This window comes from Acomys minous (assembly GCF_964271855.1).
Source record: "Acomys minous genome assembly, chromosome: 15".
Classification (NCBI taxonomy): domain Eukaryota; kingdom Metazoa; phylum Chordata; class Mammalia; order Rodentia; family Muridae; genus Acomys; species Acomys minous.
Window position 1 is genome coordinate 98551357 of NC_140497.1, and position 264238 is coordinate 98815594.

General features: G+C 50.1%; 11 protein-coding genes and 1 pseudogene across 38 annotated transcripts; 3 read left to right on the forward strand and 9 right to left on the reverse strand.

Moving 5' to 3' along the window:
- The first annotated feature begins 2025 nt into the window (after positions 1-2025).
- On the forward strand, positions 2026-5121 carry IL23A (interleukin 23 subunit alpha). Its single transcript, XM_084758608.1, has 5 exons — positions 2026-2830; positions 3008-3498; positions 3722-3820; positions 4076-4222; positions 4326-5121. Exons 2-5 carry the CDS (start codon positions 3337-3339, stop codon positions 4503-4505), a joined length of 588 nt encoding a protein of 195 aa, XP_084614734.1. The 5' UTR covers positions 2026-2830; positions 3008-3336; the 3' UTR covers positions 4506-5121.
- Positions 5122-8159: 3038 nt separating this feature from the next.
- On the reverse strand, positions 8160-27177 carry STAT2 (signal transducer and activator of transcription 2). Its single transcript, XM_084758492.1, has 24 exons — positions 27006-27177; positions 23402-23537; positions 23117-23267; positions 22603-22698; positions 22225-22314; positions 22061-22136; positions 21435-21520; positions 21104-21255; positions 18782-18940; positions 18594-18686; positions 17847-17906; positions 17495-17512; positions 16812-16905; positions 16677-16724; positions 16509-16592; positions 16303-16401; positions 16073-16208; positions 15891-15940; positions 15670-15764; positions 14289-14425; positions 13916-14098; positions 13678-13735; positions 8725-9215; positions 8160-8306 (listed from the first exon to the last, which is right to left on the reverse strand). Exons 2-24 carry the CDS (start codon positions 23530-23532, stop codon positions 8161-8163), a joined length of 2733 nt encoding a protein of 910 aa, XP_084614618.1. The 5' UTR covers positions 23533-23537; positions 27006-27177; the 3' UTR covers position 8160.
- Positions 27178-27559: 382 nt separating this feature from the next.
- APOF (apolipoprotein F) lies at positions 27560-29202 on the reverse strand. Its single transcript, XM_084758579.1, has 2 exons — positions 29094-29202; positions 27560-28846 (listed from the first exon to the last, which is right to left on the reverse strand). The coding sequence occupies exons 1-2, from the start codon at positions 29107-29109 to the stop codon at positions 27906-27908; spliced, it is 957 nt and encodes a 318-aa protein (XP_084614705.1). The 5' UTR covers positions 29110-29202; the 3' UTR covers positions 27560-27905.
- A 6501-nt stretch (positions 29203-35703) lies between these two features.
- Positions 35704-38392, reverse strand: LOC311584239 (annotated as a pseudogene). Its single transcript has 3 exons — positions 38388-38392; positions 37659-38255; positions 35704-35808 (listed from the first exon to the last, which is right to left on the reverse strand). The product of its transcript is annotated as an uncharacterized misc_RNA (transcript).
- A 970-nt stretch (positions 38393-39362) lies between these two features.
- On the reverse strand, positions 39363-59850 carry TIMELESS (timeless circadian regulator). Of its 3 annotated transcripts, none has more exons than XM_084758471.1 (29): positions 59758-59850; positions 54081-54222; positions 53771-53924; positions 53323-53437; positions 53176-53238; positions 51616-51717; positions 51278-51433; positions 50906-51039; positions 50497-50584; positions 50042-50218; positions 49557-49774; positions 49249-49352; positions 48955-49124; positions 47458-47592; positions 47204-47355; positions 46103-46200; positions 45891-46014; positions 45601-45802; positions 44000-44145; positions 43462-43547; positions 43240-43357; positions 43074-43156; positions 42735-42877; positions 42381-42558; positions 42228-42296; positions 42012-42130; positions 40521-40740; positions 40297-40404; positions 39363-40174 (listed from the first exon to the last, which is right to left on the reverse strand). In XM_084758471.1, the coding sequence occupies exons 2-29, from the start codon at positions 54163-54165 to the stop codon at positions 40101-40103; spliced, it is 3621 nt and encodes a 1206-aa protein (XP_084614597.1). In that variant the 5' UTR covers positions 54166-54222; positions 59758-59850; the 3' UTR covers positions 39363-40100. The 3 variants fall into 3 exon arrangements, with proteins under 3 accessions (XP_084614597.1, XP_084614599.1, XP_084614598.1); XM_084758473.1 differs by having other exon boundaries at positions 54081-54177; positions 59758-59849; XM_084758472.1 differs by lacking the exon at positions 59758-59850 and adding an exon at positions 59168-59473.
- Positions 59851-60091: 241 nt separating this feature from the next.
- Positions 60092-67084, reverse strand: MIP (major intrinsic protein of lens fiber; the record flags this gene model as incomplete). The annotated part of the gene is made up of 4 exons (XM_084758597.1): positions 60092-61504; positions 65149-65229; positions 65578-65742; positions 66725-67084. 4 exons carry the CDS (start codon positions 67082-67084, stop codon positions 61319-61321), a joined length of 792 nt encoding a protein of 263 aa, XP_084614723.1. The 3' UTR covers positions 60092-61318.
- A 14487-nt stretch (positions 67085-81571) lies between these two features.
- SPRYD4 (SPRY domain containing 4) lies at positions 81572-83485 on the forward strand. Its single transcript, XM_084758607.1, has 2 exons — positions 81572-81688; positions 81939-83485. The coding sequence occupies exons 1-2, from the start codon at positions 81604-81606 to the stop codon at positions 82475-82477; spliced, it is 624 nt and encodes a 207-aa protein (XP_084614733.1). The 5' UTR covers positions 81572-81603; the 3' UTR covers positions 82478-83485.
- On the reverse strand, positions 83460-101062 carry GLS2 (glutaminase 2). Of its 3 annotated transcripts, XM_084758508.1 has the most exons (19): positions 100617-100650; positions 100376-100472; positions 95801-95900; positions 95301-95422; positions 94629-94758; positions 93806-93885; positions 93392-93555; positions 93132-93190; positions 91083-91115; positions 90862-90920; positions 89816-89882; positions 89632-89682; positions 89285-89461; positions 86780-86911; positions 86187-86279; positions 85886-85947; positions 84817-84893; positions 84286-84349; positions 83460-84129 (listed from the first exon to the last, which is right to left on the reverse strand). In XM_084758508.1, the coding sequence occupies exons 3-19, from the start codon at positions 95879-95881 to the stop codon at positions 83973-83975; spliced, it is 1608 nt and encodes a 535-aa protein (XP_084614634.1). In that variant the 5' UTR covers positions 95882-95900; positions 100376-100472; positions 100617-100650; the 3' UTR covers positions 83460-83972. The 3 variants fall into 3 exon arrangements, with proteins under 3 accessions (XP_084614634.1, XP_084614632.1, XP_084614633.1); XM_084758506.1 differs by lacking the exon at positions 100376-100472 and having other exon boundaries at positions 100617-101062; XM_084758507.1 differs by having other exon boundaries at positions 100376-100749.
- A 205-nt stretch (positions 101063-101267) lies between these two features.
- Positions 101268-190436, forward strand: RBMS2 (RNA binding motif single stranded interacting protein 2). Of its 13 annotated transcripts, none has more exons than XM_084758547.1 (15): positions 101268-101392; positions 151996-152056; positions 169823-169956; positions 174936-174994; positions 175461-175552; positions 178296-178453; positions 182647-182726; positions 182813-182922; positions 183108-183154; positions 183288-183381; positions 185096-185173; positions 185656-185766; positions 186208-186288; positions 186661-186745; positions 187037-190436. In XM_084758547.1, exons 3-14 carry the CDS (start codon positions 169823-169825, stop codon positions 186739-186741), a joined length of 1125 nt encoding a protein of 374 aa, XP_084614673.1. In that variant the 5' UTR covers positions 101268-101392; positions 151996-152056; the 3' UTR covers positions 186742-186745; positions 187037-190436. The 13 variants fall into 13 exon arrangements, with proteins under 13 accessions (XP_084614673.1, XP_084614671.1, XP_084614682.1 ...); XM_084758545.1 differs by having other exon boundaries at positions 101378-101392; positions 169799-169956; XM_084758556.1 differs by lacking the exon at positions 101268-101392 and adding an exon at positions 151806-151863 and having other exon boundaries at positions 169799-169956.
- A 139-nt stretch (positions 190437-190575) lies between these two features.
- On the reverse strand, positions 190576-229787 carry BAZ2A (bromodomain adjacent to zinc finger domain 2A). Of its 11 annotated transcripts, XM_084758466.1 has the most exons (30): positions 227812-229787; positions 227214-227381; positions 222974-223054; positions 212259-212396; positions 209899-210492; positions 209000-209188; positions 208133-208351; positions 207083-207439; positions 206421-206481; positions 205364-205472; positions 205020-205121; positions 204663-204873; positions 203039-203139; positions 202715-202780; positions 201676-201906; positions 201334-201588; positions 199779-199993; positions 199386-199460; positions 199029-199209; positions 198721-198780; positions 198418-198562; positions 196205-196836; positions 195871-196093; positions 195616-195771; positions 195387-195538; positions 194611-195033; positions 194363-194509; positions 193549-193757; positions 193322-193465; positions 190576-193230 (listed from the first exon to the last, which is right to left on the reverse strand). In XM_084758466.1, exons 4-30 carry the CDS (start codon positions 212392-212394, stop codon positions 193065-193067), a joined length of 5559 nt encoding a protein of 1852 aa, XP_084614592.1. In that variant the 5' UTR covers positions 212395-212396; positions 222974-223054; positions 227214-227381; positions 227812-229787; the 3' UTR covers positions 190576-193064. The 11 variants fall into 11 exon arrangements, with proteins under 11 accessions (XP_084614592.1, XP_084614588.1, XP_084614591.1 ...); XM_084758462.1 differs by lacking the exon at positions 227214-227381; XM_084758465.1 differs by lacking the exons at positions 227214-227381; positions 227812-229787 and adding an exon at positions 226659-226838.
- A 141-nt stretch (positions 229788-229928) lies between these two features.
- On the reverse strand, positions 229929-236267 carry ATP5F1B (ATP synthase F1 subunit beta). Its single transcript, XM_084758522.1, has 9 exons — positions 236101-236267; positions 235554-235736; positions 235161-235335; positions 234424-234545; positions 234054-234238; positions 233392-233673; positions 231813-232025; positions 231058-231259; positions 229929-230184 (listed from the first exon to the last, which is right to left on the reverse strand). Exons 1-9 carry the CDS (start codon positions 236228-236230, stop codon positions 230084-230086), a joined length of 1593 nt encoding a protein of 530 aa, XP_084614648.1. The 5' UTR covers positions 236231-236267; the 3' UTR covers positions 229929-230083.
- A 5838-nt stretch (positions 236268-242105) lies between these two features.
- PTGES3 (prostaglandin E synthase 3) lies at positions 242106-257812 on the reverse strand. Its single transcript, XM_084758611.1, has 8 exons — positions 257455-257812; positions 249416-249529; positions 248991-249060; positions 247374-247472; positions 246754-246843; positions 244776-244838; positions 243986-244010; positions 242106-243015 (listed from the first exon to the last, which is right to left on the reverse strand). Coding segments are annotated over exons 1-8 (483 nt in total). The 5' UTR covers positions 257457-257812; the 3' UTR covers positions 242106-242995.
- Between the last annotated feature and the right edge of the window lie 6426 nt (positions 257813-264238).

Consider the following 264238-nt stretch of genomic DNA (forward strand, 5'->3'; position numbering starts at 1 on the left):
CACTTGGGAAGCAGAGGCAGGCGGATCTCTGTGAGTTCAAGGCCAGCCTGGTCTACAAAGTAAGTCCAGGACAACCAGGCCTACACAGAGAAACCTTGTCTCGAAAAACAAACAAACAAAAACACACACACACACAACACTAAAAAAAAAATCCACACTGCTGAATGAGGTGGGACTACTGCAAGTCTACAACCCTTGCTACTAAGGCTCAATTAGGAGAAGCAAAATGTGAAGATCTATGGGGGCTGGAGGATGGCTCAGAGGTTAAGAGCACTGGCTACTCTTCCAAAGGTCCTGAGTTCGATTCCCAGCAACCATATGGTGGCTCACAACCATTTATTGTGAGATCTGGTGCCCTCTTCTGGCCTGCAGGTGTATATGCAGGCAGAATACTGTATACATAATAAATAAATAAATCTAATCCCAGCACTTGAGAGGCAGAGGGCAGGTGGATCTCTGGGAGTTCGAGGCCAGCCTGGTCTACAAAGTGATTCCAGGACAGCCAAGGCTACACAGAGAAACCCTGTCTCAATAAACAAGTCCTAGGGATATGATGAGAGGCAGGGCACTTGACTAGCAGGTGTGCGAGCTTAGGAAGCTCCTGTAACCTACACAAAGGAGGAAGGAAAGGACTAACTTGTCTTCTTTTTGTTTTGTTTTATTTTTCAAGGCAGGGTTTCTCTGTGTAGCCCTGGCTGTCCTAGACTCACTTTGTAGACCAGGCTGGCCTCGAACTCACAGCGATCCGCCTGCCTCTGCCTCCCGAGTGCTGGGATTAAAGGTGTGCGGCACCACGCCCCGCCTGGCTTGCCTTCTGATGTCCCCAGGCACACTGAGGCACACATGCACCTTACACACACATAATAATTTTAAACAATTTTTAAAAATCTTTTTAATTTTAAACAATTTTTAAAAAGCAGAATTTTATTGCTAGCAAATTGTTGGCACCACAGTGCTAGCCACCTGCTAGCTGGGTGATCTTGGTTAAATGACGCATCTCCGCACCTCAGCGTCCCCAGCCATCATATGTAATATAATAATACATATTACGTAGAATTTACTGTGAGACTTAGGTTAATGTACATAAAGGCCTTAGACCAGGCACACATCATAAAGTGAGAGCCGGATGCCCATTAGCCGTCATTATTAGGCGTCGGTATGAACCACCTGGGGGAACTTGGGCTGTGTTCGGAGCCTGAGCATCTGGCTGGAAAGGCCTGTCTAGGAGTGCCTTCTGGTGTGATTTGCATAACGGTTGAGGTCCAGCTGACGTCAAGGGCTTCTTAAAGTTCTAGGTCAGCAGTAGCCTTGGAAGTGGTTCCAGCTGCAAGACAGCCCACAGCCGTCCCTCCAACCCTGCTTCCTACTTAGCTGCTAAAGCACCAGGAAGTGAAACAGCAGAGTCACCCCACCTTCCTCACCCCACCTCCGACTCCTTTCCTTTCTCTTCACCTTTCATCTATCTTTGAGGGCTCTCAGGACTGCGACTGGAGGTAGCGAAAGCACACGAGACACCACAGAAATAAGGTGTACACCCTTTGTACATCCACCTCCCAACCCCCTTATCCCGTTTATATCCATCCTGTGTAGACAAATCATTTCTCCCCCAAACTGAGCTAATTCTCAGATGCTGAAAATGTTTCACCAGGAGGTAGGTAGACTTGTCATGGAATCCTAATAATAATATTTGGACCAGAAGTTTCATTTGGGCAGTTTAAAATATTATGTATTTTAATCCATAAAGCATGTTATATTTTATATTTAAAAAATAGTCTTTGGGTGGAGGCAGCTCCCACCTTTTTTGGGGGAGGTTGAGACAGGGTTTCTCTGTCGCCTTAGCTGTCCTGTATGTACTCACTTTGTAGACCAGGCTGGCCTCGAACTCACAGACATCCCTGCCTCTGCCTCCCGAGTGCTGGGATTAAAGGCATCCACCTGACTCCCACCTTTAATTTCAGCCTTTGGGAGGCAGAGGCAGGGGGATCTGAGTTTAAGGCCAGCCTGGTCTACAGAGTGAGTGCCAGGACAGCCAGGATTATACACAGGAAACCGTGTCTCAAAAAACAAACAAAATAGTCCTGAGGGAAGGAAGACAGCTCCCACCCCCAATGAGAATTTGTCTCTCAGGAAAAGTTAACTTGGGAAGGCTTTGAGAGACCATTGTGTGGTCATCTATGGCCTCATTCTGACGTCCAAGTTGCTCTGGGACCCTCCACAGGGGTCGGGACAATCCCCGCCTCAGACCACCCTCTCCTCCCACATCCAGCCTCACTGTCAGCTGCTTCCCAGGGTGTTGCATTATGGAGGATGATGAAATCAGCCATCATTGGATTTTACCCGTGGACGCAACAGGCTGAAAGACCAGCAAGGGTCATTGCCGCTGGACTTTCAGCTACCCAGAACAGCAGCTGTACTAGCTATGGGGCAGGGAGATGGGGCAGGAATGTTCAAGTCAGACCGCCAGTCCTTGGTTGTACTGGTTACTGGTTCCCTAAAAAAATCATTACCTAAGTCCCACAGAACCGATGACAACGTTAGGCTAAGTGGCCTGAGAAATTCGGAGATTTAGTCAGCATTCTCACCGCCCCCCACACCCCGCCAAGTGCCCTTTCCACAGGGAGGCCAGACAGGGACACTAATCTCTAACCCTGCCCTTATAGGGCTTCTCAGGTCACAAAATATTTTCACGACTCTTGTCGCCTTCAAAACCAGGACCACCCAGTGAAAGGAACACAATTTCCCACGGAGGGAAAGAAATGCCTGTACTTGCATAGAAGGCTCCGCACGGGAGCCAGACTGAATCCGAGCTCACCGTAGGACTTGGAGACCAGTGAGTGCTGTTTTGGTTTTTCCTTAGGCAAAAGGAAATGAGGAAATCAGAGTGGGGTGGAGTAAGAATAAAGCCTCGAGAGGCGAAAATATTAGATTATACAGGAAGGAACTGGGGAGATTAATTTAAATGCCCATTACTTCCCTGCGCCTTCTGCGGCCATCTCTGTTCCTGGAGAGCATGACATACGTGGCCTGTAGCCACAGCAACCTCACCACTCACTTCCCCTGGAACCGAGGCGGCATACCTGGGCTCTCCGCAGAGGGGGGATGATGCAGGCAGGGGAATCCCACCTGCTCTGAGTCACCTGCTAGTGTAAAGGGCGGGCCTTACAATGCAGGGACCTTAAAAAGAGACTGTGAGACAAAGGGAAGAAAGCAGGAAGCGGCTTAGAAATCACACTACAGAGCCAGACACCGAACAAAAGGAGCCGTGGAGAGAGAGTCGGTCCACGAGGCCTGGTGCAGATCACAGAGCTGGCCAGATTGGAGAAGCAGGGCGCCAAGATGCTGGATTGCAGAGCTGTGATACTACTTTGGCTGCTGCCTTGGACCGCTCAGGGCCTGGCCATACCTAGGAGTAGCAGTCCTGACTGGGCTCAGTGCCAACAGCTGTCTCAGAACCTCTGCACGCTCGCCTGGACTGCACACCCATCCTCGGGACACATGGTAAGTGTCAGCCCCTGGGTCCGTGCACAAACCTTCCCGAGCCCTGCAAGTGTGTGGTAGGTTTAGTGTAAGCTGCGGCCCTGGGTAGGAGCCGGAGGGTTAAAGGACCTCGTGGAGTGAGAGAAGACAGAAGACTGGGGCTTTTGAGAGAGTCTTGGGCCAAGGATCCAGCGGAATGCAGAGTATTTACCCTGTCTCTCCCTTCCCACTTCCCCCATTCCAGGATCCAAGAGAAGAAGGGGATGAAGAGACTAACGGTGACGTCCCTCACATCCAATGTGGAGATGGTTGTGATCCCCAAGGACTCAAGGACAACAGCCAGGTACCACCAAGAAGATGTCAGGGAGAGGGAGGGGAAAGGATGCTGGGCATCTTCATGATAAAGGACTGCCGGGGGCTTGAAGCTGTGTGCAGTAAGTTTAAGGCTACAGCCTGAGCCTGTGAGACCTGTCTAAAGAAAGAAAAAAAGAAAAAAAGAAGAAGAAAGGAAGGCAGGGCACCAGAGAGAGCATCCGTCTGTCTGTCCATCCATCTGTCCGTCCGTCCGTGTGCCTTCATTGTTCTCTTCCTTCCCCAGCTGTGCTTGCAAAGGATCCACCAAGGTCTGGTTTTCTATAAGCACCTGCTGGACTCGGACATCTTCACAGGGGAGCCCTTTCTACTCCCTGATGGCCCCGTGGGCCAGCTTCATACCTCCCTGCTGGGCCTCAGCCAGCTCCTCCAGGTATGAACCAGGGATCTGGAGGACGGGGCTAGGCAGTGCTGGAGCCGGGAGCGAGGAGCTTAGTGTCTGCAGTTCTTTTTGATAATGTCTTCTGTCCTTTCAGCCAGAGGGTCACCAGGGGGAGACTCCACAGGCGCCCCGCCTGGGTCCCAGCCAGCAGTGGCAGCGGCCCCTTCTCCGGTCCAAGATCCTTCGAAGCCTCCAGGCCTTTGTGGCTATAGCTGCTCGGGTCTTTGCCCATGGAGCAGCAACTCTGACTGAGCCCTTAGTGCCAACAGCTTAAGGATGGCATCCAGGTTCCCACAGCGACAATGATGCAGGCATCTATAAGCTAATTAGCCCATTGGGACCTTTTGTTGTTGTTTTCTTTGTTTCCTGCGGAAGGGCAAGGACAGATTTATTAAAGAGAAAAACAAAAAGAACGAGACCCAGAGCAGGCAGCTCCCTAGAGGAAGGAGAGAAATAAAGCCAGGCTTTTTGCCAGGGAAGCTGGCAAGCATCTGCATGGCAGGAGGGGGTGGGGGATGGGTAGCGTCAGAGAAACAGCGAGAAAGCCTGGAGCATCAGAACAAGTGAGCCCAGAATCTGTAAGAAAAACAAGAAAAGGCAGGAGGCACGCTTTTCTGCGTGGTTCAGGGAAACGCAGGCACACAGTGCTTCAGACAGAAGGCCTGGGACTACCTGTTAGGCCACGGCTCTAGTGGGACTTAGTCCCTAAGAAGGAACCGAGCAACAGCATGGAGTGACTCAAGATGCTAACCTAGGACAAAGCTGCATATTTATTAAGTGGGAAGGGAAATTTTTGATATTATTTATCCTCGTAAACGTTTAGATGGTTGTTATTTATTATATTTATAAGAAATTATGTATTTTTTTCAATAAAGATTTATTTATGTGGCTCTCTGACTCTAATGTCTAAGCATAGTTGGGGAAGAAAACAGATAAGAAATAAAACAGATGGCCAAGTAGGGCCAGGGAATAACACCATGGACCTGACATCTCAGATAGAGACCAATCAAAGGTCTCAGAGGGTCCTGTGCTCTGAGCCGACACATTTGTGTTGAGTAAATTGAGTAATGCTGTAGTGGGTAACCCCACAGCCTGAACACGCTTGCTCTTCTCTGATGTACATGTATGTGTGATAGCCATGTATATATATAGGTTCACTTTTGTGTGCACATGCATCACGGAGGCCAGAGGTTGATGCTGAATATTTTCCTACACACGCACATGTGCGCCCTCTCTTACTTTGTAGTCTTGGCTGCAAGCCGGGTATGGTGGCGCATGTCTTTAATCCCAGCACTTGGGAGGCAGAGGCAGAGGGATCTCTGAGTTCGAGGTCAGCCTGGTCTACAGAGCAAGTCCAGGACAGCCAAGGCCACACAGAGAAACCCTGTCTCGAAAGACAACAAAAAACAAAACAAACAAACAAACAAAAAACAGGACCTCACTATGTAGCCCTGGAACTTAATATGTAGACCAGGCTGACCTCAAACTATGGGGCTCTTCCTGCCTCATTCTCCCAGCACTGGGGTTGCAGGTGTTTGCCGCCACACCCCGCTCATTTCCTTTATTTTCATGGCCTGAACGTCAAAGGATATACACTTTTCCAGTGAGATACACCGGATCCCAGGGCTTGGGTGACTGAGGCAGGTATAGGTCATGAGTTTATTTTCAGCCTGTCAAAATCCCACCCACCTACCCACCAGGCAGAGCGTCTGACGTGCTGCCACGCACCTGTAATCCCAGTTCTGGAGTTGAAGGCTAGCCTACTCCATGTAAGTTCCAGGCCACCAAGGGCTCCATAGAGAAGACAAAATATCTAAAGGTGCACTTGGGCCATAAAGTCAGATTTAGGCTTACTTCTCCACCCCTCCCCCCCCCAGACAGGGTTTCTCAGTGTAATCGTGGCTGTCCTGGACTCATCTGTAGACCAGGCTGGCCTCGAACTCACAGCGATCCGCCAGCCTCTGCCTCCCGAGTGCTGGGATTAAAGGCGTGCGCCACCACGCCCAGCTGAGGCTTACTTCTTATTTTGGTGACATGGACTCATGTTGCGACTGTCCTGGAACTCAACACGTACCTTACCTGCTGATCCTGCCTCTACCTCTGGAGCAGTGCTGGGGTTCCAGGTGCTGGCCTGTAGATCCAGGTTTACGCCCTGACTTTGCCACCAGCCAGCTGAGTAATAATGGACCATAGATGCCGACCCTCTCTCTGCCCCAACAGTCTGAGGGACACAAATGGCTGCAGCCACCAGAGGAAAGAAGGAAGGTGACGAGAGAAATGTGCGGCAGAGGGTACGAGAGGAGCTGCTGGCCCTGCTGTTCCTGAGGAATCAGCTTCCAGGGACAGAGAAGCACAAGAGTTCGGAGAACAGACGGCTCCACACTTGTGGTGTTAAGAGAAGTTTATTATGACATACAAACGACCCCAGACAACAGTTTGCTCTAGCTACTCACAAAAGAATGGACCGACGCGCTGCCGTCACCAGGGTCAAGGAGAGTTCCCCCCTCTCCCTCCCTCCCTCCCTCCCTCCCTCCCTCCCCACTTCTTCCCTCCCCCTCCCTCTCCCTCCTCCCCCTCTCCACCTGCCCTGAGTGACCCCTGCCTGGTTTCGCTGGGTTTCTTTTTCAGCTGCTGGCTGGGGCCTTTCCCTTATGGCTTTTACCTTCAGCTCCCTGAGTTTCCTCTGCTTCTTGTGTAGCTTCCTCACCCACCTTCTGGGTTCTTGGTTTGCTCGTGCCACCTTCATGGCTGGGCACCCGCTGCAGCGCCCCCCCCCCCCAATTATTATTAACCCCTTCCTGAACAAGACTGTTCTGACATGCCAGGTAGACTATGGTCACAGTATGGGTCCTCACGTCCATACTCAAGCTGTACCACAAGCACACCTTACAGCAGTGGCAGTTGCTCCCGGGTTTCCTGGCAACAGCTAAGGCATAAGGATGGCCAGGGGCATCTGACAAACCTTCAAGGCTCTGAGGCCCAGGTCATTCAGAAGGAATAGAAGCTTTTCTGTCCTGTTAACAATGTACCATACAGCAGAAGCAATGCCATCTTGCTAGTAAGTAGCTAAGACGCAGCACTTCTCTTCAAACTCTGAACACTATACAGAGCGAGCTCTGAGGCATCCAAAGCACTGGGGCGGGGCGCTCTCAGGTGCTGGGGGGTGGGGGGTGGCGGTGAGGCGGCCTAAGGGGGCCAAGCTTCACATCTTCCTTAGAGCATCAGGATGACTTTGCAGGGAAGGGACTGAGCAAGACAGGGGACTGCTAGAGTAATCCTGTTTGCCAGGCCTTTGCTCAGGTTTCACATGGTAGGCTGAAGCACGCAGCTCTCAGCCTCTACGGGAAGAGACGGAAGCTTACAACTGCAGTCAGGAGTGAAGAGAGGAGGAAAGGACTTGACGTAACCAGAAGAGAGACCCGAAGGACTCCGATACGGCTCACGGCCACTGCGGTTGCACACCACGGTAAGGCTGTGGGTTTGACAAGACCCAGGATAACAATGGGGGAGGCAGACAAATTTCCATCCATCTCTGGACTCCCACCAAAGGCCGGATGTTGGTCCCCACCAAAGGCCGGATGTTGGTCCCCACCAAAGGCCGGATGCTGGTCCCCACCAACTTAACCAATTCTCAAAACGTTAAAACCCTTCCATATTGGAAAGAAACCAGTGCCTTGGGCTCTCTAAGAACCTCCCAAGCGTCCTGGCCCACACTCAGGACCCCCGTGTCCCCTACCATGGCAGACAGCCGCAGGATCCTAGGTAGACCATGGCCAGCGTCTGTTCTGACTCTTTGCCAGAACATGTTGTGCTTTTACCTCTTACTGCAAAGTTCATGGCTAATGCAGCTTAGAAGGCCTCATGTCCGACCATTGGGAGCAACGTCCTGACGTGCGGGGTAGGAGGGAAAAAAAATGGGAATGTAGCTCCTACTCATCAGAAGGAATCAAGGGTCCATCCACATCAAAATGGCTATGACAGGACATGTAAGCGTCATCCATGATGTTCTGGCCAGCCAACAGCGGGTCACCATTGGGCATGATGTCATCAATGCTTATGTTGTTGTTTCTGAAGACTAAACGATACAGAGAGAGACATCAGGGCCTGATCCAAGTTAGGAGCTGCCAACTCTACCAGGAAAGGCACAATCCGGGGCTGAAGGGGGCTCCTGGGAAACAGAGGAACAGCGTGGGACAGGGAAGGAGGCACTTACTTCTCCTAAGAAAAGGAATCAATGAGGAACTTGGTTGGGGGGTTGGGGGGGATGGGCTGGAGAGATGCTCAGCAGTTAAGAGCACTGTCTGCTCTTCCAAAGGACCTGGGTTCAACCCCCAGAACCCACATGGCAGCTCACAGCTGTCTGTAACTCCAGTTCCAAGGCACCTGACACCTACATACCAATGCACATAAAATAAAACTAAATAAAGCTTATTTAAAAAAATGGGGGGGACTTGGAACCTTGCTTCCAGTCATGGGTGGGAGAGGTCACTTACTTTCCATGTCCATGGTGTTAACCTGCTGCAGATCAAGTGGCAAATCTGGCTCTGGCCCTGGCAACAGCTGCACTGCAGGCCTTGGGTCCAGCTCCAGGTCTGTGTGCGGGGCCGAGCACAGCTCTGTGCCCAGATCCAGCGTGGCCGTCCTCAGTGTCTGCAGCTCCAGGTCTGTGTGCGGGGCCGAGCACAGCTCTGTGCCCAGATCCAGCGTGGCCGTCCTCAGTGTCTGCAGCTCCAGGTCTGTGTGCGGGGCCGAGCACAGCTCTGTGCCCAGATCCAGCGTGGCCGTCCTCAGTGTCTGCAGCTCCAGGTCTGTGTGTGGGGCCGAGCACAGCTCTGTGCCAAGATCCAGCGTGGCCGTCATCAGTGTCTGCAGCTCCAGATCTTGTTCTAATCCCATTGCTGACATGAGCCCTGTGTCCAGCTCTAGTGACTCCAGATCTGCGTCCTGTTTAAGCTCCAGGGGCTGCTGCAGCTCGTCCCCCTGCCTAGGTAGACCAGGATAGACAGACAAGGAGCTGAAATAAAGTGAGGATCGCAGAGCAAGCGAGGGCTGCGTGTCTAGTCTAAGAAGGTGGCAGGGAGCTGGGTGTTCTTGTGCACACCTTTAATCCCAGAGCTCAGGAGGTAGAGGCAGGCAGGCCTATGTCTTTGAGTTTGGGACTAGTCTGGTCTACACAGTGAAACTCGCCTCCCTGGGGATGGGGGCGGGTGAGGCAGAGGGCTAAAGATTTTATAATTGAGATTTTAGGAGGCAAGGCCTCATGTAGTCTGGGCTGGCCACAGCCGGGCATGGTGGTGCACGCCTTTAATCCCAGCACTCGGGAGGCAGAGGCAGGTGGATTGCTGTGAGTTCGAGGCCAGCCTGGTCTACAAAGTGAGTCCAGGACTGCCAGGGCTATACAGAGAAACCCTGTCTCAAAAAACCAAAAAATAAATAAAAATAAATAAATAAATAAATAAATCTCTACATAACTAAGACTAGACTGGATATTCTGTTCCTTCTGTTTTCCACTCCCCACTCGAGGCACACGCCACCACACCTGGCCTTGAAATCGGGCCTGTTAAAACTTCGAATCCAGTCAGGCGGTGGTGGTGCACTCGTCTTTAGTCCCAGCACTTGGGAGGCAGAGGCAGGTGGATCGGTGTGAGTTTGAAGCTAGCCTGGTCTACAAAGCGAGTCCAGGACAGCCAGGGCTACACAGAGAGATCCTGTCTCAAAAAAAAACCAACCAAACAAAAATAGTTTGAATCCTCTCATTTACTCACTAGGTAGATCTCAGATTACCATTTACAGGGTTTTTTTGTTTTTGTTTTTGTTTTTTTTTTTCAAGACAGAGTCTCTCTGTGTATCCTTGGCTGTCCTGGACTCACTTTGTAGACCAGGCTGGCCTCGAACTCACAGAGATCCACCTGCCTCTGCCTCCCGAGTGCTGGGATTAAAGGCGTGCGACACCACGCCTGGCTACCATTTACAGTTTTTAAGCTTATTTTTTATTTTCTGTGTACAAGTATTTGTGTGCGTGTGTGTGTATGTGTGTGTGTGTGTGTGTGTATGTGTGTGTACCTGCACCACATGCATACCTGCTGTGTGGAGGTCAGAAGAGAGCGTCAGGCCACCTGGGCCTGGAGCTATGAAAGACTGAGAACCACTTCATGGGCACCAAGCACTGAACCCAGGAGCTGTACAAGAGCAGCACCTGCTCTTAACTGCTGAGCCATCTCTCTGGTCCCCATTCCATCATCTCTCTGGTCCCCCAGACCATCACTTAAATGGGAAAGATGATATGAACGTGAGAGACAACAGGATGGTTAGAAGCGGGATTCTAGACATCACCCAAAACGATGTATAGATTTAATGCAATTTTAACCAAAGAAGAAACAAACTTTATCCCGAAAGACCCCGAGTACAACCATAGCCCTATAGTGCGTGAGGTACATGAGGCCCTGTTTCAAAAAACAGTTAGCATAATAAAATAATACTAAGATACAGCAATCAAAATAGCATGGTACTGAGATAAAATCAGACATGTGGGGCAATGAAACAGAATATAGACCCAGAAATAAATCCATGAATCTAGAGCCAATTAACTTTTCTTTCCTTTTTTTGGTTTTTCAAGACAGAGTTTCTCTGTGTATCCTTGGCTGTCCTGGACTCACTTTGTAAAAACAGGCTAGATCTGCCTGGCTCTAAGTGCTGGGATTAAAGGTGTATACCCAGCTTGAGCCAACTAACTTTTTCTTTTTAAGATTTATTTATTTATTAGTGTGCATACAGTGCTCTGCCTGCACGTACACCTGCAGGCCAGAAGAAGGTATCAGATCACGTTATAGATGGCTATGAGCCACCATGTGGTTGCTGGGAATTGAACTCAGGACCTCTGGAAAAGCAGTCAGTGCCCTTAACCTCTGAGCCCACTTTAAAAAAAAAATTTATTTATTAATTATGTATACACTGCTCTGTCTGCATGTACACTTGCACTCCAGAAGAGGGCATCAGATCGCATTACAGCTGGTTGTGAGGGAATTGAACTCAGGACCTCTGGAAGAGGTGCTCTTTTCTTTTTTTTCTTTTCTTTTCTTTTTTTTTTCCGAGGCAGGGTTTCTCTGTGTAGCCTTGTCTGTCCTGGACTCGCTTTGTAGACCAGGCTGGCCTTGAACTCATAGCGATCCACCTGCCTCTGCCTCCCGAGTGCTGGGATTAAAGGCATGCGCCACCATGCCCGGCTTGGAAGAGGTGCTCTTAACTGCTGAGCCATCTCTCCAGTCCTGTCTATGTCTTTTTTTATTACGATAGCGGGTTAGATATTACTGCTTATAGGCTAATTTTATAATAAACCGTATTAGATATGTATATATTTACTACAAAAACAGCCTCTTCAATAAACGACATCCACTTGCAGAAAAATAAAACTAGATTTGTAACTTTCACCACATACAAAAATCATGGAGCCAGAAAAATGACTCAGCAGGTAAAGGCACCTGCTACCAAACTTAACACTTGTGTCCAATCCCATGACCCCATAGGGGAGAGAGAAGGAACCAACTCTTGAAAAGTGTCCACTGACCTCCACACAGGTGCTGAGGGATGCGTATACACGTGTACACATATATACACACAAACAAAAATAAATACAATGTAAAAATCAACACAGGGGGCTTGAGAGAAGGCTCAGCAGTTAAGAGTGCATACTGGCTGGGTGCGTGGTGGCCCACAACTGTAATCCCAGTACTCAGAGAGGGGAGGCAGAGGCAGGTGGATTTCTGTGAGTTTGAGGCCAGCCTGGTCTACAAAGCAGGTCCAAGACAGCCAGGGCTGTTACACAGAAACACACACACACACACACACACACACACACACACACACACAGAGAGAGAGAGAGAGAGAGAGAGAGAGAGAGAGAGAGAGAGAGAGAGAGCACACACTGCTGAGTGACAGCAAGAATACAAAGTGACAAAAAGAATGCCTAGCCGGGCGTGGTTGCGCACGCCTTTAATCCCAGCACTCAGGAGGCAGAGGCAGGTAGATCGCTGTGAGTTTGAGGCCAGCCTGGTCTACAAAGTGAGTCCAGGACAGTCAAGGCTAACACAGAGAGATCCTGTCTCAAACCCCCCTCCCCCAAAAATAAAAAGAATTCCTAGAACCCAAGTTCAGTTCCCAGCACCCACCTAAGATGGCCCACAGCATCTGTGACTCCAGCTCCAGGACTCCAGTCCTCAGAGCGCAGAACTCTGGTTCCATAGGCACCTACACTCATGTGTACACACCCCCAAACACACATGTACATAATTAAAAATAATACAAATAAATCCCTCTGTTGTTGTTTTGTTTTTTGAGAGAAGGTTTCTTCATGTAGCCCTGGCTGTCCTGGAATTCTCTTTGTAGACCACCATGGCCCGTCTATAAAAATAAATCTTGAGCTGGATGTGATGGCGCACGCCTTTAATCCCAGCACTCAGGAGGCAGAGGCAGGCGGATCGCTGTGAGTTCGAGGCCAGCCTGGTCTACAGCCAAGGCTACACAGAGAAACCCTGTCTCAAAAAAAAAAAAAATTAAAAAAATTAAAAAATAAGGAAAGAAAACAAACAAAAGAAACAGGATGTAATCCCAGCACTTGGGAGGAAGGAAGACCAGCCTTGTGTATATGAGACATCGCCTCAAACAAAGGCGCCAGCCTGGTCTACAAAGCAAGCACAGGACAGCCAGGACTACACAGAGAGACCCCTGTCTCGGGGAAAAAAAAGACAAAAACAACAAACTAAATGCTAATTATTCTGAATTGGTTAATATAATGTAGGCATATAGTAAATTGCCACACTGTATCCCATAAATATTTACAAATATATGTCAGCTAAAAATTGAAGAAGAAGAAAAAAAGCCATACTGGGCAGTATTGGGACACACATTTAATTCCAGCACTCAGGAGGCAAAGGCAGGAGGATCTCTGTGAGTTCGAGGCCAGCCTGGTCTACATATCCTGTTCCAGGCCAGCAGGAACTCTGTCTCAAACAGAACAACAATAACAAAACAAGCCAATCGACTAACTGACCCATCGCTAAATGAGCAACTGATCTGACAGTCCTAGGTCATCCCTGGCCATGTGCATCCTGTGTTGTCTTATCATACAAAGCAAATCTCCCAGGCCAACTGTGAAGAGCCAACAAAATAGGACAACATGCAGGACAGCTAGCCCAGCACCAGCGGCAACACACTTTTTATTTTTATTTTTTTTGAGACAGGGTCTCTCTGTGTAGCCTTGGCTGTCCTGGACTCACTTTGTAGACCAGGCTGGCCTCGAACTCACAGAGATCCATCAACCTCTGCCTGCTAAGTGCTGGGATTAAAGGCGTGCTACACACACACACACACACACACACACACACACCACTAGAAGTTGGTGAGTCAGGGAGAGGCGAGGGGAGGCTGGGGACTGACCGTCTGTGTCTCACCTGTTAGAGATCACAATGAGCCTGTGCTTCAGGTATTTCCTCCGCTCTTCAAAGTTCACTGTGGGAGAGAGCGACTGTGTTGGGCACAGAGGTCAAAGTTCCCGACAAATGTTCCTCCCTGTTAAGGAGGAGCACGCACCGTGGACGAACGTGCTCTGTGTGTGAAAGGAGGGGACTGGGTTCTCGGGTGTCTGAGAATCCTCCCCTTCTAGGACGGAGGTTTGGCAATGATCCCCACCTTTTTCCTGGTAGTAGCTCCCAAAAGCTTCATCTCGAGGGATTCTGGGATAGAGGAAGCGCAGCGGGTTCTCGGGGACGTTTTCCTCTGCGAGGACCTGGTAGTGCCGGATGATTTCTGTCAGTGGCAGTGACTGCAGCACTTCCTTGGTGTAGGGCTGCACGGAGTAGATGAACACTTTATCTGAAGGACAGATGCACAACAGGTGGGCTGAGAGGTTCGAGCCCGGAGGGTTCCCAAACAGAGCCCCAGAAGCCAAGGGCAGGCAAAGGGGAAGACGTAGGAGGGGGTGTGGGCGGTGCCTGACAGAAAGCAGAGACTGTAGGGATGGCGTGGGGGGTCGGGGGTGGGGTGGGGGTGCGGGGGTGCTGACCATCATCCTGGTGCTCTACCCAAGAGCAAGTGATGCCCCCTTCAGAGGTTTCACTGAAGCGCAGCAGAAAGGTCCCGGACACCGTCTTCTTCAGTAGTCGGCGCTCCTGGCTGCGGCTCACGAAGCCCATGATATGTCTGGAGCAGACAAAGCCACGGTAAGATCCCAAGGTCCTGGTCTGGCTTGCGTGGAAACGGAAGCTGTTTTGGCTCCGTTTCCATCACTTACAAACCTTTCCATATTAGTCAAATCACGTGACTTTAGTGGCAGTACTCCTCCCGCCAACGTTTGAGAAAGCGTGAGGATAAAAAGCACACGGTGAGGGGTCATGAGATGGCCCAGCAGCTACAGGTCCCTGCCACCCAGCCTGCCACCTCAGCTCAGTCTCTAGGACCTACATGGTAAGAACACAGGAGAAGCTACTCCTGTGCGCTACTCTGACCTCCACATGCACACACAAGTACACAAAATAGTACATAAAAATATAATAGAAGCCGGGCGTGGTGGTGCACGCCTTTAATCCCAGCACTCGGGAGGCAGGGGCAGTCAGATCGCTGTGAGTTCAAGGCCAGCCTGGTCTACAAAGTGAGTCCAGGGGGCTGGAGAGGTGGCACAGAGGTTAAGAACACTGCCTGTTCTTCCAGAGGTCCTGAGTTCAATTCCCAGCAACCACATGGTGGCTCATAACCATCTATAATAAAATCTGGTGCTCTCTTCTGGCTTGCAGGTGTACATTCAGGCAAAACATTGTATACATAATAAATAAATAAATCTTTAAAAAAACAAAACAAACAAACAAACAAACAAAGTGAGTCCAGGACAGCTAAGGCTACACAGAGAAACTCTGTCTCGAAACCCCCCCTGACCCACCCCTCCAATATATATATATATAAAACTGAACTGAGCATCATGGCACATGCCTTTAGTCCCAGCACTTGGGAGGCAGAGGCAGGTGGATCTATGAGTTTGAGGCCAGCCTGGTCTATAAAGTGAGTTCCAGACAGACAGCCCGAGCTGCATTATAGATAAAGAGACTCTCTCTGTCTCTCTTTCTCTTGGTCTTTGTCTCTGTCTCTCTCTGTGTGTTGGCAGGTTGCACAGGCCTGGGTCTGTTCTCACCTCTGTCCTAATTTACCTGAGAGTGGGTTGCCTCACGGACTGCAGGGGGGCTACGCATGCACACTCAGTGTGGGTGTAAGGACACGAGCAGACCCAGGAGTGCATCCAGCAGGCTCTGCTGCAAGGGAAGGCTTGACAAACACAGGACGCAGCTAATGGGAACTTGCACCGGTTTCTGATGTCTTCCCTGTGCCACAAGGGGGTGCAAGAGTCCAGTCCTGAGCCCAGCCAGGGAAAGCGGGAAGGCTGAGTTAGGGCTTACCCAGCAACCCAGAGATCTTTCAGGTGGTCATGCACCAACTCCAGAATTTTGTCCAGCCACGTCCAGAAAGGGATCTTGCCAGGGGGGCTCTCTCGCTGAAGGAGGAATGGAAAGGCAGGAAGGGTTGCGGGGCTGCTCTTGGTGTGGGGAAGGCTGAGGCAGGGGTGGCATTTTGGACCAGGGACTAGAGAGACACAGGCTGCGTGCGTGCATGGAGTTACCTTACTAAAGTCCACCCAGGACAACGCGTCCTCAGTCTTGCAGTTCTTTCCTGAGGGCCAGAGTCACAGACGGGTTTCGGGTGACTGAAGGAGGCCAAGGCCGGGGCGGAGGGCCTGGGGTAAGGACCCAGGGTAGGGGCAGGCTGAGGCTAGGGAAAGGCTGAGAGAAAAGAGAACCGTACCAAATAGCTTGTTCCTTAGCATGGCCAGCTGCTCGGAATTGAGGCCTCGGCCAACATAGGACGAGAACTGCCAGCTGAGCACAGGCCCCAGCAGGCTCCAAGGGGCTTTCGGGGGTTGGCAGAAGAACTGTTGATTCTGTGGGGGGGGGAGGACAGCTCAGAAGTAGCCCTTGCCCACAAAACTCCACTCCTCTCTACCCCTCACCCGCTGGCCTCATCCGTCCTCCTACCTGGGGAGTTGAGCTGAGCATGTTGAACCAGAGTACGGAGGCCCAGGCGATGGAGAGCTGGTTCATGTTAGAAATAATCACCACGGGCAGAGTCTCCGTCTGCAGAGGAGGCAGGAGTCATGGCGGTGACTTCCCACCCGGGGACAAGCCAGTTCGCCCGCCGCCCGCCTTCTCAATCTGCTGCCTCCTCCCCGGCTTCCGCTCACCTTCAGCTCCATCTTCAGCCCTTGGTACACGTATTTCACCACGAAGCTGATGATGTGCAGCTCCTCGGTCACAGCCAGGGGCCCCTGGAGAGCCAACAGTGATCAGAGCTGCCCTTGGAGGAGCTGCTGGCCTCAGCTCTGCTCGGGTGAGTCGCCAGCCTCGCTTACCTTACTGTTGCCCTTCCCTGACCCCGCGGACCGTTGCTCCACCAGCGTCTGTGAGTACAGGAGAAACATCATGCCAGGGAGAGGACCCGGAAGTACTCCCTCGGACTAGATACCAATTCTGTGAGCTACTCTTACCAAGAAGCCAAAGTCCCAAACTAAGCCTTGTCGCTGGCCCTCGTCAGGGGTCAAGGTTTTTTGGTTTGAGGTCAGAATGTTGAACTTCCGGAAGCTGCTCCAGGAAGGAGATGATATGTGGAGACACAGAGCAGGGTTAGTGTCTGTCTTTGCTTCTTTCTTTGAGATAAGGTTTCGCTATGTAGCCCAGGCTGCCCTTGTGCATTTCCAGTGACCCTCTTGCCTCAGGCTCCCCAAGTAATGAAATTTCAGGTGTGTTCCACTATGACATGGTTGGAGTTAGTTTTTGGCTGTCCTGGACTCACTTTGTAGACCAGGCTGGCCTTGAACTCACAGAGATCCGCCTGCCTCTGTCTCCCAAGTGCTGGGATTAAAGGCGTACACCACAACTCAAGGCACTTTTCATATTTTTCTCTCTTCATTGTGCATGTGTATACACACGTGCCCCCCCATGTAAGTAAAATGTAAAAATGTAAAAAAAAAATAAATAGATAAATAAATAAAATACAACTTAAGCAGGAGAACGAAAATTCCACCTCATTTCAGACTTCCCCTCTCCCTTTGTCCACATCCCCTCAGCTCCACCCCTCACAACCCCCTTCCTCCCTTGAGCTCCCACAGGGCTGCCCCATGTGGCTGTGCAGGTCATACATGCAGCAAACGTGTCCTTAGCAGGCACATACCCTGGTAACTCTGAATTCCTGAAAAGAAAGAGAGAGAGGAAAAAAAAATCATGGAAAGTAAAAGTAGGTGGGGATTTGGTCGTGGCGGTCAGACAGAGCTAGGCTCAAGCCTCCCTCTAGGCTCGCATGGCCTGGCTGGCCTGGCAGGAGAAACACGGCATCTCTGAGTCCCTGCCGTACTTGTATGATGCTCTGGCAGGACCTCCCTGATGGAGTCCTGCTTGGCACCTAGCGGGTGCTCAGTGAGAGGGGGCGTCTTTTCACTTCTGTGAGGTGAGAGCGATGGACAGAAGGTGGCCTGGCCTACAGGACTGGCTACTTTAGTCACAATCCCTCAGCTGCCTCAGCTTACCTGTCAATGAAGACCTCGGCTCTGAGCGACTCGTTGCCCTCCTGGAGTCTGACCAGCAGTCTGGGGAACAGATGGTAGGACATGGCGGTCAGTCTCAAAGTCTCGATAAGGCCAGTTGTATAGAAAAAAAGAAGTATTAGAATCAGGCGTGGTGGTGCATGCCTTTAATCCCAGCACTTGGGAGGCAGGCGGATTGCTGTGAGTTCAAAGCCAGCCTGTTCTACAGAGACCAGGACAGCCAAGGCTACACAGAGAGACCCTGTGCTGAAGCAACAACGGAAAGGTGAGGGGGCCAGGCGTTGTGGCGCACGCCTTTTTTTTTTTTTTTTTAGATTTATTTATTTATGTATACAGTGCTCTGCCTGCATGTCCACCTGCCCACCAGAAGAGAGCACGGATGCTTGAGAGCCACCATGTAGTTGCTGGGAATTGAACTCAGGACCTCTGGAAGAGCAGACAGTGCTCTTAACCTCCAGGCCCAGTAGCCTTTAATCCCAGCACTCCAGAGGCAGAGGCAGGGAGACCTCTGTGAGTTCGAGGCCAGCCTGTCCTACAAAGCCTGGCTACAAAGTGTAGCCAGGGCTACACAGAGAGACCCCGTCCTGAAATGACAACAAAAAGGTGAGGGAAGGGTAGGAGAAGTGAACTGAGTGGCAAGAAGAGCTCTTCATGAGGGAAGGAGCTGCAAAGTCAGAAAGGCAGGACGGCAGAGCAGGGAAACTGAGGCAGGAGATTCCCTAATGCAACCTTGTTCGGACGGTGAACTTGCTCCCAGTCTTCAGGATGAGGGGTCGGTGGAGAGTTTGGGGCATGCAGGGCTGGGTTTCCACCACAAAGGACCTAAGGGGAGAGAAAACAGCTCCGTGTCTGTAAAACACTCTCCGCATGTTTCCTCCTTGTCTCTCCCGCCACGGACCCTTCCCAGGCCACCAGACCTTTGGAGCAGGCGCTGCAGTAACTCTGTGACTTGGGCATTCTGTAGGTCCACCCCTTTGCTAAACATGTCACCACGGTACTTCAGCGTGTTACTCATTTCCTTTAGCTGTTTCAGCAGCTGCCGAAGGTGGAACAAGAGTTTTGCTCCAGCCGTCAACCTGCGAGGCAGAGTCAGGGAGACAGAACATGCAGGTTTTCTGGGGCCCCCGCTGAGGCTCCGGGTGTCTTTAATGGTGTGGAAAGCTGGAAACTGACTTGAGTTTAAAAAGAACCCGGAGGGCCGGGCATGGTGGTGCACACCTTTAATCCCAGCACTCGGGAGGCAGAGGCAGGTGGATCGCTGTGAGTTCGAGGCCAGCCTGGTCTACAAAGCGAGTCTAGGACAGCCAAGGCTACACAGAGAGCCCCTGTCTTGAAGAAATAATAAAAAATAAAGAACCCCGAGCCAGATGTGCGGCTGCACCCTTGTGATCCCCTTACAGGTTGAAGTAGGAAGGTTGAGAGTTCAAGGCCAGCCTGGGTTATATAATGTGATCCAGTCTCAAAAATAAACTGAGCACAGGACCGCACACCAGAAATTCGTACACTGAGGATGAGGCAAGAAGAGCAGAAGTTCATCTTCAGCTATATAGTGAGTTCAAGGCCACCCTGGGACACATGAGACCCCGTCACAAACAGGACCCAGGAAGCGTATGGCAGAGTATTCAAAGCAATTTTTACCCCAAAAGATTCAACTCAAAACCACTTTGATACATAAAACCAATCAAAGCTTTGTAATGTAATGACATTTAACTTTATTTTGTAAAGCATGTGTGTGCAGATGCGTGCAGGTCACACGCCTACACATGTGCACACAGAGGCCAGAATTGAGCACTGGCATTTACTTCTCTTCACCTCTTTCTGAGACGCTCTCTCAGACCAAGTGGCTGGTCAGCAGACCCTGGGCATCTGCCTGTTTCTGCCCACCTGGTCCAGGGGTACTGGTATGTGGTATGGTACCCAGCTCTTTTTTTTTTTTTTAATAAAGACTTATTTATTTATTATATATACAGTGCTCTGCTCACATATACACCTGCAGGCCAGAAAAGGGCACCAGATCTCATTACAGATGGTCATGAGCCACCATGGGGTTGCTGGGAATTGAACTCAGGACCTCTAGAAGAACAGTCAGTGCTTTTTAACCTCTGAGCCATCTCTCCAGCCCCTGGTGCCCAGTTCTCATGTGGGTGCTGGGGATCTGAACTCAGGCCCTGTGCTTGAATAGCAAGCATATTCCTGATGGAGCCCTCTCCCCAGACCCTGTTTTTGTGTGTCTTTAAGACAGAGACTATCTGTATATTGCAGGGAAGCCTGAACTTTCAGTTCTCATGGGTTTGCCTAGTTAGTACTTGAATTACTGCACTCCAACACCACATTCATCTCAGAACCAACTTTTCTAAAGCAAAAAAAAAAGTGCTAACAGCCCAAGAGATGGCACAGTAGGCTAAGGTACAGCGCTCACCAGGTGAGCTTGGACACCTGAGCTGTGTCTCTTGAACCCATATAAAGGTGGCAGTAGAGGACTGACGCCATGAAGTTGTTCTCCGATCTCCATCCACACACCACAGCACGTGCGTGTGTGTGCCCTCCCGATCAGACAGACACACACAGTAATAGAAAATGTTAAAAGTTTAAGAAATGGGGTCTGGGGGCTGGAGAGATGACTCAGCGGTTAGGAGCACTGGCTGTTCTTCAAAAGGAACTGGGTTCAATTCCCAGCACCCATAATGACAGGCAGCTCACAACTGTCTGTGACTCCAGTCCCAGGGGACCCAACACCCTCACACAGACACACACACAGGGAAGACAACAGTGCACATAAAAGAAAGCAGATCATTAAAATGTTTTAATGTATATTTTATAATATTCCATTTCTTTTCCTCTTTCTTTCTTTTTGGTTTTTCAACACAGGGTTTTTCTGTGTAACTCTGGCTGTCCTAGACTCACTTTGTAGATCAAGCTGGACTTGAACTCACAGAGATTTGCCTACCTCTGCCTCCCCTCCATTACTTCTTTACCAAAGAAAAGACTGGACTCTGGTCTCCCTGAGTTGTGAGGACAAAGTATAGCAGAGTACAGCCACAGTCAACCGAGACCCGGCAGAGGAGACAGCGCATCACTCGCTGCAGCCTTCCCTCCCTACCCTTCTGTTGTCCTTCTGCGCTGAGAGTCAAATCCAGGACCTTGTGTGCACAGGAGAAGGACTCCGCCCCGGCCCTTCACTGGCACAGGCCCGGTGGGTGTGTGCATGAGGGTGGGAAGGAAACTGCTTTTGCTCTTACCACTGTTCCAGCTGTTCCAGATGCAGCTCCGGTGCTGGGGCGCCAATGCAGGATCTCTGCTGCTGAACCTTCCACTCATCCAGTTTTGGCAGCAGCAGGTCCACCAGGGTGGTTAATCGGCCTACTAGCGCTTTGGAGGTGTCCAGCACCTCCTAGGGAAGAGAAAGCCAGAGTTAAGTACCACTGCTCATGATCCAGCAGACTAAGAAAAGGAGCCCCCTAGGCGGAGCCCCGACCCCACAGGCCCCTCCCCTCCCCCAGGCCCCGCCCCAGCCCCCAGGCCCCACCCCCGCCTTGGGCCCCTCCTGCCCACTCTGGTTCTCTGTTTCACCTTTCTCATTCTGTCCACTTCATTGGCAGTTGCCTGGACGAGCTGTGCCTGTTGGCTCTGATAGGGGTCCGAAGATGCTGTCTTCTCTGAAAGGCAAAACCAAGAGTCAGGTATCATGGCTTCCTTCTGCTCTTTCCCAGTCACGGATGGGGAGGGAGAACCAGGTCAAGCCCAGGCACATGGGGTCCCACAGGCAGGAGCCCACTCGCCCTCAAGGCAGTTTCTGTATCATTTGCTGGTTCCTCAATTGCATGTCTACTCCCCCGTCTAAGACACGTCCTGGCACTTCTATTTTGCGTATCCACAGGACTACTGACACTGACGTATTCCGCCACCGCTGCTAGCTGGAGCATTCAACTTTGGTCATCCTCCACACTAGGTCCCTAAGATGGCTCCTGCCTTTCTTCCACTTTGGTTTTTTGTTTGTTTGTTTGTTTTAGTTTTGCTTGTTTGTTTGTTTTTTGAGACAGGGTCTTTCTGTGTAGCCTTGGTTGTCCTGGACTCACTTTGTAGACCAGGCCGGCCTCGAACTCACAGCGATCCACCTGCCTCTGCCTCCCAAGTGCTGGGATTAAAGGCGTGCGCCACCATGCCCGGCCTCTTTCTCCCACTCTGAGTAGACCTACTTTGACTGAAAATTGTGTATCTGAAGCTGAAGACGTCGTGCAGGTCTTTCAGTTGCCTGATGGATCTCACCAGCACCTGAGGAGATGAGACCCCCCCAGTGAGGCTGCTTGTGAGGGGAGAAAAGCTGAGTCCTCTCCACCTGATGCTTGCCACATCAACCGACCTCAACCACAGCCTGTAAATCCAGGATTCGGGATTCAATCTCAGGCTGCTGCCGCTCCACAGCTGCTTCAGGAGCTGGTCTGGCTTGAACCTGAAGAAGAGGTTTTGAACGTGTTTGAACTCTCGCTTTTGTAGCCCTGGCTGTCTTGAAACTGGCTCTGTAGACCAGGCTGGCCTGGAACTCAAAGATCTGCCTGCCTCTGCCTCCCTAGGGCATAGGATTATGCCACCACCGCCCCACAGCTGAACTCTTGAGTTCTCAACCTTAAAGTCGAGAACTGAAATTATACTACAGGACGTGGGGAGAGAAGTTTCCAGAGTTTTCCACAGCGCCTTTCCATTCCAGGAGCTTTCAGCATCGCCACCTTGTCGTCCTTACCTCTTGAGCCCTTTGAGCCTGATTCAGAATTCTTTTCTCCTCCAGAAGAAGATTAAAGATCATCTCAGCCAACTGGGTAGGGCCGTTGGGAAAGTTCTAAGCAGAAAAAGCAAAGAATTAATCCCTTTTAACTACCTCAGTGACCTGCCTATCCAGACTCTGCCCTCAGTGTCCCCAGTGTTTTTTCTCTTCAAGGTCCCTGGCTGCCTCCTACCTGTATCTTTTTTGTTTGTTTGTTTGTTTGTTTTTTGAGACAGGGTTTCTCTGTGTAGCCTTGGCTGTCCTGGACTCACTTTGTAGACCAGGCTGGCCTCGAACTCACAGAGATCACCTGCCTCTGCCTCCCGAGTGCTGGGATTAAAGGCGTGCGCCACCACGCCTGGCTCCTACCTATATGTAAACTCAGCCCTTCACCCTGCCAGCGATGCACCAAGCCCGGACTGTGGCCCCCTTTCCCCAGGTCCCCTCCCCTCCCTCTGCATCGTTAGGACTGACTCCGTACCCCAGCCGTTACCTGAATGTCCCGGCTGAACTTTCGCAAGTTGTGCTGCAGCAGAAAGCAATCGGGGTCTGAGCTGTAGTGGTCCCACTGGTTCAGCTGGTCCACGATGTTGAAGTACAGCATGTTGGCCTTGGCGTGATCATTTCGTAGTACAGCTTCACTCCTGAACACGCGTGACCAGGCATGACAAGGACCATAAAGTGCCTGCGGCTCTGGGACCTCCCACCCCTCCCAGGGCGTCTCTGGGACCCTGTAGGCTCGGAAGAAAGAAGGCGCCTGAGCTCCCGAAGCCCTCACCAGTTCTGGTCTTCGATCCAGGCAGCCAAGTGCTGCCGGACGTCCATTGGCAGGATGCTTTGTGAGTACAGCTGGTGCAGCTGGTCCAGAAATGGGCCGTCGAGGTTCTGCAGCATCTCCCACTGCGCCATTGGGACTGAACAGGAAGACACCAGCTCTCAACTGGACATTTCATTGAACCAAACTGTCCATAGACAAATCCATGGCCTCACTCTGTAATCCAGCTGGCCTGGAAATTGCAACAATCCTGCCTCTGCCTCCTAAGTGCTAGATTTACATGTGAGGCACCAAGTCTTGCTGTGTGGTTTCTGTTCTTTTTTGTTTGTTTGTATGTTTGTTTAGTTGGTTTCGGTTTTTGAAGACAGGGTCTCTCTGCGTGGCCTTGGCTGTCCTGGACTTGCTTTGTAGACCAGGCTGTCCTGGAACTCACAGAGACCCACCTGCCTCTGCCTCCCTAGGTGCTGGGATTAACAGGCATGTGCCACCAAGCCTGTGTGGATTCTATTCTAATTCAAAATGTTTCAATTGGGCTGGAAGGATGGCTCAGAGGTTAAGAGCGCTGGCTGCTCTTCCAGAGGTCCTGAGTTCAATTCCCAGCAACCACATGGTGGCTCACAGCCATCTATAATGAGATCTGGTGTCCTCTTCTGGCGTGCAGGTGTACATGCCAGCAGAGCACTATATACATGATAAATAAATAAATCTTTTAAAAAATGTTTCAATTATACAGTTAAATAACAGATACAATAGGGCTGGAGAGATAGCTCAGAGGTTAAGAGCACTGACATGTTCTTCCTGAGGTCCTGAGTTCAATTCCCAGCAACCACATGGTGGCCTACAATTTATAATAATGTGATCTGATGCCCTCTTCTGGCCTGCAGGTGTACATGCAGACAGAGCACTCACACATCATAAATACATAAATCTTAAAATAAAATATACATAAAATGGTCTGGAGAGTGGGCTCAGTGTTTAAGATCACTTGCTATTCTTCTAGAGGACCAGAGTTTGATTCCCAGGCCCACACGGTGACTCACAACCATTTAAACTCTAGGTCCAAGGGATCTGGTCCCTCTTCTGATCTCTGAGGTCATCGGGCACTTAAGCAGTATGCCTGTAAAATTCATACACATAATTTTTTGTTTTGTTTTTTGAGACAGAGTCTCTCTGTGTAACCTTGGCTGTCCCGGACTCGCTTTGTAGACCAGGCTGGCCTCGAACTCATAGTGACCGGCCTGCCTCTGTCTCCCGAGTGCTGGGATTAAAGGCCATGTGGGGGGCTCTGTGCCTCTGATTCTTTTGCCTGATCTTGGGACTCTTTTCCTCCTGCTGGGTTGCTCCGCCCACATTTGATATGAAGGTTTGGGCCTAGTCTTATTGCATCTTGTTGTGAGTGTTCTGGTGATGTCACTGGGATTCTGACAGGAAACACTGGAGGGGTCCATCTGGGGGAGACAGGAGGTGCACGTGAGGGACTGGGAAAGGTGGACGGAGGAGAGGGTGTGGTCAGGATGTTATTGTATGAGAGAAGCATAAATAAAAAGAAAAAAGAATAAAAACCTTATTTTTATTGCATCTCAAGCCTAAAAGATCAGGAGAAACAGGACTGGAGAGATGGCACAGCAGTTAAGAGCACCGGCTGCTCTTCTAGAGGACCCAGGTCCAATTCCCAGCAGCCACGTGGTGACTCATAACCACCTATAGTGTGATCTGGTGCCCTCTTCTGGCAGGCAGCTGTACATGGCCTGGTCTACAAAGTGAGTCCAGAACAGCCAAGGCTACACAGAGAAACCCTGTCTCGAAAAACCAAAAAACCAAAAAGAAAACCAAACAACAACAACAACAAAAAAAGTGGGGGAAAAAAACCATCAGGGGAAACAAGCGCACATGTGTCCTTCGAAGGTTGTGTGGCTCTACTGTAGAGTGATCAAAACACCTAGGGTCCAGGAGCTGACCCCCTCCCCTCTAAAAGTAGGAATGTGGAAGGGAAGAGATTGGGCAGGAGATCCAATTGTTCCTTTTCTTTTTTTCTGATTTTTCTAGACAGGGTTTCTCTGTGTAGCCTTGGCTATCCTGGACTCACTTTGTAGAGCAGGGTGCCTGCCTCTGCCTCCCTAGTGCTGGGATTACAGGTGTGCACCACCACACCCAGCTTTCTTCCTTTTTAAAAAAATTTTAATTAATTAATTATTTATTTATTATGTATATGGTGTTATGACTGCATATACACCTGCAGGCCAGAAGAGGGCATCATATCACATTATAGATGGTTGTGAGCCACCATGTGGTTGCTGAGAATTGGACAGTGGTTTTTTGTTTGTTTGTTTGTTTGTTTGTTTTGTTTTTTTCCCCAGGCATGATTTCTCCATGTTAGCCTTGGCTGTCCTGTACTTGCTTTGTAGACCAAGCTAGCCTCAAACTCACAGAGATCCACCTGCCTCTGCCTTCCAGAGTGCTGGGATTACAGGCGTGCGCCACCACGCCCGGCCTCAGCCAGTGCTCTTAACCTCTGAGCCATCTCTCCAGCTCCCCCACCCCCACCTTACTTTCTTCTTAATTTTGTTTTATGTATACGGATGTTTTGCCTGCATGTACACCTACACACAAGACCGGATAATATAAGTCTACAGTTATAGATGGCTGCGAATAGCCATTGCTGGGAATTGAACTCAGGACCTCTGGAAGAGCAGCCAGTGCTCTTAACTGATGAGCCATCTCTCCAGCCCCCGATCTAATTTTTCTTAAAAGATAAATATTTATTTGTGTGTGGGGTGTGTGTGTGCAGAGCTGGGGCAGGGCGGTGGGACAGAACATGGCTTCAGGTTCCTAGAACTTGAGCTTCAGGATGTTTTAAGTCTCCCAGGGTGGGTGCTGGGAACTAAATGCAGGTCCTTTGCAAGAGCAGTAAACTCTCCTAACCATTGAGTCGTCTCTCCAGCCCCAATTTTAGCCGTCTAGTAACCCTTCATCCCCACACATTGCTGGAGATAAAACACGAGACCTCACTTACGCTCCAGGACAGCTTGCCTTTAATCCCAGCACTTGGGAGGCAGTGGGTAGGTGCATCTTTGTGAGTTTGAGGCCAGCCTGGAACAGCCAGGGATCTATTACACAGAGAAACCCTCTCTTAAAATCAAAACATAGGTAAAGGGGCTGGAGAGATGGCTCAGCAGTTAAGAGCACTTGGCTGCTCTTTCACAGGACCTGGGTTCGATTCCCAGCACCCACAGGGCTCACCACCTAGATGGCGGTGAATTAGATATTCAGGAGATCTGACGCCCTCTTCTGGCCAACTCATGCATCGCAGGCATGTAGTACTCAGGAAACACATGTATATAAATTAAATAAATAATAAGCAAGCAAACAAGTCAATAGATGCGCGGAGCAGAGGTTATGACAAGATGCCAGGCTCCAGGGGGTTGCGGAGGAGTTTGGAAGGAAGTCGATGCGGAGGAGAGGTAGAGCCCCATGGGGTGTGACATCCTGGAGGGTGTTTTCCTCAGCCAGAGAGCAGAAGCCTTGCTACGGGGCAGCTCCGGGGCAGCCACCCTTCCCGGGAGCTAGCACCTCTGCCCGGCTCCGCACACCCTCTCGGGGCCTGTACCTTCTGAGGGTCCCACGCCGCTCCTTCTGGTGGCTCTCGTCGCAAGTTCCTCCCAGAGGCTGGAGAACACGTCCCCACCCCGCCCCAGCTTCGGCGGACCCCGACCGCGAGCGGTGGACCGGGTCAGCTGGCTGCAGACGCCCGCTCTAGCTGTTCCGGGCTCTCCAGGCGGGCGGGAGGCTCGGCCACGCCCTCCCCTACGCGGCACTCCCATTGGCCTACACGTAGCCCCTCCCACCTCTGGGCGGAACATGCTGCTCGAAACCACACCCCCGACTTCAGTGATTGGCGGAGAGGCTCACGCTAGCGCCCGCCCCGGTCCCCGACAAGGGCTCGGCCCAGTTAAAGTCATAACCAAGAACTCAAACAGCTGACTTTCCCGAACCTGCCTTCCTGGAGAAAGGAAACGAAACCAGAGTGTGCAGAGGCACCAAGGACTCCATAGACGGGGTGGGACCTACATTTCGATCGTTTAGGATAGGGAGGGAAGAGCTGAGGTGATGAAGTACTTTTGAGGGTATTAAGATAAATACTATGGGTCCATAGTATCACTTTTTAATTTTTATTTATTTTCTGAGACACGGTTTCTCTGTGTCCTGGAACTCACTCTATAGATCAGGCTGGCCTCGAACTCACAGTGATCTGCCTGCCTCTGCCTCCTAAATGCTGGGATTAAAGGCGTGCGCCACCACGCCAAGCCACTTTTTAATTTCTACAACCACTTGTTCAGGTGAAAATTCACCATTCCCACAATATAAGTGTAAAAAAGCTGAGTTTCAAGCAAGAAAGTACTGGCATGTGATAACAATACCCTAAACCCATCCACCCACCCCACCCCACCCCACCCCACCTCACCCGCCTTCTCTTCCCAGAATTTTCCATTTATTTCTTGTGCTGTTACTATCTCTTGTATGCCAAGACACCGTAGTTCTTGAGTAAGGGCCGCCCCCAGTAGGAATCTGTACTTTCAACTTCTGATAGCACCGTGGCCATGGTTGGCTCTTCCACGTCCCTCCCATGTGAGGTGGGTTCCTTAGTGATCTCCGGCTGAGGGGTGTTCGCCTCTCTCTCATCATAATAGTAGTGGATGAGGCGCTGAACCCCAGCCTTCATTGCTGGTTTAAGAGCAGCAGTGATCGCTACACCAGCTGGCCCCCCTGACATCCCCACCATGGCCATAAGAAGGTCATAACCCAGATCTATAGCCCCATCTTGGCCTCGCTCCTTGGCCTTGTCAGAGCAATTGTGCATGGCATAATACAAAGCGGTGCCTAGGTTGTAGTAGGTCCCCACTGCGGGCAACAGCCCAATCACGTTGTGAATGCTCTGTTCCTTCGGGTTTTCACAGTCCGGCTTAGGAAGCGAGCGCCTCAGCCTCTTTGGATCCGTCTGCTCTCGGGCTAAGAGGTGTAGAGCCGAGGACAGGGCTTTCACGGACACGTCCCAGTCCACCCGTCCGCCTCTCTGGAGCTCTTGAAGATGGTGGACCAGTGCTTGTGTAGCCTCCACACCCCCCAGCCGGTAAAGCTGAAGCTGCAGAGCCCGGACCTCAGCCTGGCACCCAGCTTCCTCCAGAGCGTTCCTCAGAGCCAGGCTTACCAGGAACTTGGGGAGAGGGGGCATGTGAGTGAAGCCGGGCAGGGACTTTGGGAGCAGGGCCTGGCAGGACAAGGGTTCTGAGGAGGGCAACTCGTATCCCAGCTCCGGGGGAGGGAGCATCATAGAGACACTCGTGGGCTCTCTATGTGAAGTGCCACCCACAGGACACAGCAGCAGACAGCAAAGTAGCTGAACTGATGTCGCAATGAGTCGGAGATGATGCATGTCGGGAGCAGGGTGCCCTAGAAGAACAGAGAACCCCAAAACATGTAAACCACTTCCCCGAAGGTTTATAGTCTGAAAGGAGCTCAAGATTCAGGGAACCCCACCCCCACCCCCGCACCTATCACCTGCCTCGAAGCTTTTGTTCTTTTTAGTAAAGGGATGGGATACGGGAGATGAAATGCAATTTCTCCTGGGTCTCTGCCATGTCTAGGTCACAGGAAGCTCCCTGTTTTATGCCCACCCACTTAGGGGGACCCAGATTACCATAAAGTCCAGCCATGGAGAGGTAAGAGCACTTGGGCAGGCTTGGTAGTTCCTCAATTCTCCTCTCTGCTCCGTTCTCTGTCCCATGAACAGAGGAGATATGGGGGCCGCTGAGGTGGAAGGGGCAGGACTGACCAATAGAGCAAACCCATCGGCCCCCGCGGTGCAGATGAGGCTCCAAATGTTGACATTGGCCAGAGCCTTTGCAAATAACCAGGGCAGTAAGGCCCAACAGTGAAACCAGCTTCGGGCATCAATCCTATCCTCCGTGGCCTTATGCAAGTGAGCTTGGAGAGCCAGGCGGAGGTGAGGACTGCCTGGGCCGCATTGATACTCACCGGATGGTCTTTGGAGACTTCAGTTCTGCAGGCACTTGTTCGCCTATATTCTTTTTATTTTTATTTTTTGTAAAGATTTGCTTGTTTTTATTGTATGTATGTTTTGTTTTGTTTTATGTTATCCAGTATATAAGTAAATGCACTGCATGTGTTCAGTGCCCAAGAAGCCTGGAAGAGGGAATTAGTTTCCCTGGAACTGGAATTACAGCCAGTTATAAACTGCTGTGCGGGTTTTGGGAACTGAACCTGTGTCCTCTGCAAGAGCAGTAAATGCTCTTAACCAATGACCCATCTCTCCACCCTCTTCACTCAAATTTTATTTTATTTTGGTTTTTCTAGACAAGGTTTCTCTGTGTAGCCTTGATTGTCTTGGACTCACTTTGTAGACCAGGCTGGCCTCGAACTCACAGAGATTCACCTGCCTCTGCCTCCCGAGAGCTGAGATTATAGGCATGCATTAACAACAATTAATGTTTTTGAAAAAGAGGCCAAGAGTTTGAAAGAGAGCAAGGAGGGTTATGTGAGAAGTTTTGGCAGGAAGAAAGGGAAAGAAGAAATGATGTAATTATAGGATACTCTCAAAAGAATTTAAAAAATACATATAAAGAAGAAGGTTATGGGAGATCTCACTAGTTTTAGGAAGGGAAGCTAGAAGCAGGCGGCAGTGTAACCATCCCATTTGCTTTGCTGTCTTCATGATCTGAGCAACTGTTTTAATCCCACCTTCTCCCTTCTCCCTACCAAATCACAGGAAGCCACAAAGCTATGGTTCGCAAAATTAAGGCACCTGGTATTCACAAATATTTACCAATTCTTCCAGGCCAGGCTCTGTCCTCCTCACCTTTGACCAACACTGACAAGCTGATTTTTCCTCCTCCTCCTCCTCCTCCTCTTCCTCTTCCTCCTCCTCTTCCTCCTCCTCCTCCTCCTCCTCCTCCTCCTCTTCTTCTTCTTCTTCTTCTTCAGGTTTTTGAGACAAGGCTTCTCTGTGTATAACAGTTCTGGCTGTCCTGGACTCACTTTCATAGACCAGGCTGGCCTTGAACTCACAGCGATCCTCCCGCCTCTGCCTCCCGAATGCTCATTTTTCTGCTTCTGATATCTTTTCATTTTGCCATCTCTCCTTGTCCTAAGGTTTGGCCCTAGACCTTGTCCTGAGCATAACCAAAATGGAGGACTGGTATTTAGGTGTAACTTTAATTCCCACATTAGAGGAAGGACACACCACCACTTCCTAAATCTTGTGTAACCGTGTGTGGGAATGCAGGCCTTCACTTTACCACTGGAGATGGAGGCAGGAAGGTTATGAGTTCAAAGCTAACCTATGCTACACAACAAGACTCAGACTTAAAATAAAAACAAAATAAAAGCATCACAAGTTTGAGGCAGGCATGGTGGCGCACGCCTTTAATCCCAGCACTCGGGAGGCAGAGGGAGGTGAATCACTGTGAGTTCGAGGCCAGCCTGGTCTATAAAGCAAGTCCAAGACAGCCAAGGCTACACAGAGAAACCCTATCTTGAAAAAAAAAAAGTATCACAAGTTTGAAATTATCATTATGGCATAAAGTTTTCTCTGATATGTCCCTCAGCTCTGGCAGACCAGAGCACAGCACCCAGGGTCCTACTTTCTATTAATTTTCACTGCTCTCTGTTGCCAGGAAGTGGCTCTTAACAACTGAAAGCAACTGCAGAATAAAAAGGAGGAGTAAAATTTCCATGGCTGCACAGTCAAAATCGAAAGAAGCAAGAGCTGTGTGCAAAAGAGCCCATGCTACCTCAAATCAAGAGATTCGAAACCCCTGGGGCCCCATTACGTATATAAGAAAGTATACTGTGGGGCTGGAGAGATGGCTCAGTGGTTAAGAGCGCCACCTGCCCTTCCAGAGGTCCTGAGTTCAATTCCCAGCAACCACATGGTGGCTCACAACCATCTATAGTGTAATCTGATGCCCTCTTCTGCAGATAAAGCACTCATATGCAATAAACAAAATAAATAAATAAATCTTTTAAAAAATTAAATAAAAGAAAGTATACTATTTAAATGGCTTCTCTTTAAAGCAAGAGTGTCTGGTCCAATGAGATGACTTAGGAGGTAAAGGACACTTCCTGCCAAACCGGACAACCTGAGTTTGATCCCTGAAGCTGATGAAAGACAAGATCACATTCCTTCCTACACATTGTGTTCTGACTTCCACACCTGTGTCCTGACGTGGGGCATGCACACGCACAATCAATGTCAAAGAGAGAAGGGGCAGGGGGAGGGGACGGTGCAGGCCAGGAACTGGTGCCTTTAATTCCAGCCATTTGGGAGGCAGAGACAGACAAATCTCTGAGCTTGAGGCCAGCCTGGCCTACAGAGTAAGTTCTAGGACACCCAGGGCTGCACAGAGAAACCCTGTCTTGAAGAGAGAGAGAGAGAGAGAGAGAGAGAGAGAGAGAGAGAGAGAGAGAGAGGGAGGGAGGGAGGGAGGGAGGGAGGGAGGGAGGGAGGGAGGGAGGGGAGAGAGAGAGAGAGAGAGCCAAAGCTAGTGAGGTCTGCACAGTGAGTTCCAGGCCCGCCAGAGCTTCCTAGTGAGATCCTGTCTCTCTCTCTGTGGACTCAGCTTGGACTCTGAACTGTGTAGCAGGAACTTGTGACACTGGGGGAACCTGGAGGCCAGCATGTGTTGTGGTATGCTGATAGGCAGCACAGGTAGCCATCTGTCCCTTTTGCCCGAGATGAGGAAAATTACTCTTTCTAGTCAGGAGAACTGGCTTCACAAGTCCCTGAGCATGCAGGTTTTTATCTAACTGCCAGAAGTCCCCCTATAGCCAGTTTGTTTCTGATTTTTTATTTTATTTGTTGTTGTTGTTGCTGTTGTTTGGTTTTTCGAGACAAGGTTTTTCCTCTGTGCAGCTGTGGCTGTCCTGGACTCACTCTGTAGACCAGGCTGGCCTCGAACTCACAGAGATTCACCTGCGTCTGCCTCCCGAGTGCTGGGACTAAAGGTGTACACCACCACGCCCAGCTCAGCCAGTCTGTTTCTGGACCACCCTGCGGAGTTTGGGGAACTGGAATTTCCTTTGGACCTGACAGTAACAATAAACAAACAAGTAATAAAAAATAAATATAAATAAATGAACTTAAAAGATGGCAAGTTTTGTGTATTTTTATTGTCTATGTCTGCATAGTCTTGGAGACAGGCAAGGTCTTGCCACATCGCCCAGAAGCCCAGGCAGGCCTCAGTGGCGGTGGTGCTGGGACTACAGGTGTGCCCATTGACACTGAGTAAATGCTCCAATGATGTTTTGAAAATTAAAAAAAAAAAAGGAAGTGAGAAAATAAGAGTTTTTCTTAAAATGAAGAAGTAGAAGCCCACAAAGTGGGTGCTTTATTTTGGTTTTTTTGTTTTGCTTCTTTTCTAGACAGGGTCTCTCTGTGTAGCTTTGGCTGCCCTTAGACTTCGCTTTGTAGACCAGGCTGGCCTTGAACTCACAGATATCCACCTGCCTCTGCCTCCCGAGTGCTGGGATAAAAGGTGTGCACCACCATGCCCGGCAAAGTGGGTGCTTTAAACGCGTAGATTTATTTCTCACACGTTTTCGAGGTTAATAGAAAATCAAACGGTTAGCACGTATGGTTTCTACCCTTGCCTACGACGTTGTGGAACCACAAGGGGTCGCCCCGGCCTCTTGGCATAGTCTCCGAGGAAGCCTTAATGCTTCTTCGTTGTCTCCACCCTAAGGTCTACAAAGGGCAGGCTGCCTGTGCAGCCCAGGGCTCAGTGCTGGGATCACAAGTGTGGCCTTGCACACCTAGCTCCTTCTCGTGTACAGTGCTCAAGCCACACCACCTACAGCGGCCCCCCCTGCCCCCCCCCCCCCCGTGAGGGAATGAGAAGTCCCACCCCGGCCCCAACAGTCTCCCCAGATGCCCTGATTTCTCACTTCCCCAAGTAAGCCTTTTCTGTTTTGGTTTGGTTTGGTTTGGTTTTTTTTTTTTTAATTTTTATTTTATTTATTATTATTATTTTGTTGTTGGTTTGGTTTTTCTTTCTTTTTTTTTTCTTTTTTGGTTTTTCAAGACAGGGTTTCTCTGTGTAGCCTTGGGTGTCCTAGACTCACTTTGTAGACCAGGCTAGCCTCGAACTCACAGCTACCCGCCTGCCTCGGCCTCCTGAGTGCTGGGATTAAAGGCGTGCGCCACCACGCCCGGCTTGGTTTGGTTTTTCAAGACAGGGTTTCTCTGTATAACAGCTCTGGTTGTCCTGGAACTCCCTCTGTAGTCCAGGCTGGCCTCAAACTCACGGAGATCCACCTGCCTCTGCCTCCCAAGTGCTGAGATTAAAGGATAGAAGGCGTGCGCCACAACCGCCCAGCCCCCAAATAAATTTATAGACCTCACATCACCTGACTGGGTGTCCCTCATCGCCTGTGTATTCAGAGCACTGTGCTGCACCTGAGGAATTCCTTACTCTCCTGGACCACCAATTACCTGAAATAGCCCCGATTTCTCTGAGACTGTCTTGGTTATGGTTATTTTTGCTGTGATGAAACACCATGACCAAAAGCAATTTGGGAAGGAAAGGGTTTATTTCGCTCAGGGCAGGGACCTGGAAGCAGGAGCTTGCTCCCCACCATGGCTTGCTCAGCCTGCTTTCTTACAGGCTGAGATCTCCCATCAGTCACTAATTAAGAAAATGTCCTACAGCTGAAATGTGGTGGCACACGCCTTTAATCCCAGCACTCAGGAAGCCCGAAGCAGGCAGATGCTGTGAGTTCGAGGCCAGCCTGGTCTACAAAGTGAGTGCAGGACAGCCAAAGCTACACAGAGAAACCCTGTCTCAAAAAACAAATAAAAACAAAAGAAAGAGATGTTAGTGTCATAGACAGACAGACAAAGGCATAATGGGGGCTCTGAGTAGAGTTTGGGCCCTAGTACCAGCAGCTGATAGCATGCTGGGACTCTTTTGAGATCCAAACTCAGATTTTCACACTTGCACAGTGGGCAATTTACCAACTAGACCGACTCCCCAGAATCCCCATAGTGTGGCACTATGCCCCAGGGGATCTGAACAAACATCTACTCAGCCGCTAGAGAACTGACGATGGACCAATGCACTGATAACACCAGGCCCAACCTAGCAAAACAATGATTTTTGAGGGGGTTGCAGGAGTACGGGGGGGGGGGGGGGTGCGGGGGGGCTACTAGGAGTAGAAGAAATGATTTAAAGACAGTGGCATCACCAAAGCCCACCCAGCATGGGTGACAGCTCAGCAAAGCTGGGAGCCTGGAGCACACTGCACAGCCTGCAGGCAGCACAGCAGGTGGGAGGGTGGCCTTTCCCTGTCACTCCATTGATCTATGACACTGCTAGACCGCTTGGTCAGAGTCTCTTCCAAACAGCTCAGCTTTCCTGAGAGTCTTCTAGGCAGCTCAGCTGGTCTCTGCTTCTTCCACTTAGCCAGGCTTCTCTGAGTCTTTAGGAAGCCTCAGGTTGTGTGAGAGTGACTCTTAGCAGTCTTTACCACTTAGATATTGTTGGAGTGGGAGGGACCTAGTGAATTTGCTCAGTTTCAGGGATTTCCTTAAGCTATTTTTGCTTGTTTACTTCCTGTCTTTTTTTCTGTTTTTGGTTTTCAGAGACAGGGTCTCTCTGTGTAGCCTTGTGTGTCCTGGACTCACTTTGTAGACCAGGCTGGCCTTGAACTCACAGCCATCTGCCTGCTTTTGCTTCCCGACTGCTAGGATTAAAGGGCCACACCAGCACTACCCAACATTTAATTAATTAATTTTTTTTTTTACTTTATGTGCATTGACATTTTGCCTGCATGTGTGTCTGTGTGAGGGGGTCGGAGCCCCTGTACAGACAGCTGTGAGCTGCAAGGCACGCTGACAGCTGAACTAGAGTCCCGTTAGAGAGCAGCCAGTGCTCATGACCCCTGAGCCACCTCTTAGCCTAACAGGCCATGATGTTTGCTCTTCCTATTTGGTGACCCCCACAAACCTTCCTCCCTGATCCCTAGTAGAGAGAGGGGTGTTTGCCTTGATTAGCTGTTGAACCCTCAGGTTTAGTTCCTCTTAGGTTGGGCCCAAGAAATGAGAATGTGGGGTTGGGGTGGTGGCAAAATAACTCAACAGGTAAAAATGCCCGCCATCAATCAAGCCTGGAGACCCAAATTTAATCACTGGAACCCACAGGGGAATGAGCATGGTGACTCACAAATGTCCTCTGGCCTGCACACGCATGCCCTCTATGTGTGCTCATACACATTGTAACACACGAATACTATTAATAAGGAACTGAGAATGGCATTAATAGTTCACCTTGGTGTCGCCATTCCATGCCACTAGACTCCTGCTCCACTTCCATATCGTCACGGGAACCCCCAAATTCCTGTGCAGTCCAGCCAGTGAGAACCGAGACAGCTCCGAGAGGTGACCCTACCCAGTTCCCTGTCCCATGAGCAGGGGGAGATGGCTATTTTTCTACAAATATCTGCCCATTCGCACTGTTTGCACAAACCTTCGGCCTCAAGAGACGGTGGCATGTTCTCCACGTCCCCGCGCACCCCATCTCCAGGTCACAAGAGGAGACACCAAAATCCCATATTCAGAAAGCCTGGAAGCCAGGCGAGAACTTCGCGGCTGAGGCAAGAGGACCAGTGCAAACTCAAGGACAGCATCAACTAGGGAGTGAATTCTGGGCCAACCAGAGCTGTGAATTCTTATTAAACCCCCTGGAAAGTCCCTCAAACAGTGATTCCAATATGGAAGCCACTTTTTATCTCTCTTATCAGTTTAAGACTTAACATATGGTGGGCTGGAGAGATGGCTCAGAAGTTAAGAGCACTGGTTGCTCTTCTAAAGGTCCTGAGTTCAATTCCCAGCAACCACATGTTGGCTCACAACCATCTACAATGAGATCTGATGCCCTCTTCTGACATGCAGGCGAAACACTGTATACATAATAAATAAATGAATCTTAAAAAAAAAAAAAAGAATTAACATATGTCGGCTGAGATGGTGGCCCCGTGGTCAATTGCTTGTCGAGTATTCCTCAGGCCCTAGATTCAACCCAACCCTACCAAAACAAATATGGTGGCACTTGGAATGTGGCTAGCGTTACCGTCTCACCAGCAAGAACGACGCTGCACACACAAACAGGATCCTTCTGCAGTAAAGCTTTAATGCATCTTGAGAGGGAGAGCATAAGCTTACAGCAAGTAAAATGGAGACAGAGAGACCAAACAGCAGAAACCCATCCCTTATATAGGAAACTATCCTCCGCTTAGGATGTGTCAGTCCCTGATTGGCTGTTGCTCATCGGGCGAGATGACGCCACGGCAGAGGCAGAGCACAACGAGTGGAAAATCCCTTCGCACATGCGCAGATTAGTTGTTTGTCAGCATGGGACACAGGATGTCAGCGCCATCTTGTAATGGCGAATGTGAGCGCGGCTTCCCACATTGGAAGACTTAAGTAGGAGTCCCAAACACTTGAGGCCAGCCAGGCCTACATGGCAAGGGCAGTGGCTACATAGCAAGACTATCTCAAAATACCAGGGGCCGGGGCAGGGGTGGCCCACACCTTCAATCCCAACACTCGGGAGGCAGAGGCAGGTGGATCGCTGTGAGTTTGAGGCCAGCCTGGTCTACAAAGCCGGTCCAGAACAGCCAAGGCTACACAGAGAGACCCTGTCTTGAAAACAAAACAAAGCAAACAAATAAAAATACCAGAACAGCTCAGGAGATGGTGGTGCATGCCTTTAATCCCAGCACTTGGAGGCAAAGCAGGTGGGTCTCTTAGTTCCAGGCCAGCCAGGGTTACACAGTGAGAACCTGCCTTAGGACAAAACAAAGCAAACACCCTCTCCCCTTGATATTGCAAAACCAATGGAAATGAACACAACATTCAGTCAGGGGACTGGAAAATATTAAGTAGGTGAAGAGGGAAATTGCAGAACCCATAGCACTTAAAAACTGAAAGACTGCAGTCCTGTGTCTTTGCACACTAGGATCAAAGGAAGAAAAATGAATCAGTCATAAAATACTGCCAGCAACCGAGCTACATGCGGTGCACAGTCTGCGTGCGCAGACCCACTAAAGGGCTGTGAGAAAGTTCGGGAGATGCCTGTGAGGCCTTGTCTATCCAAAATAAGACTGAAAATAGTTCAGTTAAGAGACCCGCAAAAATACGTTTTATAAGGACTGCAAGCCGAGCAGCAAAATACTCTTGGTCTGTTACGGGGATTGTGGCATTTTCAAATTCTGGGCTTTCCATCAGCCTGTTGCCTATTTCATATAAAAGTTCCCAAGACTCAACGGTGCACTCTTGGGTGACATTGACTGTGGAAGCCTTGAACTCTTGTACCAGGTCAGTGGCTGGGAGCTTCTCAGCATACTTATCGAGCAGCTCTGCAGTCTCGTTCATAGGTACACGCCTCAGGCCGTGAGGCTGAGTGCTGGACTCTCTTCCAATCCCCAGGGGAAGGCCCTAGACACCTCAGAATGGCTTTGTTATTGTCAGTCCCTTCTTCCCTGCTGTGCTTTAGCCTCTCAAGGAGGGTTTTGGTCCTGTCTTTTCCTCCCTCTTTACTGAGCTGAAGCTGCAGATAGCGCGCCTCCCTGGGGCAGCCAAAGTCCTCCAGGAGGCACTGTCAGTGCTAGGAGGGACAGGTACTCAGACAGGGGAGCTAAGGAGGGCACCGTGTACAGGAGGTCCCGGCAGGTGCCAGGGGCTGGACGGGGGATCTGGCCGGCGGACACATTTGATGTAGGCTCTGCTTTTGCAACAGCTGATGGTTGCGGAGGACAGTAAGACACAGCCCAGGAACAAAGGGGCCTGGATCATGGTGAGTCAGTCCTGTTGGTGAGGAGGTGGGAAAACGTTCAACAAGGACAGGTGCCAAGGACAGTCAGAGCCTGAAGGAGTCCTAGCCTTTGGAGACTTCAACTTCCCTGGACATGTTTTCACCCCATCTTAGAGGCTGTTTGTTTCACCTGTCTGAAAAACAGCAGGCAGAGGAACCAGGTGGCTGTGTCGTGTCTGTCTCAGCACGTTCATAGGTGGAGTTTCTGCCTTCCAGATCTTAGGTGCCCGTAGCTGATGACTCTAAAAACAAACATTCTCAAATATTTACCAACTTTTTCTGGGCTAGACTTTGTCCGGCCAGCTATTACCCCATCCAGACACACAGGGCTTCCTCCTTTGTGGCTCTGCTGTCCCTAGACCATAGTCCAGTTATCCTAAATAGTTATTTAGACCTAACCCAGACCAGACAAAGCACCTCTGTATCTCCTAAGCTATGGAACATTTTTGTCTCTTTTGCGACAGGGTCTTCTGTAGTCCTGGCTGGCATGGAACTCAATTAAGTTGCCAAGGTTGACCCTGAACTCCTGATCCTTTGCCATCACCTTCCTAGTATGGGGATTTATGGGTATCTGCCACCTTGAAGGTCCTCCCTAGGACACACACCCCCACCCCAGACAGGGTCTCTCTGTGTAGCCTTGGCTGTCCTGGACTCCCTTTGTAGACCAGGCTGGCTTCGAACTCACGCCTGGCACCTTGAAGTTTATATGGAACTGGAAATCAAATCCAAGGATTCATGCAAGCAAAGCAAGCACATTACCAACTGTCCATATATATTCCCCACTTTAAAGAATTACCAATCAAAAGTTTTGAAAAGCCGGGCGTGGTGGCGCACGCCTTTAATCCCAGCACTCGGGAGGCAGAGGCAGGTGGATTGCTGTGAGTTCGAAGCCAGCCTGGTCTTTCCAGCCCCTTTTTTTCCTTCTTAAAGTAGTTTCCACTAGCTTATCCGGGATGGCCTCAAATTCCAGATCTTCTCGAAGCCTCATGAGGACTCAAACAGCAAGCACCAGGATGAAGTGTCCTGAGGTGACCCTGCTTTTGCCTACTGGAGAAGAACAACAAAAGAAAAGAGAAGTCTGTCTTTCCAAAATTACATTTATTGACAGGCTGGTTTTTGAAACTACTACATTTCCTGGTCCAGGTGTGGTGGTATGCCCACGCTTTCCACTCCCCCTTGTGGTAATCCTCTTGTGTCTGCCTCAGCTCAGGAAATGGCTTTTAACTCCAAGTCTTGACGTTCTTCCAAAAACACAACAAACAGATGGCTCCCTGGTGAGCTCCGAGGCACGAGTTACACTGAGATCAGCAACTTTCAATTTTACATGTTTAATGAGGAGCACAAGCCAAGGATGTTTGTCCCCGTGAGAGTAGAGCATCCCGACCCTGCCTCAGCTGCAGGCAGGGCATGATCTTGTGTCATGGGACCAAGCACTTGAAGAAAATGAGGGTAATCCAGTGCCCTCTGGAGATGGTGTGAACGCCCCATGTACTACAATATAAGGCTCCCTGTCTGATGTTGGGACACACCTCTTGCAGCGAGCCAAAGAAATTGTCCAAACAGAGAAGGCCAGGCTGCCTTGGATATTTCATTTACTCTTCTCCTTTGCTGAGAGACAGTTCCTGGGAGAGGAGATCAGCTGCCACACTGATGAGGTGAGGGTTGGGGGTCGGGGTGGGAAGGACAACTGCAAAGCATCCATCCAACAATGTCGCCTAAGATTCCTGGGTCTTCAGTGTGGGGACGATGGCCTTCAGTGCCGGCAGGGTAGCTTCTGTGCCTCCCAATTCCCACCGCCTCTGGCATGAGGCATCTTTTCAGTCATCCTCATCGTCATCCTCGATTTGAAACCGTTTCTTCTTGTGGGTTACTGGAGTTCCCAGTGCTGGTGCTATGAGAGTGACAGGCGACACAGGAACAGGAAACATCTCAGTGTGGATAAGGGTTAGAGCAAATGGCAGGGTCCAGACTGAAGAAGCAGAAGAAAACGCAGGCTCCAGTCAGAGCCCCTACCTTGCCTCCTCCCCTCCTCGTCTTCCTCTTCATCACTGTCCAGCAACTGTCGTTTCTTGGGCTCTGGTTTCCACTCTTCCTCCCCAGTGGTCTCCTCCTCTGAGGTAACTATAGGACACAAAATTAGGGAACTGGGTCTGTGTCACCTCAAAGGCCTCGCCAGCCCTCACGCCCACACGAGCGGCACAAAGTAAGTCACCGAGGGGTGAGCGGTGGCATTTTACCTTCCGGCGATGTCAGGCCCGCTTTCTTCTTACGGGCTGAGGAGAAGGCTCTCGGGGCTTCGGCCTGGGGCTCCTCATCGGGACTCTGCTCTCCAGGGACCCCTGGATGTGCCTCTGGCTCTTGTTCCCTTCCCTCCTCTTTTTCTCGTTGGTTCAAAGAAGCTGCCAGTCTCCGGAGCTGGGTGGAGGTCAGCTTGGCTGGAATTCGCCAGAAGGTTTCCTACAGGGCCATAGCAGGTGAAACAAGTGCAAGGGCAGGACCAGCTTCTCTGGTCACTAGGTTTTATTCTATTATTCATTGAATAAACATGGCCCTTTATTGGGAATGATCCATAGGAGCTGTGAACTTGTTATTATTCATAATATATGCCCAACGTTAGCACTCATATAATAAACACAGGTTTTTTGTATGTTTTCTTTTTTTTTCCCTTTTTCGAGACACGGTTTCTCTGTGTAGCCATGGTTGGTCTGGACTCTCTTTGTAGACTAGGCTGGCCCCAAACTCACAGAGATCTGCCTACTCTGCCTCCCAAGTGCTGGGATTAAAGGTATGTGTCACCTTGCCTATTTTGTTTTTTCTTTTCTCTTTTCTCTCTCTCTCTCTCTCTCTTTTTTTTTTGGAGACAGGGTTTCTCTGTGTATCCTTGGCTATCCTAGACTCCTAGACTTGCTTTGTAGACCAGGCTGGCCTTGGTCACAGCGATCCTCCTGTCTCCGCCTCCTGAGTGCTGGGATTAAATGGGTAAGCCACCACGCCTGGCTGTTTTGTTTTTTCAAGACAGGGTTTCTCTGTGTAGCCTTGGCTGTCCTGGGCTCTCTTTGTAGTCCAGGCTAGCCTTGAACTCACAGCGATCTGCCTGCCTCTGCCTCTGCCTCCCAAGTGCGCCACCGCTGCCCAGCATAAACACAGTTGTTAACAAGAAATACAGCAAAGGTCATAGAAAGGTGAGACGGGAGAAAAAGCATCATGCCACAGCGCCACTGGGCCGAGCACCAAAGAGATCCTTTCACTTGGTGATTTAGACAGGCAATAAGACTACCTCTGAGGAAGTGAAGCTGAGCTGACCTGACCTTTTTAGACTGGTTGGTGTTGAACAGGAGGAAGGCGTGTGTGGGCGCGCACATGTCTGCGTGTTTGTACCTCCTTGTATGTGTGGCTGGAGCCTTCCAATAGGGCTAGGAAGACCAACTGGTTATGCATGGGCAGGCCCGCCATTCGCAGGGTGGGAGGTAGTCCAGGATGACTGTGGTGTGAAACAGGTGTGGGCGGAATGGCCATGCAAAGACAGGCACGCCACCTGGAGGCTGTGAACACACAGAACCACCAGGTGCTCCAGACAGATGAGGGGCAGATGGGAATGAGGGCAGCGTGGAGCCGAGACTTAGGGAAGGGAGGCCTGAGAAGCCAGAGAGATGAGGAAGAGACCTGGGGAGCAAAGACAAGGCAGAGGCCAGAGCCAGGGCAACAGCACGGTGCATTCTGACACTTGCCTGCCCTAAGGTCGGGGACCGCATCCCTAGCTTGCGTAGCAGGCGCTGAAACTGTCCGTTCTCCATTGCTTCCTCGTTTTCTTCTGTCAGAGGCACCAGAGGGATTGCCTGGGAGCAGCCTGGAACAGAGCCAGCGGCACATGGCGACTCTGTGAAGGAAGGGCTGGTCCTGGGTCACACCAGGCCCAAGCAGTCCCAGTGTCCCTATGAGCTTACCATCCTCTTCCCGGTCATCTGCTGCGCGAACCAGGCAGTTCTGGAGCCACAGGAGGGGAGCAGAGAGGCCTGAGCAAAGAGGGGAGGCTTGTGCGTGGTCCCCATGCCTTCCGCACCCCCACCTCTGACATGCCTCCCAAGCCAAGTCCTCACCCTCCTGACGCAGGCTTTGACCAAGGTTTTCAGCAGAGGGAAACGAGCTGCCCTGAACTGCCTCTGCTTGTAAGCCTTCCTCCTGGTCCCCGTCTTCTTCACTCTCTTCCTCTGGCAAGTCTTCCTCCTCTTCCGGATCATCACGCCGAAAATCCTTCAAGGTCTCTTCTCCACTTGGCTGGAATTCATCGGAGACAGAGGAATGAAAAACAGGCCTCAGGGGGCCTCAGGGGGGGTTCTGGCTCCTCTGTGCCCACGGAAGAGGCTGCTCTGAAAGCCTGCGGCAGGAGAAGTCCCATAAGTGGACACAGAGGGGCCAGGCCCGGGCTGCAAGAGCCAGGATAAGAAGGTTACCACGCAAGAGGGCGCCAACTTCTTTCTCCGTTTCTTGTATAGCTGCTGCCGTTCAGACACCAAGCCCAGGGCCAGCAGTTTATCCACTATGCGAGCCCGAGAACGTTTGGCTGTGACATTCTTCATGATATGACCAAGGACATCTGCAGGGACAGAGGAGAGAGACACGGGGGGGGGGGGGGGGGGGGGGGGAGGAAAGGAGGGGGGGGAAGGGGGGGATATACTCTAGAGCAACTGTCCGCCCCAGGTGACACAACGTAGCAAGTGAACAGAAGTGGTGGGAGAGCTTCCTTGGGTATGAGGGGCAGGGGAGGGGTTGGTTACTCAGACCTCACTCACCATCCGAGTCCTGAAACTCCTCAAAGAGGCGCTGCAGCTCCAGCTCCTGATCCTCCGTCCACAAGACGATCTGGGTCCCTTTCCTATTCAGGCAGGGGTCAGTCCAGGGAGGCCTGAGGCAAACACGGCTCCTTATCCCAGTTCCCTCCAGAGCAAGGGCCTTTACCTCTGGAAGTCCTTGACGCTGTTGGCCAGGCCCATCCGTACCAGATGGTTGATGATCTGCTTGCGTGTCCGAGGAGCAGTCTTCAGGTGTGCCAAGATGGTGTCCACCACGTCCTGACCTGTGGAGGAGGGGAAGTGGGGCAGTAAGGAGATGTCGGGGGGGGGGGGGGGAGGCCCAAGCTGCCCCCCCTTCACTGTCTCTGGAGACCGCAGAGCCTCACACCTTCCACATCCTTATGGGCGAGGTATAGTTCCTGCAGCTGGGCCTCTTCCTCAGGGCTCCACACAGGCGCTCTGTGGCTGGAAGACCTGAATGGTGAGAGCGGAACAGGTGGAGGGAGGCCACTGGGGTAAAGACAGGCCCAAAGCGCTTCAGAACAAAGGGTGAAGCAGATAACTCAAAACAGGCAAGACGCGGAGGCCTAAAGTAAGCTTTCTTCCTTTGCTCTCCGACCTAAGAACTCAGGAGCCCAAATCAGATTTTTGATCCGCCTGCCTCTGCCTTCCTAGTGCCGGGATTAGAGGCCTGCGCCACCACGCCCAGCCTCAAGCCTGTATTTTTTAGACAAGGCCTCGTATGACTCCTGTCCTCAGGGCCGCCCCCCCCCCCCCCCGACCGTGAAGGCTGGTGACACAGAAGAAAACTGACTGAGGCCCAGTCTTGCTCCTGTCTTGGGTAACCTCAGGAAAAGCACCATTAGATGAGGTGAGCTGCTGATGATCCTCCGCTGGCCTCCCATCTTTCCCAGCCCTGCGCTTACCCACTGTCGACAGAGCCGTATCCTTGAGTCATCTCTCGAACCACTGCCGTGTTCTTCCAGAACAACAGCTCCACAAACGCTTTTTGGTTGACTGCAGCCAAGGCGAAGAACTTGCCAAGGATGTATTTGGCAAAAGTCACTAGCTCCTGCAGGAAAGAAAAGCTACCGTGGCACCACAGCCCGAATGCATTCACAGAACTGGCATCCATGTTTCTCTGCCCATTTCCAGCTTTGCCTCTGCCTCACTCCCTGCCTCTCTCACTCTCCATGCAGTCCCCTCAACCCACCTGCTGGTTTCTTCACTGTGCCCTCATCTCTCTGCCTGTAACACCCTGGCCTTCTTCTCTCTCTCCCCCTTTGATTTTTTCAAGACAGGGTCTCTCTGTGTAGCCTTGACAGTCCTGGACTTGCTTTGTAGACCAGGCTGGCCTCGAACTCACAGAGATTCACCTGCCTCTGCCTCCGGAGTGCTGGGATTAAAGGCGTGCGCCACCCACCCAGCACCTCTGTTTCTCTTGAAACTCACCCACAACCCATTCTGTATCACTCTTGGTAGCCCCCCACTGTGCACTAGTCTTTGGTAGCCCCCCCACTGTGCACTAGTCTTTGGTGGCCCCCCACTGTGCACTAGTCTTTGGTAGCCCCCCATACACTAGTCTTTGGTAGCCCCCCCACTGTGCACTAGTCTTTGGTAGCCCCCACTGTGCACTAGTCTTTGGTAGCCCCCCCACTGTGCACTAGTCTTTGGTAGCCCCCCCACTGTGCACTAGTCTTTGGTAGCCCCCCCACTGTGCACTAGTCTTTGGTAGCCCCCCACTGTGTACTAGTCTTTGGTGGCCCCCACTGTGCACTAGTCTTTGGTAGCCCCCCCACTGTGCACTAGTCTTTGGTGGCCCCCCACTGTGCACTAGTCTTTGGTAGCCCCCCATACACTAGTCTTTGGTAGCCCCCCCACTGTGCACTAGTCTTTGGTAGCCCCCACTGTGCACTAGTCTTTGGTAGCCCCCCCACTGTGCACTAGTCTTTGGTAGCCCCCACTGTGCACTAGTCTTTGGTAGCCCCCCCACTGTGCACTAGTCTTTGGTAGCCCCCCCACTGTGCACTAGTCTTTGGTAGCCCCCCCACTGTGCACTAGTCTTTGGTAGCCCCCCACTGTGTACTAGTCTTTGGTGGCCCCCACTGTGCACTAGTCTTTGGTGGCCCCCCACTGTGTACTAGTCTTTGGTAGCCCCCCACTGTGCACTAGTCTTTGGTAGCCCCCCACTGTGTACTAGTCTTTGGTGGCCCCCACTGTGCACTAGTCTTTGGTAGCCCCCCACTGTGCACTAGTCTTTGGTAGCCCCCCACTGTGCACTAGTCTTTGGTAGCCCCCCCACTGTGTACTAGTCTTTGGTAGCCCCCCCACTGTGCACTAGTCTTTGGTAGCCCCCCACTGTGTACTAGTCTTTGGTAGCCCCCCACTGTGCAGTAGTCTTTGGTAGCCCCCACTGTGTACTAGTCTTTGGTAGCCCCCCCACTGTGCACTAGTCTTTGGTAGCCCCCCACTGTGCACTAGTCTTTGGTGGCCCCCCACTGTGTACTAATCTTTGGTAGCCCCTCACTTTGTAGGCTCCAGCAGCTGGGTCACTAAGCAGCCGATGGAAGAGGTGGAAGAGGGAGAGCTGGAACAGCAGGGCCTCCATCCCCAGGTCATGGGCCAGACGGTGCAGCATCTTGGCGATGCAGTGATTGGTGTGGGCGCTGTTCCGCTGGTAGCTCCGCAGGAGCAGTGCATAGGCTCGTACGATGGTTGAGCACGCGAAGCTGCAGGGAACACGGAGGGGAGTTACTTAGCAAGGGACAGACACTGCTCACCCTCACAGTGCCACAGTCCATCCTCTCAGCCCCTCACCGTTTCAAGTAGTCCAAAAAGTTGAACTCCTTCTCTGACACCTGGACCGCTTGTAACTCCTCTTCCTCCTCCTGGTCCTCCTCCTCCTCCTCCTCGTCATCTCCTTCTACCGGCTCCTGCTGCCCTGTACAGAGAAGGGGGCTTACTGAGCTTCCGCTATGCTGGCGTAGGGCACAACTGGGAAGACAGAGATGGGGAAAATGGATGCTCACGGGGGAGGGGTGCGGAGAGGATTTGTTTCAGCAACTGCATTTCTTCCCCTGGGGAAATGTCAGGAGAGCCAAACACGTTTCCTTCGGGCCACACTTCCCTGGAGACAGACAGAAAAGGTTTTTTGTTGTTGTTGTTTTTGTTTTTTGAAACAGGGTTTCTCTGTGTACCCCTGGCTGTCCTGGACTCGCTTTGTAGACCAGGCTGGCCTGGAACTCAGTGATCCGCCTGCCTCTGCCTCCCAAGTGCTGGGATTAAAGGCATGCGCCACCACGCCCGGACTGACAGAAAAGGTTTTAAACACAGGAAAATCAAACTGCAAATAGAACTGGGAGGAAAAACTACTTCCTTTGTCAACTGAAGAGAGAAGGTAAATCTCTACCTCAGAGACGGAGCGGCTAGGGAGTTTATTTTTCCTCACAAGGCACCTCGCTCTTGCAGAAGACCTGGGTTCAATGCCCAGTGCCCACATGGCAGCTCACAAATGTCTGGAAACCTAGCTCCAGAGATTCTGAAATCCTCTTCTTGCCTCCACGGGCAAACAGTAACGCACGTGGCACATGTACATATATTCAGGCAAAATGCTATTACACATAAAATAAGTCTAATGCACACATACAGAGAACTGAAAATAGCACTCAGATGAGAAGTGCAGAGGTTCACGCCTGGAGGTGTGCACATGGGGTCTGTACACAGAAAAGAGACACTAAAGTACAACTGTCTGTCTTTCTTTCTTTCTTTCTTTGTTAACTGTGTTTTCAGACCATTCTCAAAACCAAAATACTCCAATCAAAGCTTACAAAGAGTTAGTGTCGAGTACAGAGATCCACAGAGATCCTCTGCTGAGATGCCTCTGGACAGAGAACTCGGACCTGGGTGAAGGCCTCCCATTCCCTAGGGGCCCAGGAGGCTGGGCATGCAGGATTAATTTAATTTAATTTAATTTTTTGAGACAGGGTTTCTCTGTGTTACCCTGGCTGTCCTGGACTCGCTTGTAGACCAGGCTGGCCTTAAATTCACAGTGATCCGCCTGCCTCTGCCTTCTGAGTGCTGGGATTAAAGGCGTGCGCCAGCACCGCCCAGCCGGTTTGCAGGACTCTTACCGGGCAGATCGCAGGAGGGCCAGGGCTTGCGGGGCCTGGCCAGCCAGAAGGCATTCTTGGATCCTCACCATGGCTTCTACCCGCTGCTCTTCCACTGGCACCTCTGAGGCCGCATCAAAGGGAATGATGTCCTCCACACCAAGCTCAGGATCCTTCCGACAACGGCAGCCATGGGAACAGAGGCGGGAGAATCTCAGACTATGCTCTATGCGAGCACTGTCCTCAGAACTGGCAGGCGCTCTCCAGCCACCTACCTGGGCACACCGCAGCAGCTTCTCTGCCAGGGCTGGCCACGCGGCCTCCAGCTCCCCAGGGCTGTGGGAGACGTCCCCACATGCAACGCCTTGGTTTTGAACTTTCTTTTTCTTTTTTCTCTTTTTTCTTTTGTTCTAAGAGGAAAGCAATGTATGGTAAAGGCAGCAGAGCCACAGTCTTTGTCCAGCAGTGGCCTGGGGAGCAGCAGTGGAGTGCAGTGTAGACAGAGGAGGACTGGGGAGCAGCAGTGGGGTGCAGTGTAGACAGAGGAGGACTGGGGAGCAGCAGTGGGGTGCGGTGTAGACAGAGGAGGACTGGGGAGCAGCAGTGGGATGCAGTGTAGACAGAGGAAGACTGGGGAGCAGCAGTGGGGTGCAGTGTAGACAGAGGAGGACTGGGGAGCAGCAGTGGGGTACGGTGTAGGCAGAGGAGGACTGGGGAGCAGCAGTGGGGTGCGGTGTAGGCAGAGGAGGACTGGGGAGCAGCAGTGGGGTGCGGTGTAGGCAGAGGCCTGGGGAGCAGCAGTAGGGTGCGGTGTAGGCAGAGGAGGCCTGGGGAGCAGCAGTGGGGTGCAGTGTTGGGAGAGGACTGGGGAGCAGCAGTGGGGTGCGGTGTAGGCAGAGGACTGGGGAGCAGCAGTGGGTGCTGGATTTCCTTGCCCTCCAGGAGGGCAAGTCAAGAGAAAATGCCATTACAGTGGGTAAAGAGCTATGACGAGGATAAACATATAGTGACTACTTTTGCCTTTGATGTGTTTGATTATAAATCTTTGCGTAGAGCATAACCCTCAGGGATTCCCCATCTGTATATGGGGTGCTGGGGGGGTTGAATCAGAGATTCACCATGTAGCCTTGTCTATTCTGGAACTCACTCTGTAGACCAGGTTGGCCTGCCTCTGTCTCCCGAGGGCTGGCACTAAGGAACCGGCCTCTGTCTGACTTTCCTGTTACCCATGCAGTGGACTGGTTCACAGCTATGGCTTTCAGTAGCAAAATGCAAAATTCAGGTGTTATCTTACACCCCTAGGTCTCTCTGTGTAGCCCTTGGCTGTCCTGGAACTCGGCTCTGTAGACCAGGCTGGCCTCGAACTCAGAGATCTGCCTTCCTCTGCCTCCCGAGTGCTGGAATTAAAGGTGAGCGCCACCACACCCGGCAAACAGCAAGTGCTCTTAACCACTGAGCCACATCTCCAGCTCAGTTCTGACATAATTTTAAGCTATAGCAACTTTAATTATAGGAAGGTCCCAGTATAAGAAAAAAACTTTTATCTTATTTTGTGTGTGTCCATGGTGCATGTGAGCCTGTACGTTGTGAATGCTTGGCAGAGGTTGGCGAGTTTTCCATAGTGGTTGGCGTGTTCTCCACGGTACTTTCAACCTTCCCATTTGAGACAGAGTCAAGGTGACCCTAATGGGCAGCTACACACTGGCAATGCCACAAGCCTCTGTCCTTCACCCTCCCCACAGCCCTCCTCACACCCTGGGGCCGCCCTGTACCTGCACCATCAGGTTCCCGCGGCTCCGACAAAACCGCTCCAACATTTTGAGGAAGAGGTGGGTGGTTTCCACCAGGTCACAAAGGAACGAACGTGGATGGTATCTCTCATCAAACTTTCGGAAGAGTGCCAGAAACAGCTCTCGGTACTCCATCATATAGAAAATGTTGTCTAGGGGTGGGGATGAGGAACGAGAGGGCTTGGAGACGGAGGGAAGAGGTTGGGACTTGGAGAAATGAAATTCTGATCAGGAAGTGTGGGAAGGCCAGGATGGGAGTCCAGGCCCGGTCCTCACTTTTGATGATGCGGCTGCTTTCCCGCACGGCCTCGTCTGGGCTCACGTCCATCTCATTGACGGTGGCCAGCAGCTCCTGGTAGGCCTTCAGGGCCAGGTGCATCCTGCCAAGGTAGCATAAGGCTCTGTCAAATGTAAGTGCCAACACTCCCCCAATGGGCCGTCCAAATTGACAAGAATCCCACCAGTCCCTGCACCCTGACCTGACCACCTCAACCTTAAACAAGGAAAAAAAGCATTATCCAAGATCTTGCTGTTCGGGCTCAGCTAAGGCACCTGCCGCGCTCCCCGGCGGCCTGGCCGCTCACCGGCGTGCCCAGGAGGCGGCCTCCTTGCGATCCGTCAGCATCATCTCATAGTAGTTGGTGAGGTTCTGCTCCACGAAGTGGAAGGTGCGGACACTGAGGGTCTCGGAAACGAAGCCGGGGCGGAAGGAGGCAGCTCGGTTGAAGGCCATGAAGAACGCCATAGCCCACATGTAGTAGGTCTCATCGTGCTGCTGGGCTCTCTCCCGAAGCAGGTGATCCTAAGAGAAAAGACGCCGTGACTCAGGCCTTCCAACTCCCTTCCAGCCGTCCCGCCTGAGGTGAGGGGTTGGGCCCTGGACACTAATATAACATCTCCAGTCTCCTCCAATTCTCCTCAGTCTGTTCATATTCGCCTCTACTTTCTCTGAGGAAATTGCTGCCCGTCTTGCCAACCACTGGCCATGCCACCGCTCTGGCTAGTATCTCTCTACTGTCCCCTCCCTGTCACCTACATGTACATCCTCACGGCCTTCCGGGGTTCTCACCTTGACCGCGCCCATGAGCGCATTGTAACAGTTCTCCAGGAACTCTGAGCAGAAGTCTCTGAGGAAAAGCCTCACGTTGAGGGCGGAGCGGCGATGACTGGACAGGTCCTGGGCAGCCTGGCGACGCTTAGGCACCCTCCTCGGCTGCTTTCCCAGATCTGAACTGTAGTTTCGGAGCTGAGGGTATGGCTGAGGCATTAGAGTAAGTCCTAACTAACCCCGCCCCTTGCAGGCCTTTCTACAGACAGACACTGCCCTGAAATTGTCTTAGGGGAAAAAAAAAATGTCTAGACCTCTGCCTCAGGTAGCGGCGAGGACATCAGTGGACACAACACAAGCAACACTTATGTTGTCATCAACTTTCTAAGCCTAAAAACAGTTTTCATCCCCGAGTTGGTCACTCTTCTCAGGTCCCGAGAGTCCATAGCCTCCACATCATATGTGCACATACTCACGTTGTGAAGGCCTTTGTGAAAGACAACGTCTCTCTCCCCAATCGACTTCAAGCCCTGGACGACGTAGGAACCCCCAAATTGAGAGTGCCTTCAAGGGAGAAACAAAAAAACAAACAAACAAAACAAAGGTTCCAAAACGACTCCTCGATTCTAAATATCAGTAATTCTCTTCATCAACAGCTCTGGGGACAGTTGTTTGTTTTTGTTTTGTTTTGAGACAGGGTCTCTCTGTGTAGCTTTTGCTTTGTAGACCAGGCTGGCCTCGAACTCACAGCGATCGCCTGCCTCTGCTTCCCGAGTGCTGGGATGAAAGGCGTGCGCTACCACACCCGGCGTGAGACGGTTTTAAAATGTTACCCATCCTCGAATTGGTCTGAGTCAGCGCACAGCAAGGCAGCCCGGCACCCACCTGTTGCCTCGCTGGAAGACTCGTGTTCTTTTCTCTGCCATCTCCCGTTGGCGCAGCACCTCCAATTCGGCCACATCCGTGTTCCGCTCCTGAGCCGAGCGCCCCTGCCCTACTCCTGCTAGCTGCTCAGGGTTCTGGATTTGCAACGACGAGGGAAGAACCAGAGAGAGAAGAGGCATTTGTGAGCCTTAGTGCACTCCTACTAGAAACACAAACACTCGGAACTGTTGCTAGGCCTTTGACGGAGGACACAGCCACTGTCACCCATCACCCGCCCTCCTCAGGTCATCCCCATTGCTACCAGAGCCACTCTGGCCACATGACAGAAGCCCACGCATGGACGGGGACTGGGAGAGTAGTGCAGGGTCTCACCTGGTCTCGGAACATGAGAGAAACAATCTCCAGGACGTGGAGGCTCCACTGCTGCTCAGCGGATGAGCTGGACAAGAAGAGAAGCAAGTCGTCCATGCCGCTGAGATGCATCGCCCAAAGAAGCCGGTCATGGATGCTGGCATCGTCATCGATCCGCTGAGCAGCCGGTGGGGAGGGGAGGAGAGAGAGGGACACATTCAGCTCCTCGGGTTCCAAGGTCCCCTATAAGCTCCTTGACTGAGGCTACCACTGCCCAACTTGTCAGAGGAGACGGGAAAGCCTTGAAGAGGGGGTTCCCCCTAACCAGCACAGCGCAGATGCCCCAGGACCCACTTCACCTTCTCCTGCTCAGGGTCAGCTGGGACATGGAGAATATTCCTGACCAGCAGCAGGACCCGCTCAATCAGCAAGTTGTCTTCTTCCTGCCGATCCTCCCAACCCTGGGTAAGAGGAGAGAGAAACTGGCTGCAGGACTGAGCCCTGAGCACCAGGACCAAAGAGAAAGAAAAGGCAGCTGGAGGGCGAGATGGCTCATGGCGAACTGAGTTCAGATCCCAGTGCATACTCAACAAATCAGGTGTCTAGAAAAACACCTGTAATTTGTTATGGCTTCTATGTGTATGTATGTACACACACACACACACACACACACACACACACACACACACACACTTCCTTTCTTTATTTTATTTTTTATTTTTTACAAATTTCTAAAAATAAAAAATAGAAAGAAAAGCCAGACCAAGAAGAGACTTGATACCCTATGAGCATATACAGGGGGAGGAAATCCGCCTCAGTCACAGCCATAGGGGAGGGGAGTAAGGGGAAAATGGGAGGGAAGGAAGAATGGGAGGATACAAGGGATGGGATAACCATTGAGATGTAACAAGAATAAATTAATAAAAAATTTTAAAAAAAGAAAAAGAAAAAGAAAAGCCAGGAATGGTAGCACAGGTTGTTAACCCCTGCACTCAGAAGGCAGGGGGACTGCAAGTTCCAAGCCTGCCTACATCTATTCAAGGTCTTTCTGGCGATGCAGTGAGACCTTGCCTCAGAAACAAAACAAACAAACAAACAAACAAACAAAAGAGCGTTAGGGGTACTTCAGTGGCCCAGTGCTTGTTTAGCATCCATCGGAGCCTGGATTCGATCCCAGTACTATAGGGCAGGGACATGGAAAGGGACACAACACGACCCAGAGTATGGCAGTGCATGGCTCTAATCCCAGCACCCAGGAGGGCAAGGCAGAAGGATCATGAGTTCAAAACCATCTTCAGGTACATAGTGAACTTAAGTGTGAAGCTAGCTTGGGCTATCTCAAAAAAAAAAAAAGGGCGGGGGAGAAGCACACACACAAAAAGCTGGGTGGTGGTCACGGCACACATCTTTAATCCCAGCACTCAGGAGGCAGAGGCAGGCAGATCGCTGTGAGTTCGAGGCCAGCCTGGTCTACAAAGTGAGTCCAGGATAGCCAGGACTACACAGAGAAAGCATGTCTTGAAAAAAAAAAGGGGGGGGGGCGGGGTGTGCCCTGAAGAAATAGCTCAGCAGTTAACAGCACTAATTGCTCTTCCTGAGGACCGGTGTTCAGTTCCCAGTACCCACACGGCAGCTCACATCCATCCATAACTGGAGCTCCGGGGGCTCCAACACTCTCTTCTGACCTCTGGGGGCACCTGACACATACAGTGCACATACATACATGTGAGCAAAACACTTGCACATATAAAATAAGGTAATTTTGAAAAAGAAAAAGAAAGAAATTAAGGAAGCAAAGAAAGGAAGTGGGGAGGGAGGGGGCCGTCCTGAGCAGTCCCCGAGGGCTGAGGACCTTCCTCTGCCCAGGGGAGGTGAGGTACTGAGTGGCCGTGGGCTGTGTGGGAAGGGGATGCACTTACCAGCTGCAGCAGCTCATACAGAGTTTCACTCAGGACTCCAAATGCCTTCTCATTGGCAAAGGCCTGTGGAACAGGGCACAGCTCGTAGGTACCGCCTCCCTCTCTAGACGCTGACGACCCAGCCCCCATGGAGAAAAGGCTTCTCACCTCTTTATAGGCCTGAAGGTAAGTCAGAACCTGCAGGAAATGGTGCCGTACACTGGGGTCCTTGGGCACGCTGCCAAAGCAGAGCAAGGCTGGCTGGGTCAAATTTACCATCAGCCTGGGGAGACAGTGCAGGAAGGCGTGGTTGGTTAGGTCTCCTTGCCAGCACAGACCTGATCTCTCTGTCTCTCTCTCTCTCTGTGTCTCTCTCTCACACAGACACACACACACACACACACAGACACACACACACACACACACACACACACACACACACACACGGCTGCCCACGGCACAAGTCAAGAGGCTGAGGACCTGATATCTCTCTCTCTCTCTCTCTCTCTCTCTCTCTCTCTCTCTCTCTCTCTCACACACACACACACACACACACACACACACACACACACAAACACACACGGCTGCCCACGGCACAAGCCAAGAGGCTGAGGACCTGATGACAGCATCGAACAGAGCCTTGTCCTGGCGGTGCTGCGTGAGGATGGGCAGAAGGTCACTCTGCAGGATCTGCGCAGCTCCCAGCTGCTGCCGCACATCTCTCGTCTCGTCCTCATGCCTCAGGTAGCGGATCAAATCCTTCACGCTCTCTTTAGACACAGAATAAAAAAAAAAATTTAAAAAAGAACAAAACATCACTTGCAACCCAACAAGAGGCTGCCCAGGTGCATGTGCTCCTCCTACCCATGGCAGAAGAAATCCATCAGACCTCCTGGTTTTCCTCCTGGTTCCGCAGGAGCACTCACCTAGGCAATCTGGCTCCTTGTGGTAAGTGCCTCCTTCCAAGTACCCAAGGGCGCTACATGTGGCTAGGAGTTCACAGTTCATCATGCGGAGGCCCAGCTGGCAGGGGGATGAGGGTGGAGACAGGAGATGGAACCCTGAGGCCTGTGTGACATGGAAGAGGGATGCAGGGCCTCTGTGGTAAGGAACAAGCTGGGGAGCGACACCCAGGGATATTCCGGGCAACACCCTTAATTGCTTCACTTTTTTCGTTTTTGTTTTGTTTTGTTTTGGAGACAGGGTTTCTCTGTGTAACAACCTGGGGTGTCCTGGAACTCACAGAGACCCGCCTGCCTCTGCCTCTCGGAGTACTGGGATTACAGGTGTGCGCCATCACACTTGGCTGGGAAAATAGCCTTTTTTTTTTTTTTTTTTTTTTTAATTTTTCAAGACAGGGTTTCTCTGTGCAGCCTTGACTGTCCTGGACTCGCTTTGTAGACCAGGCTGGCCTCAAACTCACAGTGACTCACCTGCCTCTGCCTCCCAAGTGCTGGGATTAAAGGCATGTGCCACCACACCCAGCTGGAAAGCAGCTTTTTAAGTAATCAATTGTGGTGCACAGGACTCAAACCCAGGGAGGCCCCTGTGCTTGGTGGGTAAGTGACGTACCACTGAGCTGTATCTGCCACTCTCCCGGCCGCAGCCCCCCCCCCCCACAAAGTTTTTTTTGTTAAGGCTTCTTTCGAGCTGATTAGGGACAAAAGAAAGTCCAGTTTATGATTTACGATCTGGCCCACACCACAGCCAGGTCCTGAAACCAGAGAAACATGGCTCAGAGTTAAGACAACCCAGTAGGAAAAAAGGGGATCAACTCTGAGATGTTCACCTCAGAGAGCTCTGCAGCCTCAGGAGGGGTCAGATGGAATCTTCCGTCTTCTACAGCTCTCCCTAGGACAGACCTCGCCTGGATATACCACAGGAGTTGAACGTGTGCTAGCTCTGGGCTAGTGCAGCGGTGAGAAGAGCCCCTGCCACCAAGGCTGAGAACCTGAGTGCTATCCACAGGCCACGTGTCCCCCCCTCCCTCCAAGTGAAAGGAACTGACCCCAGTCCTGAGCGCATAGTGATTGTATGTGAGACTTGTGTATGTAGGGGGCGGGCCCACAAGTATGCATGTGTGCTTGTCTGTGCGCATGTGTGTGGAGGCCAGAGGTCAGCTCAGGTATCACTCCTTCAAGGCGTGTTCACCTCATCGGTTTGAGACAACGTCGCTCACTGGGGTTGGGGTGGCTTGCCACAGACCCTCCTGTCTGCCTCCTCAGCGATGGAATTACAACCACAGGCCATTACGCTTGTACAACACTTCCATCGACGGAGCTACCCCCCCCCCGCCCCGCCCCCAGGATCCCCTCGGCTTCTGAGGCACCGATATTTGTACAGAAAGTCCCTTCCTTGCCCTCCAATGTTACTCATAAAACCCAGTGACTTCAGCGGAAGTCAGCTCCAACAGAAAGGGAGGTAAAGGCAGCAGTGAGAAGAGAGTAAGCCTCCCCTGCCTGCTTCTGCACTTTCCTCTTCTGCAGCATGTCCCCATTCATCTGGATCCCTGTACCCTCACCAGATGGCACAAACCCAGAATCTCGAGCCACTGGGACCAGCATTAATACCACAGACTCGCACACATGCGTGCACGTGCACACACACACACACACCGTATGTTCTTTACCCACTCCTGTGGAAGATCAGGAATACTCATCAATCCCGTCCCCAAGACATCCTCAGCTGTACCTTGTCCTGCAGGTGGAAGCATCCTCTAAATAGACCATTGCTGGCTCTGGTCCCTAGCTCTAAGGGCCTGACTCCACCCCTACGGGAGAGGTGATGGGTAACACTGCCTGCCTGCACTCGGGTTGTATTTATTTATGTAACTGGTCTGCTTCTTCACTCGCATGCTGTCCTAGTACCCCCAACCACAGTGCTAAACCTACTTCTGAGCTGCAACACCCGGTGAGACAAGGAGCCAGTAAAACACTAAATGACAGGGAGACCTGAGAGGAGCCTTTTCTTTCCTGCCCATTCTCAGGGACCAGGTCTCTGATGAGGTAGCTTCTCAACATGCAACCCTTGAGTGTCCTCAAAGACACTCAGCTTTTCCAGGGAGACCACTGGTGTACATATGTCTGTGTGAATGTGTGTGTGTGTGTTTCTGTGTGTTATGTGCATGCACACAGACATGCACAACAGACCAAAGGCCTTTCCTTTCTGTCCTTCCCGAGTGTGGATCTAAGAAGCTGGCCAGAAAAAGATAAAAGAGCTTTCTCGATTGAAGAGTACTTTCTTGGTGTGTTCAACACCCGAGTGTGGCACCATCATAAAAAAACAGAAACCTTTTTTTTATTTATGGTTTTTGTTCCCTTTGGGGCAGAGTCACTCTATGTATTCCTAGCTGTCCTGGAACTCACAATGTAAGTAGGTGTTCCTCAAACTCACAAAGATCTTCCTGCCTGGATTAAAGGTGTGTTCCACCACACCTGTTCTGGGACTGTTTATTTTATTTTTTGGCTTTTTTTCCCCCCGAGACAGGGTTTCTGTGTGTATTTTTAGATATCCTGGACTCGCTTTGTAGACCAGGCTGGCCTCAAACTCACAATGATCCGCCTGCCTCTGGCTCCCGAGTGCTGGGATTAAAGGTGTGTGCCCCCAGCCCCTGGGACTGTTTATAATGTATGTTAGCATTAAAGGCTGACATTCCTAGTGAGAGCTCCTTTCCCCCAGCCCCAGAGAGGGCCGTCAGGCCGTGGGACTCCTCACCCGTAGCTTCTGACCCACTTTTTCCTTTATACTGCCTCTCATTCAAAACAGCTGTGAGGGATGCGGAGTGAAAGGCCTGGCTGTGTTATATAACCTGCTGAAATCGTTTCTTCTCTCTCTCCTCTACTAAATGTTCTGACGGCCAACAAAGAGGAGGCTAGCTAGATGCCTCAGCGGGTAAAAACACTTTCCACCTGAGCTGAAAGACCTGAGATCAGATGCCCAGGCCACACACACAGATGGCTCGGCTCGAGCAGCAGTGGCCATCGTGAGGGCTAGCCATGCCTGGAATAAACAGTGTGGCCCTGAGCCGGGCGTGGTGGCGCACGCCTTTAATCCCAGCACTCGGGAGGCAGAGGCAGGCGGATCGCTGTGAGTTCGAGGCCAGCCTGGTCTACAAAGTGAGTCCAGGATGGCCAAGGCTACACAGAGAAACCCTGTCTCAAAAAACAAAAAAAAAAATAAAAATAAACAGTGTGGCCCTGTAGACAAAAGACCCTGCCCCAAACTGGAAGGTGAAAACTGACTCCTCAGAGCTGCCATAAATTTAAGATAAAAGGGTGGGTGGGGTGGGTGGCAGGGACATAAAAATGAAGAGTTTCCCCTTTTTTTCTTCTTCTTTGCTTTAGAGTTTGGAAGCAAGAACATCTTGTTTATCTTTTCACTCAGTTAACGGAAAGCTGCATACTGCCTGCTTGTCTGGCCTCTCCCCTACATGGATAGATAACTACAGCCTCCAACCCGCATGGCTCAGGTCCATGGCTCGATCGCTCTCTCTGGCTGTTTTAGGACCTCACCTAGGAACACAAACATACACATCCCAACGCACAAAACTCCTCTCACAGCATATTCTCTCCATCTTGGAGGCCTCTTCTTCTCCCAATGTGACCTTTGAGCTGCAGGCCACACACACTTCCCTACGAGGCTCTCTCTGACCACCTGCAGGACAGGAGTGGAAAACCTGAGATGTGTACACCAAATTCTTACTTCAACCCTTGTGCGCTCTCTTCTCTCTTCCTCTACCTAATTGTTGTCTTATGGATTTTTTTAAAAATTTATTTATTATGTATACAGTGCTCTGCCTGCATGTGTGCCTACAGACCAGAAGAGGGCACCAGATCTCATTACAGACGGTTGTGAGCCACCATGTGGTTGCTGGGAATTGAACTTAGGACCTTTGGAAGAGCAGGCAGTGCTCTTAACGTCTGAGCTATCTCTCCAGCCCTATCTTATGGATTTTTGAATGTACTAAACCCAGTACTTTCACACAGGAACTTCAAACTTCACATAGTTGAAGACGGCAGAATGCACCCGTGTGTGAGGTCGGAGTCCTGCCTTCACCAAAGGCCGCAGACCAGCCCATCCTTTACCAAATCTGTATCAGATTAAGCCTCGGAAAAGAAAGGGTGCAGTCGCAGCCATGGAGAGGTCTGCTCAGATTCCTCTTCAAGAACTTTGTGCTGGGGCTAGAGAGGTTAAGAGCACAGGCTGCTCTTCCAGAGGACCTGGGTTCAATTCCCAGCAACCACACGGCGGTTCACAGGAAATCAAGCAACTCCACAGGGAACTGCACAAATATAGGCATGGCACGCCTGCAATCCCAGAGCTTGGGGGGTGGCCGCCAGCCAGGGCTAAAGAAGATCCTGGTCAGTTAAAAGTGGATCGGTCTGGGACACTCAGGGAGCCTCTACCTCTTAATGAGACAGGAAAGTAGAATTGGAATGTAGTGTTTGGGGCTTGGTGTTCTAGGGCCTTTGGTTCAATTCTAACTCTGGGGAGGTGGCGCTCAATAAACAGGTACAGTACCTCAGGGACACAAGGAGGGAAGTGACCAGTGCTAGGGAGGCAGAGGCTGATGGATCTCTGTGAGTCAGAGGGTAGCCTGGTCTACATAGAGTATTCTCGGTCAGCCAGGGCTAATACTGAGACCCTTTTATTTATGTCTCGTGTGTGTGTGTGTGTGTGTGTGTGTGTGTGTGTGTCTGCGAGCGTTCCTGTTCAAATGTCATTTTGCAGGAGTCAGTGCTCTCTGGGCCTCTAGGATAGCACTCAAATCCTCAGGCAGCCCGACCCGCTGAGCCATCTGGGAGGTGACCAGCTTGGAAGGATGAATAAACTAAATTACTGGATTTCATGGCAATTGCACTTAAGTGACAAGAACTCCCCAGCAGAGGGAGTTCATCTGCCTTGGGGTATGAAAGAACGCGAAGCAAACACGTCCTTTCCGCCCCCCCTCCTCCTCCCCCGAGGCTGGGAGTCAAACTGGATCAGAAAAATGTCAGAGGTGCATGTCACCCACCTAATGACCAAAACGAGGCTTCAAAGTAAATGTAAAACGACGGGCTTCATTTTTCTCCCCAAAAGAAGGCCGTCAGCATCAAAGACAAAGAAATGACACTCCTGCAAAGAACCTCAACTAAATGATCTCCATCTGCCTGGCATCCCCAACAGAGGCATCCTCCTTAGGTTTTACCAAATCTGGGGGCAAAAGGATGAAACACAGTCTGTGAAAACCCGACGAGCACCAGGCCGACATGTCCTCGGGTCTGGACTGGTTGGCAATGGGAAGCCTTCTGCTCTGCTTTCCGAACTGGAAGACCCTGGCCAGACAGTCCGTTCCCTACCCGGGGCTCAGGGGCGCACGGGGATGCGCGGGGGACGGGGAGCGCGGCTTATCTACCGCGCGCCCGCCAGGGGCAGGTCAGAATGCGCGTGCGCGCCCGAAAGGGGCAGGGTCAGAACGTGCGTGCGCGCCGGGGCCCCGCCCCCACCGCCCGGAGCCGCACGCCGCCCCCGTTTGCACCCCTGCACGCTGTCCCCGCTGGGCCCCGGTTGCACCGCCGCCTCCGAGCTTTCCCGTATCGGCCTCCGTCCTGTCCACACACTCACCCGCTCCCCGCGGGTCCTCCGGAGCCTAACAGAGCCGGCAGCCCTGATGAGCAGGAGCTCGCCGACTTTCCCGCCACTGGGCTCGAAGCGACCAGTCTGCGCCTGCGCGGGGCGGGGCAGGGCGGGGCCGAGCGGGCTGAGCCACTTGACTGGGGAGGAGGGGAGAGGGATACGGAAGGATGCCGAGAAGGGTTGTTTAGGCATCTACCCTAAAGTAAGAACCAGAACGCTCCGTGTCTTCTACTGAGTTATAATGGGTCGAGGTCGAATTAAGGTAGCATTTACAGACATTCTTCCCCTTCCAGTCAGGTGGACTATTCCGAAGTCTCCAATGGCGAGTTAGAAAAGTTGTGTTTTATTTGGGAGGAAGTGGAGGGTTTGGTGTGTGGGATGGAGTTAGGATTGTCTGTCTTACTATAGGCATAGGTTTTGAACCTTGAGAAGTATATACAGGAGGCTCAGAATGGATAGATCTGCAATAAATATTCATTGTTCGTTCGTGGTCACCTGCGCCCCTGGCGAGACGATGCTATTTTACCAACAGTACAAGATAAGGCTAAAAAAAAAAAATCATCCCCAGAATTAAGCATTTGGATAGAGGAGATCGATATGGTTGTGGGAGCAGGAATTTGTTGTGAGACAAAAGGAGAGAAGTGAAAAGACGTACAAAAAGAAAACACTATGGAGCTAGAGATAGAAGTACAAAGAGGCCATTTGCAAAGTTCAGTATGCTCTAAATAAATCCCCTCAACTCCTGTAAATTTACCTCAGACACCAGATTATCCGTTTTAGCCTCAGAGAGCAATTTTGAGTCTCCAGTACCACTAGGCAGGCTGTGTAAGGCGGTCCATTTTCTAGACCGCCTTCTATTTCGGTTGGAAGGTCCCTGGTTGGCTGCTTCTAAGTGAACAGGCAGCCCAGCCAGTGGATGCAGGCAGGCTTAACAGAACTCAAACCCAGTGTTTCCTTTTCTCGGAGCTCCTTCTACCCCTGTCTTTGGGGTAGGCTATGGTCTCCCCGTTAACTCTCCCTCAAAGCTTTTAGGTCCGCTTGCCCAGTGTTCTGGATTGCTCACTCACCCCCAGAATTCCTTGTCTGTTGCCTGAGAGGGGTGAGTCATCTCTCCCTTGACCCCCTCCAGAGCCACATACTTGACTAGAAGCAGGGTAAAATGTCAGAAACTCCAAGATTTGGGGGGGGGGGTTCCCTGTATTCACCAGACTGGGCTGGGGACAGACATACATGTTGACACCTCTTTTCCCTTCCCTAGCTTTTGTGTCCTCAAAACTCAAGACACCACCACACGCACCCACATTCATATGAACAGTCTGTGCACACACACGGCGAAGGAGGCTGGGGTAGGGAGGAAGGGAAGTTTGCACCAGCCAGTCGTGAATGCAACTTGAAAGATTTCACACAGCAAAAGGAAAAAATGGAAAACATAAGTTAAAAAATAAAGAGGTTCATCCCCTCCCCCACGGTCTCTTTCTTCATCCGGGGGCCTGGCTAGGCCCCTCCATGAAACCCAGAAGCTGTCGACTGCTCTCTCCAGCTGGAGCTCTCACAGGGCCTGAGTCTTCAGTTCCACGGGTTCCCCTGTTCCCTCCGGCTGTCCATTGGAGTCACTGGGTCTGGCTCCCTTAAGGATAGACAGCCTCTCAGACACGCTCTTGAGGCGGGGGAAGAGGAGAAAGTCGTAGAGGAGGCTGCCCAGGCCCCCTCCGATGATCGGGCCCACCCAGTACACCTGTGGGAAGAGAGAAGGCAAGCTCAGGCTGCGGGACTCGACTCTTCGGGGAAAACAAGCCATCCTGCTCTTATCCTGCATGGCTGGCTGGGCACTGTCTTAGTAGACATCCATGTAGGCTTCTGCTGTTGCTGGATTCAGGGCTCTGCATGTTAAGCATGTGCAAAGCCAAACAGAGCACCAGCCCACATGGTGTGACATTCTAGACTTAATGGGGCTGGAGACGTGGCTCAGTGGTTGGCTGAGAGCTCTGCCTGGTTTTATAGAGGACCCAGGATCAATTCTTAGCATCCTCATGGCAGCTCACAGCCATCTGTAACTCCAGTTCCCAGGGATCTCAATGCTCCTCTGGCCTCCAAGGGCACCAGGCAGGCACGTAGCGTGTAGACATACATGCAAAACACCTACATACATTAAAGAATAAAATATAGGCAGGCGGTGATGGCGCATGCCTTTAATGCCAGCACTCGGGAGGCAGAGGCAGGTGGATCTTCATGAGTTCGAGGCCAGCCTGGTCTACAAACTGAGTCCAGGACAGCCAAGGCTACAAAGAGAAACCTTGTTTCAAAATAAATAAATAAAATTTAAAAATAAAATGTATATAATACGTAGCTTGGCTTAGTAGCACCCATCTTTAATGCCAGCACTAGGGAGGCAGAGGAAGTGGGTCTCTGAGAGTTCAAAGCCAGCCTAGGCTACATAGCAAGTTCCAGGCATTCAAGGTTACATAGTAAGAAACTGTCTCAAAACAACAAAACCCCCAAAATAAAACAAAACAAAAATGAAGTTAAATTGTTCTTTAGAAATATCTAAACTCGAGGCTAGAGAGATGGCTGAGCAGTTAAGAGCACTGGCTGCTCTTCCAAAGGCCCCATGTTCACCTACTAGCACCCACATAGCAGTTCACATTTGTCTCTAATTCCAGGCCCAGGGAATCTGACACCCTCACGCAGACATACATGGAGACAGAATACCAGTGTACCTAAAAGCAAAACAATGAAGTTTTTTTTTTTTTTAAAGATAAGGAGGGCCAGGTATGGTAGCTCACACCTTTAATCCAGCACTTGGGAGGCAGAGGCAGGCGGTCACTGTGAGTTCGAGGCCAGCCCGGTCTACAATGTGAGTCCAGGACAGCCAGGGCTACTATCTGTACATCAAAAGCTATCATTTTCTTCTGGCTTACTAACCATTTTTTTTGTTCTTCTATCCTGCCTCTACCTCCTTAGCATACATATATTATATTTGCTGTTATTTTGAACTAGTCTACGTATTGTTTTAGAGAAAAAAAAACCCAAATTGTGGCAAAATACCCTTTATAACATAAAGTTTACTTTATTAAACATCGTTTATCGTTATTTGCTTAATACAGGCTCTCATCAGCTCAATATGACCTTAAACTCCAGACCCTCTGGTCCTCCCAAGTGCTGTGCTCAAGTTCATGCAGAGAAAGGCAGTAAGCTCTGCTTTGTGCCTGCACAGCATTGCTTAGCAGCATCCTGGGACTGTTGGGTTTGATTTTGTTTTGTTTTGTGAGACAGGGTTTCTCTGTGTAGCCCTGACTGTCCTGGAACTCACTCTGAAGATCCACCTGCCTCTGGAGTACCAGAATAAAAGGTGCCACCACGCCTGGGCTCTGAAGAACTGTTTGTTTTTGAGACACTGTATGTGACTCACCATAGCCTCAAACTCAAGGCAGTCCTCCTAAGCTGCCCTACTGAGTGCTGTGACTAGCACAAGCCGATACGCCTGCTCACTAACATTTTAAAGTGTATGTGAGGCTCAGGAGTGGTAAATACATGCACTCTGTCATGTAACTCGTGCCCAGGATTTTGTGTTTGCAAAACGAAGGCCATTCGGCTGCCCGTCTGACCTCCACTCCAGCCCCTGACACCACCCTTCCACCTTCTGTTTCTAGCAATTTGTATTTCTTTTTTCTTCCTTTCTTTCCTCTTTCTCCCCTTCCTCCCTTCCTTCTCCCCCTTCTCTTCCTCTCTTTGGTGTCATGTAGCACAGGCTGGCCCAGAACTGCTGTGTAGCCTAGGATGGCCTTGGCCTCCCGATGGCCCTGCTTCTACCTCCTGAGCGCTGGAAATGTCCGTGTGCACCATTTTGGCTGGTCTAAATGAACTTAATATTCTACCTCGTGTATGTAGAACTATATAAAAATTATCTTTTGGTGACAGGTAATTTTACTCAGCATAATGTCCATGTGGTATGTGTCATTACCTTATCAGAACATCTTTTCTTCTTATAGTGGAATAATATTCCGTGTATATATGGGCCACGTTTGATTTTTACATTCATCTAGCAAGGGGAATTAGTGTTGCTTTTACTGGCGGCTATTATAACTAATGCTGTTGTGGAAATGGCTGTACATCTTGACTTTTTTTTTTTTTTAAGGTTTTTCAAAACAGGGTCTCTCTGTGTTAGCCTTGGCTGTCCTGGACTCTCTTTGTAGCCCAGGCTGGCCTCGAACTCACAGAGATCCACCTGCCTCTACCCCTCTCCACCCACCCCCAGTGCTGGGATTAAAGACATTCGCCACTGTACCCAGATTGGTAGATTCTTTTAAATTATTTTCATGTTTATCTTGCACATGCCCAAAGCAGTGTAAGCATTACCGTTATTTATTGATGAGTACTCCAAGCCAGAGTCTGTGTTAGGTGCGCTACACAGATAGCTTTCACATTTGCTTTCTTTTTCTAACGCCCTGTCTTATATATTATAATTGATGGACAGAGGCAAAGAGTGGGTTTCTAGTCAGAGTTACACACAATGCTGAGAATTATTACAATAAGGTGGACATACTCTGACTTCTGTCTTAAGTGTCCTTGACTGTTTAGCAACCTCTGGTTCTCGAATCAGTGGATACTCAGTACAAAGCCCCAGCTAGGGGCTGGAAAGATGGCTCAGAGGTTAAAAGCACTGGCTGCTCTTCCAGAGGACGGTAGTTCACTTCCCAACAACAGCATGGTGGCTCTCAACCATCTATAATGTGATCTGGTGCCCTCTTCTGGCCTGCAGGTGTGCATGCAGGCAAAACACTATACATAAATAAATCTTTTTGTTGGTTTTTTTGTTTTGTTTTGTTTTGTATTTTGGGTTTCTGAGACAGGATTTCTTTACATCACCCTGGCTGTCCTGGACTCACTTTGTAGACCAGGCTGGCCTTGAGCTCACAGCGATCTGCCTGTCCCCTCCCAAGTGCTGGGATTAAAGGCATACGCCACTACGCCCGGCTTTATTGTTTTTTTGTTTTTGTTTTTTGATAAATAAATCTTTTTTTTTTGATAAATAAATCTTAAAAAAAAAAAAAAGCCCCAGCTAACAAGAGAAGACCATTGTCAGCAAGAGCCCTCTGTCCGTTTGTTTCAGAAATGAGAAGTCTCGCTTTGCCGCCATGCCGGCCCCAACTTTTGGGGTTCAAATACTCCTCCTGCATCAGCCTCCCCAATGCTGGCACTACAGGCTTGCGTCACCACACCCAGCCAAGAGCTTCTTTTTTGGCACAATAGTGCAATGTTTACATGCAACCTCTCCGAGGCCTCTGGCAGCCTTCTTAGCTGCACGCTGTCAGATGCATCCAGACAGAACCCAGCCCCACCCACGCGTGCTCTGTGATCTTACCCTGTACTCTAACTTACCCAGTGGTTGCTGAAGTTCCGGGTGAGGATGGCAGGGGCGAAGGAGCGGGCGGGATTCATGCCTGCACCCGTGTAATACATCTGCAAAGACAGGGCTGTTAACTGAGACGCCCCACCCACCCTTCCGGCTTCCCTCCTAACGCCCACATCCCAGCCCAAATGGGGTAGTCCCAACTTCATGATTCTCCAGGGTAGCTAGTGGCACTGATAATCCATCTGGGGACAGACTTAGAGACCCAGAAGAACAGTTCTACTCAAGAGGTGTGGCTTTCCACCCTGAGCCCAAGAAGGATTGGATGGAGTAGCTATACAGAGTTTAACCCTTTGTGCTAATCAGCGTTGAAAGGGATGGGTGGTCCTCAGGATGGGCGTGGCAAAGACAGAACCCTTACAAGTCAGGAACACCTCGGGGCCGCCTTTCTTGCTTACCCCAAAGAGGTGCCCCAGGGTGAGGGAGAAGCCAACAGCCAAGGCCACGGAGCCCATGCGCCCATTACGCCTCTCGTCATACGTAGCAAAGATGCAGAGCACGAACTGCAGCGTCAGGAAGATCTCCACGGTGGTGGCCTGGCCCACGCTTACCCCTGCATGGAGCTGGCCAACCAGGGGGCGGAGGGGGAAGGAGGAGGGAGGGGGAGGGAAGAGGAAGCACCTGTTAGCACTGCCACCGATCACCACCTCACACGGGCATCCCCCTACGGTTCAGTTCCCAGGAGAGGAAGGACACATAGCCTCTCCCAGCAGATGTACCTCTACCTCAGTTTCTCCTACCAGCACTTCTTTGTTGTAAAAAATGATTGCACCTGAGCCTGGCGTGGTGGTGCACGCCTGTAATCCCAGCACTCAGGAAACAGAGGCAGGTGGAGCTCTGTGAGTTCGAGGCCAGCCTGGTTGACAAAGTGAGTTCCAGGACAGCCAAGGCTACACAGAGAAACCCTGTCTCAACAAAACAAAACAACAACAACAACAACAACAACAAAAAGATTGCACTTATGAGCGCGGGAACTGAGGCTTTATAAAGTAAAGTTATCTAAGAACCTGCCCTGGCTGTGGTGGCGCACACCTTTAGTCTTAGCTCTCTGGCGGCTCTCTGTGAGTTCAAGGGCCTGGTCTACAGAACAAGTTCCATGACAACCCCTGAAACTCTGTCTCAAAGGAAAGAAAGAAAAAGAAAGGGAAGAAAGGGAAGAAAGAAGAGACCCGAAAGGAGAGCTAGAATTGCAGCTCATTTGGGCTAGCATGCACACCTCCCTGGGCTCTGTTCCCAGCAGCACAGAGGCTGGGTGCCTTTGGGCACGTCTGTGTGTGACCTTAGCACTCGGGGGGCTAAGGCCAAGGCTGGAGTCCCCACCTCACGATTCTCCATGGAGGGCTCTATGCTCTCTTTTCCCCTCCAAAGCACTTATTGCTTCCCCCTCCCCCACCTTGCCGCCCTGCCGGTCACGCGCGTGTGCACACACACACATACACACACACACACACACACACACACACACACACACACACACGTGCATGCACATACATGAGCAAGCATGTTAGAGCAACGCTCATGATGCCGTGCTCCGCAGCCCCTTACCGTGTTGAGCGCTAGGTTTCCTCGCACAGCTGGAGGGGTGACACTGTACAGCACAGCTGCTCCAGCCACAGCCCCCAGAAGCTGGGCTGCCATGTAGCAGAAGGCACGGAGCAAGGACATCTGGGAGCCCACGAGGAAGGCAAAAGTGACTGCGGGATTGACATGGGCTCCACTGATGTGACCCACAGTCTGCACCAGTGTAGCCAGGGCCAGGCCGAAGGCCAAAGCCACTTGCAGGACATGTAAGGGCCCCGGGGCCCAACGCAGTGAGGCCCCCAGCCCAAAGAAGACATAGAAGAGAGTGGCGAAGAACTCGGCGAATATGGCCCTCCAGAAGGAGGCAGAGCGAAGTTCCCACATGGCAGTGGGGGGTGGGCACAGTGCCTGGGTCCCTAATAACCCCCTGGACTTGCCTGGGTGGACAGTCCCCTTTATAGAGGACTCTTAATCCCTGGGAGGGGCAGGTTGGGGTAACTGGCTCAGCCTCTTAACCCCTTCATGCCCATAGAGGTCTGAATCCATAACAGAACATCTGACAGAGAGGATGGATTCTCTTTCTCTCCTCAGTCAGAGCCAGGAGGATGGGGCTCATGGATGGAGAACTGGAACACTCTATCTGTGTCAAAGTTGGGGTTCAAAGTCCTGATTGACATCTGGCCTAGAACATTCCTCAGATTTCTTGGAAGGTGTTCAGGTGAGTTCATTCCCTTAGATATAGGTCGGGCTGGGTGGGTGGGGGTCTCCTGCCCCTCTGAGTCTACCAGGGTTAAGGGTGGGGGAGGGGATAAGGAAGTGGGGTGCAGCAGGGAAATTGAATAACTGAAGAGAATTCTTTATTCCCTGGGATTACGGGGCCTTCTCCCATTGGCTGGTCTGGACTGGAATCTGTGGACCCTGCAGAATAGTTCTGCTGTGTCTGGCTTTCCCAGAGCCTCGGGTTCCCGACCCCCAGCTCGTGCCAGCAGCTCCCCTTCCAAACCCACAGCCTGCCCTTTTAAATCAGAGACAGAGTGGGGGGGGGGAGAGGGGGGAGGTAGGGGGCATAAGCTGAAAGTGGGGTTGGGGTGGGGGTTCTAGAAGGAGAAAAGAGGTCAGTTGTTACACTCACCAGCACATGAGGGGTAACAGGAAGTGACAAATGAAAGGAAGCATCTGGTGAAGTGACTCAAAGTCTGTTCTCCAGGACCCCTGTGACTTAGGTGCTGGAGTGCCCAGCCTCGCTCCCCGTGCTAAGGTCTGGGAGCCGGATCTGGGGAAGCAGGTCTGGACAAGGAGAAACAGGTCCAGCTGTGTTCAGCCTTAGAGAGGGACATGGGACCTAGGAGAGGGGGGCTGTGTGAGTAGAGAAGACCAAATGGGGGGCAGGGGCAGGTTCTTCCACCTGGACAGTCTGGCAAGTCGGAGCTGTCCATGTGAAGCCCTGGACGGGAACAGGCCCTGTGAGGATGGCTTAGACAAAGGCTGTCCAGGGGGGAAGGAGTCTGTGTTTCTGTCTTCCTGCAAGATGCACTTTGGAGTTGGATGGGGAAAACAGAACCTTAATGGAAGAAGCCCCCCTCCCCCATTCTAACCTACAGAGCAGGAGTAAGTGTTGCTGAGATCAGGGGTACTCAAAGGATGGAGGACTCTTTCACACATTGGGTGCATCTCAAGTCTCCTGACTTCAGGTCCTGTAACTGTGTTGCATCTCACCTAGTGGTGCTCCCAGATTCCAGGTACCTCTGTCAACCCTGGAAGACACAGGATTCGTGCTGCCTCCAGAGAACACCCTCAGACAGTAGCAAGGGAAACGCCATGGTTAAGAGTAAAGACCTTGCCGGGCATGGTGGCACAGGCCTGTAATCCCAGCACTTGGGAGGCAGAGGCAGATGGACTTCTGTGAGTTCAAAGCCAGCCTGATCTACAAAGTGAGCCTAGGACAGCCAAGGAAGGCTACACAGAGAAACTTTGTGAGTAGAGACCTTAGTAATGTCGGGGCAGGTGTAAGTGAGGATACAAAGTGACAGAAAGTTTCAAGTACCGGCTAGAGTGTAAGTTAAGGTATATAGTACTGCACTACCTGAAAAAATAAGCAAATACATATTTCCTGACCCAAAAACGCACTCATATATCCAAGAGAAACTCTTCTATGGACATACTAACAGACAGCTGTTCACAGTGGGAAAACTGACAGTGACCTAGACTTTAGTCAACAGGAGAGTGAAGTGACAAACAGTGCAGTCAATAGGAATATTACTCAATAGTCAACACTTGTTAATAGTCAGTGTCACTCAATAATAAGGATGATTCTTAGCAATAAAGCAGTTTTAGAAGTTCCAAGGACTTGTCCACCTGCAGATATGATTGACAGACTGTTGAGGTTAAGGCCGGAGGAAGTCACCCCAAACCTCTCTGCCAGGCTCATCCCCACAAATGCTCGCTCAAAGCCAGTGTCAGTCACATGAGATGAAAGATTTGTGCCTGGCATGGAGCGCCCACTGGGGTATGGGGCTTCAAGGACTGCCTCCACCAAGGTTAAAGCGACAGTGCCCAAGCCTTAAGCAGCAAGCTCAAAGCCAGCCCAGGCTACATAACAAGTAGCAGGCTGACCAGGGTTGTATAGGAAGACTGTCTCAGGTAAAAAAATATGAGGGCTGGAGAGATAGTTCAGCGGTTAAGAACATTATTGTCTTGTAGAACATCGGGGTTCAGCCCTAACACCCAGCATTAGTGGCTCACAACCATACATAACTCTACTTCCAGGGCATTGGATGCCTGGTACACACACACACACACACACACACACACACACACACACACACACACATGCACACACACACACACACATGCACACACACACACACACATACGCACACACATAAATAAACCTAAAAGAAAAAATATTTATGCTGTGCTAGTCTTTTTTTTTAAAGATGTATTTATTTATCATATATACACAGTGTTTTGCCTGCATGCACACCAGAAGAGGGCACCAGATCTCATTATAGATGGTTGTGAGCCACCATGTGGTTGCTGGGAATTGAACTCAGGACCTTTGGAAGAGCAGCCAGTGCTCTTAAGGTCTGAGCCATCTCTCCCGCCTCTGTGAACATAAAAACAAAAATAAGCTGGGCAGTGGTGGCTCACAACTTTAATCCCAGCACTTGGGAGGCAGAGGCAGGAGGATTGCTGTGAGTTCGAGGCCAGCCTGGTCTACAAAGCGAGTCTAGGACAGCCAAGGCTACACAGAGAAACCCTGTCTCGAAAAACAAAAAGAAAAAAGAAAAGAAAGAAAGAAAGAAAAACAAACCCAAAAACTCTATTCAGATCTAGCCAATGGACAGTGCATTCTCCACAGTTGTGTGGAGAGCAGGGACTGATTCTGACATGAACTCTGGTGCCCCCTATTTGACCACTTCCCTTTGGTGGGTGGGGAGGAGGCCCGGTGGCACTCAGTGGAAGGCTACAGGGTTGAGACCTGATAGGCTGTGATCATCTGGTGGGGGAGGAGGTCCCCTTCTGCCCTGGGCCTAGGGGAGGGGAATAGAGTGAAAGAGGGAGGGAGTGGGGAACTGGAAGATACAAGTGAATAAATAAGTAATTTAAATAAAAACAACAATAAGCTGGGTGTGGTGGCACACACACACACACACACACACACACACAAATAAAAAATAAAAAATAAAAACTGGTCAAAGCCAGTCTAGACTACAGGATAGCCAGGGCTACACAGCGAAACCCTATGTTGGACCAAAAAGAAAAGAAAAAAAAAAAGACTGAGTGGATAAGGATGTTGTCTGGTTGGTAGAGTACTTACCTACCCTGTAGGAAACCTAGGTTCAACTGAAGCAAAAATACATTTTTCAGAATACCTACAGATGAACTGAAACCACACTAGGAGAAGAACAGGATGCTGGTAGGTCTGTAGTTCCAGTACATGCGAGCAGAGGCCGCAGGATTCCGAATTCAGAGAGAGCCCCGAAGATACATAGTGAGACCTTGTTTCAAATAAGTAAGTAGGCTGAAGAGCTGTCTAAGCAATGAAAGTGAGCACCTGCTGCTCAGAGTTCTGGGAAATCCAACACCTTCTGCTGACCTCTGTGGGCACCGAGCACCCATGTGATGTACACACACACACACACAGCCAAAAATTCATATGTGTAAGTTAAAAATAAATCTTTTTGAAAAGTTTTAAAAATAAGCAAGTAGAGCTGTAAGCAGGCAGACTGGCAAGGGCATGAACAGAGGGTATTCTGGGTCACAAGGTGGAAGAAGAGCAGCAGTGACAACAGTAACCTCAGTAGCAACAGTAATCCTTGCATTGTGACTTTGTAGGTGGTGAATTCCCTGAGCAGGTTAAGCCCAGGGGAATGGGAAATGTATCTGATTGCTCACCACCACAAACCTGGTGCCTGACTTTCAGCAAAAGAAGCTACATTTCTTGTTTTTGTTTTTTGAGACAGGGTTTCTCTGTGTTAGCCTAGGCTGTCTGGGACTTGCTTTGTAGACCAGGCTGGCCTTGAACTCACAGAGATCCACCTGCCTCTGTCTCCCTAGTGCTGGGATTAATGGTGAGAGCCATCACACCTGACCTAAATTTCTTTTGAATTGATTTAATATAAACTCCTTGGGGGCTCAGTATCTTCTGCACCAAAATTTTATTTTTATTTTTTATTATTTTTTATTTTTAAAGATTTATCTATTTTATTTATTGCATATGAGTGCTTATCTGCAGAAGAGGGTACCAGATTACATTATAGGTGGTTGTGAGCCACCATGTGGTTGCTGGGAATTGAACTCAGGACCTCTGGAAGAGTAGGTGGTGCTCTTAACCACTCAACCATCTCTCCAGCCCCAAAAAATTATTTTTAAAAATAACAAATCTTGTAGATTAAAAGGCAGTTAAAGTGTCTCACGCAGAGCATAACACTTAACACACAGAAGCCAGTCAGGAGTCCTATTATCACCAAAATTATTTTCTCACAACCTAGAGCCCCCTTTATAAGAGGAACAGAAAGGGAGCTTAGTCATCACCAAGGGGTCAGATTTCCTTATCTTCAGCCAAGAACCTCCCTCTTTAATCCTTGTCATGTGCCAACAATTACCCAGCTGTCATGTATCACACCTGCAATCCTGGCACTCTGGCTGAGACAGGAGGCTAGCCTGGGCTACATACGAGTTTGAAGACTTGTCTCAAAAAAGAAACAGACAAATAAAAATTATTAAGAACTCAGTGGATAGCTGGACCCCAGGCCCTTTCCTTTCACATCAGGCTCCTCATTTATTTTAATGCCAGCATCTTTCAAATATAACTAGAGAAGCCAGTGAGTTGGCTCAGTGAGTTAAGGTGCTTGCCACCAAGGCTGAAGACCTGAGTTTGATTCTTCAGACCCACACAGTACATGGAGAGAATTGATTCTCTCAAGTTGTTCACTGACACATGCCCTTTCATATACACCATAAGTAATAAATAAATAAATAAATAAATAAATGTAACTAAACAAAACCGTAACTGGAGATAAGCTCATAAAAGTAACCTAAATCTTGCATATAGTAACACCGTTAGCATATTACTTGGTTTCTATTAGTTTATTTATTTTTGAGATGGGGCCCCCACTGTATAGTCTGGGCTGGCCTTGAACTCAGAATCCGCCTACCACAGGCTCTGAGTAGCTAGGATTTAAGTGCATACCACTACACCCAGCCTTATCAGTGATGCATGCCTCTAATCACAGCACACTGAGAGGCAGAGGGCAGGGGAACTCTTTGAGTTCGAGGCCAACCTGGTCTACAAAGCGAGCCCAGGACAGCCAGGGCTACACAGAGAAACCTGTTTCAAAAATCCAAAACAAAACAAAACCTGAATCTATTGAGTGGGGTCTGGAGAGGGAGAGAGAGGGTTGTATTCTCCAGTGATCAGCGAGTTAAAGGACTTGGTTTCCAGGATACTGCTTGGTGGGTGGGGCTTAGAGGGAACTGCCCTCAAAGGGGCTTTCCCAGTAGTTGCTTCTTTCTCTTTTTCTCTTGCTGTGCCTCCCCGCTCAGCTCCTGAGGAAAGCCGCCTGCTCAGCGTTGCCTGCTTCTCACCTGTAGATGTGCTGCACTTGCTGGCCGCCCAAAGCCGTGGAGTCACTCAGGTTTGGACTGAAAACTTTAGAAACATGAGCTAAAGTAAAACCTTTTCTCTTCGTCAGTTAACCTTGAGGTTTTTCTTCATAATGACGGGCAGTTGACTAATACAACCCACCTAGGGGGGTGTCAGAGATAGAGCTAAAGCCAGTCAACCCCAATCCTGACCAGCTGCGGCTATTTAGAGTGCACTTAACCTGCCTCACAGCGAATGTGGCTTCCAGAGAGGTTGCTAAGCAGTGTTTCTCTCTGTCTTGCTGATTCCTTAACGCTCTGTCAGCTATCTTACCTCGGTACCTGCTCAAAGTCATTGTCCTAGTCAGAGCAGGGATAGCTGCCTCCCTGGGTGAGCAGCCGGCTGCAGCCGCCCAGGGCATTGCCAAGTCTAAAGGCAGTAGGCCCTGGATAGCTTCTGGCTCAGAACGTAGGGCCTCAAGGCCTGACTCTCCCAAGATCCTCTGGGCCTTCAGGATGGCTCAGTGTGGGGAGGCATTTGTTTCCAAGCTGATGACCTAGGTTTGATCGCTGCAGCCCATCTGGTGGAGGAAGAGAACTGACTCCAGCAAATGATCTTCTGGTCTCCGTACTAGTTTAATTTTTTTTTTTTTTTGGTGGGTTTGGGTTTTGGGTTTTTTTTTTTTTTGGAGGGGGTTGTTTTTCTTTTTAAGATTTATTTATTTATTACATATATATGTATGCCTGAACACCAGAAGAGGGCCCCAGACCTCATTATAGATGCTATGAGTCACCATGTGGATGCTAGGAATTGAACTCAGGGCCACTGGAAGAGCAGATAGTGCTCTTAGCCACTGAGGCATCTCTCCAGCCTCCTTTTGAGTTTTGGGGGGTTTTTTGTAGGTTTTTTTTTCCTTTTGTTTTGTTTTGTTTTTCGAGACAGGGTTTCTCTGTGTAGCCTTGACTGTCCTGGACTCGCTTTGTAGACCAGGCTGGCCTCATCGAACTCACAGTGATCTGCCTGCCTCTGCCTCCCAAGTGCTGGGATTAAAGGTGTGCGCCACTACCGCCTGGCTTTTGGGGTTTTTTTTGAGACAGGGTTTCTCTGTGTACCCTTGACTATCCTGGAACTCCCTCTGTAGACCAGGCTAGTCTTGAAATCAAAGAGATTTGCCTGCCTCTGCCTCCTGAGTGCTGAGATTAAAGGTATGCATCAAGGCCGGGCGTGGTGGCTCACGCCTTTAATCCCAGCACTCGGGAGGCAGAGGCAGGCGGATCGCTGTGAGTTCGAGGCCAGCCTGGTCTACAAAGCGAGTCTAGGACAGCCAAGGCTACACAGAGAAACCTTGTCTCAAAAAAAACCAAAAAAAAAATAAATAAAAAAATAAAGGTATGCATCATCACTGCCCGGTGTGTCATGGTTTTTTTACCTTTCCTATTGCTTAAGTAATATAGTAAATAAATAAATAAATGGTCGGGTGCGATGCCTCCCTAGCACTAGGATTAAGAGCCTGTGCCATGCTGCCACCACAGCCTGGACCACCACCCAGTCTAGTGGTTCTTGCCCCTCATATCTCACACTGTTTGAGGCAAACTCTCCATTGTTCAGCACCCGGACTTCCTGGCTCACAAGTTTCTGGGGATTTGCCTGTTTCTCCCTCTCGTCTCCTCACAGGAGCACTGGGATTGCAGAGCCACTGGGTTCGGGCCTTCAGACTCAGGCTCTCTTTGTAGACCAGGCTGGCCTCGAACTCACAGCGATCCGCCTGTCTCTGCCTCCTGAGTGCTGGGATTAAAGGCGTGCGCCACCACTGCCTGGCTAAGTTTTCTCTTTCAATAGAACAAGAGAAAGTATTTGTGATGTAATAAAATTGGATGATTTCCAAAATTGTCGTCCTTTTATATAAATGTTATTTATTATTATGATTAGTGGGGTGTTTGTGTGTACATACCGTGTTTGTCTGTGTGTATGTGGGTCAGAGGGACAACTCTGTGGGGTTGTTTGTCTTCTTCCGTCTTCATACGGATTCCATGGATTAGCGTCAGTTGTCAGGCTTGCACGGCCAGGTGGCAAACGTGCTTTTGCTCGCTGAGCCATGTCTTCAGCTGTTTCTTATTTATTTACTTATTTACGTATCTGTTTGTTTTTGAGACAGGTTGTCAACGTAGCCAAAACTAGCCTTGACTTCTTAGGCCTCGTCCCTCTATCTCCTATATATATAACTTCATTTAGTCTTACATGTTTTCTTTTTGTTTTAAGGGTTTGTTTTTATTATTTTTCATTGTGGAGTGGAGGTGTGTGTGTCTTCATGTGCACATGAGTGTGGTTGTTCCGGGAAGCCAAAGCCCTCATACCTCCTGGGGCTGGGGTCCCAGGCAGCTGTGAGCTATTGACATGGGTGCTGGGGACCAAACGCAGGTCCTCTGGAAGAGCAGCAAATGCTCCTAAGCACTGAGTCATATCTCCGGTCACTGTTTGTTTGAAACTGTTTTTTTTTTTTTCACCTGGGCATGGTGGCACAGGCCTGTAATCCCATCACTCCAGGAGGCTGAGGCAGACAGATCTTTGTGAGTTTGAGGCCAGCCTGGTCTACAGACTGAATCTAGTAACAGCCAGGGCTACACGGGGAAACCCTGTCTTCATAACACACGCACACAAGGTCTTTTTTTTTTTTTTAAGACTTATTTATTATGTATACAATGTTCTGCCTGCATGTGTGCCTGCACAGCAGAAGAAGGCAACAGATCTCATTATAGATGGTTGGGAGCCACCATGTGGTTGCTGGGAATTGAACTCAGGACCTCTGGAAGAGCAGCCAGTGCTCTTAACCTCTGAGCCATCTCCCCAGCCCCACACAAGGTCTTTTATGTGGCTTATACTGATTCTAAACTTGCTATGTAGCTGAAACTGACCTCAGGCTCATGATCCTCCTGCCTCAGCCTCCCAAGTGTGTGCAGTAGTATGCCTGACCTTCATCGTGACTTTTTTTTTTTTTAAAGGCAGGTTCTATGTAGCTCTCCTGAAACTCTCTCTATACACCAGGCTGTTCTTGAACTCACTGAGACCCCAGCTTCTGTCCCCAGAGGCAGGCTTAGGTGTATGCACCACTGTGACCGGCTTTTTATCAGAAGTATTAATGCCTTGTGATGCTAAACCTTTTTGTAGTATCATCTGTCTCTTCACATGCAGGAGTTATCCCCTGGGAACTAATGACCAACCTTTCAAAAGCTCGCTGTACCTGGGCTGGCTGGTGAGCCCATGTTTACTCCTCTGTTTAAGAATGAAAGCCCATTTCTTAGTGCCCCTGAGCACTACATAAGGAATCTCTACAGTGATAGGGAAAGGGTAGCTCTCTACAGCTCAAGGACTCTTCAGGCAGAGCTAATTGTCTTTATTCCTCCATAGTGGAGTCTGTGTAGTTGCCATGGCTACCCCAAGGTGGCCCGCGGTCTTTGGTACCTAAAATGGAACCAGGTTTGCGTTCCATAAAATATTGACCTTGCTGATCTTGTGACAGTTGAGGAGGAGTATGGAAATCAAGTGAGATATGCCTAAATAAACGAATTGATTCTTGGATTAGCTATAGATTAACATAATTAGTATTTACCGTGTGCTAACCATCCTCCCTAGTGATTTCAATATTCATGAGTGGAGATGTAGTCCATAGGGACCGGATACCATTCATCCCTCCATCGTGTACTCTCTCTACCCTAGCCCCACGTTCAGAACGCCATGTCAGCATGCAACGCAGCCCCATTGTGTGCAGTTTCAGCAGGACAAAGGCCCCAACAGAACACTGAGCCAGCCCAGCAGCCCTTTGGCTAGCTCCTGAGGCCGGCCACCCCCCCTTCTCTTGCTTTCTCTGGTTACGCTTTGCTGACTGCTGACTCCTGGAATAGTCTAGAACAATCAGGAAGCTCTCAGTTCATCCCTCTCCCGCCGACTGTAAAGGGATCCAGTCAGCAGGTGGATCAGACCAGGACCCCGTGTACCCTGAAATCCAGCATGCGATTTAAGACACAGAGTAATCAGGAGAGCAGGCCGGCTTGGTTCTGCTCCTTTTGTCTCCTTTCTAGTGAGTCAGATACAACCCCTGACCAGGTCTACGTGTGCTCGCTGGAGGTCAGGTTCTGCTCCGAGTGCTTCATGTGTCAATGTCACATATTGTTGCATTCTTGTTTATTTTTCTACTTACTCTCCTTGGATGCTCTCATCCATAAACATCTCTGTATTTGAAATGTGTGTGTGTGTGTTAGTGACAATTTTGTGATTTTGTAAAAAAGATTTATTTATTTATTTATTCTGTATATAGTGTTCTGTCTGCATGTACAACTGCAGGCTAGAAGAGGGCACCAGATCTTGTTATAGATGGTTGTGAGCCACCATGCGGTTTCTGGGAATTGAACTCAGGACCTCTGGAAGAGCAGCCCGAATTTTGGTTTCTTTAGAAAACACAGAAGCTAGGCTGAATATGGTGGCGCACGCCTTTACTCCCTGCACTCGGGAGGCAGAGGCAGGCGGATCACTGTGAGTTCGAGGCCAGCCTGGTCTACAAAATGAGTCCAGGACAGCCAAGGCTACACAGAGAAACCCTATCTCGAAAAAACAAAACAAAAATAGTTAAGATACATTATCTGCATCATGAAGTTATCAAAGACCATAATTGTATCCGCACAGCTATAGAACATTTTCACACGGTTGTCCCATAGACGTCGCAAATCCAGCCTCTCCAAACTTAGCGGATTCCTTTCCTTCAATCCCAACAGGCTTCTCCTTCTGCGTCCCCTACAGATCGCTGTCATCCCCTCCCCACCTCATAAGTCATCCGCCTCTTACACAGCCAGGTCACACGACGTTGTCTCTAAAACTCTGGTGACCCAAGACCCTGCTTCCCTGTTTCTCATCTTGTCCCTTCCAGTTCGAGCTGGACGGTGCTTCCGGCTTTACCTCTGCACAGGATCTAACGTGTCACTCCCGTGCTGCCTTAGGCAGCTCCTGAAGGCCTGAAGACCACCCTAGATCCCCTCAGCGCATGCATGCTTCTGTGGACCCAGGCTCGGCTCTTCAGCCATGCTCCATCCTCTCGGCATGGTCCTCCGCGTTCCTCCTCGTCCCTGAAACACTCCTGCTCTGTTTATAGCCCAGGGCGTTAGCCCAAGCTCCTACACCACCTCAAACGTCTTTCTCTCTTTCGTTTGCCAAGCAAGAGTCTATCATTTGCCCATCAGGATGCATGGAAACATTAAGAATGAATTGCTTGGGCTGGAGAGATGGCTCACTGGTTAAGAGCACTGTCTGCCCTTCCAGAGGTTCTGAGTTCAATTCCCAGCAACCACATGGTGGCTCACAACCATCTATAATGAAATCTGATGTCTTCTTCTGGCCTGTGGACATACACACAGGCAAACACTGTATATGTAATAAATAAATAAATCTTTAAAAAAAAAGAATTAATTGCTTGTTCACAACAATGCAGAGGGGATGGAGAGATGGCTCAGTGGTTAAGAGAGGCTGTTACTGAATGGAAGAATCAGTTCCAGGATTCAAAACCACCTGTAAGTCTACCTCAGGGTACCTGGGCTCTCCTCAGCTCCCAAGGACACCTGCACTTGTGTACGTGTTGCCTCCTACACACATACACACAACTAAAGATAAAATACATGTTAAAAAATAAGCAGATAAAAAATAAGCAGATAAATCATCTAAATTATGAAGGTAAGTTAATTTGATTGTGGAAAACGGAATAATATAAGAAGTGCCAGGTGTCTGGCATGGTGGTGCATGCCTTTAATCCCAGCACTAGGGAGGCACAGAGAAACCCTGTCTCGAAGAAGAAGAAGAAGAAGAAGAAGAAGAAGAAGAAGAAGAAGAAGAAGAAGAAGAGGAGGAGGAGGAGGAGGAGGAGGAGGAGGAGGAGGAGGAGGAGAAGGAGGAGGAGGAGGAAGAGGAGGAGGAGGAGGAGGAGGAGGAGGAAGAGGAGGAGGAGGCAGGTAAAGCTGTTTCTTGATTCAGCATAAAATAGCGAGGAGATAGGCGGACAGTACAGACTTGACAGAACAGACCTGTAATCACAGCTACTGAGGATGCTGCTTCTGGAGGATCCACAGTTCAAATGCTGCCTGGGTTACAGCCTAAGCTCCAAGGCCAACTTGAGGCAACTTGGTGAGACCTTGTCTACAAATTAAAACAAACAAGCAAACAAGAATTATGTAAAAATAGCCCGGAATACAGCTCAGTGGTCATGACAGAAAAAAAGAAGAAAGGAATGGGGGGGAGCATGTCTTTTTTTTTTTTCCTTCTCAAGACAGGGTTTCTCTGTGTAGCCTTGGCTGTCCTGGGCTGCCTCTGTAGACCAGGCTGGCCTTGAACTCACAGAGATACACTTGCCTCAGCCTCCCAAGTGAGTGCTGGGATTAAAGGCGTGGGCCACCAGGCCAGGCGGGAGGCACATCTTTTTTTTTTTTTTATTGTATATGAGTGCTTTATCTGCAGAAGAGGGCATCAGATCACATTATATCTATAATTTTTTTTGAGCCACCATGTGGTTGCTGGGAATTGAACTCAGGACCTCTGGAAGAGCAGTCACTGCTCTTAACTACTGAGCCATCTCTCCAGCCCCTGGGAGGCACATCTTACATGACTGTGTGAAGTTTGTGGGTACCTCAGGCCTCTCGTCATGGTGGGGCAGAAGGCCTACAGAAACCCAGTTCTCTCCTCTTTACCTAATCCCAAAGCATTAGCACAGCAGGTAGGATGTCTCCAGAGGAAATTCCCTCAACACTTTTGCTCCTAGGCTAGTGGGAGCCGCTGCTATCTTGGGGACAGAGGTAACCAAGCTGAGCTGGCAGCAGAGCGCAGAGCCCGTGGCCTTCCCTCTGCCGCCCCTCAGAAAAAGGAAAACGAGAAGGAACCCAAGTAGCGAGTGGCCAACGCTCTTGCCTTTTGCCCATGTGCCCAGAGCCAGTGCTCACAGGCCCCAGCCCCGAGAGACAGCACTGCCTCTGCAGCAGGTCCCTCTCGGCTTCATCCCCTCAGGTAGCCCTTCTCACCCTGGGCCACTTCTGGTCTACAAAGAGAGGCCAGGACAGAAACCCTGTCTCAAAAATAAAATAAAATAATAAAGTAGCTTTGTAATTAGGAAAAAAATTGAACAAACTGCATCTCTTCTATTAAAATGGCTGAAAAGGGTAGGCTTCACTGAACCCTGGTGGAAAGAATGAGTCACTGCACGTCAAAAAAACAAACAAACAAACTTTCCTTTCAAGCTCATTTATACTTTTTTTTTTTGTTGTTGTTTCTCTGTGTAGCCTTGATTGTCCTGGACTCACTTACTCTCTAAGCCAGGCTGGCCTCGAACTCACAGGGATCTGCCTTTCTCTGCCTCCCCAGTGCTGGGATTAAAGGCATGCGCCACCATGCCCGGGTATACATTTTTTATATGAAAATGATGAACACAAGCCATGTTGTTAATCCCAGCACTAGGGCTGCAGAGGCAAGCCGATCCCTATCAATAGTGAAACCCTGTATCAAAGAATAATAAAAAATAATTTTAGGGCAGTGGTGGCACACGCCTTTAATCCCAGCACTTGGGAGGCAGAGGCAGCCGGATCTCTGTGAGTTCGAGGCCAGCCTAGTCTATGAAATGAGTCCAGGAGAAACCCTGTCTCAAAAACAACGATAACAAATACTTTTTAAAAATTAAAAGAAAGCAAACAAGTAAAACCTGGCATTTGGGAAATTGAGGCAGGACAATCTAGACTTTGAGGCTTGCAAAGGTTACAAGAAAGAAAAGTCTCAAGAAAGACAAAAGACACAGAAATGGAAAGTGTTACATAGACACAACCTGTCCAAAGAGAATGCAGGGCTCCGGGAAACGCAGATTTATGCAATTTTTTTAAGGGTGGGGAGAGCGGTGTTTTCGAGACAAGGTTTCTCTGTGTAGCCCTGGTTGCCCTGGAACTCACATATAGACCAGGCTGGCCTCAAAACTCACCTGCCTCTGCTCCTGAGTGCTGCGATTCAGGGGGTGTGCCACCACCCCTGCGTAAAGTACTTTAAAAAATATTTCTTTTAAACTGGGCGCAGAGCAGGGCGCGGTGGCACTCGCCTTTAATCTCAGCACTCAGGAGGCAGAAGCAGGCTGATTGCTGTGAGTTCAAGGCCAGCCTGGTCTACAAAGCAACTCCAGGACACCCAAGGCTAACACAGAGAGACCCTGTCTCGAAAAACAAACAAAACAAAACAAAAAAAAGAATAAACCGGACGCGGTGGTGCACACCTGAGGGAGGCAGAGACAGGCTCCTCTTCGTGAGTTCGAGGCCAGACTGGTCTACATTAGTGTGTTCCAGGACAACTTGGGGTTTTGGAGACCCTGTTTCAAAAATAATTCTACCAAGGCCGGGTGTGGTGGCGCACGCCTTTAATCCCAGCACTCGGGAGGCAGAGGCAAGCAGATCGATATGAGTTCGAGGCCAGCCTGGTCTACAAAGCGACTCCAGGGCAGCCAAGGATAACACAGAGAGACCTTGTCTCAAAAAACCAAAACCAAAACCAAACCAAACAAAAAAACCTAACCAAACAAACAAAAAGCCTCTGGTTACATAGTCCCTCTGGAGGTCCCGCTTAGTTGTGATGGCCAGTACATCTGTCTGCAAAATCAAAAGAGTGCAGACCACCCAGACTAAGAGTCAATGGGATAGCGTTTTCTCCCAGTATCTCCAGGCAGAGCCGCGTCTCTCACCACGTGCTCCTGCGCAGGGCAGTCATTGGCCGGTCCCCTTCCAGAGGGGCGTGCCCTGTGCGTCCGTGGCACAAGATGGCGCTGCGCTTGGCACGCGGGTGGAACTTGTGCCTCTGGGGAGCCAAGCGCTGGGGGGACCCTGCCGGGGAGGCCCGGAGAGGTAGGCTTCTCTGCTCCCACGCTATCCCTTCCAGAGCGCGCTCAGAGAGCCCTACCCCTCCTCCCTTCTCTCCCTCATGTGCCTTGGTCTCCAACATTCCAAGCCCGGGGCGCCAGACTCCGGCTCCCCCGCGCCCCTGTGCTGCGGCTGCACTCTCTCCATAATGACGCTGAGTTTTCCCGGCTCCCCCAAAGCGCACTTCAGATCAAACCCAGCCCTCAGGATGCCCTTCTTTCTGTTCTGCCCACAGGCATCTCTTTCAAACTGGAGGAGAAAACTGCGCACAGCAGCCTGGCCCTCTTCAGAGGTGACACGGCTGTCAAGTACGGCTTGGTGGGACTGGAGCCCAGCAGGGTGGCCCTGAACGTGGAGCGCTTCCGCGAGTGGGCTGTGGTGCTCGCGGACACCGCGGTCACCAGTGGCAGGCACTATTGGGAGGTGACAGTGAAGCGTTCCCAGCAGTTCCGGATAGGAGTGGCAGACGTGGACATGGCCCGGGACAGCTGCGTCGGTGTGGATGACCGGTCTTGGGTTTTCTCCTACGCCCAGCGCAAGTGGCACAGCATGTTGGCCAACGAAAAAGCCCCAATTGAGGGTGTTGGGCAGCCAGAGAAGGTGGGGTTGCTGCTGGACTACGAGGCGAAGAAGCTGAGCCTGGTGGACGTGAGGCAGGTCTCTGTGGTGCACACGATACAGACAGATTTCCGCGGCCCAGTGGCGCCTGCTTTTGCTCTTTGGGATGGAGAACTGGTCACCCACTCAGGACTTGACGTGCCCAAGGGGCTCTGACGTGGCCGTTATCCGGGTCCCTTAGTCATGCTCGCTATCAGTTTTGTTGAGTGTTTTGCTCTTTGTCTCAAGCAAGTGGTGGCTCTCACACTTCTGTTGGGATCCTTTGTGCAATATTTTAGCCAGCTGCCTCTGGTCCCTACTCTGTGAAAGCTAGATTTACAGCCAAACTTTGCCCTCGTTAACTGCCAGTTTCCCAGATCGTCCGGTGAATGAGGACCAGCTTCCTTGGGTCCTTCGACTTGTTTGTGTTCAGGTGTCTTAGACTATTCATTGGGGGGGGGGAGTGGATGGGGGGGCTATCTTTCAGCCACTACCTCATCTTCCCTTACCCACGCGTTATTTGTTTTGGGGGTTCACCATGCTTCCTACCTCTGACTGGAGGAGTGGTAGTCACAGATGTGGCCTTTTCTCTGATTACCTCAGAGTCTTAGGTTCTGGCTCCCTCAGAGCTTTATTGACTCTGTGGGTCAGGGAATCCCCAGTACCTCAGCACCACAGACGTCAGTCCTACCCAGATGCAGCTATCCACATGTCCGTCTGTCTTCTGCATACCTCGGGTACATCCCCGGCCAGTTTTCATTCAGTAACCATTGTGCCAGTTAGGTGACAAAGGGGAAGAGGCACCAGTGAGCTAGGTAGGGCTGTAGTGCCAGAGTCTCTACCCTTGGGAAGCTCCTTCTGCGCGTATCTGCCACGATTGAAAGCTCCGGAGAAAAGAAGGCAGCTTGACATAATCCATTTTGGGGCTTGTTCGGACCCACAGCGCCCATCGCCCTGGGCCACAGAATATACTCAATCTAAAGAGTATTCTGGGCTGAGGAACTTGGTAGAATCCTGTATGGGAACTATATGTTGTTTGCACCTTGACCCCAAGTTCTGTCTTATGCTACTTCCTGTGACGGTGTTATAAAGCTGGGTCCCCATCCTTAGCGGAGGGATGTAGAGAGTGACTAGACTGAGCAAAGAGCGAGGATTCGTGTAATTAAAGTTTATTTGAACACAAAATACTTTGTCTATAAAATTGCTGTTAGCGGTAGCAGCCTGTCCTGGCTAAGAGGGACAGATCTCTGCAGACTTCTAAAGCCAGGCGCAGTGGGTCCCGCCCGGTTCTCTTACTCTGCGGCAGATGCCTATGCACGGCAGCTAGAGTCTCTCCCAAGGATGCCCTTGTCGTCATGGCAATTTCTTCAGAGAGGAAAATGGGGACCTGGGAAAAGACCGGCGGGCTACTTTTGAGCGCATGAAGCCATAAACCCCTTCCTGGAGGTCTCTGGCCAGCTAGTGGGCTGCAGGTGTCCACGGAGGCTTTCTCTGTGTCCTTTGCTGAGGGACTAGGGCGTTTTTGATTCTCACAGAAAGCCCTGGCCTGTGTCACCAGACGGCCATGCTGCCGCTCCTGGAGCAGCCGCTCATATTGTTTCTGGTGGCTGTGTGTTAAATGTGCGGCCAGCTCTCGCTTTTCCTCGAGCCGGGGCCTGGCCCTGGCCTGAGCTCACACCATGCTCTCTAAGTTCTCTTTGGACAGGGTCTCTGCTGCTGCCTCCGCCTGAGTCTCTGAGAGCAGGTAGGAGTCGTGGTAGTCCTGGAGCAGCTTGACCACCTCCAGGTGGTTGAACTGCACTGCGTCATCCAGGGGGATGTTGCCCCACCTGTGAGGAACAGGGACGGTTCAGGCAAAGTCGACATGGAGAGCGCCAGCGCGGCATGCGTAGGCGCATGCGCACAGTGGCTTGGGGGGGGGAGAAGGGGGCGGAGGGGAGTGGGCAGGTGGGTCACCCTCCTCCCCTTTAGGACTGACTACTCACCTATCCTTGACAAAAGGATTCACTTTGCAAGCCTCGATCAGGAATTTGACAACTTCAATGTGACCTAAGAATAAGGGTGGGGGAAAATGAGATGGTATAGGTAGGGCCTGAAGTATTTGGTGTGCAGACCTTGGTAGCTGGAGGCTATAGTCCTTGACGTTTGCCCCTTGCCAGCACCTAGTTACAATCCATCCGCCAGCTGAAGGGCCCGGAGACAAAACTGCCTGTTGTTCTATATGAACACAGCGATAGGGGTAACAGGGCAGGGGTAACAGACCTGGTGCAAAAGGGCAGGTCTTACACGCTGCTTTTCCTCTTTAGCCCTTTGAATACCTTCACCTGAGCTGGGTGGCGGCGGCGGCACACGCCTTTAATCCCAGCACTCTGGAGGCAGAGACTGGTAGATCTCTTGAGTTGGAGGCCAGCCTGGTCTACAGAGTGAGTCCAGGGGTGCCAGGGTTACACAGAGAAACCCTGTCTCAGGAAAAAAAAACCACCAACAAAACAAACAAAAAAACACCAAAGAACTACCTTCAGCTGCAGCGACATGCAGGGCTGTGCGGGAATCGTAGTCTTTCTGCTCCATGTCCATGGCTGACAGAGCAAACCTGAGGGTAGCAGAGAGCAGCCTGGGTTACCCACGACAGTCCAGTCAGTAGACAGCGCTCTGAAGTGGGGCCCAGCTGCGTGGACTCACAAGTCAGTCACAGTGACTGCCATTTGCCATTAGCTCTTAGCTTATGGCAGGCACTATGCTTTTAAAACAAACAAACAGGTCCTCAGGCTGGAGAGGTGGCTCGCTGGGCAGGCATGAGGGTCTGAGACCTGAGTTTGATCCACACAACCTACATTAAAACAGGCTTGTAATCCCAGACTGGCGGCGGGGAACAGAGACAGGTGAATCCCCCTCCCCTGTGCGGGGGTGGGAACGGGTGGGTGTTGGCTGGTGATAAGTTGATGAGCTAGCTCCAGGTCAGCGACAGACTGTCTCAAAAAGACTCTGTCCCTGAGGAGTCACACCTGAAGTCATCCTCTGGCCACCACATGCATGGCTACAAACATGCAACTGCGCAAACTGGGACATGTGCACGCACGCACTTATTTAAATGCCATGTGTCAATCCTAACCGTGAAATGCAGTATTTAGCAGTTTGCTATACTGCATCCTAATATGATGTCTGAAGGTCGGGCAGTGGTGGCGCATGCCTTTAATCCCAGCACTCGGGAGGCAAAGGCAGGTAGATCACTGTGAGTTCAAAGCCAGCCTGGTCTACAAAGCGAGTTCAGGACAGCCAAGGCTACACAGAGAAACCCTGTCTCGGAAAAAAAGGGGGGGGGGTGGTGGCTGGAGAGAGGAGAGATGGCTCAGAGGTTAAGGACACCGATTGCTCCTCCAGAGGTCCTGAGTTCAATTCCCAACAACCACATGGTGGCTCACAACCATCTATATAATGTGATATGATGCCCTCTTCTGGCCTGCAGGTGTACATACAGGCAGAGCACTGTATACATGATAATAAATAAATAATAAATCTTTTTTTTTAAAAAAGATGTCTGATGGCAAGTGTTTTATTACATTCACTTAGTCGCGATGGAATTACCTCCTAAGAGCTGAAACATCTCCACTGTATGCGGCAAAGAGCAGGTTCACCACCGTCTTGTTCTGGAACACACATCGCAGCCACCTCAGACCAGTCGTGGCTTTGAATGTCCCCACGCCCACTCTACCCGGTGACCACCTTCCATGGATCACCAGAGCCACCGCTGCAGCATTATGGAATGTTTCCTTTTGAAATTCCTTAGGCTACAGGGGTGGGGGGTGGGGGGTGCGGTTGGGAGGGGGTGGGGGGAGGGGCAGAGGGTGGGGGGGGGGAAGTCGGGGGAGGGGGGTGTCTCGCTTACCCGCACTTCTCCTCCTTCTCGCCGTGGGTCTAACTTCCGAGCACAGTGCCGCAGGTTGTCATAGTTGTGGAAGTTAAACAGAGACACCAACTTCTAGAATTAGAAGCCAAAGGCATTGTTTACATATCTCTTCCCTTTCTGGGAGCACAAAATTGCTCTGATTATAGTGGCTACCATTAATCTACTCTTTTTTGGTGGGGGTTGGGTGGGGTGTTTGAGGCAGGGTTTCTCTGTGTAGCCTTGGCTGTCCTGGACTTGCTTTGTAGACCAGGCTGGCCTTGAACTCACAGCGATCCGCTTGCCTCTGCCCCCCAAGTGCTGGATTTAATGTGGTGTGCCACCACGCCTGGCTCATTAATTAATTAATTTTTATTTATTTATTTATTTATTTATTGGTTTTTTCTAGACAAGGTTTCTCTGTGTAGCCTTGGCTGGGCTGGACTCACTTTGTAGACCAGGCTGGCCTCGGACTCACAGAGATCCTCCTGCCTCTGCCTTCCAAGTGCTGGGATTAAAGGCCTGAGCCACTGTGCCTGGCTCATTAATTTATTCTTAATTAGACAGGATTAAGTACTCCATGCAGACCAGCTTACCTGGCAGAAGCTGATGCCCCTTTGGCTGTTCCCCAGCTTGTCTAAGGGGGGTGACAGACACATCATCCCCATGACGTTGGGGACAACCAGGAGGATGGCTCCTGACACAGCAGACTTGGCTGGTAGGCCCACCTGAGGAGCAAGGTAGACTAAGTCTAAGCGATGCCATGGGCGAAGCCACAACCCACCTCAAGTTCTTAGACTTTTTTTCTTTTGTTTTCCGAGACAGGGTTTCTGTCTATAGCCCTGGCTGTCCTGGACTCGCTTTGTAGACCAGGCTGGCCTCGAACTCAGAGAGATTTGCCTACCTCTGCCTCCCAGAGTGCTGGGATTAGAGGTGTGCACCAACTGTGCCTGGCTTAACTTCTTAGAGTTTTAATTTGCCTCACCTACTGTCTTGTCCTACTAGAGTTGGGGGGATGTTTGCTTTGTCTCTGACTACTGTCTCTACTGGGTGTTGTGCTCAAACTGGGGAATGCTCTCCAGCCCTCCCTTTAAAAAAAGAAATTGTTTTTAAATATTATGTACATGAGCTTATATATGTGCACCACATATGTGCCTAGTGCCCTAGGAGGCCAGAAAAGGGCAACAGACCCCCTGGAACAGAAGTTACAGATGCTTGTGAGCCACCATGTGGGTGAACTGCACCCAGGTCTTTTTCAAAAGGAGCCAGTGCTCTAAGACATGGGACAGGGAACAGTCCCTCAGTCAACTCTTTTTTTGTTTTGTTTTGTTTTGTTTTGTTTGTTTTTTGAGACAGGGTTTCTCTGTGTAGCCTTGACTGTCCTGGACTCACTTTGTAGACGAGGCTGGCCTTGAACTCACAGCTGTCCACTTGCCTCTGCTTCCCGAGTGCTGGGATTAAAGGCGTGCGCCACCACGCCCAGCCCCCTCAGTCAACTCTTATTCTGGTGGTAGGAGCTAGACAAAAGGGCTGGAGAGACGGCTCAGGGGTTAAGAGCGCTGCCTACTCTTCCAAAGGTCATGAGTTCAATTCCCAGCAACCACATGGTGGCTCACAACCATCTATACTGGGATCTAGTGCCCTCTTCCGACGTGAAGGAGTACATGCAGACAGAACACTGTACATAATAAATATTAAAAAAAAAAAAGGAGATAGACAAAAAACCAAAGTTGTGCTCTGACTTCCAGATGCACCATCATGCGTATACATACACTCATGATAAATAGAATTTCAAGATTTAAAAATGGGACTTGAGGGCTAGAGAGAAGGCTCAGGGGTTGAGAGCACTCGCTGCCCTCTCAGAAGTCTGTGGCTTGGTTCCTAATACCTGCTCCGTAGTTCACAGCTATCTTTAACACCAGTTCAAAAGGTCTGACACTGTCCTCTTCTGGCCTGTCTGAGCACTGCATGCACGTGGTGCACAGACACACATGCAGCCAAAACACCCACACATAAAGCTTAAATTTAAAAAAAAAATTTTTTTTTGAGGCAAGGTTTCTCTGTATAACCCTGGCTGTTCTTAACCTCACAGAGATTGTCTTGCCTCTGCCTCTCAAGTGCTGATAATCTTTTTAAAAGTGTGTGTGTGTGTGTGTGTGTGTGTGTGTGTGTGTGTGTGTGTATTTTTAAGTCAGAGAGACCTGGAGAAGTGCCTCAATAATTAAGAGCCTGCATTTCTCTTGCTTTGTTTTGTTTTGGTTTGGTTTTTGGTTTTTTGAGACAGGGTTTCTCTGTGTAGCCTTGGCTGTCCTAGACTCGCTTTGTAGACCAGGCTGGCCTCGAACTCACAGCGATCCACCTGCCTCTGCCTCCCGAGTGCTGGGATTAAAGGCGTGCGCCACCACCTCCCGACTTGCACTTCTCTTGCAAAGGACCCCAGTTCAGTTCCAAGCACCCAAACCGGCAGGCTCACAGTCACCTGTAACTCCAGCTCCCCAACGATCCAATACCTCCAGCCTCAGTGGGCACCTGCACTCACCTATACATGACCCCCTCCCAATAAACAAATAAATCTTTAGGAATAGATATGCAAAAATGAAAAGGACTGGGGTGCTGTGAGTAGAGGTGGAGGCAGTTCTGTTTGAGATAGATCAACCAGAAATTCTCCAGGGCCTGGGGATGGAGCCAGTGTGCAGAACTCGCCTAGCATGGTAAGGCCTGTGTTCGATCCCCAATGCCAACCCAAACAAGGAAAAAGGCCAGGTGTAAGGGCATGACTGTAGTTCTGGTACATTAAAGGATGAGGCAGGAAGATCACTGTGAACCTGAGGCTACCCTCAGCGGCACTGGGAGAGCCTGTCCTGGGGGGTGGGGGTCGGGGACACAAATGACAACAAATCAACTGTGCCTCTCCCTGAAGTGACAGCTGAGACAGGAGTCAGCTATGTGTGAGGGATGTAATGCCTTTGACACATTCCCCTAAGGATTCTTAGCCTACCTGCCTGGCTAGGTGTTTGTGAAGGCGAGAACAATCTTCACCTCACTCTCTCTTCTTGGCCCTGCAGTCCTGGCAGATGGACATCAGGGCCGGGAACACTCACGTGGAAAGCAAACTGGCCAGAGAAGTCGTACATGCCACAGGAATGCATGAGGCTGAGCGTGTTGCGCACCGCTTCGGCACTGAGCACGCTCTCGCCCGTGATGGGGCAGATCCCGCCGTTGGCAAGAGTGGCTGCCATGACGCTGCCTGATTCGCAGGTGACCTCCACAGAGCACAGCTACGGAGACAAGAGAGGTCAAAGGGCAGTGTGGACACAGTAACAAAGAATGTTCTTGAGATCCAGATCTTTCCGTACGTTCTGACAGAACCATCAGAGAGCAGCGGTAACTGCCGCATAACGAGAGGGTGGTGTGTCCCGTTCCCTGGGCTCCGGGAGTGTTTGCTCACCTGGAAATAGAGATCAAGGGCAGCCATCATGTCCACGCCCTTAGGAAAGCACTGAGAGAAGAGCAAATCGGTGTCTCAGGACAAACCTCACCTGGCCAGGGCCTCTCTCACACAATCAGATCCCTCTGCCCTTGAGGTGGCAGCAGAACCCTCTGAGCCTTCCCCTCCTGCCTCTCCCAGTTACCTTCTTTTCCTTGAGGTAATAGCCAATGGCATAATTCCGGTCCCCAGTTTCCTTCTCTGACTGGAATCTGAAGCAAATACCAATAATTCAGTGTTTTTTTTGGTTTAAGAGGTAGGTAAGGGAAGAGAGGGAACTTATCGTTCCTGGGGTACAGAATTGCATTGCCTGGGTCAGAGTAAAAGCAGCCCCTTTTATAGTCTAATATGCACTATTATATAGACTAATATGAACTAATATACAATGTTGGTGGGAACTTCTGAACATGAGCAAGTTCTTTTTTTTTTTTCTAAAGATTTATTTATTATATATACAGTGTTCTGTCTGCATGTATGCCTATAGGACAGAAGAAGGTGCCAGATCTCATTACAGACGGCCAGAAGCCATGCGTTTGCTGGGAATTGAACTCAGGACCTCTGGAAGAGCAGCCAGTGCTCTTAACCTCTGAGCCGTCTCTCCAGGCCCTTGAGCAAATTCTTGCTGTAGCATTGTGGTAAAATGTAAACAGGCCGAAACAAAAAACCCACCCCAAGCTGTCTAGTCCTTGTGTCTAGGAAACCTGGCAAGGTTTTTTTGTCTTTGAGAGTCTTGACTAGGCCAAGTGTGGTGGTGGCACACACCTGTAATCGCAGCACTTGGGAGGCAGAGGCAGGGGGATCACTGTGAGTTCAAGGCCAGCCTGGTCTACAGAGCGAGTCCAGGACAGCTAAGGCTACACAGAGAAACCCTGTCTTAAAAGAGAGAGAGAGAGAGAGAGAGAGACAGACAGACAGACAGACAGACAGACAGACAGAGAACGTCTTGGCTAGGGCCTAGGAACAAGCTACCATACCTTTCTCATTACAGCTAAGCAGAAATGGGACACTATTTCTCCAAGTAAACAAACGTCAGTGAAGGGACTCAGAGGATGCTGAGAAGCCAAAATTCCCCTTCAGTTTCCTCCTAAGATGATATATGTTCTCTTTCCCCCTCCCCCTTCACCTTTCCCACCAAGCGCACACATAACAACAGTACAACATCCTCGGGCAGTCCTCTAAACAGAGCCTCACGTGGCGTTGCTGAATCCCATGAATTCGTTCCCAGCCATCTTGTTCAGATACTGCAGCACCTGGAGGAGGAGGGGGCGGGAATGTCACCTTTGACTAAGGAGCCCTAGCGGACCCTCCCACCCTGAGAGGCCTCAGCCAGAGGTTCCCGCCGCTGCTCTGGGGACAGCTGCAGACTACAGCTTGCTGGGGCAAAGTTAAGAGTTGAGTGCAAAAAAACTTACAAAGTCAAACTTCTCGGCTTTGTTACAGTCCATCTGCAGAGAGAGAGGGGGGGGGGGGGAACAGTCAGTGGCACAGGCCTAGGAGAATCCCAGGGCTGGAGGGAGGGAGCTGACAGGTGAGACTGGCCCTTGCTACTGAAAATGTTACAGTTTACAATGCCTTTGGTTTGTTCTGAGACAGGTCTGTGTAGACCTCGGGGGAACTGAGGATGAGCGCTCCTCTGGCCTCCAAGTAGCTGATCCTTCTTGTTTAAACATCTGAGACCTGGGCTGGAGAGATGACTCAGAGGTTAAGAGCACCACCTGCTCTTCCAGAGGACCTGAGTTCAATTCCCAGCAACCATGTGGTGGCTCACAACCATCAATAATGAGATTTGGTGCCCTCTTCTGGCCTCCAGGTATAAAGCAGTTATATACATTAAATAAATAAATAAATAAATATTTAAAAAAAAACCATCTGAGACCTTTCTGTATGCAGGTTTATGTCTCGTGATAGAGAAAACCAAACCATTAGCCTGTGTGGTGTTGCAGACCCATGAGGCAGGAGGATTGCTTAAAGAGTTCAAGGGCAGCTTGGGCTTCACAGAGACATCTTTCCGCAAATGACAGGCAGCATTTAAAGATCAAGGAACGAAGGTTCAGAAAACCTAACTCCTCCCTGCTCTCCCTCATCCCTATCTCCAGTTTTTACCTAAGTTCCACATTTCCTCCATTTTATTTACTTTTTAGTAATGGTCTCTTGGATCCCAGACTAGCCTTGAACTCCTGATCTTTTCACCTCTACCTCCTGAGCTCTGGCATTATAAGCATGAGCTACCATGGTCCAACTCGCATTTTTTTTTTCTAGGCAGGGTTTCTCTGTGTATCCTTGGCTGTCCTGGACTCTTTTGTAGACCAGGCTGGCCTCGAACTCACAGCGATCCTCCTGCCTCTGCCTCCTGAGTGCTGGGATTAAAGGCGAGCGCCACCACGCCCGGCCCCAACTCACATTCTTTATATCTGCTTCTATAGCCTCACTCCAGCCTAACCCTGGTTCCCATACCTTCCCAGACAGAAATGAAATTTGTCTGTTGGATACTCAATTATATTGATAAATGATTCTTTTTCTACTACCAGGATTAAAACTAGGACCTCAGGTATGCTTGTTAAATGCTCTGCCACTGGCTTATTATATTATATTTATATATATATTATATATATAATATATTATATATAGTAATATAATTATTATTTTATATTATATTGATAAATGAAACAAAAACAATTTCTTTTTAGTGGTGCCAGAGACTGAAGTGCCTAGGGTGTCCAAAGACGGTGGGGAACGGGGTGAGGTGGATCTCAAAGGTAGGGCTGTAGACAGACTGTCACAGAATACAGAGACATTTGCCTCGGTCTCCGCCCCCAGGCACTGCTATCCTGCATGTCAGCTATAGAGTCAACATTCCGGGATGCTGACACCTCAGTTCCTAGGGGGAAGAGTTCCTAACACCACCTTCCTCAGGAGGCGCTGTGATTGGCCCCAGAGTGTCACTGCCCACACTGCTGCTGTCCTGAGAGACCTGCAGCTGATGGCCTGCACAACACCTCTTGCTCAAGGCCAACTCACAGTTCCAGGTGACGTGAATAACTGCCCCGGGCTGGCCATTCACCCTTCTCTGAGTGGGCCTCGCACCCAGGAGTGGCCAATCAATGGCTGATGATGCAGTCCTCCCCCTGCCTTTGGCATTTGCCTCTTGGTCCTCGGCAGGGGTCATGACCTGCTCACTTCACTCTGGTGAGGGTCAGGAACCCTGGGGGGTTGGGGGCAGGGAGCACTGTGTGTGTGAGGGAGAGGGGAGCGATGTGGTTGCTCTCACAACTTAGCTTAGAATGCAGGGCTTCCTGATGCATTTTTCCATGCCTCATATTAACCCTCAAATAACTCGGGACACCCCCTCACCCCTCCCCGCCCCACCCCTAATCTCCCTGGAGAGCTGAACACATAAGTGGATGTAGGGATGAGGGGAGTTGAGAGAATATTATCTTTCGGGAGATTAGGGTGGCACCTACCTTGATCAGGGAGCTGACGACAATGGCGCCGGCGTTGACCATGGGGTTATGGGGGATTCCTGGGGAAAAACCAAACACTCAAGAGTCTTGTCAGCCACTAACAAGAGCCTGCTCTACATTTTTCCCACTCTGCAACTAACCAGGGGTTGGGTCTGGTTCCTACCTGGACTAGAAACAAAGAAACAAAGACAACAAAGGAAGAGGCGAGCTTCAGGGCTCAGGAGAAGGCAGCTGGGAGCTCGTGCCTGGTAGATGCTCACCTTCCTCGTTGAGGGAGAGTTTGTTATAGCGCAGACCACTGGGTTCCTTGCCCACGAACTTGTGTACGTATTCGGTGCCTAAGGTGCTCACGGAGATGGCGTAAGTGAGGGGCTTGACACAGGACTGCAGGCAGAAGGGGATCTTCGTGTGGCCCACAGAGTGCCTGGAGGCAGACAGGTGCCATGAGTCGGGTTGGACTTCGCTCTGCACCTGCACCCTGCAGTTCCTTCCTCTCACCCGGCAGCATCTCTGCTTGCTGTTGAGGCAGGGTCTCTTTACAGAGCCCTAGCTGTCCTGGAACTCACTATGATACCAGCCTGGCCTCAAACTCACAGAGATCCTCCTGCCTCTGCCTCTTGAGTTCTGAGATTAAAGGTGTGCACTAGAAAACCCAGCACCACCCAGCATCTTACCGCTGCCCATCCACAGTGCACAGGGAGACGCCCCAAAGGTCTGGGTTTGACTTGGCCAGGTGAGGGATGTAGGCTGCTACCTGGGCGTAAATGGTTAGAGGAAAAGGAGACACCATAGCTGTAATCAGGGTCAGACATTTCAGGTAAAAGCTAAAATCTGTCTCCTACATGGCAAACAAGTTCCCTTTTACGTACTGGGTCCAGAAACACGGAGTCCCTGGCAACCTCACCTCTCTGTAGTCGGAACCCTGGAGGCATAGACGTGAAGTCCATGGGGTTTGGGGAAAAAAAAAAAAGCAATTCCAGGAGTGGGTTCTCAGCTTCTGTGCCCTGTAAGGCTCCTTGAAGGCTAGATTGAATCCCTTTACTTTGAGACAGGGTCTCTCTATGTAACGCACGTTGACAACAAACTGCCTCAGCCTCAAAAAAAAATTTTTTTTGAGACAGGGTTTCTCTGTGTAGCCTTGACTATCCTGGACTCGCTTGTAGACCAGGCTAGCCTTGAACTCACAGAGATCCGCCTGCCTCTGCCTCCCGCGTGCTGGGATTAAAGGTGTGTGCCACCACGCCTGGCTCCTCAGCCTCTTGAGAGCTGGGACTACAGGCCTGTGCCACCAAGCCTCGCTTCGGCCTCGAGTCCATAAAAACCCAGGTAGCATGCTATTAGAACCACAGGAGACCGACCGCACCCTCAGTTTTAGAGGTTCTTATCCTGTGTCACTGAGTCCCCAGCCCCAAGAAGTCGTCTCTGAGAAGCAACGCGTATCTGGCCCAGAGCCCCCCATCCCTCCCTCCCTCCCTCCCTCCCTCCCCTGGCCCTCACTTTGCCTCCAGTCAGCTCTTTGGCATCCTCAAATATGCGATCCACATGGCCCGTGAACTCCTCAAAATCAGGAATGACAAACTTCTTTCGGAAAGCCTGAGTCAGGAGCACAATGTTGCTGCTTACACACCTGGATCCCAGACACGAGTGTGTTAGGGGCTGGAGAGACACAGCTGGGCCTCGCCGGGGGTCCATAGAAGGTGGGGGTAAAGAGGGGCCTGGGTGTTCAGCTGGCTTTGGGCTAAGAGCCATGTGACTTTCAGCATGTTGTTTTTTTTTTATCTCCCTGGGGTTTAAATTTCCTAACCTCCAAAGTGAGATGTCCTCAGGATATGGCAAGGGGTCCTCACATTATGAGAAAAATGTTAATATCACATTAATATCACGTGGGCTTCAGCGTTGAGAAGCCCTAATATACACAGCTGTACATGTATGTGAACACACAGGACATCTTGTAGCGTGTACTTACTAGTCTGTTAGCGGTGTTTACATCTGGGAAAGGGGCTAGGACCAGGTAGAGAAGGAAATAGTCTCCTGTATTATTGTTCATAACGAGTATGTACTGCTTATGTGATAAATAAAACAAAATGAAAGGGTTGAGCTGTTTAATTCCCAACCCCCTTCATCCTACAGAATTGTGTTGGAGGCAACGGTCATGTCTGGGGCTCTCACTTTTGGAAGAGCTCCCGGTCCAGGAGGCCGCCACTGCTGGACTCTTGGACCATGCGGTGCATCTTGCTCATGCAATCCTGGAGGCGCGGGTCTGACGTCTGCAGTCCAGTGGCCTTCAGGGCCTTTTTTTGGGGGGAAGCAGAGATCTGGTTAGGTCAGCCAAGGACAGCAACCTATTCCTCAATTTTTTCCTGCTGGACACTCAAGTCACTTGACTGCGGTTACTACAACAGGTAAAAGGAACGGGTTTGGTAACTAAGCAGAAAGGGCTTGGAGCGGCTTTGGAACCCAAGTCTCTTGCCACTGCTCACGGAAGATGTTATCTTCTGGGTTTGCGGGAATTGGCACTGGTCCTTTAGCCCAGGAAGCCGTTATCCCTCTGTATTTTCCATCCTCACATAGCAGCCCATTCGCTCAGCACCCTGCACTTGTCAACCATCCTTTTCTCATGTCCCAGAGACTCTAAGGACCCAGGGTTCTCTGCTCAGGCAGACACTCACGGTAGTGAACTTGTGGATGGGGATGCGTTCCTGCCCCTCAGCGATGGTGTAGAAGAGCAGGTCACCAAGCCGAGGCAGCATGCCGCTGTTTGACGCATCACTGTTTGGGGGAAGAGATGGGGAAGGCAGGAGCCTGAGGATGCTCCTTCCCCACTTCCTGGAACATGGACCTGTTTCAGCAGCTAAGAGCACATGATAGCCCCACAGAAGCGCTGAGTTCACTTCCCAGGGCTCAGGTGGCCAGGCGGCTCACAACTGCCTGTACCTCCAGAGGATGGATGCCTTCCTCTGGCCTCTGCGGGCAGCACCCCCACTGCACACACAATAAGCACAAATAGAAATAAACAGTAAAGCAAAAAAAAAAAAAAAAAACCTCAGTTCTAGCTGGGCCTGAGAGCACATGCCCTTAAGCCCAGCACTCAGGAGGCAGAAGTAGGTAGATCTCTGTGAGTTCAAGACCAGCCTTGACTACACAGGAAGTTTTAGGACAGCCAGGGCTACATGGGGAGAACCCATTAAAAAACAAACAAGAGCCAGGCATGGTGGTGCACGCCTTTAATCCCAGCACTCGGGAGGCAGAGGCAGGTGGATCGCTGTGAGTTCGAGGCCAGCCTGGTCTACAAAGCGAGTCCAGGACAGCCAAGGCTACACAGAGAGACCCTGTCTTGAAAAACCAAAAATAAAATAAAATAAAATAAAATAAAAATAAAAAACAAACAAACAAACAAAATGAAAATCCAGTGCCTAGAGATTAGGTTCCATTTTTTCCTTTCTCTTCTGTCTTTTTCATCCTTCTTCTCCTTTACAGTACAAATGCTTCATTTAAGGGTCCTAAGTTCTCAGAGCCTCTCCTTCTGACTCCAACAGAATGAGCCTCATGCTTGTGCCCGACGCCTTTCAGACAGCGGATGCTGGAATGCCTGGTGTCACCCATGAATCCTGCATGCGCCTGCCCGCACGGTCCTGTAAGCCAGTCCGCTCAGGACTTTGATGACCCTGGCCAGATGAATGGGTTGCACTTAACTGTGTGCGTGACGGTGGCAATGTGACAGAGAAAGTTTTTGGTTTTGTTTTCTCTGTTGGGGTAGGATTTTGAGACAGGGTCTTGCTGTGTAGCCTGGCTGGCCTTAAACACACGACCACCTTGTCCCAGCCTCCCAAGTGCTGGAGTTACAGGCAAGGTAACAGATAACCATGGCTAGCTCTTTCATCATATCCTTCCATAATTTCATAACGATATAACGTGCTTTTATCATACCTACCCCACCCCCACCCCCGTTTCCTCTAATCCCCTCTCTATGTTTATGCCTGGCTCGTTCTCAGTTCTCCGTATGGAATCCACCAATCTTTAAAACTCCCTGTTTTCCAATTTTTTTAATCATCCTTGTATGTCAGTTATGGTAAAGTAACATCATACCTCAATTATGACTTCCTAAGTGGGACAGACACTATGAGGCTGCGGTGGCCTTTGTTTACACTATAAGCCCTTTGTGCCTGTCATCTTCCACTGGCTTTCAAGGTGCAGGCCAAATGCACCCAGCACCGTGGTAGCTGTCCTAAATCTCCAGGTATTGTTTTTGCTCCTAATATGCCTCATGCACATCCTAATGAAAGACACGGGTGCTCCACTGCTGGGCCCCTGTGCTTTATACATCTTCTCTCCCTATCTCATACATGGATCTTCAATAATAATTTAGCCGGGCGCCATGGTGCACACCTGTAATCCCAGCACTGGGGAGGCAGAGGCAGGCAACTCTCTGTGAGTTCAAGGCCAGCCTGGTCTACAAAATGAGTCTAGGACAGTCAAGGCGACATAGAGAAGCCCTGTCTGGAAAAACCAAAATCTAAAACAAAAAACCCAACTTATACTACGAGGCAGGCCCTTAGACGCTGCAAAGGTCTCTTGAACTGGTATAAAACTCCTAAAGCAGCTAAATTAGAGGTTCTCAGCCTGTGGGTTTCGACCCTTTGGGGGTCAAATGACCCTTTCACAGGACCATAGGAAAACACAGACATTTGCATTGCAATTCATTTTTGTTTTGTTTTTTTGAGACAGGGTTTCTCTGTGTAGCCTTGGCTGTCCTGGACTCACTTTGTAGACCAGGCTGGCCTCGAACTCACAGCAATCCGCCTGCCTCTGCCTCCCAAGTGCTGAGATTAAAGGCGTGCGCCACCACCACCAGGCTTGCACTACAATTCATAAAAGTAGCAAAACTACAGTTATGAAGTAGCAACAAAGATAATTTTATGGTTGGGGGGTCACTACAACCTGAGGAGCTGAGGGTTAAAGGGTTGTGTTGTGCATAAGGAAGGTTGAGAACCACTGATCTAAAGACTTCTATTAATATTACTATACTTGGGTTTTGTTGTTGTTGTTTTTGAAACAGAGTTTTGAGACAGCCTCCTTATAGACCATGCTGGGCTCAAACTCAGGGATCTACCTGCTTCTGCCTCCTGAGTGCTCAGGCTAAAGGCAAGCACCACCACTGCTTAGCTTAGACAAACTATTTATAAGGTGGTTCCATTTAGCCCAGGCTGGATTTGAACTTGATATGCATTTGAGTATTTTCTTTCTTTCTTTCCTTCTTTCTTTCTTTTCTACCAGGCTGGCCTTGAACTCACAGCAATCTGCCTGCTTCTGCCTCCTGAGTGCTAGGACTACAGGTGGATCCAACACCCTGCTCTGACATCAGCAGGTGCCAGGTATGCATGTGGTACACAGATTATGTACAAAGCAAAACACTCATACACATAAGATAAAAATGAAAAAACAGAGCTGGGCGGTGGTGGTGCACGCCTTTAATCCCAGCATTCAAGAGGCAGAGGCAGGCAGATTGCTGTGAGTTCTAGGCCAGCCTGGTCTACAAAGTGAGTCTACAGCCAAGACTACACAGAGAAACCCTGTCTCGAAAAACAAAACAAAAAACAAAACCAACCAACCAAGCAAACAAACTAAAAACTAAAAACAGCTTCATTTACAGAGTGAGTTCCAGGACAGCGAGGGCTACACAGAGAAACCCTATCTCAAAAAATCAAGTGTTCTTAACTTCTGATCCATCTTTCCAGCCCCTATCATGGTATTCTTTTTCAAGACAGGAGAAAATGAAGCTAAGTGTTTTTTTTTTTTAAAGATTTATTTTTTCGAGGCCAGCCTGGTCTACAAAGCGAGTCCAGGATAGCCAAGGTGACACAGAGAAACCCTGTCTCAAAACAAACAAAACCAAAAAAATAAAAAAAGATTTATTTTATGTGTATAAATGCACATGTGAGTACCTGGGAGCTGCAGACGGCGGTGAGTCACCACACAGGTGCTGGACGTCAAACCCAGGTCCGCTGCCAGAATAACAAGTAGTCTAAAGGACCGGGTCACCTCTTAAGCCCTAAACTATATATTTTTAAAGAATCAGGATTACAAGGTAACCTCCTTTGCCCTCCAAACACAGAAATCCTTCTTCCTCACAGTGTCACAGGCCCAGAGCCCATGACTCTCCAACCCTGCTAACCCTCCACTCAGGGAGCCAAGGTTCAAGGCCTTTACCAACAAGTTCCCTGGAGTTCACGCAGCCACAGGAAACCAGGTCTCCTGAAAACCATTCTGTCACCTACTGCACTGAATTATAACACATCTGGGGGCTCCCCACCCCAGAGGCGTTCGAGGGGTTAAAGGTCTTTACTTATCCCCCAGTATTGGTGGTGAGGTTTGCTATGCCAATGTGTCTCATTTTATCATGTTTCTAAATATTACTAAGTAGGTGCCAGTGACAGGGAAAGATGGCCCGTTTCCTGTTCTGCTATAATGACCAGGCCAATGTCCAGCTGGATGTCTGCGGATAACAAGGTTTCCTGCTCAGAAACACTTGGGTTGGGGAGAGGGCACAGCCGCCAAGTATTCCTGGGCACTGTGTGTGTGCGTGTGTGTGTGTGTGTGTGTGTGTGTGTGTGTGTGTGTGTGTGTGTGGTGGGGTGGGAGAGGGTCCCCTTCCTGGGTTAAAGATGAGCCTAAAGGAAAAACTCTTCAATCCAGAGAGATTGAGCAACATAGTAGCTCTGACTGCTTTAGAAAATCTGTCTCCAGCCGGGCTTGATAGTGCATGCCTTTAATCCCAGCACTGGGAGCACTGGGGAGGCAGAGGTAGGTGGGTCTACAAAGCAAGTCCAGGACAGCCAGGGCTACACGGAGAAGCTCTCTCTCTCTCTCTCTCGAAAAACCAAAAGAAAAAAAAAAAGAAAATCTGTCTCACGGTTTTCCCATTCAACGACCAAGTTGGTGTTTTTGCCTGCGTGTAAGATACTCTACAGTTAAGCTCTGCTACAAAAAACACGCCGGACACATACGCAACATACGCGCGCATCAGCGATGACGCGCACCACACATTACCCACTGACGACACGCATAAACAAGAAACCACACAGAAAGACCCAAGTGCACTTGGACCTGGAGCGGGAAGCCGGTACACAGCATTCCCTAAAATACCGGGACAAGGGAAGAAAGAGATGATGGGGTGCAGGTGTGCACTCAGACATGTACACCAAGCAAAACTCCGCGCCCATCGGCGTTCCCAATTAAGTACGCACCTTGGACAGGCTTCATCTCGAAGACCGACCTGCCCAAACGCCCTCCCGGGCGGACGGCACCTGACCGCCCGAGCGCGGCGGACCCAAAGCCCCACATCTAAAGGAAAAGGCATCGCAGGCTAGTGAGCGCGGAGAGGAGAGAAGATGCGCTCTCTGGGGAAGGGGACTCCCAGGGAGCTAGCGAGAACGACAGTGGGAGTAGGAGCCAGCCTGTCCCCTGCCCCTGTCCCGCGAGCCTTACTGATCCGTGTGCTGCGGCTGGTGGCTGTGCTGCGTCCCCCTGCCCTGCGCCGCTGCGGCCTCACTGAGGTGGTACCGGACACCCCCGCCCAGGAGCGGGCTCCGGCTCGGATGACCCCAGCCTCCCCTCCGGCGGTGGCTGCCCGCGCGGCTCAGCGCGTTCTGCAGAACCCTCATGGAGCGCATGCCCCCGGCGCGCCGCCCGCTCTGCCCGGGAGCTCCAGACGTGCCAGCCGCGGCGAGGAGGGAGGGGCGGGCGAGTAGCGGGCGAGACTAGGAGCCTAGGAACAGTCCTTGGGCAAGCCAAGCCGGGGAGGTGGAGGACCAGCCGGGTGGGTGGGGTCGGGGGAGGGGCCGGTCCCCGGCGACTCCGACTTTACAGGTGCACCCATAGCCCCTCCACCGCCTCCACCCCGGAGAGCCCGGGGTTCGCCTAAGGCGAGGCTGGTAGCGGGGCTGGGTGGGGAGGGGACGGGACCTGGAGTCCGGACGGACAGGGCCCGCGTCCAATCATTGAGAAAGAAGGTCACCGGAGGCGGGGAGAGGCGCGGGAAGCTGCGGGAGTCAGGTCCCCGCGTCCACCCATCCTCTGCGCAGTCGGAGTTGGAGGAGACGCGACAAGGCTGGGAACGATGGAGTTCTCTGGTGCAGATGAAAATGCTACTCGGGAGAGAGAGATAAGAGTGAGCGGGGTGCGGGAGCCAGGCCAGAAGTGGCCCGTGCGCAGCTACACGCTTTGCGGGCTGCAAACACCCGGGTCCCGGACGCGCGCTGGCGGTGAGTGGAGAGGGTCGCGGCTGTCACGGAGCCTAGGTTCTGGCTTTATCTCCCACTGGTGGCCGCGGAGGACTTAACATTCTTTCTCTAAAGTTCAGGCGTAAAAATAAGCCAGTGAGCACGAAAACTCTTTTTTTTTTTTTTTTAAATTGTTGTTTTAGAGCCAAGGCCTTGGGATATAGCTCTTTTGCCGAGGCGCTGAATTTGTAACCCGTGTTGGCATCGAACACCTGGCCAACCTGCCTCAGTTTCTCAAAATACCAGGATTACAAGTGCGTGCAACACACACACACAGAAAGAAAGAAACACATTATATAAGTGCTCCCCCAGGTTTACTTTTTATATAATCTCTTTATTGTTTTTTCCAGAGCCTCTTTATGTAGCTCTGGAACAAACTCACAGATCCACCTGCCTAGGCTTCCACAGTGCTGGGAATAAGGTGTGTGCCACCATTCCTGATTTGTTTTGTTTTTTAATCTGTTTTGTCTGTTTTAATCACTTACCCCTCTCGTTCTCTTTGGTGCGGAAAATGCACAAAAACCTTTGAGAGTGGTCAGCACTGCTGTAGTCCAGTAGGAGGGAGGTGGAGGCGGGCGGAGCAGTAGTTCAAGGTCGTCTTCCTCTAGGGCCGGTATGGGTTCCCAGAGTTTTCACTCCCGTGGCCACGGCACCTCGCAGCAGTACAGTTTGCTACGAATTATATTACCTATCATTGAGTGTGTATGGTGTGCCTCCCTAGAAGTGACCTATAAAGCAGTTATTAGGTTTGTTTTGAAGAGAGGAGAAGAAGCTAGCACTGAGAAGCCTCTGTGGGTAAAGGCTTGCCTGACAACGACCTTCATTCAACCCCCTGACTTAGGCACTCAGGTCCCCGCCCCCACCCCCGCAAGCACTTGTGTTAAGAGTGCTTGCACAAGATAACCCAGGCCAGAAATTAGACTGAACTCTCTGATGACAGGCTTTCTCCTCCCTGCAACCTTCTCCAAAATTGACAACTGAATTAGACAAGAAGAAAGCTCCCTCACTTGCTGGTTCTTGGTTTTGTTTTTTCTTTTCTTTCTTTCTTTTCTTCCTTTTTTTGACACAGGGTTTCTCTGTGTAGCCTTGGCTGTCCTGGACTCACTTTGTAGACCAGGCTGGCCTCTAACTCACAGCGATCTGCCTGCCTCTGCCTCCCGAGTGCTGGGATCACGGGCATGCACCACACCTCCCTTGTAAAAGGCGTTCTATGCCATGAGATAGTACTGGAAGTTGTCTGTTGAGCTGCCCAGGCTAATTACAAAGCTTTTAATTTTCAGCCTGGTCTACAAAGCGAGTCCAGGACAGCCAAGGCTGTACAGAGAAACCTTGTCTCAAAAACCAAACAGACTAAACGTTTAATCTTCACTTCTGAATTTAAGCGACCAAGATGCCGACCAGGAGTGATGCACTCCTTGTAGATCCCAACACTTGCAAAGCTCAGACAGGAGGCTCAGGAGTGCAAGCTCAGTCAGGCTATGTGAGGAGACCTTGCCACAAACACAAATGTGCCCATGGGAAAATAAATATCAAGACCATGCTTGTGTGTTTATTAGGAGGGCTGCTCTTTGCCTTACTGTTCAGAGGGGGTGTTTAGTTTGAAATGAGGCGGACCTTCTGTTTGTTTTTTCCTTCTGTTAGCCATTCCCTTTATGGCTTATCTGCTTTCCTAGCCAATCACTTCCGCTAGTTCGTGAATGGACTACCGCTTGCTGCCCTACACCTGACCTTGCTTTTCAGATAGGGTGTCTCTTAGAGTGCCTTTGAACTTACTATCCAAGGATGGCCTTGAACCTCGGGTCCCTCTGCTTCTACCTCTGAAGTGCAGACCTGTGTCACCTTGCCCAGTTTTGTTCCAGGCTAGGGACTGAACCAAAGGGCTCTTGGATGCTGGGTATATGCAAGCCCAGGGTCCCCATCCTTGCTTTGGGTTTATGAGACAGGAACTAGTTAGTTAAATTGCTAGGCTCAAATTTGCTGCCTCCTGCCTCAGTCTCCTGAGTAGCTGAAGTTTCATGCATCTGTGACACCACGCCTGGATTCAATTAAGATTCTTAATACTCAGTATAAACGTAATTCAACGTTAATTTGTGTGTGTGTGGGGATTTTCATATGTGTTTCTGTGTGCACATGTGGAGAACAGAGAGTGAACTCAGCTCTCTCTCTCTCTTCTCTCTCTCTCTCTCTCTCTCTGTGTATGTGTGCATGTGCGTGTGTCTCTCGGTTTTTTTGTTTTGTTTTTTGTTTTTTGACTGTCCTGGACTCGCTTTGTAGACCAGGCTGGCCTTGAACTCACAGCGATCTGCCTGCCTCTGCCTCCTAAGTGCTGGGTTTAAAGGCATGCTCCACCATGCCAGGCTTGGGGTTTTCTTAACTATGCGGCAGGCTAGTCTTATCCTTATTTCATGGGGAAATTATTAGTTCTCTGAAGCTTTTAGATCTGTTCAAGAGAAAAGTGCCATGGGTCAGGGGGTTTCTAATTAATATCCAGAAGTATGTGCTTCCTTCATATCCCTGGTTCTCTGAAGTAGCTTTTTATATAACCAGTAATGAGCTTCAAGTTTGTTGCATTTTCCTTTAAATGGGAGCTGATTGGGCAAAAACTAGCCCCAGGCGCACTTTGACCTTTTGTGGAAGAGATTGAAGGATGAACAGCTCAAGGCAGCTTCTACTACACAGCGAGGCCTGCTTCAAACAGATACTGTGTGTGTGTGTGTGTGTGTGTGTGTGTGTGTGTGTGTGTGTAAAAATACTTGCTGTTCAAATCTGAATCCAGCAGTCTGAGTTTGATCCCTGGAACCAGTGTAAAACCAAAGGGGAGCTGGGTGTAGTGGTGCACACCTTTAATCCCAGCACTCGGGAGGCAGAGGCAGGTGGATTGCTGTCAGTTCAAGGCCGGCCTGGTCTACAAAGCAAGTCCAGGACACCAAGGCTACACAGGAAAACCCTGTCTCGAAAAGCCAAACAAACAAAGAAAAAAGCAAAAGCAAAAAGGAGAAACCACTCCACAGTGTTGTCCTCTGGCTTATACCTATAGGTGCATCCCCCACAATAAACAAAAGCAAATCACCATGCCCCCAGCTTTTCTCATCTACCTTTGACCTGCTCTGCCCAGCAGATGGCAGTGTTCCTCCTAGCATCCATTGCTGCTCACTTTCCCATGGAGACTGTCTAAAAAGGATGAAAATTATATTCTGTCAACAGGCATTTTTGAGTCTAAATTATATTTGGATAGTGTCCTGGTTGGGGTTTTTTTTTTGTCAGTTTGACATAAGCTGAAGTTATTTGAGGAAAGGGAATCTCACAATCAGAATGGCCTGCAGGCAAGTCTGTAGGGCACCTTCCCTTTTTCTCTTTCTTTTTCTTTTTCCCTTTCTTTCCTTCTTTCCTTCTTTCTTTCTTTCTTTCTTTCTTTCTTTCAGACAGGTTTCTCTGTGTAGCCTTCACTGTCCTGGACCCGCTTTGTAGACCACGCTGGCCTCAAACTGACAAGATCCTCCTGCCTCTGCCTCCTAAATGCAGGGATGAAAGTGTAAGCCACTGTGCTTGGTTTGTAGGGCATTTTCTTTTCTTTTCTTTTTAATATTTATTTATTTATTAAACATTAAACATATAAACAGTGCTGAAGAGGGCATCAGATCACATTATAGATGGTTGTGAGCTACCATGTGGTTGCTGGGAATTGAACTCATGACCTCTGGAAGAGCAATCAGTGCTCTTAAACACTGAGCCATCTCTTCAGCCCCAGCAGGGCATTTTCTTAATTAATGATTGCTGTGGGAGGGGAGGGCCCAGCCCACTGCAGGTAGTGCTGCCCCAGGGCAGGTGATCCTGGCTTGTTTAAGAGAGATGGCCGAGCAAACAGTATGCATTTCTCCATGGCCTCCGCTTCCCTACACTGGAGAAGCTGGCTTCCCGTCATGGTGGACTGAGATACGGGCCATGTAATTTGAAATAACCCCTTACCCATTCCTGTTGCATTTAGTAATGGTGTTTTTATCACTGCAATAGAAAACCAAGATAGCAAAGGTGAAAAGATCGGACTCCAGACGACGGCCAGTGTGTTTAGTCCCAGCACCCAGGAAGCAAAGGCAGAGGACTCTCTGCATTCCAGGCCAGCCTGGTCTCCAGAGTGAGTTCCAAGGAAGCCAAAGCTACAAGGAAAAATCATGTCACAGAAAAAAGAAAAGGAAAAAAGGATTAACAAAAAGAGTCTCTACTTCATAGGTGTCCCCAATCGGGGTGCAAGAGGTGGAAGTGGGGGATGGGGTGTACCTCAGTGTTAGAGTCCTTGTCCCTCATGTGGGGCTGGGGTGTACCTCAGTGTTAGAGTCCTTGTCCCTCATGTGGGGCTGGGGTGTACCTCAGTGTCAGAGTCCTTGTCCCTCATGTGAGGCTGGGGTGTACCTCAGTGTTCTAGTCCTTGTCCCTCATGTGGGGCTGGGGTGTACCTCAGTGTTCTAGTCCTTGTCCCTCATGTGAGGCTGGGGTGTACCTCAGTGTCAGAGTCCTTGTCCCTCATGTGGGCTGGGGTGTACCTCAGTGTTAGAGTCCTTGTCCCTCATGTGAGGCTGGGGTGAACCTCAGTGTTAGAGTCCTTGTCCCTCATGTGAGGCTGGGGTGTACCTCAGTGTTCTAGTCCTTGTCCCTCATGTGGGGCTGGGGTGTACCTCAGTGTTAGAGTCCTTGTCCCTCATGTGAGGCTGGGGTGTACCTCAGTGTCAGAGTCCTTGTCCCTCATGTGGGCTGGGGTGTACCTCAGTGTTAGAGTCCTTGTCCCTCATGTGAGGCTGGGGTGAACCTCAGTGTTAGAGTCCTTGTCCCTCATGTGAGGCTGGGGTGTACCTCAGTGTTAGAGTCCTTGTCCCTCATGTGGGCTGGGGTGTACCTCAGTGTTCTAGTCCTTGTCCCTCATGTGGGGCTGGGGTGTACCTCAGTGTTAGAGTCCTTGTCCCTCATGTGGGCTGGGGTGTACCTCAGTGTTAGAGTCCTTGTCCCTCATGTGGGCTGGGGTGTACCTCAGTGTTAGAGTCCTTGTCCCTCATGTGGGGCTGGGGTGTACCTCAGTGTTAGAGTCCTTGTCCCTCATGTGAGGCTGGGGTGTACCTCAGTGTCAGAGTCCTTGTCCCTCATGTGGGCTGGGGTGTACCTCAGTGTCAGAGTCCTTGTCCCTCATGTGAGGCTGGGGTGTACCTCAGTGTTAGAGTCCTTGTCCCTCATGTGAGGCTGGGGTGTACCTCAGTGTTCTAGTCCTTGTCCCTCATGTGGGGCTGGGGTGTACCTCAGTGTCAGAGTCCTTGTCCCTCATGTGAGGCTGGGGTGTACCTCAGTGTTAGAGTCCTTGTCCCTCATGTGAGGCTGGGGTGTACCTCAGTGTTCTAGTCCTTGTCCCTCATGTGAGGCTGGGGTGTACCTCAGTGTTAGAGTCCTTGTCCCTCATGTGGGCTGGGGTGTACCTCAGTGTTCTAGTCCTTGTCCCTCATGTGGGCTGGGGTGTACCTCAGTGTTAGAGTCCTTGTCCCTCATGTGAGGCTGGGGTGTACCTCAGTGTTCTAGTCCTTGTCCCTCATGTGAGGCTGGGGTGTACCTCAGTGTTCTAGTCCTTGTCCCTCATGTGAGGCTGGGGTGAACCTCAGTGTCAGAGTCCTTGTCCCTCATGTGGGCTGGGGTGTACCTCAGTGTTAGAGTCCTTGTCCCTCATGTGGGGCTGGGGTGTACCTCAGTGTTCTAGTCCTTGTCCCTCATGTGGGCTGGGGTGTACCTCAGTGTTAGAGTCCTTGTCCCTCATGTGAGGCTGGGGTGTACCTCAGTGTTCTAGTCCTTGTCCCTCATGTGAGGCTGGGGTGTACCTCAGTGTTCTAGTCCTTGTCCCTCATGTGAGGCTGGGGTGAACCTCAGTGTCAGAGTCCTTGTCCCTCATGTGGGCTGGGGTGTACCTCAGTGTTAGAGTCCTTGTCCCTCATGTGGGGCTGGGGTGTACCTCAGTGTTCTAGTCCTTGTCCCTCATGTGGGCTGGGGTGTACCTCAGTGTTCTAGTCCTTGTCCCTCATGTGGGGCTGGGGTGTACCTCAGTGTTCTAGTCCTTGTCCCTCATGTGAGGCTGGGATGTACCTCAGTGTTCTAGTCCTTGTCCCTCATGTGGGCTGGGGTGTACCTCAGTGTTCTAGTCCTTGTCCCTCATGTGGGGCTGGGGTGTACCTCAGTGTTAGAGTCCTTGTCCCTCATGTGAGGCTGGGGTGTACCTCAGTGTTCTAGTCCTTGTCCCTCATGTGAGGCTGGGGTGTACCTCAGTGTTAGAGTCCTTGTCCCTCATGTGAGGCTGGGGTGTACCTCAGTGTTCTAGTCCTTGTCCCTCATGTGGGCTGGGGTGTACCTCAGTGTTAGAGTCCTTGTCCCTCATGTGAGGCTGGGGTGTACCTCAGTGTTCTAGTCCTTGTCCCTCATGTGAGGCTGGGGTGAACCTCAGTGTCAGAGTCCTTGTCCCTCATGTGGGCTGGGGTGTACCTCAGTGTTAGAGTCCTTGTCCCTCATGTGGGCTGGGGTGAACCTCAGTGTTCTAGTCCTTGTCCCTCATGTGGGCTGGGGTGAACCTCAGTGTTAGAGTCCTTGTCCCTCATGTGGGCTGGGGTGTACCTCAGTGTTCTAGTCCTTGTCCCTCATGTGAGGCTGGGGTGTACCTCAGTGTTAGAGTCCTTGTCCCTCATGTGGGCTGGGGTGAACCTCAGTGTTAGAGTCCTTGTCCCTCATGTGAGGCTGGGGTGTACCTCAGTGTTCTAGTCCTTGTCCCTCATGTGGGCTGGGGTGTACCTCAGTGTTCTAGTCCTTGTCCCTCATGTGAGGCTGGGGTGTACCTCAGTGTTCTAGTCCTTGTCCCTCATGTGGGGCTGGGGTGTACCTCAGTGTTAGAGTCCTTGTCCCTCATGTGGGCTGGGGTGTACCTCAGTGTTAGAGTCCTTGTCCCTCATGTGAGGCTGGGGTGTACCTCAGTGTCAGAGTCCTTGTCCCTCATGTGGGCTGGGGTGTACCTCAGTGTTAGAGTCCTTGTCCCTCATGTGGGGCTGGGGTGTACCTCAGTGTTAGAGTCCTTGTCCCTCATGTGGGCTGGGGTGTACCTCAGTGTTAGAGTCCTTGTCCCTCATGTGGGCTGGGGTGTACCTCAGTGTCAGAGTCCTTGTCCCTCATGTGGGGCTGGGGTGTACCTCAGTGTTAGAGTCCTTGTCCCTCATGTGGGGCTGGGGTGAACCTCAGTGTTAGAGTCCTTGTCCCTCATGTGGGCTGGGGTGTACCTCAGTGTTAGAGTCCTTGTCCCTCATGTGGGCTGGGGTGAACCTCAGTGTTCTAGTCCTTGTCCCTCATGTGGGCTGGGGTGTACCTCAGTGTCAGAGTCCTTGTCCCTCATGTGGGGCTGGGGTGTACCTCAGTGTTCTAGTCCTTGTCCCTCATGTGGGCTGGGGTGTACCTCAGTGTTCTAGTCCTTGTCCCTCATGTGGGCTGGGGTGTACCTCAGTGTTCTAGTCCTTGTCCCTCATGTGGGCTGGGGTGTACCTCAGTGTTCTAGTCCTTGTCCCTCATGTGGGCTGGGGTGTACCTCAGTGTTCTAGTCCTTGTCCCTCATGTGAGGCTGGGGTGTACCTCAGTGTCAGAGTCCTTGTCCCTCATGTGAGGCTGGGGTGTACCTCAGTGTCAGAGTCCTTGTCCCTCATGTGGGCTGGGGTGTACCTCAGTGTTAGAGTCCTTGTCCCTCATGTGAGGCTGGGGTGTACCTCAGTGTTCTAGTCCTTGTCCCTCATGTGGGCTGGGGTGTACCTCAGTGTTCTAGTCCTTGTCCCTCATGTGGGCTGGGGTGTACCTCAGTGTTCTAATCCTTGTCCCTCATGTGGGGCTGGGGTGTACCTCAGTGTTCTAGTCCTTGTCCCTCATGTGAGGCTGGGGTGTACCTCAGTGTCAGAGTCCTTGTCCCTCATGTGAGGCTGGGGTGTACCTCAGTGTCAGAGTCCTTGTCCCTCATGTGGGCTGGGGTGTACCTCAGTGTTCTAGTCCTTGTCCCTCATGTGGGGCTGGGGTGTACCTCAGTGTTCTAATCCTTGTCCCTCATGTGGGCTGGGGTGTACCTCAGTGTCAGAGTCCTTGTCCCTCATGTGGGGCTGGGGTGTACCTCAGTGTCAGAGTCCTTGTCCCTCATGTGGGCTGGGGTGTACCTCAGTGTTAGAGTCCTTGTCCCTCATGTGGGGCTGGGGTGAACCTCAGTGTTAGAGTCCTTGTCCCTCATGTGAGGCTGGGGTGTACCTCAGTGTTCTAGTCCTTGTCCCTCATGTGAGGCTGGGGTGTACCTCAGTGTCAGAGTCCTTGTCCCTCATGTGGGGCTGGGGTGTACCTCAGTGTTCTAGTCCTTGTCCCTCATGTGGGCTGGGGTGTACCTCAGTGTCAGAGTCCTTGTCCCTCATGTGGGGCTGGGGTGTACCTCAGTGTCAGAGTCCTTGTCCCTCATGTGGGCTGGGGTGTACCTCAGTGTTCTAGTCCTTGTCCCTCATGTGGGGCTGGGGTGAACCTCAGTGTTAGAGTCCTTGTCCCTCATGTGAGGCTGGGGTGTACCTCAGTGTTCTAGTCCTTGTCCCTCATGTGAGGCTGGGGTGTACCTCAGTGTCAGAGTCCTTGTCCCTCATGTGGGGCTGGGGTGTACCTCAGTGTTAGAGTCCTTGTCCCTCATGTGGGCTGGGGTGTACCTCAGTGTTAGAGTCCTTGTCCCTCATGTGGGCTGGGGTGTACCTCAGTGTCAGAGTCCTTGTCCCTCATGTGGGGCTGGGGTGTACCTCAGTGTTCTAGTCCTTGTCCCTCATGTGAGGCTGGGGTGTACCTCAGTGTTCTAGTCCTTGTCCCTCATGTGAGGCTGGGGTGTACCTCAGTGTCAGAGTCCTTGTCCCTCATGTGGGCTGGGGTGTACCTCAGTGTTAGAGTCCTTGTCCCTCATGTGGGCTGGGGTGTACCTCAGTGTTAGAGTCCTTGTCCCTCATGTGGGCTGGGGTGTACCTCAGTGTCAGAGTCCTTGTCCCTCATGTGGGGCTGGGGTGTACCTCAGTGTCAGAGTCCTTGTCCCTCATGTGGGGCTGGGGTGTACCTCAGTGTTCTAGTCCTTGTCCCTCATGTGGGCTGGGGTGTACCTCAGTGTTAGAGTCCTTGTCCCTCATGTGGGCTGGGGTGTACCTCAGTGTCAGAGTCCTTGTCCCTCATGTGGGGCTGGGGTGTACCTCAGTGTCAGAGTCCTTGTCCCTCATGTGAGGCTGGGGTGTACCTCAGTGTTCTAGTCCTTGTCCCTCATGTGGGCTGGGGTGTACCTCAGTGTTCTAGTCCTTGTCCCTCATGTGGGGCTGGGGTGTACCTCAGTGTTCTAATCCTTGTCCCTCATGTGGGCTGGGGTGTACCTCAGTGTTCTAGTCCTTGTCCCTCATGTGGGGCTGGGGTGTACCTCAGTGTTCTAGTCCTTGTCCCTCATGTGAGGCTGGGGTGTACCTCAGTGTCAGAGTCCTTGTCCCTCATGTGGGCTGGGGTGTACCTCAGTGTTCTAGTCCTTGTCCCTCATGTGGGGCTGGGGTGTACCTCAGTGTCAGAGTCCTTGTCCCTCATGTGGGGCTGGGGTGTACCTCAGTGTCAGAGTCCTTGTCCCTCATGTGGGGCTGGGGTGTACCTCAGTGTCAGAGTCCTTGTCCCTCATGTGGGCTGGGGTGTACCTCAGTGTTCTAGTCCTTGTCCCTCATGTGGGGCTGGGGTGAACCTCAGTGTTAGAGTCCTTGTCCCTCATGTGAGGCTGGGGTGTACCTCAGTGTTCTAGTCCTTGTCCCTCATGTGAGGCTGGGGTGTACCTCAGTGTCAGAGTCCTTGTCCCTCATGTGGGGCTGGGGTGTACCTCAGTGTTAGAGTCCTTGTCCCTCATGTGGGCTGGGGTGTACCTCAGTGTTAGAGTCCTTGTCCCTCATGTGGGCTGGGGTGTACCTCAGTGTCAGAGTCCTTGTCCCTCATGTGGGGCTGGGGTGTACCTCAGTGTTCTAGTCCTTGTCCCTCATGTGAGGCTGGGGTGTACCTCAGTGTTCTAGTCCTTGTCCCTCATGTGAGGCTGGGGTGTACCTCAGTGTCAGAGTCCTTGTCCCTCATGTGGGCTGGGGTGTACCTCAGTGTTAGAGTCCTTGTCCCTCATGTGGGCTGGGGTGTACCTCAGTGTTAGAGTCCTTGTCCCTCATGTGGGCTGGGGTGTACCTCAGTGTCAGAGTCCTTGTCCCTCATGTGGGGCTGGGGTGTACCTCAGTGTCAGAGTCCTTGTCCCTCATGTGGGGCTGGGGTGTACCTCAGTGTTCTAGTCCTTGTCCCTCATGTGGGCTGGGGTGTACCTCAGTGTTAGAGTCCTTGTCCCTCATGTGGGCTGGGGTGTACCTCAGTGTCAGAGTCCTTGTCCCTCATGTGGGGCTGGGGTGTACCTCAGTGTCAGAGTCCTTGTCCCTCATGTGAGGCTGGGGTGTACCTCAGTGTTCTAGTCCTTGTCCCTCATGTGGGCTGGGGTGTACCTCAGTGTTCTAGTCCTTGTCCCTCATGTGGGGCTGGGGTGTACCTCAGTGTTCTAATCCTTGTCCCTCATGTGGGCTGGGGTGTACCTCAGTGTTCTAGTCCTTGTCCCTCATGTGGGGCTGGGGTGTACCTCAGTGTTCTAGTCCTTGTCCCTCATGTGAGGCTGGGGTGTACCTCAGTGTCAGAGTCCTTGTCCCTCATGTGGGCTGGGGTGTACCTCAGTGTTCTAGTCCTTGTCCCTCATGTGGGGCTGGGGTGTACCTCAGTGTCAGAGTCCTTGTCCCTCATGTGAGGCTGGGGTGTACCTCAGTGTTAGAGTCCTTGTCCCTCATGTGGGCTGGGGTGTACCTCACTGTTCTAATCCTTGTCCCTCATGTGGGCTGGGGTGTACCTCAGTGTCAGAGTCCTTGTCCCTCATGTGGGCTGGGGTGTACCTCAGTGTTCTAGTCCTTGTCCCTCATGTGGGGCTGGGGTGTACCTCAGTGTTCTAGTCCTTGTCCCTCATGTGGGCTGGGGTGTACCTCAGTGTTCTAGTCCTTGTCCCTCATGTGAGGCTGGGGTGTACCTCAGTGTTAGAGTCCTTGTCCCTCATGTGGGCTGGGGTGTACCTCAGTGTTCTAGTCCTTGTCCCTCATGTGAGGCTGGGGTGTACCTCAGTGTTCTAGTCCTTGTCCCTCATGTGAGGCTGGGGTGTACCTCAGTGTTAGAGTCCTTGTCCCTCATGTGGGGCTGGGGTGTACCTCAGTGTTCTAGTCCTTGTCCCTCATGTGAGGCTGGGGTGTACCTCAGTGTTAGAGTCCTTGTCCCTCATGTGGGCTGGGGTGTACCTCAGTGTTCTAGTCCTTGTCCCTCATGTGGGGCTGGGGTGTACCTCAGTGTTAGAGTCCTTGTCCCTCATGTGGGCTGGGGTGTACCTCAGTGTTAGAGTCCTTGTCCCTCATGTGGGCTGGGGTGTACCTCAGTGTTCTAGTCCTTGTCCCTCATGTGGGCTGGGGTGTACCTCAGTGTTAGAGTCCTTGTCCCTCATGTGGGCTGGGGTGAACCTCAGTGTTCTAGTCCTTGTCCCTCATGTGGGCTGGGGTGTACCTCAGTGTTAGAGTCCTTGTCCCTCATGTGGGCTGGGGTGAACCTCAGTGTTAGAGTCCTTGTCCCTCATGTGGGGCTGGGGTGTACCTCAGTGTCAGAGTCCTTGTCCCTCATGTGGGCTGGGGTGTACCTCAGTGTTAGAGTCCTTGTCCCTCATGTGGGCTGGGGTGAACCTCAGTGTTCTAATCCTTGTCCCTCATGTGGGCTGGGGTGTACCTCAGTGTTCTAGTCCTTGTCCCTCATGTGAGGCTGGGGTGTACCTCAGTGTTAGAGTCCTTGTCCCTCATGTGGGGCTGGGGTGTACCTCAGTGTCAGAGTCCTTGTCCCTCATGTGGGCTGGGGTGTACCTCAGTGTTCTAATCCTTGTCCCTCATGTGGGCTGGGGTGTACCTCAGTGTTCTAGTCCTTGTCCCTCATGTGGGCTGGGGTGTACCTCAGTGTTCTAGTCCTTGTCCCTCATGTGGGCTGGGGTGTACCTCAGTGTTAGAGTCCTTGTCCCTCATGTGGGCTGGGGTGTACCTCAGTGTTCTAGTCCTTGTCCCTCATGTGGGGCTGGGGTGAACCTCAGTGTTAGAGTCCTTGTCCCTCATGTGGGCTGGGGTGAACCTCAGTGTTCTAGTCCTTGTCCCTCATGTGAGGCTGGGGTGTACCTCAGTGTTCTAGTCCTTGTCCCTCATGTGGGGCTGGGGTGTACCTCAGTGTTCTAGTCCTTGTCCCTCATGTGAGGCTGGGGTGTACCTCAGTGTTAGAGTCCTTGTCCCTCATGTGGGCTGGGGTGTACCTCAGTGTCAGAGTCCTTGTCCCTCATGTGAGGCTGGGGTGTACCTCAGTGTTCTAGTCCTTGTCCCTCATGTGAGGCTGGGGTGTACCTCAGTGTTCTAGTCCTTGTCCCTCATGTGGGCTGGGGTGTACCTCAGTGTTCTAGTCCTTGTCCCTCATGTGAGGCTGGGGTGTACCTCAGTGTTAGAGTCCTTGTCCCTCATGTGGAGCTGGGGTGTACCTCAGTGTTCTAGTCCTTGTCCCTCATGTGAGGCTGGGGTGTACCTCAGTGTTAGAGTCCTTGTCCCTCATGTGAGGCTGGGGTGAACCTCAGTGTTAGAGTCCTTGTCCCTCATGTGGAGCTGGGGTGTACCTCAGTGTTCTAGTCCTTGTCCCTCATGTGAGGCTGGGGTGTACCTCAGTGTTAGAGTCCTTGTCCCTCATGTGGAGCTGGGGTGTACCTCAGTGTTCTAGTCCTTGTCCCTCATGTGAGGCTGGGGTGTACCTCAGTGTTAGAGTCCTTGTCCCTCATGTGGAGCTGGGGTGTACCTCAGTGTTCTAGTCCTTGTCCCTCATGTGGGCTGGGGTGTACCTCAGTGTTCTAGTCCTTGTCCCTCATGTGAGGCTGGGGTGTACCTCAGTGTTAGAGTCCTTGTCCCTCATGTGGAGCTGGGGTGTACCTCAGTGTTCTAGTCCTTGTCCCTCATGTGAGGCTGGGGTGTACCTCAGTGTTAGAGTCCTTGTCCCTCATGTGGGCTGGGGTGTACCTCAGTGTCAGAGTCCTTGTCCCTCATGTGGGGCTGGGGTGTACCTCAGTGTTCTAATCCTTGTCCCTCATGTGGGCTGGGGTGTACCTCAGTGTTCTAGTCCTTGTCCCTCATGTGGGCTGGGGTGTACCTCAGTGTTCTAGTCCTTGTCCCTCATGTGAGGCTGGGGTGTACCTCAGTGTTAGAGTCCTTGTCCCTCATGTGGGCTGGGGTGTACCTCAGTGTCAGAGTCCTTGTCCCTCATGTGGGGCTGGGGTGTACCTCAGTGTTCTAATCCTTGTCCCTCATGTGGGCTGGGGTGTACCTCAGTGTTCTAGTCCTTGTCCCTCATGTGGGCTGGGGTGTACCTCAGTGTTCTAGTCCTTGTCCCTCATGTGGGCTGGGGTGTACCTCAGTGTTCTAGTCCTTGTCCCTCATGTGAGGCTGGGGTGTACCTCAGTGTTAGAGTCCTTGTCCCTCATGTGGGCTGGGGTGAACCTCAGTGTTCTAGTCCTTGTCCCTCATGTGAGGCTGGGGTGTACCTCAGTGTTCTAGTCCTTGTCCCTCATGTGGGGCTGGGGTGTACCTCAGTGTTCTAGTCCTTGTCCCTCATGTGGGGCTGGGGTGTACCTCAGTGTTCTAGTCCTTGTCCCTCATGTGGGCTGGGGTGTACCTCAGTGTCAGAGTCCTTGTCCCTCATGTGGGCTGGGGTGTACCTCAGTGTTCTAGTCCTTGTCCCTCATGTGGGCTGGGGTGTACCTCAGTGTTCTAGTCCTTGTCCCTCATGTGGGGCTGGGGTGTACCTCAGTGTTCTAGTCCTTGTCCCTCATGTGGGGCTGGGGTGTACCTCAGTGTTCTAATCCTTGTCCCTCATGTGGGCTGGGGTGTACCTCAGTGTTCTAGTCCTTGTCCCTCATGTGGGGCTGGGGTGTACCTCAGTGTTCTAGTCCTTGTCCCTCATGTGAGGCTGGGGTGTACCTCAGTGTTCTAGTCCTTGTCCCTCATGTGGGCTGGGGTGTACCTCAGTGTTCTAGTCCTTGTCCCTCATGTGGGCTGGGGTGTACCTCAGTGTTAGAGTCCTTGTCCCTCATGTGGGGCTGGGGTGTACCTCAGTGTTCTAGTCCTTGTCCCTCATGTGGGGCTGGGGTGTACCTCAGTGTCAGAGTCCTTGTCCCTCATGTGGGCTGGGGTGTACCTCAGTGTTCTAGTCCTTGTCCCTCATGTGAGGCTGGGGTGTACCTCAGTGTCAGAGTCCTTGTCCCTCATGTGGGCTGGGGTGAACCTCAGTGTTCTAGTCCTTGTCCCTCATGTGAGGCTGGGGTGTACCTCAGTGTTCTAGTCCTTGTCCCTCATGTGGGGCTGGGGTGTACCTCAGTGTTCTAGTCCTTGTCCCTCATGTGGGCTGGGGTGTACCTCAGTGTCAGAGTCCTTGTCCCTCATGTGGGCTGGGGTGTACCTCAGTGTTCTAGTCCTTGTCCCTCATGTGAGGCTGGGGTGTACCTCAGTGTCAGAGTCCTTGTCCCTCATGTGGGGCTGGGGTGTACCTCAGTGTTAGAGTCCTTGTCCCTCATGTGGGCTGGGGTGTACCTCAGTGTTAGAGTCCTTGTCCCTCATGTGAGGCTGGGGTGTACCTCAGTGTTAGAGTCCTTGTCCCTCATGTGGGGCTGGGGTGTACCTCAGTGTTCTAGTCCTTGTCCCTCATGTGAGGCTGGGGTGTACCTCAGTGTTCTAGTCCTTGTCCCTCATGTGGGGCTGGGGTGAACCTCAGTGTCAGAGTCCTTGTCCCTCATGTGGGCTGGGGTGAACCTCAGTGTTCTAGTCCTTGTCCCTCATGTGGGCTGGGGTGTACCTCAGTGTTAGAGTCCTTGTCCCTCATGTGGGCTGGGGTGTACCTCAGTGTTAGAGTCCTTGTCCCTCATGTGGGCTGGGGTGAACCTCAGTGTTCTAGTCCTTGTCCCTCATGTGGGGCTGGGGTGTACCTCAGTGTTCTAGTCCTTGTCCCTCATGTGGGGCTGGGGTGTACCTCAGTGTTCTAGTCCTTGTCCCTCATGTGAGGCTGGGGTGTACCTCAGTGTTAGAGTCCTTGTCCCTCATGTGGGCTGGGGTGAACCTCAGTGTTCTAGTCCTTGTCCCTCATGTGGGCTGGGGTGTACCTCAGTGTTAGAGTCCTTGTCCCTCATGTGGGGCTGGGGTGTACCTCAGTGTTCTAGTCCTTGTCCCTCATGTGGGGCTGGGGTGTACCTCAGTGTTAGAGTCCTTGTCCCTCATGTGGGCTGGGGTGTACCTCAGTGTTCTAGTCCTTGTCCCTCATGTGGGGCTGGGGTGTACCTCAGTGTCAGAGTCCTTGTCCCTCATGTGGGCTGGGGTGAACCTCAGTGTTCTAGTCCTTGTCCCTCATGTGAGGCTGGGGTGTACCTCAGTGTTAGAGTCCTTGTCCCTCATGTGGGGCTGGGGTGTACCTCAGTGTTAGAGTCCTTGTCCCTCATGTGAGGCTGGGGTGTACCTCAGTGTCAGAGTCCTTGTCCCTCATGTGGGGCTGGGGTGTACCTCAGTGTTAGAGTCCTTGTCCCTCATGTGGGCTGGGGTGAACCTCAGTGTTCTAGTCCTTGTCCCTCATGTGGGCTGGGGTGTACCTCAGTGTTAGAGTCCTTGTCCCTCATGTGGGCTGGGGTGTACCTCAGTGTTCTAGTCCTTGTCCCTCATGTGGGCTGGGGTGTACCTCAGTGTCAGAGTCCTTGTCCCTCATGTGGGGCTGGGGTGAACCTCAGTGTTCTAGTCCTTGTCCCTCATGTGGGCTGGGGTGAACCTCAGTGTCAGAGTCCTTGTCCCTCATGTGGGGCTGGGGTGTACCTCAGTGTTAGAGTCCTTGTCCCTCATGTGGGGCTGGGGTGAACCTCAGTGTTCTAGTCCTTGTCCCTCATGTGGGCTGGGGTGTACCTCAGTGTTCTAGTCCTTGTCCCTCATGTGGGCTGGGGTGTACCTCAGTGTTAGAGTCCTTGTCCCTCATGTGAGGCTGGGGTGTACCTCAGTGTTCTAGTCCTTGTCCCTCATGTGAGGCTGGGGTGTACCTCAGTGTTCTAGTCCTTGTCCCTCATGTGGGCTGGGGTGTACCTCAGTGTTCTAGTCCTTGTCCCTCATGTGGGGCTGGGGTGTACCTCAGTGTTCTAGTCCTTGTCCCTCATGTGAGGCTGGGGTGTACCTCAGTGTTAGAGTCCTTGTCCCTCATGTGGGCTGGGGTGAACCTCAGTGTTCTAGTCCTTGTCCCTCATGTGGGCTGGGGTGTACCTCAGTGTCAGAGTCCTTGTCCCTCATGTGGGCTGGGGTGAACCTCAGTGTTCTAGTCCTTGTCCCTCATGTGAGGCTGGGGTGTACCTCAGTGTCAGAGTCCTTGTCCCTCATGTGGGGCTGGGGTGTACCTCAGTGTTAGAGTCCTTGTCCCTCATGTGGGGCTGGGGTGAACCTCAGTGTCAGAGTCCTTGTCCCTCATGTGAGGCTGGGGTGAACCTCAGTGTCAGAGTCCTTGTCCCTCATGTGGGGCTGGGGTGTACCTCAGTGTTCTAGTCCTTGTCCCTCATGTGGGCTAGGGTGTACCTCAGTGTTCTAGTCCTTGTCCCTCATGTGGGCTGGGGTGTACCTCAGTGTTAGAGTCCTTGTCCCTCATGTGGGCTGGGGTGTACCTCAGTGTTCTAGTCCTTGTCCCTCATGTGGGGCTGGGGTGTACCTCAGTGTTAGAGTCCTTGTCCCTCATGTGAGGCTGGGGTGTACCTCAGTGTTCTAGTCCTTGTCCCTCATGTGAGGCTGGGGTGTACCTCAGTGTTCTAGTCCTTGTCCCTCATGTGGGCTGGGGTGTACCTCAGTGTTCTAGTCCTTGTCCCTCATGTGAGGCTGGGGTGTACCTCAGTGTTAGAGTCCTTGTCCCTCATGTGGGCTGGGGTGTACCTCAGTGTTCTAGTCCTTGTCCCTCATGTGGGGCTGGGGTGTACCTCAGTGTTAGAGTCCTTGTCCCTCATGTGGGCTGGGGTGTACCTCAGTGTTAGAGTCCTTGTCCCTCATGTGGGGCTGGGGTGTACCTCAGTGTTCTAATCCTTGTCCCTCATGTGGGCTGGGGTGTACCTCAGTGTTCTAGTCCTTGTCCCTCATGTGGGCTGGGGTGTACCTCAGTGTTCTAGTCCTTGTCCCTCATGTGGGCTGGGGTGAACCTCAGTGTCAGAGTCCTTGTCCCTCATGTGGGGCTGGGGTGTACCTCAGTGTCAGAGTCCTTGTCCCTCATGTGGGGCTGGGGTGTACCTCAGTGTTAGAGTCCTTGTCCCTCATGTGAGGCTGGGGTGTACCTCAGTGTTAGAGTCCTTGTCCCTCATGTGAGGCTGGGGTGTACCTCAGTGTTAGAGTCCTTGTCCCTCATGTGGGCTGGGGTGTACCTCAGTGTCAGAGTCCTTGTCCCTCATGTGAGGCTGGGGTGTACCTCAGTGTTAGAGTCCTTGTCCGTCATGTGAGGCTGGGGTGTACCTCAGTGTTCTAGTCCTTGTCCCTCATGTGGGCTGGGGTGTACCTCAGTGTTCTAGTCCTTGTCCCTCATGTGAGGCTGGGGTGTACCTCAGTGTTCTAGTCCTTGTCCCTCATGTGGGCTGGGGTGTACCTCAGTGTTAGAGTCCTTGTCCCTCATGTGGGGCTGGGGTGTACCTCAGTGTCAGAGTCCTTGTCCCTCATGTGGGCTGGGGTGTACCTCAGTGTTAGAGTCCTTGTCCCTCATGTGGGCTGGGGTGAACCTCAGTGTTCTAGTCCTTGTCCCTCATGTGAGGCTGGGGTGTACCTCAGTGTTAGAGTCCTTGTCCCTCATGTGGGCTGGGGTGAACCTCAGTGTTCTAGTCCTTGTCCCTCATGTGGGCTGGGGTGTACCTCAGTGTTAGAGTCCTTGTCCCTCATGTGGGCTGGGGTGAACCTCAGTGTTCTAGTCCTTGTCCCTCATGTGGGGCTGGGGTGAACCTCAGTGTTCTAGTCCTTGTCCCTCATGTGAGGCTGGGGTGTACCTCAGTGTTAGAGTCCTTGTCCCTCATGTGGGCTGGGGTGTACCTCAGTGTTAGAGTCCTTGTCCCTCATGTGGGCTGGGGTGTACCTCAGTGTTCTAGTCCTTGTCCCTCATGTGGGCTGGGGTGTACCTCAGTGTTAGAGTCCTTGTCCCTCATGTGGGGCTGGGGTGTACCTCAGTGTTAGAGTCCTTGTCCCTCATGTGGGCTGGGGTGTACCTCAGTGTTCTAGTCCTTGTCCCTCATGTGGGGCTGGGGTGTACCTCAGTGTCAGAGTCCTTGTCCCTCATGTGGGCTGGGGTGTACCTCAGTGTTCTAGTCCTTGTCCCTCATGTGGGGCTGGGGTGTACCTCAGTGTTAGAGTCCTTGTCCCTCATGTGGGCTGGGGTGTACCTCAGTGTTCTAGTCCTTGTCCCTCATGTGGGGCTGGGGTGTACCTCAGTGTTAGAGTCCTTGTCCCTCATGTGGGCTGGGGTGAACCTCAGTGTTCTAGTCCTTGTCCCTCATGTGAGGCTGGGGTGAACCTCAGTGTTAGAGTCCTTGTCCCTCATGTGGGCTGGGGTGTACCTCAGTGTTCTAGTCCTTGTCCCTCATGTGAGGCTGGGGTGTACCTCAGTGTTAGAGTCCTTGTCCCTCATGTGGGGCTGGGGTGTACCTCAGTGTTAGAGTCCTTGTCCCTCATGTGGGGCTGGGGTGTACCTCAGTGTTCTAGTCCTTGTCCCTCATGTGAGGCTGGGGTGTACCTCAGTGTTAGAGTCCTTGTCCCTCATGTGGGGCTGGGGTGTACCTCAGTGTCAGAGTCCTTGTCCCTCATGTGGGGCTGGGGTGTACCTCAGTGTTCTAGTCCTTGTCCCTCATGTGGGCTGGGGTGAACCTCAGTGTTCTAGTCCTTGTCCCTCATGTGGGCTGGGGTGTACCTCAGTGTTAGAGTCCTTGTCCCTCATGTGGGCTGGGGTGTACCTCAGTGTTAGAGTCCTTGTCCCTCATGTGGGCTGGGGTGTACCTCAGTGTTAGAGTCCTTGTCCCTCATGTGGGCTGGGGTGTACCTCAGTGTTAGAGTCCTTGTCCCTCATGTGGGCTGGGGTGTACCTCAGTGTTCTAGTCCTTGTCCCTCATGTGAGGCTGGGGTGTACCTCAGTGTTAGAGTCCTTGTCCCTCATGTGGGCTGGGGTGTACCTCAGTGTTCTAGTCCTTGTCCCTCATGTGGGGCTGGGGTGTACCTCAGTGTTCTAGTCCTTGTCCCTCATGTGGGCTGGGGTGTACCTCAGTGTCAGAGTCCTTGTCCCTCATGTGGGCTGGGGTGTACCTCAGTGTTAGAGTCCTTGTCCCTCATGTGGGCTGGGGTGTACCTCAGTGTTAGAGTCCTTGTCCCTCATGTGGGGCTGGGGTGAACCTCAGTGTTAGAGTCCTTGTCCCTCATGTGAGGCTGGGGTGAACCTCAGTGTTAGAGTCCTTGTCCCTCATGTGAGGCTGGGGTGAACCTCAGTGTTAGAGTCCTTGTCCCTCATGTGGGCTGGGGTGTACCTCAGTGTTAGAGTCCTTGTCCCTCATGTGGGGCTGGGGTGTACCTCAGTGTTAGAGTCCTTGTCCCTCATGTGAGGCTGGGGTGAACCTCAGTGTTAGAGTCCTTGTCCCTCATGTGGGCTGGGGTGTACCTCAGTGTTAGAGTCCTTGTCCCTCATGTGGGCTGGGGTGTACCTCAGTGTTAGAGTCCTTGTCCCTCATGTGAGGCTGGGGTGTACCTCAGTGTTAGAGTCCTTGTCCCTCATGTGGGCTGGGGTGTACCTCAGTGTTCTAGTCCTTGTCCCTCATGTGAGGCTGGGGTGTACCTCAGTGTTAGAGTCCTTGTCCCTCATGTGGGCTGGGGTGTACCTCAGTGTCAGAGTCCTTGTCCCTCATGTGGGGCTGGGGTGTACCTCAGTGTCAGAGTCCTTGTCCCTCATGTGGGGCTGGGGTGTACCTCAGTGTTCTAGTCCTTGTCCCTCATGTGGGCTGGGGTGTACCTCAGTGTTCTAGTCCTTGTCCCTCATGTGGGCTGGGGTGTACCTCAGTGTTCTAGTCCTTGTCCCTCATGTGGGCTGGGGTGAACCTCAGTGTTCTAGTCCTTGTCCCTCATGTGAGGCTGGGGTGTACCTCAGTGTCAGAGTCCTTGTCCCTCATGTGGGCTGGGGTGTACCTCAGTGTTAGAGTCCTTGTCCCTCATGTGAGGCTGGGGTGTACCTCAGTGTTCTAGTCCTTGTCCCTCATGTGGGCTGGGGTGTACCTCAGTGTTCTAGTCCTTGTCCCTCATGTGAGGCTGGGGTGTACCTCAGTGTTAGAGTCCTTGTCCCTCATGTGAGGCTGGGGTGTACCTCAGTGTTCTAGTCCTTGTCCCTCATGTGGGCTGGGGTGTACCTCAGTGTTAGAGTCCTTGTCCCTCATGTGAGGCTGGGGTGTACCTCAGTGTTAGAGTCCTTGTCCCTCATGTGAGGCTGGGGTGTACCTCAGTGTCAGAGTCCTTGTCCCTCATGTGGGCTGGGGTGTACCTCAGTGTTCCAGTCCTTGTCCCTCATGTGGGCTGGGGTGTACCTCAGTGTTAGAGTCCTTGTCCCTCATGTGGGCTGGGGTGTACCTCAGTGTTCTAGTCCTTGTCCCTCATGTGAGGCTGGGGTGTACCTCAGTGTCAGAGTCCTTGTCCCTCATGTGGGGCTGGGGTGTACCTCAGTGTTCTAGTCCTTGTCCCTCATGTGAGGCTGGGGTGTACCTCAGTGTCAGAGTCCTTGTCCCTCATGTGAGGCTGGGGTGTACCTCAGTGTTCTAGTCCTTGTCCCTCATGTGGGCTGGGGTGTACCTCAGTGTTAGAGTCCTTGTCCCTCATGTGAGGCTGGGGTGTACCTCAGTGTTCTAGTCCTTGTCCCTCATGTGGGCTGGGGTGTACCTCAGTGTTAGAGTCCTTGTCCCTCATGTGAGGCTGGGGTGTACCTCAGTGTTCTAGTCCTTGTCCCTCATGTGAGGCTGGGGTGTACCTCAGTGTCAGAGTCCTTGTCCCTCATGTGGGCTGGGGTGTACCTCAGTGTTCTAGTCCTTGTCCCTCATGTGGGGCTGGGGTGTACCTCAGTGTTCTAGTCCTTGTCCCTCATGTGGGGCTGGGGTGTACCTCAGTGTTAGAGTCCTTGTCCCTCATGTGGGGCTGGGGTGTACCTCAGTGTTCTAGTCCTTGTCCCTCATGTGGGCTGGGGTGTACCTCAGTGTTAGAGTCCTTGTCCCTCATGTGAGGCTGGGGTGTACCTCAGTGTTCTAGTCCTTGTCCCTCATGTGGGCTGGGGTGTACCTCAGTGTTAGAGTCCTTGTCCCTCATGTGAGGCTGGGGTGTACCTCAGTGTTAGAGTCCTTGTCCCTCATGTGGGCTGGGGTGTACCTCAGTGTTAGAGTCCTTGTCCCTCATGTGGGGCTGGGGTGTACCTCAGTGTTCTAGTCCTTGTCCCTCATGTGGGGCTGGGGTGTACCTCAGTGTTCTAGTCCTTGTCCCTCATGTGGGGCTGGGGTGTACCTCAGTGTTAGAGTCCTTGTCCCTCATGTGGGGCTGGGGTGTACCTCAGTGTTCTAGTCCTTGTCCCTCATGTGAGGCTGGGGTGTACCTCAGTGTCAGAGTCCTTGTCCCTCATGTGGGGCTGGGGTGTACCTCAGTGTTAGAGTCCTTGTCCCTCATGTGGGCTGGGGTGTACCTCAGTGTCAGAGTCCTTGTCCCTCATGTGGGGCTGGGGTGAACCTCAGTGTTCTAGTCCTTGTCCCTCATGTGGGCTGGGGTGTACCTCAGTGTTCTAGTCCTTGTCCCTCATGTGGGGCTGGGGTGTACCTCAGTGTTAGAGTCCTTGTCCCTCATGTGGGCTGGGGTGTACCTCAGTGTTAGAGTCCTTGTCCCTCATGTGGGCTGGGGTGTACCTCAGTGTTCTAGTCCTTGTCCCTCATGTGGGCTGGGGTGTACCTCAGTGTCAGAGTCCTTGTCCCTCATGTGGGGCTGGGGTGTACCTCAGTGTCAGAGTCCTTGTCCCTCATGTGGGGCTGGGGTGAACCTCAGTGTTCTACTCCTTGTCCCTCATGTGGGCTGGGGTGTACCTCAGTGTCAGAGTCCTTGTCCCTCATGTGGGCTGGGGTGTACCTCAGTGTTCTAGTCCTTGTCCCTCATGTGGGCTGGGGTGTACCTCAGTGTTCTAGTCCTTGTCCCTCATGTGGGGCTGGGGTGTACCTCAGTGTCAGAGTCCTTGTCCCTCATGTGGGCTGGGGTGTACCTCAGTGTTCTAGTCCTTGTCCCTCATGTGAGGCTGGGGTGAACCTCAGTGTTCTAGTCCTTGTCCCTCATGTGGGCTGGGGTGAACCTCAGTGTTAGAGTCCTTGTCCCTCATGTGGGGCTGGGGTGTACCTCAGTGTTCTAGTCCTTGTCCCTCATGTGGGGCTGGGGTGAACCTCAGTGTTAGAGTCCTTGTCCCTCATGTGGGGCTGGGGTGTACCTCAGTGTTCTAGTCCTTGTCCCTCATGTGAGGCTGGGGTGTACCTCAGTGTCAGAGTCCTTGTCCCTCATGTGGGCTGGGGTGTACCTCAGTGTTAGAGTCCTTGTCCCTCATGTGGGCTGGGGTGAACCTCAGTGTTCTAGTCCTTGTCCCTCATGTGGGCTGGGGTGTACCTCAGTGTTAGAGTCCTTGTCCCTCATGTGAGGCTGGGGTGAACCTCAGTGTTCTAGTCCTTGTCCCTCATGTGGGCTGGGGTGTACCTCAGTGTCAGAGTCCTTGTCCCTCATGTGGGCTGGGGTGTACCTCAGTGTTCTAGTCCTTGTCCCTCATGTGGGCTGGGGTGAACCTCAGTGTTCTAGTCCTTGTCCCTCATGTGAGGCTGGGGTGTACCTCAGTGTTCTAGTCCTTGTCCCTCATGTGGGCTGGGGTGAACCTCAGTGTTCTAGTCCTTGTCCCTCATGTGGGGCTGGGGTGTACCTCAGTGTTCTAGTCCTTGTCCCTCATGTGAGGCTGGGGTGTACCTCAGTGTTAGAGTCCTTGTCCCTCATGTGGGCTGGGGTGAACCTCAGTGTTCTAGTCCTTGTCCCTCATGTGAGGCTGGGGTGTACCTCAGTGTCAGAGTCCTTGTCCCTCATGTGGGCTGGGGTGAACCTCAGTGTTCTAGTCCTTGTCCCTCATGTGGGGCTGGGGTGAACCTCAGTGTTCTAGTCCTTGTCCCTCATGTGAGGCTGGGGTGTACCTCAGTGTCAGAGTCCTTGTCCCTCATGTGGGGCTGGGGTGTACCTCAGTGTTCTAGTCCTTGTCCCTCATGTGGGCTGGGGTGAACCTCAGTGTTCTAGTCCTTGTCCCTCATGTGGGCTGGGGTGTACCTCAGTGTCAGAGTCCTTGTCCCTCATGTGGGGCTGGGGTGTACCTCAGTGTTCTAGTCCTTGTCCCTCATGTGGGCTGGGGTGAACCTCAGTGTTCTAGTCCTTGTCCCTCATGTGAGGCTGGGGTGTACCTCAGTGTCAGAGTCCTTGTCCCTCATGTGGGCTGGGGTGTACCTCAGTGTTAGAGTCCTTGTCCCTCATGTGGGCTGGGGTGTACCTCAGTGTTCTAGTCCTTGTCCCTCATGTGGGGCTGGGGTGTACCTCAGTGTTCTAGTCCTTGTCCCTCATGTGGGGCTGGGGTGTACCTCAGTGTTCTAGTCCTTGTCCCTCATGTGGGGCTGGGGTGTACCTCAGTGTTCTAGTCCTTGTCCCTCATGTGGGCTGGGGTGTACCTCAGTGTTCTAGTCCTTGTCCCTCATGTGGGGCTGGGGTGTACCTCAGTGTTCTAGTCCTTGTCCCTCATGTGGGCTGGGGTGTACCTCAGTGTCAGAGTCCTTGTCCCTCATGTGGGCTGGGGTGTACCTCAGTGTTCTAGTCCTTGTCCCTCATGTGGGGCTGGGGTGTACCTCAGTGTTCTAGTCCTTGTCCCTCATGTGGGCTGGGGTGTACCTCAGTGTTCTAGTCCTTGTCCCTCATGTGGGGCTGGGGTGTACCTCAGTGTTCTAGTCCTTGTCCCTCATGTGGGCTGGGGTGAACCTCAGTGTTCTAGTCCTTGTCCCTCATGTGAGGCTGGGGTGTACCTCAGTGTTCTAGTCCTTGTCCCTCATGTGGGCTGGGGTGTACCTCAGTGTTCTAGTCCTTGTCCCTCATGTGGGGCTGGGGTGTACCTCAGTGTTCTAGTCCTTGTCCCTCATGTGGGCTGGGGTGTACCTCAGTGTTCTAGTCCTTGTCCCTCATGTGGGCTGGGGTGTACCTCAGTGTTCTAGTCCTTGTCCCTCATGTGGGCTGGGGTGTACCTCAGTGTCAGAGTCCTTGTCCCTCATGTGGGCTGGGGTGAACCTCAGTGTTCTAGTCCTTGTCCCTCATGTGAGGCTGGGGTGTACCTCAGTGTCAGAGTCCTTGTCCCTCATGTGGGGCTGGGGTGTACCTCAGTGTTAGAGTCCTTGTCCCTCATGTGGGCTGGGGTGTACCTCAGTGTTAGAGTCCTTGTCCCTCATGTGAGGCTGGGGTGTACCTCAGTGTTAGAGTCCTTGTCCCTCATGTGGGCTGGGGTGAACCTCAGTGTTCTAGTCCTTGTCCCTCATGTGAGGCTGGGGTGAACCTCAGTGTTCAGAGTCCTTGTCCCTTTCATGTGATGGGCTGGGGGTGTACCTCAGTGTCAGAGTCCTTGTCCCTCATGTGGGGCTGGGGTGAACCTCAGTGTTCTAGTCCTTGTCCCTCATGTGGGCTGGGGTGTACCTCAGTGTTAGAGTCCTTGTCCCTCATGTGGGGCTGGGGTGAACCTCAGTGTTCTAGTCCTTGTCCCTCATGTGGGCTGGGGTGTACCTCAGTGTTCTAGTCCTTGTCCCTCATGTGGGCTGGGGTGTACCTCAGTGTCAGAGTCCTTGTCCCTCATGTGGGCTGGGGTGTACCTCAGTGTCAGAGTCCTTGTCCCTCATGTGGGCTGGGGTGTACCTTCAGTGTTTAAAGTCCTTGTCCCTCATGTGGGCTGGGGTGTACCTCAGTGTTCTAGTCCTTGTCCCTCATGTGAGGCTGGGGTGTACCTCAGTGTTCTAGTCCTTGTCCCTCATGTGGGGCTGGGGTGTACCTCAGTGTTCTAGTCCTTGTCCCTCATGTGGGGCTGGGGTGTACCTCAGTGTTCAGAGTCCTTGTCCCTCATGTGGGCTGGGGTGAACCTCAGTGTTCTAGTCCTTGTCCCTCATGTGAGGCTGGGGTGTACCTCAGTGTCAGAGTCCTTGTCCCTCATGTGGGGCTGGGGTGTACCTCAGTGTCAGAGTCCTTGTCCCTCATGTGGGGCTGGGGTGTACCTCAGTGTTAGAGTCCTTGTCCCTCATGTGGGGCTGGGGTGAACCTCAGTGTCAGAGTCCTTGTCCCTCATGTGAGGCTGGGGTGAACCTCAGTGTCAGAGTCCTTGTCCCTCATGTGGGGCTGGGGTGTACTCAGTGTTCTAGTCCTTGTCCCTCATGTCTGGGGTGTACCTCAGTGTTAGAGTCCTTGTCCCTCATGTGGGCTGGGGTGTACCTCAGTGTTCTAGTCCTTGTCCCTCATGTGAGGCTGGGGTGTACCTCAGTGTTAGAGTCCTTGTCCCTCATGTGGGCTGGGGTGTACCTCAGTGTTCTAATCCTTGTCCCTCATGTGGGCTGGGGTGTACCTCAGTGTTCTAGTCCTTGTCCCTCATGTGGGCTGGGGTGTACCTCAGTGTTAGAGTCCTTGTCCCTCATGTGGGCTGGGGTGTACCTCAGTGTTCTAATCCTTGTCCCTCATGTGGGCTGGGGTGTACCTCAGTGTTCTAGTCCTTGTCCCTCATGTGGGCTGGGGTGTACCTCAGTGTTCTAGTCCTTGTCCCTCATGTGGGCTGGGGTGAACCTCAGTGTCAGAGTCCTTGTCCCTCATGTGGGGCTGGGGTGTACCTCAGTGTCAGAGTCCTTGTCCCTCATGTGGGGCTGGGGTGTACCTCAGTGTTAGAGTCCTTGTCCCTCATGTGAGGCTGGGGTGTACCTCAGTGTTAGAGTCCTTGTCCCTCATGTGAGGCTGGGGTGTACCTCAGTGTTAGAGTCCTTGTCCCTCATGTGGGCTGGGGTGTACCTCAGTGTCAGAGTCCTTGTCCCTCATGTGAGGCTGGGGTGTACCTCAGTGTTAGAGTCCTTGTCCCTCATGTGAGGCTGGGGTGTACCTCAGTGTTCTAGTCCTTGTCCCTCATGTGGGCTGGGGTGTACCTCAGTGTTCTAGTCCTTGTCCCTCATGTGAGGCTGGGGTGTACCTCAGTGTTCTAGTCCTTGTCCCTCATGTGGGGCTGGGGTGTACCTCAGTGTTCTAGTCCTTGTCCCTCATGTGAGGCTGGGGTGTACCTCAGTGTTCTAGTCCTTGTCCCTCATGTGAGGCTGGGGTGTACCTCAGTGTTCTAGTCCTTGTCCCTCATGTGGGCTGGGGTGTACCTCAGTGTTCTAGTCCTTGTCCCTCATGTGGGCTGGGGTGTACCTCAGTGTTCTAGTCCTTGTCCCTCATGTGGGGCTGGGGTGTACCTCAGTGTTCTAGTCCTTGTCCCTCATGTGGGCTGGGGTGTACCTCAGTGTTAGAGTCCTTGTCCCTCATGTGGGGCTGGGGTGTACCTCAGTGTCAGAGTCCTTGTCCCTCATGTGGGCTGGGGTGTACCTCAGTGTTAGAGTCCTTGTCCCTCATGTGGGCTGGGGTGAACCTCAGTGTTCTAGTCCTTGTCCCTCATGTGAGGCTGGGGTGTACCTCAGTGTTAGAGTCCTTGTCCCTCATGTGGGCTGGGGTGTACCTCAGTGTTAGAGTCCTTGTCCCTCATGTGGGCTGGGGTGAACCTCAGTGTTCTAGTCCTTGTCCCTCATGTGGGGCTGGGGTGAACCTCAGTGTTCTAGTCCTTGTCCCTCATGTGGGCTGGGGTGTACCTCAGTGTTCTAGTCCTTGTCCCTCATGTGAGGCTGGGGTGTACCTCAGTGTCAGAGTCCTTGTCCCTCATGTGGGGCTGGGGTGTACCTCAGTGTTCTAGTCCTTGTCCCTCATGTGGGCTGGGGTGTACCTCAGTGTTAGAGTCCTTGTCCCTCATGTGGGCTGGGGTGTACCTCAGTGTTCTAGTCCTTGTCCCTCATGTGGGGCTGGGGTGTACCTCAGTGTTAGAGTCCTTGTCCCTCATGTGGGCTGGGGTGAACCTCAGTGTTCTAGTCCTTGTCCCTCATGTGAGGCTGGGGTGAACCTCAGTGTTAGAGTCCTTGTCCCTCATGTGGGCTGGGGTGTACCTCAGTGTTAGAGTCCTTGTCCCTCATGTGGGGCTGGGGTGTACCTCAGTGTTCTAGTCCTTGTCCCTCATGTGAGGCTGGGGTGTACCTCAGTGTCAGAGTCCTTGTCCCTCATGTGGGGCTGGGGTGTACCTCAGTGTTCTAGTCCTTGTCCCTCATGTGAGGCTGGGGTGTACCTCAGTGTTAGAGTCCTTGTCCCTCATGTGGGGCTGGGGTGTACCTCAGTGTTCTAGTCCTTGTCCCTCATGTGGGCTGGGGTGTACCTCAGTGTCAGAGTCCTTGTCCCTCATGTGGGCTGGGGTGTACCTCAGTGTTCTAGTCCTTGTCCCTCATGTGGGCTGGGGTGAACCTCAGTGTTCTAGTCCTTGTCCCTCATGTGGGCTGGGGTGTACCTCAGTGTTAGAGTCCTTGTCCCTCATGTGGGCTGGGGTGTACCTCAGTGTTAGAGTCCTTGTCCCTCATGTGGGCTGGGGTGTACCTCAGTGTTCTAGTCCTTGTCCCTCATGTGGGCTGGGGTGTACCTCAGTGTTCTAGTCCTTGTCCCTCATGTGGGCTGGGGTGTACCTCAGTGTTCTAGTCCTTGTCCCTCATGTGAGGCTGGGGTGTACCTCAGTGTTAGAGTCCTTGTCCCTCATGTGGGCTGGGGTGTACCTCAGTGTTCTAGTCCTTGTCCCTCATGTGGGGCTGGGGTGTACCTCAGTGTTCTAGTCCTTGTCCCTCATGTGGGCTGGGGTGTACCTCAGTGTCAGAGTCCTTGTCCCTCATGTGGGCTGGGGTGTACCTCAGTGTTAGAGTCCTTGTCCCTCATGTGGGCTGGGGTGTACCTCAGTGTTAGAGTCCTTGTCCCTCATGTGGGGCTGGGGTGTACCTCAGTGTTAGAGTCCTTGTCCCTCATGTGAGGCTGGGGTGAACCTCAGTGTTAGAGTCCTTGTCCCTCATGTGGGCTGGGGTGTACCTCAGTGTTAGAGTCCTTGTCCCTCATGTGGGCTGGGGTGTACCTCAGTGTTAGAGTCCTTGTCCCTCATGTGAGGCTGGGGTGAACCTCAGTGTTAGAGTCCTTGTCCCTCATGTGGGGCTGGGGTGTACCTCAGTGTTAGAGTCCTTGTCCCTCATGTGGGCTGGGGTGTACCTCAGTGTCAGAGTCCTTGTCCCTCATGTGAGGCTGGGGTGTACCTCAGTGTTCTAGTCCTTGTCCCTCATGTGAGGCTGGGGTGTACCTCAGTGTTAGAGTCCTTGTCCCTCATGTGGGCTGGGGTGTACCTCAGTGTCAGAGTCCTTGTCCCTCATGTGGGGCTGGGGTGTACCTCAGTGTCAGAGTCCTTGTCCCTCATGTGGGGCTGGGGTGTACCTCAGTGTTCTAGTCCTTGTCCCTCATGTGGGCTGGGGTGTACCTCAGTGTTCTAGTCCTTGTCCCTCATGTGGGCTGGGGTGTACCTCAGTGTTCTAGTCCTTGTCCCTCATGTGGGCTGGGGTGAACCTCAGTGTTCTAGTCCTTGTCCCTCATGTGGGGCTGGGGTGTACCTCAGTGTTCTAGTCCTTGTCCCTCATGTGGGCTGGGGTGTACCTCAGTGTTCTAGTCCTTGTCCCTCATGTGGGCTGGGGTGTACCTCAGTGTTCTAGTCCTTGTCCCTCATGTGGGCTGGGGTGAACCTCAGTGTTCTAGTCCTTGTCCCTCATGTGAGGCTGGGGTGTACCTCAGTGTCAGAGTCCTTGTCCCTCATGTGGGCTGGGGTGTACCTCAGTGTTAGAGTCCTTGTCCCTCATGTGAGGCTGGGGTGTACCTCAGTGTTCTAGTCCTTGTCCCTCATGTGGGCTGGGGTGTACCTCAGTGTTCTAGTCCTTGTCCCTCATGTGAGGCTGGGGTGTACCTCAGTGTTAGAGTCCTTGTCCCTCATGTGAGGCTGGGGTGTACCTCAGTGTTCTAGTCCTTGTCCCTCATGTGGGCTGGGGTGTACCTCAGTGTTAGAGTCCTTGTCCCTCATGTGAGGCTGGGGTGTACCTCAGTGTTAGAGTCCTTGTCCCTCATGTGAGGCTGGGGTGTACCTCAGTGTCAGAGTCCTTGTCCCTCATGTGGGCTGGGGTGTACCTCAGTGTTCTAGTCCTTGTCCCTCATGTGGGCTGGGGTGTACCTCAGTGTTCTAGTCCTTGTCCCTCATGTGAGGCTGGGGTGTACCTCAGTGTTCTAGTCCTTGTCCCTCATGTGAGGCTGGGGTGTACCTCAGTGTCAGAGTCCTTGTCCCTCATGTGGGGCTGGGGTGTACCTCAGTGTTCTAGTCCTTGTCCCTCATGTGAGGCTGGGGTGTACCTCAGTGTCAGAGTCCTTGTCCCTCATGTGAGGCTGGGGTGTACCTCAGTGTTCTAGTCCTTGTCCCTCATGTGGGCTGGGGTGTACCTCAGTGTTAGAGTCCTTGTCCCTCATGTGAGGCTGGGGTGTACCTCAGTGTTCTAGTCCTTGTCCCTCATGTGGGCTGGGGTGTACCTCAGTGTTAGAGTCCTTGTCCCTCATGTGAGGCTGGGGTGTACCTCAGTGTTAGAGTCCTTGTCCCTCATGTGGGCTGGGGTGTACCTCAGTGTTAGAGTCCTTGTCCCTCATGTGGGGCTGGGGTGTACCTCAGTGTTCTAGTCCTTGTCCCTCATGTGGGGCTGGGGTGTACCTCAGTGTTAGAGTCCTTGTCCCTCATGTGGGGCTGGGGTGTACCTCAGTGTTCTAGTCCTTGTCCCTCATGTGAGGCTGGGGTGTACCTCAGTGTCAGAGTCCTTGTCCCTCATGTGAGGCTGGGGTGTACCTCAGTGTCAGAGTCCTTGTCCCTCATGTGGGGCTGGGGTGTACCTCAGTGTTAGAGTCCTTGTCCCTCATGTGGGGCTGGGGTGTACCTCAGTGTTCTAGTCCTTGTCCCTCATGTGAGGCTGGGGTGTACCTCAGTGTCAGAGTCCTTGTCCCTCATGTGGGCTGGGGTGTACCTCAGTGTTCTAGTCCTTGTCCCTCATGTGGGCTGGGGTGTACCTCAGTGTTAGAGTCCTTGTCCCTCATGTGAGGCTGGGGTGTACCTCAGTGTTCTAGTCCTTGTCCCTCATGTGGGCTGGGGTGTACCTCAGTGTTAGAGTCCTTGTCCCTCATGTGAGGCTGGGGTGTACCTCAGTGTTAGAGTCCTTGTCCCTCATGTGGGCTGGGGTGTACCTCAGTGTTAGAGTCCTTGTCCCTCATGTGGGGCTGGGGTGTACCTCAGTGTTCTAGTCCTTGTCCCTCATGTGGGGCTGGGGTGTACCTCAGTGTTAGAGTCCTTGTCCCTCATGTGGGGCTGGGGTGTACCTCAGTGTTCTAGTCCTTGTCCCTCATGTGAGGCTGGGGTGTACCTCAGTGTCAGAGTCCTTGTCCCTCATGTGGGGCTGGGGTGTACCTCAGTGTTCTAGTCCTTGTCCCTCATGTGGGGCTGGGGTGTACCTCAGTGTTCTAGTCCTTGTCCCTCATGTGGGCTGGGGTGTACCTCAGTGTTAGAGTCCTTGTCCCTCATGTGGGGCTGGGGTGTACCTCAGTGTTCTAGTCCTTGTCCCTCATGTGGGCTGGGGTGTACCTCAGTGTTCTAGTCCTTGTCCCTCATGTGAGGCTGGGGTGTACCTCAGTGTTAGAGTCCTTGTCCCTCATGTGGGCTGGGGTGTACCTCAGTGTCAGAGTCCTTGTCCCTCATGTGGGGCTGGGGTGTACCTCAGTGTCAGAGTCCTTGTCCCTCATGTGGGGCTGGGGTGAACCTCAGTGTTCTAGTCCTTGTCCCTCATGTGGGCTGGGGTGAACCTCAGTGTTAGAGTCCTTGTCCCTCATGTGGGCTGGGGTGTACCTCAGTGTTAGAGTCCTTGTCCCTCATGTGGGCTGGGGTGTACCTCAGTGTTCTAGTCCTTGTCCCTCATGTGGGCTGGGGTGTACCTCAGTGTTCTAGTCCTTGTCCCTCATGTGGGCTGGGGTGTACCTCAGTGTTCTAGTCCTTGTCCCTCATGTGGGCTGGGGTGTACCTCAGTGTTAGAGTCCTTGTCCCTCATGTGAGGCTGGGGTGTACCTCAGTGTTCTAGTCCTTGTCCCTCATGTGAGGCTGGGGTGTACCTCAGTGTTCTAGTCCTTGTCCCTCATGTGAGGCTGGGGTGAACCTCAGTGTCAGAGTCCTTGTCCCTCATGTGGGCTGGGGTGTACCTCAGTGTTAGAGTCCTTGTCCCTCATGTGGGGCTGGGGTGTACCTCAGTGTTCTAGTCCTTGTCCCTCATGTGGGCTGGGGTGTACCTCAGTGTTCTAGTCCTTGTCCCTCATGTGGGGCTGGGGTGTACCTCAGTGTTCTAGTCCTTGTCCCTCATGTGAGGCTGGGATGTACCTCAGTGTTCTAGTCCTTGTCCCTCATGTGGGCTGGGGTGTACCTCAGTGTTCTAGTCCTTGTCCCTCATGTGGGGCTGGGGTGTACCTCAGTGTTAGAGTCCTTGTCCCTCATGTGAGGCTGGGGTGTACCTCAGTGTTCTAGTCCTTGTCCCTCATGTGAGGCTGGGGTGTACCTCAGTGTTAGAGTCCTTGTCCCTCATGTGAGGCTGGGGTGTACCTCAGTGTTCTAGTCCTTGTCCCTCATGTGGGCTGGGGTGTACCTCAGTGTTAGAGTCCTTGTCCCTCATGTGAGGCTGGGGTGTACCTCAGTGTTCTAGTCCTTGTCCCTCATGTGAGGCTGGGGTGAACCTCAGTGTCAGAGTCCTTGTCCCTCATGTGGGCTGGGGTGTACCTCAGTGTTAGAGTCCTTGTCCCTCATGTGGGCTGGGGTGAACCTCAGTGTTCTAGTCCTTGTCCCTCATGTGGGCTGGGGTGAACCTCAGTGTTAGAGTCCTTGTCCCTCATGTGGGCTGGGGTGTACCTCAGTGTTCTAGTCCTTGTCCCTCATGTGAGGCTGGGGTGTACCTCAGTGTTAGAGTCCTTGTCCCTCATGTGGGCTGGGGTGAACCTCAGTGTTAGAGTCCTTGTCCCTCATGTGAGGCTGGGGTGTACCTCAGTGTTCTAGTCCTTGTCCCTCATGTGGGCTGGGGTGTACCTCAGTGTTCTAGTCCTTGTCCCTCATGTGAGGCTGGGGTGTACCTCAGTGTTCTAGTCCTTGTCCCTCATGTGAGGCTGGGGTGTACCTCAGTGTCAGAGTCCTTGTCCCTCATGTGGGCTGGGGTGTACCTCAGTGTTAGAGTCCTTGTCCCTCATGTGGGGCTGGGGTGTACCTCAGTGTTAGAGTCCTTGTCCCTCATGTGGGCTGGGGTGTACCTCAGTGTTAGAGTCCTTGTCCCTCATGTGGGCTGGGGTGTACCTCAGTGTCAGAGTCCTTGTCCCTCATGTGGGGCTGGGGTGTACCTCAGTGTTAGAGTCCTTGTCCCTCATGTGGGGCTGGGGTGAACCTCAGTGTTAGAGTCCTTGTCCCTCATGTGGGCTGGGGTGTACCTCAGTGTTAGAGTCCTTGTCCCTCATGTGGGCTGGGGTGAACCTCAGTGTTCTAGTCCTTGTCCCTCATGTGGGCTGGGGTGTACCTCAGTGTCAGAGTCCTTGTCCCTCATGTGGGGCTGGGGTGTACCTCAGTGTTCTAGTCCTTGTCCCTCATGTGGGCTGGGGTGTACCTCAGTGTTCTAGTCCTTGTCCCTCATGTGGGCTGGGGTGTACCTCAGTGTTCTAGTCCTTGTCCCTCATGTGGGCTGGGGTGTACCTCAGTGTTCTAGTCCTTGTCCCTCATGTGGGCTGGGGTGTACCTCAGTGTTCTAGTCCTTGTCCCTCATGTGAGGCTGGGGTGTACCTCAGTGTCAGAGTCCTTGTCCCTCATGTGAGGCTGGGGTGTACCTCAGTGTCAGAGTCCTTGTCCCTCATGTGGGCTGGGGTGTACCTCAGTGTTAGAGTCCTTGTCCCTCATGTGAGGCTGGGGTGTACCTCAGTGTTCTAGTCCTTGTCCCTCATGTGGGCTGGGGTGTACCTCAGTGTTCTAGTCCTTGTCCCTCATGTGGGCTGGGGTGTACCTCAGTGTTCTAATCCTTGTCCCTCATGTGGGGCTGGGGTGTACCTCAGTGTTCTAGTCCTTGTCCCTCATGTGAGGCTGGGGTGTACCTCAGTGTCAGAGTCCTTGTCCCTCATGTGAGGCTGGGGTGTACCTCAGTGTCAGAGTCCTTGTCCCTCATGTGGGCTGGGGTGTACCTCAGTGTTCTAGTCCTTGTCCCTCATGTGGGGCTGGGGTGTACCTCAGTGTTCTAATCCTTGTCCCTCATGTGGGCTGGGGTGTACCTCAGTGTCAGAGTCCTTGTCCCTCATGTGGGGCTGGGGTGTACCTCAGTGTCAGAGTCCTTGTCCCTCATGTGGGCTGGGGTGTACCTCAGTGTTAGAGTCCTTGTCCCTCATGTGGGGCTGGGGTGAACCTCAGTGTTAGAGTCCTTGTCCCTCATGTGAGGCTGGGGTGTACCTCAGTGTTCTAGTCCTTGTCCCTCATGTGAGGCTGGGGTGTACCTCAGTGTCAGAGTCCTTGTCCCTCATGTGGGGCTGGGGTGTACCTCAGTGTTCTAGTCCTTGTCCCTCATGTGGGCTGGGGTGTACCTCAGTGTCAGAGTCCTTGTCCCTCATGTGGGGCTGGGGTGTACCTCAGTGTCAGAGTCCTTGTCCCTCATGTGGGCTGGGGTGTACCTCAGTGTTCTAGTCCTTGTCCCTCATGTGGGGCTGGGGTGAACCTCAGTGTTAGAGTCCTTGTCCCTCATGTGAGGCTGGGGTGTACCTCAGTGTTCTAGTCCTTGTCCCTCATGTGAGGCTGGGGTGTACCTCAGTGTCAGAGTCCTTGTCCCTCATGTGGGGCTGGGGTGTACCTCAGTGTTAGAGTCCTTGTCCCTCATGTGGGCTGGGGTGTACCTCAGTGTTAGAGTCCTTGTCCCTCATGTGGGCTGGGGTGTACCTCAGTGTTAGAGTCCTTGTCCCTCATGTGGGCTGGGGTGTACCTCAGTGTCAGAGTCCTTGTCCCTCATGTGGGGCTGGGGTGTACCTCAGTGTCAGAGTCCTTGTCCCTCATGTGGGGCTGGGGTGTACCTCAGTGTTCTAGTCCTTGTCCCTCATGTGGGCTGGGGTGTACCTCAGTGTTAGAGTCCTTGTCCCTCATGTGGGCTGGGGTGTACCTCAGTGTCAGAGTCCTTGTCCCTCATGTGGGGCTGGGGTGTACCTCAGTGTCAGAGTCCTTGTCCCTCATGTGAGGCTGGGGTGTACCTCAGTGTTCTAGTCCTTGTCCCTCATGTGGGCTGGGGTGTACCTCAGTGTTCTAGTCCTTGTCCCTCATGTGGGGCTGGGGTGTACCTCAGTGTTCTAATCCTTGTCCCTCATGTGGGCTGGGGTGTACCTCAGTGTTCTAGTCCTTGTCCCTCATGTGGGGCTGGGGTGTACCTCAGTGTTCTAGTCCTTGTCCCTCATGTGAGGCTGGGGTGTACCTCAGTGTCAGAGTCCTTGTCCCTCATGTGGGCTGGGGTGTACCTCAGTGTTCTAGTCCTTGTCCCTCATGTGGGGCTGGGGTGTACCTCAGTGTCAGAGTCCTTGTCCCTCATGTGAGGCTGGGGTGTACCTCAGTGTTAGAGTCCTTGTCCCTCATGTGGGCTGGGGTGTACCTCAGTGTCAGAGTCCTTGTCCCTCATGTGGGCTGGGGTGTACCTCAGTGTTCTAGTCCTTGTCCCTCATGTGGGGCTGGGGTGTACCTCAGTGTTCTAGTCCTTGTCCCTCATGTGGGCTGGGGTGTACCTCAGTGTTCTAGTCCTTGTCCCTCATGTGAGGCTGGGGTGTACCTCAGTGTTAGAGTCCTTGTCCCTCATGTGGGCTGGGGTGTACCTCAGTGTTAGAGTCCTTGTCCCTCATGTGGGCTGGGGTGTACCTCAGTGTTCTAGTCCTTGTCCCTCATGTGAGGCTGGGGTGTACCTCAGTGTTCTAGTCCTTGTCCCTCATGTGAGGCTGGGGTGTACCTCAGTGTTAGAGTCCTTGTCCCTCATGTGGGGCTGGGGTGTACCTCAGTGTTCTAGTCCTTGTCCCTCATGTGAGGCTGGGGTGTACCTCAGTGTTAGAGTCCTTGTCCCTCATGTGGGCTGGGGTGTACCTCAGTGTTCTAGTCCTTGTCCCTCATGTGGGGCTGGGGTGTACCTCAGTGTTAGAGTCCTTGTCCCTCATGTGGGCTGGGGTGTACCTCAGTGTTAGAGTCCTTGTCCCTCATGTGGGCTGGGGTGTACCTCAGTGTTCTAGTCCTTGTCCCTCATGTGGGCTGGGGTGTACCTCAGTGTTAGAGTCCTTGTCCCTCATGTGGGCTGGGGTGTACCTCAGTGTTAGAGTCCTTGTCCCTCATGTGGGCTGGGGTGAACCTCAGTGTTAGAGTCCTTGTCCCTCATGTGGGGCTGGGGTGTACCTCAGTGTCAGAGTCCTTGTCCCTCATGTGGGCTGGGGTGTACCTCAGTGTTAGAGTCCTTGTCCCTCATGTGGGCTGGGGTGTACCTCAGTGTTCTAATCCTTGTCCCTCATGTGGGCTGGGGTGTACCTCAGTGTTCTAGTCCTTGTCCCTCATGTGAGGCTGGGGTGTACCTCAGTGTTAGAGTCCTTGTCCCTCATGTGGGGCTGGGGTGTACCTCAGTGTCAGAGTCCTTGTCCCTCATGTGGGCTGGGGTGTACCTCAGTGTTCTAGTCCTTGTCCCTCATGTGGGCTGGGGTGTACCTCAGTGTTCTAGTCCTTGTCCCTCATGTGGGCTGGGGTGTACCTCAGTGTTAGAGTCCTTGTCCCTCATGTGGGCTGGGGTGTACCTCAGTGTTCTAGTCCTTGTCCCTCATGTGGGGCTGGGGTGTACCTCAGTGTTCTAGTCCTTGTCCCTCATGTGAGGCTGGGGTGTACCTCAGTGTTCTAGTCCTTGTCCCTCATGTGGGGCTGGGGTGTACCTCAGTGTTCTAGTCCTTGTCCCTCATGTGGGCTGGGGTGTACCTCAGTGTTCTAGTCCTTGTCCCTCATGTGAGGCTGGGGTGTACCTCAGTGTTCTAGTCCTTGTCCCTCATGTGGGCTGGGGTGTACCTCAGTGTTAGAGTCCTTGTCCCTCATGTGGGCTAGGGTGTACCTCAGTGTTCTAGTCCTTGTCCCTCATGTGGGCTGGGGTGTACCTCAGTGTTAGAGTCCTTGTCCCTCATGTGGGCTGGGGTGTACCTCAGTGTCAGAGTCCTTGTCCCTCATGTGGGCTGGGGTGTACCTCAGTGTTAGAGTCCTTGTCCCTCATGTGGGGCTGGGGTGTACCTCAGTGTTAGAGTCCTTGTCCCTCATGTGGGCTGGGGTGTACCTCAGTGTTAGAGTCCTTGTCCCTCATGTGGGCTGGGGTGTACCTCAGTGTCAGAGTCCTTGTCCCTCATGTGGGCTGGGGTGAACCTCAGTGTCAGAGTCCTTGTCCCTCATGTGGGGCTGGGGTGAACCTCAGTGTTAGAGTCCTTGTCCCTCATGTGAGGCTGGGGTGTACCTCAGTGTTCTAGTCCTTGTCCCTCATGTGGGGCTGAGGTGAACCTCAGTGTCAGAGTCCTTGTCCCTCATGTGGGGCTGGGGTGTACCTCAGTGTTAGAGTCCTTGTCCCTCATGTGGGGCTGGGGTGTACCTCAGTGTTAGAGTCCTTGTCCCTCATGTGGGGATGGGGTGTACCTCAGTGTTAGAGTCCTTGTCCCTCATGTGGGCTGGGGTGAACCTCAGTGTTAGAGTCCTTGTCCCTCATGTGGGCTGGGGTGTACCTCAGTGTTAGAGTCCTTGTCCCTCATGTGGGCTGGGGTGAACCTCAGTGTTCTAGTCCTTGTCCCTCATGTGGGGCTGGGGTGAACCTCAGTGTCAGAGTCCTTGTCCCTCATGTGGGGCTGGGGTGTACCTCAGTGTTCTAGTCCTTGTCCCTCATGTGAGGCTGGGGTGTACCTCAGTGTCAGAGTCCTTGTCCCTCATGTGGGGCTGGGGTGTACCTCAGTGTTAGAGTCCTTGTCCCTCATGTGGGCTGGGGTGAACCTCAGTGTTCTAGTCCTTGTCCCTCATGTGGGGCTGGGGTGAACCTCAGTGTCAGAGTCCTTGTCCCTCATGTGGGGCTGGGGTGTACCTCAGTGTTCTAGTCCTTGTCCCTCATGTGAGGCTGGGGTGTACCTCAGTGTCAGAGTCCTTGTCCCTCATGTGAGGCTGGGGTGTACCTCAGTGTTAGAGTCCTTGTCCCTCATGTGGGGCTGGGGTGAACCTCAGTGTCAGAGTCCTTGTCCCTCATGTGAGGCTGGGGTGTACCTCAGTGTCAGAGTCCTTGTCCCTCATGTGGGCTGGGGTGTACCTCAGTGTTAGAGTCCTTGTCCCTCATGTGGGGCTGGGGTGAACCTCAGTGTCAGAGTCCTTGTCCCTCATGTGGGGCTGGGGTGAACCTCAGTGTCAGAGTCCTTGTCCCTCATGTGGGCTGGGGTGTACCTCAGTGTCAGAGTCCTTGTCCCTCATGTGGGCTGGGGTGTACCTCAGTGTCAGAGTCCTTGTCCCTCATGTGGGGCTGGGGTGTACCTCAGTGTTCTAGTCCTTGTCCCTCATGTGGGGCTGGGGTGTACCTCAGTGTTCTAGTCCTTGTCCCTCATGTGGGGCTGGGGTGTACCTCAGTGTTCTAGTCCTTGTCCCTCATGTGAGGCTGGGGTGTACCTCAGTGTTCTAGTCCTTGTCCCTCATGTGGGGCTGGGGTGTACCTCAGTGTTCTAGTCCTTGTCCCTCATGTGGGCTGGGGTGTACCTCAGTGTTAGAGTCCTTGTCCCTCATGTGGGCTGGGGTGTACCTCAGTGTTCTAGTCCTTGTCCCTCATGTGGGCTGGGGTGTACCTCAGTGTTAGAGTCCTTGTCCCTCATGTGGGCTGGGGTGTACCTCAGTGTTCTAGTCCTTGTCCCTCATGTGGGGCTGGGGTGTACCTCAGTGTTCTAGTCCTTGTCCCTCATGTGGGGCTGGGGTGTACCTCAGTGTTCTAGTCCTTGTCCCTCATGTGGGCTGGGGTGTACCTCAGTGTTAGAGTCCTTGTCCCTCATGTGGGCTGGGGTGAACCTCAGTGTTAGAGTCCTTGTCCCTCATGTGGGCTGGGGTGTACCTCAGTGTTCTAGTCCTTGTCCCTCATGTGAGGCTGGGGTGTACCTCAGTGTTAGAGTCCTTGTCCCTCATGTGGGCTGGGGTGTACCTCAGTGTTCTAGTCCTTGTCCCTCATGTGGGCTGGGGTGTACCTCAGTGTTCTAGTCCTTGTCCCTCATGTGAGGCTGGGGTGTACCTCAGTGTTCTAGTCCTTGTCCCTCATGTGGGCTGGGGTGTACCTCAGTGTTCTAATCCTTGTCCCTCATGTGAGGCTGGGGTGTACCTCAGTGTTAGAGTCCTTGTCCCTCATGTGAGGCTGGGGTGTACCTCAGTGTTCTAGTCCTTGTCCCTCATGTGAGGCTGGGGTGTACCTCAGTGTTCTAGTCCTTGTCCCTCATGTGGGCTGGGGTGTACCTCAGTGTCAGAGTCCTTGTCCCTCATGTGGGGCTGGGGTGTACCTCAGTGTCAGAGTCCTTGTCCCTCATGTGGGGCTGGGGTGTACCTCAGTGTTAGAGTCCTTGTCCCTCATGTGGGCTGGGGTGTACCTCAGTGTCAGAGTCCTTGTCCCTCATGTGGGCTGGGGTGTACCTCAGTGTTAGAGTCCTTGTCCCTCATGTGGGCTGGGGTGTACCTCAGTGTCAGAGTTCTAGTCTAGCACTGGTGAATTGCTTTTCAGAACTGAAGAACACACAGTTAATTAGAGCCGGCTGTCTGGCTGTGTGATGCTGACCTTGCTAGTCCACTTGACACCTGGGGAGACCCCTAGTGGGCGAGCTGCTTCCAGCTGATCATCACAGGAGTTGTCTTAGGTGCACTAATTTATATAGGAGCCCGCACTCCCCCACCGCACTCCTACTCTGCCCACCAATGTGGTTGGTACCATCCCTAGGGAGGTGGGCCTGGGTGTATAGAAAAGCTGTGACAAGGGAGCAGTGTTTCTTCAGGGTCTCTGCCTCAGTCCTTCACAAGGGACTGTGACCTATGACGTGCAAGAGTAAAGCCTAATAAACCCTTTACTCTCCCCCCAGTTTCTGCCTTTGTCACCAAGCTGAGGTGAGAGACTGAATCCCATCGTACCCTGGCTATGTAGTGAGACCTTGTGTCAGGAAGCAGTAAAACTGGGGCTTGGAGAGATGGCTTAGAGGTTAAGAGCAATGGTTGCTCTTCCAGAGGTCCTGAGTTCAATTCCCAGCAATCACATGGTGGCTCACAACCATCTATCATGAGATCTTGTGACCTCTCCTGGTGTGTAGGCACATATGTCTATGTCAGCAGAATACTGTATAATAAATAAATAAATCTCTAAAAAATAAAACAAAATAATATGAAAGGTCAACATACCAGAGGTGGAGGGGCTGGAGAGATGGGTCAGAGGTTAAGAGCAATGCCTGTTGTTCCAGAGGTCCTGAGTTCAATTCCCAGCATCCACATGGTGGCTCAGAACCATCTATAATGAGATCTGATGCCCTCTTCTGGCCTGCAGGTGTACATGCAGGCAGAGCACTGTATACTTAATAATAAATAAATCTTTAAAAAAACATAACAGAGCCGGGCGTGGTGGCGCACGCCTTTAATCCCAGCACTTGGGAGGCAGAGGCAGGCGGATCGCTGTGAGTTCGAGACCAGCCTGGTCTACAAAGGGAGTCCAGGACAGCCAAGGCTACACAGAGAAACCCTGTCTCAAAAAAACAAAACAAAACAAAAAAAAACCATAACAGAGGTGGAAGTGAACCTTTTAAAAGTCAGTGGGTGGAGCCTGGTGTGGTAGGCGCAAGCCTGTAATCCCTGTACCAGTACTGTGGAGGCAGAGGCAAGTGGAGCTCTGTGAGTTCAAGGCCAGCCTGGTCTACACAGTGAGTCCAGGACAGCCAGAAACCTTGTCTCGAAAAAAACAAAACAAAAGCCAACCAACCAAACCAAAAAGCTCCCCCCCAAAAAAGGTAAAAAAACGAGGTAGTGTCTCACACCTGTAATGCTTGCACATTGGGGGCAGGATCAGGAGTTCAATGTCAATCCTCCATAGCCATTCTGAGCCAGGCTGGAACATGTAAGGACATGTCTTTAAAGAAAAACAAACAAGGGGCTGGAGAGACGGCTCAGAGGATAAGAGCACTGGCTGCTCTTCCAAAGGTCCTGAGTTCAATTCCCAGCAACCACATGATGGCTCACAACCATCTATAATGAGATCTGATGCCCTCTTCTGGCCTGCAGGTGTACATGCAGGCAGAGCACTATATACATAATTATAAATAAATAAATCTTAAAAAAAAAAAGAAAAATAAAAACAAACAAGCAGCAACAACAAACCCAAAGCCAGGTGTGGTGGCACATGACCATCATACACACATAGGAGAGAATCGAGACTCAGGAAATCTAGATCCCCGGCTGGCATGTGTACACACGTGAGAGCCCAGCGTTCTGGAGGCTGAGGCAGGTTTGTTGCCTGCCTGTAGGGTACCACTTTCATGCAGTGCCTGTGGCGGTCAGAAGATGATGCTGAGCCCTGTGGAACTGTAGTTACAGATGCTTGTTGACTGCCATGTAGGTGCTGGGAACCCACACCCCTATTTTCTGTGGTATTTCCAGCTGCAAGATCAACATGTCAGAGGTCAGTGTAGGCTTTGTAGTGTCGTCAAAAACAAGCATAGAAAGAGCCTTAGGACACATGCCTTGCCCCAGATCCCCACCCACCATCTCTCTCTTTTGCGTATGAAATGTGTGTGGTGTGTGTGTGTTTGTGCGTATATGGGCACACACGTGCTTGTGGCTACACATACATGTACGTGGAGACCCAAGGTCACCATCAGATGTCTGCCTTGATCACTCAGAGAGGGTCTTTTTTTAAGTTTTTCTTTTATTATGTGTACTGTGTTCTGCTTGTGCGCCGGAAGAGGGCACCAGATCTCATTATAGATGGCTGTGAGCCACCATGTATGGTTGCTGGGACTTGAACTCAGCACCTTTGGAAGAGCAGCCAGTGCTCTTAACCTCTGAGCCACCTCTCCGGCCCGAGAAAGAGTCTTTCATTAGTGTGGTTGTCCAGTTTTTCTGGAAACTCCTTTCTCCACCTCCCACATACTGGGGCCACAGGCCTTGCTCACCCTGACTCAGCCCCCTCAGCCAGGTGATTAAAGGTGTACACCATGGGCCCTAGCAAGGTGTTGTTGTTACCACCTGACAGTTTTATACGAGGTATTGTCAAGGCTACTTCAAATCAATGGTTTTATGTTGTTGTTGTTGTTGTTTGCTCCTAGGCATTCCTGGGGATTAAACTGAGGTCCTGTGCATGCTAGGCTAGGCGAGGGCTGTACTTCTGAACTACAGTCCCAGCCCCTCAGTCAGTGTTTTGGTTCAATGTCATCGTCATGATCTTACACTTATTGCTATAAGCTAGTGCAGCCATAGGAAACTACCAGGATTTGGTGAGAAATATGTTGACATTTGGGCTATAAATACAGTAGTTTCATCTGATGGATCCTAGTGAAACTGAGGTCATGAGCCCTGTTGAGATCATGTAAGCTACTTCTTTTAGAGATAGTTAGGGCCGGGCAGAACTGTATCTCAGGTGTGAAGGAAACTCAGGAATAGAAGTATATAATCGGGGGTGGGGGGTGGGGGGTGAGGGGGGCTGGAGAGATGGCTCAGTGGTTAAGAGCACGGCCTGCTCTTCCAAAGGACCCGGGTTCAATTCCCAGTACCCACATGGCAGCTCACAACTGTCTGTAACTCTAAGATCTGACACCCTCACACCAATGCACATTAAAAATTAAATAAAATATTAAAAATAAGAAGTGTATAATCGGCGCCATTCATTCTGAGAATGACTAGAACCCAGCCTTGGGGCCTGCGGTGGCGCACGCCTGTGATCCTACCAGTTGGGAAGCAGAGGCAGGCAGGCCTCCGCAAGTCTGGTCTACATAGTAAGTTCTAAGCTGTTAGAGCCATCTAGTAAGACCCTGACTCAAACACGTGGAGTGCAGGGCGTGAGGGTGGGTCTGGCGAGATGGCTCAGCGGGGAAGAGTAAGTTCTATTCCTGCTGAGGACCCAAGCTCAGTTCCCCAGCAGCCACAAGGCAGCTTGCAACTGTAGTTCCACGGGACCTGAGTCTGTCTTCATGGGCAGGAGGCACACAAACAAGTGTTGTGTTGTGTGCACATTGCAGGGGCATGAGTATGCTTAGGCCAACACTGCTCCTCACTGCGGGTCCTTTTCCTATGTCCATCTCTGTTTTGCTGGTTGAGAGAGTCTTACATAGTGCAGGCTATGGTAGAGGGAGATGACATGAACTCCTGAGTGTCCTCCCCTCCCAAGAGCTGAGAGTACACGTGGGTGCCACCACACCTGGCTTTATACGATGCCGAGGGCCAAACCTAGGGTTCAACTCGTGATAGGAGAACACCTTACCAGCTAAGCCATATATGCAGTATTTTTGTTTCCAATTCTTTCTAAACCTGCTTTTCTTTCTTTTCTTTTTTTTTTTTTTAAGATTTATTTATTTGAGCCCGGCAGTGGTGGCACACACCTCTAACGCCAGCACCTGGAAGGCAGAGGCAGGTGGATCTCTATGAGTTCGAGCCCAGCCTGATCTACAAAGTGAGTCCAGGACAGCCAAGGCTACACAGAGAAACCCTGTCTTGAAAAATCCAAAAAAATTAAAAAGATTTATTTATGTATTATGTAAACAGTGCTCTGCCTGCATGTACACCTGTACGCCAGTAGAGGGCACCAGTTCTCATTATAGCCACCATGCAGTTTCTAGGAATTGAACTCAGGACCCTTTAGGAAAAGCAGCCAGTGCTCTTAACCTCTGAACGATCTCTCCAAACCCTTTTTCTCATTTCTTTACAGAGAGATAAATTCAGCTGTTTAGATCTTTTCATGCCAGAGTACTTGTGGCAGGCATGTCAGTCAGTGGAAGGAGCTTTTATGTTGTAGCTGGGGTGTCCTTGGCTTTCATAGTCTCTGTTCCCTCACCTCTGAAGCATATCGAGACCCTCACTAGCACGCTGGCCAGCCTGAGTACTTTCTGTTTTTATTAGTAAATTAAATTAAAATTTTTAAAAATGATTTATTTATTGTTATGTATACAGTGCTCTGCCTGCATGTACACCTGCAGGCCAGAAGAGGGCATCAGATCACATTATAGGTGGTTGTGAACCACCATGTGGTTGCTGGGAATTGAACCCATGACCTCTTAGGAAGAGCAGCCAGTGCTCCTAACCACTGAGCCATCTCTCCAGCCCCCTAATTTAATGTTTTATTAACTTGTTCACTTTACATCCCTGATTGTAGCCCCTCCCTCATCACCTCCTGGTCCCACCCTCCCTCTCTCATAGTCTCTCCCCCTTCCTCTAGTCCTCAGAAAGGGAGGCCCTCCTCCACTAACGTCTCACCTCATCCTAGCAAGTCCCATCTGGACTGCCTGTCTCCTCTTCCTCTGTGGTCAACGTGTGGGGGCCAGAGTCCACGTCAGAAGCGGTCCCCACTCCCCATATTGTGATGCCCACAAGGAGGCTATGCTGCCTATCAACTACATCTGAGCAGAGGGTCTGGGTCCTCACCGTGCATGGTCCTTGGTTGGTGCATCTGTCTCTGCAGCATCCCTCTCCTGCCCCAAGTCTTCTTTCTTTCTTTCTTCTTCTTTTTTTAAATTAATTTATTCATATTATATCTAAATTGTTATCCCATCCCTTGTATCCTCCCATTCCTCCCTCCCTCCTGCTTCCCCCCTACTCCCCTCCCCTATGACTGTGACTGAGGGGGACTTCCTCCCCCTGTATATGCTCATAGGGTATCAAGTCTCTTCTTGGTGACCTGTTATCCTTCCTCTGAGTGCCACCAGGCCTCCCCATCCAGGGGACGTGGTCAGAAATGGGGCACCAGAGTTTGTATGAAAGTCAAACTTCACTCTCCACTCAACGGTGGAGAATGTCCTGCCCATCGGCTAGGTCTGGGTAGAGGGGTTCGAAGTTTACTGCATGTATTGTCCTTGGCTGGTGCCACAGTTTGAGCAGGAAGGACCCCAGGACCCAGATCTGCCCGTCATAATGTTCTTCTTGTAGGTTTCCAGACCCTCTGGATCCTTCTATTTCCCCATTCTCCCATGCTTCTCTCACCTAAAGTCCCAATAGGATGTCCTTCCCTCTGACCCACTTTCCTGGTAAGTAAAGTCTTTCATGGGACATACCCCTCGGGCTAATGTCTCGATATAAGTAAGTATATACCATTTGTATCTTTTTGCTTTTGGGTGAACTCATTCATTATGATAATTTCTAGTTTAATCCATTTGTCCACAAATTTCGGGAATTCCTTGTTTTTAATAGCTGAATAGTATTCCATAGTGTACATGTACCACAGTTTCTTTCTTTCTTTCTTTCTTTCTTTCTTTCTTTCTTTCTTTCTTTCTTTTTTCCGAGACAGAGTTTCTCTGTGTAGCCTTCACTGTCCTGGACTCACTTTGTAGTCCAGGCTGGCCTCAAACTCACAGCGATCCACCTGCCTCTGCTTCCCAAGTGCTGGGATTAAAGGCGTGCGCCACCACGCCCGGCTATACCACAGTTTCTTTATCCATTCTTCTATTGAGGGACACTTAGGCTGTTTCCATGTTCTGGCTGTTATGAATAAGGCTGCTATGAACATGGTTGAGCATATGTCCCTGTTGTGTGGTAGAGCATTTTCTGGGTTTATCCCAAGGAGTGGAATAGCTGGGTCTTGAGGAAGCCCTGTTCTCATTTTTCTGAGAAAGCGCCAGATAGATTTCCAAAGTGGTTGTACTAGTTTGCATTCCCACCAGCAATGAAGGAGTGTTCCTCTCTCTCCACATCCTCGCCAACATATGGTGTCACTTGAGTTTTTGATCTTAGCCATTCTGATGGGTATAAGATGGAATCTCAGTGTCATTTTGATTTGCATTTCTCTGATGACTAAGGAGGCCGAACATTTCTTCTTCTTCTTCTTCTTCTTCTTTAAAATGTTTATTTATTTATTTATTTTTGGTTTTTCTTTTTCTGTTTTGTTTTTTCAAGATAGGGTTTCTCTGTGTGGCTTTGGCTGTCCTGGACTCACTTTGTAGACCAGGCTGGCCTTGAATTCACAGTGATCCGCCTGCCTCTGCCTCCCTGGTGCTGGGATTAAAGGCGTGCGCCACCACCGCCTGGCTAGCCTTCCTACTTTTAAGCGCACATGAACTGGTTGTAGTAATATTGACAGACATCTTTCATCAGACAGATCAAGTCCAGCCAGCTCCAAATCCTGTGTTTTTAAAAAATATTTATTTATTTTATGCATAGGAGTGCTCTATCACATGTACATCTGCTTGCTAGAAGAGGGCATCAGATCTCATTATAGATGGCTCTGAGCCACCATGTGGGTGCTGGGAATTGAACTCAGGACCTCTGGAAGAGCAGCCAGTGCTCTTAACCACTGAACCACTTCTCCAGCCCCATTGTGATTCTTATTTGAAAGTGTATTTTTTTTGTTTTGTTTTTTGTTTGTTGTTGTTGTTGTTTCATTCTGTTTTGCGACAGGATCTTACTGTGTAGCTCAGGAGAGCTCATGCAAATGTCCTGCTTCAGGTTCCTGTGTGGTTGGGAACGTCCGTGAGTGCTGGGCTTCAGAGTGCGCGCATGCGTGTTGGTGTGGGTCTTGTAGCCTAGGCTGGCCTCGGATTCATTACGCAAGTGTGACTGTTCTGCAACTCCGAATCCTTCTCCTCTACATCTCAAGGGCTGAGACTCCAGGCATAAGCAACCACACCCAACTCGCTTGCATTTTTCACAAACTGACCTCCAGGCCAGGTTGGGCAACTTTGTGAGTCTGTGTACTTTAAAAAAAAAAAAAGTGCTGAAGAGATGATGACTCATGGGCTAAGAGTGCTTGCTGCTGTCCAGAGGACCTGACTACAGTTCCCAGCGCCTACACCTGGCGGCACAAGGCACACAGCTGCTTATAATTCCAGCGGCAGGAGACCCAGTGCCGTCCCCTGGTTTTTGCAGACACAGACACACAGTCACTATATGTGTATATATATATATTTTTTTCTTTCTTTACTTTTTATTTTTTACTTCCCTCTCTCTTTTTTTTTTGTGTGTGTGGGGGGTGTTGTTGAGACAGGGTTTCTCTATGTAACCTTAGCTGTCCTGGGCTCACTTTGTAGTCCAGGCTGGCCTGGAACTCACAGAGATCCACCTGCTTCTGCCTCCCTGAGTGCTGGGATTAAAGGTGTGCAAGAGAGAGAGAGAGAGAGAGAGAGAGAGAGAGAGAGAGAGAAAGAGAGAGAGACAGACTGACAGAGACAGAGACAGACAGACAGACAGACAGACAGACAGACACTAAGCCTAGAAAACTGTGAGCAGTCAATGAAGAGAACAGAGAGAAGTCAGAGCAGCCCTGCAGGAGGTTGGAACTCTCCCTCCTCCTGTATACTTCTCTAGAACTCCCTGCTCCCCTCCTCGTCTCCTCCACAGCACTCCCTTTAAAAATATACAAAGCTTGGGCTGGAGAGATGGCTCAGTGGTTAAGAGTGCCACCTGCTCTTCCAGAGATCCTGAGTTCAATTCCCAGCAACCACATGGTGGCTCACAACCATCTATAATGTGATCTGGTGCCCCCTTCTGGCCTGCAGGTGTATGTGCAGATAAAACCCTCATATACATTAAATAAATAAATATTTTTAAAAAATATACAGCCTGGTGGTAGTGGCCCACACCTTTAATCCTAGCACTTGGGAGGCAGAGGCAGGCAGAGCACTGTGAGTTCAAGGCCAGCCTGTTCTACAAAGAGTCCAGGACAGCTAAGCCTATATAGAGAAACCCTGTCTCACAAAAAACAAAACATAACAATTTTTTTTCTTTTGAAACTCTAGAACCATCTGGGCAGTGATGGTGCACACCTTTAATCCCAGCACTCCGGAGGCAGAAACAGGTGGATTGCTGTGAGTTCAAGGCCAGCCTGATCTACAAAGTGAGTCCAGGACAGCCAAAGCTACACAGAGAAACTCTGTCTCACAAAAACAAAACATAACAATTTTTTTCTTTTGAAACTCCAGGACCATTTTATCAGAATTTGAGAGGAAGACAGCAGGGCAGGGAAGATATCAATTTTGACAGAGGCTGGGAAGGGGGGGAGGTTAAGAGAAAGAAAGTTATGCTTTTTTTGTTTGTTTATTTTGTTTTGTTTTTTGGAGTCAAGGGTTTTCCTGTGTAAACTTGGCGGTCCTAGATTCACTCTGTAGACCAGGCTGGCCTCAAACTCTCAGTGATCTGCCTGCCTCTGCCTCCCGAGTGCTGGGCTTAAAGGTGTGCACCACCACCGCTGCCTGGAGATGTCTTTTGAGTTAGAGTCCAAGAAAGCAGGCAGATCCATCCATGGAGGTCTGCAAACAGCTGCGTTGTTGGGAGAGTCTTGAGAGAAAAAGTGAGAACTCCCGGAGTGAGAGAAATCTTGCTTAGGATTTGAGCCAATGTCTAAAGAGTTATAAAGGGGGGAAAAGAAGAAAAGTTAATGTTTTTTGAGTTAGAACTCAAAAAAGTGGACAGGCTTAGCCATGAAGGAATGCAAGCAACTTTGAAACTTATCTGATGTTTTCTTGGTATGTAGTTGAGCCTCCCCGGTGCATCCTAGAGTATGCTTTGTGTTCTAGCAGGATTTCACCAGGTATCCCCGGCTCGCTTGGAACTCTGTGTAGATCAGATATGCCTGGAACTCTGGAGATCCACCTGAGTGCTCAGATTACAGGTGTGAGCCTCAGCTTTTAGTACTTAAGTTAGTAGAATTTATTTTTTATAAAGATTTATTTATTTATCATATATATAATTTTTTGCCTGCATGTACACCTGCACACCAGAAGAGGGCACCAGTTCTCATTAGAGATGGTTGTGAGCCACTATGTGGTTGCTGGGAATTGAACTCAGGACCTCTGGAAGAGCAGCCAGTGCTTTTAACCACTGAGCCATCTCTCCAGCTCTAGTTTGAATTAATCAGTATTGAGTGTATGGGTACTCAGGTGCGCTTGCGCCATGATGTATATGCTAACCTGAGGGCCACTCTGGACCGCTGTTCTCTCCTTCCTCTGTGGGCTCCAGGACTCCAGGCTAGTGCAACAGGTATCTTTACCAGCTGAGCCATCTTGCTGGCCCATAGTATATCCTTGATTGCAACTAAGATGCTAGTTTCTGGAAAGGGTCACTTAAGGTCTTCAAATGTCTGTTACACAATAGTCAAGTGGATACACTCTGGGAGACAGTGACAGTCATTGTGGGCGCAGCCTACCTGCTTAGGAGTATCCGGAGCTCCTACAGGCGGCTTCATTTTGTTTCATTTAATTACATTTATAAGAAATAGGTAATTGTTTACTCCATTTAACAAATGAGAAAAGTCTAGTATACAAGGGACTGTCTCAAAAAAAAAAAAAAAAAAAAAAAAAAGACCTATAGGCCGGGCATGGTGGGGCACGCCTTTAATCCCAGCACTCGGGAGGCAGAGGCAAGCCGATAGCCATGAGTTCGAGGCCAGCCTGGAGCCTGGTCTACAAAGTGAGTCTAGGACAGCCAGGGCCACACAGAGAAACCCTGTCTGGAAAAGCCAAATAAAGATTACTTTTTAAAGTTTTAGACCTGTGAGGCAGTTAGTTCTCTCAGGGTCGCTTAGCTCGTGAGCTGAGGAAAGAGACTAGAATGGTTTTGTTCTGTTTTGAGACAGGGTCTCACTGTGTAGCCCTGGCTGTCACAGAGAGCCACCTGCCTCTGCCTGCAGGGACCAGAGCTGTGCACCACTGCCGCCCTAGTTGGACAGAATGTTGACAAAAAACTTGGCTTTAGAAAGAAAAAATTTTTTTTCTAATGTTTTCATCACAAACGATAAATGTTTGAATGGACAAATGTTTAACCTAATCTAAATATTACACAATTTACACAGAAAAGCACAGACTGGTATTTGTTAGTATGTATAATATTCATGTTTTTGTGTATCAGCTGTAAATTAAAGTGGGTACAGTAGCTCATGTCTCTCATCCAGGAGGAAAGAAGGTGAGCAGGACTGAGCTTGAGACCAGCCTAAGCTACAAAATAAGACTCTGACTCAAAATAAAATAGAACAGTTTTATTTAAAAAAAAAAAACACTTATTTTTTTCTGTATTCTTTTTTTTTCTTTCTGGCTATTTGAGACAGAGTTTCTCTGTGTAGGCCTGGCTGTTCCTAGAACTTGATCTGTAGGCCAGGCTGGCCGAGAACACAGAGATCCACCTATCTCTGCCTCCTGAGTCCTGAGATTAAAGGCCAACACGCCTGGCTTTTTTTTTTTTTTTTTTTTTTTTTTAATTTTTCTTCAGGCCAGGTCTCCCTTACAACCCTGGCTGTTCTGCAACTGGCTTGGCCATCCTGAGGGGACCACTTGATGTCCTTTAGGAAGCCCGTTCTAAAATAACAAGAACCAGTCGGGTCGTTATGAATGAAAACTTCCGAGGGTGGAAAAGGGAAGTTCTTAAAAAAAATGCAGCGTCCCCGAGAGATGCTATGATTTACTTATTTACTGTCTTGGGCTGCCAGTTGCATTCTCAGTTGCAGTTCCCACATGGAGCCTGTTCCCACCCTTCCTGTGTCCCTTGAGTTGAGCAGGCACTTCCTGTTGGAAATGAAAGTTGGAGTTGGGGTAGCCCTGCATGTGTGCGGTACCGTCTGTTCCCTCATCCCAGCCAAGTGGTGACAGGAAATCCAGAGAGCGGAGGAGCTTCATTTTTGCGAGAGTTTGGGTTAATGCCTGTTGTGACAAAGACGGGGTTAATTTACTTTCTGGAGCACGTGTGTGGGGAGGCCTGAGGAAGGAATCTGAAGGCAGGCAGGCGGTGGCCTCCCTGCTCTGGGCGGGTGGGTGGGCTTCCTCTGTACCCTTTTTGAGTTTTCTTTTCTTCGAGGGCGGGCGTGTTTGTTTGAGGTGAGTGTTACTGCAGTTGTGTGATATTCTCGATGAGTTATATTCTTTCCTAAAAAGTCTCCTGTTTTCCTTCTCTTTAGAGCACGCTTTTAAAAGAGTTTACGATTTGTTTTTTTTTTTTTTTTTTGACAGCTCAGAGACCGCGTCCTAACTCTGTGAACGTCATTCAGCTTGGCTATAGGATCCATACCTGGTGAGTTTTTATACTTGTTTAAGCTGTGTGGGCCTTAAGGGCTAGGGAATAGTAGAATAAAAAAGTCAAAGAGCTGGGCATCGTGGTGTTCGGCTTCTGAGCACCCAGGACAACAGCAGGAGGACCCAGGTGCACGGTCATTTCTGACTACTTGGAAATCCACGCCAGCTTGGGCTACAAGAGATGCTCTCTCAAAAGAAGTAAAACAGGGCTGGCGAGCTAAGTGGTTAGGAGCTGTTGCCGAGGACCCAGACTTGATTCTCAGCACTCACCTGGTGGCTCACGGACATCTGTAACTCCAGCTCTTGGAAATCTGACGCCCTCTTCAGACCTCCGTAGGCACCAGGAACATCCACAGCACACAATACTCATAAATGATTAAATAAATCTAACTTTAAAATAAGGATTAATGCCGGCCATGGTGGCGCACACCTTTAATCCCAGCACTCGGGAGGCAGAGGCAGGCAGATCGCTCTGAGTTCGAGGCCAGCCTGGTCTACAGAGTGAGTCAGGGACAGCCAAGGCTACACAGAGAAACCCTGTCTCAAAAAAACAAAAAAAATTTTTTTAATTAATTACTTAATTAATTACATTAAATAAGGATTAAGTGGCTGGGCATGGTGGTGTGCACCTGTAACCCCAGCACAGGGGGAGGCAGAGGCAGGGTGAGTTCAAAGCCAGCCTGGTTTACAAAGTGAGTCCAGGACAACCAGGGCTACACAGAGAAACCCTGTCTCGAAACCTGCCCCCTCCCCCCAAAAAGGATCAAGTATATACTAGAAGGGTGGGAATGTACCCCTTGGCACAGCGCTGTATCTCTTAGCATCATCAAACAAAATAGCCAAACCCAAGTCAACCAAACACACCGGGGCGTCAGGTTGGTGTATAGGTTTGTAATCTTGCACTAAGAAGCCTGAGACAGGCAGATACTGAGTTTGAGGTCAGTGAGAGCTACAGAGTGAGGCCCTATCTTACATAAATAAGTAAGTAAATAAATAATAAAGTTAAATAAGATAGCTTCCATGTGAGTTGAAGGCTTAGCTTAGTGCATGGGAGAGATCTTGCTTAGCCTTCTAGAGCCTTTGGTTTTTGATCCCCAGTAACACCGAAAATAAATAAGTAAATAAAATAATGATAAGATTAAAAGCTTCCACTTGTCCAAAACAATCACAAGGCAGCGAGGCTCCTGGACTTGTTTTGCCGATGATGCCTTAAGTATGAGCTCTTGCTGGGAGAATCTGAGCTGGGGATTGTAGCGTAAGCCTGTCAGGGGTGCCCCAGAAGGAACAGAACGAAGGAGCTGAAACTATTTCCATCATATAATTTAATTTCTATCTGCTTTTTGGTATACTGCTCACCTTTGCTCTCTCTCTCTCTCTCATTACATTTCAAAAACACTGTGTGTGTGTGTGTGTGTGTGTGGTGTGTGTGTGTGTGTGTGTGTATGTGTGTGTGTGTGTGGTGTGTGTGTGGTGTGTGTGTGTGTGTATGTGTGTGTGTGTGGGGTGTGTGTGTGTGTGTGTGTGTGTGTGTGTGTGTGTGTGTGTGTGGTGTCTGTGTCTCTGTGTTGGGAGTGCATGTCTGTAGGTCAGAGGACACATTTCAGGAGTGGCTTTTCCCTTGTACCGTGTGAATCCTGGGAACTGAATCCAGAACTTTCAGCACCTTTATCTAGTAAAACATCATCTAAAAAATAATATAGCCCAGGATGGCCTGCAACTTGTGATCCTCCTGCCTCAACCTCTTTTGTGTATTCCACCATCAGTATGTGGCCTTGGGTGCCCTGGAACCTGGTATGTAGATCAGGCTGGCCCCAAACTTGGTGGTTCTCTTTCGTGTGTACAGGAGTTACAGCTTTAAATGATGTATTGCTATTCCTAGCCATGATCTTTCTTTATTATTATTTATTTATTTATTTATTTATTTATTTTAGGTTTTTCGAGATAGGGTTTCTCTATGTAACAGCCATGGTTGTCCTGGACTCCCTTTGTAGACCAGGCTGGCCTTGAACTCACAGAGATCTGCCTGCCTCTGCCTCCCAAGTGCCTCCTACATCCTGCTTTATTTTTAATTTTATTTATTTTTTTGTTTTGTTTTGTTTTGTTTTTTGAGACAGGGTTTCTCTGTGTAGCCCTGGTTGTCCTGGGCTTGCTTTGTAGACCAAGCTGGCCTAGATCTCACAGTGACCCTCCTGCCTCTGCCTCCCCGGAGTGTTGGGATTAAAGGCGTGCGCCACCACACCCAGCTGAAAATGTTTTCATGATTTATTTTTATGTGCACCTGTGAGCATGCCACGTGGGTGCTTGGTGTGTGGGGCCGTGGGGGTGTCAGAGAACAATTTTTGGTAGTGGCTCTCTCCTACCATGTAGATCTGGGAACCTAACTTCGGCCTGATAACCTTTACCGCTAAGTCATCTTGCAGCCAAGCTTGAAATCTTGCAGCTGAGATCTGAGGGAAACAAAACAACAGCGGGGAGGTGGTGGCCCAGGCCGAGGCAGGAGGAGCTCTGTGAGTTCGAGGCCAGCCTGGTCTGTAAAGCGAGTCCAGGACAGCCAGGGCTACACAGAGGAAACCCCCCCCTCTCGAAAAACCAACAAAACAAAACAACAAAAACCTTTGTCTTTTCACTGATGGTAGGGTAATCGTCTTTCTGTGATAACCAGAACTTGTTCAAGGAGGAATGGGGATCCCTTGTGACCTAGAACTCCTCTCATTAGCCTGAACTGCTAAAGTCTGTGGGAAACAAACCGAATTAGAACATGCGGGCACTAGGACCCAGTGGAAGAGGCGCCTGACTCTGGGTTAACTTCTCTCAATGACGTAAGGAGCAGACCTAGCTCATTCTTCCCCGCAGGCCCCCCCCCCCCGCTCCTTTTTCTCCTCTTTCTCCTCCCCCTCCCTTCTCCCTTCCCTCCCTCTTTTCCTCCCTTCCTCTCTCCCTCTTCTTTTCTCCCCTCCTCCCTCCCTCTTTCCCCCTCCCTTCCCTTCACTTCTCTCCCTCTCTGAGCTCCTCACAGTAGAGACAAAATGCTGCTATCGGTGACTTCCAGGCCCGGGGTTTCGACTTTCGCCTATAACAAGAACAACAGGAAGGTAGGAAAAGGCGCTTTTGCGGACCGTGGCGCTGCCGTTCCCGGGGATCCGGGGCGGGGGGTGCCCTTGGCTTCAGCCTTCCCCTTTAAGAGGGAGCTGGATTCCTCCGTCCCCTCGCAGCGCCTCTCCTCCGCCACTTCTCCGCCTGCCTCTCCCTGCACCTGGTTCTGAAGTTGAAGGAATTTAGAGCCAGGGGTTTGTGAGACTTGGGGCGGGGGGGGGGGGGGGGGCGGGGAGGCAGCGGGATAAAAAAAAAACAAACCCAAAACCAAAACATCAACTTTGCAAGTTTGTATCTTGTGAGATGAAGTTACTTTGCCTGCCTGCTGCGGCTGTGTGCCAGCCCTCCTGCGGGGCTAACTTGACATCTCAGACCTCGTCCCCAGGCTCGCTCCGCACAAGATTAGTTTATCAGTTTGGTTAATTGAGCCCACCCTTAGCCCACCCCCACCCCCACCCCGCCTGGCTTTTTATTCGGACCGCTAGGTCGCTGAAATTACAGGTAGTCTGAGAGAGAGAGAGAGAGACGTGTCCTGAGGCTCGTCCAGAATTAAGTGTGAGTGTGTGTGCTTCTGGACCCTACCCCACCCCAGCGTCCCGCAGAGGAATTTGGGGAGATAACGTGCCTCGGGATTAGGGCAGACGGCTCTGTGATTCTTTGGGTCTTGGCTTCCCTGCTGATACTTGGAACCCTGCAGATAGCCAGGCTTAGCGAGGGTCCCTGGAGTCTTTACGGTTAACCCCCGGCTGCCTGAGAAGTTAAACAGCCCCGAGAGAGATGGACAGTCTCGTCCACGTTTGCTAGAGAGGACCTTCGGCAGTTTCTTGGCTTTTCCTGGTATGCAGTGCTGGAGGAGGAGCCGCGAGCTCTAGCAGGATGACTTTTTACCCCCTCTGAGCATTACAGCTGTCCTTTAAGAAAAAACGTGGTGCAGAGATCTGTGCGTGTGTGATGGAATGTTGGAGGGGGGGGAAAGGCTCATGTCCTCAGGGACCTCAAGAGACCATTTCAGAGACTCAGGGGGACACTGGTTGTCTCATCAGGGCAGTGGCGCTTAGTTTATGTGACATTCATTCTGTTTATACGCTTAAGAAGAATAAAGCTTGGCGAGGGTGAGGTGGCGCACGCCTGTAATCCCAGCACTCAGGAGGAAGACGCAGGCTGAGTTCGAGGCCAGCCTGGTCAACAAAATGAGTCTAGGACAGCCAAGGCTACACAGAGAAACCCTGTCTAGAAAAAAACAAAAAATAAAAATAAATAAATAAAATAAAATAAAAATAAATAAGTAAACAGAAAAAAAGAACAGATGAAGCTTTATGCATATTTTGATTATATACCCATATATCTCATGTTTCAGTAGGTATATATAGACTGATGGCCTATCATATATATAGATATATATTCATTTTATATGTATGTGTGCTTGAAAGGGGAACATTCTATCTTTCTTCTCCTCAAATTCATATCGTACTGTATAAAAAAGTTTTTTTTTTTTTGGTTTTTGAGACATGGTCTCTCTTTACCACAGCTTGGCCTAGAACTCATTCTGTAACTCTGGCTGGTCACAGGATCACAGGCACGGATGAGCCACCGCACCTGGATCTTTTTTTTTTTCCTCCCCCTGCCCCCAGGGCTTCTCTGTGTAGCCTTGGCTGTCCTGGACTCACTTTGTAGACCAGGCTGGCCTCGAACTTCAGCAATCTGTCTGCCTCTGGCTCCCGAGTGCTGGGATTAAAGGTTGGCTCAGCCTCCCCAGTGCTCCATTAGAGCCATTTTCTGATTCTCTCTCCCCTCTAAGTTTTCAGGATACCCATTAAAATTAAACTAAATGGCCAGGAATAGTGGCACACGCCTTTAATCCCAGCCCTCTGGAGGCAGAGGCGGGTGGATTGCTGTAACACCTGAAAAGAATAAGTAGTTAAAAAAGTCTTTGGGGGTCTGTCACGATGACTCAGAGGGCAAAAGTCATGGCTTAAAGCCTGCATCACATCCTGGGACTCACATGGTGGGAGATTCCCACACATTCTCCTCTGACCTCTACATCCACAAACAAAAACATTAAAATGTTAAGTAAGAAAAGAAATCTCGAAATTCTCTTTTGTTTGTTTGTTTTTCGAGACAGGGTTTCTCTGTGTAGCCCTGGCTGTCCTGGACTCACTCACTTTGTAGACCAGGCTGGCCTGGAACTCACAGGGATCTGCACACCACGCCGAGCTCTAAATTCTTACAGGTCAATGTTCTAAAATTTCTGAGGATGGCGCACACCTTTAATCCCAGCACTCTGGGAGGCAGAGGCAGGTGGATCACTGTGAGTTCGAGGCCAACCTGGTCTACAAAGTGAGTCTAGGACAGCCAAGGCTACACAGAGAAGCCCTATCTGGAAAAATTCAAAAAACAAAAACAAAAACAAAAACCCAAAACAAAACCTTCTGAGGGAGCAATATTTGCACATTGCGGCTGCGGACAGGGCTGCTGTGGTGTCTCTGTATGGGCTGTGAATTATTGGGTGTACGCACTGAGGGCTGCTACGTTGCTCTTTATCTTGTTGTTGATGCAGAGTTTGATGCATCTGTTCTTGTTTCAGGATAAGTGTTCTTGTGTATTTTCTCATGTGAATCCGGGCGTTGGGGGCGGGGGTGGGGACTGTGATTCTTACTATGTAGCCCTGGTTTGAAACGTACTCTGTAGCTGTGTAGGCCAAGCTTCCCTCTGGCCTGCAGGTGTACGTGTAGCAGAGCATGCATGCAGTAGATAGATAGAAAAGCAAGTCATCAGCCTGGACCAGTGGCACAAGCTTTTCATCCTAGCACTTGGGAGGCAGAGGCAAGCAAGTCCAGGACATCCAAGGCTACACAGAGAAACTCTGTCTCAAAAAAACAAAAACAAAAAACAAAAAACAAAACCAAATTAAAGTCCTGTAGTTTCTTCATGTCCTGTGATTTATTTATTTGCTTTTTTAGTTATTTATTCAATGTATATGAGTGATCTATCTGCATATACACCTGCAGGCCAGAAGAGGGCGTCAGATCACATTACAGATGGCTATGAGCCACCATGTGGTTGCTGGGAATTGAACTCAGGACCTCTGGAAGAGCAGACAGTGCTCCCAACCTCTGAGCCATCTCTCCAGTCCCCATGTCCTATAAATGCTTACTCAAATCCCACTCCTATAGAAAAATGCCTTACAGTATGCACGTTCTACCAGACTTTCTTTCTGCTAAGACTATTTTAGTGTGCGTGTGGGGGCACATGCCAGTGCTCTCAGCACGTGAGAGGCAGAGGCTGGAGATTGATACAAATCCCAGGCTAGCCAGCAGGGATCTGTCTAAGACAGAAGTGTCATGTGGGGCTCTGGGACTGTGGCGCCTTCTGAGGCACTGGCCTGGGAACTGTTAGGATGTAGCATGTTCCAAACTCTCTCAAACTTGACATTTAAAATCTCATCCTGAGAACAGAAGGGGTGGGCCAAAGCTCTCTCCTTGTTTCTGTGCCTGCCTCTGGAGCAGGTGGCTCCAGGTAACAACCTCTCATGACTGGCCACCTGTTGCCTGGGTTGACTTTATCAGTATATTCTGGGGATCCATTTGCCCTGTCCCAACGGTGGGAGTTCTGGGGAGACATTTTTTTATGTATAAGAACGTGTTGCTGCATGTATGAACGTTTACCACATGTGTGCCTGGGGTTTTGTTGTTGTTTGTTTGTTTGTTTGTTTTGAGACAGGGTGTCTCTGTGTAGTCTTGGCTGTCCTGGACTCACTTTGTAGACCAGGCTGGCCTCGAACTCATAGCAATCTGCCTGCCTCTGCCTCCCGAGTGCTGGGATTTAGTGCGCCACCAACCCCGGCTGTGTGCCTGGTGTTTATAGAGGTCAAGAAGGTGTCAGATCCCTGGAGCTGGAGTTACAGATGCTTGTGAGCCACCATGTGGGTAGTGTTGCCTAGCAACAGAGAACTGAACCTGGAGTAGCAGCCACTGCTTTAACCGCTGAGCTATGACTCCAGCCACTGGCCCTGGGGATCTGAACCCAAGCCTTCATGTTTGCAGTTTACCTACTGAACTGTCTCCCAGTCCTTTTTTTTTTTTTTAAGAAGATTTATTTATTTATTATTTATACAGTGCTCTGCCCACATATATACCTGCACACCAGAAGAGGGCACCAGGTCTTATTATAGATGGTCGTGAGCCACCGTGTGGTTGCTGGGAATTGAACTCAGGACCTCTGGAGGAGCAGACAGTGCTCTTAACCTCTAGGCCATCTCTCCAGCGCCACCGGTCATTATTTTTAATTTAATTTGTTTATTTATTTGTCATGGCTATGGTAATGTAGTCAAATATAAGGACAAGAGTAGTGAAATATACTGTAACCCAGTTGCTCAGGAGACTGAGACAAGGCTGTAAGCTCAGGACCATTCTTGGCTGTGTGATAGGGACATGGCGCTGAGGTGAAGAGTGTGTGTTGCTCTTAGAGGACAAAGTTAGGTTGCTAGTATCCACCTCAGTACCTCCCCCATAGATCCAGCCCCAGAGGGGACCTGATGCCTCCGGCCTCTGTGGATACCTGCACTCAAGCACGTACTCATAAACACACAGGTAGACATACACAGATACACACACATGGGAGGTGGCGGTGGGGTGGCGTGAGACAGACAGACAGACACATACACACACACACCCTGGGGAGGCGTGAGAAAAACACAGACCAACAGACACACACACACACATACAGAGATGCACATGGGAGTAGCTAAGAGTGAGACAGACAGACTGACACACACACACACACACACACACACACACACACGGAGTGGGGTGGGGTGACACAGACAGACACACACCCACACTGGGGTGGCATGAGACAAACACAGACCAACAGATAGACACACACAAACAGACGCACACGTGGGGGTGGGGGTGGGGGTGGGGTGGCTGAGAGTGAGACACACACACACACACACACACACACACACACACACACACATATGGGAGAGGGGTATGTATGAGACAAACAGACCAACACGCGCACACACACACACACACACACACACACATCATTAAAGTTTTAAATTTTCATTTTATTTTAAATTGTGTGTACATGCTGGGCAGTGGTGGCACAGGCCTATACTCCCAGCACTTGGGAGGCAGAGACAGGCAGGGTTGAAGGCCAGAGTGAGTTCCAGGACAACCAACACCCTGCCTTGAAACACAAACAAAAAAAAACCCTCAAAGCACAAAAGAAAAAAAAATTCTGTGTTTGGGTGTGAGTATGTGCATATACATGCAGGTGCCCGCAGAGGCCAGGCGAGCCAGATTCCTCAGAGGCCGGCTGCAGGCAGTTGAGGCACCTGATGTGGGGATTGGGAACTGAACCCAGGGCCTCTGCAAGAGCAGTATGAGCTCTTAACCACTGAGCCATTTCTCCAGTCCCTAAAAAAATCCTTTTTAGTTGGTCTGTTTTTTTGTTTTTTTGAGACAGGGTTTCTCTGTGTAGCCCTGGCTGTTCTGGACTCACTGTAGACCAGGCTTGGCCTCGAACTCACGGAGCTCCGCCCGACTCTGCTTCTTGAGTGCTGGAATTAATTGGCCCTTTTTTTTTTTCTTTTAAAGGGATGGGGTTGTAGGTCTATGGCAAAACTTGATTAGCTTACTTAAGGCTCTGGGTTCAATTCCCAACACCAAAACCAAATAATTAGAAAAATTACAATTTAAAATTACCTAGCCAGGCATGGTGGTGCATGCCTTTAACCTCAGCACTTGGGAGGCAGAGGCAGGTGCATTGATTTGAGTTCGAGGCCAGCCTGGTCTATAAAGTGAGTCCAGGACAGCCAAGGCTAACACAGAGAGACGCTGTCTCGAAAAACAAAACAACAACAACAAAACCAAAGAAACACACACACACAACACAACAGAACAAACAATCTAAAATCAGCTAATCAAGGCAGTGTTTCTTGGAATGCAGTGTTAAATTGCTATGCATCGGAATTAAAGTAGCTACAAAAGGGAAGCAGGCCTGTTGGCGCATGGCACTTGTGTGGAATCTCAGCATTTTGGAAACAAGCAGAATGACTCCATAGAGTTTGAGCCAGCCCTGTGCACACAGTAAGTCCAGCCCAGCCAGACCAAGAGTCTATTCGAAGGAAAGGAAGGCAGAAGCAAGCTGTAAGTAAATACATAAAGTTACGAAGTGGACTGGGCCATTTTGTACACACCTTTATCCCAGCACCTGGGAGACAGAGGCAGGTGGATCTCAGTGAGTTTAAGGCCCGTCTCCTCTACATAGTGAATTCCAGGACAGACAAGGCAAAGTAAAGAAACTCAAGCCAGGTGTGGTGGTGCACACCTTTAATCCCAGCACTGGGGAGGCAGAGGCAGGTGAATCTCTTGAGTTTGAGGCCAGCCTGGTGTACAGAGTGAGTCCAGGACAGCCAAGGCTACACAGAGAAACCGTCGGGGGGGGGGGGCGGGGGGAGGGAAAAAAAAAGTTGATGTCCTTGAGTTAGATTTAAAAACATGAAGCAAGGAAGATTCGTTGTAAGTCTCAGAACTGTGCCTCCACGTAGAGGGAGCTGCCTCAGCCCGAGGTGAAGTAGGTAGCTTAGGGAGGTGAGAGGTTTGGAACTAGAGGAATGTTTTACTTATGCAGTCAGATCCCACCTTCCTTGACGTCCCCTCCCTGGCGTGTGTTGTCAAAACTCCCAGAGCTACAACCATTTCTTTTAGAAAAAAAGGAAAGGCATTATTTTGGGATTCCCCCCCCCCACTAGGTGTCTGTGTGGTATGTGTGTGCACATGTGTGAAGCCTCCAGGCTGAGGTGGACAATCGTTACCTTGCTCACTGAGGCAAAGGCTGTCAGCATTTCAGACTCTGGCTAGCTCGCCTGCTTCCAGGGGTCTCTTTGCCACCTATGGAGCCTGGAGTCACAGGTGGGCACACTGTGTCCACCTGGATTTATGGCATTTACAGGGGTCTTGAGACCTAAACACCAATTTTCACGACTGCTTGGCAAGTTTTTTACCTGATGAACCATCTCCCATCTGTGTGCATGTGCCTGTGTGTGCACATGCGTGTGTGGTGTGTGTGTTCGTGTGTTTGTGTGTATGTAGAAGTATGCATGTGAGTGGTGGTGTGTGTGTGTAAGCATGCATGTGTGTGGTGGGGTGTGTGTACACACGTGCATGTATGTGTACAAGCATGCATGTGTGCAGTGGTAGTGTGTGTGTGTGTGTGTGTGTGTTTGAGGCTAGTCTCTCTGTATCTTTTTTTTTTTTAAGATTTCTTGACTATTATGTATACAGTGCTCTGCCTGCATGTACATACACCTGCAGGCCAGAAGGAGGCATCAGATCACATTATAGATGGTTATGAGCCACCATGTGGTTTCTGGGAATTGAACTCAGGACCTCTGGAGCAACAGTCAGTGCCCTTAACCTCTGAGCCATCTCTCCAGTCCCAAATAAATAAATCTTTAAAAAAAAAAAATCCCTAAACTACAATTAGATGGACTCTGAGAATGGAACTTGTTTAACCCAACAGGTTACCAATGCCTTCTAGTAAAGCTGTGTAAAGTTCTCCCCTTTTTTTTGCCAATAAATTTGTAAATAAAAACCATCATACACCCAAAAACAGACTCCGTAACCTACAGCTGGAGATGCAGAGTGCTTGCTTCATATCGGCGAGCTGTTTGCTGCTATAGAGCGGGTCTCGTCTTTATCATCATCTCTCTTCTTCTAGGATATTATTGTCTCCTTAAAATCACGGTATGTGTTTGCATCTGCATGTGGGTGTGTAGGGACCCGAAGGACCGAGGCCGTTAAATGCCCCTGGGGCTGGAGTTACAGGTGGCTGTGAGGTGCTGGAAACCAAACAAAGCCTTTTTAGGAGCACCAAGAGAGGTGGTGCACCCCGCCCCCTACACATACACACTCAGGAGGTATGGTGGATGGGTTCCAGGCCAGCCAGGGATACATAGTAAGACCCTGTCTTAAAAGAGAAACAAAAGCCAATAGGCCTTCCAGTGTCTCTGTTTTGGGTGCGTGCTAGAGATTGAGCCAAGGCCCCAGTGTATGCTAGCTAGGCAAGCACCCACCAGTGAGCTGTCACTGTAACCTGTTTTTCCAGACAGGGTTTCTCTGTGTAGCTTTGGCTGTCCTGGACTCACTTTGTAGACCAGGCTGGCCTCGAACTCACAGCGATCCGCCTGCCTCTGCCTCCCTAGTGCTGGGAATAAAGGCCTGCGCCACCACCGCCCGGCATGCTACTGTTTTTAAAGACACTGAGCAGGTGGCCCTCTGCAGTGAGGCACCTGGGGCGGAGAAGTGTTTTGCAACGTAATGATGATAATAGATTTCATTTAACTTGGTCCATTTACAAACATCAGACCAACTCCTGAATCTAGCAGATGTTTTTGATGAATAGAATAGATCTCTTTGCTGTTTTTTTTTGTTTGTTTGTTTGTTTGTTTGTTTCTGAGGTGGTGTTGGTGGTGTTGGTGGTACTGAAGTTTGGACCTAGAGCCTTGCACAGCACATGTTAGGTAAATGTTCTGCCACCGAACCATGTCGCCAGTCATTAAAAATGGGGGTAGGGGACAAGGAATGGTTTATGCTAAGCTTCTACCTGATATATATATATTTAGAAGGGGTCGGTCTTGTAGTGACATTTTTGAGAATTCTGGAATTTTTTTTTTTTTTACTTCTTACCTAATATTTATTGGCCGTTGTTGTTATTTATTTATTTACTCACTTTACAGCCTGATCCCAGCTGTAATTGGTAGGTGTGGGGACGTGGGGCTGCTTCTGACTCTCTGAAGCAGCTGACTGTGATTTGCCTTGTGCTCTGGCAGGGACGTGGTTTTGCCAGGTGCAGATCGTATGTTACCATTGTGTGACTTTGGCATTCTGGGAACTTTTCAGAGGGTATATAAATGCTAGTGCCAAGCTGGGCGTGGTGGCGCACGCCTTTAATCCCAGCACTGGGGAGTCAGAGGCAGGCGAAGCTCAGGAGGATCTCTCTGAGTTCAAGGCCAGCCTGGTCTACAAAGTGAGTTCAGGACAGCCAAGATAACACAGAGAAACCCTGTCTCGAAAAAACTAAAGTTTCATTCCAACATTTTTGTTTGTTTGTTTTTCCGAGACAGGGTCTCTCTGTGTACCCCTGGCTGTCCTGGAACTCGCTCTGTAGACCAGGCTGGCCTTGAACTCAGAGATCCTCCTGCCTCTGCCTACCAAGTGCTGGTGCGTGGACTCATTATGACGTCTATGTTATGTATTCTGTCATACGCAGTCTGTTCCCCGTTACTCCCTTTCCTCTTCTCAGCTATTCCCCTTTCTACTTGTATGTGTCTCAGTGAGTTTCACTAAGGCTCTTTACAAGGCTGTGGTAGGTGGATGTTTACAGGTTGATGTACTTTACCAGCAGTGAATGTCCATGCTGGCCATCCGCTTTATCCTCAGGTAGGGGTGAGGCCTCATGAGCCTCCCCCCCAACCCCGCCCACACTTATTTTATTTTATTTTATTTTTCTTTGTCTTTTTTTCAAACAGGGTTCACTGTGTATCCCTGTCTGGCCTCAATATGTAGAACAGAGTGGCCTTGAATTTTGAGATTCTCCTATCTCTGCCTCCTGAGTGCTGGGATTAAAGACTTGCTCCACCATGCCTGGTCTGGGAAATTTCTATTTTTCTAACTATACTGATTAACTTTGATTGTCAACTAGGCAGTTGAGAACCTGAACTGAAAATTGCTTTTACCTCCTCCCGGGCAGTGCTAGAGGCACTCGGAATGGTCCAGTGTTCCCCTGAAGTACAGCCTCTAACAGAACTATGCAGTCTTGAACCCCTAGCAACAGGATTGTTTACCTCTATACTAAGGGGGTTGGGAAAGCACCCAAATCGCTTGAGGTGTGGGTCCAGGCAGACGGCGAGGGATTTGTGCTGTGAGGCCTAAAGTCCTTGTGAGACTGCCTAAGACAGAAACATGTCAGCAGAGCCTGTGGTGGTCCTGTGTGTGCCAAGTGTGTCTGCGACAGGATCAAGTGGGGCTGCCTTATTGAGGAGCAGAAAACGTTGTGAAAGACTTGAAGGCACAAGCAGAGGCAGAAAGCAATATGCAGCTTCCTGCCCCCCCCTCCCAACCACCACAGCTTTTTAAGTAATAAAAGTCAAGGCTTGGTTAAAAAAGAAAAATTGCTTTTATGTGTTTTCTTAGCTGTTTGCCCTGGTTTGAGTATTATTAATGTTATAGTTTTTCTTACTTATGTCTTTCTTTCTTTTCCTTTCTTTTTCTTTTTTTTATTTATGATGTACACCATGTTTTGCCTGCAGGCCAGAAGAGGGCACCAGATCTCATTACAGAGGGTTGTGAGCCATCATGTGGTTGCTGGGAATTGAACTCAGGACCTCTAGAAGAGCAGTCAGTGCTCTTAACCTCTGAGCCATCTCTCCAGCCCCCTTCTTTTTGGTTTTTCAAGACAAGGTTTCTCTGTGTAGTAGCCCTGGCAGGAAGATCTCTGTGAGTTTGAGGCCAGTCTGGTCTACAAAGTGAGTCCAAGATAGCCAGGGCTCTTACACAAAGAAACCGTGTCTCAAAAAACAAAAAAACAAGCAAACAAAAACTATTATGTATATGGTGCTCTGCCTGCCAGACAGGCGTACCAGATCTCATTATAGATGGTTGTGAGCTCGCATACGTCTGTGTGAAGGTGTCCAGTCTCCTGGAACTCAAGTTACAGACAGCTGTGAACCGCCATGTGAGTGCTGGGATTTGAACTCAGGGCCTTTGGAAGAGCTCCCAACCTCTGAGCCATCTCTCCAGCCTGAGAGTTCTACATGTTGATGCACAGGCAAAAAAAAGGAGACGGCCACACTAGGCTTAGCTTGAGCATGACACTTAAAGCCCGCCTCCGCAGTGACACACTTCCTCCAGCAAGGCCACACCCACTCTATCCAGGCCACGCCTCCTATTAGTGCCACTCCCTATGGCCAAACACATGGGTCCATGGGGCCATTCCTATTCAGACTACCACAGGGATGAACACATTTATTTTTATGTTATAGCTTGTTTACATCATCCAAGGAAGTCAGGCAGGAACCTGGAAGCAGAAACCAACGCTGGGTCCACCTACGTCAATCATTAATCAAGAAAATGTCCCAAGGGCTTGTCTACAGGCCAGCCTGGTGGAGACAACTTCTCAGCCGAGGTCCCCTTTTCCAGATGGCCCCCAGCTTGTTGAGGCTGACACACAAGGTGTCTTGGCGGGGGTTTCCTTTGTATTTTCCCAGTGGCTGTCTTCTGGAACTGCTGTTGTGCTTGTCCTATAGGCTCTGCATGTGTCTCTGTGTGAAACTGGAGTTGTTGTGAGCAGCCATGTGGGTGCTGGGAATTGAACTCAGGTCCTCTGGAAGAGCAGCCAGTGAGTGCTCTTAACCGCGGAGCCATCTCTCCAGACCCCGTCAATGCATTTTTCATTCTGATAGTTTCCTGGGCTGTGAGCTCTAGCTCGTAAACTCCTTGTGGGAGGGTATTTAAATATATTGTGGCCAGCCGTAGTTGTGCAATCAGCCGGTGAGGCTGACGCAGGAGGGGTCTGAGGTCACCCTGGCTGTATAAATAGCTCACACGGGCTTGTGTAAGCAGTAAGGACTGCAGAGGGACACTCAAACAAGCAGAGATTCCCAGAAGAGGCTCAGGCCAACCTACCTGCCTGGAAAAGACCCCGGCAACCTGTTGAGCTAGCGGCAGGCTGTGCAGTGTGGGCTGGGGTGATGCAGCTGTCTTTGAGTCATTTCTGCTCCTGTAAGTGACCCCAATAAAACCCACTAGTTTAGGGCTGGAGAGATGACCCAGGGGTTAAGAGCACTGACTGCTGTTCCATGGGTCCTGGGTTCAATTCCCAGCACCCACATGGCCATTCAAAGCTGTCTGTAATCCAGTTCCAGGGAGTCTGACTGACACTTTCACACAGACATATTTGGGCAAAACACTAACGCACATAAAATAAAAATAATTTATTAAAAGAAAAACACTGGGTTACCAAGTTGAGTTTTGAATGTTGAAGGCCTGCCTGGGCAACTTAACCCATGCGCAAAATAAAAAGTAAAATAGACTGAAGATGTAGCCTTTGCCTGGCTTATGGTCAAGGCCTAGGTTTACTCCCCAGCACTACATAAATTAAACAGCACTGTGATTTATTAATGATTCTTAGAGTGTCAGTCAGTGCTTACGTGCAGTGGACAATTCAAGTATTCACTGAGTGACTGAAATAGCCCAGAGGTCTCATGGGTAGTTAGTTACTGGAGAATCTGTTAACTCCACGGAGAATGTGGACCTTTCTCTTATTTGGAGGCATTAAGAGTTGGAACCCACTGGGCGTGGTGGCGCACGCCTTTAATCCCAGCGCTGGGGAGGCAGAAGCAGGCAGATCACTGTGAGTTCAAGGCCGGCCTGGTCTACAAAATAAGTCTAGGACAGCCAAGACTACAGAGAGAAGCCCTGTCTGGGAAAACAAAACAAAGAGTTGGAACCCAAGCAAAGATATTCATCTGTTACACATAGAGGCCACATCATATAGACTGCTCATATCCGGGTCTCAGTCTGGGACTGATGTGTAATAAGGGATCCTGCGAGCTGATTTCTCTCGTCTTCACAAACACCGTGCCTGCCATGCACCAGCAGCTATGGCTTCCTGGTGAGGGAGGGCTTTCTCTTGCTCTGGTGGTCAGTAATGAAGTTAAGGGCCCAGGTCAAGAATGAGTTTGGTGGCGAATGAGTGGCTGCCAGAGTTTTGAAATGTAGCCCAGTGTGGCTGCACATGTATGCAGTTCCAGCGTTGAGGAACTGAAGCCAGCGGAGTTTAAGACTGAAGCCCGGGATATCTGGGATCCTGCCTCAAACAGAAGGCAACACAAAAGATTCTGAATTGCATCAGTTTGTTTTAGAGTGTTGAGCAAACCGCAGCTTTTTTGTATTCTTTGCTCTTCCAGTAAGTGAGTTCCCTAGACACACACACACACACACACACACACACACACACACACACACACACACACACACAGAGCCTCTTTTTCTCTAACCTATTAGGTGGGCATGATTGGTTTACACCATCTTTCTTTCTAAATAGTTTCCTTTGGGAAGTCAGATACGGGATGCTTGAGAGTTTTCCTCTTAGACTGTCTTTTATTGGTTTAGTCTTTCTCTCTCTCTCTTCCTTTCTTTCTTTCTTTTCTGAGACAGGGTTTCTCTGTGTAACCTTGGCTGTCCTGGACTCTCTTTGTAGACCAGGCTGGCCTGGAACTCACAGAGATCCACCTGCCTCTGCCTCCCAATTGCTAGGATTAAAGGCGTGCGCCACCACACCTGGCTTGGGGTTTTTTCTTTTCTTTTTCTTTCTCTCTTTCTTTCTTTTTTATTTTTATTTTTTGAAGATTTATTTATTTAACACCTGCATGCCAGAAGAGGTTGTGAGCCATCATGTGGTTTCTGGGAATTGAACTCAGGACCTTTGGAAGAGCAGCCAGTGCTCTTAACCTCTTAACGAGCCATCTCTCCGGCCCTGTTGTTTGTTTCTTGAGACAGGGTCTTACCATGTAGCCTTGGCTGGCCTGGAGCTTGCTTTGTAGACCAGGCTAGCCTCAAACTCAGATCCTCCTGCCCCTGCCTCCAAAGAAGGGGTTTCTCATTGAACCCGCAGCCTGGATTGGCCTAGGCTGGCCAGTGAGCTCACCCGTCTCTCCGTCCTAGGACTGGGATTACAGGTGTGTGTCATCCAGCTTTCTTCACAGGTGCTGAGGTCTGAGCTCAGGTGTCATGCTTGCAGGACAGGCCCTTTACTAACTGAGCGATCTCCCCAGCCCCAACATTTTTTGTTACAATCCGAGTTGACAACAGCTTTCAAGTTCCTACAAGTACTTTTTTTGGGAGGGGGGTTCGAGACAGGGTATCCATGGCTGTCCTGGACTCGCTTTGTAGACCAGGCTGGCCTCGAACTCACAGTGATCTACCTACCTCTGCCTTCCAAATGTGTATGTCCTTTATGATTTGATAGTGATGGATGTGAGAGGCAGACATTAATCGTGTTCTGCAACATATTTATGACTAGAAACACCCGACCGTAATACAAAGCACCCTTCTCCCAAACAGGCTTATTTCATTCTCTTTATTTATTTACTTACTTATTTTTGTTTTTTCAAAACTTGGCTATCCTAGATTCACCTTGTAGACCAAGCTGTCCTCGAACTCACATCGATCTGCCTGCCTCTGCCTCCTGAGTGCTGGGATTAAAGGCGTGCGCCACCATGCCCGGCTAGTTTGTATAATTATTTAAATAATTTTATAGTATATTTTATATACTTATTGCATGCATGTGTGCATAGGAGTGTGTGCAAATGTATGTGTGTGTGCGGGGCGGGGGTGGCTTTCCACACTGCACGTGTAGAGGTTAGAGAACAACTTTTAAGAGTCTTTTCTTTACTCCCCAAAGGTGTTAAGCACCTTTACCTGCTGAGCCGGCTTACAATTCTTTTTAACTGTTTTACTCCCCTTTTGAGTTGGTTTCTGTTAATGTTTTGTCTCTACTCCCATGGAGTCAGGGGCTTCCTCAGTCTCCAACATATAGACGTGCGATCTCTCTGACCTGATTTCATGTCTTCCTGCAGCCATATGTGTCATTGTCTCAGCAGATGGCACCGCCAAGTCCGAGGAACAGCACCCCTACCGGCAGCAGCGGGAGTGACCAGCTGAGCAAGACCAACCTCTACATTCGGGGATTGCAGCCGGGCACTACCGACCAGGACCTTGTCAAGCTCTGTCAGCCGTAAGCTGTGCTCTCAGTCCAGGGGGCTTCCGGGGGACAGCGCAGAGGAGAGCCGCCGGCTGCTTGCCACCTGCTCTTAGCATGAATTTCCAGTGCTGTGCTTTTAGCCAGGCGGTGGTGGCGTACGCCTTTTATCCCAGCACTCGGGAGGCAGAGGCAGGTGGATCTCTGTGAGTTCGAGGCCCGCCTGGTCTACAAAGCGAGTCCAGGACAGCTAAGGCTACACAGAGAAACCCTGTCTAGAAAAACAAAACAACAACAAAAAAAACCCAACCCAATCCAGTGCTATGCTTTTACCTCAGAGTCACACCATATCTCAGAAGGTGGGTTTCAAACAAAATCAGCCTGAGAGAGGAAGGGGGAGAGGGAGAGGGAGGGGAGAGGGAGGGGAGAGGGAGGGGAGAGGGAGGGGAGAGGGAGGGGAGAGGGAGGGGAGAGGGAGGGGGAGGGGGAGGGGAGAGAAAGGGCTTCTTTTGGCTCGGAGCTCGAGGCCACGCTGTCATGCTGGAGGGGTCTAGGTGAGGGAGCCTGAGGCCGCAGCCACATTGCACCCACACCCAAGATAAGAGGAAAATGGCTGCTTGCTGCCACCCAGCTCCATTTCTGCACGTATGTAGTCTAAGATCCCAGCCCGGGATGGCACTACCCACAGTGGGTAAGGCCATCCTGGGCACCGTGGGTGCCCCCAGGGCCTGTCTCCCAGATGGCTCCTGATTCTGTCAGATTGACAATTGACAGTGACCATCCCACACTCGGATAGAGATATTCACTTAATCATCATCGACGTCGTCGTCGTCTTTTTGGGGGGAGACGTGTTTTGAGACAAAGATCAGCCTGCCTCTGCCTCCCAAGTGCTGGGATTAGAGATGTGTGCCACCACTGCCTGGTCTTTTTTTCCCCCCGAGGCAGGGTTTCTCTGTGTAGCCTTGGCTGTCCTGGACTCGCTTTGTAGACCAGGTTGGCCTCAAATTCATAGAGATCCGCCTGCCTCTGCCTCCCAGTTTTGTTTTGTTTTAGGGTTTTTTGTTGTTGTTGTTGTTTGCTTTTTTGTTTTGTTTTGTTTTGTTTTTACTGAGACAGGGTTTCTCTGTGTAGCCTTGACTGTCCTGGACTTGCTTTGTAGACCAGGCTGACCTCGAACTCACTGCCATCGATCAATGGGCCTGCCTCTGCCTCCGAGTGCTGGGATTAAAGGCGAGTGCCGCCACGCCCAGCTCGGTTTTATTTTGTTTTTCATTCTTCTCTCGTATATTGCATCCGGACCACAAACTCCCTTCCTGCCTCCCCCCGCCCCCCAAGTCTCTCCCTTCCCTCCTCATGGTTTTCACATGGTCCATGTCTGTAATTTCAACACTCAGGAGATGGAGTCAGGAAGGCTGGGGGTTCAAAGTCCTCTGCTGTGCGGCACACTTGAGGCCTCCTGTGTACTAGGCGAGCACTCTAGCCAGGTGCTACGTCTCCAGGCCAAGAAACTCAGTTTGGCTTCTCTGTCCTTTTGGGCTTTCATTTTTGCCCAGGGTCAGCACATAGGATGGAGGTCGGGGGTCTGGAAGGGACTGAACGCTTGGCCCAGAGGCTAACACGTGTGCTGACACTATGTGGGAGCACAAGGTAGGAGATCTGTCAGGCCAGCCAGGACTACAGAATGATAGGTAGCCTGCCTCAGTAGGCTGAAAAGGCTAATGGTGAAAACATAAGCTGCTCTTGAGGAAGACTGCAGGGTGGTCCTTAGTAGTCACAGGCACACACCTCCACACATAGATGCACGCATAATTGAGAGTAATGAAATCTTTTTAAAAGTCTGTCAAACAAGCCAGGTGGTGGTGGTGGCCCACACCTTTAATCCCAGCAGGCGGTTCTGAGTTCAAGGCCAGCCTACAGAGCTAGACCCAGGACAGCCAGAGCTACACAGTGAAATCCTGCCTTGGGAAAACCAAACCAAACCAAACCAGAAACCAAGAAGGGACTGGTTGGGTGGAGCCCTGTGGAGCGGAGCGGAGCAGGGAGCTCGGAGGCCTCTTGGAGAAGAGGGCGTTTCTCGCGCCCAGAGGTCTTCCTGCCTTTGTCCCAGTGATCTCTTCCTGGGCTGCTGGGTCCCAGACTCTGGTTGGTGGGAAGGAGGGGCGTGGCCTGGGATTGGAACTCCTGGGTCTCTGGGAGGGGCTCCTTCTGAGGAGGAGGAGGAAGCGCTGACCAGCTGTTGCCAGCTGCAGTGGAAATTCTGAGCTCTAAGGCTGCTAGGCCACAGCAGGCTCCACCCTGGGGCCTTAGTGGGGATAGCAGCTGAGTGTCCTCTGGCCGGCTGTCACTTCTTATGACTTCTTGCCTTAAATTCGGCTTATGGAGTATAGAGCCTCAAACGTCCCCAGGACCACTGGCCCCCACCTCCTTTTAATACGTTCTCCCCCACCCCACGCCCCCACAGGTTATTTGCAGCCAGAGGGGAAAACAAACTGAGCAACCATTTCATATTCTTTAAGGATAAGAGGATAGATTTTCTTTTTTTGAGGATAGATTTTTTTTTTTAATGCTTGTTTGGAGTATTAATCTCAAATTTAGTTCCTGCCATCTGTTTCTGTTCAGCCCCCATCCTGTGACAGTGTGGCTGCTGTTCTGCCTCTGACATTTTCATATAGCATGTAGCGGCTTTTTCTAGCGGGAGGCTTCTGACACAAACTGAGATCTGCACCACCTCCTGACTAGAGCTCTTGGAGCTGTGCACCCTCTTGCTGCCAACAAGGAATCCCCCCCCCCAAAAAAAAGCTGGAAAATACGGACTCATAAAACAGAGAGTGAAGCCAAGCATGGTGGCGCATGCCTTTTTTTTTGTTTTGTTTTTTGAGACAGGGTTTCTCTGTATAGCCTTGGCTGTCCTGGACTCGCTTTGTAGACCAGACTGGCCTCGAACTCAGCGATCCGCCTGCCTCCGTCTCCCGAGTGCTGGGATTAAAGGATTAAAGGTGTTTAATCCTAGCACTCGGGAGGCGGAGGCAGGTGGATCCTGTGAGTTCGAGGCCAGCCTGGTGTACAAAGTGAGTCTAGGATAGACAGGACTGTTAACACTAGAAACCCTGTCTCAAAAAACCAAACCAAACCAAACCAAACCAAACAAAATAGAGAGTGAAAGCACACTGCAGACATTTAACTCAGTCAGAAGCTGGAAAAGCAGGTCAGAGAGCGCAGGAAGTCATTTGTTGGCACTGAAAAGTGTTGGGGTAAAGTGGCAGTGGTGAGGCCACAGGACTTGTCCAAGATCCCGCGTAGCTAGAAAGCATCAGAGGGAGGATTTGAGCCTACGCACTCCAGGCTGGTTCACATAGGAGAGTGGTAGAGTGTTCGGATTAGGGGACCAGAGGTAAGAGTTATTATTTTTAAAGTGATTATTCTTATTTTTTTTAATGTGTACTGGTGTTTTGCCTGCTTGTATGTCTGTGCACCCTGTGCATTCCTGGTGTCCACAGAGGCCAGAAGAGGCTTTTGGACCCCTGGAAACTGGAGTCACAGATAGTTATGAGCTGCTATGTAGGTGCTGAGAATCCTGGGCTTGCTTTGTAGACCAGGCTGGCCTTGAGCTCAGAGATCTATCTGCCTGCTCTGCCTCCTGAGTGCTGGGATTAAAGGCGTGTACCACCACGCCCAGCTTCTTCTTTAAAAAAAAAAAAGCAAAAAAACAAAAAACAGATCCTTCCTCGGGTTTATTTGTAAAAACAGCATAGGACGCTGATCATCTGTAAATAGTGTGTAGGTAGGTGTGTCACAGCAGTCCATCCGTCTTCACAGTGCAGATGCCTTTTCTATGCAGCTTTCACAGGGCCCTGGGCACCTTTGGGAGCCTGAGCTGGGGCTGAAGCCTCTGTCCTGGTTTGAACCTTGGGCTGTGGTTGGTAAACTCTACTACCCTTGCTAATGTAGCTTCGAATCCACTTCCCAAGCTTGGGATGAGCCATGAAAGCAAGCTGGCTGCGTTTGTGGCTGGGGCCCTTTGGCATCTTGGGCTTAACAGCATTAGGCTTTACAAGGGCCTGTGTCTTCTTCCGGCCTTTCTTGTGCTTCTTGGCAAAGCGCATGTTCCTCAGGAACTTGGGGTCAACCCTTAGGAGACTCGTGTCTTTGTAACCAGAGTTTCTTGATGCCATTTCTGTGCCATCGGCGGGACTGGTTGTGTGTGGTGTGGTTCTTGGACTTGGCCATGTCTGCACGGTAACCCACGGCTGCCACAGCGCCTGGGACCAGAAACACTTCTTAGTGCTTTTCACTGCTGAACCATCTCTTAGGACTTATTTTAATAGGGTGAATGTTGTTTGTCGGAAAGAAAAGTAGCATTAAGAATTATTTCTAGCCGGGCATGGTGGCGCATGCCTTTAATCCCAGCACTTGGGCGGCAGAGGCAGAGGCAGGCGGATCGCTGTGAGTTCAAGGTCAGCCTGGTCTATAAAGCAAGTCCAGGACAGCCAAGGCTACACAGAGAAACCTTGTCTCAAAAAACCAAGAAAAAAAAAAGATTTATTTCTGCTAGCTGGGCAGTGGTGGCACACATCTTTAGTCCCAGCACTTGGGAGGCAGAGGCAGGTGGATCTCTATGAGTTCGAGGCCAACCTGGTCTACAAATCGAGTCCAGGACAGCCGAGGCTACACAGAGAAACCCTGTCTAGAAAAAACAAAGCAAAACAAAACAAAAACAAAAAACTTGAAAGAAAGAAAAAAAAAGATATTTCACTTCCTCAAGGAATTCCAATGGAGCTGGGCCTACATGTACATACTTTACGTGGGTGTGGGTGTGACCAAGCTTATTTCTCCACAGGTGTTTTTCCAGACAGGGTTTCCCTGTGTAGCCCTTGCTGTCCTGGAACTCTCTTTGTAGACCAGGCTGGCCTTGAACTCACGGAGATCCGCCTGCCTCCGCCTGCTGAGTGCACCCGGCTCTTCTTTGTCCTGTCCTTAGCCCCCAGATCATCACTTTGTGTGTTCCTCTCCCTTAGATATGGCAAGATTGTGTCCACTAAGGCCATCTTGGACAAGACGACAAACAAGTGCAAAGGTGAGAGAAGCTGCTTCCGGTGCTGCTGCCTCTTGCTGCCTGGAGTCTGAGGGCTCTGTGCCAGGCAGGAGTCTGGTTGCTGGCTGTTCTGTCCAATGCGGGCTTGAGGCCTTCTGAGTGGGGCTCTGAGAATTGAGGGAAGGTGGCGGGTTGCTCTGCCCAGCACTTCTGGGGGTGTCTGGAAAAGAGATGGGGGGTCCTTTACAAATGCAGGGAGTCTAGGATTTAACACCTTAGATCTGAAGCCGCAGGAGAAGGACCTCATTTCCTGTGGCCACAGAGTGGACCTGAGCTCTGCGTGGGGGGGGGGGAGGGGTCACAGGGACAGGCACCTGAGGGCAATCTCTCTCTCTCCCCCACTACATCATTTACACGGACCATAACTTCTCCTTCTATCCTCAAAAGCCTGGGCCTCCCACCTCTCTCCCACCTCCCGCCTCCCTGTGATGCTGTTTCCCTGTTCCAGGCTATGGCTTTGTGGACTTCGACAGTCCCTCAGCAGCACAGAAGGCTGTAACAGCACTGAAAGCCAGCGGTGTGCAGGCACAGATGGCTAAGGTAAGCTACTGCCCAGCCAGAGTGCTTGCGAAAGTGAAATTGATGAGAAAGTCTACAGTGCGTGCACGTGTAAGTGCGGAGCCACCTGACGTGGGTGATGGTAATTGGACTCCGGTCCTCGCCACCTTTCTGGTAGCACCTGACACAGACATGCTGAGCCAGGGTGCACCTGGCTGCTGGAGGAGGCTGTGCTGTGTGTGGCCGGCAGGAGGGCAGGGCCTCTTGGTGCTCCTGCAGCTGCCTCGCCCCGCCTTCCTAGGACAGATGGTTATAGTTTTGCAGCAGTTCTCTGAAGAAGCCGCTGTGCGACTCAGGTTCTGAGGAATGCTTTACAGGGCCTGGGAAGGGGCTTGGGGGGCGGGGGCGGGGGAGGGCAGGAAGCTAAGAGCAAGCAAGGAAGAGAACCGAGCCTCCTGCTTTGATCTCCCTGGGGCTGAGGGTTCTGTGGGCTCATCCCCTGCCCCCATGTCAATCCCCAGAAAGATAGGAGCCTTTCTGAAATCCCCACGTGTGGGATTGGCCTTGAAGAGGCATCTTGACTACTTTGAAGAAGCTGATAAGGGCAACCATTCCTGGAACTGGAGTCACAGATCGTGGGGAGCCACCATGTGGTTGCTGGGAATTGAACCCACATCCTCTGGAAGAGCAGCCAGTGCTCTTAACCACAGAGCCATCTCTCCGGCCTCAAGATAGCCGTTCTTTTTCTTTTTAAATTAAAACAAAAAAAATTTTTAATTTACCTTATGTATGAGTGCTGTCTGCATGTACACCTGCACACCAGAAGAGGGCGTCAGATCACATTACAGATGGTTGTGAGCTACCATGTGGGTGCTGGGAATTGATCTCAGGACCTCTAGGAGAGTAGCCAGTGCTCTTAACTGCTGAGCCATCTCTCCAGCCCCATTCTTGGTTTTTTTGGTTTTTGTTTTCTAATGGTTAAAGGAAAAATGAAGTGGGTAGGATGGCTCGGCATGTAATCCCAGCACTTGGGAGGCAGAGAAGGAAGATTGCTGAGAGTTCCAGGCCAGCCTGGTCTACAGAGTGAGACCTTGTCTCAAAAGAAAAAAGGAGATAGGGAGGAGGTAGAGAGAGGACCACACTGGCTGCCCTCCCAAAGGATTGGGTCCAGCTCCTTGCACCTGCGTTGTACCTTAAAAGCATCCCAACTCCTCTAGCTGGGCGGTGGTGGCGCACGCCTTTAATCCCAAGCACTCGGGAGGCAGAGGCAGGTGGATCACTGTGAGTTCAAGACCAGCGTGGCCTACAAAGTGAGTCCAGGACAGCCAGGGCTACACAGAGAAACCCTGTGTCAAACCCCCCCCCCCCCAAAAAAAAGCATCCCAACTCCAGTTCCAGGGGATCCAATACCCTCTTCTGGCCTCCATGGACAGTACATGTACACAGTACACAGACATACATGCACACAAAAACACCCATAGACGCAAAGTAAAAAAATGAATTGTAGGGACAAACAGAAGGGAAGGGAACTGAAGTTGGAAGTGGGATTAATGTTGCTGGAAATGGCTGACTAAGGCAGAGTGATGATTGAGTCTTGAAAACACAGCTCGCACGCACACACACACACACACACACACACACACACACACACACACACACACGCCTGTGATCCTAGCACATGGGAGAAAGAGACAGAGGGTCAGGAATTCAAGCTTATCCTTGGCAATTTAGCAACTTCCAAGACAACAGCAACAACAAACCAGCCTCATATGTACACGGAGAAAACCAAATCGGCAGCAAAACTGCCCTGGGGCAGAACCGCCATTCCTTGTGCTGTTTGCCTGCTAGGAACTCCTGCCCCGCCCAGCCCTGGGGCAGAACCGCCATTGTGCTGTTTGTCCCGCCCCTAGCGCAGCCTCTCACTTGGGCTCCCAGGAGACTAGACCTTCTGATGGCAACACTGAGCTTCTCTTCTTGCCGGGCCTGGTTCTTTCTTTCTTTCTTTTTTCTTTTTTTAATCTTTTAAAAAGATGTTTAAAAATATATTTTTTAAATTTATTCATATTACATCTCAGTTGTTATCACATCCCTTATATCCTCCCATTCCTCCCTCCCTCCCATTTTCCCCTATGACTGTGACTGAGGGGGACCTCTTCCCCCTGTAGATGCTCATAGGGTATTAGTCTCTTCTTGGATTTTTTTTTTTTTTTTTTTTTGGTTTTTTGAGACAGGGTTTCTCTGTGTAGTCTTGGTTGTCCTGGACTTGCTTTGTAGACCAGGCTGGCCTTGAACTCACAATGATACACCTGCCTCTGCCTCCTGAGTGCTGGGATTAAAGGTGTGCGCCACCACACCTGGCTTCAGGGCTGGTTCTTTTTTTTTTTTTTTTTTTTTTTAAAGATTTATTTACAGTGTTCTGTCTGCATGTACACCTGCAGGCCAGAAGAGGGCATCAGATTACATTATAGATGGTTGTGAGCCACCATGTAGTTGCTAGGAATTGAATTCAGGACCTCTGGAAGACCAGACAGTGCTCTTAACCTCTGAGCCATCTCTCCAGCCCACCTCGGGCCTGGTTCTTAAAGGCACTGTCAAACATGGTTGGTGGCTTGTGTGACTGGACTGTACAGTAGTGGACAGACTGGAAATTACAGACAGCTAAGAATCTCTTTGTTTGGAACCCCCTAAATGTTTCTTTTCTCAAATGTTTTTATTTTGTATGTGAGGGCCAAGGATGGCCCAGGAATAAACAGGTGAGCCTCAGTCTTCACTTTTCTGTTCATAGCAACAGGAACAAGACCCCACAAACTTATACATCTCAAACCTCCCGCTGTCCATGGATGAGCAGGAGCTGGAGGGCATGCTGAAGCCCTTCGGCCAGGTCATCTCCACTCGAATCCTCCGAGACACTACTGGGACCAGCAGAGGGGTTGGCTTTGCAAGGTAAGAGATGGTTAAACAATGTGGCTGAAAAGACATAAGTAAGGAAAACACACCAAAATAATGGGCAAAAACACCTGCTAAGAGCCAGCCAGGTGGCTCAGCAGGGAAAGGCACTGTACCCCAAGCCTGATGGCCAGAGTCTGACCCCTTCACACGGCAGAAGGAGAGAAACAGCAGCCTGTGGTCCTTTGATCTTCTCATGTGCTGTCCTTCTGCACACACACAGTCAACATATAAAATACAAAAGAAAATTGTCTAAAGCCCTGGTAACAAGTCTACTTTGAGTGTGTGTGTGTGTGTGTATGTGTGTGTGTGCATGCACGCGCGCGCGTGTGTGTGTGTGCGCGTGCGCGCGTGCGTGCGTGCGTGTGTGTGTGTGTGTGTGTGTGTGTGTGTGTGTGTGTGCGCGCGCGCTGAATATCCAACCAAGGGCCTGGCACGTAACTCCTTGAGCCGACTGCATTCCTACTGCCTTTGCCTTCCGAATGTCGGGGTTCCAGGCGCCGCCCCATGCCTCACAGCTTCCTTTCCGTCTTTCATCCCCTCCCACCACCTTCCCCTAACCCAGAGCAGAATAATTCTGTATGCTCCCTTCTATGACCTCATTCTAAGTCTACCAGGTCTGTGATTTACAAGCGGGAGGGAGCGACTCCCCAGATTCCCCACCCTCACCCCAAGAACAGACAACAGAGCACAGCCTGGTCGGTCCTCAGATCAATATGATGAAATGGAACAACCTGTACGGCGGCTGCCCTGTGCCTGACCTTTAGTTCTCTGTCTTGCTCCCCAGGCCGCCCTCTTCTGGGCTCGTGTGTCATGGAGCTTAAGCTGATCCTAGCCCTATTAGCTAAACAGGATTTATTGAAAGACTTTGTTTGGGTGCTGGCAAGATGGCTCAACAGGTAAAGATGCTTGCTGCCAAGCCTGCCTACCTGAGTTTGACCCACAGACTCACATGGTAGAGAAAGAGACTCCCCACAAGTCCTCTGATCCCCAACTCGCATGCCCCCGACATAGAATAAATATACGTAAAAGTTAGTGACACATGCCTGTAGTCCCAGCACTCGGGAGGCAGATGTGGGCGGACAGCCAGGTGAGTTTCACTTGAAATGAGACTGTTGGTTGGCTGCTCAACAGTCTGGGGCCTTGTGTTTCAGTCTCTGCCCACGAGTACTCAGACTACAAGTGATGTGGGTGTCGTGGCCCACTCTGTGATCCTAACATTTGGGAGACAGAGGCAAGAGGATAAGGAACGCTTGCACTACATGAGACCCTGTCTCAAAGAACACCCCAAATAAAACAGGCTGCGGCTAGGAAACAAAATGTTCTGAGCAGGCTCAGTCTGAGTGGCGCCACCTAAGAGCAACTCAGGTATGACAAGAGGAAATTCCCTGGGCTTGTGCTCATGGCTTTTCGGCTCTCACTTTTTTTTTTTTGGTTTTTCAAGACAGGGTTTCTCTGTGTAGCCTTGGCTGCCCTGGACTTGCTTTGTAGACCAGGCTGGCCTCGAACCCACAGAGATATACCTGCCTCTGCCTCCTGAGTGCTGGGATTAATGGCGTGTGCCACCACTGCCTGGCTCTCACCCGGTAATTTAGTAGACTTTGAGCCCCACCTCACCAGTAGCTGGGATTAAAGGACAGCCAGTGTTTTGTTTAGTTGTATTTTTTTATTACATTTTCTCTGTTACTTTGTGAGCTTGTGTGTATGTGTATTCGTGTGGCTATGCAAGTGCCACGGCAGGAGTGCATAGGTCAGGGGACAACTTTAGGAATCGGTCTCCTCTTTACCATGTAGGTTCCAGGGTCAAACTCATGTTGCCAGACCGGGAGGCAGGCTCCTTGACCTGCCGAGCCATCTTGCCAGCCCAAGTGGAGAGCCGCTAAAATCCTGTCATGTGTAGACTGAGACAGGGGATCTCCAGGTCAGAGCTAACATGGGCTGTATACGACAAGATTCCCATTTTAGAAGAGGAACCACGCAGGGGTCTGTGTTGTGCACATATGCGAAAGGCAGCCAGCTGCCCTGAGTGTTCTAACTGTAGAGCTTTGGGTGCTGCCACACGCTGGCACCTGCATCATTTCTCTCTCTGTGCTTTTTCCCCTAGCAGGAAGCTGTAATGAAGTAGTTGCTGACATAGCCCCTTCTCTCTCCATGGAACACGAGCCCTCACCCCCTTGAAAAACCATTTATTTATGCCAGGCGGTGGTGGCACACACCTTTACTCCCAGCACTCAGAAGGCAGAAGCAGTCGGGTCTCTGAGTTCGAGGCCAGCCTGGTCTACCCATTGAGGTCCAGGACAGGCAAGGCTACACAGGGAAACCCTCGTGGGGGAAACAAGTATGCCATAGCACTTGTGTGGAGGCCAGAGGACGGCCACAGGAGCCACCTCTCTCCCTTCACTCTGTGTGTGTTCTGGGGATCACTTAGCTCCTCAGGCCTGGCTGTAGTACCTTTACCACTGAGCTATCTCACTGGCACAGTGAGCTTCAACTGCCAGAGAACGATATGCCATAGCTAACTGGGCCTTCATAATTATTTCCAGAAATAAAAATAAGTATCAACAAAACCATAGTTCATATCGTTTCATCAAAGAAACAAAATTTAGAAATTAAAAAAAAATTAACTGGGCATGGTGGTGCACGCTTTTAATCCCAGCACTCGGGAGGCAGAGGCAGGTGGATCTCTGTAAGTTCAAGGCCAGCCTGGTCTACAAAGCGAGTCCAGGACAGCCAAAATTACACAGAGAAACCCTGTCTTGAAAAACCAAAAGAAAAGAAAAAAGAAAAAATTTTTAAAGATTTATTGCATATACAGTGTTCTGCCTGCACATACACCTGCAGGCCAGAAGAGGGCATCAGATCTCATTATAGATGGTTGTGAGCCACCATGTGGTTGCTGTGAATTGAACTCAGGACCTTTGGAAGAACAGACAGTGCTCTTAACCTCTGAGCCATCTCTCCATCCCAGAAACAAAGCTTTTCATATTTATTTTCATGTGTATGAGCCTGCTGCCTTCAGAGGTCAGATGAGGGCACCAGACCTGGAGTTACACATTGTTGTGAGCTCTTGAGACAGAACCTGGGTCCTCTGCAAGAGCAGTAAGTAATTTTACCCACTGAGCCGTTTCTTTACTTCCCCTCACTCCCTTTTTTGAGACAAGTTCTCGGCCCCCCGCCCCTCCCCTCTCTTTCTTTCTGTTTTTTTGTTTTTTGTTTTTTTTTGTTTGGTTTTTTGAGACAGGGTCTCTCTGTGCAGTCCTGGCTGTCCTGGACTCACTCTGTAGACCAGGTTGGCCTCGAACTCACAGAGATCTGCCTGTCTCTGCCTCCCTAGTGCTGGGATTAAAGGTGAGCATCCCCGCACCTGGCGAGATGGGGTCTCATTTTAGTCATTTTAGGAACTTGATAAGACCCAGGCTGGCCTCGAGCTCTCAGAGCGCCTGCCCCTTCTTCCTGAGCGCTGAGAGTAAAGGAGTGCACCACCATGCTGGCATCATTAGGATTTTTTTTTTTAATTGTTTAACAGACACCTGAAAAACTTTTTTTGTTTATTTGTTTGATGTGTACAAATGCGCATGTGTTGAGGTCAGAGGATGACCACAGAAGTTGGATTTCTCCATATACCCTGTGGGATGGGACTCAAGTTGCTGCCCCTGCAGGCACAGGCCTTTTCCCAATCAACCTCAGCCCTCCACTAGGAATTTTACAGTAAAGGCCTGGGGATGGACTCCTGAGTATTTTCCTGTCTTATTTGACAAACTCCACCACTGCATAAAAACCAGACATGCAGGAGTGTTACTGCAATGGCAACACTGAGGCAGGAGAATCAGATCAAAGTCATCCTTAGGTAGAGGGTTCGAGGCCAGCCAGAGGTCTATATACACACATTCTGTCTTTAAAAATAAAAAAGGAGCCAGGCATGGTGGCAGGCGGATTGCTGTGAGTTCCAGGCCAGCCTGGTCTACAAAGAGAGTTCCAGGATAGCCAGAGAAATCCTGTCTCGAAAAAAAAACAAAAAATAAATAAGAATAAAAAGGGAAAGAGATAGCTTTGCAACGGAAACTCCATGCGTGTATCTCACACAACTTCCTGAGCGTTGTGTGGGGCTAGGAACCTGGGTTTTCTCACTGGATGTCTGTAGAACACACGTCCTGGGCAGGTGAGAGCCTTATTCCTCACTTGTGTCTTAGGATGGAGTCCACAGAGACGTGTGAAGCTGTCATCACCCACTTTAATGGAAAGTATATAAAGACACCCCCCGGAGTAGCAGGTGAGGCCTCTGGGACTTGGGCTGGGAGCCACTGGAGGTGTGAGCTGTACCATGGCCCAGCAACTGTCCGCTTTTTCTCTCACCAGCACCCTCTGACCCCTTGCTTTGCAAATTTGCTGATGGTGGGCCAAAGAAACGACAGAACCACGGAAAATTTGTGCAAAATGGACGGGCCTGGCCAAGGAACGGAGAAATGGTAAAAAGATCTCTGAGGAAGTACACACACTGGAGGCATTGGCTTTGGGAGCAGGATGTGTGGCCGAGCCCTGCCGAATGTTTCCTTGATTTTCAGTGCGGTTTTACAACCTATACAATCCCCCAAAAGGTGGGACGTGTGGGTCCTCTGGGCTTGCAATATGAACACTGCGTTCTTTCTTATAGGGTGGTATGGCCTTGACCTATGACCCCACCGCGGCTCTTCAGAATGGGTAAGGGTATTTCATGTAATTAAATCACCTGAAAAGGTCAGTGGTTTGTGTCCAGGCACTTTGGTTCTCAAATAGCAGTGGAGATAGCTCTGGTTCCCTGAGGCTTCTCACTGAACAAAGCTCTTTCCTATAGGTTGTACCCAGCCCCTTACAGTATTGCTCACAGCAGGATGCTTGCCCAGTCTGCACTCTCCCCGTATCTTCCATCTCCTGTGTCCTCCTATCAGGTAAGCTGTGGGGCTTTTCTATGAAGTACACAAGTAATGGTATATAGGAGTGTAATGTGTGATTTATGCATGTATATAAACAGCATGTATTCCTGTATGTGTGCCCATGCATAGTTGTGTGTATATAAACACTTTTAGAGGCGTCCTCTTGAGCTGGCACGGTGGTGCATACATTTAATCCCAGCACTCTGGAGGCAGAGGTGGATCTGTGTGATTTCCAGGACAGCCTGATCTACAGAGTGAGTTCCAGGACAGCCAGGGCTACATAAGAGAGACCTTGTTTCAAAAAGAAAGCCATCCTCTTTTTACCATCCCAAGTAAACTTGTGTTCACTGCCTTTTGTATATGACTTTCATGTGAGTAAGTTCATGTGTGGGGCTTTGGGAGTAATTTATTTTATAAAAAATGTAACCATATTTAAAATATTTTGTTATTCTTACAACATCTTTTACTTTATGTGTATGAGTATTTTGCTTGCACGTATCTATGTGCACTAAGTGTGTGCTTGGTGCCTTAGGTCAGCAGGTGGTGGATCCCCTGGAACTGATGCCTGTGAGCGTGCGCGCATGTGTGTGTGTGTGTGTGTGTGTATGTGTGTCTGTCGGGAACCAATCCAGAGTTCTCTGGGAAAGCAGAACCGTCTTTCAGCCCCAATATCTTCTTTTAAGATCATTTTATTCTCTCTCCCTCTCCCTCTGTGTGTGTATGTTTTCTTTGTGTGTTCTCTGTGCACGTGCTCTGTGTGTGGTGTCTGTGTTCTCTGTCCACTCTCTCTGTTCTGTGTTTATTTTCTGTGCATTTTGTGTGTGCGTTCTCTGTTCTCTCTCTCCCCCTCCCTCTCCCCCTCCCCCTCCCCCTCCCCGGTAGGTTCTGGGGACCTAATTCAGGTCATCAGATTTGGTAACATGCCTTTACCTGCTGGGCTATTTTATCAGCCCCTTTGCCTGTGTTTAACTGGGTGTCTTGAGTTGTAAGCTGCTAGTATGTGTAAACAGCTTGTTCTTTTTCATTTTTAAAGTTGTTGAAACAGGGTCTCAGTATGCAGCCCTGGCTGGTCTGGGACTCAGATTCACCTGCTTCTGCTTTCCTAGTGCTGGGATTAAAGGCGTGCGCCACCACCGCCCAAGACAGGGTCTCTCTGTGTAGCCCTGGGTGTCCTGGACTCACTTTTGTAGACCAGGCTGGCCTCGAACTCACAGATTCACCTGCCTCTGCCTCCCGGGTGCTGGGATTAGAGGTGTGTGCCACCATGCCTGGCTTTCGTTTGTTTGGTTTTTCTTTTTCTTTTCTTTTTAAAAAAAATCTTATTTAATTTTAATCTATGTGCATTGGTGTGAAAGTGTCAGATCTTGGAGTTACAGACAGTTGTGAGCTGCCATGTGGATGCTGAGAATTGAACCCGGGTCCTTTGGTAGAGCAGGCAGTGCTCTTAACCACTGAGCCATCTCTCCAGTCCCTGTTTTGTTTTTTTTCAAGACAGGGTTTCTCTGTGTAGCCCTGACTATCCTGGAACTCTCTTTGTAGACCAGGCTGGCGTTGAACTCACAGCGATGCACCTGCCTCTGCTTCCTGAGTGCTGGGATTACAGGCCTGTGCCACCACCGCCCGGCTGACAGCTTTTGTTCTGGAGGGACATGTCAGTGTGGTGGGTTGCTGAGCATTCTCCATCACTGAGCCTAGGGAGTTAACATTTATTTGTTTTTGCTTGTATCAGAGAATGACTCAGACGTCTCCTCTACAAGTACCTAACCCATCTTGGATGCAACACCAGTCGTACCTCATGCAGCCTTCAGTGAGTGTTCAGAAGTGGGCAGAAGCAAGAGCTGTAAACAAAAGCAAAGGGCTTTGATTGTCATCATATGTGGGTGTGAGTTCTGGCTCGGTGCATTGTGCAAACCAACAGTAAACTTTAGTTCTGTGGCTCTACAGACTGAAGGTCAGGGTGCCGTTTGTATTGCAGAGCCGGGTTACTCTCGACAGTTCTGTAGTTCCTGTGCAGCTTGCTTACCACTTATTTGCAGTTAATAAACTATTCTTAAAAAGCAAATAAAAATCTGGGTGTAGTGACACATACCTTTAATCGCAACACTTGGGACGCAGAGGCAGGCAGATCTCTGAGTTTGAGGCCAGCCTGGTCTATAAAGAGAGTTCTAGGACAGCCAGGACTACACAGAGAAACCCTGTCTTAAAAAAAAAAAAAAGGAAATAAAATGGTGGCTCTGCTTGCCCCATGAGCCTGTGCTGCATAACCTTTTCCTTCATTGTGTTCTCTAGGGCTCAGTTCTGACACCAGGGATGGACCATGCCCTCTCTCTCCAGCCTGCCTCCCTGATGGGACATCTTACCCAGCAACTGGGCCACCTGTCACTCAACAGCTTGGGCACGGTAAAGGATTGTCTCTAGATTATCAACTCCCGCAGAGTAAGAACTGCCTGTGAGATGCTCCTTGGCACCGTAGTTACGAGGATCGAAGTGTTTCAGGGCCAGTAAAGGTGCACTCAGAGCCGCACTCAGGAGGCTGAGGCAGGAAGACCGTCAAAGGTTCAAGGCCACCGATACACAGGAAAGAACCTCTCACAGAACCAGGATGTTCTCAACACGAGTGTACTCTTAGGCAGCAGCACGCGCTCCTGGGAACCTCTCACTGGGGATGCTAAGGAAAGGGTGAAGCTCACCTTTTGCAGGAAAGCGAGGGTGTGGAGGAAGAGGTGACCAGCCAGTGCCCCAGGAACACTTTTAAGAAGCACCCACACCAATGAGTTAGCTGTGTTTCTCAAAGCTCCTAAGTGCTTTATCCTAGCTCAGAAACACTGTTTTTCATTCCAGTTCATGCCAGCTGCGGCCGCTATGCAAGGAGCTTGCGTCTCCCAGTATCCCACTGTGCCTTCCTCCAGTGTTTCTGTTGAGGTAGGAGCATTCCTTCTTTGCAGTGAGGCTAGCACACATGAAAGGCAGATTTCTGTCCTGAGCAAGCCCTGTCTCTCAGCACTGCTGACTCTTCCTCACTGGTGGGTGTGAGGCGCTCAGGAAGAAGGCTTCCCTGCTGTTCTCAGCCAGCCTGCTCAGCTCAGTTAGGTTGCTAACTTCAGTTGCTTCAATGCTCAGAAAATGAGCAATTGTTTAAGTGTTTTTTAAGGCAGCTGGACTATTTCGCCCTCTTTCCAGCAGCCTGGATGCTGTGTGCACACCTGCGGCTGGGGAGTGGGTGAATTGGGGAGGCGTCTTCAGTGGGAGGTGCGCAGGGGAACGCTTCAGTAACTTTCGTTGACCCTGATACAGGAGAGCAGTGGTCAGCAGAACCAAGTGGCAGTGGAGACCCCCTCAGACCATGGGCTCTATCCTTTCCAGTTCAGCAAGTAATGAGGTAAGACCTTTATGATGGGAGATAGCTGCTTGCTGCTTGGTCTGGCCTATAGCCAGACAGGTTAGCTGTCACACCCCTCCATACCTGCTCCAGCCTATGCCTCCTTTGGGATTCTTGCCCCATCTTTGGTAAACAGACTTCCGAAGGTTCAGCAGGTGGCCAGTGTTCCCTCACAGGCCCTGGCACTCTTCCTTGGGCTAGTTTCCCATGTTGCTTTTTGTATGTGCTACATTTAAGATCAAAAAGTCTTTTCTTTTGCAAAGAAGTTTCTTGCTTTGTATTTAATTGCAGTGGACCTTTCCCCTACCCCAAAGACTCTGGCTGAGCTGCTTCTGGTCCTCATGAAAAGGTTTGGGTATGTTGGAATTGCTTAGGAAGACTTTTTCAACGATTTCTTTAAAAAAGAAGAAAAAATAGTGCTGGAGAATCGATGAAGGAGCCCTGAGTGCCGAAACTAGTTATGGACTATTTTTGATATTTGTCAGTATGTGTTTTAATATGCAGACTTAAATTTTGTTTTGCAAAGTTCTCAGCTCACACACTGCACCTCCCTCCCTTTAAGACAGGGAACGTAGACCAGACTGGCCTTGAACTCTTGTTTCCTGAGTGCACCACTATGCCTGGCTAGTTGCCTTTTTTTTTTAAACTTCTTGTCCAGATTTTTTTCCTTTTACATTTAGCCGAGCCTGCCTACTTTGCCTTTTTATAGTTTCTGTTTGGTTTTTCAAGACAGGGTTTCTCTGTGTAGCCCTGGTTGTCCTTGAACTCAAGGCTTGGCCTTGAACTCACAAGAGATCTGCCTGCCTCTGCCTCAAGTGCTAGGATTACAGGCATGCACCTCTTTTTTACAGTTTTTAATTTGTAAAATTGACTTAAATTTCATGTGGAACTGGGGTAAGGGAGAGCAACACACAAGTAGAGAAGTGCGGACAGTAGAGGTGGCTTTCCCACTGCCCTCCTGTCCTAGGAGACAAGAGAGACTACACTTTGCCTTCAGGAAGCAGATGAGTGACATTGTGCAGCCTTTGGAAGCCAAATCTGGTGGACAGTGCTACAGACAAGTGTCATCCAGCTTCAGGACCCTGGGACATCTGCTCTGCCTCCTGGAGGGTCTTCATTCTGGCCAAGGTCTCACGCCGAGGAAGTTCTGTCCTTCACTTTACCTGGAGGTGGATTTGTCCCCAACAAGCTGCTGCCGTCTATGTTGCTGCTTATCATTCCTGATTGCCATGCCTGGAGATTGGTCATGTATGCTTGGCAAGTAGTTGTCACAGACCAAGGATGGTCCTCAACACCAGACAGTACACAGCCCCACCTCACCCCTCCCTCCCTAGCAGATTTGTCTAACCAAAGTATGTTTGTACCTTTTGGGGTAGGTGAAATCCCCAACATAGAGCCTGCAACCTTCCTGTAACTGACCAGTAGTGCCAGCTATGACTTTGAATTCTGACCATTCTGCCTTCTGGAGGATCATTCTGTCTAGGGTCTCACAGTATGTCATCCAAACTACACATGGCTTTACTTATGCTGTACCTTGTCGCATCACTTAATCAGCAGGAGCTGTCTTAGCAGGGCTCACTCTTGGTTGTATGCATGCGGTTTGAAGGGATGAAAGTGGAAACTGTTCTGCCTAGCCCTGGTGTGTTTGGACCCCTTCCCCAGGGAACCAGAACACCAGAAATAATATTCCTTCTTGTGGAAGGACAACAGGGTGCTAGAATAGAAAAAAGACAATAATACACCCAGCTCATTACCTGAAAGGTCAGGAGGGACCTTAAAGACAGGCATTTCAAAACTGTCCTCCTCTACAAGGCCTTCCTCACACAGTCACAGGCACACACACCTCCACGAGATAGTTACGCACGTGCAGAGGCTGGTGTGGAAGAGGAAGCTGTTTCTGCAGCTGTGTGGGACTCCAGGCGTGGTTGTGCTGTGCATTTTGGGAATAAAGGGCTGAGGGCAGTGGACAGCAGAGTATAAAGTACAGAATTACCAGTTTTCTCACTGGAGCTTCCAGCCTGAGGCAGATACATCCAGTTAAAGGGCTCTACTTCTCAGTGACAGCACACCATCCTGACAAACAGGGTCCTGTAGACAGTCCTCTTTGCCACTGTTGCTGATGGCCTTACATTTTGAATTACCTTTTGAGGGTTTCCTCATGTGAGCACACTGGTTAGATTCCAGTGTTTCTGGTTGAACAGGTGTGAGCATGGGAAAGGAAGACAACTTGTAATTTTATTTTTATAGTAGCTAAATGGCACTGCGTAACTTCTGCTTGGTGAGTCCATCCACTCTTTTCCTCTCATTAGCTCATTGCTCCAGATTGTAGTGACTGGAGACAACAGGATGCAGCTGTGAGGGATGGTCCCTGGGAAGCCAGGGAGAGCTGTAAGCCATTGCTCCACCACGCTGCCCAAGGCTCTTAATACGTGCCTGAATCCTGTCTGAATGGAGGCCAGATTTTTCTTTCTGCACTTAATATCCCCCACTCGTTATAGATGCTCATACCACACTTAAAATGAGGTGTTTTGTGTTTTTGTATCCAGTTAGAATATAACCAGAGCCTACACCAGTGATGTGCAATCCTTTACTAGGCTCCAGACGGAGAAGGTGCTGGCATTAACTAGGAAGATGTGGGAACAATGAGGTATTTTTAGTGTTTTAACCCAAGGATTTGAAGAGCTGCCCAAAGCCTGTGAAGGAACAGCTCTTGTCAATAGTAAAGATAAGGCAGTGGTGAGGCATTAACTGCTACAGGGGGAAGGGTCACTCTGTTGTTCCTGCTTTCAGTCCCTCCCAACAAGCAGGCATCCCTCTGAGTCCCCGTCCCCACCCCCACCCCGACCCCCGACCTCTGGAAAGTGGAACTGCACCACTGAGGCCTACTTGTCAAGAGCGATGCAGTTGAGTAGGTGGTCAGGCCCAAACTCACCCAGCCTTTCTGAGACCTGAGTCTCCTGTCAGCTCATCTCTCAAAATGTGCCTTGTTAGCCTGCCTTCTAAAGTGCCTTCAGGTACCAGGGCACTCCTGAAGTAGATTCAGGCTCTACAAGAGCCTGCCTTCACTCAGCAGCTAAAACCAGTCTGTGTTAGTCTCCATGTGGCAGCGATGCTCTCACCTTCCCCACAATCTCTCTTCTCTGTTTGCTTATTCACGATAAGCATTTACCGTCCAAGCAAATCTCCAAGCTTCCTCGTCCTCATTACTCAACTACCTCAGTCTCCCGATTCAACAAGGCACAAGCGCCTACTTGCTTAACATCATCCTTAGGACAACTGCAAGCTCTTCAGGTCTAAGTTGACACTGCTCTTTCTGGATTATCTTTTGTGATGTTGCTCCCTGATCACCTACAAGCCAGGGGCTGAGCTGTGTAGTCTGATGCCAACTTTGGAGCAGCTTAAGACCCCAGAATAAGAGGACTGATGGGTGGCTGCCGCAGAGCTGCTTGTGGCTTGAACAGCTCCTGCCCCTTCCTGAGCGGGCCGGGTGATGGCTATTGGATGCACTTATCACCCAGGAGAGCAAGTTAATTTATACATATCCCCTTTACCCAGAAACCTGCAGTTCTATATTCTTCCATGTCTGCTCCAATACTACCTCTCTTTCGCTTGCTCTCCTTCCCTGTGATTTATAAGAGCTTTACTTTTGCTAACGTTAACCTTTTTTCTTTAAAAATAAATAAAACACAAAGGCCTGTCTTAGCGTCTTGTCTGTCACTGTAGAGGGAAAACTGGTGATACCACGTTAGGTCTGCCTGGGAGTTGGACGTACCCACACCCGTTCTACCTTAGGGACGGCTTTGCTCCATTAGAGAAACACACAAGTCATCTTGAGTCTCTATCAAATGTGGTTTTATTCAATGACAAGCACTTTCTACAGCTGCACCTGTGGAACATCACATGGCAAAACGAGTTTTTTTTTTTAATCTAGACTTTTTTTTCCTTTTTTTAAACCTTATTAAAAATGAGATTGGTCCTAAAAATATAGAAAGAAATAAATTTAAATTCACAAAAAACTGTACATTATCAAAAAGTCACTAAAACACCACATTTGGTTATATAAAAGTCAGTCCCTTTGTTGTAAAAGGAACATGGGAACTTGGTGTTGATGGTTTCTTGCTGTTACCAGACAAGGGAGGGGACACGAAGGGCAGGGTGGGCTCTTTTTTATCTTTAACCTGCTTTCCCTACCAAATACTCTTTGTCAATCAGAGAATCCACCTAGCTCAAGGGGCAGTGAAGATGAGGAAGGAAAAGTGAGAAATGGCCCCTCTGAACATGTCCTACGCCTCAGTCCCTTCAGCCCTCACTTCTTCAAATCCAGTCTTGGATCTCCAGGGCCTGGTCCCTAGGGAAAGAGGTGGAGGTGGAGAGGAGCACAAGGCCAGGACTGTGGCCCCGCTCTCCCCACCGGACGCCAATAATGAACGACTCCAGTACATTTTATGCCAGGGGAAACTTGCCATGGGGAAAAGAGTTACCCCCAACTATAACAGTTCCAAACATCTGACTAACACAAAGTTTGTTACGGCGCAGTTATTTAGATAAAATATAAATATTTATGCATAATATAAAGTCAATTCAAATATTCTTCAATCCACTTCTTATTTAAAAGCAAAAAAAAAAAATCTCAAATAAAATTAAGTTTTGAGGTTTATCGACAGAAAAGGCGACTTTAGAAATAGGCAATGGGGTTAGGGAGTGGGGTGAGGGCGGGCTGAAAAGGAGCAGGGGCTGCCCAGGAGCCTGTGCTGCCCCCACCCTTCAGCACTGCTGGAGTACAGGAATGCTGCCCCTCACCTGACACCCTCCGCCCACCCATGGAACATAGCTTGGGTGCCTCAGCTCTCTGCTTAGGCCAGCTAGCAGCCACCTCCTCAGTGCAAGTACCCGTAATTTCTGGTGGGAGGGGCTCTGCTGAGCAGGAAAGCAGGGGCCAGCGGCCCATGGCTATAGCTCAGTTAGCAGCTTTCCTCTCATGTGCTGGGGCTTAACCTGGGTTAATTACACACAGGGCAGTGGTAGACCCAGAGCTGCTGCCCATCATGTGCTCCAGGATCTCTGCTGCTGGGGAAGGGCCCTGGGGACAGTAGGTGTGAGGCGGGAAAACACAGCTCAACCCAGACACTCATGGTTTAGGAAAGATCCAGTTCTACCCGTCTCCCAGCAAAAGCTCAAGACTCAAAGCTACTGAGAGAGGAGGGAGTTCCTGCTGACAAGATTGCACAGTTTGAAGAGGCTGGAACAGAAATGACCATGAGGAGAGACAGCCTTGTCTCCAGAGAAATAGTTCCTGTGTTTTCCCCAAGACAAAACGTGATGGTATGAAAACAATGGGAAGGGTGGGAATAAAAACACTACATTAAACAGGGTCACAATCACAGCTCTCGTGTGTGCAAGTGTACACACACACACACACACACACACACACACACACACACACCTCTCTCCCCCTCTCCCTGAGGCCAGTCAATTGCTACCAGGCCTCCATCTCGGAGGAGCACTCAGACTCAGCAGTAGTTGTCCCTGAGGAGTTCCCAAGAGGGAGGTTTGGGAAGCAGGGGAAGGAGGCTGGAAGGCCTAGGGCACCTGCCCACCTGCCCAGCTCCCCATCTAGAGTTTCAGAAAAGGCTAGAAACTCAGCATGGGATGAGGAGCCGACATCTTAAGAGGGTTAACTATTGGCAGAAGATGAGGACAGAAAGACAGGGGAACTCTGAACTTTGTTTTCCACACAAGGGGAAGGAGACTGGGGAGGGAAGGGAAAGTTAGAACCCGTACAAGATAGTTTTACATTATTGGGTAGGAGGAGAAGAAAAGAAAAGAGAGAAAGCAAGAAGCAGGAAGGGCTGAACATGGAAGCAGCATGTCCAGGGCCCGGTGTCCGGCTCGACACACCTGGGAGTTAAGTCCACTTTACTGGCCGTCACTGCGGGTCCGCACACAGTACAGAGTGTTTCTCGGTTTTACACATTCACTAGGACTATTGCTATTGTTAAATAACCCCAGGATGCTGGGGCATGTACAGGGAGGGGAGGAAGCTGGGGGGGGGGAAGGGCTTCTTTACCCCTCTCCACTTAAATTAGGAAAAAAAATTCTTTCTTTTTTGGCTTTCTGTCCAGAAGGACCTCATCTCTACTTCTCTTATTTGAGGAGCATGAGGAACAAGAGAGAAAAGGGATCAGGAACAAGAGGATGTGGGCACTGCCAAGGGTCAGGACCAGAGTCCACCCAGGGCAGCCATCAGCAGGTCAGAGTGGCAGGCTTTCGTTTGGAAGGTTGGAGAAGATGCCACAAGGTGACTCCCACCTTCCTCGCCTCACAGATTGGCCTGTTTTCCCTGATAAAATTCCTCCCAGCGGCTCTCAAAGAAGCGGCGCATGATGTGCCCAGCCTTGCCCACTTCAGAGTCATCCTCGTTGAAGGTCTGGCAGTTGTCAAAAACTAGCAGGGCATCAGCTGCAAACTCCTCAGAGCTAGTGTACCTGGGCAAGGGAGACGGGCTGTGAGCTGTTAGCTCTGAGCAGTATGCTTGAGCAAGGTGACAGGAACAACCAGGAGAGTGCATCATCTTACCCGCCCCGGAGCAGCCGTTCTCGCATGGTGGAAAAATCCATGGGGTTCTTGATGACACGCCGGTACCCACTCACCAGGCGAGGGTTCACAGGCTCCAGGAAAGGCCAGGCTGCGTCATGGGACTCCATCTCCATCAGAATAACCCTGGTACACAGGAAGCACACGCTGACTCTCCCAGCTCCTCTGCCACAGACAGCACAGGCTAGTCCTACAACTCACTGACTCACTCGCAGAATGTGAGGTCACTGTGCTGGTTTCTCATTGACAGTCGCCGTCTCTTGGAGGGAGACACCCCATCTTCTGGGTGTTCTCGGCTCCTTGACAGCACCCTCCGGCGCCGGCTGTCACCCTCTGGGAAGTTCAGTGGAAAACTACTTTTCCGTTTCTGGCCTCGTTTTGGAAAACCAGGTCTCTGAGTGAGTTCTTTCTCTCCCTGCTGAGGATAGGCATAGGTGAGCAGCAGTGTAGGGCTGTGCTGCTTGCCCTCCCGTTCATTAGAATCCTGCCTACGTATGGCTGTGGCTTCAAATGTTCACACATAAGCCAACGTGTGAATTCATTTAGATAATCAAGGAGAAGGGCAGTAAAATTAACAATAATCATTCCTATTTCATAGAGATGACTGCAGTCAGAGACTCATCCCTGGGGACATCTGTGGGACTGGTGATTTAAAGGAAAAAAGGAGCCAAGTGTGGTGGCTCACACCTCTAATCCCAGCACTCAGGGAGGCAGAGGCAGATGGATCTCTGTAAATTCCTGAGGCCAGCCTGGTCTACAAAGTTGAGTCCAGGACAGCCAAGGCTACACAGAGAAACCCTGTCTTGAAAAACAAAACAAAACAAGAATCTCTGAGCTGGGCAAATGCCTGTAATCCCAGCCCTTGGGAGGCAGGGGCAAGTGGATCTCTGTGAGTTCAAGACCAGTCTGGTCTGCAAAGCAAGTTCCAGGACAGCCAGGGCTACACAGAGAAACCCTCTCACAAAAAAACCAAACCAAACCAAATCCTTCTTGAGAATGGGGATCAGACAGTAGAAACCTTACCTGGGCCAGACAGACAGCACAGAACCAGTCTCCTTCTGGGACAGTCTCCATCTTGGGCCGATGACAGTAAATGTGGCAGCCGCGGTCACACCCATCACAAAGCAGGAGAAACTCATCATTGTCGCCCTTCCGGCAGACAAGGCAGGTCTGGACCAACATTGTGAGGAGGTAGAGCGAGTTCTTAACCCCTGCCTATCCCCGATCCCACTCTCACCAGCCAGCCATCTCCTAAGCGTTTCCAGACTTACCACTTTGTTGACAGACTTCTCCCATGCGATGGACCTTTCCAGCTGTCCCATGCACAAGCATACTTGGGCTGCACTACGGCACCGCTCAAGTGTCTGCCGCCAGACACGAACACGAGGGGTGATCTCGTATGATATCTCTGTGGTGCTGCCTTCAGGGGCATCGCTGGCTATGCTCAGCAGCGCCTTTTCCACGACCACCTCATGGGCTGCCCACAGGGGCTCCCGCAAGTAACGCCGCTCCACGTTCTGCTCCAGAACAGCCAGTCGCATCACAGCAAGGTCCAGAGGGTTGGTGCTCTGCCGCTGAGGCACTGCTCCTTCCCTGCCCCGACCTCTCCAGGGGCTGTCTTCCTGAGAGTCAGGGAGATGCTCACAGTAGGCCAAGTCTTCTCGGGTAGAGTCTGGGCATGGGCACGTCCAGCCCTGGGTGGGGGGAGGGTCAGGGGAGACAGAACCCATTGTAAAGGGAAATGTGGTCACAGGAGACCACTCAGGGAGAAGAAACCAAGGGCCTTTCCTGACACCCTCCCCACAAAGGCAGGTGTGGTGGCTTAAGACTGCAATCCCAGGCCAGTCTGAGCTAGAGTGAGAGTAGGCTCAATTTCCAGCACCAACATCTTGGGGTTCACAACAGTCAATTGGCCAGTTCTAGAGTACCTTACACTTCTGGCTTCCAAGGACACTGCGCACACATGCTATACAGACACAGATGCAGGTAAAACATCCACACACATAAAGCCAAATCCCCCCTCTAAACAACAGCAAGGCCAGTGTACCCGAATCTGGAGGTCAGAAAGGACAACCCGCTGTTCTAGTTCTTCCACCCACTGGAGCACAGCTAGGTCTGCCTCGTAAGTCTTCTCTTTGGGGGACCAGCTCATAGCTCCTTCTTCCAAGGCAGGTGGTGGACCAGGCTCAAAGATGGAGTCTGGGAAGAGAGAGTGGTCCATCAGAACTGGTGCACATCAGACTACAGCTTGGGTTCGGCCAAGGTCTCTTATTTACCAGTTAAGGGCTGTAAGCAAACTTCCTGCAAGAAGTCCTTGTGCTTGCTAAGATGTTTATGAAGCGTCTTCTCCCGGATGCCTCGGGGATGCAGTGCCTTGAGCATGACATCCAGAGTCTCAGGCTCCCGGATCCACCACCAGCCCGAGCACATTTCTGTGTACAGAGGGATGGGAGTCAGGCAGGAATCACACTGCCCACAGTGGAAACTGCTATTACTGCCATGCTTATCCCGTCCCAGCCAAGTTTGCTCACCAGGGGGGACAGGCTGGGCTGTCAGCTGGGTTAAGTAATGCTGCTCCACCTGCTTGAAGAACTTGCTAGGAGGTCTCCCTCTACGCTTTGGTGGTCCCAGCCCTGTGGGACGCAGTGGCATTTCTTCAGAGTCTCCAGAGGGCCTCTTAGAGCCCCCTTCAGGGAAATGGGTGGAAGAGAACTGCACTGGAGAACAGAGACTGGCAGCACCGGGTATATTCATCTGTAAAGGAAAGACAGGAAGGAATGAAGATCCTCCATGTTTATGTATTTCCTACTTCAGTGAGACAGGAAGCCCGGACCAAGATGCGTGCAGATGGATTTGGCTACTTACTGGCTTAGAGGAGGCAGACAGCTGGAGGGAGGGAAGAGGCTGGTCCTCAGAAGCTGCAGGGGGTGGTGTGGGAGCAGCATCACAGGGGATCTGGGGTGAGAAGTTAAACCAGGGGCTGTGAGGGTGCGGGGAGGGCTCTGCCTCCTCAGGCTCTGGCTCCTCCGGGGACTGAGATGGAGCAGAGTCCAATTTCCCTGGGCTGCTATCAGGCGTGAGGACCGAGCTGCTCAACAGAGAATTGTGGCTTTGAGTCTGGCTCAGCCAGGACAGGAAGGCGGACTGGCTGAGGTCATGCTGGCTCTGACCCAGGGACAGAGGGGAGCCTTCTGGCTCGAGGAACCCGTTATTGGACTGGGGCTGGGTCGAAGCCTGAAGCTGGGGACAAGGCTGAGGTCCTGGGTGAACTTGAGTCTGGGCTTGCTCTGAACCATGCTCCCTGATGGTGGACTTAAGCTGCTGAGGTTGCAGAGACCCGGGCTTAGATTTTCGAGGTCGGCCCCGAGACCGGGCAGGAGAAGCAGAGGTGCTGGAGGCAGTTAACTCCCTTTTTATAGAGACTGTGGCAGAGTTGGGTTTTGACGTGAGTGCTTCTGTCAGGAACTCAGTTTCTTGCTTTATTCCATCTTCAGTAACTGTATAGAGAAACAAACACATGGCTATACAGTGGGAAGAATGTATATATATAAACAGAACATGCTTGGGTTTTGGGTTTTTTTGTTGTTGTTTGTTGGTTTGTTTTAGTTTTTCCAGACAGGGCTTCTCTGTGTAGCCTTGGCTGTCCTGGACTCACTCTGTAGACCAGACTGGCCTCGAGCTCACAGCGATTTGCCTGCCTCTGCCTCCCAAGTGCTGGGATCAAAGGCGTGCACCACCATGCCCGGCTATGCTTGCTTTTTTTTAATTTATTTTTTTAGAATCTACTGGTTAACAGTTTATATGCCAATGAACAAAATATATAAGGAAGAAATCATTTCTTGTTTATTTGTTTTTGACAAAGAGTATCTCTATTAGCTCTGGCTGGTCCTGAACTTTCTATGTAGACTAGGCTGGCCTTGAACTCAAGAGATCCATTGGCCTTTGCCTCCCAGTAAGAATCTTTTGCTTTAAATGACGACTAGCCATAGCATAATCTCCCCGCCCCCTGAGACAGGGTTTCTCTGTATAGCCTTGGCTGTCCTGGAACTCACAGGGATCCATCTGGGCCTGCCTTCCGAGTGCTGGGATTAAAGGCGTGCGTGTATTACCACTGCCCAGCCTTTTTTTTGTTTTGTTTTTTGAGACAGGGTTTCTCTGTGTAACAGCCCTGGCTGTCCTAGACTTTACTTTGTAGACCAGGCTGGACTCAAACTCACAGAGATCCACCTGCCTCTGCCTCCCACGTGCTGGGATAATCTTAGGGGACTTTAGTGAGAAACAGCTATAGGTTAAGCACTCTTGAGGCAGGGGCTTGCTGGATATCTCAGGCTGGCCTTGAACTCTAGATGCCCCTGACTTGGCATCCCAAGTACTGGAGTCAGTCATCATCAGCAGGCTCAGCTGAGGCCTATTGTTGGTGCTGGAATCAACTCCAGAATATTACTGTTAACACCTGCCACTAACCCATACCTGAGCTCTGTTCAGTACTAGAGAGTATCAGCTTGTTTGAATTTTTAGTTGCCTTTGGGAGAAAAAAATGATGTGTGCATGTTTGTGTAGATGCCTGCAGAAGCCACAGGCACTGGATACCTTTGAGCTACAGGTGGCTGTGAGCCATGTGACATGGGTGCTGGGGACCCAACTCAGGTCCTTGAGAAGACCAGTGCATGCTCTTAACCCCTGTGCCCTCTCTCTAGCCCCAATGCTCAGTTGTCTTACAAAGCATATTTACTACCAATAAGGCCTGTTTACAAATGCATTTGCACGCAAGAGCACAATTCTACTCTGGAGCCGTGCTCAGTCAACTCCACTGCATCACAGAATTAAAGCCCAAGAGCCCGAGGCTCAAGAAAGAGGTGTTGGGCTGGAGGGATGGCTCAGTGGTTAAGAGCACTGTCTGCTCTTCCAGAGGTCCTGAGTTCAATTCCCAACAACCACATGGTAGCTCACAACCATCTATCATGAGATCTGGTGTCCTCTTCTGTCATGTACGCAAATAAGACACTCATTAAAAAAAAGAAATCAGTGTTTGCTGTTGTTTGAACTGAAAGATTTGACATTTCCACAGATACACCTACCTATGTTCCCCTCCGATCCTTCCACAAAGATTCCAGCCAGATATGGCAATACCCAGTAATGGCGACTATAGCGGTCCTGACCCAAGGAGACTGCTCGAAGCATCTGGGATGAGTGAAGCAGCTTTTTTCTAAAGAAGAGCTGGCGCTGGGTAGAGATTGGAAAAAGAACATGAATGAAGAGACCCTGCTATCAGGACATGATACATCTCCATTTATGGGAGGGAACTGGGGTTTATCTACTTCCCCTGGATCTGATGTACTCTAAAGAAGGTGGTAATTTTTATACGACTGAAAGCGCAGTACCTTACTGAGTTTCTCTATCTGTCGCTCTAGCTCTGGAATGCTAGATGCTGCAGCATCAACCTGGACAGAAACAAACAGACACTGAGAAAAAAGGGAGCTACCAGACCAAAAAAAAAAACAAAACAAAACTTTCTAAGCTGGGTGCGGTGGTGGCACACACCTTTAATTGCAACACTCAGGAGGCTGAGGCAGGAGGATCTCTGTGAGTTCGAGGCCAGCCTGGACTACAAAGTGAGTCCAGGACAGCCAAGGCTACACAGAGAAACCCTGTTTCCAAAAAAAGAACCCCCTCTGCCTCGGGTCTGTACCTCTCCATCCCTTCGACCCCTTCGGCTATGGACAGCTGTCACAGTTTCCTCCTCTTCTTCCTCTTCTATGCCACTGGCTTCTTCCATGATTCGAGAGCTGCGCCTCCGTCCCAGGCCTTCTTCTGGCCCTTCCATCACAATCTCAGGCCGCCCAGTTCGCTTGGCCAGAGCAGTTTTCAGTCTTAAGAAATAGAGATGAGGGGAGACTGGTGAGAAATTTAATGCCAAAAACCAAACACCTGAAACGCACATTTTCCAGAGCCCTGGCTAAGTGTCAAGCAAAGAAGGCCACCATACCAGACAACATTCTGGCCATGCCTCGCCCCCTCTCTGGGTTCTACTCTGTCCTACCCTTACCTCCTGAGTCGTCCTTCAACAATCCATTTGTTTTTCCTGTAGCTAGACATATTCTCCAGAGTCTTGTCAATCTCACTGCAGGGCAACACAGATAGTTTTTGAGGGAGAAGTGTCAGGAAAAAAAAAAAAAAAGATAAAAGAAAAGGAAAAAAAAAAGACTAAGTATTACAAGGAGCTACAGGAATTTCAGTCTAGCCCTCAGACTAGCTAACTGACAAGGGCAGGCTTCCGATCTTCTTGGGAAGGCAATGAGAGTCTATGCCAAGTCATTCCAGTATCCTCAGAGAAGAGCAACGGATACATATCACCCTGTGGCTTCTAGAGAGCTAAGGCTCTCCCCAACCCCACTCCTATCCACAGCACAGGATCGACCTCTGCCACCCAAGCCCTCACTTGATGATAATGGTGGAGCCGTTGAGCTCATGCACAAGGAAGGCTAGAACAGCAGCCTTCTGGTGAGGTGGCTGTGCCTGAAAAGGCTGGGTGCGCAGACTGTCACAGAAGGATGGCTCCACTCTGTATGCCATGAGGAAGCAGCGTAGGATCTCAGACACGTTGTCTCGGGTCAGTGGGATCTCAGACACCTTCTCCCCCAAGATCTTTAGGGACTGTTTGGAAGGAAGCATAATGGCAATGAGAAGGGAGACAGGAACAACTCAAGCTGGGTGAGCTTGGAGGGAGCTCCAGGGTCAAGACACAACTCTAAGAAAAAAGGAAGAGGCTGGAAAGATGGCTCAGAGGGTAACGGCATTTGCCACTAAGTTCGATACAAATGAGTATAATTCCCAGAACCCACTAACTCTTCACAAGTTGTCATCTGAACGAACACACACACACACACACACACACACACACACACACACACACACACACACTCATTCTCTCTCTCTCTCTCTCTCTCTCTCTCTCTCTCTCTCTCTCTCTCTAAATGTAATTTCAAACAATTTAGGGTTGGAGAGATGACTATTGCTTTTGAAAGGACATAGGTTTGTTTATCAAAACCCATATGGCAGTTCACAACCATCCATTATCCAGCTATAGGGGATCCAACCCTGTTTTCTGGTCTCCAGGGGCATCAGGCACGTACATACATGCAGGCAAACACTCACCCACATGAAATAAAAATAAATCCTAATTATTAAAAAATGTTCTCTTGCTGGGCAGTGGTGGTGCACGCCTTTAATCCCAGCACCGGGGAGGCAGAGGCAGGTGGGTCTCTGTGAGTTCGAGGACAGCCTGGTCTACAAAGGGAGTCCAGGGCAGCCAAGACTACACACATAGAAACCCTGCCTCTCTTTATTTTTATTTTTGACAGGGTCTTGCTTTGCACAACAGGCTCAAAGCGGCCATCTGCCTCTGCCACCCCAGTGCTGAAAGGAAAGGTGCATGCCACTACACCCAGCTAGAAGAATTTTTTGCGAAGAGAAAAAAATGCCAGGACACAGGGCAAAAGAGATGGCTTAGCAGTTAAGAGCAGCGGCTGCTCAATTCCCAGCATCCACATAGCAGCTCACAACTGGCTGTAACTCTAATTCCAGGGGATCCAACACCCTTTTTTGGGGCATGTGGTGCCAGACACACATATGGTACAACAAACAGGAAGGAAAAACAACTCTATACATAAAATATTAAAGAATTAAGGAAAAAAGTTACTAGAAAAAGCTGAAAGACATTTAGGTGCGGTGGCGCACATCTTTAATCCCAGAGGCAGGCAAATCATTGTTGAGTTCAAGGCCAGCCTGGCCTAGAGAGAGTTCTAGAACAGCCAAGGCCACACAGAGAAACCCTGTCTTGAAAAACCAAAAAAAGTTAAAGTCTACAAAGAAAAAGACAAAATGAACAAATGAAGCATTGGGGGAAAAAAAAGCACCTAGAAAACTAGAAACAGGAAGCAGTTTTACTTTCCTTACTTCTCTGGTTCTTTTAGAGGGGGCGCAGGAAAGCTCACCTGGCAGTAGGAGGGCAGGCCAGGATCATGGAGGGCAGCCTTCAGGAGCCGCACCAGCAGGTCTTGCACTTTGCCCAAGCTGTCACCTTGACATAAGAGTCCCTCCTGAAGGACTCCGAGACTAGGAACATCTTTGGTAAGGTCAAAGCCTAGTACTTTGCCAAAACTGTGCAGGAACTCCACGATGGTCAAGCAATCTGAGAAAGCCCTACTGGACAGCATCAAACCAGGGATGCGTGTGAAGTCAGGCAAGGGCTGGAAAGAGAGAGATGAGTGGGTATCCTGTTAGACTGGCCAGGAGGCAGTATGTGGATATTCAGCCCCTTCCATGACCCTTTATACCTGGTGGTCAGTCAGACACATATCCTCCGTGGGCTTCTTCATCTCCTCCAAGATAACCTGCTGCCTCTGCCGTTCCTCTAGACGCCTTTGTGTGGCGAGACTCTTATCTGCTTTACAGGCTGGTTTGGCTCTGGTCACCTCTTTCACCTTCACTCTTACTTTTTCTTTCTTTTCTCTCTTCACCTTTTCCTTTAGTTTTTCCTGTTTTGTCTTCATCTTTTCTTTCTCAGCCTACCCACCCAGGGAGAAAGGACCAAGTAAGTGGCATAAAGATGCCTATCTAGGGGCTGGAGACTTGGCTCAGTGGTTCCATGGCTAAGAGCTCTTCCAGAGGACCCAGGCTCAACTCCCAGCAACCATATGGCAGCTCACAACCGTTTGTAACTTCAAGATCTGATGCTTTCACACAGACATACATGTAGGCAAAACACAAATGCACATTAAAAAAAAAAAAAGATGGGGCTGGAGAAATGACTCAGTGGTTAAGAGCACGGTCTGCTCTTCCAGAGAACCTGGGTTCAATTTCCAGCAACCACATGGTGGTGGCTCACAACTGTCTGTAGCTCTAGTTTCAGGTGATCTGACAACAGGACACCAGACACATGCAGGCAAAACATCAATGCACATTAAATTAAAAAAAAAAATCTGTATAGCCATACTTGATCCTAGTTCCTCTCCCAAACTCAAGAGTACAAAATGTAATTATAACACAACAAAGCTGGGTGTGGTGGTGCACACCTTTAATCCCAGCACTCGGGAGGCAGAGGCAGGCGGATCACTGTGAGTTCGAGGCCAGCCTGGTCTACAAAGTCAGTCCAGGACAGCCAATGCTACACAGAAAAACCCTGCCTTGAAACACAAACAAACAAACAAATTATAACACAACACTGACATGGGTGTGTTTGGAAAATCTCTGTGATGATTTCAGAATCAGACTTGAAAGATAGGAATTAACTCTGGGGTGTAGGGTGCTTATGTAGCATGCATAATGCATCCTGGGAAAAGAAATTGCACTTGGGACGTGTATTTATGTATATACCTTAAATTTCCTTTTTGTGTCCCTCTGCTTTACGTTCTTGGTGTCTTGCTTCCTCTTGTTTCTGGCCTGTAAACCATAAGGGAAGTAATTTCTCCTCAAACTCTGCTGGAACGGAGGTGAGAGGGGGTGAGGAGGGGTTGGCAATGCATCCAGTCTCTCACCCTAGAGGCCCCATATTTTTCTTGAATGAGCCCACTTTTCTAGGTTAAGCTCAGGAAGGCCCATTTAATGTGTGCAGCGCTATATATTAAGGGGGAACTGTTGGGAGGTCAAAGAAAATAGAAAGCAGGTTGTAGAAAAAGTTAGCCCACTGGCGTTGCTCACCTGCCCTGGGACAGGAGTCTGAGCCTCTCCCCGCTGTACCTTCTGCCTCATCTTCTTCTTGCTTTTACTCATCTTTGCTTTATCCTCCTCATTCAGTGTTTCTGTGAAGGAAGTGAGGTAGAAAAGCAAGCTTGGCACCCAGGGCACCACATGCCTAGTACAAAGCTGGCTTCTCATGCAGCTCCAGGAAGAACAAGTGTTGCTGTTGTTGCTTTGGTTTTGGGCCACTTTTTGGGCTTGTTTACTGAGTAGCTAATAAGTAACAAAACATTCAAGAGATACAGGGGTGGGAGCAGTGTCAGCTCAGGTAGTTGTACAAAAGGCTCACCCAGCACCGCCAGTCCAGAAACCCCGGACTGAGTCCAGCTGATGGAGAAGACACTCCAAGTGCAGAGCGCCCTTTCCCAGGCTATGCAGCAAGGGTAGCACTGCACTGATGCACACAGCCTGCTTTATGCAGAGAGCTGAGAAAGCAGAAGGAATCTAAACAGCCATAGACAGAAAGAGCACTGTTCTGTGATACTGGCAACCTAGTGTGCACCAAGGAAGCATAGGCAGGTAACAGACTTTTTCAGAGAATCAGCTCAACACTGTTACAGCCAGTGCTCATCTCAACTTCCACAGCTCACTCTACCCAAAGATCTGAACCAAAGCACAGACCTGCAAATGACTCATTTCTAAAAGGGATGTGACTGACAGTCCCTGTTGTTTCATTTCTGATACAGAGACATCACCATATACCACAGCAACCTTCTACTAAAGTATGGAAGATAAATCTCTTAAAGCTTTCACTAAGCCAGGCGCGTAATCCCAGCACCTAGCAGTCAGAGGCAGAGACAGAGGCAGGTGGATCTCTGTGAGTTCGAGGCTAGCCTGGTCTATAGACTAAGTTCAGGACAGCCAGGGCCACACAGAGAAACCCTGTTTCAGAAAAACATGGCAGCATACCACCACCTACAAACTCTAGTTCTAGGGGGTCTGACACCATCTTTAAAAGGCCTTCACTGGCGCCAGGCATAGAGGCAGTGCGTCACTATGTGCAAAACATTTACACACAAGCTTTTTGAAAAAAATGAAATATACTGAGGTTTGGGCTTTAACTCTGGTAGAGTACTTGGTAGACAAGAGCAAAGCTCTAGGGCTGGTCTGCAACATGGGAAGAAAAACGATTCCGCCAAAAAGCAGAGCTGAAACTCTGAATGGAGCTAACAAGACTATTCCACGCTCTGCACTGTATGTGCGATGTTACTTAAAAACCAGACATTTCCCATTTACCTATCCCACTGAGACAGGGCGTCAACTGGCTTTTGGACTCAGGTGTGCACTGGAGTTTCTACAACAAAAAGCACAGAAATTGTAGCCAGGAGCTGAGAGACAGGAAGAAAGAAGCATGAGCTTCTCCTCTGGCCGTTGTCACTGTGTCTGGGGATAGCCCATGGTGGTAAACTCAAAAAAGAGACGTGGCAGCGCTGGACTCTGACCATGCCTTCCAAGGCAACAAGCTGTTTACGTTCACCTGTCCGGATGTTAGTCCCTCCCACAAGATGTAGGAATCAGCAATCCAGCATTGTTTCAGAGGCCTCCTGGAGGGAGCAGAACGCCTGAGCTACAAATAACAACGTACCTTGGGGTTCCAGCTTCTTTGGAAGTCGGTTGTCTGTCTTACTTGGTAGCTCGGGCATTTTGACCTTAGGAGGCCGACCTCGACCCCGCTTCACTTTGGGAGCTTCCTTGTTCTTGGCCTTCTCATTGTTTCGAGGTCGGCCACGTTTGCCAGTGATTGCTTCAATTCTGGATGGAATCTCGTCTGCTGATAATTGGACCCACTGCAAGCCCTAAAGGAACAAGGAACACTGAGCTGTAAAGGAGACAATCAGTACAAGCCACTAAGCCTTCTGAACTTTCCCGGACTCCCTGAGCCACCAAACTCCACCAAAACAAACTATAATCCTTCCAAACTATTTAACCCTCAGGCAGGCACCTCTGGTGTATCTCTTTCTTCAAAGAAATCTCCAACAGGCATGCGGGGACTGAAGCTGAAGTGCTCACGGCGGACACTATGTACCATATTTCGGCTCAGGTACTGAGAGGAAAAATAAGTGATATTAGAGAAGGCATGGCCCCACTGTGTCTGTGTCTGGCTAGCTATAGCAAGCACAACAGGCCCCAGAGCACACAATGCTAGCCTGCTCTCTTGTGACCCAAGAAAAAGTCGTACAAAGTGAGTCCAGGAGAGCCAAGGCTACACAGAGAAACCTGTGTCTTGAAAACCCAAAAAAAAAAAACAAAATAAAAAACCAAATCAAAAGCTACAAATGCTGTTACCTTGATAACTTCTGGAAATTGCTTCATTCTTTTCCCACAGGGGCCATAATACCAAGTCTCCCCCTGCCACCGATGGCTGCCCTTCTTGATGCGCACTTCTCTCCGCCACCTGCCAGAGAAGCACATGGGCCCTGCCACCAGGTCACACCCCTACCCACTCCCATGCCACCCAGAGGCCAAGCCCACTGAGAGATTTCCCCTACATTTGTCTCCCTATCCCTGCATGCAGGTAGTCGTACAGACAGACAGTCCTGCATACACAAACAGCACAGCATATAAGCTTGACAAGCAGGCTCACAATGCTTGAGCTAAAGCAAATATTTCAGGAAAACAACCACACAGTGGATGGCAAATGTGTGCACAGATCTCCACCCTCCTTTTTATTGATCTACTGAAATGAGCAGCTAACACTCCTAAGTGCCCTGGCTTGGGTCAGAGCAAAGCTTAAGAGTGAACTAACTGGAGGCCGACTGCACGAAGTAACTAAACAGGTAGGTTTTAGTTAGTGCCTATGCTCTGAGCAGTGGATTATAACTCTGCCTTAAATATCACAGCAGTACTAATGGGGACAGCAAGTTGCCTAGAGCAGCTGTGGTGAAAATCAAGGAATACGGTTATTCCCACAAGACCTCTGACCACAGCTGGTTTGGTCATTAAGTAAAGTTATTGTTGCAGGAGGCTTCTCTCCTTCACTGCTGTCCCTCTCTATGCAAACAGGTCTACCTAGCTCTGGTGAGCTAGGTCTGGAAAAGGATGCTTGATCACAACCAAGTGACTGGCAGATGAACAAAGAATACCTAAGGGAAGACAGACCCTCAGAGACTGGAAACTAGTCTGGAGCGATAGCCCAGCAATTAAGAGCACCTCAGCTCCGATCCCAACATCCACAACAGGTGGCCGCATGACAGCCTGCAACACCAACACAGGGTTCCACAATCTCCTCACTGTCCTGTGATCTACTCCTGTCTGCCCAACCTAGATGAAGAAAGAGCTCTTTTCTTCCTAGCCATTCTGAAGCTTGGTGAGGCCAATACATGTAGCAATTTTGAGCACTTACCCATGTTGGAGAGGAAGACGAACTTCTTCTTGGGTGGCAATGCGTCTCTTCAGTACGTCACCTTGAGAATAAGATGACAAATGGCAAGAAGTCAAGCAGAGAAATTGAGTACAGCTGAATATAGTGACACAACGCTTGGGAGGCAGAGGCAGTTGAATCTCTGTGAGATCGAGGCCAGCCTGGTCTACAAAGTGAGTCCAGGCCAACCAAGGCTACAGAGAAACTCTCTCTTGAAAAACCAAAAGAATAAAAATTAATAATAATAAAATAAAATAAAAAGGCTGGGAGAGAAGAGAGGTATGCAATATGACATAAACTTTTGTAGAACCCAGGCAGGCAAGAGAACAGAGTCTAATCCCAGCCTCCCAAAGGCAGGTGAATCTCTGTAAATTTGAGGTCAGGCTGGTCTACAGAGCAACTGCAGGACAGACAGGGCTACACAGAGAAACCTTGCTTTGAAAAGCCATTAAAAAAAAAATTGTGTGTGTCGCAGGAGAGGTGGCTCAGCAGTTAAGAGCACTGCTGAACTCTTCCAGTTGAATCCCCAGCATCCATATGGTGGCCCTCAACCATCAGTAATGGAACCTGATTTCCTCTTTTGGTGTGCATAAAGAGAGCACTCATATACGTAAAAAAAAATGCAACAGAGTCTGGACACTTACCACTACCAGAAACTGTGGTGGCTTCTCCAGTGGTCTCTTTCCGATCAGCAGAAGCTTCAGGGACAGTGCTGACACTGTCATTTGCTGGGGAGACTGTCAGGATGGCAGCTGAGGGACAAGAGAAAGCTTGAGAAGTCGCTGGAGCTGTCATAGAGGCTTCCATGGAGATGTCTGGGAGGGCAGGCGAGACTTGTGCAGATGCTGGTGGGGACGCTGTTGGTGAGACTGCTGGATGTAGCTCAATAGCAGGTGGCTGGTCAGGGCCTAGCTCAGTCGGGGGATGTGGGAAATCTGAAGACCGAGTCTCCATCTCTTCCTGCTCAGAGTCATTGCCATTGTTCAGGTCAAAGCTATTGTCTAAAATCCAAAGGATATGTAAATGAAAGAAAATGATATCAAGTAAATGTATTTATCCAACCAAACCTGCACTATGGTAAACATGCTTATTTTAAGGATTTTTTTAGTGGGGGGAAAAAGTAGCTCTAGGGGCTAGAGGGATGGCTTAGTGGTTAGAAGCCCCATCAGGTCTGACCCTCTTGTGGTCTCCAAGGTTACCAGAAGCACACACGGTACATAGATATACTCTTAGGAACACTTAAACACATAAAATTAAATTTAAAAAAGAAGCACTGGCTCTTTCCCAAGTTAAAGGGTAAAGCTAGCACTGTCATTCTCATATAGGGAAACAGTTTTTCCTGCAGCTAGAAAGGCCTCTGCCCTTCTTTTCCTCCACAGTTTCCCAGTCTCAGGGCACAGGTCAACAACGTACCCTGCCCAATGTCTTTTTGTTTTTTTGTTTTTTGCAGACAGGGTCTCTCTGTGTAGCCTTGGCTGTCCTGGACTTAATTTGTAGACCAGGCTGGCCTCGAACTTTGAGATCTACCTGCCTCTGCCTCCTGAGTGCTGGGATGAAAGGTGTGTGACATTGTGCCCGGTGGCTGATGTCTTTTTTTTTATTCCCACTGGACACCAACACACTTCCCATGCTAAGGGACCCATTCTCTTGCTTTTTCTGCAGGTGAGAACTTTGTCAGACTTCTCATCATGTACCTTGCAAGACAGACTCCCCTAAGACAGGCGGGGAGGTGGGGCTGACAAAGATGGAGGCTGCTGTCTGACTGTCGTCTGCCAGGAGACTGAAGGCAGTGGCATTATTGAGAGCAGGGCAATCGAGGGCCGAGATCACAGGGCTGTCCTCAAGAGGCAGCTTGTCTTCTGCGCCCATCAACTCTGTGTCATCTAAGCCATAAAGCCCACCACTCACTGGCTCTGTTTATGGGGGTGAAAAAAAAAAGCAGAACATTAAGACAGCAAGACTTCTTTAAGAAATACTAGCCCCCACAAAATAATCCAATTCTAGTTTTTAGTGTAATGAATTGGGGAAGGGGGAAGGAAACAAGAAAGGGTCTCACCTCTAGCTCAGAGTAACTTGGAACTCACTATGTAGTTCAGGATGGTGTCAAAGGCACGACCCACATACCTAGCTACCCTACCTACCAGGCTATACAGTATCAACCATGGGAAACATAGCCCTCTTCAAATGCAAAGTCAGGAGGAGACCTTGACAATGAAGGCAGAGGTACTGACTGTTTATCTACCCACAGACCCTTGCAGAAATCTAACATTTATCATAAAATAGGCCTTTTTATATTTAATTGGCAAATGTTTTCTTTCTAGCTAGTTAGAACCCAAATAACCTGACCGTGTGATAGTTATAGCCTATCCAGTGAATTATTGCAGCCAAGGGCTCTCAGCCAACTGGAAGACAGAAAGAGTCTGGGAAATGAACCAATGCATCTGAGTAAAGTTGGCCCAGCCAGCAGTTTAGACTGCAGCTTACTAAAGGGTCACCTACAAACCGACATCCCAGAGTCCCTTAGCCTTTCCTGGGCTCTCTAACTTCTCTGCAGAGCCCACCTGCTGCTGCCAGAGAGTCGAAGGGCTCAAGGGGGTCTTCACTGAGGATGGGCGTGTCTTCCAGTTCATCAGGAAGATGTGAAGGGTCATCCAGACAGCTCACTGTGGGGTCAGGGACCAGGACGGAGACCTCTTGGTGTAAAGATGCCACAGACGAGACAGAGCCATTGTAGCCACACATCTTAAGTTCTAGGTAATCCCAGGAGACACCCAAAGTCAAATCTGATGCCCTCAATATGCTGTCCAGATGTCTTGCTAACACCAGGCATACATGAGGCAAAGAGTCAGGACTGAGATCTGAAGCCTACCGTGTATTTCCCAACAAGTGGGACAGAGAAAAAAATTCTTTGATTTTTCATAGGGTAGTCACCCTTGCACTGACTATGAACTGCAAACTAGGAATTTTATCTATTTTTAGGAAAACAAAAGAGGTAGTCACATATGTAAACATTAACAACCAAAAGGAAAGGGGGCTGAGTAGACAGCAGCAGTGTGCTCCACCAGTCACTAGGGTCGAGTTCTCTTCAGCAATACCTAGCCCTGCCACAATTAAACAGCCTCTTGGCCTCACCTATTTTAACAAAGGTCCCCGCCCACCCTTTTTTGAGCCTGAATGAACCTGAACTAGAGAGAGTCTAGGCTTTGCACACTGGCCAGGAAGCCATTGCTGATGCAGGGTCTGTTTGGGCTGCTGCCCTGTTCAGGCCGGCAGCTCTGCATGAGCTGAGATACTCTGCACCCCACTACTGACTGGTGCTGCAGCCACAGACACAAGCCACGTGGCTGCTCATCACCAGCATGCAAATCAGCCTCCACTGCCGAGTACTAGAAAGACAAGCTCTCCTCACACCCAGAGCCACCGTCCCACGGCCACACCCAGCTCACAGACCCAGCTATACCTGGCTGCTCTTCCTCCAGCTCCAGGCTGCCAACCAAGCCAGTGCCATTTTCTGCTACAACTGAAGTCAGCTCCTTTTCTGCTGCCTCATCAGGATGGATCCCATTGCCTGCATCCTGGGAAGGTGCAAAGGTCTGGATACTAGATCCCAACATGGGAGAAGTCTGTGGGGAGGTGAAAAAACTTGGGGGTCCATTGGGCATCACCTCAAAATTTTGGTCAGGAAAGGAATCATACAGCTCCTGTGAATCGAAGTTAAGCCCCACAGGACTCTGGGTACCATTGGCCCAGAACTCTTGGCTCCCAGCTCGAAGGTTAGTGTTGTGGGTTGGGGACGAAGGTTGTCGGCTGCCCCCAAGGATGCCATTGAGTGGGTATTGTCCCCCAGGGAACTGAGAAAGAAGGGGCGGGTCCTTGAGGTTGCTGCCAGGATTAGCAGGTGGGTACTGTGAATAGTTCCAAAGACAGTCATAGGCCACATTCGGGTGATGGAGGTGTGAGGTGTTGGAGGAGTGGGGAGCAGAGTTCAAAATCCCTGAAGTAGTAGTGTGAGATACAGTAGATAAGCCATTAACATTCACATCCCCATTCAAACCTGTCAGAAAAAAATTGAAAAAGGTTAGCTATGAATATACATGCATAATGCTACCAAATAAACCTCAAATGAACAGTGATGAAAGTTTAAGTAAGGGGACTCTTCTGTTACCTCTATCTTCTGGGTCTCACAGGAACACTAAAGCTGGATGTTCTTGTGTGTAAGCTTAGCAGCTGTCGCTGAGACTGACTGCTAAGGGTCTGGGGAGTGTCTGGTGTGCTCCAGGAGCTGGTGGCAACAGCTGTTACTGCTGCTGCAGGGCTTTACTGCGTGCAGCTACATGTACATTTCCTTCAGTGACTTGCACTCTTCCCCACTCATTCCTTATGGGATTCCTTGGAGGGTATGACTGACCTCTCCATCCACCTCTCTCCTTAGTGCCTACCTGGCCCTACAGTGACACCAGAAGGGGTAGCTTCCACCTCACTGACACATGCAGAACCAGCACTCTGTGCTGGACTAAGAAAAGACTTTGCAGTCACCACAGTGACAAGATTCCAGCTCAGAAGGCTGGGGTTAGACCCTCCCCACAGGCTCAGGAGGGTAATATGCAGTGGGTAAAAATCTTTGCATGACCAGTGCTGCAGAAAAGAATCCAGCTAGGAAAATAGGTATCTGAGTTTGTAACAGACAACAATCAATGAAAGGGACCAAGATTCTAAAGAAGCAGGTGTAAGTGTGTATGGGGGACTCCTACAGCAAGTGTGTGTACGGGGGAATACTATAGCAGGTGTAAATGTTGGGGGGGGGGGACTCCAAAGCAGGTGTAAGTGCAGGAAGTTCCAATGAAAAAAAGAAGGCTTGTATTTATCTTTACAGGAGAGGACATAAGTCAGAATTTTCTACTGGAAAGGAGAAAAACATGTGAAATTCTAATTCTAAGCAAAATGACCTGAAATCCAGGCAAATTTAGAAATTGGCAGGGGGGCTGGAGACAGAGCAGTTAAGGGCATTGACTGCTTTTCCAGAGGACCCAGGTTCAAATCCCAACTCCTACATGGTGGCTCACAAATGTCTGTTAATGCCAAGGTCTGACACCCTCACACAGACATATACACAGACAAAATGCCAATGCACATAGAATAAAGGTAAACAAATTAAAATTTAAAAAAATTAAAAAAGAGAAAGAAAAAAGAAAGGTAACTGGTAGATGACTGAGGCAGAAGGAGTGTCACTAGTTCATAGTCACCCTGGGCTAGAATAAGCCATTACATTACCTCAAAAGAAAAAAAAGAAGAAAATGAGGTCAACAGCAACTCGTGTGGAATTATACATTTCTAGGGGAGGCACTGCACACCTCACCTTCCACACAAGGACAAGAAGCAGCTGCAACACTTCTGCTGTGGGCCTTCCTGACCTTCACCCACCTTCCTCATCCCTAGTCCAAAAGCTTTCTAATTCCCAAGACCTGCTCCCCAGGGCAGAACCTGTCATAGGTCCACAACCCTCACCATCAGCAGCAGTGGCTACCTCCTTTTCTGCCAGGAGCCAGGAAGCAGAACCAACAAAAGACCAGGCTAAGATGGAAAAGCTTGTGTGCTTTTTCCAATCTAGACTCAAGACAGAAAGTGTGGCTTCCATAGCCCCTTTAACTTGTTCTCAGAAGCTCAACTTCTCTCTGGCCATTAGTAAGAGCTGTGGATTTACTTCTTGTCACTACCTGCCAGCAGAGAGTTGTGGGGTAGTGATCCCAAACAGATCTCAATCTCCTGTCAACCTGCTCCAACATGCCCATTCCCTCCCCGGGTCTTATGGCCCACACTCACTTTTCCCTTGCTGGGGGAAGCTCATGGGAGACCCGTTAGTGTAGAGGCCCTCCCCTGAGGAAGGAGAGGGTTTCAGTCCTGAGGCAGCTGGTGCAGGGGGAAGGCCAGTAAAGTTAAAATGGTCATTTGCCTCCATTTCTGTAGGACAAGAGAAAAAGAAAACATACTTGTGATTAAACAAGGTTATACTGTCATGTGGGGGCAGCGCCCCACCTCCTTTTATTCACGCTTCAATGTAGGGTACTAAGAGAAGGTGCAAGTAGAGAAAGAAGAAAATATGCCCTTAACCTGTGCAAAGACCCAACTTTAAGTCGAGCATGGTATCACACCTACAAACCCAGCACTAGGAGTGCTAAGAAATGAGGCCCTTGATGAAATAAATTTACCTCTGATAGAGTCCAGGAGGGATCAAAGCAGAATTAAGAACTATTGGGAAAGTCTGACCTATCAGATATTTGTGATGTACTAGTGCACATTAACCTAATATGTGAGAGATTCTGTTTCTATACAAAAAAGAAAAAGAAAGAAAGAAAGAAAGAAAGAAAGAAAGAAAGAAAGAAAGCCTTTGGATTATGTTAATAACTTTAACTTTTGGATGGCAGAAGCATTTATACTGAAAGCTTTCTTTCTTTTTTTTTTTTCTTGTTTGGTTTTTGAAGACAGGGTTTCTCAGTGATCCACCTGCCTCTGCCTCCCGAGTTGCTGAGATTAAAGACATGAGCCACTACACCCGGTGAAATATTTTTTTCTTTCCCCACAGACAGGGTTTCTCTGTGTAGCCTTGGCTGTCCTCAAACTCAGAGATCTGCTTGCTTTTGTCTCCCAAGTGCTGAGATTAAAGGCATACACCACCACGACCGGCTTTAATTGTCCTTTATAAAAGATGAGTTGGTTATGAAAATATATATCTGGGCTGGAGAGACGACTCAGCGATTAAGAGCACTGACTGTTTTTCCAGAGGACCTGAGTTCAAATCTCAGCACCCACATGGCAGCTGACAACTGTCTATAACCCCAGAATCTTGACACGCTCACACAGACATACCAGCAGGCAAAACACCAATGCACATAAAAGAAAAAATAAAAGAAAAAAGAATATACTTGACCACTGGCCACCACCTCTGAGAAGTAAACAGACACCAGTCAGACCTGCTGGCACATGCCTACAAGCCCAGCATTCAAGAGGCTAAGGCAAAAAGAGCAAAGGGACTACATAGTGAGATCCTGTTCCAAAGCAAGCCAATCAGGGTTTGTGGATATGCTGTATACTGATAATTAAACACCATTAGGTGTGTGTGAACAGTGTACATACACACTACATTCACATGCACATGCTCTCGTGCTCGCATGCGTGCGCACGCACACACCCACACAAATGTGCTCTCGTGCACACAAACACACACAGGTTGCTTATATGCATGTAGGCACACATGCCATGGCATTCACGCAGAGGTTTGCAGATAATTTGGGACATCAGGTCTCTCCTACCATGTGGGTCTCAGGGATTGAGCTTAGTCTACAGACCTGGCAGCAGGAAGCTTCCCATGTACCACGTGATTCTAAGAGTCTATTATGTCACCACCTTAATCCATTCCAACAAAAAAGATAAAGCAAAAAATAAAAATAAAAGCAGTTTGTGTTCTGTTTAAGAGAGCAGTTAGCTGGAGGGAGTTGGATTTTGTTTGCTTGTTTTTTGAGAGTCTTTCCTATAGCCTAGAATAGCCTCAATTCATAGCAACACTCCTGCCTCAGTTTTCTAAGTGCTGAGATTACTGGTATATGCCACCAAGTTCAACTCAGGAAAAGTTTTCAGTACTAATTTATCTCTCATATAGAATAACCCAGCCTCACTCCAAAATTACAATAAGGGCAGGCAAGATGGCTCAGTGGTAAAAGTGCTTGCAGCCAAGCCTGACGGCCTGAGTTCAATCCCTGGGACCCACATGGTTGAAAGAAAGAACCAACTCCTGAATTGTCCTCTCCTCTACATGCCTGCTGTGGCGCCTGTGGGCCCACATACAGACACACCTAAAATAAATAGCAATCACATCTCAGCTTTTTGGCTAAGATCAAGTGTAAACTAAGTAGTGGCTTCAATCGGCTATGCATCCGTGAAAAAAAAAATCAAGTCTACAGAGGAAAGATGACAGTCTTCCAGGATGTCCCCATTATACGGAAAGCCCATTCTTCAGAACAGGGATCAGAAAAATAAGCATCATGAGATTCGTAATCCTGAGTGAAACACATAAACCAATAAAATTAAATCCTTGTTCTTAGGTTGGGCTACTTCCAAAGCTTAAACCACAAAGCAAAGAGAACATGCAATATTCGCTTTGGGAAGGAAGACTGAAGAGCCAGTCCCACTTGACCTGCACTTCCCCCTCTCCTCCTCCAGTTTCAGGCAGGCACACATTGCCTGGTATGTGGGGAACAGTAACACATCTTTCTTCCTGTGTCCTCTGGATTATACCCTCAAAGCTGGGTCACATTTCCATTTTTTTATTTTGTTTTTGTTGTTAAACCTACAAGGAAACTAGTGACCTTCTCCTTTGTTACTGAGAAAATAGCATATCCCACTTCACAAATTACATAGTTAGGAATGAGTGGTCAGCTCAAAGACACAGGGATATAAAAAGAATAAGGATATTTGTCGTGCTGGAGAGATGGCTCACAGGTTAAGAACACTGGATGATCTTCCAAAGGTCCTGAATTCAATTCCCAGCAACTACATGGTGGGTCACAGCCATGAATAATCAGATCTGGTGCCCTCTTCTGGCTTGCAGGTGTACATTAAATAAATCTTAATTAAAAAAAAAAAAAAAAGGCTATTTGACACCTGCCCCAACTGAAGGGTCACAGGACCCACAGCCATTTCATTCCTAAATACTGATATACAATGAGATCAGTTTAGAAGCAGACTTTAGGTCTCAGTTCTACTTCTCATTGGCTTCTTTGACCTCAGACCAATTATTTAGAAAAATTTTTATTATCTCCTACTAGGGCTTGTGAGGGTTCAACAAGAAAATCTATATAAAGGCCCTTGTATTAAATGTTAGGTTTTGTTTGTTTGACAGGGTCTCACTATGTAGCCCCTGGTGGCCTGGGATTCAAACATTCAGCCATGCTACCTTTTCTTATTAGACAAAAGAGTTATGTACAACATTCTTTGAGACAGTTTTTATTTTTTTCCCCCAAGACAGGGTTTCTCTGTGTAGCCTTGGCTGTCCTGTACTCACACTGTAGACCAGGCTGGCCTTGAACTCACAGTGATCTGCCTGCCTTTGCCTCCCCAGTGCTGGGATTAAAGGCGTGTACCACTATGCCTGGCCTACACATGTTTTTTGAGACTGGGTTTTTCTGTGTAGCCCTGGCTAGCCTCACACTCAGAGATCCATCTGCCTCCCAGTGCTGATACTAAAGCTATGTCCCACCAAGCTGGTATTTAAAAGGCATATTTTTTAAAAGGACTTATTTTTTTTAAAGATTTATTTATTTTATGTATATGAGTACACTGTCTTCATGCACACCAGAAGAGGGCACCAGATCTCATCATAGATGGTTGTGAGTCACCATGTAGTTCCTGGGAATTGAACTCAGGACCTCTGGAAGAGCAGCCAGTGCTCCCAACCTCTGAGCCATCTCTCCAGCCTAGGACTTATTATTATTATTACTATTAATTTATATACATGAATGCTCTATTTGCATGTATGCTTGCGTGACAGAAAAGGGCATCAGATCTCATTACAGGTGGCTGTGAGCCACCATGTGGTTGCTGGGAATTGAACTCAGGTCCTCTGGAAGAGCAGCCAGTGAGCCATCTCTCCAGCTCTAAAAGACATTATTTTTAAAAACTACTAGTGTGGGAGAGCCTACAGAGGTGATAATGTATCCAGATGTTATACATCTTAACTCCTGATTTCAGGTGTCACAATTTAAGAATACAAGAAAATGCCAGGTGTGGTGGCAATGATCCCAGCACTTGGAAGGTAGAGGCAGGTGAATCTCTGTGAGTTTGGGGCTACCTTGGTCTACTTGCCCAGTTCTAGGCCAACTAGCCTACAGAGTAAGAGCCTGGACAATGCTGGGATTACAGGTGCATATCAACATGCCAACTTGCTTCTCAGCATGTGTATGTGTGGGCCTCTAAGTGCATGCACACCACATACAGGCAGGAACCCTCAGAAGTGGAGGTGGCTCCCTGGAATTGGAGTTACAGACAACTGTGAGCTGCCATTTGGTACTGGGAGCATTTGGTGCTAAGGGCAGTAAGCACTAACACTCTGCACTTTTAACACAGCCTTAGACAAGCAACCCAAGGAACAGATGGCATCAAGGTTGATGCCCTACACATCCTGGGGAAGCTCCAAGCTTTCGATGCTCTCAGTTCCTGACCCTAGAGACAGTACCTCTTTACATTCATACCAAGCAAATGCCTCCTCCTTGCCTAAGTCACTGTCTTCCATTACAGTTCCAAGTGCCAAATTCATACTGAAAGATGTCCTTTTATCTAACCTACTCAAACCTCTCTTGGAATTCTGATTAAGGCAACTAAAACAAGTTCTGACTGAGGCTTCGTCTCTCTCAAAATGTTCTTTCTTCAACCCCCATTTCAAACCAGAACTCTAAATAAGGTAGAAGGAAGGTGATGAAATTTTACACGGAGGTAGGAAGGCCCGACTCAAAGAAAACTGCCTTGTCCAGGCAGGCTCTCTCACATCACCTGGATGTTAAGTCCCACCATCATGTTTCCAGTGTTTAATTTAATCCTAAGCAGAGAAAACAGCCAAATGAAGTACGGCTTAGGTTTTGTTACTGCCATAGGAGCTCAGTGTAAGCTTGTTCCTATGTTCAGAGAAATAAATTCCATTTTTCTCTTTCTTTTTCTTTTCTATGAGACAGGCTCAGTATATAATCCTGGCCCTCCTGGAACTCACTATGTAGACCAGGCTAAACTCAAAATTCACAGAAATCCACCTGCCTCTGCATCCCAAGTGCTGGGATTAAAGATGTGTGCCACCACGCCCAGCTTCATAAAGATAAAATTTTATACTTGTACAATTTCTGGTGCCCATCAAGGTCAGCAGAAGACATCAGATGCCCTGAAACGATGTTAGGAATGGTTTAGAGCCACCATGTAGGTGCTGAGAATAGAACCCAGGTCCTCTGCCAGTGAGTGCAGGTGCCTGAAGAGTCCAGAGATGTTGGATCCATCCTCTGGAGCCAGAGTTACAGGCTGTTGTGAGCTGCCTGAGGTAGGTAGTGAAAACTGAACTGAGGTTCTCTTCAAGAGCAGCAGCATGCATAAGATGTCTCCAGCCTCATTTTTTAAAACTTTGTCTTTTTGAGACAGGGTCTCACTATGTATATAGCCTTGGCTACAGTGGAACCCAGTATGGAGACCAGGTTAGCCTCAGAGATCTGCCCAAGTGCTAGGATTACAGGCAAGTACCACCATACCCAGCCACCAACTTTTTAAAGTATGTCCATGATGTCCATGTGTGTGGCAGAGCTTTTGTGTTAGTGCACACGTAGATCACAGGATAACTTCAAAAGCACCACCTATCTCCTTGGAGGCAGGGTCCCTTAGTGGCTTGAAGTTGTCATTTCTGCCTGGCCAGTGAGCCCTGAGGTCTTCCAGTTCTGCCTCTCCAGTGCTAGGACCACAACCACATGCCTGTCTGGCCTTTTTACCCAGATCAAACTCAAACTCTTGCCTAGCACTGAGTCACAGCAGAGGCAGGTGGGGATTGAAGCTCTGTGAGTTGAAGGTCAGACTGGCCTATACTGCACAGGGAGTTCCAAGCTAGCCAGGGCTACACAAAAAGATCCTGCCTATTAAAAAAAAAAAAAAAGCCAGGATGGTGGTGGTACAAGCCTTTAATCCCAATACTCAGGTCTCAGAATGAGTTCCAGGAAAGCCAGAGTTACACAGAGAAACCCTCTCTCAAAACAACGACATATTTTAAAGAAATCCTACAGGAGCTGGGCCGTGGTGGCACAACCCTGTAATCCCAGCACTCAGGAGGCAGAGGCAGGCGGATTGCTGTGAGTTCAAGGCCAGCCTGGTCTACAAAGTGAGTCCCGGACAGCCAAGGCTACACAAAGAAACCCTGTCTCAAAAAACCAAAAAAAAAAAAAAAAAGAAGAAGAAGAAGAAGAAGAAAAACAAAACAAAACCCTGCACTGCTGTGGACTAAACCCAAGGCCTGTGCAGCTTGCTTGAGCTATGCCATCTGTAGCTGACTGGACTAGCTATCCCTTGTAAACAGGGCAAAGGAATGAAGAACTGGCAATGTTAGAAAAATCAACCTCAGTTCTAAACATATTTTTCTAACAGACACAACTGAACACCCAAAGAACAGAGGAGGCTGTAAATATCCTCAGTTGGTAGAGTGATTGCCTAGCACACACAAAAGCCTGGAGTCTATTCCTAACCCCTATAAACTGGCATGGATCCCACAGCTGAATAGTCAGACAGCACTTAGGAGTTAGAGGCAAGAAGCACACAAGTTAAAGGTCACCTGTGGGTCTGTGATACACTCAAAGCCAGTCTGGATTACAAAAGGATCAGTCTGAAGTTCGCAGCACCCAGGCAGCTCACACCTGCCTGCCTCTACAGGCACCTGCACACATGTGCACATACCTGTAATAGTAACTGTCATCTCAGAAGCTCACTAACTCCCTCTACTAACTGAGGCCTAGAGTGTTTTCAGCCTCTGGGAAATACTGCTGAATAAGCTCACTCTTTGCTTTGTTTTTTGAGACAGGGTTTCTCTGTGTAGCCTTAGCTGTCCTAGACTCACTTTGTAGACCAGGCTGGCCTTGAACTCACAGCGATCCGCCTGTCTCTGCCTCCTGAGTGCTGGGACTAAAGGCGTGCGCCACCATGCCCAGCATAAACTCACTCTTTCTACTTCTTTCTGAACTCTGGCTGGCTGGTTCAACTCAGCTGTTCTGGCTCAAGCTCCTCTCCCAGCTAACTTATTCAATCTGGCTTCTCTCAGTTCTGACTGAATTGCCCAGCTTGACCTCAAACTAACTCCAGCAATCTGTTCTAATCTTCTGGATCCTTCTCATTCTGTGTCTAGTTTGCTTTCTCTTCAATTTGCCTCAGTAAACTCCTTTCTCTTCCTACACTGCTTTTTTTTTTTTTAAACAGGGTTTCTCTGTGTAGCCTTGGCTGTCCTGGACTCACTCTGTAGACCAGGCTGGCCTTGAACTCACAGGGATCCACCCACTTCTGCCTCCTGAGTGCTGGGATTAAAGGTGTGCACCACAGTACCCGGCTCCCCTACACTGCTCTTAAATAAGCCTCCCTTTCCTTCCAGGTCTGTGATCTGGCTGGGATACAAACACATCTTTAATCTAGGAGACAGAAGCAAGCAGATCTGAGCTCAAGGCCAGTCTTGTAGGGAAAAAGTATCAGGTAAAGAAAAGCTTAGCTCCAGGGGTGGTGGTACACACCTTTAATCCCAAACAATGAAGGTAAAGTTAGTCTATAGAGAGAAGTACCCATATTTGAAAGTGATGTCTAATTGAGTGGCAGAAAATGAAAGTGACAAATCAGAGAAGATTTGACAGAATAGGATCCTCCCAACTTTGATGAGAATAGAGAGGAAAGGGAAGCCGGTTTTACCATGAGAGTTTTACAAAGAGAGGTTGAATGAGAGAAGCTACACACAGGTGAGGACAGAATCAAACAGAGAATGAGAAGGATCCAGAAGATTAGAGCAGATTGCTGAGTTAGTTTGAGGCCAAGCAGAGAAATTCAGGGGCCCAGAGAAGCCAGATTGAATCAGTCAGCTGGCCCAGAGCTCAGAAAGAACAAGGGCGAGCTTATTAAGAGGCAAGTCTCAGAGGCTGAAAATGTTCTAAGCCTAGGTTAGATTGTATGGAGGCCAGAAGCTTCCAGGACTAGGCCTAGGTTAGCAGACAGAGCCAGGACGCCTCAGACACAACAACTGAAACAGGCAAATACAAGTTCCTTTTACACAGACTTCTCTGAGTTTACATGCAGCCTGGGCTACAGGAGACCCTACTGCCAAAATAAGGAAGAAAAGGGGGCAGGGGTGCACCTCAGAAAAATACTTCTATGTCCTAAAATATAAAAACTCACATTACAGGGCTGGAGAGATGGCTCAGCAGTTAAGAGCACTAACTGCTCTTTCAAAGGACCCAGGTTCAATTCCTAGCACTCACATGGCAGCTCATAACCATCTTTTAACCCCAGTTCCAGGGAATTTGAAGCCGTGTCAGGTCTCCTGAGGGCTACAGGCCCACCAGTGCTGCAGACATACATACAGGCGAACCTCCCATACACATAAAGCAGAAAAGGGAAAGCGAAAAAAATTCGGGCATACACAAAAGGGAAAAACCCCACACTTCAAGAAATGTTCTTTTATAGACCAGAGTTAAGTCATGATAGCAAATTCCCCTAATTAGTTCTGTAGAAGTTAAACGTGCAGGAGGAACCCAAGTCAAGGCAGGAAGGGTGTCCCTGGGGGACTGGGCTGGACGCACATCAACAGTCAGCCCCCAAAAGTGTACACAATCCTAAGCGCATTCCCCCTTCTCCTCGCAAGCCTATCTGCTCAGAGGCTCTTAAAAGCATGGAGCAGATCAAGAAAACCACTGACTGCATAAAGAGAGAGGCCCAGTAGTTCGCAGTTCTCTATGCTCAATCTGCACCACTAGCACTGGAGGGCGATCGCTGGCGGCGACAGCTCAGTTTGATTCCCTGTGACCTCCACCGCGGGGCGGCGGGGCGGGGTCCGGAACAGCCGGTCTCCAGAGGGGTCAGCTACAGTTGACGACTGGTTGACAAATGAATGTTACAGGTGAAAAGTCTAATGAGAGCTCTCTCGGGCCACCCGGTTGGCAAGATCCAAGCTTGCCCAGGAGGCCTCAGAAAAAGAAAGCAAATTACATTAAAATGGACATTTCAAAAAAAGAGGCGCAGCATCGAACGCACAGCTGCCATTTCCCGGCCACTTCCTGGGGCGGCTGGGGGAGGGGCGGCTTGTGTACAGATGGAGGCGGTGGCGCTCCCCCCTCCCCGAAGGACACAAACCCCGCACTCCAGCAAGCTCCACAAAGGACGCCTGCCATTGGCACTGACGTCTGGAAGTCGGGGACGCTGGAAGCAGAGGGACCGGGCGAGAGCATCGTCTCGGCTCCGGAAACGGGGATCCCTTTCGGAGAGGGTTTCCTTGGAGCGGAAGGAATCCCTCTTTATTCCTCTCCGCAGACGCCTCCGTCTCCAGCGCGGGCCTCTCCCGGCCCAGGCCCTCCACACCCAGAACGCGAGCGTCACCCTCCGACCCCCGCTCCACACGGACCGCCAGGGAACCCCGCACCCACCCCGCACGCGCAGCCCTGCCGCCCCAGCAGGTGGAGCCCCTCCCGGGGATCCCGCCGCGCGTGGACGGGTCTCCACTAGCCAGCCTCCACCTCAGCCCCGTCGGCCTCCACCTCAGCCCCGGCCCCGGGTACCTCAGCCCCGTCGGCCTCCACCTCAGCCCCGTCGGCCTCCACCTCTGCCCTGGCCGGGGTCTCCTCAGCCTCCACCCCTGTCGTGGCCGGTGTCTCCTCAGCCCCAACCCTTGCCCAACCGGTGTCTCCTCAACCCCCATGCCTGTCCGGCCCGGTGTCCCCTCAGCCCCCACTTCAGCCCCGGCCGGGGTCCCCTCAGCCTCCACCTCAGCCACGGCCGGGGTCCCCTCAGCCCCCACTTCAGCCCCGGCCGGGGTCCCCTCAGCCTCCACCTCAGCCACGGCCGGGGTCCCCTCAGCCCCTACTTCAGCCCCGGCCGGGGTCCCCTCAGTCCCCACCTCAGCCCCGGCCGGGGTCCCCTCAGCCCCCACCTCAGCCCCGGCCGGGGTCCCCTCAGCCCCCACCTCAGCCCCGGCCGGGGTCCCCTCAGTCCCCACCTCAGCCCCGGCCGGGGTCCCCTCAGCCCCCACCTCAGCCCCGGCCGGGGTCCCCTCAGCCTCCACCTCAGCCCCGGCCGGGGTCCCCTCAGTCCCCACCTCAGCCCCGGCCGGGGTCCCCTCAGCCCCCACCTCAGCCCCGGCCGGGGTCCCCTCAGCCCCCACCTCAGCCCCGGCCGGGGTCCCCTCAGCCCCCACCTCAGCCCCGGCCGGGGTCCCCTCAGCCTCCACCTCCGCCTAGCCCGCAGGCCCCGGCCGCACACCCTACAGACCTGAGGCGACGGCGTCCGGGCAGGTCACATGGCCAGGCTCGGGGTGCCCGCGGGACAGGGGTGCAGGGTCGGGGTCCGGACGGGCAGGGGGCCGCGGCTTACCCGCGGGGACGGAGCGGAGCCAACATGGCCGGCGGGCGGAGGGGGCCGGAGCTGGAGGGGGCGGGGACGCCGCGGGCTCCGCCCCCCGCTGCCGCAGGTCCTAGTGCCCTCCCTGTCGCCCCGATCCGGGTCCTAGCGCCGCGGAGCCTCGCAGTCTTGTTTGACCCAGGTCAAACTGTAAGGGTAGCTAAGCCTTTCCCAGGTTAACCTAGCCGACTACAGCACGTTCCCTGGGGCCAAAGGCAGATAGATGCTCCTTTCCTAACTGAGAGGGGACGCCTGGGAGATAACTTCGGGGCTGTTCACTTCCTCAGCAGGATAGTGAGAAAGTAGGAGTTGTTAGGCAGCGACTCACACCAAGGAAAGGGAAGGGAGATGGGGTGGGGGGTGGGGGGAAGCAGAAGTCCACTCACCTACGTCCTGGGGGACAACCTGGTCCTGCCTGGATCACTACTTTCCTGGTGTCGTCGGCAGGGCTTCAGACATCAGGATTCCTGCACACGGAGGAAAAGACTCAGTACTGGCTCCACACAGTCAAGCCTAAATGTGGCCAAAGGGTGGGAGAGAGGCAGTAAAAAGTTCCTGGCCAGGCGTGGTGGTGCACGCCTTTAATCCCAGCACTCGGAGGCAGAGGCAGGTGGATCACCGAGAGTTCGAGGCCAGCCTGGTCTACAAAGCGAGTCCAGGACGGCCAAGATAACATAGAAAAACCCTGTCTTGAAAAACCAAGAAAAAACAAAAACAAAAACAAAAACAACCACCCCTCAAAAAATGTCCCAAATGTTTATTTTACTGTTCCTGTACTTTTTCTAACAAGGCTACATAGCTGTGTTCCTTGGGAAACTGCAATGTAAAATCTAGCAAGGAATTAAGAGTTTGGGAAACAGTGTCATACGAAGTTACAGCTTATTGGGTTGGTTTTGTTTTGTTTTTTAAAATTCCAACTTCTCATTTGCTAGATGAAGAAATGAAGACCCACAGAGGCTCACTGACTCGTTCAAGGTCATACATTAGACACATGACTAGAAAAGAAACTTCATTCCCTTCCCTTACAGCTCAATGAAATGTAATTTAGAATGTTAACAGTTGCCTAAAGGATGCAAAACTAAGTCTGAACACCTGGGAAGAACAACAGACAGAAAGCTGGTGAGATTCTGGCTGGTTGGGAGGTGTCAGCAAATACCTTTTCCTCTTGGAGGGTGCCAGGAGATTGGAAAGCTGGGTGTGGACAGCCAAATCCAGCAGTCTAAACTGGATTTCCTTACTTCAGAGAGGGATTCCGTGTGTGGAGGACATTCCCCACCCATCATTGCAAACAGTTCAGAGAGGCTGAAAGGAAGGTTTCCATAGAAAAGCCGACAGTATGGGCCAGCAGACACTAAGGGGTTCCCCCTCTCTCCCCCAAGGGGAGCAGACACGGAAAAGCAAAATCTTACGTGTTAAAATGGGTTTTTGGGTTTTTTTGAGACAGGGTTTCTCAGAGTGGCCCTGATTGTCCTGGAATCACTGTGTAGACCAGGCTGGCCTTGAACTCACAGTGATCGGACTGCCTCTGCCTCCCGAGTGCTGGGATTAAAGGCGTGCACCACCACGGGCCCTACAGTGGGCGTGTAATTTCTACATGAAGTAATTCCTACACTGAAGAGGCAGAGATGAGAGGATCATTGTGCGCTCAAGGCCGGCTCAGTCTACATATCAAATTCCAGGCTAGTCACGACTACATGGTGAAACTTAGTCTGGAAAAACCAATAGGACATTTATAGATCGTCTGGTGTGTGTGTGTGTGGGGGGGTACACCTCACCCTTCTAATAGTCCACTAACCTGAAAGCCCTAAGTAGAGGCCAAGCTCAAGGGACAAGGAGTTCGTCCGTCCGGAGAAAGGAGAAGTAAACTTATGCTAAGAAAATGTCTAACCCCAAAATAAAAATAAAAACAAAAACAAAAAGGTTAGGTTGGAACTGGCACCTGAGCGCAGGAAAGGGAGGAAGCAGGTGTAGGGGGAAGCTGGTATCTCCTTTTCCTCTTCCTTTTCCAGGCCAGAAGAATCTTCCTACCTCCCACCAGGGGTAAGCACTGAGAGACAGGGCATGCAGGGGAGGAGCCTGCGCCGGTCAGACGTCCGTGGCCACGCCCCCTTCGCTTCACCACCACACACCCACACACACCCACGGCTGACTCCGGAAGAGCCGGTTACTCCTGTGCCCCAGTATCCCCACCCCTTCCGAGCCCTAGGCCTAGTCTCCTGGGCAACCTCTAGGCCCTCATCCAGCCCTGAGCCAGGAAGAAAAGGGTAGGATAGAAGACCACTTGGGATTAGAAGAGAAAAACATTTTTTTAAAAAATTTTTTCTTAAAAAGAAGAAAAATGCATTTTTCCCATTTGGTCCAGGATCGTTTTTATCAACCTACCCTGGGATCTTCCCTGCTCTATCTAACGCTGGGCTGGAAATATGCCCCAGAACTAAGTGGTTACTTTTTGACAGGTGCCGCAACCTTGTAGCATTCGTGACCCCCTCCTCATGGCCAGCCCAATTTGAACTACAGACCCCGTAAGTCCTCAAACCATTTCTCAATCCCATAAAACGTGGCTGGTTATCCAACCAGCCTCGCTTCGAAAAGCTACTAAAACGAGAAAGGGACAGGGGTTATTTTATCAGCAACTTGTAAGAGGAATGTCTGGGGAATTTGACGGAACCTCCCTCAAAACAAGCCAGAGGACGAGGAGCGAAGGGTGGAGACAAACACCCGCTCCCCCTTTCTCGCACACTCTGCCCATTCCTGCTCTACCTCCCTGACTCTGGGTCAGCTGCCACAGTGCGAGCCACTCTGGAGCCAGATGGTCGGGGCTGTGAGGGTCACCCTAGGTGCATCCTAGCTATAACTTCCCTTTCCCCAACCCCGACAGGCTCAGCAGCACAGGCACTGCACACTTAGCTGTGACTCAATCGTACAAGACAAACCCTGACACTCATTCTCAAAACCCTGGATGCAGGGGCACTGGAGGAGGAGGCAGGGGCTCAGGCGGCGTTGGCGGACCGAGTATTCTCCATTCAAGGTAAGGTGGTTATAAAGACCTCCCACTCGCTGACTGGGCAGATCACCCTGTAGGCCACTGCTCTCCGCCCTGTAGCTATTCCCACTGGTCCCTGTCGCCAATCAGGCTCGGGCAAAACAATCTCAGTGTATTTTGGGAAGGGTAGATTCCCTTTTAATATAGGAGGGGGGGAATATAAGCCCTCCCCAGTGGGCCCGCGGGCGGCCGTCACATTTAGTCTTTTCTCAATGGACAGCTCCACGGTGGGCACACCAGACACACAGCTCATTCTTTCCTGGGGTAACCTGAAATAGAAAAGGTCGGGCTTCCTTTGCCTTACCCAGCACCCCAAATCCCTTAGAGACTTAGCCCGGGTCCTCTCTGCCGCAACAGCCGCTAAAAGCCGAGTGTCCCAAGGTTGGTTCCCGCAGCGAGGCTGCCACTGGCGCCCGGACGAGGGGGAGGGGCCAGCCCCAGCCGGGTCCCCGGCCCTTCCCACCCGGTCTCAGTGGGCGGTGCTAAGGTCCGACCCCAAACTCCCGCAGGAAAGCCTCTAGTGGGACACGGTTGGACACGAGGGGTGAACGGAGCGGGGCGGACAGGGGCCGTGGTGTGCGCCGTCCGTCCGTCCCTCCCTCCCTCCCTCCCTCCCTCCCGTCCGCCTGCCAGGACAGACGGACAGCGAGCAGAGTGGTTGGGGTGGCGGTTACTCCCCCTCCCGTTGGGGTTAGCGTGGCGTGGGAAAGCGCCGGTTCCAGGGGAGGCGAGACCTAGACCGCGGGAGGGAGGGAGGGAGGGAGGTCTTCCTGGCGGGGGAGGGGAGATCCTGGGCCGGGAGAGGATGGCGAGAGCAGCCTACGGGTCCCGGTGCGTCGCAGAGGACAGGGGCGGGATGGGCGCGGAGGAGACGGCGCTGCGGGGCGCGGAGGGAGACAGAGAGGGCAGCCGTCCGGCACGGCGCGGCGCAGGGAAGGTCAGAGCCGGCATCCCGGGGCATCGCACGGCGACCGGCGAGGACGCCCTGCCCCGGGACTCCCGGCCTGGAACGGGATGCCGGGCCTCACCTGGAGCACGGCCGGGCCGGGCCAGGCGGCGGCGGCGGAGGCGCAGGTGGCCGAGCCGGGCGGCGGCGGCGCCTCCTCCCCTAGCCCGAGGCCGGCGGCGGTGGAGGGGGGAGGTGGCGCTTAAAGGGGCAGGAGCTCCTCGGGTGAGGGAGGACGAGCGCTCTCTCGCTGTCTCGCTCGCTCAGGGACGGCGGTGGCGGAGGCTCCGCTGGGGGAGGGGAAAGCGGGTGGCGTCTCCTAGGGGCCGGAACCAGGAAGGATCCCAGAGGCAGGAAAAGGACAGAAACTTCTACTACGGCGCAGCTGGGGATGGCGGTGGGCCTGAGCGGTATGGGGTACCCCAAGAGCTCGCTCGCTCGTTCGCGCGCTCTCTCTCTCTCTGTCTCTCTCTCTCTCGGGGCGGCGGCAAAGACTTAATCACAAAGACGGCTGGGGAGACAGTGGGAGCCACCGAGGTTCAAGGAGGCCTAGGGCAGCAGGAGAGGGCGTCTGGATCGCGCACGGCAGGCACCTCGCTGGGTAAACATGCTTCTCCTTCCCGGCCCTGTCCCTGACCTGTCAACCCTCTGGGTATCGTGGAGGCCATCCGTAGCAGCGTAGTGAGGCTCATGGAGGACTGTGAGAATCAGCTTTAATCGTAGCTCAGCTTGGCCTCAGCCACCACCACCACCCTTGCAGCAACCTCTGGGGCAACAGGAAGCAGCTGCTCAGTGCAGCCCCGACCTGGTGGTGAGTTAGGGTGGGGGAGGAGGAAAGGCTGGGCTTTAAAGGCCTGAGAGAAACTAGGGGGAGGGGAGGCACCCTTAACAGGACCAGGAGCGGACTAGTAATGAATACTGTAAAATACTGCTTGGTTCTCAGCCACTTAAATGGGAGTGGAGGGGCCCGCCTCGCGGGTGAGGAAGGAAGCCATCACCTAAACCCCAGGCTCTTCCTTAGAGCCGGAGCTTGCCAATGCTAGGGTCTCGTGTTCAGCAGCTAAGCCCTGTGTCCCCCACACAGTCCATTTCCTCTCCTTCACAACCCACCCCCCACCCCCCCACCCCCCGCCACAAAAGAGCAAAGGTTAGGCCCCACCCCACCCCTGCTGAGTCAGCCAGGGAGGGAGCTCGGCATCCCTCAGGCCTTTCCCCGGGGCAGCTATCACACTTACCCATGTCAGGCTGGCAGGACTCCAGGGTCGGACCCAGCTTCTCACTGTCCTTGGGCCTCGCTGCACTTGAAGGCTACTGGTAGGTTCTCCCCAACTATGAGCTGGGAACTCGGAAAGAAAAACAACAAAACAAAACAAAACACCAAAACCAAAAAGCCAGTGTATGCTTCCTGCGAACCACACAGCCTAAACTGCTGTAGGGTGATGTCCCTGTGTGACAGCCTGGGGTAGGAGGGCGGAGGGAAGGGCGGGGCTTTCGCTGGGTGGAGAAAGGGAGGAGGCGAGGACAGGGCTGACCCAGGAGAAGTATGGAGGAAGGTTACAACTATGTTAACACTTCAGGACTGTGGTAAAAGAGGACAGTAAAGGCAGAAGGAAACAGAGTTGCAGCTAACGAGAGGGAAAAGGTCTCGATAAATGCTAGAGGACATGAACACCGGGACGCAAATGACCTTTAGAATATCCGTTTGCAAGTCTGTATTTGGGTGACGAAGCAGAACAAGGTCACCTGAACTCTTAGGTCTTCACCCGCTTTTTACCTACTCCAGTAAGGATCTGGAGGAGGTGTTCCCACCCCCATTACAGCATTTCCCCCAACCCGAGCAAGTCTACCAAAGCACTGGCAACTCAGGGGCGCCACCTTGTGTCCAGATCTTGACACGGGAGGGACTGGAGCCAAGGACGTCATGATCAGATGGAAGGAAGCTGAGGCCTCCTCTCCGCCCCAGGAGCCTCTCCTAGAGCTCTCCAGGTCACCGGGGGCTCAGAACTGTGAGTTCAGCTGTCCCGGAGGAGCTTCTGCCCGATGTTGGCAACCTTGCAAGGTGGCGCCTATGGATGCAAGCTCCTCCGCAGGACAAAGCTCCAGCTGGTTTGTAAACAGTCATTAGCTGACAGAAGTACCTCCCAGAAAATAGCCTGTAATAGATTTCAAAATGGTGAGATTCCACTCTTGTAGTCTCAAATGCTGCCACAAGAGGCCACTAGCTGGGCTCAAACAGGTTGTAGGGCACAAAATATGCCCTACTATAGTGCACTAAGTGCACATTTTATGAAGAACTCCCAATGCTGTTCCAAAGCCCCAACAGCAACACTAAACACCGTGTGGGTTTTTTTATTTGGGGGGGGGGGGGGCGCCGGGGGATGGTGGTGTTGCAGCTTGGAGACAGGGTTTCTCTGTGTAGCCTTGGCTATGTTTACCAGGCTGGCCTTAAACTCACACTGACGCACCTGTCTGCTTCAGTCATCTGGCCCAACCTAAAAATTGTCTTTGTACCCTGTCTCGAGAAACAACAAAAAAAATTGTATCATCAACTAAATCTTCCTAATTCTCATAAGGGATCTTTATCCAATCTCGTGCTTTTTTTTTTTAAACCTGCAGTCTCAAACATGCAAGTCTAGGCTTGCTCAAATATCTGGAGGGAGTCTATTAGGAACTTCCTGAAGACCTAGACAAGGCCCAGAAGACCCTCACTTGTAACACATCGTCCACATCTCATAAAATCATTAATGCCTGGTCTTGGAATAAATCAACCTATTTTCCTCTTTTAATAAAAAAAAAACCGATTTTGTGCTGGGTATGGTGGTTCACACCTTTAATCCCAGCACTCTGGGAGACAGACCAGTCTCACAAAGTCCAGGACAGCCAGGACTACAAGAAAAACCCTGTCTTTAAACTTGTACCAGGTCTGTATATACCTTTAATCCCATTTAGGATCTGAAGCAGGTTCTGAGTTCACAGACAGTGTGATCTATAAAGGGGGTACAGGATAGGATAGCCAGGGTTACAGTGAGGCCCTGTCTTGAAGGGGGGGGGGGGGATTACCTTGCCTACTTAATGTGGAAATGAACATTGTGGAGTTGGTTTGTAATCTTAGCACTTGAAAGGCTGAAGCAGGATCGTGGAGACCAGCCCAGGACTATGCAGTAAGATTCAAAAACAAAAGAAGCTATATGAAATACTCGAAGAAAAAAAAAAGCCACAGGAAGCCACACAAGGCCCACAGCATTCCACCGATGAATGGCCCTTTCTGATAGTCCTGTTCCAAGCACATGCTAACTGCAGCCTCTTACTGCCAACTGCATTGTGGGATGACTCAGAAGCAAGACAGACAAGCGAGGGGTGTACACTTTATTGAAAACTTTAAATACTCCTCAGGGAGAACATCACGTCTTCAATCAAGGCTCTTGTGTGGCCTACACAGGAAACTGAGCTTTCAGCATGGAGGAAGGAGAGGACAGTACAGAGTGCTGAGTTTGGCAAATGGACCCCTCATGAGGCGTGCTCTTCTGCCAGCTTGTCGGCCTTTGCCACAGCTTCTTCAATCGGCCCCACCATATAGAAGGCCTGCTCTGGGAGATGGTCATAGTCACCTGCACAGGAGAATGAGTAGTGAGAAGGTGAATTGACTTTGTGCAGCACACACACCTCACCACGTGAAGCCACTGGTCAGACTGATAAATTCTTATGATGTAAGGAAACAAACTTCCAAGTGAAATTTACTTTTTGTTTTTTGGGGGCAGAGTTTTCTGGCTGGCCTGGAACTCAGGAACCCAGAGATCTATTTGGGAGCACTGAGACTAAATGTGTGCACACACATGTCCCCTCCAAGAACACAGTTTGGGGCTCAGCAGTGACTGCTCTTCCAGAGGACACAAGTTCAGCACCAGCACCACATGGCAGCTCACCACCACCTCTACCTTCAGTGGCTGTTCCCAGGGGATGCAACCCCATGGGATCCCACATGCACATATACACACACAGGCACAAGAGCACTTTAACACCCCCCCCCCCCAGACACAGCAGATGGGCAGCTCAGTTTTCATATGGGTCCCCTAGTAAGGGGGGGGTGCTGTCTCTGACATGGACTGTCACCTGCTTTTCCATCATTCCTCCTGGTGGGGCTGCTCAGTCCTGCTGAGCCAGGGTGTGCTGGGGTGGGTTGGTAGTGGGAGAAATGGGTTCTGCTATTCTGAGGCATTGGGGTGGGGGTGGGGGGACAGGGAGGAAGAGGAGGACCAGGGCTATGATGGGGAATATGAATAAATTAATTTTTAAAAAACCCTTAACTTGGGAGCATTTGAGTTCTGGTTTCAAATTCCTACTCTCTGGCTCAGTGACATGGGACAGTTTACCGCAGAGCAGGGCAATGGCCTCTTTAGCGAAAGGTACACAATATATATCAGGACTGTCTTGTATTTCAGTTTTCTATCATTTTTATGGCTAGCTTGGTAGAAAAATCTCACCTGCTAAAATCTGCTGGAACCCTTTAATGGTCTCCTTCAAGGGCACAAGCTTTCCCATGTGACCTGTGAAAACCTCAGCAACCTGGAATGGCTGGGACAAGAAACGCTGGATTTTCCTTGCCCGGGACACAGTCAGTTTATCTTCCTCAGAAAGTTCATCCATACCCAAAATGGCAATAATGTCCTGGAGAGATTTGTAGTCCTACAAGACAGCAGGATGAGGTGAGAGCTAGGTGCGTTATCCCTTCAATTTAGAACTCTATCAGAGTCCCAGGTTCCCTCAGCCAAGAGCAGCATCTCCTCCCTATTCCTCATCAGCTCCATTAGAGAAACTGGAGCCAGGCGTGGTGGTGCAGGCCTGTAATCCCAGCACTCAGGACGCAGAGGCAGGTGGATCTCTGTGAGTTCAAGACTAGCCTGGTCTACAGAGTGAGTTCCAGAACAGCCAGGGCTGCACAGAGAAACCCTGTCTTGGACGCCACCAAACCCAACTGGTCTTTTTTGGTTGTTGTTTCAGAAGCAGGATTTCTCTCTGTAGTCTTGACCACCCCTGGCACTCCCTCTGTAGTCCAGGCCGGTTTCTGCTTCCTGAGGGCTGGGATTAAAGGGGCTTGCTGTCACCACCAGCCGGACAACCTGATCAGTCCCTTCTCAACTTTGCCTGCTCACACAAATGACGAGAAGAGATCCAGTCTTTACATTTTTCAAATTCTTTATGATCCAATAACCACCATCCCCAGGGGGCAGACACTCACCTGCAAAATCTTCTGCACTCCTCGGGCAACATCATAGTGCTCACTGCCAACAATATTGGGATCCATAATTCGAGAGGTGGAGTCCAGAGGATCCACAGCTGGATAGATGCCCAACTCAGCAATAGCTCGGGACAGCACGGTAGTAGCATCCAAATGGGCAAAGGTAGTTGCAGGGGCAGGATCAGTCAGGTCATCAGCAGGCACATAGATGGCCTAAAGTGAATCAAGAACCCATGGAGAGCAGCAGCAACCAGAGGAATCCCTACTTAAGCCACCCGTTTCCCAACATCTGCGCCTGTCTTACTACATAAGCCCATGCTTTGTCTTAGGTCCCTGGTGCTGGAGTAAGGTATGCTGTCTACCCTGTCCGGGCCAGCACACTATGCTATGTTGCAACTCCACTGTAATGGCACCAACTTTTATTGACATCTTGATCTTCCTGCACTGTAGTAGCTACGTGAACACGACCGCGAGAGGACCTCTAGTGTGCGGTCTGTTTCAGCACTCGAAACTCAAGCCACAGAACACTTGCCTCTACCACACACAAGGAAACAATGAAAGGCAGAGGAGTGGCTCCTGCTTGTAATCCCAGCTCTTAGGACACAGAGGCAGGAGGATTGCTCTGATACTAGGCTAGCTAGAACTACACAGGCAGATCTCAAAAAAAGGGTCCTGTTTTATTATTGTTGCCTTATGAGTTTCTGTGCACCACACGCATGAGTTGGCCTGCACAAGGTAGAAGAGGTCAGATGCCCTGGACCTGGAGTTACAGGTGCTTGTAAGGCACCATCAGGTACTAGGATAGAATCCAGGTGCTTTGCAAGAACAGAAAGTTGTTTGTTTCTCTGCGCAGCCTTGGCTGTTCTGGAACTCAATCTAGACCAGGCTGGCCTGGAGTTTAGAGATCCACCTGCCTCTGCTTCCCAAGTGCTGGGATTAAAGGCGCGCACCACCTAGCTTCAGAAAGTACTTTTAGCTGATGAGTCATCTCCCCAGCTCCAGATACCTTCAAATTATTCGTGTTCCACTTTCTTGGTTTTTTTGAGACAATGACATATAGCCAAGTTGGCCAGGAACTCACTCTGTAGATCCCCTTGCCTCTGCTTCCTATGTGTTAGATCACAGGCATGTAACTCCAGACGCAGCTAATGTGCGTTTGTATTTAATTTAACTTGACAGCCTGGCATACAAGTACATCTTTACACATTATTCTAACTGGTTAACTGTTCCTACTTCAAAGCCCTGCTGGAGTACACATGCCTTTAATTCCAATGCTCAGGAGGTTGAGGCAGGTGGATCATGAGCTCAAGGCCTGCCTGGTCTAGACACCAAGTTCCAAGGCTACATAATAATGAGATCCTTTCTCAAACAGCCACCACCAAATAAGTAAGTAAGTAAGCCCAGGCTGTCCCGATCTTAGATGGTTACCAGCCATGGACCATGGCTCCTGGGAAACCCTGGAAGACCTACAAGTGCTCTTAACCACTGAACCATCCCTCTAGCCCAACACATAAGAAGGGCTCATTATCTCCCTGGATGCCTTTTCTTCAGCTCAAGTCCTGTCCACTCGGTCTCTCACCTGCACAGAGGTGATAGAGCCCTTCTTGGTGGTGGTGATTCTCTCCTGCATTGTGCCCATGTCAGTGGCCAGCGTCGGCTGGTAGCCTACAGCAGAAGGGATTCTGCCCAGCAAGGCAGACACCTCTGAGCCAGCCTGGGTGAAGCGGAAGATGTTGTCGATGAACAGCAGGACATCCTGGCCTTCTTGGTCTCTGAAGTACTCCGCGACAGTCAAACCAGTCAGAGCTACCCGGGCACGAGCACCAGGGGGCTCATTCATCTGCCCGTAGACCAAGGCTACCTGCAGAAAACACGCGTCAGAAAAGCTGGCAGAGCAATAAGGATGCCACAGACAACCCATTATTCCCAGTCAGAGACTACTATGGGCTCCACTCAGACGCCAATGCTTCCGTTTACAAATTTCTTCTTCCCGCTAGACACGAAACTCAAAACACTGAACTGAAGATGCGCATAGCCTCCATTCAACACCCCCAATATAGCTTCAAACACTGATTATCTACCAAAACTAAAGTCTAGAAATACCACACACCAGAGAAAAATGGTGGAAGGAAAGACTGTTTACAGATCCTAGGGCATTCAACATCAAATATAAAACATGGCTTCAGCTGGCACTAGCTTTCTGCATAGGATCATGTGGACACCAATCAACTCGGAGCTTACCTTGGAGGTGGCATCTTTTAGGTTGATAACACCAGACTCAATCATTTCATGGTATAAATCATTGCCCTCACGGGTCCTCTCGCCAACACCAGCAAACACAGAGTAACCGCCGTGGGCTTTAGCAACGTTGTTGATTAGCTCCATGATCAGTACCGTCTTTCCCACGCCAGCACCACCGAAGAGTCCTAGGTTAAGAAGAGCGTTTCAGATCCCCGCTTTCCCAATGAAGCGACTGTCAGACAACATTCAGTTGTGTCTCCCTTCTCAGGAATGGCATCTGGCTTCAGCAAACTCAGAAGAACGAAAGTCAGAAGCTAATCATCAACGAAGGGGCGCTTCCCTTATTATGTCACACAAACCACCAACATACCGATTTTGCCACCCTTGGCGTACGGGGCCAGCAGATCCACAACCTTTATACCCGTCACCAGAATTTCCTGCTCAACACTCATCTCCATGAACTCGGGAGCCTCGGCGTGAATAGGAGCAAATCTGTAAAACACAGAGGGAAGAGGGTCGGCACTGCGTCCCTGCACTGACAAGCCACTCAGGTCAAATCTAATCTTGTCTATGTAAGCTAAGCTGCCGTGTGATTCTAACTTTCTGCAATAAAAACTTTTGACTCAGGAACAAATAAGCCCCCTTTCCTAACATTTTCCTCTTATTCATCCTAAACATAACAAAATTCCTTTATATACCATTAAGAAAACAAAAATCTGTAAACCTTAGAGAATCTATAACCTAAATCATCAACACAAGCTTTAAATAATTTATGGGGTGGGGTTCTAAGTAGAAACATTTTAATAGGAACCTTTTAGTTTGTTTTTTGAGACAGGGTTCTCTGTGTAACAGCCTTGGCTGTCCTGGAACTTGCTCTGTAGACCAGGCTGGCCTCAAACTCACAGAGATTTATTTGAGTGCCTCTGCCTCCTAGGGGTTGGGCCTAAAGGCGAGTGCCACCACTGCCCTGCAAAATCTCAATTGAATACAACAGAAACTTAAGTAGTACTGTAGGAAAACTGCTTGACTCCAAATCATTAATTACCCTAATGTCTAAAGCTTCAGGAAAGAGTGCCTGGGTTCATGAAAGCAACGAGAGGAACTTACTGTTTGGTTTTGATGGGACCTCTCTCATCAATAGGTTCTCCAATGACATTCATGATCCTGCCCAAGGTCTCTGGACCAACAGGAATTTTGATTGGCGCGCCTGAATCCAGGACTTTCTGGCCTCTAACCAAGCCTTCAGTGCCATCCATGGCGATGGTTCTGACGGTGCTCTCCCCTGTCAAGAAGTGCTTAGAGGTTACAGGAACCAAAGCTCGTGGTGACGGGTGGCCAAAAGCAAACCAGACTCCCCCTCAGCATCTGAAAGTGGCTTCAGCAAACTCAGTAGAACGAAAGTCATTTTGATTAAGATCATCACAGATGGGAGACGGCATGGATTTTGTGCTATTTACACTTAAAAAGCTCCTTTAAAAAAAAGAAAGAAAATCCACTTACCCAAATGCTGCGCCACCTCCAATACCAGTCTGGTGTCCCTGCCTTGCACTTCCAGGGCATTTAGGATGGGCGGTAGTCCCTCATCGAACTGGACGTCCACCACGGCGCCGATGACCGCCACGATCCGCCCGGTGGCAGCGCCTGCCTTCGGGGCCGGGGACGTCTGGGCCGCATAGTCCCTGGCTAACAGACAAAAGGATACTGGGCGGCCAAGGTCCACGGAAGCCCAGATTTGCTCCCAAGGAAAGGCCAGCCCAGGCCAGACTAAGTATCCCGCAGGCTCGGAAAGCCACGCTGCAATGGAGCGCTCCGCTGACCTCGTGCACAAAGCCGCCATTACCCGTGAGACAGGTACCCCAGGCGGCTCCACAAGGTCAAGGTGGCCGCCAGCCGCCCTCTCACCACAAAACGGGCCATGCTGGTTCGTCCGACGCTGCCACGAGCGACTGTCCTTGGACTTCCCTTAACGGAGCACGGATCCCCCAGGCCCAGGGCTCAAGGTCACGGGGAGAAGACCCGAACCCCGCTCCTCCAGGAGTGCACTTACCAGCATGCACCACGGCGGGAGCGGCTCGCAGTAAGAGCTGCGCCTGGGGTAGCGATGCCGCCGAAGGGCCGAGTCCCCGTAATGCCCCGGAGGCCGAGGCCGAGGCCACACGCCCCACAAGACTCAACATGGCGGAGTCCGGGTGGAGACTGAGAGCCGCAGCGGTCCCCGCCGTCCGTTCTGCAGCCGGGGCGGGGCCTACTCTGCGGGAGGCATGGCCATTGGATAAATTGGCTGCTCATCACGCTAGATCGCGCTCCTATAGGGAAAGCCACTCGAAGGTCCTCATCTATTGGTCAGAACCAGTGTCAATCTCAGGTGCCTTTGTTTAATTGGAAGAGCACCCCTCTAAGCCGCGAAGCCTAATTGGGTCATAGGAACTTCAATACGCGAGGTATCTGGCGGAAGTGCGTGTAGGCAAAGGGGCGGGGTTCCTGCGGACCGCGCTGACTGCCTTTGCCTGTCCTTGGGCCCTGACTTAGGTGACAGCCACCAAGGTGGCATGCGAAAGTGGGGTGTAAGCTGTCAGGCGCCTCCGCAGGAGGACGAGGCCCTTTGCCATCGCCCTAACCAGGCGCGGTGGCAGAACCCCGTAATTCCAGAACGTGACGGGGTCCAGCACTAGGGTCAAGAGTCCTAAGGGCAGCACTTGGGAGGCAGAGGCAGGTGGATCGCTGCGAGTTCGAGGCCAGCCTGGTCTACAAAGCGAGTGCAGGACAGCTAAGGCTACACAGAGAAACCTTGTCTCAGAAAACAAAAAACAAACAAACAAAGGAGTCCTAAGGGCCAATTTAAGCCACGCGAGCCCCTGCCTCAGATAAAAGGAAGAACGGAAGTGATAGGCTTCGGATTGAGTAGCTGAGCCAGGTCTCTCAAAGGATCTCTGAATGAGACTGGAGGCTGGCCGGAAGCATGTGTTGCTGCAGAATGTTAAGTCACAGCTTCTATGGCATCCTTCCCCGAGATGCTGACTTTAAGCAGCAACAGTGGGCATGGTGTGGGGTCTAACAGGAAACTGCCTTGCTGTGAGAACACACACAGCACCGGATTAAACCGTACATGGCTGTTTTGCTTCCATGTATTTCTATGCATGCATCATGTGGATGTGTGGTACCCTCAGAGGCCAGAAGAGGGCATGGGATCTGCTGGGACTAAAGTTATGACAGCTGTGAGTCGTGTGTGTGTGTGTGTGTGTGTGTGTGTGTGTGTGTGTGTGCGCGCGCGCGCGCGCGCGCGCTCGGGGGAGAGGTGTGTGCTGGGAATGGACCTGGGTCCTTTGGAAGAATAGCCTTAATCACTAAGACATCTTCCCCAGCCCTTCTTCATCGTATTTATTACTTACTTTTAGTTATCTTTTGGCTTTTTGAGGCAAGACTGCTCTATATAACCCTGGTTGTCTTGGAACTCTCTTTGTAGACCAGGCTGGCCTAGAACTCACAGAGGTCCACCTGCCTCAGCATCACAATTCCCGGATTAATGATGTGCACCACCACACCTGTCTCTTCACTGAACCTAGAGCTGGCTGTTCCTGTCAGAGCTCCCATGATCCTCCTCTATGCCTCCCTAGGTCTGAGCACCGCTAGCATTGCTTCTCCCTCCCCAGAAATCAAGTAAGGTCAACAAGGAGAGTTTGATCAACACTTGGGGTTTGGAATCGACCTTTGTGGATACTGTACTGAACCTCATAAAGCCAAGTGTGCGGTGCATGGCTGTAAACCTAGCAGTGGAGAAGTGAAAACAGGATCAAGGAGGCTCAGGAGACGGCTCATTAATAAATAAGCTTACCAATAAAGGCTGAGGACCTAAGTTCCAAACTCAGGTCGGAGGAAAGAGCTAACTTCGGCAAGTTGTCCTCTTATGTCCATGTTTGTCCTCCCCCAAATAAATAGATGTATTTCTAAAAGTGGGAGGAAACACTGAAGGCCGTCTTCAGCTATATATCCTGGGCTACGTGAGACCCTATTAAGCAGGGTGTGGGGGTGCATGGCTGTAATCCTAGCACTTGGGAGGCAGAGGCAGGTGGATCTCTGTGAGTTCCAGGCAAGCTAGGACTATGAGAGAAACCCTGCCTCAAAATAAATAAATAAATAAATAAATAAATAATAAATAAATAAGAAAGAAAAAGAAAGAGACCCTATCTAAAAGAGCAAAAACAAAAACAACCAGGCTGGTGGTGCAGGCCTTTAGTCCCGGCACGTGGTAAGGCAGAGGCAAGTGGATCTCTGTGAGTTTGAGGCCAGCCTGGTTGACAAGGCAAGTCCAGGACAGCCAGGGCTACACAGAGAAACCTTGTCTTTAAAAGACAAACAAAAACGATGCCAGGCACAGTGGCACACACCTTTATTCAGAGACTTCAAAGGTAGAGAGAGATAAATGTGTTTTTAGGCCAACCTGGTCTGTATAGGGAGTGCCAGGCCTCTCAAGGCTTCATGGTAAAACCAATTCTCACTATAGATGGCTGTGAGCCACCATGTGGTTGCTGGGAATTGAACTCACGACCTCTGAAAGAGCAGCCAGTGCTCTTAACCTCTGAGCCATCTCTCCAGCCCCCTACTTTCTTCTTTCTTTTTAAAAATTTTTATTTAAGTAATTTATTCAGATTACATCTCATTTGTTAGTACACAACTGTTTGTAACCTCAGTACCAAGGGATCTGGCACACTTTTCTTGTCTCCTCTGAAACCAAGTGTGTGTGGTACACATACAGACATGCAAAGCAAACACTCGTATACAGGGAGTATGACTTTATGTTTCGAACCAGGGTTTCTGTGTGTCCCTGAACTCACTCTGTAGACTAGGTTGGCCTTGAACTCACAAAGATCTGCCTGCCTCTGCTTCCCTGAATGCTGGTGTTAAAGGAGTGTGCCACTCCCACCTGGGGACTAAGACTTTCAAAAGTATTTTTTAATTTTGTGTGTTTTGCTTGTGTATGAGTGTGTACCACATACATGGCTAGGTGCCCAGAGGTCAGATGACAACACTGGATCAGTGGACCTGAGTTACAATGGGTATACATACATGTCCCCCAGGACATACACATTTCTTTTTTTTGAAAACCCATTGTGCTCACATTTGTTAACTCTTAGTTTTGTTAATTTCTTTGTTGTCAATGTTTCCGTGCAACAAGCTCATGACACCACCACCAGTGGCCCTACCCCACCCCCCCACCCCAAGTGCTGGGGACTGAATTTAGGAAGCATCCCACCACTTAGCTATATCCCTGGTCCACTCTTCACTGAAATAAGACCTGTTAAAATTATACTAAAACAAAAATATCTTTGCTTAGCTTTGGTTGAGATAGGCCTGTATTTCTTGGTTGATACCCAAATACAAGAGATACTGCTGAGCCATTTCTCCAGCCCTGAAATGCAACTTTTACCAAGGGCTGTGAAACAAAGAGCTGGTGGTTATAACCCAGTAGGGTGAGTACACAGGAGACCACAGAATGCACCTCAATGCCACAAAGAGCTGACCATACCTGTAATTCCAGCACTTGGTGGGAGCAGGACTGCTAAATCAAGACCCATTTAAGCTTCCCAGCAGGAACCAATCAAAAAGCAGAAACAGGGGCCTGGAGAGATGCTCTGAGCCTTGGACTTCCAGAGGACCCAGATTCAATTCCCAGTACTCCCAAGGGACACACAGGATATACAGAACAAACATATCGTCAAAATACCTACAAATCTGGGGGAAAATCATTCCTCAAACACATGCAATATCCCCTTTAGACTATGGCTTGGATATGTCCACCGTACTATTAGCACAATAGTATAGGAACGTGCTCTCAAGTTAATATTCTCAACCTGTGCACAGGTCATGGCCTCTTGGGGTCTTAAGACTATTGGAAAACAGGTATGATTTGTAACAGCAGCAGGGTAGCAATGAAAATAATTTCGTGGTGGGGTCAGCACAGGAACAACGAGCCACATTAGGGGTCACAGCATTAGAAAGGTTGAGAACCACTGCCACCTGTTATGAATAATGTAAACATCTGAAATGTGACCTGTGAAAGGGTTGCAGCCTACAGGCTGAGAGCGGCTAAGGGGTAGAGGATGGAGATGGCTCAGGTTGAATGCTTGCAGAGGATCCGGGTTCAGTTCTCAGCTCATGCCACCTGTAACTCCAGTTCTGGAAAGCTGACACCCATTCGGATTCCACAGGCACTGCATACACATGGTACACAAATGCACATCACTCAGAAAATACCTTATAGATTATATTGTTGCCTCAATCTCACTTCCTTGCTCAGAAATAACTAAGTGTATTGTAATAGGCCTAAGTGTAGCTCAGGGGTAGAGCGCTTTCCTGTTGTATGGGAGTACCTAGAGTCAATGTCCAGTTCTAAAATGAAATGTTTCATATGCTTCTATTCGCACCCCTTCTGCCCCCATTTCTGAGACAGGGTCTGTGCAGCCCAGGTCTACCAAGTGCTGGGACAAAAGGAGTGCACAAGCATGCTTGGCAGACCATGGAAGGTTTATTGTAAGCTGTGAGACTGGTCCTTGGGAGTTTCAGCCACATTAGAGTCCATCTTACTTTTAAAAATAAGGCATGGCTACCTGTCCCACACACCGGACTGCAACAAAACAAAGCTGGATAGTTGCTCAGCCTAGCAGAATTTCTGTAAGGACAAAGTACCTAACACTTGCACTGCTCTGAACCCAGGCTCACACTAAAACAGACTTAGACTAACTAGCCTTTTAGGCCAGCCTTGTTTAAATATTATGCAGCCAAGGATGAAGGACTGCCCTGCCCGTACCTAAGTGCTAGGACCACAGGTATGGTCAGGCTGCACCGTATTTTGCTGTAAATGCACACATTTTTTAAAATTGGTGTCTTATATGGACCAGGCTGGCTTGTCAGGATCCTGAGTGTTGGGCTTGAAGGCATATGTCCAAACCCCACCTAGATAGCTAACATTTAGATGTGGTGGAGTGTGCCTTCACTCCCAACTCCAGAGGCAGAGGCAGCCTGCTGTGAATTCCAGGCCAGCAGGGACTCCACAGTGAGACCCTGTATGTTCCTATCTGTAGGTACACACCATAGGATCTGCACAGGCTAACTTCTGTTCTAAACTCCCTTTTTAGTTTGCTTATAGCCTAGGCTGCCCTCTGATCCTGGCTCAGCAGTCTGAACACTTGACACTCATGAGGACTGGAGTTCTGGTTTAGGTTTATAATCAATGTGTACGAAGTGTCCAGGGCCTGAGATGGTTTTCTACTCTTGCTGGGCAACCCCTCTTGCCCATTTAAGTTGTTAAGATAGCTACTAACTGCTCAGAGGACCTGGGTTCAAATTCCCAGACACATATGGAACAACCTGTTACCACAAAGGCTTAAAGTCTTCTTGCATCTGAGGAGACCTGCATAAACCTGGAGCACTGTGTGGTGTCAGGGTTTCTCTGTGTGGCCCTGGCCATCTTGGAACCTAGCAGAGTTGGTCATTTCTTCCACCATGTGAGTCCTGGAGGTCAAACTCAGGTTGGCAGGCTTAATTGTAAGCATCCTTTTGTTTCTGCTAGGCTGTCCTGAAACCTACGTTAGTGTGCTGCCATGCTGCCAGAGTTAAGTCTCACTTTGTAACCTTGACAACTACCACCTGAGCCACCTTCCCAAATCTGTCCTTTTCTGACTTAACTTCTGAGCTACGCACACACAGAAATTACTAAGGAATTAACATCTTTATCTTTGGCACTTCATGTAACATGGCCTGGAACACAATGCATTCCTGCTACACAGATTTCAGAAGCTGGGAAAGAGGCAACACTGGAGGAGCTGAAAGACGGTACAGGAGGACAACACATTGTTTTATTTCAATCGAGTCACAACACGTGTCCAGCTGCTGCACGGTGCGCCCACAGCCTCCCTTTACAGTCCCATGTTACAGGGTTTCCTGTGACAGTACAGCAAGCCTCTATTCCAAATTTCCCCTCAGAAATAAACTCCATTCCAGTAAGGGATAAATACATCAAATTACAGCAAAAAGAGACTTAAAAGGACAGCCAAGAAATCTTCCAACAGTTTATTAGAAAGAATGTAGACATTTAAAAAAATCCCCACTGTCATGAACATAAATTGAGGTTTTCCAGCCAGGGCATAAGCTGAAATCAAAACAGAAAATTAAAAAAAAACAAAAAAACAAAAACCCAATAGTGTATTAACATGTTCCACTCATTTGCCATACTGACAGTGCAAATACAAATCTGTTCTAAAATGTACATACTCTCAAGCAACAATGTACAGCTTTCTTAGTCCTCCATGCTAAGAGATGTAAAAGCTTAAGGGCCAAACAATACCAAATGTATAGGCTTCAAAACCATCTAAGTTAGGGCATTCACTAGTTTTAGCTAAAATACACCTGAACACTGAGAAGTGATCACTTACAATGATGTATATATTTTTGAAAAATAAACTTTAGTGGAATAATTCTGAAGGGTGCACTGGAAGAATGGCAAGCTATCATTTTAGGATAATCAGCAAATTTGTCTCAGCCTCCTTCAAGTCATGGTCTAGGATCTACACCTGTGTCTTTCCCTAAGCTGAGACCCTCCTAAGATGTAAATAACTGTGTTATGAAGAGAGAAGACTTAGGTGAACATGTTTATTCATCAGAGCTGCTGTATCAGTTGCCTGGGATCTCAACTGCTTTATAGAATCCTGGGAAATGTTCATGCATAAGGATATTGCCTTAGCTGACTTAAATTGCCCCATACAATGGTACGTTATCAACCCTTAGTGAAGCCTTTAAAAAAAAAAAAAATCCAGGTTGAAAAACGGGTTAAAGGAGGCAAGTACAGCATCTGCCTTTAGAGCTACCATCAACTCAGGGATTTTCTCAGTATGAAATCTTGCAGAAGTTATTTTTCTTTCTCAAAATCCAGGCGATGACAACATTCCTTACTCCAGATCTGGCATTTCTGAAAGTATTTTTAGAAACAATTAGCAAGGTCTACAAGAGAACTAGGAAGACTCTAACACTTAAAAGACAGAGCTCCCTAACAGCCATCTCTGAGCACTTGTAAAAGCATGCAACCACATCTTAAAGAGGAAAAGGTGTCTAAGAACTGTGACAGGCCTTTAGGCTCTTTCCTTAGTTCACTAGCCCATCTTCATTCCTGGAAATGCCTTCTCCTTTCTTTCTTTTATTTTTTTTGTCTTCTAAGACAGGGTTTCTCTGTGTAGCCTTGGCTGCCCTGGACTTCTCATAGTGACCCGCCTATCCCTGCCTCCCAAGCCTTCTCCTTCCTTACATCTGGCTGTAACTCCAATTCCAAGGGCTCTGACAGACTTCTTTTTTGTTGTTGTTGTTTTGTTTTCTGTGTAGCCTTGGCTGTGCTGGAACTAGCCTCGTAGACCACGCTGGCCTCTAACTCAAGAGATCTGTGTGCCTCTGCCTCTGCTTCCTGAGTGCTTGTATTAAAGGTGTATGCCAACATGCCTGGCTTCTGAGAGCCTCTTGTTCTCTCCAGACACCATATATACATGTAGTGCAGACATAAGTAGGTAAAACAGAGAACATAAAATAATTATAAACCGGGCGGTTGTGGCAAGCCTTTAATTCCAGCACTCAGGAGGCAGAAACAGGCGGATCTCGAGGCCAGCCTGGTCTACAGAGTGAGCTGCACAGAGAAACCCTGTCTTGAAAAACAAACAAACAAACAAACAAATAAGTAAAAGAATTACTTTTGGAAAGTGTAATCTTGCCTTTCACTTTTCCTGGTGCCTGCTCAGACTTTCATGTTATCTACCCCACTGTTCTTTTAAACTAAATTGTCCTTTAGCTTAAACAATCAAGCCACAGATGGTGTCTGCTCTAAAACTCTGGTCCCAGTGCAGACAACCAATGCACTAGAAAAATTAGAACAAAACTAAACCCAAGACACTCACTTTCATCATCACTGTCTTGCGAATCCTGAAGAAGAAAATTTATAAGGTTACCAAGCTGATCATACATACGTTAACAGAATAACTTATCCTAAAAATTCTAAGCATTTTTTTTTACTACAGCAGCAGAGTATAGTTACACGGAACCTAGGAATTTAATGATAAACTCAAGACCTCAATTTCCTAAAGTGCACAGCCATGTAGCAGCAGTACCGTCTTTCTGTGAAAAGTGCTGTGTGCTTCTTGATGGAGCTGAGCTCACCCCCACACTCTCCTACAACTTTGTTGTCCTCTCTTGGCAGTGGATGAAAGGAAAAATGACAATACAAAGAAGACAATAAATTCTAATTCTATGGACTGAAGCTGAGAATTCTCCTATTACATAAACTGTGTCAAGATATTAAGAGATTGTTGAGGAAATAAAGTCTAAAGTAGTTGAATACACCCTCCTCTTAACACATTGATATTTCTTGATTACTAGCGTCATTGACCTGGCTTTAAATCCTACCTCCTTGGTAATGATAATCTCTTAACTCTTACCTTTATATAATGACTTGTTAAAAATATGATCCCTAATAAGCTACAAAAATACAATTTCCCCAGTAGGCAAAAATCCCTAAAAACTGGATATATCAACACACACACACACAACCTAGCATTTCTTTAAGATGTTAAGAAACAAGACAGGGAGTGAGAGTAGGGCTCAATGAACACTTGCAGGAGAGCTACTGAGCACACAAGACCATGTAAATTAACTGCCTTTTACTATTTAAAAAAGGCCTCATATACTTACATCATCTGCTCCATCTACTTCTGGTAAATCTACATCCTCATCACCACCCATGTGATCCATCATCTATTTGAAGGAGGAAAAAAAAAACAGTTTTACTAAGCTATACACTGCAGAATAAGTTTTTAATTCAGCATCAAGGAATGCAGCAAAAGAAATTTAAGTACTTTGATTTCCATAAGGGAAACTGCTTTTTTTTTTCTTCCCCCAGACAGGGTTTCTCTGTGTAGCCTTGACTGTCCTGGGCTCACTTTGTAGTCCAGGCTGGCCTCGAACTCAGTGATCCACCTGCCTCTGCCTCCCGAGTGCTGGGATTAAAGGCGTGTGCTACCATGCCCGGCTTCATATTCAGCCTCTTGAAGGAAGACTAGGAAGGAAGGTGCCATCGTGACGCACACCTTTAAGCCCAGCACTTGGAAGGCAAATCTCAGTGCATTTTCAACTACATAGAATTTCAAAGAGAGACACTGTCCCCTACAAAAGGCCTGGTGCTGACTAGACTACAGCAATATCGTATTTGGCAGGAGTCAGGAGGTGAAAGGAACAAACGCCGTCAATGATGGCACAACATATTCTCTCCCTACTGAATAAGAACCATTTGAGATGCTCAGTAACCAGTTAAACACATGTTGGAATCTTTCTTCATTTTGAGACAGTCCTGTGTCCCCAGTCTGCCCTGGAACTTACTTTGTAGCTGAGGATGACCCTGATTCTCCACTTACTAAGTCTGTGCTATCATCTCTGGCTTCAAAAATTCTGGGGATTGAGAATGACATCTGGGCTCATACAAGCTGAGCAAGCACTACCTGAATCACATCCCTCCTTAAAATTATTTCCCTGCTGTGGTCATAGTAAGATATCTGTGATATTTACATAAAAATCCTTCTCTGAGCCGGGCGTGGTGGCGGGTCGCTGTGAGTTCGAGGCCAGCCTGGTCTTCAAAGCAAGTCCAGGACAGCCAAGGCTACACAGAGAGACCCTGTCTCGAAAAACCAAAAAAAATTTAAAACAAACAACAAAAAACAAAAACAAAAACACCTTCTCTGTTCAGAGACAAGGTCTTACTATATATAGCCCTGGCTGTCCTTGAACTCAGATATCTGCCTAGCCTAGAGAGCCAAGTTCCAGGACAGATAGGGCTGCTACACAGACAAACGTCTCGAAAACCAAAAAAGGTGACTCCGAGGGGCTAGTTGAAAGCATCTGTTACTCTAGCAGAAGACCAGGTTTTGATTTCCAGCAAGCACCAAGCAGCTCATAACCCTCTGTAACTCTATTTTCAGGGATTCTGACACTGTGTTTTGATCTCCATAGGCACTAGGTTCCCATGTGGTCCAGACACACACATTAAAATGAAAAAAGCAGACCAAGGACAATGCATGCAGTAAACCTAATACCCCTTTTCAGATCTAGCCAATGGACACCATATTCTCCACAACTGTGTGGAGAGCAGGGACTGACTCAGACATGAACTCTGTTGCTCCCTATTTGACCACTTCCCTTTGGTAAGGAGACCTGGTAACACTAAGAGAAAGAGTAAGCAGGATACCAGGAAGAGAGCTAATAGGCTGTGATCGTAATAGTGGGGGACAAGGTCCCCGCTTCTGTCACAGACCTAGGGGAGTGGAATAGGATGAAAGAGGGAGGGAGCGAGGTATTAACAAATGAGATGTAATCTGAATAAATTACTTAAATAAAAAATTTTAAAAAGAAAGAAGAAAGTAGGGGGCTGGAGAGATGGCTCAGAGGTTAAGAGCACTGGCTGCTCTTTCAGAGGTCCTGAGTTCAATTCCCAGCAACCACATGGTGGCTCACAGCCATCTATAGTGAGAATTGGTGCCCTCCTCTGCCGTACAGGCATACATGGAGTCAGAATACTGTATACATAACCAAGCAATCAATTAAAACACACACACACACACAAAATAAAACAACAACCACAACCACAAAAACAGCATTATGGGGCAGGTAGAGAACTTACCTCAGAGAAACGGTCAAAATTAGACATGTCTTCATCTGAGTCATCCTCCCAGTCTTTCCAGTTATTGAAGTCCACACTAAGCCAATTAAGCTACAGATCAACAAAAACATTGCCTCCATGTTACTTGTAATCACTAATGGGACACAGAATTAGCACAAAAGATAAAAATCCTTGAGAGCTGGGTGTGGTGGCACACACCTTTAATCCCAGTGCCCGGAGGCAGAGGCAGGCAGATCGATTCGAGTTCAAGGCCAGCTTGGTTTACAAAGCAAGTCCAGGACAAGCAAGACTACACAAAGAAACCCTGTCTCGGAGGGGGGGGGGGGGTTAATCAGGCTATAAGACATTATCAATGAGCAAGGGCCCAGCCCATCATGGGTGGGGCTACCCCTAGCCTGCTGAGTTCAGAATAATCAGGGCTACACAGAGAAACCCTGTCTCGAAAAGCAAAACAAAAACCAAAAAGGCTATATCAACTAGGGACTGATTCTGTGACATTCATTGAGATCCAAGAATAGAACACCATCTTTAATACTATTATAAAGATTCCATATTGCAAATACATATTTATTAATTCTTATTAAAAGGTTAAATGTCAAATACAGAAAACAAAAACCTACCTTTGCCCTTTCCTTTGTTAACCTAGGCCACGACTGGCCAGACTCTCCTTTTCGCAAACAACATAAGATCGATCTGTCCGTTCTTTTATGCTTGGAATCCTAAAACAAAAGCATCACACCATTTTCTCTCTACTATCATGATAAAAAAAAAAAAAAAAAAAAAAAAAGCCTGTTCCTAATCCCAGCACTCAAGAGGCAGAGGCAGGAGGATTGCTGTGAGTTCCAGGCCAGCCTAGTCTACAAAAGTGAGTCCAGGACGGCCAAGCCTAAACAGAGAAACCGAGTCTCAAAAAACCAAAACAACCAGACACACACACACACACACACACACACACACACGCCTGTTCCTTTGTTTTTGGGGTGGTAGTGGTTTCAGGTTTCTCTGTGTAGCCCTAGCTGTCCTGGATTCTTTGCAGACCAGGCTGGTCTCACCGAGCTCTGCCTGCCTCTGCCTCTCAGACTGCTAAGATTATATAGGTAGGTGCCCTGCTGCCCATCTCTTTCTGCTGTTAAGGTTATTTGTATAAAACTGTTTCTCAGCTTCTCCCTTAACCCGGCTATCACACAAATATTTGAGGCTGTATTATATTAACAAGCTTCACAGCACAAGAACTAAACAGTTTTAACAGTATTCTTAACCCTCTAAGCTAATTTGGCTTCCTCCCAGAGATAACTACTGTATTTTGTGGCTTTCCTTGTTGAACTTCTCTTTCCCTATGTCCCCTAGACCTCTCCTAGGGCTAAATCCCCTACTTCCTCTTTAACTCCTCCCCCAAAGTCCTGCCCCTGCCCCACGGTTGGTTGTAAGCTGTTTTACTGGCACATCAGAAGGCAATTAGGGAACAGTGTTTACACAGCATGGAGGCAGGAGATTCTCAGAATAAGGATTGTGACTAGATAAGGGAAAGTAGAGAAATAAGCATTTGAATTATGCCATATCCTACTTTCCCATTTCACAGGGAAGCAACTCCATCACTGAGCTTTATTTCCATAATTTGGCCATTACTGCATATCCCTGCTGGTCTTGAACTCAGGGTGTTCTTAGTATGTGAGGGACCCTCTCTACACAAAGTTTTGTCTCTTTCCTTTGGCTGGTTTTTCTATGTAGGCAAAAGCTGTCTCTCCCCAACTTTCTGAAAGTTCGACTTATAGGTACAACTCACCTAACTGGTTCTTTTTTCAATTCTTTCCCTATATTTTCTAAAAACTTGATTTTTTGAGAAGACACACTTCAAAGTTACTGTCATCTGTCTAGTGACAGAAAAAAATAACATGTAGAAAGGGAAGATGCACAACAGAGCAGTCTCTAAACTCTTAGGCTATGCAGATTTAATGTTTACTATTGTGTTCATTTGAATGACAGGCTCATAGGGACCGGCACTACTGGGAAGTGCCTCTTCCTAGCCATGCAGATGTAGAGCTCTCAGCTTCCTCTCCAGCACGTGTGTCGACACGCTTGCCAGTGTTCCCTCCATGAAATGGATTAGCCCTGAACTAAGTCTAAGAGTTGCAGTGGCCATGGTGTCTCTGGGGTGGGGGTGGAAGGAGATTAGACAACGACCAGCAGACTCATTTCCTCATAATTTAAGTCAGAATTAAAGCATCAATACTACTTACATTTGGATCAATACAATGGAAGAGATCAATTTCATTTAAATGTTTAAAATTATCACTTCCTCCAAGACAACTAAAAAAAGAAGAGAGTGGAATTAAAATAAGCCTCTCTAAACAGAAGATCAGATATAACTTCAGCAAAAGAAAACAAGTTATGGCACTCCATTTTTTTTTTTTTTTCCTTTGGACAGTCAAGGTTACACAGAGGAAACCCTGTCTCAAAAAATAAAACAAAAAAGTAAGCAGGCTGTACTGCTCCGCCCTCCATGCAGCACCCCTCCATGGCCTCTGCATCAGCCTCCAAGTTCGTGCCCTGACTTCCTTTGATGATTAACAGTGGCTGGGTAAGCCCAATAAATCCCTTTCACCCCAAGGTCATGGTATTTCATCACAGTAAGTCACTTTAGCTAAGACAAAAGGCAAATTACCTGAAAGTAAGTTTGGATTTTTCAAAGTTTACGTTAACATCTTTACTGTCTTCAACACAAAATTCAATGAATACATAGTCCCTTCGATCGTACCACTTTGCAGAAGCGGGCTGCCTATAGAGAAAATGATAAATTCAAGCAAGAATTCATTAAATTTAACTTCACAGTAATTTTTCTCTTCATCACAGTTCAGGTTTCACATTACACGCACCCTACATTCCAAGGGCTCAAACCAATTTCTGGAGGACTTAAAATTCCATGTTAGGGATTTTATTTTGGGGGAATGAGGCAGGGTGCTCATGTAGCCCATGTTGGCCGTCAACACTTGATGCTCCCTTGCCTACCTACAGAAAGCAATCTTTAAAAATAAACAAGCCAGGTGGTGGTAGCTAACACTATGCACTATGGAGGCAGAGGGATCTTTAAGTTTGAAGCCAGTCTAGTCTACAGAGTGAGTTCTAAGACAGCCAAATCTATGTAGAAAAATGCTCTCAATCAAACAAACAAAAAACCACAACAGAACCCCAAACCAAACACAACCAAAAACCCTCTTTTTTTTTTTTTTTTTTTTACAGCTGCTGTACTCAGCAGTTAACAGGAACTTTTAAAGCCAAAATCTAACATTTAACTCTATCCAATCACAAGATGATGTTTTAAACCATTACTACTGAAACTAAGATATATACATTTTATTTTAAAGAGAACTAAGCCACTTTCAAAGTAATATACTATTTTTACAGCCCTGCTTTCAACGTTAGAAATTTCGAAGTAAAAGTTGGGTGTGGTGGTGTACTTGTTTAACCTGAGCACTCAGGACAGAAGAGGCAGGTGGATCTTGGGGAGTTCAAGGCCAGCCTGGCCTACAAAGGGAGTCCAGGGCAGCCAAGGCTACACAGAGAAACCCCTGTGTCGAAGGGGGAAAAAAAAACCCAGAAAGAAAAGAAACTTAGAATTAACAGGAATGTAGCCCAGTGGCATGCTTTCCCAACATGTGCAGCGTCTGGTTCTGATGCACCAAAGCCTGGAACAGAAACACCCAGCAGGGTAGTGTCATCTCAGAACTCAGGAGACTAACAGACAGGAGCTGAGAGACTGCTGCTCAGTAGTACAGAGGACCGGCTTCTCTTGTAGAGGGGGGCGGGAGGAACACTTGTAGCCAATCTCTACTACTTGAGGTGCTAACCCAGCCCCACCTGGTGGTGAATGCCCTTAACCCCAGTGCACGGGAGGTAGAGGCTGGTGGATCTGTGTCCATCCTCATCTACAGAGAAGCTGTCTTGAAAAACTGAAACCAAACCAAACCATGACACATGGTAGCTTCCCAACTTGAAATGACAATAGCGGGCCAGAATAAAAGCCATCTCTTTAGTACCTACTGGCAGATGCCTCGAGCTCATTGTTTACTGTGCCTCACACCCTTGGCTTTTTCTTTAAAAAACAAACAAACAAACAAAACAAAAACAGGGTCTCACTGTTTAAGTGTGGGCTGGCCTGCAGTGAAAGAATTGTCCCACCTCTTGAATACTGTAATTACTGGCGTACCTCACCTACTCAGTTTGATTTGGTATCAGAGATTTCAAATACCTTTTTCCCTTATAAAACATGAATTTAAGTTATTACTGGTCTATTTTATAGTTTTTGTGTGTACACACACAGGTATCCATCCACAAATGTGCCTGTAGAAAGTCAGAGAACTACTTGCAGTTAGTTGGTTCTTTTAGTCTTGTGGGTTCTGGAAACCAAACTGATCTCCTGCAACCTCCTCCCCAGACAGGGTTTCTCTGCATAGCCCTGGCTGTCCTAGAACCCAGATATGTCTGTCTCCCAAGTGCTGGGATTAAAGGCATGTGCCACCACTGCCAGGCTAAGAACTGCTCTAAAAGTGCACATTTATAGTGACAAAGTTAAACAATATAACCAATCAACTTTTCTTTTGTTGTTCACTCATCATTTAAGACACAGAAATCAGCCTGGTGTGGTGGCACTGGCCTTTAGTCCCAGCACTCAGGAGGCAGAGGCAGGTGTGGATCACTATGATTTAGAGGCCAGCCTGGTCTACAAAGTGACAGGCCAGGACAGCCAGGGCTACACTAAGAAACCCTGTCTTGAAAAATAAAAAACAAAATAAACACCCCTCCCCCCAAAAAAACAGAAAGAGAAGAAAAGAGAAGCAGTGGAAAGTCAGCCTCTCAGAGTCACACCAAGTAACCAATGTTATGGGTTGACTTGTTTTCTGCCCATTTTTTTTCCGCTCGTCTGAATAGCACCTCAAAATGAGACTTTTAGTTGGAAACAGGTTTTAGAAGATAATTGAGTCAAAGCACGGTCTTTTTTATTTTTAATTTATTATTCACATACAGCGCACTGCCTGCATGTGAGCCAGCAGGCCAGAAGAGGGCATCAGATCTCATTATAGATAGTTGTGAGCCACCACCTGGTGCTGGGAATTGAATTGAACTCAGGACCTTTGCAAGAACAGTCAGTGCTCTTAACCTCTGAGCTATCTCTTCAGCCCCAAAGCGCAAACCTTAAACCTCCAATATGGCTGGAGCCCTTGTAGGGGAGATGAGAAGACAAAGAGAGCATCTCTGTTAGAACCATTTCCTAGACAAGAAAAAGCAGCCAAAGTAACTCTTGCTTAACTGTGAGGTTTCACAGCAGACCAGATGCGAGTCCTCTAGTTTAGGAAAGACCTTTTAGCTGAGTTAACACTGTGCATTCCCTCTGGTGAGACTCAACCTGCCTTTTCACAGCAGGCTAGACTAGAACAGCCTCTTTACAAACCAAGTCTCTGCACATACAAATGTGACAAATTCTTGTTTTTACTTGAAATATTGGGGGAAAATAGGATGATGGGGTAGAGATGGCTCAGCATTTCAACGACCTTAAATAAAGCCAGGCAGTGGTGGCATATGCCTTTAATCCCAGTAGCCGAGAGGCAGAGGCAGGAGGATCTGAGTTCAAGGCCAGGCTGGTCTACAGAGTGAGTTCCAGTACAGCCAGAGCTACAGAGAAAACTGTTTTGAAAAAAGTAAAATAGAACCTACCAACCACTACCAAAGACTTGTGCTCAGTTCTCAGCACTGCCATCTACATACGGACACCTACATGCTCACACATGAACAAAATCTTTTCTATCTAGTTACAAACACAACAATTGCCACAGACATGTGCTCTGGAGTTACGGAGAGTGTGAGTCCCACTTGGATGCTGGGAGCCACGCTGGCCATCTTCAAGAGCCGCTGAGTTCCTGTAGTTTGAGACAGGGCCTCTCTGGACAGCCCTGGCTGTCCTGCCTCCAACTCCAGAGCATTGCCTGGCTCTGCTTCCCAGGCACTGGGATTAAAGGCATGCACCACCACACCCAGCTTTTAAGTGCTGGACCATCTCCGAGCCTTGCTATTTTTTCCATCACCACCACCCCAATTTGTTTTCTAATCTGCTCAACTTGGGACATAGTTGGATTCAACTGAAGATATGCTCAGAGTAACCATCAAAAGCATCTCATGTGACCATGCCATAAAAAGCTCATTAGAGCTTGGAATCATTAATGTTTACTGCAAGTTTGTGCTGGGAATTGTGCAGGATTTAACAAGAGAGTGAATTCCCAGCTCTCCCTTGAGCCAGCTGTGTTGCCCCGGGGAGTCTAAGGTAGGACAATCACTGCAAGTTCCAGAACAGCCTGGTCTATGTTCTCTGTGCCACCTTAAGGGCCATGGCTCCAATGAACATGGTATATGGTTATGTAGGAAAACTGCTCAGGCCTCAGCTTCAGGCCTTCTCTCTCTCTCACACACACATACACACGTGTGCGCGTATAAACCATACAAATTGATTGTATGTTTGCATGTAGTACATATGAACGTGTGCAGATGGCTCGCAAACCCCAATAGTCGCAGTGCCCTGCCCATGCAGCAGAGTACCCAGCTTTTATGCGGATGAAGGAAATGTGAACCCAGAGCCTCAGGCCTGCTCAGCTACTGCTCTTCCTTGCTAAACACGTTCCCAGAGAAAAGTCCCCTTTCAGGTTTTTGTTTCTTTTTAAAGGAAAGTCTTGTTACAAGAATCTTAACTACAGTCAGGATGGCCTAAAACTGCAACAAACCCTTACCTTTCCAGTGCTGGTATTCCTCGAGGAGGCAGAAGGATGAGGAATTCACAAAAGAACGAAAACAAAACCGTTCTTGTTTGTTTTTCGAGACAGGGCTTCTCTGTGTAGCCTTGGCTGTCCTCGAACTCACAGAGATCTGCCTGCCTCTGCCTCCCGAGTGCTGGGATTAAAGGCATCCGCCATCACGCCCAGCAACAAAGCTGTTCTTTATATGCCAAAACAACAGGTCACCAAGGAAAACATTCACAAGACCCTGGGTTCTATTAAGTTTTAGATTCTCAAAGCTGGATTTCCAGTAGTTCTTGTGGTCTATTTTAAAAGGGGGTTAGCTCAGAAGTGGTGGTACATACCTTTAATCCCAGGACCCAGAAGGCAATGCTTAGGATCTCTGTTGAGTTCAGGGCTAGTGTGGTTTACATAATAAGACTCTGTCCCATTCCCCTCCTTGGCTAGGGCTACAGTGCAGTGGAAGGGCGAGCCAAACCCCAGGTTTTACCTTGGTAACAAAAGATTTGAAAGACAACAATTCTGCTTTTGAGAATTCATACACAGGTGGGCATGGTGGCATTGCTTGTGATCTCACTGTCTGGATGGTGGCAGGACTCATTACAGGTTCCATGTCAGCCTGGCACACATAGGGAGACCTACCTAAAACCCCCAAAGCCTGGCATGGAGGGAGAGTCAGTATTTAAGACCCCCTAAACGAGGTTTTACCTTCTAATTTTTTAAAACAGAAAATACAATTCAACAGAAATGTTAAATTAGCAATAGGAGTAACCCTACAACCCAGCAATTTTCGTCACTTTGTCCCTATGCCTTCTAGTTAAAGTCTAACTCAGCAAGAAAAAAAGGAATAATCAGTTGCCAGGTTACAGTGGTTAGGAAATCAACACTGAACAACGGCCATCATCAGTTACTCTTCCCAAGTTTAGAAGGCTCAAGATTTTGGATTTCTGGAAAGTAAAAATATAGCAAAAATAGGCCAGGTAGATCTCCTTGAGTTTAAGGCCAGCCTGGTCTACATAGTAAGACCCTGTCTCAAATTATAAAAATAGTGTATTTACAGCAAACATCAAATTGAACAACATTAACATTAGGCTGATTCTTCCAATTTTCCCTTTAGAATTCTAAGTCATTAGCTAATAAATGCCTTAACGTCGTTTTGGTTTCTTTTTGAGACAGGGTTTCCCTGTGTAGCCCTGGCCTCATTTTGTAGACCAGGCTAGCCTCAAACACTGAGAGCTCCACCTGCCTTTACATCCCAGAGCTCTGGGATTAAAGGCCTGCACCACCACACCTGCCCCTTGAGTGCCAGCCTGGTGTGCACAGAGAAACCTTGTCTTCAAAACAAAACAAAACAGGCGTGTATGCACACTGAGCCTCACTATGTAGATCTGACTGGCCTTGATCATGAAGGTATGCACCACCTCTAATTCCAACACTTGGGAGGTGGAGGGAGAAAGATTCAAAATTCAAGGGGAACCTTTTGTATGTGGAGACTATAGGCTACCTCGGTAGCATAGACCCTGACTCACACACAAACACACACACACAAACCCTTTAATAGGGGCTGGAGTGGTGGTGCACACTCTTAATCCTAGCACTCTAGGAGGCAGAAGCAGGTAGATTTCCAGCCTGGTCTACATAGTGAGTTCCAAGGCAGCTAGGGTTACACAGTGAGGACTCACTCAAAAACCCAAAACTTAATAGAGGTTAGAAAGATGGCTGAGAGCACTGGCTGCTCTTCCAAAGGACGAAGGGTTCTATCCTCAGCACCCACATGGGGACCAGATACCTCTTTTGGCCTCTGAAGAACTGCAAGCAGGTGATACACAGACAAACGCAGGCAAACATCCACATCCACTGCTCTTGCAGAAAACTCAGGTCCCACACTGGGTGGCTCACAACTGTGCCAAACTCCACATTCAGATCCAACACTGCAGGCACCAGCGTCAGAGTGTGTACACACACACACACACACACACACACACACACACACACACACACACACACACGCTTGCCTGGTACCCATAAAGGTCAGAAGAGGGCCCTGGGTCCCTGAACTAGAGTTATAGGTGGTTATGCGCCACCATGTGGGTGCTGGGAACTGAACCTGAGTCCTCTGCAAGAACAGCAAGCATTCTCAATCTGAGCTACTTCTCCAAGCCCAATAAAAACAAATCTTAAGAAAAATAAGCTGTAATAAAAAACATTAGTTTTGAAGATAATAGTATTGCCATTAGAAGACGGTTAGAATATATTGCCTACGATTTTCATCTGTTACCCACAGAACTCTTTCAAACGTCATTTTAAGCATACTACTTGTGTTTTTTGATTTATTACGTGCAGGAAAGTTTGCCTGAACATCATCCCCTAAAACTAGATCACGGATGGCGAGCCGCTGTGTGGTACTGGTAACAGAACCCGGGTCCTCTACAAGAACCAGAACTATTTACCACCGAGCCAACGCTCTGGCTCTTAAATCGGTACTTCTAGATGAAAAGATGTTTTGTTTGAAATATGTTCATCTACTAAATTGTTTTTACCTAGCAATTCATTTTTCTCCTTACAGATGCCCAAATCCATGTAGTAAATTAAGTATCAAAGAAGAAATAAAGGTTGTTTTATGTAAGTTTGTTTTAAGAAGGCAAGTCTGACCCTGGAATACAGCCCAGTTGATAGAGCTTCTTCTTAGCACGTGGCTGGGTCCACAACACCTCAAAGGTAAAATATGCATCAGTGCTGGTGAGAGGGCTGAGCAAGGGATGGCTCCTGCTGCACCTGACAACTTTAGTTCTATCCCCCACAGACCTCCGTTCAGGGTGTCCTCTCACCTCCAGGAGCACACAGAATAAATATAATTAAAAAAGTAGAAGCCAAACCTGTTCAATATCGGGTTTTATGGGGGAGCGGCTCCAAATTTCTTTACACTTTTCTAGCACTACATGCCTTCTTCTACTAGAACCTGTTTCTCACCCACTAACTAGTATTAGGGTGTCGTTAAGGTCGTGCATAGCACCCACCTATTACCACTCCTAAATCCTGTACTTCAACTTTTTTCACAAAAGTTTTCCTGCTAAGGCCTAGAAAAGTAAGACCAAAAATACTTAATAGGTTTAAAAAAAAAAAAAAAAAGCAAGCCCTCTTTACCAAAAAGCTAAGATTGTTAATAGAATCTGTAACCAGCTCCGCATAAACAAATTAAAGTCTTCGGACCAGTTAGATCTCCGTTCCGTGCTCCATCCACCCAAAGTTTACGGAGGAACACAGAAAAGGTCCACAAGTATCTTGTGACTAGACACGTGCAGGGCGACTCGCTCCACAGTTAACTACTACTGGCCGCCACGGCAGGGCAAAACGTTCCCCCTTTTCAGGAGACCGGAGTTAGGAAGGTGTGGAAGGGCGCTGGGGAACTTCGCCGTGGTGACGGCATGGCCCCCCTAGTTGCCTAGCAGTGCGTGCCGCCGAGGGCGGAGGGCCGCGTGGTGGCCTCCCGGTCGCACCAGCACGCCGGCACTCACGAGTGCTCCGAGCCCGGGGCCTGGTCGGGAGGCGAGCACCGAGGGCTGGGCTCCGGGCGCCCTCCCGGCAGGAAGCTCCCGGACGAGTTGGGGGCCTAAGTTCCCGGAGTCCCGAGCGCGCCAGGCCGCCCGGGGAGGAAAAGTGGGATCTGGGGGGGACGGACCGGGGGTGGGGGGTGGGGGAAGCGGACATCTGGAGGAAGAAAATGTCCTCCAACGGTAACCGGACCGAGGATGCAGGACCTCGCAGCTCACACGGCAGCGCTGCCCCGGGCCATGGAGGAGAAAGGCGGCGGGCCGCAGGTGGGGGGGGAGGGCGGGCGAGGGAGCCGTTTCCCGGCAGCCGCCGAGTTCCCGGCGCGGCCTCGCTCCGGGACGACCTTCCCACGGCGGGATGTCGCACTCACATGGTGACCGGGGAGGGGGCCAGGCGAACGGGTGGGCGGGCCTCACAGGCGGCGGCTGGCGAGCGGACTCCTCTCCGGCGGCGGCGGCGGCGACTCCGGCGTCCTGTGCCCGGTCGCGGCCTCTTCTCGCTCCCGTAAGGCGACGGGATCGACCTCGATGCCCAGAATGCACCGCGCGGAGAGCGGCCGCCTCAGCCCAGGGGAAGAGGGAAGTGTAGGAAAAGGGGCGCGAGGACGGAGAAGGAGCGAGGGAGCGAGCGAGCGTGCGTGCGTGCGAGCGGGGGGTGGTGAGGCCGGGCGGCGGCTGGTGACGCAGCAAAATGCCCGGGCCCGACCGCCGCGCGTGCGCAGTCCGAGGGCCCGGGCTCGGCGCGGCTTTCTAGAGATCTCTACGGAAAGGGCGGGGCCTCCGGGTTCCTTCGCGACGCTTCCGAGCCCGCCCGTCCGCCCTCAGCCTTCCCGTCGGCCCTCGCGGCCTCGGTGGTGTGCGGCTTCCCGGGCTGCTGTCTCGCGTTACTCGGCCGTTGGCCGCTAACCGCCCGAGCACGCGGCGCGGGCTGCCCGGGGAGGCGGCGGGAGGCACCGCTAGTGCAGGAATCTGGCTCCGGAAGGATGTGATGGTGGACATTTTTGATTGAGGCAGGGGCTGGCCTCGAGCTCGCGGCAATGAACGGCTTCGGCCCCGCGAGTGTTGAGATCACAGCCCTGTGCAGCCATGCATCCCCGGCTGGCGGCACCCATTAGCGTCTGTGGAAAACCAGCTCCGTTCTCAGCCCGGGCTCGCTTTTTTCTGAGTGTTGGAATCCCGCCCTGGGGAGTGGGAAAGCGCGGCCTCTAGCTGAGAACCTGCTTTTAACAATTTGCCTTTCCCCTGCCCTGAGACGAGGCGCCGTGGGTGAGACCAGGAGGGAAGAAGACTTTGTGGACATTCTGTCTCCATGTGGATGGACTGGTTCTGCGAATAATGCGCTAGGGTTTTTAGATTAGTAACCAAACAGTATTTGTTCGTCAGAATTAGGACAGAGGTAGATGAACGAGCCACTATTTAGGGCCCGACACAGGTTTTAAAGCATAAAACGTTTGGGGAGAGAGTTTCCAGGGGAGCTGTGCTGTGCAATGAAAGCTGTATTTAGATCTGCAAAATAGAGGCCCTGGGCTCAAATATGGCTAAAGGGGATGTAAAAACTATTTTTTGTTTTTTCGAGATAGGGTTTCTCTGTGTAGCCTTGGCTGTCCTGGACTCATTTTGTATAACAGGCTGGCCTCGAACTGAAAGCGAGGATCCACCTGCCTCTTTCCTTAGAGGCAGAATTAAAGGCGTGCACCACCACACCCGGTTTGGCCCAGACTTCCTTTTTTTTTTAAAGATGTATTTATTAGTATGTATACAGTGCTCTGCCTGCATTTACACCTGCAGGCCAGAAGAAGGCAACAGATAACATTATAGATGGTTGTGAGCCACCATGTGGTTGCTGGGAATTGAACTCAGGACCTCTGGAAGAACTCTCAGTGGAAGAACGGTCAGTGCTCTTAACCTCTGAGCCAGGTAAATGAAATACTAGGATTCTAAGAACTTGACCACCCGTCAGGGTAAAGAAATTAGCCTGTTACAGTGGCACAGGCTTGTAATCTCAGCTGAGGCCTATCTGGGCAGCATATTATAGTCTGGGCAACTTCCCTGCCTCAAAATTTCAATTCTTAATTTTTTCCCTGAGGTTTATATGTAAGTATTCTCCCAGTATGTATGTGTACCATGTGTGCTCCTCATGCCCACATGGGGGTCAAAAGGGCGTGAGAGCCTCTGGAACTGGATTGTGTGAGACATGTGCATCCTGGAGATAGAACCTGGGTCTTCAAGAAGAGCTGTTTTGTCCAGAGGTCCTGAGCTCCCCAACCACTTGGTGGCTCACCATCTGTACTGTGATCTGATGCCCTCTTCTGGCCTGCAGCTGTACATGCAGGCAGGACATTGTATACATAATAACTAAATCTTAAAAAAACAAACCAGCGGTGGTGGTGCACCCCTTTAATCCCAGCACTCAGGAGGCAGAGGCAGGTGATCTCTGTGAGTTAAGGCCAGCCTGGTCTACAAAGAGAGTCCAGGACAGCCGAGGCTACACAGATAACCCTGTCTAGAAAAACAAAAACCACCCAGTGTTCTAAGTTCTGAGCCATCTCTCCAGCTCAAAATTTCAAAAGAGCTGGCAGTCATGGCCCATGCAGAGGCAGCCTGGTCTACAGGGTGAGTTCCAGGAAAGCCAGGGCTACATAGTTGTAGCTTAGCGGTACAGCCTATCATGAGTGAGGCCTGGGTTCACTCCATGGCGCTACCACTTTCCATCCTAACAGACCAACTGTTAGGATGGAAATAAGTCAAAAGTGTTGGAAGCACAAAAGGGGGCCATCTTAGCTGGGAGAAAAAGAACAGGCTGCTCTTCCATGGGTCCCGGGTTCAGTCCCAGATCTGACTTCTGGCCTCAAATGGCACCAGGCGTGGACACTATGCAAACACATACACACAAACTTAAACAAGGCTAGGTGTGGTATATACCTTTAACCCCAGCACTATTCAATCCAGGCCAGCATAGTGGGTTCCAGGCCATCCAGGGCTATGTAGTGATTGATACTCTGCCTCAAAAGAAAAGCAGAGGGTCTGGAGCGATGGTGTACAAGTTGAGAGCACGTACTGCTCTCCCAAAGGACTCTCCCGTTACCAGCACCCACATGGTGGCTCACAACTGTAACACGGCACATGGTGACTCACAACTGTAACACGGCACATGGTGACCCACAACTGTAACACGGCACATGGTGACTCACAACTGTAACACGGCACATGGTGGCTCACAACTGTAACACGGCACATGGTGACTCACAACTGTAACATGGCACATGGTGACCCACAACTGTAACACGGCACATGGTGGCTCACAACTGTAACACAGCACATGGTGGCTCACAACTGTAACACGGCACACTGGCACACATACAGGTAAAACACCAATGCACATAAAATGAGTGGAAAGCTAACTCTAAGATGTTGTTTAGCCTGCCCTTTTCTTTGTTGTAGTGCTAGGAGTTGAGCGCAGTGCCTGTGTCTTTAGCTCTGAGGTATACTCGGGGTTATTCTCTGGAGCCCAGTTTCTTAAAGATTTATTATTTATACAGTATTTTCAGCATGGCAAAAGAGAGCACCAGATCTCATTATAGATGGTTGTGAGCCACCATGACCTCTGGAAGAGGAGACAGTGCTCTTAACTGCTGAGCTATCTCTTCAGCCCAAGTCTTCAGTTGTTTTTCCCGAGACAGGGTTTCTCTGTGTAGCTTTGGATGTCCTGGACTCGATTTGTAGACCAGGCTGGCCTCGAACTCAAAGCGATCCACCTACCTCTGCCTCCCGAGTGCTGGGATTAAAGCATGCGCCACCACGCCCGGCAATATTCAGTTCTTATATTGGCTTAATTATGAAAAACAACTTTCCTACCATGAGAAAACATATCAAACGAATTTATGCTTGGGTTGTTCTATTAGAATATTCAATTTTTAAAACTGCGATTTCAGCCAGGCATGGTGGGATGTGCCTATAATCCCACCATTTAGGGAGGAAGAGGCAGGCAGGTTTCTGAGTTCCAGGCTGCCCTAGTCTACAAAGTGAGTCCAGGACAGTCAGGGCTACACAGAGAAACCCTGTCTTAAAAAACAAAAAAACATGCCATTTGTGGGGTTTGGAGACATGGCTTTAGTATTGCTTTTCTAATGGTCCTGAATTCAGTTCCTAACTGTGAATACAGATAAAAAATAGTAAGTGGGAGATAGACATAAAGGATGATAGCTAGACTATTGATAAATAGGGAACAGACAGATAATTGATATATACATAACAAGGTAGATGATTAAAAGATAATATGTAGGTGTCAAGCACTTCACCACCACCACCTATAACTCCAGCTCCAGGTCTGATGCCTGTGGTCTCTGTGGATATACACACACATGTACACTCACATATACACAGACCCCCACACACAATCATAGTTCAAAATATGTGTATGGGTGATTTGCCTGGATTTATGTATGTACGTGCACCATGTGAAAATGCAGTGCCTGTGGAGGCCAGAAGAGGGCGTAGGATCCCCCAGACCTGGAGTTACAGAAGGTTAGGAGTAGCCATGTGGGTATTGGGAACTGACTCTGGATCCTCTGCAAAGGCAGCATGTGCTTAACTACTGAGCTAGCTATGTAGCCACGTAACATTGTTTAAAATTAATTCTGCCAGATGTGGTAGCAGGGCCTTTAATCACAGCACTTGGAAGGCAGAAGCAGCTGGATATCTCTCTCTGCGTTCAAGGCCACTCTGGACTACAAAGAGTTTTGCAGGACAGCCAGGGCTATGTAGAGACCCTGTCTCTACTAGTGCCCCAAAGGATTTGTGTGAGCGTACATATACATGAGTCAGTGTGTTACATGCCCTAAGTTGGAGTCACAGGCAATTATGCCCTCTCCAGCAGTATGCGGGGTTTCTCTTCTGGGGGGAGGGGGGCTTCTGCAGTATCTTAATGCATAAGCAATCCCTACAGCGCCCCAAGATTTCTTCATGCAACATAAGCATCACTATCTCATTAGTATGCAAGATTGCCTTCATCTTTATAACAGTTACATGTGTACCAAAGAGTTGTTTCAAAAAACTAGGATTTATCAGTAAATGTTTTAATACTTATGACTAGTTTATATACCTACATACATACCTAGGCTGTACAGAATTCTGCTCTTGCTGTATGTGTAGCGGCACACACCTGTCATCTCAGCATTCAAGAAGAGGACATTCAGAATCAACCTGTGGCTGGAGAGATGGCTCAGAGGTTAAGAGCACTGACTACTTCCAAAGGTCCTGAGTTCAATTCCCAGCAACCACATGGTGGCTCACAACCACCTATAATGTGATCTGGCACCCTCTTCTGGCCTGCAGGCAAAACACTGTATTAAAAAAGCAAAAAACAAAAAACCTCAGCTGGGCATGGTGGCACTTGGGAGGCAGAAGCAGTCAGATCATGGTGAGTTTGAGGGCAGCCTGGTCTACAAAGTGAGTCCAGGACAGCCAACGCTAACACAGAGACTCTCCTTGAAAACCAAAACCAAAGAATATTTAAGAAAGGCTGGAGTAAAATCTGTATAGAGTGCTAGACTAACATGTGAGTGAGGCTCTCAGGTTCATTCCCCAATATCAGCAGAGTTAAAAACTGGCTAAACAATGGTGGTGTTGAATGTTAGGCTAGTTGTATTCATTTTCTGACAATGGTATGCTACTGAAGTTTGAAAAATGTTGTAGAAAGTCTTGGTAACAAAGTATAAGATGAACTGAAAATAAAGGAACAAACTACAAGATAACGTTTAGACTTAAACCCCAATTATTGGGGATTTCCCTTATCTAAAGTTCTTTTCAAACAGCCACCTTCCATAGACACCGCATTGCAGCTCATAACCCACTACTCTACTCTATTCCTTTAGTGTCAGGGAGGCAGAGGTCAAGGCCAGCCTGGTCTCCAGTGATTCCAGGGCTACACAGAGAAACCCTGTCTCGGAAAAGAAGAAAAACCAGAAAATAAATAAATTTAAAAACTGACGTTTCACATAACCAAAAAGTTGTTATGCCAGAAACAATTATGTACATGCTTTTGTCTCTACACGTTTACTAACTAGCAAGCTCAAAAGCTGTGTGAAATTAGTGTGCTGCCATGTGCTCTAATTTCCTTGCTCAATGGCAAAAAAAGCAACACTACACTGCTCCCACCCCCCATCCCCCCAGTTTCTCTGCATAGCCCCAACTGTTCTGGAATTTAGCCTCATAAAACCGAAACAAAAGAGCACTGGGTATGTGTAAGGCAAACTTAATGGTATTTTCAAGAAATTGCAGGGGCTAGACAGATGGCTCCGTGACTAAACGCATTGACTTCTCTTTCAGAGGACTCAGGTTCAAATCCCAGCAACCACACCATGTAAGTTAACAACCATCTGTAACTCCAGTTCCAGCGGATCAGACACCTCTTATCTCTCCAGGCACGTCATTCAAGTGATGCATGCAAAATACATATAAAAACTGATAAATGTGGGGCTGGAGAGATGACTCATCTGTAATGACATCTAGTGCCTTCTTCTGGTGTGTAGGCACATGTAGATAGAATACTGTATAAATAATAAATCTTTTTTAAAAATTGATAAACGTAAACAAATTTCCAGGTGGTGAGGGCTTATGAGACTGTTAAATGGAGGATGGAGAGAGGTAAGAGATCCATTCAGGACTGACAAGCACACTTACTACAAGGTCCTTTATTTTATTTTTTTAAAGTTTTATTTATTTATTATGTATACAGTGTTCTGCCTGCATGTACACCTGCATGCCAGAAGAGGCCACCAGATCCCATTATAGATGGTTGTGAGCCACCATGTGGTTGCTGGGAACTGAACTCAGGACCTTTGGAAGAGCAGCCAGTGCTCTTAGCCTCTGAGCCATCTCTCCAGCCCCCACAAGGTCCTTTAAATGAGACTGAGCCAAGAGATTTTACTTGTTCTGAAGACAGTCTGTGTAGCCCTGGCTAACCTGGAACTTGCTATGTAGACCAGGCTTGCCTCAAAATCAGGAGCTCCTGACTCCCACCACGGTCAGTGCTTTAATCAATCCTGACTGTCCTCTAACAGCTCACATGTAGAAGGCTTAGTCCCTTATGAAATGTATCAGGGTGCACGCCTTTAATCCCAGCACTTGGGACACAGAGGCAGGAGGATCTCTGAG

Coding starts and splice junctions, on each gene's coding strand:
- PTGES3 (XM_084758611.1), bottom strand. Junction 249,061..249,415: donor AAATCCAAACTTACTTTCAG/GTAATTTGCCTT, acceptor TTCTTTTTTTAG/TTGTCTTGGAGGAAGTGATA. Junction 246,844..247,373: donor TAACAAAGGAAAGGGCAAAG/GTAGGTTTTTGT, acceptor GTTGATCTGTAG/CTTAATTGGCTTAGTGTGGA.
- IL23A (XM_084758608.1), top strand. CDS start 3,337: ATGCTGGATTGCAGAGCTGTGATACTACTTTGGCTGCTGCCTTGGACC. Junction 3,499..3,721: donor ACCCATCCTCGGGACACATG/GTAAGTGTCAGC, acceptor CCCCCATTCCAG/GATCCAAGAGAAGAAGGGGA. Junction 4,223..4,325: donor GCCTCAGCCAGCTCCTCCAG/GTATGAACCAGG, acceptor CTGTCCTTTCAG/CCAGAGGGTCACCAGGGGGA.
- BAZ2A (XM_084758462.1), bottom strand. CDS start 212,394: ATGGAGGCAAATGACCATTTTAACTTTACTGGCCTTCCCCCTGCACCA. Junction 196,837..198,417: donor AGGATCGGAGGGGAACATAG/GTAGGTGTATCT, acceptor TTCTCTATACAG/TTACTGAAGATGGAATAAAG. Junction 194,510..194,610: donor AGAAGTCTGTCAACAAAGTG/GTAAGTCTGGAA, acceptor ATGTTGGTCCAG/ACCTGCCTTGTCTGCCGGAA.
- RBMS2 (XM_084758544.1), top strand. CDS start 155,085: ATGCTGCTATCGGTGACTTCCAGGCCCGGGGTTTCGACTTTCGCCTAT. Junction 155,151..169,798: donor ATAACAAGAACAACAGGAAG/GTAGGAAAAGGC, acceptor GTCTTCCTGCAG/CCATATGTGTCATTGTCTCA. Junction 178,454..182,646: donor AGAGGGGTTGGCTTTGCAAG/GTAAGAGATGGT, acceptor CTTGTGTCTTAG/GATGGAGTCCACAGAGACGT.
- ATP5F1B (XM_084758522.1), bottom strand. CDS start 236,230: ATGTTGAGTCTTGTGGGGCGTGTGGCCTCGGCCTCGGCCTCCGGGGCA. Junction 233,674..234,053: donor TAAAAGATGCCACCTCCAAG/GTAAGCTCCGAG, acceptor TGTTTTCTGCAG/GTAGCCTTGGTCTACGGGCA. Junction 232,026..233,391: donor GCTCTATCACCTCTGTGCAG/GTGAGAGACCGA, acceptor GATTCACTTTAG/GCCATCTATGTGCCTGCTGA.
- GLS2 (XM_084758506.1), bottom strand. CDS start 100,801: ATGCGCTCCATGAGGGTTCTGCAGAACGCGCTGAGCCGCGCGGGCAGC. Junction 93,191..93,391: donor ACTCTCCCTCAACGAGGAAG/GTGAGCATCTAC, acceptor GTTTTTCCCCAG/GAATCCCCCATAACCCCATG. Junction 89,462..89,631: donor CCCTTGATCTCTATTTCCAG/GTGAGCAAACAC, acceptor TTGTCTCCGTAG/CTGTGCTCTGTGGAGGTCAC.
- STAT2 (XM_084758492.1), bottom strand. CDS start 23,532: ATGGCGCAGTGGGAGATGCTGCAGAACCTCGACGGCCCATTTCTGGAC. Junction 21,256..21,434: donor AAGTGGACAGAATGAGAAAG/GTGAAACAGAGA, acceptor TCTCTTCCCTAG/GAGGTGCTGGACACCTCCAA. Junction 16,402..16,508: donor GGCTGAAGATGGAGCTGAAG/GTGAGCGGAAGC, acceptor CCTCCTCTGCAG/ACGGAGACTCTGCCCGTGGT.
- SPRYD4 (XM_084758607.1), top strand. CDS start 81,604: ATGGCGCTGCGCTTGGCACGCGGGTGGAACTTGTGCCTCTGGGGAGCC. Junction 81,689..81,938: donor TGCCGGGGAGGCCCGGAGAG/GTAGGCTTCTCT, acceptor TTCTGCCCACAG/GCATCTCTTTCAAACTGGAG.
- TIMELESS (XM_084758471.1), bottom strand. CDS start 54,165: ATGATGAACTGTGAACTCCTAGCCACATGTAGCGCCCTTGGGTACTTG. Junction 42,559..42,734: donor AGTTGGCGCCCTCTTGCGTG/GTAACCTTCTTA, acceptor GATGAATTCCAG/CCAAGTGGAGAAGAGACCTT. Junction 42,131..42,227: donor AGATGACCGGGAAGAGGATG/GTAAGCTCATAG, acceptor GCTCTGTTCCAG/GCTGCTCCCAGGCAATCCCT.